The following is a 285,702-nucleotide window of genomic DNA, read 5'->3' as shown; positions in this document are numbered from 1 at the left end:
CACCATATAAGCAACACTACCATCCCCCTGTCATCTGCACCTTGAATCAGCAGCCCCTCATTCCCATTCATCACACCTCGCTCCCTTCCTTCCATCTTATCGCATCACCAAGTGGCTATGTTCATCGAAGTTGCACCCTCGGAGCGAGGATTGTTGCCTCCTCCATCACCCCAACAATCTCAAAGAGCCGCTCCTTGAACAAACCCATTGACAAAACGTCGGATTTCGAAACAAACATCTTCGAGTTCTTCACGACCTTCAACAAGTCATCCATGCGCTTGAACGCTCCCCATCCGACCTCTACCATTTCGCCAACCAAGACCGCCGCCTCGGCGCCTTTCATAGAGGAAGTATCATCAACACCCCGGAACATAGGTGCCACCGTGTGAGATATGCCTGGTATGCGATCTTCAACCATCCGCAAGAGCGCGAAGCACACCTCCTGAAATCGATTCATCAAACAAGGTGATGAAAGCTTGGCCATACCCTTCCGATCTTTCTTTCTCTTGAGCACATTGGTGATCCGCTTGAGCGCAGACATTCCAGAGTTGAGTTCCGCTGCAATTATTCCTTTTGGAGTTAGTTGCACTGCTGACGCAATCGGCTCTATCGCTCCGTGGTTGATGTTATTTTGTACCGGATCAGGAGCGCTCGACCCACCAGTGGCAAAAGTTGGGTGTGCAGTGCTGAACGGAGCATATTCTTGTTGGCCCGGGCGAAATCGTTTTGAGAAATTCAGCTCGTAAGGCGAGAAAACACCTGAGTTACGTCGCTTGGAAGATTCAGGTTTGGGTAGATGTGAGCTTTTGATGACCTCGATATCGGAATTGCAAGGGTCGCTGTTGATTTGAATGGTGGCGGGCTGGGGTCTACTGGGTGCCTTTTCAACAACCAGAAGTTTGAATTCTCGCGCCAAGAAATACATGTGGATGCATGCGCTGCCGGACCTGGTGAAGAACATGCAGCTGCAGGTGAGCAGGCGACCCTCAATGACTCCAAACGGAGGCAGGTAATCGACACGATAGGACATCTTGGTTGGGTTAGAAAAGGAATCGACCTGGAACTAGAGTGTGGTGTTGGTTGCGTGCAGTGTCAGTTGTGTCGATTCATCTGCAGTAAATTTTAAATACATGTAGGAGGAGCATACATACATGGTTGTTGTACTTGAGGATCCGAGCGCCAATCTGCTCCAAGTACTGCTTGGTGAAGCCTTTTGCCCGATTCTTGGTTCTCAATTGGAACTTGTTTGCGCGTTGTTTGACGAATCCCGTGTTCGCCTGACAATGATCCCTGCCAAAATCGGGCTCCACAACGTCGCAGAAAGTCTGTGTCAGCTCATCGATGCGAGGCCGCTCAGATGCCGAGATGTATCGTGACTTCAGGACGCGGTGCCAAGCCTCCGCGTAATTATTGGTGTCCATACCCTGGTGTGCAGTCTGTCGTAAAAAAGAGGAATTTCATTTTAGTGCTTCCCAACAACGGAAGGGATGCAAACGGCGAACTTACAGTGCGGTAGTATAAAGACCAGTGTTTGATGTATGTATACCACTGTGAATCGACGTAATCTGCGAACCCCTTGCTCACTAACCGCCACTTGCTGAGATAAATCATCATCCGGCTTCTTGGGTAATCGCCAGCGTAAAGCATCTGTCGGAAATCTGCTATCGCCTCGGATGAGCGATTTCCCAGGTAATTGGCTGCTTTACTCTTCACGGCTTTCATGACATGGAACAAACACCAAAAGTGTCTTGGTGCTTGTTCCATGAGGTCGCCAAAAGATTCCGAAACCGCTGTCTTGATGGCGAGGGCACAGTCGCTCATCACGGCGTGGGGCACAAGTCCGCACGAGAATCGGATCCAGCTGAGGATGCGTACAATGGGATCTCTGTGATATCAAAAAGTTAGTGGTAAGTCAGCAACAGACTGGATGAGTTTGTTTTTAGGAATGGAATCATGTACGATGAGCACTTACATGGCCAGGGAGGTGGTGAAGGCCCAGCATACAGGCAATCCTTTGCCAGTGATGGGGTTGCGGATCAAGACCGTATATAGACTGACTTTGCGGCCTTGAGAGAGGAAATAATTCTTCACGGTGTTGTGTGTTGCATCAATAAATATCATAGTCTTGCCGTGTTCTAGCATCATCTCGCGTTGCCACGGAGATTGAATTGCAAAAAGAAACGCATCGGAATCGGTCAGCACAGGGGCATAAGTGTGCCAGCCGGTACTGGTCAAGTGAGATTCCCAAAGTGACATCGACACGAATACGTCCCGGTCCCGTCTAGCTTGAAAAGTGAGCCTCGTCTTGATCAGGTAGTTGACATGGTCGTATAGGACCGCATTCGATGCCGGAACAACAACACCGGTCCTGGCACAAAGCTGAGGTGTTGGTGGTGCAATTATAATTCAGTGTTGGTGCTTTCCACACCTACCAAGAAGAAGAAAAGAAAAACTTACAGCATGAAGGTCTCGAGATGACAAGAGGCGATGGATGCCTTTCCATCCAATACCCGAATCAACACGGGCGATGATCCAGTCATCAATAACCTTGGGAATCCGAGTGTTTTCCATGTCTTCTTTAGTGTTGAGTTTGTGCGAATTTTTCCAATGCCATTCGACCCGCAGCGAGTCTGTGGCAATGTGGTGGGTGATGGTGAATCTGGCCTTGCAGCCACACTTCCTTCCGGATTCTTCTTTCCGGGAGTTGATTGGAGCCTTGTGGTGCCCGTTGCGAGGACATTCGTAGTAGAGCTTGAAATGGTACTGCATTGGTGGGCCGGGTTTCTTGATTGGAGGGGTTTCAACTTGATTGGTAAAGCAGTTGTCGAGGGTCCAACGAACTGTCTCTTGCATTTTTTCAACAAAAAGCTGGGCTTCTCCCATAGAACGGCCAGGAATGGAGAAGCAAAATGGATGACTGTTGAAAGCCGGACCAGCGCCGCCTAACCAACGGACCATTCTTAGCGTGCACGGAGCAAGCTTGACACCATGTGGAACAGGGACCTCTTCGATGAACGGTTCAGGTACAATATCTTCAATGTCAATAATGAGTGGATATTTGTTACTGGGTGGTTTTAGTTCGGTGTTTAGCATTGCTTGGAGGGATGAAAGCACTGAGGAATGTGGAGATGATTTTGTGTTGGCGTTTGAGGTGATTGAGAGCATTTTTCAATGGAGTGTGGCGAGGAAGGTAAGGGATAAGTAATTGGCTCGGGTCTTATGGATGGTAATGTGGGGGATGAAGCGGTGAAAGGAAATTTGGGGGGGAGTGAGGCAGGAATGGAAAGACCTGAGGGGAAGGCCGGTGCCGGAAGACAATAACGCAGGCAACAATATGTAAGGATCAAAAGCTTGGGGGGAAGGTTGTAAAAAAGCCGGGCGACTGGAGGTAACCGAAAGGGTATGAAAGGATTAACTTGAAAGTAAATATGTACAAACAACGCAATGATCGTGATTTTATGAAAGGCAAACACTGAAAGCTTAGGTTTGCTGTATAGATTAAAAGGTTGGAAGCTTAGATTTCTGGGCAGAGGTTGACGGTTGTGGTTGATGCAAGACAAAATTGATAAGAAAAATTGTGAGTTGTGGTCAATGCAAAACAAGATTGATATGATGGCTCCGGGCCGAGTGAATAACTGGGTTGATTGGAGGGCTATTGCTTTGTGGCAGCAGCAATAGCTACTTATATGGGGCCTCACGGTCCCAGGGCTCTCCTTGGGAAGACAATACTCCAAATGTTTTACATTGGAGGCGAACTCAGACAACCGGACATGCAACAATGTGTAGGATAATCTTGGTCATAATTAACGGGCTGCAAAGCCGAGGCGGTAATCACTGTATGTAATGTGTGACACCCTTTTTTCTCCCGGGGCCCATTTCTAAGGTTACGTGTCCGGATTAAGAATTGCTTAGGGTATTTTCAACTGAGCCTAAACCACCCTGCCACAACAACCTCGCAAGCGCCATGCTAACACTCAGCCAGCGAGTCCTGACACCGCACACCTCCTTTCAAGCCACCCATCCTTTCCGTGGCTCAAGCCCCACTTGGCCCGACAATTAGGTAAGTAAGTTCCCTCAACTGAAGCCTCTCCATCCCTTTGGTCAGATCAAGCTCGCACTCCGTTGCTCTCTCTGCTAACCATTTGTTTCCTCCTCTCGGCCACTCCCCCGATTGCTGATAGATAGCACCCTCGCTGTCGGAAAGTCTTCCCGAGCGTATTCGTCGCCTTTGCTGGGATGGGACGGTCGATTGAAAATTATCTCTACTCCGAGATACTTGGAAGGATGCTGCGTCCAGCCTACTGTATTTGAGTCCCTTATCCATCCCCCCATCCCGCGCTGATCAAACTAATCTGATTACCGAGCTGAAGATCTGATCTCTGCAGCCTCACAATCCTTGGCAAAGCTACAATCAATCCCGGGCAGCTTTTCCAACGTGAAAAAGTCTGAAGCTGAAGGCAGCGGTCCGGCCAGCTGTTGAGCATCGTCTTTTGCTCAAAGAGAACCTCCTGCACAGACCGGACATTTCACCCAGCCCTCAAATGAATCAGCTCACCGGCGCGGATGCAACAACAATATTTTATCTTGGTCCTTTTGTGGATGTCAACTGAGCAGAGTTTAATCTTTCAGGGGGGGAAGATAGGCACTTGGGCTTCCTCTACTTATCAGGTCTCAATTCATCGACTTAATGATCTTCTATTTCCTTTTAGTTTTACAATCTCTTGATCTTCATCTCCACTCTCAATCAGTCTGTCAATACACACTAACAAACCACAACCTAGGTAAAGTACTCAAGACTTATTGTTTTTTATGATCAAATTGTTCATTATTAACCTTGTTTTTTCTTGTTAGTAATTAAATACCATTTGTATTTAAGAGTTTGAAATTATACAAGATCTGATAGAACTACACACCCCCACTTATTTAGGGTTCCAGGTGTGATGATAGATTACTAACCTTATCAGCTTACCCTATACTTTAAAGACAATCATGAAACATTTCAATGTTTGGCAAGAACAAAATGAAAGGGATCAAAAAATTTTCACACTGACATTTTCTCGTGCGTGACTGCACAAGTAGCAATAGTCACTGCAGATGTGTTGCTGGCAAAAGGGCAATGCAACAAAATCCATATTTTTTCACCTGCTTGCGGGCAGTGTAAGCTTATGGTGCTGTTGCTGGTTCTGTCTTTTTAGTGACCAGTTCCCAAATATATGCTTGCACCACCCTGGGATGAAGTCTCATATGTGTTTTCAAAGCTTGTCATGTTAAAGACTTGTAATCCATTGGGTGGCAGATTCATAAGAGCAGATTTGACTACAGCAGAAAGCCGGTGAAAATATGCTTATGTAACATCTCACCAAACAGAGACGGAGTATTTTTCAGGAGAAATTAACATTGGACAAGGACTTTAGTTGAACTTGAGAATCTGTTTGGATAAGTGGGATTTTTATTGAAACATTTCAGGTATTACTGCATGTGCTACAGTGACTTGATGAGCTTATTATTTATTTATTTTTTAATTTGTAAGTTAGCTGTAATTGAAGTACACCAGCCCCTATAATTTAGCTTAGGGAAGAAGCGCTAAAAACCACTCAATTAGGGGATTACATGCCACCCGCATGGCAATAGTTAGATTGTTGTTGATTACACTTCTATCTTGGGGTGAAGGGATTGCAGCGGCGAAGCCGCCTTGGCCTCTAGTTTCCCTAAAAGCATCCACTGCGGAAGAAAGTGTGCGTCTCCACTCCCGGGTCTAGTCAAAAATATTATCAGATTTATGAACAAAAGTAGTTAACCTTAAAAAAAACAGCTTACACTGAAGGAAAAATCAGACTGCTCATTCCGATTTGGAGCTAAAATTAGAGGATTGTGTGCATCCAAAAACTCGTCAATTGCTTTGGAGAAAGGGGAAATTGCAACTGCACTATGTTTCCAAAGGATGTGGTGAAGTCGCAAAAGTCGAATAGAGAAAGCGGTCTTGGGGTACATCGGGGACCCTCCAATGTATCCCATCTGGATCAGTCGCACTTGGTCATTTTGGCAAAGACAAAATTCCACTTCAGACTCTTTTTGGGCTGATTTTTCATCAAACAGTGAATTAGATTTGATCTTGACTTGGACTTTGCAACCTGAACTCAACTTAAAATATCCACCAGTACCACAAACCTCTTTCGCTTGTGGGTACATGTGCAAGGTGTTTTCCAGTTGCAATCCCAGTTTTCAAGATTGCCCCATGTTGACGTTTTAGCTGAACACTGAACAAAGCAAGAGAACATTGAGTCATATACATCTTCCCAGTTCCTCTCCTTCGATTCCTTCCTTCTCCTATAGTTTTGGCTCTCCAAGTACTCAGTCAACCTCTCTACTTGAGGATCGGTCGGATCATTTTCTTGTTGATGGAAATCAGGCTGATAGTCTGGTATTTCTTCATAGTTCACAGCTGGTTGGTGAGCTCGATGTTGAGATAGGTTACTTGAATCCCCCTCAAGTGAAGCTAGAAACTTTTGGCTTTGTGACTCGGATTCTTGCAGAAACATCGCACCCTTATTGGTTTTAGGTTTTTTTGATTTTCGTGGCTTCTTGCCGCCTTCGCCCCTGAATCCTCTCATTCTTTAACCCTAGAAGCAAATGAATTTCCACCACAAATAAAATATCAAATGTTGCATCAGTAATTGTTGCCCCAAAAGACAAATCACACATATTGTTTAACAGAAAAATCAAAACCTTGGATTATTCCGATGGACCTTCAAACCCTATCACTGTGGATCTTGAATAACACATAATATAATATCAAGTCAACAAATAAGGGAAGCTTCAACAACAAACAAATGAAACCAACTGACCAATCTGGTGGATGTTTTTTATCGGTTGTGGATGGTTAAAAGTGTTTCTTTATGTGTGGGAGACTTGTTCCAGATGTCGGCACATGCCCACTGAAATCCCATACATTTACATTTGTACTGGGAATACATCTATACATTTAGCAGGAACTGATGGGTCATCGAAATGCATACATACAAGGTGAGGCTCACAAAAATCCAAAGTCCATGCATGCAACTCGAGCCAAATCTACACAACCATTGAAAAGAATCAGGGGAAGTCCCTATGGAACCAAGTCAAGCTGGTCCAATAACCAACAGATTTACTTCACCAACAGCCGACAAATCTTGGTGCACTGTGCAGTGTGCAAATTTTCAAACTCTCCGCGCATTGCAGGTGAAGGAATCAAAGTTTTCAAGTTTTTTTTTACCAATCAATAGAAAAGGCCTTTGATTGCGCTCTGCGCATTTTTAGGAGTTTTTCGAAGCTCCCTTGTATGCTGAAAACATAAATTAGAAACAAAACAAGTTCAGTCATGTGGGGAGCTTGAATTAAGGTTCCTGCATGCCAAAACTTCCAAATAATTCATTTAATCATGCTAGATATATATTCAAGTGGTTCAGAACTTTTTGGCCACTTTTTCCAAGAACAAGGCTTTGAAAGATTAGGAGATAGCATCACTTACTGGTGTGCTTTGGTGCTATCTCCTAATCTTTCAAAGCCTTGTTCTTGCAAAAAGTGGCCAAAAAGTTCTGAACCACTTGAATACATATCTAGCATGATTAAATGAATTATTTGGAATTATTGGCATGCAGGAACCTTAATTCAAGCTCCCCACATGGGTGAAATTGTTTTGTTTCTAATGTATGTTTTCAGCATAAAAGGGAGCTTCACAAAACTCCTGAAAATGCGCAGGGCGCAATCAAAGGCCTTTCTATTTTTATGAGAGTTTAATGCAAAAAAATCAGTGTAAAAATGATTCTTTACAATATGTATTTGTATCCTCTTTGAGACATGGGCCTTTGATTATTGAGGGATTAATAACAGGAGCATCAGTATTATTAAAGGGTTTACGCTTCTGGATTGAATTTTTGCAGAATACCTGTTTGAACATTTACAGAAAGTCTACAATTCTTTAAAACTTGTAAAATAATTAAATAATTAAAAGTTTGGATGATGATTTACTGTTTACCAACTATTATGAAATAAGTTATCAGACAGATTTTGAGGCCCATTGAACAAATATGGATCTTGAGGAGAAATTATGTGAGAATCATATAATTGCATCATGCCAATAACTTTTGAGTTTCATTGGTCAAATCTTGATGTTCAAGAGGAATTCCAGCTAATTATGATGTCAGAATCTGTGATGTCATATAAAATTTATTTCATCACCCTTGGGATCATTGTTCTGATAGTACTACTGCAGCAATATTTTTTGAATGAATCATGTGGGATGATTGTTATGATAGTACTACTGCAGCAATATTTTTTGAATGAATCATGATATCTGCAATTTAATATTGGGAGGGAGGGTATTTGTTCCTTTAAAGGTACCACCCAATAATTGTACCTGGACCTCTTTCTTGAAATATTGCACAATCTCAATTCCAGTAGAAATGAAGGGGTCAGAATGGTTAATGCAAAAATCCACTGGAATTTTTGTAGCTTTCACAAAAATGAGCCACCCCTTGCCTCAATATATATTCAAGAAACAACAGATGCTTCATCAGCAGCATTGTCCATTCATGGGGATTAGTGCATGACATGCAATGATTTCTGATATTTTGCAAGACTGGGGCAGTAAGAATCTGTAAGATTTGTCCTTCACAGTTTTTGGTGGCCCTCCAAAATTGACAAACTTGTCTTCGGGCCATAGGTGTCCCGGGGAGTACAGGGGGACTCCAGTTGCAGTTGGTGTTGGCTTGACTTGCGAAGTCACCTCCATCCAAAGTGTACACCTTTACCAGCTCACGTTTGCCAAACAAAGTAAGTCTAACTATTTTTCATTACAAGTGATCTAGATATTACAGCTCCAGCCTCGGCCCCTCGAACATTGACTAATCCGCAAGGACGACCCGATTTAAATCGCTGTGCTCAAAGCCTGCTTCAAGTAAGTTTTGGCATCAGCTTCAAAACCCCTGTCAATATTTCCTGCGTCACAGTGGTGGGCTGATCAGTTTTCTAGAAATCTGTGGCTGATGAGGAGACGTCGTCCAGTGCTGCTCCTCTTGTTTGTTTTTTTGGACCGAGTAGGTAGTTCAAACTGCTAGAAGTATCAGCCATCTTGGAGGAGCAAGAAGGACTGCTAACCCCCGCCGAACGTTGGATGCCCCCCTCAGCCACCCCCTCCTCCATAGCGCCGCACTCATCCCGCTGGACAGGCTCCACGCCCTCGTCCTTGTCAGTCCTTCTCTCTCTGCTTCTGTTTCCCATACTGACAGCACTCTACACTCAGCCGATCCTCGACCAACACAGACTCTCCGCCCACATCCTCCGCCCCTCCGCCGCCGCCGAGCCCAAGGAACTCGAGCACAGACTCTGCTCGTGCGAGCCCGCCGAGATCCTTGACACCTGCCAGCGCACCCAGGTCGTCGCCCCCTGTCCACCCCCTCCCATCCCCAACCCGGCACAGGCTACCGAGGGACAGCTCGCCGACCAGAACAGGCTCCTCCGCGCCCAGCTCCACCTTGATCTCTATCTGCAGAAGCTGGGCTCGGTGCACAAGCAGAACATCGGCGCCGCGGGGCTGGAAGCCGAGAACCAGAACCTCGTCCGTCCCCCCCCCCCCTTTCCCTCCCTCCCACACACTGATACTAACGAATTTTTGGAGATGGCGTCAACCCGATTCACGTCAACCCCCTCAGTCAGCCGGTTACCCCGCAAGACGACATTTTTGCTCCGCTGAACGATCTTGTTTCTAGTCTTAGGGCATCGATCGGTCAAGTAAGCTTATTTTTTTTCTTTCTCTCTCTCACGTGATTCTCCAAAAGCATCAGGTTAAAAATTTTTCCTTCTTTAGGCGAAGCGAGCATCTCAACCGTCATGTTCGCAGCATCCACACAAACGATAAACGTAAGTTCACCAATACACTGATTTATATTGCCTACTGATCCGTATCGTCGAGCTGACAAGCTATTTTCTCTCTCCCTCTCTGTTATGAACTACCAATCTAGCCTACAACTGCCAGATTGGTAGTAAATCGTTCAGCAGACATGACAATCTCAACCAACATTTAAGAGTACACAGGGTAGAAGAAGGAGGCGAAGTTCTGAATGGTCTGCATATCGAAAGCGATGGCGTACGCCCGGCCCGACGCCCAGGCCGCCTCGGCGGCCTCCCAGCGCCACAAGGCCGTCTACCACGCCCTCATCAAGGCCCGCAACGCTAAGCTCAAGGAAGACAACCTTGCGCTCATCAGCACTTGGGCCGCGCTGCGGGGCCAGCTCGCCGAGCAAGCCAAGGTCGTCGCCATCCAGGCTGCCAACCTCGCCGCCGTCTACGCCGAGTACGTACCCCCACTCTCTTTCTCCGACAACGACCTTGATGACCTGCACAAGACGCTGGTCTTCAACGCCTTTGACTTCTGCCAGATCTTCAATCAGTTCCTCAATGCTTGATTCTGCACTGATAGACCTAAACTAATCCATTCTTATGCTAACAAACCTTCTCCTTTCAAATGTCCAATCGCAAAACCTAGGCTTGAATTGACCTTTTGTTGTTTCCCTTTTTTCTAGCGGGTGCAAAGTATTTGCAACCACAAATCAGCTTTGTTCGGAAACCCTGGATTGTCCCTCAAGGTGAATAGAATCTTCTCTCAAATTGCACTCCATTTCTATTTCATGTGGGATTGCTTTGGTGCTGTGTGGTGATGGGTTTGAACGAGAAGCTCGCCCGTCATCACATTGTGGGGCCACTGTGGCCTTGACGCGAAGACTTGGCCCCTTTGGCCCCTTCCAAAGTGGTCCCTGCACTTACCAAGAACCATACTGATTCTCTTTGGATTAGTATGGATGTGCCTGAGGTATTCAGCGTTGCAGATATCAAGCGAGGGTCGGATTACCTTGATACAAACTCAATTAATTCGCAAGCAATTAGATTCTTGCACTCTCAGCATTCGCGGGCCATCAGGCGAGTAGTTGATTTCGACCTGCATGCAGTCTTTTTGATGCAAGAATTTGGAAAGTCGGATCCTATCCAAAAGATTGTTAGGATGATTTGAAAAGCCTTTGATGAAAGTTTTCCCCCAAAGACCACCCTGCAAAGCCAGATGGTCAGTGCTGCAAACTTGGTTGAAGAACGGATTCAAAGTTACCACAAAAATCAACAAGCCAATCCGTCATTGAAAAAGCCGTTCTGCCTCCGATATCCCACCTATGTTGATGTCATCAATCACTCCATTTCGTCCGAGGATAAGTGCGAGGTCCTGCCAGGTAACTCAATGGTCATTCTGATTGATGAGGGGGGCATATGTATTGGGGTCGGCCTGCCTCCAAAGCCCAGATCAACCCAAAGCTTGCATGTTCCCCGTGATGTTAGTAGAAGTCATGACTGTCTTACATCTTGAGATATCCAGCCTGACCACATTGCTTTCTCAGGTTCGGGCCAGGGAACGGTTGGATCAGTTTGTTGCAGATAATGTGCTTCAAAGCAACAACAACGCTGTTATAGAGCAGGCCAAACCCCGATTCAGTTCCCGATTTCAACCTTTCCTCTTTCTATGGATACTAAAGGAGAGCTCCGCGCAGGCAAGGATGCGAAAAAATCAACCCTCTCCTTCCAAGCTTATGGATATGGCTTGGGAAGTGTAAGTTCTTGATTATAAATATCCGAATTACAACTTGGCTAACTTTGGGCATTGCATGTAGCCTCTCTCCACAGGAGCAGCCGACAAAACAATCAAATGTTCAACCCATTTGATCAAGACCAACCAATTACAGGGCTATGGGGACAAATGGAAATCCGATCCTCAGCCAAATCTACCAGAACCTCTGCGATCTGAAACCGGTCCCAAGATGCGTGGGCTTGTTGAACTCCGACATGATATGGTATTTTATCATCGTTTGTCTTACTGGATAAATAAGGCATTCTTGCCAGAAGCATCATTAATTGCTGAGCGAGCAGTGAAGTATATGGAGAGGAAAGGTTCGACTGCTGTTAAAGAAGCAACAGACCTGGAGGCAAATGTGATTATAGCTGGTAAGAATTTCCCCATTGAAATATCAAAAATTCATTCCCCCTGACATTGCATTACCAAAAGCCCGCACAGTTTCCGTCAATGCGCTCCCCAACACCCATCAAGACAGAAACAATGCATTTTTGATGGACAGTGCTTTTTTCTTTGGAAATCATATTGGTGGAGAGTTTCTTCTTCCTTCCTTAGGCCTAGCATATCCCGGTTCACAAGGCCATTCCTTTCATGGACCATTCCGTATTCTCTTCCATGGGGTAGCGCAATTTTATTTTTCTGAAGAGACCAGCAATCCCAGGCGGTATTCTGTTGCGATGTGGAGTCGGGCTTCATCCTTTTCAGCAATTGCTCAATATTCTGCGCATAAGGAAGGCAATAAGGTATGCCAAACAATAACATGCCATTGTCACATGACACTGACTGTTTGTCAACTTTTGATTCATAGAAGTTTAGCACGACCAATTTTGGCTACCAGTTTATCCAGAGTACAACTCCACACAGGTTTCAGGTCTTCTTAAGGCTCAGGTGACTTCGAATGCAAAAAGAGGTGCAAAGAAGGCCAAAACTAGTTTATGATTGTGATGTAGACCAAGACACTTTGTTCTAGCCAGCTTTATCTCATTTTTTCTGTTACTCCTCTAGACCACAGTGATTTGTTTCTAATCAATTTTACCTATCACAAATCCAAAAGTCATATCTGAAACTGTTTTTTTGTGCCATACAAGTAATACTGGGATAAAGTTGCAAGGGATTTGTAGCAGAAAACAGTAAATCTACAATTCTTCAGTGTTGTTTGCAACAATGGTAAAGGCACCAGTTTGAATGTCTTTTAGCCACATTTCTCTATATTTACTAATCATAGCTTCTAAACCAATTGCTAAAGCTTCCACCCCAAGGGTAGAATGTTCTGATCGTACAATCCTCACAGTGGGGTAATCCTTTGCCACAAGAGATATAGGATCTTTCATCTTGGGGAAAGTCGCCTTATCACACCCAAGGGCATCAGCTAGGAGAAAAATGAAGCATTAGCATATTATATCAATCCAGATTGGGATTGGTTGGTTTCGCTGACCAAGTAATTTATTAAGTTCTTGACGCAGCTTGGTTCTTACTTCGTCGGAGTGTTTGGATCTTTTTGCAGGTGGGCGGGGGTGGGAAGAGCTACTGTTGTTTTCAAGGAAAGCTTGAATGTCTCTTCCTTGACTATATGCTTTGAAGTTTTCCTTTGCCAACCATTTTTTGTTTGCAACTTTTAACCAGGCTGAATCGTTGGTGAGCTCTTTGCAAAAGCTTCCAGGTCCAGGGGAACGAGTGGCTGACAGCAAGTAGAATGTCAAGTTGTAGAGATTTGAAACAGTGAAAAGCTACAATAAAAACCGATATTAGTTCTTGAAGCATCATAAATTAAGTGAAAAATACTCACCTCAGAATTGATTCGGAGGATGTGGTTTAAAGCTCTTTTTGAAATGCCAGATTTGGGTCTAGGGGACTGAGATTCACCAATCAAGAACTCGATCTTCTCGTGATTCACTAACTTTTGGTAAAGCGGTCCATAAAGGGCTTCTTCATCTGGGTTAAGAACCTTCTTGGGTTGAACATCCTCTCCATCTTCCGGGTTGTCCTGTTCACCATTGTTGTCTTCATTCTCCTCCAGAGAAGTTGGCAGTTTTGAAAAGTAATGAAATATTCTTGCATCAAATACTTTTTTTTCATCGGTTGAGAGAGCAGCCCAAGAGTGGCCAAGGTGGACATTCCTTTCATCCCATCCCAACGATGTTCCTCTTGGAGGAACTAAAATCATTAATTATCAACAAGCTGTTCCATAAAATGAAATTGTAATTACATGCCCCCACCTGGTGTGATCGAACTTTCTCTGCTGAAAGCTACATATCAATTCCAATTGCTTTTTTGTCTCGGGGGCTGATCTTCTCCTCTGAGTAGATGGTTGATCAGTATCTTTGGAAACTTGGAGGTCAATGCAAGCAAACTTACAAGAAAGAATTGACCATCTTCTCCGTAATGTTCCCAATCAAAGCAAGCATAAATTTTGTCTTGATGTAGTTCTTTTTGTGGAATAGGAGTACTTCTTGAATTTGAGTCGAGATTTTGTTAGAGGGTCTAGTTTGTTTTGCCATCACCTGGCGGAGTTGGTTCTCAGTCCAAGAGGGTAGGTGGCTCTCGAAGTTCTCTAGTGTCAAATCAGTCGGATTGTAATCTCCCCCCTCCTCTTCATCTGAAGAATCACGTTCAGCCGGACCGTCACCACCTCCAGCACGACCACTGCTACCAGCTCCTCCACCACGACCACTGCCACAACCTCTACTGTCACCACGACCACTGTCACTTCCGCCACGACCCCCGCCACGACCACAACCACCACCACGACCACCACGACCACCACCACTGCCACGACTGCGACCTCCGCCACTGCAATCTACTGATTTGCCAGTTCCAGATTGAACTTGGCGACTTGATCGGGTTTGAGGCATGGTTGTATTTGAAATAAATGTGAGATGAATCAGATTTGGTGAGAGTTTTGAGTTGATTTGCTGTTTGGTTCAGGAGAATTTGGGTGAGCCTAGGGGGTTTTTGGATTGAGTTGGTTGGTTTTGCTTTGAGGTTTGAGCACGGACTTGGAGTGTGAATTGAAGTTTGCCCCCCATCTTGAGCTCATTTTCCGAACCCCCTGGGCTTCTGTGTGAGAAATAAACCCCTTTATCAAGTATAACATGGGGTGCAAACAAAGCCTTACTGCCAATTAAGGCAAGTTTAACCCAACATCTGCATGGATTTCATGCATTTGGTTCACAAATACATAACATACACTCCAAATGATGTTACAGGACCTACCAACACAGCAAAGGCTACCCTGTGTTCAGCGTAGCGTAGCAAAAGCTCAGCAGATTTGGGACCGGCGCTATTAATAGCTGGCGGATTGCTACGCTTTTTACTAATGGGTTTGAGAAAGATAAACCCAAAGGTTTGTAGCCAGCTATAGCTGACCGCTGAAATAGCAGATAATCACGCTGATTTTCGTTAAACAGCAATATTTGGTGGCTACATGTGCCTAGCGCCAAAAAGCAGAAATCATGCTGAGCTGAGAGCTGAAGAGCTGCAATTTTCACTTATCATGCTCTTCAGTGCACCAAAGATCTGGTGTTCTCTGCGCTCTGGACCCCATTCTCAGAAAAGAGGGACCTGGTGCCCAATATTACTGCGGCACAGTGCACTATTAGCACTATTCTCAGTTAAAATTTGCTCAAAGCAGAGTTCAGCAGCAAAAAGAGTAGCGCTGCAGGGCGCTATTCGCGCTATTTCAGCAAAAAGACGCTAAAAACCTTAAAAAGCTGGTCCAGCCGCTATCCTGCTTTTGCTGCGCTATTTTGTAGCAAAAGCAGAAAAAAATCACTCAGCTTGCCAGAGGTCAAAATTTGTGTAGCAACTTTTTCACTACGCTAGCGCTAAAAATAGCGGTCCCCTGCTACAGCTATTGCTAATTGGCTTGAGGAAGAGCAGAGCCCACTGCACTATAGCTAATTGGCTTGAGGGGTGCCCAGCTACACTACGCTATTTTGCCGCATTTTGTAGTGTAGCATAGCACTTGCGGTGTTGTTACTACTAACTGCCATTTGATTGGCACATTTTTTTCCAAAGCTGTTATGATACTTTATTTCTTGGATGAAACCTTGGGCAAGAGCTGGAAGATCTGGGATGGTGTGTGGCAGGTGGAGCTGGAAGAGCTGGTAATCTTGCCTTGGGCAAGAGCTGGAAGGGCTGGGATAGTGTGTGGCTGGTGGAGCTGGGGGAGCTGGCTATCTTGCCTTGGGCCAGAGCTGGAAGAGCTGGGATGGTGTGTGGCAGGTGGAGCTGGAAAGAGCTGGCTATCTTGCCTTGGGCAAGAGCTGGAAGAGCTGGGATGGTGTGTGGCAGGTGGAGCTGGAAAGAGCTGGCAATCTCGCATTGGGCAAGAGCTGGAAGAGCTGGGATGGTGTGTGGCAGGTGGAGCTGGAAAGAGCTGGCAATCTTGCGTTGGGCAAGAGCTGGAAGAGCTGGAATAGTGTGTGGCGGGAGGAGCTGGAAGAGCTGGCTATCTTGCCTTGGGCAAAAGCTGGAAGAGCTGGGATGGTGTGTGGCAGGTGGGGGTGGAAGAGCTGGCAATTTTGCCTTGGGCCAGAGCTGGAAGAGCTGGGATGGTGTGTGGCAGGTGGAGCTGGAAGAGCTGGCTATCTTGCCTTGGGCAAGAACTGGAAGAGCTGGGATGGTGTGTGGCAGGTGGAGCTGGAAGAGCTGGCAATCTTGCGTTAGGCAAGAGCTGGAAGAGCTGGGATGGTTTGTGGCAGGTGGAGCTGGAAGAGCCGGCTATCTTGCCTTGGGCAAGAGCTGGAAGAGCTGGGATGGTGTGTGGCAGGTGGAGCTGGAAAGAGCTGGCAATCTTGCGTTGGGCAAGAGCTAGAAGAGCTGGGATAGTGTGTGGCGGGAGGAGCTGGAAGAGCTGGCTATCTTGCCTTGGGCAAAAGCTGGAAGAGCTGGGATGGTGTGTGGCAGGTGGGGGGGGAAGAGCTGGCAATTTTGCCTTGGGCCAGAGCTGGAAGAGCTGGGATGGTGTGTGGCAGGTGGAGCTGGAAGAGCTGGCTATCTTGCCTTGGGCCAGAGCTGGAAGAGCTGGGATGGTGTTTGTGTGTGGCAGGTGGAGCTGGAAGAGCTGGATATCTTGCCTTGGGCTAGAGCTGGAAGAGCTGGGATGGTGTGGGGTGGGTGGAGCTGGGGGAGCTGACTTAGTGACTGCATTGGGTGAGCTGGACCAGCCATTAGGTCAGTGCTGGTGAGCCAGCCTCCCCAGCTCAGCAATGAATACGGTCCCAAACCGGAGATGAGTCCTTTTTTTTCTCGGTTTGGGACCGAAGAATGTGGATGCCAAAACTCCCTATACCGGCTGCGAAAGTTGACGAGTACATCCAGATTATCCGGGAGCGCGTCAAGAATGGACTTTACGAGCAGTCCACCTCGAGCTACACCAGCCCCGTCTTCTGTGTGTTGAAGGGCAATGGGAAGTTGAGGGTAGTACTCAATCTGCAACCCCTCAATAAGGTGACCATTAAGGACGCGGGAGTACCGCCTGCCACGGAGGATTTTGTTGATTCTTTTGCCGGACGCGCATGTTACGGTCTGGGGGATATTATGGGCGGCTACGACGAACGCGCACTGGACCCGATTTCCCGACCGCTTACCACATTCGATACGCCTTTGGGACGTTTTAAACTCACGCGGCTTCCTCAAGGAGCTACGAATTCCGTGGCCGTTTACCAAGCCCAAATGGTTTGGATACTCCAGGAGGAGATTCCTGAACACGCGGGCATCTTTATTGACGATGGCGGCATTAAGGGCCCTACGTCAGATTACAATGGAGAGGTTCTTGAATGGCATCCGGGTATCCGCCGATTTATTTGGGAGTACGCAACTACGCTGGAGAGGATTCGGTTCCGCATTGAAGAGAGTGGTCTCACGGTCTCGGCGTCAAAGCTTGCGGCATGTGTTCCCGTGCTGGAGATCGTAGGACACGTGGTATGCAAGGAAGGTCGACGGATGGAAAAGTCTAAGGTCAATAAGATTGTCTCTTGGCCAACCCCGGTCGATGCGACGGGAGTCCGCGGATTCCTGGGGTTCAAATATTCATACCTTCCTTGTCGGAGATCTGCGTGCCCTCGGACGCCTTACGCGAAAGGACGCCGACTGGTTGTGGTCTGCGGAGTGTGAAGCCGCCTTTCAGAAGCTGAAGATGATAGTGGGCCGCGATATTGTTTTGGTCAAGATTCAGTACGGAGCGGAAGCCGGCAAGATTAAACTAGAAGTAGATTCGAGCTTTCACGCAGCAGGAGCGGTCCTTACTCAAGAGGATGCAAACGGCTTGGATCGACCTGCTTTGTACGAGTCGCTTCTCTTCTCCAAAGTTGAATCCCGGTATTCGCAGCCAAAAATCGAGCTTTGCGGGGTGGCTTGCGTCCTCAAAAAGATGCAGACAATCTTGTGGGGGCAGCATTTTGAGCTGCAGGTGGACGCGCACTCTCTAATCGAAATGATCAACGCTCCTAGCCTACCCAACGCGCCGATGACTCGCTGGGTTGCTTTTATTCACCTTTTTTCGTTCGATATCGTGCACAAGCCCGGGAAATCCTTCACAATGCCCGACGGCCTCTCAAGACGCCCTCAAGGGGACGATGAATCAGACCCCCCTTCAGATTTTGACGAAGATCAGCCTCACATCAAAGCGCGGCATTCTTACGCGGTGGGTGAGGAGGAATCTTACTCAGGGTTCCAGCAAGGGTATTGGCGCGACCTCGAACGCTTTCTGGCCACTTTGCGCAGGCCGGATGGGATGGACACTAAGGAGTTTCGCGCGCTGAAGCGCTGATCAGCTGATTTCTTCCTACAGTCTGGGCGGCTAATGAAGAGGGGAGTTCCCCTTCCTCGCATTGTGGTCACGGTTCCGGCAAAGCAGTATGAGATTCTCTCGAAAATTCATGAGGATCTGGGTCACCGCGGCTCAACGGAAACTTATCGTTGGGTGTCGGAGCGCTTCTGGTGTCGAAATGGTGTTGCAGCTGCGAAGCTTGTCAGAAGAAGGATCTTCGTCGTCCTCAGGAGATACGTTACCCTACGGGCGAATCTACAGTGTTCGGACGGGTCTCTATGGACGCCGTGCATCTCAAGGCGGGTGGCGCGAAGTACTTGATAGTAGCGCGAGATGACTTTTCAGGATGGGTTGAAGCTAAAATTCTCAACAACCTGACGTCAGAGGCGGTGGCCTCCTTCCTGCAGGACCACTGGACTATGCGCTATGGTCTAGCGCAGGCTTATTCGACGGATGGCGGTTCCGAATTCGGCGGTGCGCTAGCGGATATGTTACGCGCATTACCCGGGCAACATCGAGTCTCTACGCCTTACTACCCTGAGGGCCAAGGAATGGTGAAACGTGGCCATGGCCCCCTGAAGGCTGCGTTAGTCAAGTTGGCGGGCGAGAGCGGCAAGAACTGTCGAAAGTTCTTACCCTTGGTGTTGTTTGCCAATTGAATATCGACCAAGAGGACGACCGGTTATTCGCCGTATGAAGTGGTGTTCGGGCAGCGGGCCGTGCTCCCCCTTGATCTGGAAATTGAGTCTTACCTAGGAGTTGATTGGGATTCCGTGAAGGATACTGCTGACCTTCTAGCCGCGTGTTCTTTGCAACTCGAGCGCAGCAAAGAATTGCGCGGCATTGCCTTCAAACGAATGATGGACGCAAGGGGTGAATCTGTTCGGTACTCTCAAGAGAAGAACACGTCGCGACTACAGGACCCGCTCAAGGCTGGGGACAAGGTTTTGGCGTACAACCGTTCTTTGGAGATTCAGTGGGGGCAGTTGTTTGCTCATCGTTGGAACGGTCCCTATCGAGTTGTGAAGCAAGTCCAGGGCGGTTCCTACGTTTTGGAGGAGCTCGATGGCACGGAGCTCAAGCGGCGCTTCGCCGCGGATCAAGTGAAGAGGTTCTTTTCCCGGGAGGACATTCTTGACCAGAAGTAAGTTCCTCTCCAAGTATGCATCTCCCGGGTAGTTGCTACCGCGTATCGTCAAAACTCTACTTTATGCCACGCTCGTGAGCACCGCGTACGCTCCCGGGTTGGTTTCCCTTCTCTTTCTTTAGGGACTTGGATTTTCTTTTTAGGCAAGGACACGGGACAAGCAGTCTAGGGACAGACTGCAAGTCGTGGGTGGATGTGGTGGACAAACTGGTACACGCGGAGGAATCAAGCTTTTTTTCCGCGCATGGCGCGCGCTGGAGGACGTCAGGATTCAAGACATCAAGACCTCAAGTTTCCAGCCCTCAAGGCTTCCTCAAGATTCAGCGGCGCAGGCGTGGCGCGCATCCTCAAGGCGTTTCAGGTTTTCTTTCTTTTCCTCCTCTCTTTCCTTTGTTTCTGTGTTGATGGTTTTGTTTTCCTGTGACTTTTCTTTTCATCAAGTTTTGTTATTTTTCTTGTTTCTTTTTTCATTCTGCGCGCGTTGGTTAGGGTTTTGGATGAGAAGGGTTGGTTTTTGTTGTTTTTTGTTCTTTTGTTTTGTCTCTGTTTCTTGTCTTGTTGTAGCGCGCGCATGCGCGCTAGGTTGTGATGAGCTGTCTGTTAGATGTCACAAGCTCCAGAGTTTGAGTTCAGTTCAAAATCCGGCTTTGGAGCGGCATGGACCCACTCTGAACCATAAAATTCTCAGTTATCCATCAAAATTCTAAGTTTAAGTCTTGGCAATTGTCTGCCCGCAAGTCTCACGTCTTTAAGTTCCTTACCCTGCAAAAACGCCGATCTCCTCCACTTCTTTGGTTTAGATCACATCCCGCTGGCAGTATCCCCGGCACTCCTCTCAAACAAAAATCGCCGACGCGCAACTCCAGCCGTCAGAAAATCAACCCCCCTCCACGCTTACACGACTCTCTGCGCTCAACTCACGGCCAATCACCCCGGAGGGCATACGCAGCCTATTCTTAGTTTCTTTTTCCCCTCCTCCAACTGCTTCCGGCTTAGCACCGGCAAGAGTTCCTCAACGTTGAATCCCACTTCCCTGTTCCTTTTACCTCAAACATCTCCGCAAGTGACTTGTACTTGAATGTCCTCTGTGTCATGCAAGTAGCCTCTAGAGATTTGTGCCTGCTTTGATGTCCCTCTACTAACAATCTGCTGGTGATGTTCCCCGCTGATATATCTATAATATATAATGTCATGTATGTTTCCCTTCTCCGTGAATCAGAATCTCAACCCATTTACAACATGATGAAAGGAACGGCTAAATTCCAACCTGACAGCTGTGCATGCATTCCATTTAGATCCTCTTTCTGAGCGGGTTCTCTGCCCTGAGTAGAGCAGGTTATGTCAAACATAATCTCTGTCTGGCCAACATCCAAACTTTACGTACTCTTACAATTTGCTGTAGCCTGACAAAGTCAAGCACAACACTTCAGCAGGGGGCTAACATTTATCAGAGCAGGCATAGTTGATACGGGCGGAGCTTGGAACATGAGATATCAATAAAGGTGGTGATGAGAAGCATTCCACAAGTTACAAATCGGACCTTAGCCGGCCTTATATACCATTACACTGTCTTTGAGTGAACCTTCTTTCCCTTCGGTTGTCTATTTTTGGAAGGGGACTTCCAATCCTTCACTCGCAGTTCAAAGAGTTTCTTTGGATCGCGCCTCAAGTCATAGGATGTGCTCTGGCCTTGTTCCATCTTTGCAGCATGTTCAACCTGCACCCAACTCTTGCTATGAGTATTAAAGCCTGAGTTTTTGAGCTGGGAGAAAACTTACCCATAACAATAATAAACTGGTGCCGGTATCTGACCCTTCAGCTGCCACGCCTCCAAATCTGATTGAATCCCCCCGTTGAAGTGTTTGAAAGATCTTGTGTGCTTTGAATTCGACTGGGATGAGTTTGATATGGGCAGGCTTTGACTACATCATTCCCCGTCAGCACCTCTAGCATTGACCCACAGCAGCACTGGTCTTTCTTGGAGGACGGAGTGATAAGATAAAGCTCACCAGAATCATGTCCTTATCAACAACTTCAATGTAACTCACACACCCTAAAATGGGGTTCATGTGGACCTTCACAACGTAGGCTGTGCCAAATGCTTGAGTGCTTTGGAATTCGTGAGCCAAGGGGAATTCTCCACGGTGAACCTGCCAGCAGAATCGTTCCACATGAATGGTGGGGAGAGTCGACTTCAAACGTACGACGAGCCGACCAAAGAAGAAAATTTGGGTACAAAAGTCATATAATATGGCAGGAACCGTGTCCACTGATGACTGGAGCAAAACTTGATATTGTTGGTAGGCTGTCATTGGGATTTCAGGTCCGAGCTGATGGGAGGCAATGCAACTATTGATATGTATAATATCCCCCACACTATTTATGTTTTCCGGATTTGTATTAGAGAGATGGATATTACCAGCAACCTCAATCATTCTGGGGGCTATTGTGTATTTACAATTACGGAGGATGGAGCTTCAGTTGGCGTATGCCCAAGGGGAGCAAAATACAGGCACAGATATACCCCTCATGTCCAAGGTGCACTCATCCGATGCTGGTACCAATTCCTGCACCCAGCAAGGGCAATTTTCCGTTTCACATTTTGAGAAAGGGGAACCTTTGGACTTTGCCTGAGGGTTCTTTGTACGTTATCACTCCAGCGGTCAACCTTCTCTGCAAGCAATCACAAAGGCGGGCACTTGGCCCCTTTCATTTTGTCGCTCCTGCCCCACATTAAGCCTTCCTAATGCTAATTGTGGCTGGTTGTTTGTGCCAAATTGTACAAGTTTTCTGTGGTATAACCTCTTCTTGGCCTTTGTGGCCTCTTGAGACTTGCCTTGAATCGCATGATGGTGCACATTCCTGTTGGCTGCACACCCGTCATGGACATAGATCAATGTCAAGTGGCATTTGTCTACCCCAGAGCAGGGCCGTGCTTTGTGGTGGACGAGCTTTCTAGTTCCATGCCTGCAGGGGCCGATGTCCTAGTGCATAATAACAAGTCCTCCCGGCCAAACCCTCCCCATCTTTCCTCTTCTGCTGTGTTGGCTGCAAAAATGTTACGCTCTCCGCTTCATAGCCTTCACCGCGGGGTGATTGGTAATTCAACCTTCTCTGATTCTTGCACCCCTTTCCTCAATTAAAAGCCTGCCAGATTCAAAGTTGCAGCTCCGCGATGCGCAGGGGATGTAGTTTGCTGGCACCGTGGAAACCAGCAACCAGGGACTATACCAACCCACTTGGCGCTCATCAACCCCCCAAGAACATCATAGGTTTAATTCTCCAGCATCGCCGCCATGCGATCAAGAACCCCGTTACATACACGCAGGACAAAAACCGTGAAGCATTTCCTGTGTCACCAGATCAGCCCCAACCAAGCCTCACCAGTAGGCAAAGCCTCTGAGATTCATTTGATGTCTGAATTGCATAGAAAAGTTGTTACATCTGTGTGTGCGGAAAAGCAAATCTTCAGACATTATCTGCAAGATCTTTCATCGCTTCAACACATGGGTGAGGGATCAGTGATAAATATTACCCAGCTGAAAATTTGGAAAGCCTTACATGACAAGCCTGCGCACTATCCCGTATTCTCTAGGCGGATTCAAACCTGAACCCACCTATTTCTCTCATCCCGATTGCACTTGCGGGGTTGGACTCTAAGCTCCGCGCAGTCTAGCAGTTACCAGCCAAACATTTTTACCCTGATCCTACTACCAGAGAGCTCCCAACTGTGCCCAGTCCCTATGGCTAGTTGGTCAACCAATTGTGAAGTCCTAGCAAACACACGCTGTTCAGCCACCAGAAGCCGCAGTGTTAATAAAAATTCCATGAAAATATGACCAATACAAGGAGACTATATAAAGTGGGGAAAACACAACAGATTTCCTCAACAAGAGATTTGATCCGATTATTGGAACTACATGGCAACAGAAAACGTGAGAAACAACAGATTGATGGCATCAATTCTTGATCTACAATTCATCTACCTCAGATGGGTTCCAGATCCCATGGTCACTAAGGCCAAAAATGTCGAATGATGCTACAGCGCCATGTTTCAACACCCACCCACCTTGAGACCTGGTGCTGTTGAGTTTGCATTCTGCATAGAAATTTTGTGAAGATTGATTTGAAATGTGTGCCACCTGGCCTGGTGTTTCAAGCAGGTGATCAGGTCATCTGCTTGCCATGCTCCGGAAAAACACTCTTGATTAATATGTTCCTTGGTATTTAGAACTAGAGTTGGTTGTGTGGGGCATGGTACACCACAAAAAAGAAGGATTGCTCTCTTCACACCAGGGGGGAGATTCCTGTGTATACACCAATTTCAGGGTTTGCTAAGGGCTAGGATGATTCTTCCTCCAGTGACATGATCAAAAAGTCATGCAGGTCATCATCAGGTGAATATGATTCTTCAGCTTCTGGTGTGATCTTGAGGAGATCATCTCACAGCCCCGGTTGATGCCTTGATGAGACAAGTGAAAAAGGCCAGGGTCAGTCAGATGTTGGCCATCCATCAAATGTAAGATGGTAATTTAAATTTCTTCTCTTGATATTAAACTTAACATACTCCCTCAATTGGATTGTCAATGGTCACTCCAAGCTTACCTGATTCAAGGGGAATATGAGCTGCCAACCATATGGATCAGGCTAGGTCCTTGATTGGTTGGCAATATGGCATGGGGGCAAGCACACAATTGGATGTATATCAGCACTTCAAGCACTCACCAGGACTTCAATTTCTGATGGCTGCTCAAATTGATCAATGCCAGCAGAAGTTGAATGGCACGTTTCAGTACATGGTGCAACCCATTAGGATGTACTGTCTCTGTGCTGGGGTGGATGAGATAATCCCTGGTGAAAACCTGCATAGGATAACCATCTTGATCAAGTTATGTCCACTTGTTCATGGGGGGGGGGAGGAGTTCTGAAGGAGCACAGATGGACTTTTTTTCTACAATATCAGCCCCATACAAGGTTGTTGTGATACCTGTGGTTGGGTCCTGCTAAGTGGTGCAAAGGCTCACTATTGGATTGTTTTGGGATGTATCCGGAGCATTCTCAAAGGAGCTCAAGTTCCTGAAGGCAGGCATTGGGGTACCCACCTCAAGAATCACACCCAAGAGATTGTCATTGATGCTCTTTTTCACCAATTATAGTTTTGTACCAAATCTCCTCAGCGTAGCACTTTGATTGTTGTATGGTTGTGTTTCACCCCTCCTCTTGTCTGACAGCAATCACTTTGAAGTCACCACAACACAAAGCCCAGAAGTACAGACAACTTGTGCAAAATGATGAGCATTCCCTCAACCTAGGGATGTCACTGAGTCCGCATTTATGACCCATGGCTTGGGACCCCACCAGCAGGCCCATGGTGTTGTTAGGAATCTTCACTTAGTCGAAGTCACAGTCTACAGACCCTCTGTTCCACCATCTCCTATAATGGAACAGAGAGAGAGTTCAAATCAGCTGGAAGTGGCCTAAATGAAGTCCCTCTCAAGACCAACAGTTGCACAATTTCATCTTGTGTGTGAACGCAAAACATTGGTCAAATGAGGCACCCGTAATTCATTGGCATAAGTATGAAGGTGTCTGCATTTGATATCTTCATTACATGAGCTAAACATCATGTAGTGTCAGTGTTTCTAGTAAGATGACATTGGATTGGGCAGAACATAACATCAGGATAGTGTCACCTTGAGAGGCCTTTGAGGTGACAGTTGACATTGTCCACAATTCCAGATAAAAATTACAATCTGGCACTCTCTAGATAGTGCAACACATTTTCCCCCCTGGTGGGTAGATGTTTGAGACTAGGGAGAGGGTTTATCCAAGAGGGGGGGAGTGTGGGAATAGGAAATACTATGATCCAGGGTATGACCATTGAGTGGGTATGTTGAGGGCCTTGGGCTTTGCTGACAAGGGGGCCAGAGGTATGGGGTTTAGTCTTGAGGTGTGACAGCCTTGTGATTGATGGTTGCTGGCTTTCTGGGTAGATCAGGATTGGCTTACCACACCGGTCCATGCCGGTCATCAAGAGGGATGTGTCCTCTCGATGACCGGTCTATGCCGGTCATCAAGAGGGGTGTGTCCTCTTGATGACCGGTGTAGGGACTCCAAAGGGATGGATGAGTGGTAATCGAAGTTCCGTTGAGGGGGAGATAAGTGTCAGGATTCGAGTACATCCCCGAATCAGAGGAAGCGCAAGGCTGTTAGACCTAACCCTACTGGGGACCGAGGTGAGCTGGCGCGACCTCCAGGCGCATGCAATATGCATGCCGCCCTCAGGCGGATGAAGTTGGCTAAAGCTAATTCATCCGCTCCTAAACCTTTAGCCACGTCAGCAACCGACGAAGCGCCCAAGCGAACCAAACAGGACAAAACACCTACCAGGTACGTGAGTCCGTTTGGAACAGCCTCAGCTAGGACAGATGGAGCTGACTAGAGTGTCTTAACGATCTCGCAGCCCACTTGTATCCGACGCCCTAGACCGACAAGGTTTCAGCCTCAGCAAAAGAATCTCTAACCCCAACAACGGAGGTAAGATCATTGCTGTTGTGCCATAGTCACAAATGACTTTAGACTGATGGTTTTTCCTGTGCACAGCGACAGACAACCGCAGTCCCAGGTCCCTCCTAGCTCGCATTGGTGAATCTTAAGGAACAAGACCCATGAGCCTAAGTAAGATAAATCTTACTTACCAGTGCATCCACCGGAGCACAATTACTGACAAGATAAATCTTGTCAGCTCTCAGAACCCGAAGATTTCCTCAGCTACACAGTAGCACTCTAGATCTATTAAATCTCATTCTCACTCAGTACCGAGCGGATCTGCTCTTAGGTACACAATTGTCTTCATTTCTACCTCTGTCTCCAAGATTGTTGGATTGACCATTAACTTACAAGAAATGAAATAATATCTTAGTTGTGTGAAACTTAACAATAAGTTGTGAATAAGTTGAAAGCCTTTTACAATTTACAGGTGGTTTGAAAGACCTGCCCCTCTGATGGTACTATGCAAATAACCAAGAGTCTTGTAATCAATATTTAAATGGTGTGGCTGATTCCAAAGATAGCTCTTACTTTTGTATAGTAATCTCTATCTGACCTAGATCACTTGCATCAATAGTTGTGGTGAATCTTTTGTAATTTGGTTTAACGTGGTGGGTGCAATAAAGTTCAATATATGTTGTAAAAATTTGTGATGTTAAATTGCTGACACTATGTTGTTATAATAATCTGTTGCAAAGTAAATATATATATATATGGGTTGGATGTTGGATGTTGGTTGGTTGTTGGTTCTACTACTGTTTTTAACACACACTAAAGTTCTCTACACTACTCCACTACTAATAACCACAATAAACAGACCTTCTTAGGCTGCTACAAACTAAAACTAACCACAGTGACCAAACCTCTATAGGATGATGGGGAAAAAGGAAAATTATAGTGGGGAGAGGCCCTCCTTTTATGTTGGAGGATGAGGGATTTCTGCTGCAGGAAGCTCCTTGTGAGGGATTTCTGCTGCAGGGGTTCTCACCTACACAGCCTTTCTACACAGCCACAAATACAAACAACACAGATTTGCTGTGCTAGATACAGATTAAATCCACAGCCAAACATCTATGATATACAAACTAACAAACAAATACACAGTCTTCAGATAGATACCTTCTAACTCCACCTCCAAAAAACGCAGCCTCCTGATAGATACCTTCTAACTCCACCTCCAAACAACACAGCCTCCTGATAGAATCTTCCCTGAACAAACAAATACAAAGACTCCAGCAAAAGATGCTGTGCAGCCTGTGTTAGATACCTTTTAACTCCACCTCCCAAACAACACAGCCTCCTGATAGATGGTTCCATGACCAAACACCTGCCTAGAATGCAAGTACCCTTGCCTGTCCAGAATTATGGCGGTCTGGGGCTTTCCTCCTCTGCCTCCTGTTCCTTCCTTTCTTCCTTCCCTGTTGAGACAAGTTTCTATAAATCTTTTAATGAAATCATTCCACCTCCCTGCCATCTTACCTGTTCATGGTCCTCCGTTCAAACCCTGGTGAAATCATCCATCATATGTAATCCTGGTCTGCTGTTCCATCTGTGATAAAACCACCTATCCTCAACCACCCTAGTCCTCCATTCCATCTATAATACTCCATCTTTTCCATGTACACATACACTGCTTGTATTATACATACCTTCCCCCTCTTATAATGAATGATAGCTGTATCTATGCTGTCCCAATACACCTGAAATGTGCTTTTGGCATTGTCACGCCAATGGAGCACCACACCGGTCTATGCCCGTCATCAAGAGGGGTGTGTCCTCTTGATGACCGGTACAAATCAGTCATTGAGAGGAGTGTGTCTCTTGATGACCGGTCTATGCCGGTGTGGTGATTTATATAGACAAGCGTGGTAGAATCTCCACTCGGGGATAGCGCGGGTGGGAATGCACAGAGCAGCTCAGGCAGAGTGCATTCCGGTGACATAAGCACTGAGGATGATGTCAGGAAAGTGCGCTAAGAAAGCTTACAGAAATTCAGGCGCGGACCGGGAATGCACGGATTGCGGATTGGGTATTTGGATTGGAGCGGAAAAGACAGGGCTGGACTGCGGCGGATTACACACGTGGACTGGTAGCAGCGGCGCATCAGCGGGTGAGCCACAACAGCCAAAGCGGGTTCCACCAGCGGGTGGAACCGGGGTGGAGGCGGTGACAAGAGATCGACTGGCAGGGGCTAGACAGAGGACGGTGAGAGATCAAGCTTCGGAGAGGAGCGGAGTCTGGGAAAGTGATGTGTGGAATAGCGGTGTAAAGCTCAAAAGTGTTCCTGAGAACCTTTTGCTGAGTGCGGAAAGGGATGTATGAGGAAACCTCTGCCTTTCCTGGTTCACTAGACACTAAAACAAGCCCACCAATCTCAGATTGGCAGGTTTAATGTAGTGATAGTGGAGTGTTATCAAAAGATAACTGTTGTTATAAAGTGGGTGCGATGAAGTTGCTAAACTGTGTTATGAGTGAGGAGTCTGGACTTCAACCAGGTGATAGTTGGTCAAAGAGGACCCCTCAGAGGTTTGTGTTATGTAATGTGAGTGTTGTGTAGAGTTGTTATTTCGTGTGTAAGTGTTTTTTAATGTGTGTAAAACCAAAATATAGGGTTACTGAGATATTGTGGAGTGAGCAGTTGTGTACTTTGTTATAGGGGAAACTGAGTGCAGGTAGTCTGCTAGTAGTCTGCTGGGGGGAAAGTTACAACAGGGGACAAGAGCCTCTTTTTATAGACAACAGTGAGGGATTTTAGCTCCAGAGGAGCTCCACATGAGAGATTTTAGCTAGGTACATGAGGGTTTTTGGCTAGTACATATGTTGAATGGGTGAATGTGATTGGTCAGGACTGTACAGGTGATTATGGGTTATGACATGCAGGCTGAATCAGGAGGTGTGATTGGTCAGGACTGTATGTTAGTGTAGTCATGCTTTAACCAGGTCACCTGCTGTTGTTATGCAACAAAGATCCACTAGCGCATGCAGCTTAGTGCATGCAGCTAGCACCTGCATGAGTGCCTGCATGTGTACACTGTATGTATGTAAGTGATGATGCAGCTATGTGTAAATATTTATGTAGCTATGTATGTAACTGTGTGTGTAACTAAGTGTTGTAAATGTGGATTGTGTAACTGTTTGAGGTTGTGAGGGGTATTGTGAGTGTGTAAGAGTATGTAACTTCTGAGTGAGTGCCCTTATGAGTGTTCTGTAAGGCAAGACTAGGGGTGAATTTGTCCCTAGAAACTGAATCTTGAGGAATATTAAGTGATTGATAAGAGGAAAAGGGAGATTAAGGCCCCATTTGGAGCCAATATAAATATAGGTGATATAATCATTTGTAAATTCAATAAAAAATACAAAACTCAACATAAAGAATCCAATTTTTTTTTTGGGAAACCTACAGTACTGGTCTCATCAACTATGAAGTCAGATTTAACTGATTCAGCCATCTTCAGCACCATAATACCATTATATTGCTTTGTTTTGGTCAAAAGCAATATAATGGTACTACAGTACTGAATATGGCTGAATCAGTTGAATCTGACTTCATAACTGAAGAGACCAGTATTGTAGGTTGCCTAGAAAAAATATTTGGAGGCTTTATGTTGAATTTTGTGGTTTTCATTGAATTAACCAATGATTATATCACCTATATTTATATTGGCTCCAAACGAAGCCTAAGAGTATAACTAATAGAAATAAGAAAGAAAAGCAGAAAATTTTGATTTTGGCATATGGGATACCATAAAGCATACCACAGCAGGCGGAGCTGGTGGGACTAGTGTGGGAAAGTGTCAGGCGTGCGGGATTGGGTGGGAATGGCGATGTGCGTGGAGGGAAGGACGGAAAACGGGGGGGCTCACGGATTTCTCTTCCTTCCTCATCCTATTATCCTATCATCTTACGGATTTCGGAGTATTGTACTTACACTTACGGACGTACTAGAGTTATTGGAAGACTATTCATGACCTTATATTTCTTACACAAGTTTTTGCGGATTCTGTGCCTACAAAGTGCGGAGCTTTATTCACTTGCGGATTATTAAGCTATAGATCAGGCTCAGAGAGGAGCGCTGAAGGCTAGCAGATAGTAGCAGTGCGGAGCCGAGTTACCAACAATCACACAGCCCGGCCACTAATATTCTTGAAGGAGGCGGTCAGCAGACATTTCCACCAACCAACCAGCTTTCATTCTCACACCGGTCATCAAGAGGGGTGTGTCCGCTTGATGACTGGCCTGTGCCGGTCATTGAGTGTACTGCCCTTGATGGCCGTCCTGTGCCGGTCATTGAGTGTACTGCCCTTGATGGCTGGCCTGTGCCGGTCATTGAGTGTACTGCCCTTGATGGCTGGCCTGTGCAGGTCATTGAGTGTACATACTGCCCTTGATGGCCGGCGCAGACCCTTCATCAAGGAGGGGCTGGTTTTGGCGTGGTAGGGCGTTCACTCCATACCAGCCTGGAGTGCTGGGTTGGGCACTCCAAATGGGGGCTGGTTTTGGAGTGAAAGATTGGTTAGGGTTATGAGGTCTGGACTGCGAGAGGGCTTACCTCTCTTTGCAGCTGGGCTTTGGTCTGGGTATGGCCGCGCTAGCTTCCGCGGAGGTTGCTGCGGGTGGTCTGGGTCTGTATTCCTACAGCCTGCCATGCTTCTAGTTGTTAGATTAGAAGCAGCCTCTGAGATCTGGATCACTCCTATTTGGGCTAGGGATCATCTGATAACCAATCTTCTGAGGGCCTTGGTGAGAAAGTCCGCTGCATTTGCCGTGGTTTTAACGTACTTGAGTTTGATGAGGTGAAAGGCAATGAGTTCTTGAACAAAGTGTAGACAAATGTCCATATGCTTCGTTCTGAAGCTGTTTTGAGATGTCTCGCTATTGGCAAGGTTGATTGCGCCCTTGTTGTCAACTAATACCTCTATGTATTCCACTTTGTCTTGCATCTCTAGCTCTTTGATTAAGCTAGCAAACCACGCAAGGTCCCTGCCAAGATCCAAGAGAGCCTTGTATTTGGCCTCCGCTGTCAAGAGTGAGACGGTAGGCTGTTTGCTTGACTTCCAGTTGAGCAGATGTGTACCAACCGTTACGACAAAGCCCGTTGTTGATTGTCTAGTGTCCAAGCAGTTTCCCCAGTCTGCATCAGCAAATGCAGCCAGCTTGAAGTGATTGGACTTCTTAAAAGTAAGTCCAACGTGCCAGGTTCCCGAGAGATATCGGAAGACTTGCACCAGGAAAAAAAAATAGTCACTTGATGGCAAGTGACATGATGCAGCTTTGGTTTCTGCTCCAGAGCTACTCCAGCGCTGCTCCAAGTCTGCTCCACCAGCACTTGTAGAGCTTGCAGGACTGTACCAGAGCACTCAATGTGGCACAGTCAGCTGATCCTAATTTTTTCCCAGGAACAGCTGATGCTCATCATAAGCTGAGCAGTAGGCATTGACTGAGCCTGGGCCAAAGCTGAGCATTGACTGAGCCTGGGCCACAGCTGAGCATTGGATATTTCAAGCCTGAAACAAATCCAAGTGTCAGCTGGACCAAGAATATTCCAAATCTGAGCATCAGCTTAGCCAACAATGGTCCAAAGCTGAGCATACAAAGCTGAGAATTGGCTGAGCCAAGGCTGTTCCAAAGCTGAGTATCAGATCTTTTGAGACTATTCAAAAGATTAATATCACCTGAGCCAAGGCTGTTCCACAGCTGAGCATCAGCTGAGCCAAGGCTGGTCCACAGCTGAGCATCAGCTGAGCCAAGGCTGGTCCACAGCTGAGCATCAGCTGAGCCAAGGCTGGTCCGCAGCTGAGCATCAGCTGAGCCAAGGTTGGTCCACAGCTGAGCATCAGCTGAGCCAAGGCTGGTCCACAGATGAGCATAAGCTGTTACAGGAGTGGTCAGACTTAGAATCTGAGCATTTGCTGGGCCGAGATTTATCCAAAGCTGAAAATCAGCTGAGCCAATACTGGTCCAAAGCTGAGCATTGGCTGGGCCAATGATAGTCCTAATCTGAGTCTAAGCTGAGCCATGACTGGAATAAAGCTGAAAATAAGCTGGGCCAGGACTGGTTCTGATCTGGGCAACAAAGCTGAGCATGAGCTGGGCACCAAAGCTGAGCATAAGCTGGGAGCTAAAGCTGAGTATCAGCTGACCAGAAATGGGGATCAGTGGTGCCCAGCAAAAACTGAGGATCTCCTGTGGAAATTCTTAAACTGGTTAGATGGTGGGTAGATGGTGGGTAGATGATGGGTAGATGGTGGGCAGATGGTGGGTAGCCCGCTGGAGCTGGCATGATGTCACTTGTCATCAAGTGACTATTTTTTTTTCCTGGTGTTGTACCGCTGCTTGGTAGTGCTTGATGCCCGGATGCTCCAGGTATTGCAAAAGTTGGCTAACTGCGTAAGAGATTTCAGGCCTGGTTAGGATACTCAAGTAGTTCAGAGAGCCCACCAGCCCTCAATAATTGACATTCAAATTCCCGAATGCTTCAATTTCTTGTTGTGACGCTTTCTTCATACACTCCCTTGGATTGAGCGGGCATGTTGCTGGGTGCTCCTTGTCAAGTCCAAAATCCACTAATTTCCTCTCAACGTATTGAGTCTGATTGATCTGCAGGCCGTCTGTGAACCGTTCAATATTCATCCCAAGCAGAAACTCAGCCTCCCCTGGGTATTTAACATTGAATTCATTTTCCATCTCTAGCTTGAACACTTTGGGATTGCTACTGATGATGACAATGTCATCAACATGCGCGAACAACCATGTTGCTGGTTGGCCTTTGGATTCTCATGGCCAGAACACACACGGATTGGAAACTGAAATTCTGAAGTCCAACGTCTTAAGGTATGGCTGTAGGAATAAAGACCCAGACCACCCGCAGCAACCTCCGCGGAAGCTAGTGCTGCCAGACCCAGACCAAAGCCCAGCTGCAAAGAGAGGTAAGCCCTCTTGCAGTCCAGACCTCATAACCCTAACCCAGACAGCCACTGACAAGCTTGACTCTGATGCTTGCAGATGCCACAACCTTAACGGTCAGCGCAACAGAAAGAAATCAGCCAAAGCACGCCTCCGGGTAAGTCAGCAGGAGACAGAGATTAAAGTTGGAGCGCAAGCTAACCTACTTAGTGATGTCAAAGTTTTGCCCGTGTATTTGCTTGAAGCCCTGCGCACATATGCGCGCCTTGAATTCAATCACTTCATTGTTGGCTCTGAGTTTTTGTCTATAGGCCCATGTAGTTGAAATGGGCTCATCATTGCTCTGTCTTCTTCGGACCGTCCAAACCTCGTGGCAAAGCATATTTGCAATCTCTCTTCCTTCTGCTTCCAACCACTGAGCTCAATCTTTGCTGTTCATGGCTTGACAATTGGTTTTCGGATTGATTTGAATCTCAATAAGATATGCTTGTCTCCTTCTTGTGCCTTCCAATATGTTACTTGGATTGATCGTGCTTGACACTTCTTTCGGAGGCGGCGCCGTTGTCCATGCGTAGCGACGACTGTCCAACGGTTTTGTTGACTCTTGAGGCAGCACTGGATTGTCTTGCGTTTGTGGACTTTGGGACCGAAGATGCCTCACAATGTCGGCGATCTCTTGTTCTTTGGCTTCAAGTTCTTGAATCTGTTCTTCACCAATGCTTTCTTCTTCCCCAAAAGGTAGCGGTTCTTCCACGTTGAAGCTTGGAAGCTTGTTTGATCCTAGAGCAGTGTGACTTTTGTTCAGTGCCGGACACTCGGGAAAGGTGTGTTCGTCGAAGTGCACGTTCTTGAACGTAACCACTGCTTGATCCTTAATATGTAGAACTTTGTACAATGAATAATCGTTACACTATTAGCTCTCCCGGCCCGCGCATAGCTTTGGTTCTGATTGTTTCTGGGCTTACCAATGCAGGGACCGGTTATCTGAATAACCGGGTCTTGTCCTGTCTATACGGGTGGGCTGCTTCTGGGGAATCTTCTTGTTGAATGTGATTTGTTTGAGTCAGCTTTATCTTGGTTTCTCTCTCTTGAATCTCAAGGGAGAGAATTGCTCACCTTGGTGTTTGGTGGTGCCCGTAATCCTGTTGAGGGGGATGGTTCTGGTCTGGTCCACTATGCGATTGGCGAGGTTTCTGTTGAGATAAAGTAGGTTAGCTTGCGCTCCAACTTTAATCTCTTTCTCCTGCTGACTTACCCGGAGGCGTGCTTTGGCTGATGTCTTTCTGTTGCGCTGACCGTTAAGGTTGTGGCATCTGCAAGCATCAGAGTCAAGCTCGTCAGTGGCTGTCTGGGTTAGGGTTATGAGGTCTGGACTGCAAGAGGGCTTACCTCTCTTTGCAGCTGGGCTTTGGTCTGGGTCTGGCCGCACTAGCTTCCGCGGAGGTTGCTGCGGGTGGTCTGGGTCTGTATTCCTACAAAATCTTGGAGTGGTCCAGAGTTCACACCTTTTTTGGCGTGCATCCGGCATTTTTTTGGCGTGCCTGAAGCCTGACCCCATTGCGAGAGCATCCATCTGATCATCTTCTGTTTGGGCCATTGGGTCATCATCCTCAAAGTCTTTGATAGAGTTTTTTCCGTGCTTTCAATTTGGCTCAACAAAAATTATTGCTAGCCCCGGCTTTCCATCTCGACCACAACTTCCAATCATCTGAAACAACAACACTGGATTGCCTTGACCAAAATGAGCTACCATCCAAACGCGCTTCCAGTTCTGACCAAGGCCAAGGGCCATTGTACACGACCTTACAGCTACTTCGTCCAAAGAAAAAGTGTTGATAGTGTCAACCTTAGTTAAGTTGCCGGTAAAGGAATGGTAGGGGCAAGCAAAAGAGCTGAATGGATTGTTTTGGCCTCCAGTAGTTCCTCTTGCAGTGTTGATCACCTTCAAGGCTTGCATTGTCAAGGCCCGCGTGGTTGAGTAGATCAAGGAAGGCACGACTTTATCATCAGGTGTCTGCTCCCTTGCGCCAAAAAGCCAACCAAGATTGTCACACGATTTGAATGAAGATTCCATGGGAATGCGAATTATTAAAATTTCCGGTTGGGTTAGCTCCGCCTTCAAAAAGAATGCATTATCACGGGTGAGCTTTAGACTTTTTAAGATCCCAGTTACAGCTATGGGTCTGCATGTTGCTGACAGAAGTAGCAGTGGTACACCGTTTGTCAGGACCAATTTACTACCCAGTTTCCCATACAATGGGCAAAATATTGCCTGGTCTTGATGTTTTAAGTGCGAAATTATCTTCTTCGCCTTCCCCAAAGCAACTAAACCCCACATGTACACCATGTGGGCCTCATCCACCACGGTTGAGATCAGTCAATCACAAAAATTGCGGTCAAAGAAGAGTTGGTGGAAGAGCACATTGTTTAAGGGGACCTCAGAACTCTAGATTTGTTCAACAAAACATCTTGTTAGCGTTCATAAATGTTTGCATTCCGCAAGAAGGTTTTTAAAAAACCAACCAGATAGATGAAGGAATATTTGCCCTCTATTATATTTTCTTCAACCTCGGGGGTGAGGTTCATTTTTTTCAGATTTACAGTGCTTATGGGCTTTTTTTCCTTAGTCTTTTCCTCTACCTGAGTTTTCATATGTTATCATGAGGAATCCATCTTTTTAGTTTGACTTTCTGCCATTATATGTACCAGAGAGACCCTTACCTGATTGTTGCCAAGGGAATCCAATGGGTTCAGACATAAGACAATAGATTTCTTATATTTGGGAAACAAATCCCAGTACATCTTGGCGATTCGTGTTTTCCCCAATCCGGTAACTGCGAGGACAAAGGAGTTCCCCCTCTTGACCAAGTCCACAACGGCTGAAACTTGTATCTCTTTTGCATTATTGCCATAACGCTTCTTGGCACGTTGCTCGATCAACGCGCGCAAGTCAACATCACTAAGCTTGGTGATCCACTTAGGAAGAGTGAGGGCCGTCTTTTTTCCGTTTGAAGGAGCCGGCCACGGATCTGGTTTATCCCTTGTTGGCCTGCGCTCTTCAGCAACATCTGAAGCCGATTTGCTGTTGGACATGACAGCGATGATTGTCCACTCTAGCTATCAGGCAATCAGCGGTCCTGGAGACTAGGCGCTTGCGGATGGTTTTTCGGGGTACAAGTAAATGTAGTTATGCTATGCTGTCTATTTGCTGTCTATTCCGATTTGGTGGTTTACTATCAGCTGAAAGCGCCACTGAGCTACCTGGTCACTAGGGAGCACCATCCTCAAGCTAGCTGCGTGTGAAACACACTATGTATTAAACAGAGAATCCATGCTCTCATTCTGTGATTAATTTCTGCAATTCTGGGTTGCAGACTTGGTAACAGGCTTGAGGTTTTTTTGTCTTGTTTAATTTTTCAGAACATACTGGTATCAGTGCATAAAGGGAAAAAATATAGGTCTCAGCTGTAGCATGTTGGGCAGACCTGGAGCAAAACAAAAAAACAAAAAAAAGGCTGTGGTATGAGAGATGTACAAAGGGGAAATTAAAAAGAGGGGTGAAAATCCCATTCTCCATGCGCCAGGATGGGGAGGTACGGTATAAGTCCCTCCTGCCGAGGGCTGTCGGAGGCTCGCTTTGCAAGTCACACGCCCGCAGCAGCAAGGGACTTTTTTAAGTTCAATATCATGGTGAAATGGCCTAAGGCTACATCCAACTTAACACGCCTATGCTTGGCGGCCCGGGTCCGGAATCTGGGAGGGCCACCGGTGGAAGTCAACAGCTTTGGGTCATAGTTGGGTTTTTGGGTCGACCCAATTAGAGAAAATACTGCCCGAACCCGACCCAAAGATTTTACAGATTGGGTTGGGTTGGGTTTGGGTCATATGATTTTCTCCCAAAACGTTCCTGAACCTGACCCAAGACCCTCGGGTCGGCCCAAACCATTTACACCCTGAGTCACCACAGAAAGAAATAATAAGACTGATTGACATTCATGGAACCACCAACCCCGTGCTAGTAGTGTTGTATTACTGCTGCTTGCAGCAGGAGCCCCATGCCAAGACAGCAACACATTTGCAGGTGGATAATGTGATCCTGAGATAGGATTACACTTACAAAGCCCAGAAATCCCAAGCATGTAGACCTTATATGGTCAGCTTGCCAATCATTGAGTTGCATAATTATGTGAGTAATCCTCACTTTATCCTTCCATCAAGGCCAGTTTTTTTTTTTTGATCATGACAAGAAAGTGTGTTCCAAATTCCAGGGCAACTGTTTCCCCTGGATGGAGCGTATTGAGCCAAGCAATTGTGAGGAAATGTCCCTCATGACAAGTCATGACTTTGGCACATAATTCTCCCTCTATGCTTGTCAGGGGTGAGTAAATCTGTCCACAAAAGATTCAATGGTTACCACACATGAGCGGATGGCTGCCTGCACCTGGATACTTTCAACCATCAAAAATAGCAAAGCTCACAACTTGAAGTGAAATTTAATTGTGCCCTCAAATGGAGATGATTTGAATCAAACAATAGAAGAGCCACAGCATCAGTAAACATAGGTTGGATTCATCCACAAATATGTCTAATTCTATCTACTATATTTTCCAGAGGAATTTGTAATTCATGCTTGTTTATTTGATTCAAGAATATTCACATCTTGCACAAGTTGGCCCAAAATCAATCTTGTAATTGTATAGAAATGGGGATTTTCATGGCATAAACACAAAATCCCCTTCATCTGATCATTCATTCAAAATTTTATCAACAGAATAGTTGATCATACCTTAGGCTGCAGTTATCCTCTGTATACAGTGGAAATTTACACATGAGTTATGGCAAATATTAACACCACATCAGTACCTGGGTCTTATGGAATTACAGCATGGCACTCTGTAGGAAGTGTGACACATTGCCCCTGGTGAAAACCTATCCAGCGCACTGGGAGAAAACAAAACAACCAAAGAGCAGGAAACATGATAAAGGAGACCCCGCAGAGCGGGGCATGGTGAGTTCTGCTGGCTTTAGAGTTGTGAATCTTGAATACTGGGACAATAAGGTGAAGGTGGAGGTGGAGTTGAACCTTGAATATAGGAGATCTGTCATCTTGATATTAGAACACCTGAAAAATTTTGAGTTCATCTGCACATAGCTGCACCACAAACTAAAAGATGATTCTGTGTGTACCATTCTGCACAACACACTGGGGACAGAACCCAAAATAACATCCCAGAGGCATCCAAATCCATTTAAAATGAAGATTCCCCCTCAGAACAGTATCACAACAGGTATTTTGTGATACCTTTTTGGGCCCTGGGACGGTGCTGGAACTTTGCCGTGCCAGGGATGGATCTACCATCCCAAAATGCACCTGCGGTGTGCCCATCCATTGATACTACTTTCCTGTGTTCCAATATCTATCTGAAACATGTTGCGTCAATACTATAGGCTAATGTAAAACAATCATGAGCACAGTGAAAATCAGGAGCACGGGGATTCCAATAATATATGTGATGGGTGACTTTAAGCAAGAGGAACAGTGATTTCTGTAGGGAAGGGGCTCTGGTGCTCTCTGGAAGTGAACAATATCTTGATATTGAAAGGATGGATCTCCTAAATCCTCAATTGGAGAATCTGCCAAATGCGACCGCTGCGGAGAATCCAAACGTGACCGCTGCGGAGAATCTGCCAAATGTGACCGCTGCAAAACAGGAAGCTGGTGCCTGCAGATTGGACACGTGAAATGATTTGATGCCATCCATGTTTCAACACATTGTGGATGGAAAATGTGTCCGCATTTTGGCCAAGATGATAGTTGAATTTTCAAAGGAGTCGGATCATTGTTTGGAGTCGGATCGTTTGTCGGACCATTGATTGAGTCATGGCTTGGTTCATTGTTTGGAACATTTTGCGGTTTTTCTTTTGGATAATCGACCAGTGCCGTCAGACAAATCGGGCAGACGTCTCCTGGATTGATTCTGATCGCCCCAATCTGTATTGGTTTCTGTTGCGGATACTCAGCCAAAATTGTAACCGAACGAGGCGGGGAATCGCTAGAATGAACTTTTGCATTGACCACGTCTTGCTGAGGATGAGAATTGATTTCTGGGACCGAGATCCCGCTCGAAGTTGCTCCACCGTGGCCTCTTTCCGCTGGTCTATCATCAGTCTCTATGCTCTCAAACTCGACATCCCCCGGCTGCAAAGAAACACATACGGATGGTGGTTACTGTTAGTTTTCGAGAAATCATTGGAATTTAGTTTGCTTTGGCAAATGATAAGCGACGTTTTCAACTTGACAAACTTGATGATTTGAGTGTGACGCCGAGTCTCCAATTCCACCAGATATGGATGTGTCATGTGAAGTTGATGGGAGACTGATGAGAATGCCAGCCGATTCTTCGCCGCTGTTTGTCCGATGTTGCCTTGGAGCCGATGAAAACTGATGAGTCCTTTCAGTAAACTCCAGCTGGGTCGCAGGTTCCTCATGCGAGAGATTCACCGCCACAACAACGCGTCGGTTGACGAGCTGTTCAAGAACACGGAGATTGCTTGATGAGCTTCATGCATACTCTTCCGGAGCTTCAATCGTCAATTCGGTATGTAGACTTACACATATCTTCAATACTAGGAGAATAAAAAACTTGATGAAGGTCGGGGACAGGTTGGCCATTGGGTGTGCGCAATGTTGATTGTTTCGCTGATGGGTTGTGCTCCTCAATTGTCTAGTCGCGAAGGAGGGGAAAGGCAGCAGATATGAGAGTACTCTCAGACATTTATACTTTACAATAGTTTCACCCTGATACATATGTATCAAGGTCTTTGTGGATGGCAGCCGAAAATCCTCCGGTCTGTTCCTCTGACATGTTTTGACTGGGATCTTATCCAGAGCTCTTTTCAATGAGATGAAGCCCTGAAGAGTGAGCGCTGGGGCCGGGCCTCCCGCTGTCTGGTTCTGAACTTCTCGGCTCCACATAAATAACTAATCGCTGCCCCTCCCTTGCGGGAGGGGCGGCTTCGCGGCTAGAGCCAGCCACCATCCGAACTTAACACAAGCGTACCCTCCTCGGGGGAGCGTAGCGACCTCCGAAGGAGGAACTTGCTCGCATGTCTCGCCCTACAGGATCGAGACAAATGGCAGGAAGGATCCTACGCTCCCCCATTTTCCCCAATACCTCCCTGTTTCCTCTTGATTCATCCCGCACCCTTTGCACCATTGGAATGGCAAGCTTCTTAGCTTATTTTTTCCCACTTCAAACTCCCCCATATCCATCCCCCCTGGCAAGAAATGTCCTGTAAATTTTTTTACTTGGCAGATTTATGTGACCAATCCCCCCCTTCAAGACCGCGCGGGCTCAGGGAATTTCAAATTTTGAGTCCAAAAACGGCTGGATCACCACTCCAGAACCACTTCAGGGCAGGAGGAGTGGGCTAGTAATCATGGGGGCCAGTTGGGTAAAAAATGGTGAAATGGAAGCTGAGATTGCAGGCTACAAGTCTGTCTACTCAGATCTTTTTTAAACTAAAAACTACATTTTTAAAAAAAATTTGAAAAGAAAATAGGTGTTTTTTTGCTAGAAATTCTCGAGTCTGTAGGGCCAATGGTGTGACTTTAGAGGTAAGCCTCTCCTTTGGAGGCGCTTTGCGCCTCTTTGGAGAGACTTAGTTAAGCTCGGCCACCATTGGGACTTGTTTTAAGGGCCCTCCGCTGACCAACAAACACCTGCTGCCTGGCCAGCCCAACACTCCAACCGTGTTTCCTGGGGAGTTTCATCTCAGGAAAAAGTTGCACTTTGAACCGCGAGTTGAGCACCTGGACATCGGTGAGCATGAGCGCAGCCGTCATTGTTTGCACCCATCCGGATGGCCTGAGGGTGTCCAGTGCATGTTGGAGTGGTAGCTGGCAGGAATGATGATTTATTACTATGTAATAAAATTGTAACTAATACAATCTACAAAACAGTCTGTGACAGTTGTCTCTGTCAAGTACTACATACATGTCACAACAGTGCATAACAGCGGGCCCACGGCAACCAATCAGGGATGCACCCGGATGGTCGCCGCAACCCCGCAACAGGGGGACGTCCGGCTGTGTCGCAGTCAAGGTGGTCAGGTCCCACGCATTGGGGAAGCAACCCGTGAGGTTCCTGGGTGGGTGGCACAACAGGAAAAGCAGGTCCCCAGAACGCACTTCTGACCATATGACCCGGGGCTCATTCAACCAGATTGTGGGCTGAAAAATTATCCGTTTGGATCACGTGGGTCATGTTATCCAGTCACATGACTCAAAAGTGGTCCGGACATTGACCTGTGAGAAACCAGACATTTTTTGCGGGGCCTGGTTTTTTGGACGGACGGACCAAGTGATTGGATGAATTTTTCTTGGGTTAGGTTACAGCAAAATACACAGGCAGATATTTTTTTATTTCTCAGGGGGGGAGCAGGAGTACATGGATGGAGGTCTTGGGGACATCATTGGAGCTGAGGGTACATATGAGATTGCATAGAAAACTGTGGGACATGAAATTGGCTAGATACTCATTATGCTGGGCCAGAGGGTGAGGCTGAGGCAGGCTGCTGGTGGTGGAGGTGATAGTTCTGGGTGCTTTTGTGACTGGTATGGAGGATGGAGGAGACCTCGGGGCGTAGACAGTGCAGGAAGCGGCTTGCGGGGCCGGCTGTGGTAGCTCACTGATTGGGATTGATAGCTGGAGGGGCTGGATGGACAGTCAGAGAAATGGTGAGGGTGGTTGTGAGGTGAGCGGGGAGGAATGATCATTAATATCATTGCAGGCAAGTCAATTGTTGAGAGTACACCTCTCCACATCTGGGTCATACCGGCCATTATGCACACATTCCCCTGATGGCCAGTACAACCTGGCTGTCAAAGAGAGTCTCCCTCCAATAGCCAAGTTGGGCAATGATGTTGTATACACATGCTCATTGCCCAACCACTCCACCATCTGCAGGTGAAGACAGCTGCACCTGAGCACTTGTAATCTTGTCCACCTCAATGTTTGGCCAAACTTTGCGGTGGACAAGTGCACAGGTTGGACCCCCCTTGTGCATTCATCAAGGCACACAACTTTCTGGGGGCATCCCCACCCACACCCCCTTCAGAAAAGGGGCCTGCCTGGAACCCTTTCAAGATTCAAGGGGAACCAATTCATCTCAAAATTTTTGTATCTGGTGTCCGGCCCACCTCTGCCTCCCTCATGACCTTTGAGCTGTCACAGTAGGTGTAATGGTCCGAAATCCATGATGTTGGTGTGAAGCCCCCTTCGAGAACTCACAAGCCGGTATTACATAAGCCGTCGACGGACTCTTAGGCTCAGTTCCCCCGCGCCCTCCTAGCTCAGCAGAGAGAAGCTGAACTTCTCTCTTGGGCTAGGTGAGCACTGATCTTTCCCTTTCCTTTCCTTTCTCAGTTGTATGTACAGAGAGAAGCTGAACTTCTCTCCTGGGCTAGTACTTTGCAATACACGAGTGGTTCCTAGAAACCGTTTTCAGGCCTCTGTGCTGCGTGCCAGCCCAGACAGTGAAGAGTCCCAAGTGGACTCTTACACTTTTTTTTTCTCGATACCACTCCTGGAAAACCCTTTTGTGATGGGTTCTGCAAACTCTTCATCTTTGTCAAGCATTCTGGCTCACTTTTTGCCTTTGTCTTTGCCCTTGACTTTGCTCACTTCCTCAAAGACTTCCGACGTACTCGACCCCTCTCTGAATCCGATCAAACCAGCACGAGTAATAATTGAACTGAAAATCGCGGGCCGTTATTTCAGGGCTCTCATTGACACAGGCTCTGAGATCAATCTCATCTCGGATAGAGCAGTGGACGACTCCTTTCTAGAACGCCAACCAATGGCACAACCTAGCTCAATTCGCCTGGCGCTGGGAGATGGCTCCGCAATGCCCCTCACCATCCGTCATTTTGTCGTGGCAACGCTGCGTGTCACCCGACCCACATCACCAGGAAAATAAAATAGTCAGTTTATGACAAGTGACATCACACCAGCTCCAGCCAGCTACCCACCATCTATCCAATATCTATTTACTATCTTCCCCAATCTCCCAACCATCTTCCCAAATTCAAAAATTTACCAAGGAGGTCCTGTTCAGTTTTTGATGAGCCCAACTGATCCTCAGTTCTGTCCTTTGGTACCCAGCTCATGCTCAGCTTTTTTTCCCAGCTCATACTCAGCTTTTTTCACGCAGCTCACTCTCAGAATTGGAATAAAGCCTTTTGACTAGTCCTTGCCCAGTTGATGCTCAGCTTTTTACTAGTCCTGGTGCAGCTGATTCTCAGCTTTGTAGCAGTCCTTACTCAGCCTTTTCCTAGTCCTGTCCCAGCTGATGCTCAGCTTTGACCCAGTACTGGGCCAGCTGGCCAGCTGATGCTCAGCTTGCTGAGTATTGGCTGAGTCAGGCCAGAGAAAAAGATGGGAATCAGCTTGGACAGAACCAGAGCTGAAAATCAGCTAGGCTAGGGCCAAAGCTGAGCATCAGCTGAGCCACGGCCAAGGCTGAGCATCAGCTGTGCCAGGGCCAAAGATGATCATCAGGTGGCCGGTGCTAAAGCTGAGCATCAGCTGGGCCAGGTAAAAAACTGAGCATCAGCTGAGCCAGGGTAAAAGCTGAACATCAGCTGTGCCAGGGACAAAGCTGAGCATCATCTTGTTTTTTCACATTGAGTGCTTTGATCCTGACACCTGTAATGTGAGCCCTAGATGTGCTGGTGGAGAGGAGCAGCATTGGAGCAGTGTTGGAGCTGAAAACAAAGCTGTGTCATGTCACTTGCCATCAAGTGACTACTTTTTTTTCCTGGTGCATTGGTATTTGAAGATACTTCTCTGCGGGTGGGACCGGTGCTAGGTGATTTTGACCTCATCCTTGGAACACCATTTTTGCATTGTCATGGGTTATCCGTCTTGGTGGAACAACAATCCATGGAGTGTTCCCGACTGAATTTCTCCATCCCAGACTACCGAGTGGACCCTGGACAGTCTCAATCCATAGCCGCAGTTGACACTCCCTCCGAGGCAAATCAATATCCATGCGCGGAGTCGGAGAGGTTGATTTGGAAGGAATTTGCTGATCTGTTTCCCAAGGACATCCCTGCAATCAATGAGGACGTTGACGACTCAGATCAATCTAAAGGAAGCTTGTTTCCAAACAAGCTACAAGATGCAGCGTCTCGAACTCAACATAAAATTGTGCTGACTGACCCCAATGCATTGATCAACAAGCGTCAATTCCCGTACCCTCCCAAGCACCTCGCATTGTGGAGGATACTCTTAGATCAACATATCAAAGCGGGCTGCATCCAACGGTCAACCAGTCAGTATGTGTCCCCAAGTCTAATCATCCCGAAAAAAGACCCCTCTGCCCTTCCCCGTTGGGTTTGTGACTACCGCAAACTCAACAGCCTCACTAATTGCAATTTCTCACCCTTGCCAAATGTAGATGAACTCGTACGAGTGGTAGCCTCAGGCAAAGTTTTCTCAATACTCAATCAAACAAATGCGTTCTTTCAGACCAGAATGCGAGAGGAAGACATTCCATTGACGGCAGTCAAGACCCCGTGGGGACTTATGGAGTGGGTCGTTATGCCCATGGGACTCACAAACGCGCCGGCTACCCATCAGGCGAGACTAGAGGAAGCGCTAGGTGACTTAATCACCGACATTTGCGTTGTATATCTCGATGACATTGTCGTCTTCTCGGATTCCTTCGAAGAACATGAAGCACACGTCAGAGCGGTCCTCCGTAAACTCCGTCAGGCCAACCTCTACTGCAGTCCAAAGAGGACAAAGCTGTTTTGCACACGAGTAAAGTTCCTGGGACATTGGATCTCGGCAGAGGGTATTGAAGCAGATGACGAAAAAATTGCAGACATCCAATCCTGGCCTTCACCGCAGTCAGCAAAGGGTGTGAAACGCTTTCTTGGGACAGTGCAGTGAATGAAGAAATTCATCTGGGGTCTACAACGCTACGTAGGGACGCTCACCCCGTTAACAAGCTCAAAACTTGACAATAAAGCCTTCAAATGAGGCCCTAAAGAGGAAGCGGCCTTTCAAAACATTAAACGTATCATGACCTCTCTCCCGTGTTTGAAAAATGTTGATTACGAGTCCAAAGACCCACTTTGGCTTTTCACAGATGCAAGCGACTCCGCTCTTGGCGCGGCCCTATTCCAGGGTAAAGACTGGAAAATCGCTTCTCCCATCGCTTACAAATCCCACCAGATGACGCCAGCGGAACGCAACTACCCGGTTCACGAGCAAGAGTTGTTGGCCGTCATACATGCACTTCAAAAATGGCGCATGCTTCTCTTGGGGATGAAGATCAATGTGATGTCCGACCATCACTCACTTGTACATCCCCCTCGTCAACGCACTCTCAGCAAGCAACAAGCATGGTGGTCAGAAGTTCTTGCTGACTTTGACCTCAACTTCAACTAAATTTGCGGGGAGGATAACACGGTCGCGGACGCCCTCTCAAGGAAAGACCTCCCCAATGATGACCCATCCACACCTGAAGAAGTAGCATGCGTGGCGGCGCTGACAGAAATTGGTCTGTCCATTGACCCTTCTCTCAAACAAACTATCTTGGCTAGTTATGCACATGACCAATTTTGCATTGCCTTACGTAATGCTCTTCCCCTCCGCACGGATTGTATAGAGGAGAACGGACTTCTATTCATTGATGGCCGACTTGTCATCCCAGCGAATTTTCAACTGCGAAGATCACTCATCAACGAGGCCCACCAACGGCTTGGCCACTTGGGGGTCCTCAAGACCACAAAAGAGCTTCGCCGGGACTTCTTCTGGCCTTGGATTTCAACAGACATACGGCAACTCCTCGAGAGGTGTGAAGTTTGCCAGCGTACTAAGGCCCCCACGACGGCACCGCTGGGCAAGATGCTCACTCCCTCATTTCCTTGTCAACCATTAACCGACATCGCAATCGACTTCGTGGGCCCATTGCGTAAGGCAACCCACTACGATATGATCCTGACGTGTACCTGTTGTTTATCGGGATTCATTCAAATCATCCCGGTTCTCCAAACAGACACGGCCGAAAAGACTGCTAGCCGCTTCTTCAGTGGCTGGGTTGCCAGATTTAGGGCCCCGGCCTCTATCATCAGCGACCGGGACAAAACCTGGACATCCCGATTCTGGAAATGTCTCATGAACCGTCTCAACATCAATTTTCACATGTCCACTTTGTTCCACCCTCAGGCCGATGGCCGTAGTGAGCGATCCAATAAAACAGTTGGTCAAATTCTGCGTACCTTCACCTCCAAACAACAATCGAAGTGGCTTGAGGCCCTACCCGCCGTCAAATATGCTATCAATTTGGCCGTGAACGTGGCTACGGGTTTCAGTCCTTTAGAACTACTTTACGGATGGAGGCCCTCCCTTTTCCCAAGTCAATTCCCGCCACTTACAGACTCACTGCCGGATCTCCCCACCCTTGACAAGTGGATCAAGCTCCGTGAGGACACCTGGGCAGAAGCCCGGGACACACTCTGCGCGAGCAGGGTCAAACAAGCGATCCAACATAACAAACGACGAGCCGACCGGCCTCCTCTTTCAGTCGGTGATTGAGTCTTTCTGAACTCGGCCGACTGGCGTGGGAAACATCAAACTGGCGTCAACAAGCTGAAAGACCGTTTTGAGGGTCCATATCCAGTTGTTAAAACGTTCAATCATGGACAAAATGTGACTCTGACTCTCCCAGAAGGCGACAAGCAACACCCGACCTTCCATATTTCAAAAATCAAGCGTCTCCGTTCCTCATCAATGGCCTCTACTCCGGACAACAACTCGACTCTCTCCGATCATCCTGAACAGTCGTCCTCCATGTCTTATAGGGGGGGAGACTGTGAAGCCCCCTTCAAGAACTCACAAGCCGGTATTACATAAGCCGTCGACGGACTGTTAGGCTCAGTTCCCCCGCGCCCTCCTAGCTCAGCAGAGAGAAGCTGAACTTCTCTCCTGGGCTAGGTGAGCACTGATCTTTCCCTTTCCTTTCCTTTCTCAGTTGTATGTACAGAGAGAAGCTGAACTTCTCTCCTGGGCTAGTACTTTGCAATACACGAGTGGTTCCTAGAAACCGTTTTCAGGCCTCTGTGCTGCGTGCCAGCCCAGACAGTGAAGAGTCCCAAGTGGACTCTTACAGTTGGGCTGTTTTTTTGTTCAACAAGACACATTTCCTTTCTCACTTCACAATAATTTCCAGGTGGCCTCTTCTATGAATATGAGGTTTCATGTGGACTTAAACCTGGTAGACACTTGGGCAATACCCATATAGCCTGAACAAGCAAGGTGCAATCAATAATTACAGTACACAATGTTTGTTTTGAGCTGAATGTGACTAAAAGATGGCAAACTCTGTAGGTTCTATTCCGGACTGTTTGACACATTCTGAAAATGGGATTTGGAAATTTTTTGGGTACATTTGTCATCAAGATCAGTTAGTTTGTGCAACTTCCAAAGAGGTAATTGACACCCAAGGGAAAGCAAGTAATTAGATGATAAATATAATGATGTGAGCATCCCAGAGTGATGAACTCTTGCTTCACTTCAGCTTGGCACAGAGAGACTTCAATCCCTCACAAATAAAAGGGACTGCCAAAACATGACTTGGAATTTGATTTAATTTGGTAAAATTGGCGACCATGTAACACTTGTTGGCTTGCTTGGCTACAAGCACATCTGCATTCAGGTTATGTTTGATCAGATATTGTACACGTGAAGTTAGGATGGACTAGAGGTAAGATTCACATAATGAAAATTCACTCATGAATGCATACTGGAAGAAAAATACATACATCATACTTCCAACAGGTCTCATGATGAGTTACGCATGTGGATAAAAATGAGTTGCAGTTGAAAATAGCACTGAAATATTACTAACATCAGACAGGTTGTCTGACAGAATTATGGTCTGGCACTCTCTGGAGAGTGCGACCATTCCCCCCCTGGTGGAACACGGTAGAATTAGATATTGAAAAAGATTATCCTAAATTACATCCGGTATTCATCATTTTGCTAATTGTTTGGTATGTTAGGCCAAATGGTGTCGTGGACCCCGGGTTGACGGATGGTATAAAGGAAAAGTATTATGAAGATGGAGAGATTGTGGATCGGTTGTTGATGAAGGCCATTTTGGATGTCAGGTCTCTTAAGAAAGGTAAGTTTGATTATCTTATTTCCTGGAAGGATTTGACGGTGGCGAATGATACGTGGATTGCCAAGGATCAAATTCCAACCAAGGTAAATCCCATTTTACAATCCTTTAAGCTAATTCGTGAGAAAAGCTTTGGAAATAAAATAAAAAAGAAGAGTAAGTCCGCGGGTAAAGTTGCGGGAGAATTCCAGGCACAAGGTCAGGCAAATTTGTAACGTTTTCAATATGTTATTAAATATGAGTGACAATTGCTATTGATTATGTGAGATTGTTTTGTGAACGGCTAGTAGATTTTTACGGTTTCTACTTGAGCATTTAATTATAGAGTTTAGTTTTTGTTGTCCAAGCTTTCATATTGTATTTAGCTTCTTTGTGGATGTTGTTTCTTCCCTCTTCTTTTCCTCATTGCGATATCTTTGTTCTTAGTTTTCATCACTCTCCAGTTCCAAAATAAAGTCAACACTATCCAATTACCCTTCAAGAGTTTAATCTTCATTCAAAGTTAAACTACCCTCTATCACATCTGAAAACAAGTGACACTCTCTCTTGAGTTTGTTCATAGCTAATAAAGAAATCTCCAACAGAGATTTTCCACTTTGTGGCATTTTTTTTGCAGCATTTCCCCCTTCCCAGGTACCAATGTGAGCCGGAAGCTCTGGAGCTGGGTGGGGGCGCAAGGTCGAAAGATGAGGCAACAGCCCCGCCATTTATACCTGTTTGTTGAGCACTGATACGTTCTCGCATCCGCTACCACATCTTTTTCTTCCATTTTGAGTCCACTCCCCCATTCAAAAGCACCAAATGGGGAACATGCCAATTCCGTTGCTGGCTTTTGTCAATTTTTCATTGCAACCCAGTCCTCAAAGATGCACTGGAAATTCCCGTTTCATTTTTACCTAAACCTGGTCCCTCCCCCCTATATGCAGATATTAACGTGCCAAATTCCGTTGCTGGATTAGGTGAATCAATCTTCACCAAAAATACACGACTCAATTTGACCCATGCACAGCCTTGATTGTCTGACCATCTCAGTACCAAAAAACAATTGCTTATTGAATTTCTTTGTTAGCCAATTCCGGGTCTGTAGATCAGGGAACATTCTTTTCTCCGTTTTAGCTTAACTGCCATCACTTGCCAGTGTTTTTTCTTTCCAATAGCCTGGATAAGATGTTTCTCATGTGAAGCTCCCCAGTTTCACTTGAGGAAATTACCCTTGGAAGGTAATGATTTTGGCCACCCTTTCCCTTCTGACCACTCTCGGTCCTTATTCTCCACCTCACACACCGCTCTCGGCATCTTAGATTTTTATTGATGTTCTTGCATATCCGTCCAATGTATGCTGCTGGCGGCCAGATTGTAGATCCGTCGTTCTATTTCTGCTTATCTTTAGTGCTGGCGTATGACGAAAGCGTCAAAGCATTAAGTCATTGACTGGGCGGAGAGCTAGGCGTCCACTACAAACCTGAAACGGCCGCACTCGACTTCTGTTGCAGTGCTCTTGAGCCTCAGAATTGGGACTAGGAACCTGAAACGGCCGCGGCGCACTCGAGTTTTTTTGCAGTGCTGTTGAGCCTCAGAATTGGGCCTTGGGACAGATAGTAGGCTTGGTGGCTAGCAATCAAGTGCAGAACCTCAACCACAGGCTTGCTGCTCTAAAATTCCGGTTGCCCTTTTGTACTCTCTCTTTTATTGAAATATTTGTATGGGTCTCATTAGTTAACTGCCATTCCCATTAGACCTTTCAGCTGCTACGACTTACATCTTGGCAGCCTGTTTCTTCCACATGAACTGATCCTCCATGCCCCCAAGCTTTCAGATTTCCAGAAGCGTCTAGCCCCATATCAAAATGTGCTTCAATTTGTAAAGCTGTGCAGCTTTGATCTCCAATGTTGAAATTTATTGACTGAGCCTTCAGTTCACCACCTACTCACATACCTTAAATGGTCATAAGGCAAGCAGTACAATTGCGCCCCAAGGGGGGGTCCCCAATCATCTTTTGGCTTGAATTTGACTGAGTAAGGCAGCATACAAAAGTGATAATCTCCCCCAAGAATCCAGGACCAACATCAATCTTGGAAACAAACCATTAACAAGAAAGATCAATCCTAATTATGTTGAAGAAGAGCTATGCAATTTCAATCCCAATGATCTTCATTCTTATACTGCTTGGTTGAATTCATATATGAGTAGAGGACCAACAATGAGGATTGGTTTGCTCAAAATAGTGAGTAGTTCCTATAATTTAATAGCTTTTTGCATGAATTTCCTCAACTAAACAGCCTCTGAGTCATCAAACATCACCTTTGGAACATCTAAATTGAATCTGCTGTGTTTCTCTTCAATTCCTCAACTATCCCTGCATTTTAAGCAAGTGAATTGCCTACCTGATGCTATCTTCACAGTATTCCCTGTCCACTGAAGACAGAGACACAATTTTAAAAGCTTCAGGGTTTCTCTCCCTAAGCTTGATTCTAATATAGCAATTTCATTGTTGCAACATTCAAAAGATGTATTCCAAGGACAAATGATATGGTACAGGGACCAACTTTGATGGTCCCATAGATAGATACTATTTAATAATATGGCCACCTCCTGCCTTATGACAAGTTTCATAAGTTTAAGCCATGACTATTGGTAGAAATCAACCCTTCATGTACTGTCTAATTTATCTCTTTGCTTTTCCTCAATATCATGCTTATTTAAATCTCCTCCAACTGTTTTTTGTGTGCTTCACTTGGCTCAACCTTTGCCCTGCGTAATGTCTTGGATAATGATTGAGGGGACTGAAAGTTTGATCAGTTCATCAAATAAATATTGAATTCTGCATTGTTCTGTTTGTCAAGGTACCATCTCAATCTTGACTCATACAAACACAAAATAGACAAATCTGATGATGAAAATTTGCCCAGGACTTGCGGTTCCAAACCAGAAAATCATACTGAATAATACATGCCTTGGAAGTTCAAAGACAGGATACCACACTACTTCAGGTTATCCCTCCAACTCCTGTTTGAGCTGTGATGATCTGCACTGGTTCTGTGAACAAACTTGATGTTAAAATGGCACTGATTGTGCGTCCTGATCCATGTGTGGAAGATGATACTGTCAATGAACAAGTCTTTGTTAGTAGGATATTATAAGGGACTTCAATAAGTTTATCTCAGGTTGTACAAGTGCAACATTGATTGAAGCCTTAACTGAGCACGCTCAGCACCAACCCAAAAATTACCAGACTGAATACAGATCCATTTTGCTCATTTTGTGATTTTTGACCCCCCAGCTGTGCCAAAGCAACAAGCAAAAAGGGGCCGGTTGTTAGAGGTTTCCAGGGAGGGCCTAACCAAGCAGTTAGGGGGCTCCCAGGGAGGGGGTAGGACGAAACCGGATCCCCTGGGGGGACAAATCGCTGGGACCCCCTCCCCTTTAAATAGGCACAGTCCATGCTTGCCAGCCACAGTCAGCCGTCGCAGCCCGTTGCTCAACAGCAAACCAGCATTGCCACCGCCCTGATCGTTGTGGTGCTCCATTCCAAACCATAAGTAGTATTTTATTGCTTTTCTTTACATATATTCATCATTACATTACCCATTTCACCATAACCCTTCACAAATACCTCATTATTATTGCATATTCAGATTCTACGTCAAATTTCACCTATAGTCACTCATACATAGTACCCCCTTATCTTCAATGGTTCAGTAGTTATAGAGGATATAAGACTTACAGAAAACCTACAGTCTTCATTAGTTACAATACTCATTTCATTAGTAACTTACTTGAATCATTACATTACATTCCTTTTACATATATATTCTCACATACTAAACCCTTTACATACATTACTCATTATGTATTATACCTATTGTAGACATTACATCATTGGATCTGTGCTTACCTCTTTCAGTAGTGCTCATCATTACAAGTTGTTACTATGTTCTCATCACTCTTTCCCATTAGTACATTCTTTTTCCCATAACTAGCATTCCCCTTTCAGCATTGCTCATCATTACATACTGTTACTATGTTCACATCACTCTTCCCCATTTGTACATTCCTTTATTCCCATAGCCAGAATGCCTCCACTGTCTGTGCTCATCCCTCCTTCATATAAGAACTGTCCTTCCCCCCTCACTTGTACCTCATGCAGAATTTATACAGAATTTTAGATACAGAAATTATAGTGCCCATTCTCATCAACCCATTGCTATTGAATCATTGCCAATTGCATTCCCCCCTCTCATCACTCCTCCAACCCTCTCACCCTCAGTAGTCAGTAGTCAGCTCATAGTACTAGCTCCTAAGATCAAGTAGAAATCAGCCACACCTTTTCTTCTTTTTCTTAGTGTTACTCTCATCTCCTCAGCATTAGTCAGGAAGGCAGCCTCATCAGCACCCTTGCATAGCTTTCATTATTACTAGTGTTGCTATCCATTTCCCTTCCAAGCTCTATTCTGCCCTTTGAGTAGTTCCACATCGTTCCTGTCCACTATCACTACTGTTGTCTCAGCCACTGCCCCATCGCCATCCGCACCCTGTGCCACACCGTGATCATGGCAACCAAGTTAGTTTTTCCCATAGCTACCATCAGTTTCCCCCTTCAACACAACACATGGTATCCCACCACTTGACACCCCTCATTCAAGCTGACAGGTACCATCAACTTTGATTTGGGCTGTCAGTCCCATTCAAGTATCTCATTTTGGTCTCCATACAATGACGGTCGTTTGAAGATGTGTTTCAACGCGAACTTGGCTAGGAAGATTTGCCATCTTATATCCCAACACCCTCCAGGCCATCCAAAACATATCAATCCTCATCCAAAAAGACATGCGAGAACTCTTGGGCGAAGAGCCATACCTGAACGAGGTCGACGAACTCGAGTCCCAGCAGGCCATCATCGACTCAGAACTAGCAACCGCCTCCCCCACTGATCCAGACGCACCAATCCCGGTGGCCTTCCAAGACCCATTCAAACCACCCCCACCCACTATCTCGCGAGAATCTGACACGGCCCAGACGACGACAACAACAACGGCGGCGGCGACAACGACAACGGCAAAAAATGACCCCGAACAGAGACGCAAGTCCACCTCGGTCATTAACTACAGGCCCCGCATCAGGGACCCATCCAGTGAAGGGTACGTCGGCAGACGGAACGGCTCACTATCAGATTATGCATTGCTGAGCGTGATCGAGACAGAGCGGCTGCGGCAGGAGAACGACTACCTGAGGGAGATGTTAGGGATCGCAGATGACTTCTTTTCTAACAACAGCAGCAGCATCAACACACTCAGCAACAACAACCAGGAGACTCTAGATCAACATCAGCCCCCCCCCCCAGACCACAGCCAACATCACCAAGTTAACTGAGCCGTTTAGTAGGACTAAGCTCAGTAACGTTGTCTCAGAGGTCATCAAGGAAGAAGACGAGGCGGCTGACAATCAGCACCAGCTCAGTCAAGACTCAGATAACCCTGGCCAACCCAATCACCAGAAACAGATCGACGGATGGACTGCTCTTATCCATCACAATCCTCAGCCACCACCCGACCAAACCCTCCCTGCTGATCAACAAACTCAACAAGACCAACCATAGCTCATCCCTTCCTTTTTTTCGTTGCAAAAAATCATCTTTTCTTTTGTTCATCCTACAAAAACTTTCACGTACCTTCTCCCCCTCTCTTTTTCTTTTTTTTTACGGACTTACTTTGCGCACTGCGAGAAACTCTTCGCGCACTGTGGCGGTCGTCGTCTTGACGTCCCGCCCCCAGTGCGTGCTTTCGCCACGGCTCTTCGCGCACTGTGCATTCCCCCAAAAAAACGGCTTGCATTTCTTGAGATATTTTTTGATGAATCAATAGAATGACTTTTTATGATCCCCCTCAAAAATAATCAAGTCATTTAGGGGTCTCCTTGAGCCTAGAGAAAATTGACATGAAAAAATCATATTTTAACGCGGCAGGGACCTGTAATATCACTTCCTGTGCCCCAGTAGCCCCAAAAATTTCACAGTATCATGGTACATGTGCAAATTCATGACCTGATAATTTTCAGAATTTTCACCAGCTTTCCTGTAGCCCAAATAGGTATTGCGTTTATTATTTTGCGTATATGTATAACTTTTTTGTTACACACACCAAAGGCACAAAATTTTGAGAGCACAGAGAAATATGCTTCAAATTAATTCCCTGAAATTTCTAGCAATAGTGTGTCATTATAAAATGAGATATAAGGGGTGCGCAGCAGGCTTAGTAGGAAAATTACTGCTAACTGTATAGCTTTTTTGTTACACACCCAAACAGTCCCAAAATTTCAGAAATGTTTTCATTGTGGATATTTTCCGCGCCATAAATTTCTTGGCAATAGTGTGTCATGATAACATGAGATATAAGGGGTGCGCGGAGGGCTTAGTAGGAAAATGGCTGCTACATGTATAGATTTTTTTTTACACGCTGAAACAGTCTGAAATTTTCAGGAATGTTTCAATTTTGCATATTCTCCGCGCCATAAAGCTCTTAGCAATAGTGTGTCATTAAAACATGAGATAAGTTAGCAGTCATTTTCCAACTAAGCCCGCCGCACTACATCTCATGTTATCATGACACACTATTACCAAGAAATTTGTTGCGCGGAGAATATCCACAATGAAAACATTTCTGAAATTTTGGGACTGTTTGAGTGTGTAACAAAAAAGCTATACAGTTAGCAGTAATTTTCCTACTAAGCCTGCCACGCACCCCTTATATCTCTAGGAAAAATTCTGAAAATTATCAGGTCATGAATTTGCACATGTGCCATGATACTGTGAAATTTTTGGGGCTACTGAGGCACAGGAAGCGATATTACAGGTCCCTGCCGCGTTAAAATATGATTTTTTCATGTCAATTTTCTCTAGGCTCAAGGAGACCCCTAAATGACTTGATTATTTTTTAGGGGGATCATAAAAAGCCATTCTATTGATTCATCAAAAAATATCTCAAGAAATGCAAGCCTTTTTTTCGGCGGAAAATGCAGTGCGCGAAGAGCCGTGGCAGAAGCGCGCACTGGGGGCTGGACGTCGAGACGACGACCCCCACAGTGCGCAAAGAGTTTTCTGCAGTGCGCGAAGTAAGTCCGTTTTTTTATTATTATATAATGACATTGATCCAGTCGATGATGTGTAAGATGTTTTCATGTTTTCAATCAAATTCTACTTTTCCTGACTTATTTATTTCCTTTCAAGGAAAAAGATCAAGAGTGCAAATAAGATGAGGGTGACTTCATCTTTTTCTGACTGGGCTTACACATAGATACTTATAAGTGGCTCATCGTTTTTGCCAGAGCCATAGGCCCCAATCAAGGGGATTGGGCAAGACCCAATGGCTCATTAATAGAGCTACTTGACTGATGTCTCTTCTACATGCAAAAGGCTGTGGTGGGTCCCAGGTAGATTTTTGATCCACTCTCACAAGTGTGTATCAGTTGAATCTGCTGTTGAGATCACTCTCCTAAGCTCCAAGCACTTTATGCATACACGCAAGAGTATCCTCAACTTCACTCTATGAACAGTTACACCTTGAGGGATTCTGGAGTTGTACCAAGGTAAACTATTGCTCCCGGCCTGAGGATTCAGTCGAACCTTGGAAGTTGGCACTGAAGTGACACACTATGAATTAATTTCCCTTCAGTTTAATATTTAATCAAATCCAACTAAGCATTGCCCAAAATTCCTGTAAGGGGTGAGAATCCCCTTCACTGGACGGGACAAGATGAACCGGGAAACGGGCTCAAAGGGGCACAAGGGGAGGTTTCTAGGACCAACCAAAGGGGGGGGCTTGGATTGCTGGTTCAGAGAGACTGCTAGTCAGTTCTCTCTACTAGAAGGATGAGAAGAGAGAAACACAAGAGGAGAAAGAAAGAGGCTTACCTGGTTCACAGAGACTGCTAGTCAGTTCTCTACTGAACCAGGGAGGAAGGTGGGCTATAACTGAGTATGTGACATGTGAGAGTCACTTGTGACTCCTTGTGAACCCCAAGGGAGGAGGGGGGTTTACAATTCCTCAATCCTGCATCCTCCTGTGAGTTTCAATTTTCCAGAGAAGGATATGCACATGGGGGCTACATGACTTCAGGAATTAGATTTCTATATTTTTCACTAATTTTATCAATTGAGATGATGAAGATTGAGTTTAACAAAAATTTAAATTCTGTCTTGAGTTTAGCACTTGATTGCATCTTCTCAGCAGCCCAAAGTGATTCATAGTGCTTCTCCATCCAGGGCTCCAAAAAGTTCCAAATAAGAGATGGTTTGTTTTGATATTGGTTTTCCAAGTTCTTGATCATGGTAGATTTTGCAAGTTGTAAATGACCAGATGGCTTGGATTTGGGATCCAATACCCCAGCCTGAGGAATATCACACATTGATTCTAAGAAAGATTCTCTTGCTGATTCTAACTCTAGACAAAGATTTTGCGCATGGTTTTCAAAAGCACTCTCATCACCTGGGCGGGGCAAAATGGTAATGATCATCTCCACATGAAATAAGAAAACAGTGTATATGTCTTCAATCTTGGAAGGTTTACATTCAATGCCAAACTGTTCCACAAGTTTTTGAAAGTCAATTTTAAAATTAGCCTGTGTATGATATTTCCAGTATTTGTACCAGATATTTTGATTTTCCTTAAAAGTATTTCTGCTACAAATATGCATAGTTTGATAGTATTTTTAGAGGATGTACACAGTGCGTAACTCACTACCAACATACCTTGGGTCAATTCTGGATGCGGGTTACCATGTTGGCCAGGATCACCATCTTCAAAGCTGAGATTGATGACTCTCCCATGGTGCTCAGGTGGCTAGACCAAATGCTTATCTGTTGATCACATGCTTATCCGTTGACCAAATGCTTATCCGTCTTGGTCAGAAGTTTGCGGACTAAAGAAAGGAAGATCCCAGTAGTTTGTTTGGCAGATTCTATCCCCAGTTCATGTTCCATCAAAGGAGAAGTCAACTTCTTCAAGTCTTCAACAACTTGCCTGATGAAACAGCATTTGACCGGTGAGTCTTCATAGAGCAAAGGTGGACTGACCACTCACTTGGTTATGTAGCCACTGATATCAGAAAGGCCAGGGGCAAGTATCTGTGTGAGCCACTTACCGGTGTGGATGAGCTGGTGCCAGGTGGAGGTGGCGGTGCATCTGGCGCTCAAGATCACGGCCAGCCCGCCGTCGAGGTCGCCGGCAGCCTCGATGGCCGTGCACAGCTTGAGCCCTTGTGGTTGTCCTTTATCCAGATGTTTCTTGATGTTCATGATCAGGAGAGGTCGGCGGACACCGCATTGAAGCATTGCTCCTCACAGTTACCACATCCGCAGCCCCCAAAACACTGTCCTGCCACGTGCCGCACCGGCACCACCTTCAGCTTCCGGTTTTGGTTCAGCATCCCGATAAGCCCTTTAGCTGTGCATCTGTCGCCCATCCCCCAAACCTTGCATATAATCTCTCTCAAAAGGGCCTCCCAGATAGAGAGGGAACCCAACCCACCGCTTCTCATCATTCACCTTCAGATCCTTGTACATAAAGACAATCAATCCCGTGCGCGTCAAGGTCACCTTGAACGTATTGAGATTCCTCATTATAAGCATACTTGGCAACCAGTTGATGGTGATAAACAAGATTCAAACCCTAGATGGAACCTAATTGTATTTAGCTTAAATAGTAACCGTTGTACTCAGTTCCTATTTTTCTTCATCTTTGTTTTGTTTCCTATCCGATCAACTTCCTCGCACAGGTTTGCTCTTTGTCTCTTGTCCCTCAGTCTCTCTCATCTGGTTATTGACACACTTGTGATCTTTGCCAAAGGATGTTTGTTTTTGTTTTTCATTCTCATTTTGTGTTTTCATTCTTACTCATCAAGAAATCCATCTTTGTTTTGTTTCCAATCCGATCAGCTTCATTGCACAGGTAAAGACAATCAATCCCGTGCGCGTCAAGGTCACCTTGAACGTATTGAGATTCCTCATTATAAGCATACTTGGCAACCAGTTGATGGTGATAAACAAGATTCAAACCCTAGATGGAACCTAATTGTATTTAGCTTAAATAGTAACCGTTGTACTCAGTTCCTATTTTTCTTCATCTTTGTTTTGTTTCCTATCCGATCAACTTCCTCGCACAGGTTTGCTCTTTGTCTCTTGTCCCTCAGTCTCTCTCATCTGGTTATTGACACACTCGTGATCTTTGCCAAAGGATGTTTGTTTTTGTTTTTCATTCTCATTTTGTGTTTTCATTCTTACTCATCAAGAAATCCATCTTTGTTTTGTTTCCAATCCGATCAACTTCATTGCACAGGTGTGCTTGTTGTCTCTTTGTGTGGTTATTGACACACTCGTGATCTTTGCCAAAGACCGTTGCGCCCTATCATTTCTATAGAATGCCTCTCGCCAACACATGGTTGCCCTCCAACAACCAGTTCTACACCCCAACAACCAAACACCCCATCAGCAGCCAAAATTTTAGAAGCGCAGTGCTATTGATTTCACTTACTGCAATATGTATAAACATCAAGTATCTCCTAAAGCTAGGATTCCCCCCCCCCCACAATTTTTGGTTTTTTTGAGTGCTATTGATTTGACATTCCGCACTATCTATCTGCTTAGCATAAAGTATATATAGCATACTATCTGGAAGGCTATGGAAATAATGCTATGCAGAAGGAAGCAACATTGCTGAGACGTGCAGTATCATGTGGAATGGTCTTGAGAGAAAATGTAGGCCACGATCTGAAAAAGAAATTTTTGAGTGGGATGTTTGCTGCCTGAGGGGGAGTTGGGGGCTCGCCGGGGGCAAATTACACCCTGCAGCGGCGTAGCCGCTTTGGCCTCTAGTTGGTTACCAATTTTCCCCACCCAAAGGTCCCTTTTTCTTGGGAGATAATTGCAAATGACTGAAGTTTAGTTTAGTTTTAGCTTTTTTATGCTACACCACGGTGGTGCTCTTGTTAGCTGCTGGAATTGCCTGCTAACAGTACTCAAAAAGAAAAAGAAAAGTGCAAACAAAGTGCTAGCGTAGCATGAGTGGTTGTTTTTAACAGCTGTTGACACTGAAGCTTTTCATGGGAAGTGTTAGCGTTGAATAAAGCTATGCTTCTGTTAGCATAGTTTTGTCTACACTGAGGCCTCCTGAGCACAAAGCTGGGCAGAAAAAGTCCACTTTTGTCCCCGCGCAACTACAGGGATAAAAGTGTGCAGAAATAACAGGCCAGTTTGTTTCTGTAGTCACAAAATACAGGGAAAAAAATGGCCTGTTGTTTCTGCCTGGTTTCTTGCGCCCTAGCCTAGCGGTGAATTTATTCCGCTACGCTACTGGAGGAGGGGGGAAATCTGTTAGCGGCCAATCCGCTGTACTAGCCATTAGTGTAGCAAATTTCTTTTCTGCCCTAACAGTAAAAAAAGTGTCAGTGCAGAAACAAAAAGCAACACTAATTTTTCAGTCTAGCAGCATAAAATCCTGCTCATATTGTGAATTCCTGCCCAAGAAAAAACGCCGCTATGCTAACACTTAGCGCTCACATAGTGTAATGGCCTACTGCTGATTCCACTATGTGAGTTAATTGTTTTGTTCATCTTTTTGATGGAACTTTTTGAGGACTTGAGCCCTGATTCAAAGCTTCTGTAAATGTATTCTGATGGCTGAAACTTAACCAATGGTGCATTTTACATTTTTTGTTCCGCGGCGCAGCTGCAATTTCCCTAGTAAGAGTAATAGGGTGGCCCTCACATCAGTGGCATAGGTGCGACACGGGGAATTGCAGTCATAAGTGCGCCCTACTGCGTTGTACAACACCACGGCTCCTGTCGCGTCCTTGTTGCAGTTCCAATTCACGCAGGGTAGTCCCGCTGTGTACGTACGTGACAGTTGCTGTGGGTAGCTGTTGAAAGAACTCAAGCAACTAAGATTTATTTCTCTATCAGAATCTAAACATGATACTGTAGCGTAGAAACAATAGAGAGAAAAGGTAGTTGAGAATTACCTAAGAGCAGGCGATAGGCCGCTCTCTACTGAGAATAATGAGAAATGAGAAGTGTAAGATGCGCCGGTATTGACTTGTGTCAGAGTGACCTGGGAAGCAATGTAGCGTATTAGCTTTTAGGCTCCTTGTTTCTCTGAGTGAGATTCTCGTGCGTTCTTACACCCTTTTGCCTTTTTGGCCCTTAGGATCCCTGTGATTATCTACTCGCAAAGCGGCTGAGGTTTTCGGCTTTTCCTGCTAAAAGAATAAGCACGCTCCTTATCAACCTTTTACTTCTTTTGCTTAGCTTGGACAACGTTACTCACCGACTGTTTTCCTTTCTCTTTGAGTGGAGTTGGTTCGAGCGGTTTTTTCCTGAGAGTCTAAGCCTTTAGGGATAGTTTGGGTTTAGCATTTAGCCTGGTCTTTGAGTTTAAGCATCAGCTGCTCACCTTCGGTGTTAGCTGATATTCTTGCTCTTAAAGACTGGGAGCCGGGATTTTCCGCAAGCCTGAGTCTGCTGGTTGTTGGAGTTGAATCTGCAAAACATCAAATTGATGTGTCAGATTTGCAACCCCGCGGAACCAGTTTTGGACTGCGGAGATGGTTCGCTTTGCTTACCATTTTCCGCAGCTAATGTAGATCCCAGCCGCTTTCCCAATTTATGGGAATGCAGCCGTTCACCTAGGCGTGTAATCTCACAGCTGTACGTGTTGTACAACCCAATCGGGCGCACCTGTGACTGCAGGTCCCCATATTGTACCTATGCCAGTACTAGGACGTTCCCAGTCACCAGCCCAGCCCTCCCATGCACCTGTGACCCAGAAAGGACGTGATTGTCCTGCCCGCGTCACCGGTTGTGTCACAAGTACAGTAGGGCTCCGTCATTTAGACGGTTGACCCAGGCCTTGCCACTGCCAAAACCTCCGCCAACCCTGGACAAGGGTACATACAGGAGTGTCCAGGTGTTCACTCCAAACCAGCATGGATTTCAGGGATGTGGACTCCAAAAAAGACCTGGTTTTGGAGTGAACCACATCCCACTCCAAAAATACTGGAGTGGTCGGAGGTTCACACCTTTTTTGGAATGCGTGTATATAAGCAAATCAGTGGCATGCCCAAAGCCTGACCCAAAAATTATGGCCTACAAACCTGTGTATGCCTTTGTTGGTGTGCATTTAGCACAACCCTAAAATATTTTTTGGGTCAGAATTCTATGTAGTATATCAGAGGTGCAGGTCTTTCAAACCAACTGTAACAGTAGTTTTTAGTTAGCTGGAATATCATGTTGTTATCTCTTCCTCAAGGACTGCCATCCCATCCCAAAGGAGTCCTCAGACCTATCATCGAAAGGAGTACCTAGGTCCTACTGCCCTCAATGGCCAGACTGTTCCAGTCATCAATAGGAGCACCTACTCTCCTCAATGGTTGATTGGTTCTGTTCATTGAGAGGATTAGGAAATCCCATCAATTGTAGGGTTTTTTTGGTCATTGAGAAGTATAAACTTTCCTCTCCATTTCCAGCTTTGCCAGCCATCAAGAAGGGGTTTAAAAATTGATCCAGGAATTGTTCTAGGTCAGAGTTTCCAGGAAAAATAAGCAACCTGGAACGCTTCCTGCGGACCTTTGCATCTTCTACCCATGACCTTCCAGGACCTCCAGGACTTCAGGAAATCAGGAAAAATTTAATCAACCAAAAGACCAATTAGACTTGCTTCTCAAACCCTGGTCCCCCAGCTCTTCCCCCCTAGCCTGTTTTTTAGGCACCCAACAAACATTTGAGACCCGCTCAATCTTTACACCCGCCTTTGCCATATCTGCAACATATCACACTACTTCAAATAAGCTCATCCGCCGCCCGCCATGCCACCCAAGAGAAAAAATACTCAGCCAAGCCAAGAGGAAGTCTCCTGTTGCTTGGGACAAGGATGGTGAAGCTGGTGGAGACTGCAGCATTCACATCCTCCTCAACCGGCTCAATGTTGACAGAAACTACAAATGTTGGTGTAGCAATACCAATACTGGGTCAACCAAGTTGGTATTAGCAAATGAAATCTTGGCTTTGATGGCAAAGGCTGGTATCACCCATCAAGAGAACAAAGGAGTGAAAACTAAGATGCAATCTCAGCACTACATTTCTCATACAGGTTTTACAACAAACCAAATTAATGGTTGCTCTCAGTCTCAGTCTCTTGGATTGAGTACCTTTTACCAAGGCCCTTGCTGAGATCACTTCCAGTCCTTTCTGAGCACTCACAACTGTTCTTCTTTCACAAAATTCATTGGAAATTCATCTCTGGAACTGCATTCCCAGTAGGAATCACATAATTTAACACTCCAAATGCAACAAGAACTAATATATAAGAATGGCTTGCTTGACCTTTGGAGAAGTGTGATTGCTATTTCACAGTATCAATTGCACATTTGAAAAACATTTTTGTCTTGAATTGGAAACTATCCCACTATGGGAAGAAGTTGCTCCCAGTATCTGAAATGTGAGCAAGTATAAGATGGTTCAAGTTGATCAGCTTAAATGATGTTTCAAGGAGTAGCAGTTAAGGGGAGTCACCTTGAATGGTGCCGACCTCAACTTTGGTATCATTATCCAGCCCACAATGCCGCAGTAATTCCACAACATACTGGTAGCCACATTTGAGTTGATCTATCTCCATAGATATACAGCCATTCCGAAAAATCTTGGCTTCTTTGGAAGGAATTTCCACTGGAAATTCCTTCTGGATTTGCCAATGTATATGCATCCAACATCAAGGTTGGACACATGATATCCAGACCTGCGAGCGCAGTCGCTTTCAGGATCCCACCAATCAAGGCGTTTGGTAGCGGAAAAAAAACACGCCAGCCGCTGGGACCAGCACCATCCAACCTTGCAAACAGGATCAGTATGCCGTCTAGGGTAAAATCAGCCAAATCACTTGATTCTGAACTCAGAATTAGGGAAAATGAAAGGAAGGAGATGATTGAGGGCATCTGGCTGCTGCATATGCACCCTGCATATAAGAATGAGGTAGGCATGAATATACATATCTCCAACCTTGCCAGTGATTATTGGCAAATCCAAGACAAAGTTTGGGTGGAAATTCCTTCCAACAAAGCCAAGATTTTTCGGAATGGCTGTACATGCAGCAAGTCACCACCCCAAAAAGCAAGGCAATGTGGGCACATTGCCCTGCTACAGTGACCCCGCCATGTAAGCATAAGGATGGTGGACAAAAACCTATGCTTACATCGTGGTATGCTTCTTATTGAGGTAAAATCCCAGCAAAGCCAAGAGGATGGTTGCGGGAAATCTACATTTACACTATGCTTACATCGTGATTATGCTTACATCATGAATGCTTACATGGCGGGGTCACTGTATAACAATTACTTAAAACTAGTTGTATTCAGAACAAATTTTCCTGAAACAGTGCTTTATATATTTGTAACTTATACCTTACAAACACCCAACTATGTCCATTGTTCATTCAATTGTCCCTGAAGAGAATGGAGTACAACATGTGAATTCTTTACATTTCTCTAAAATTAATTGTTCAATTTCACCCCAACAGAAATGCCCATGCATCCAACAAACAATTTTCATAAATTCTTCAATCACTGCGCAAAAATATTCTTTGTATAGTTTTATTGTGTTTATACTGCTCATAGTTTTACTTGCTGATCCTTTTTTGGATTCTGTATGTACTGCATTTTCTGGGGGCTCTACCTTAACCCAATGAAGTAGAAAATTTATTTTTATTTGAATGCAAATTGCATTTTGAATGAATTTACAACCTACACCCAATGCAATTTATTTTAACTCACTAGAATACAGATAGAAACTGTATACAGTAGAAGATGTATATCCTCTGGTTGGAGGCTCTATCTTCATTGGATGGAGATACAAACTTCATTGGAAGACATTTTTACCACAATTTGGAGGAGGTAGAGCATCCATCCAACAAATTTTGTGGCTTCATCAGGCTCATCTGATGGAGTTTCAACACCCATTGGATGGAGGGACCCTGTCAGCCTTAGAGTCATCACAGCTGACCCAAAGTCTGCCTTTTATCTACTTTTACATATGAATTGCTTTATATCTTTTCCATCTTAAGAGATATCCTTATTCTGACTTCATATTCTGTTTCCTCACGCAATTTTAACCCTAGTTACAACTCACCAATTCTTTGTAACTCTACTCCTTCCCTGAGTCCTTGAGTTGTGGCGCGCATGCGCAGTTGTGACGTGTCAGCGCTACCAGGCGCGCCAAACCACATGTACATATGTAATTACATAAGCAAACTGTGAAAATTTTCGAAGTCAGGATCCCCCTTGCCTGAGGAGGATCTACAGACTTCAGACCACCCAGAACCACACCGTAGATAACCCAGGATCACCTTACAAGAGGATACCACGCTCCCAGTACTCCTACCGTCACAGGCGCCTAGGATATTGACAGTAAGTATACTCTTCATTTGAACCTTGATTATCCAGAGTGATTCTCTGTGCCTCTTGATTGCTCCTCTTTATTGCTTTCACCTCTACTATTCTCAAGATCAAAGGTTACTCTGTTAATCCTAGAATCAGTCTAAAAATCAGAGCAGATTAGTATTACTATTCTGTGTCCCCCCACCGTCTCCTTGGTGCGCGCGGAGGCTGTAGCCCTTGTTGGTCTGGCACAGCTGTCCTTATCACTTTTCCAGGTGATTCAAGTAGACTTTTGAGGATCCTCCTACAAGGAGTAGATAGACCCCCTCCAGATCATTATATTCTCTGTCTCTTTCTCTTTCTTTCTCTTTCTCTCTTCTCTCTGATTGTAGTTCTTTATCCCAAGAAATACAACCAGTGCCTCCCACTTTTCTTGTGTCCTGTAGCCACTATAGAGGCTCAGGCTCACAGACCCGGAAAGCCTGCAACTGATTGGGGTAAATCCTCCATTGAATTGAGATAATACCACTATTTGAGGAAGGTGTAACATCCATTGGGTGAGGCTGTAGCTCCATTGGATTGAGGTACAACCACTTGATGCAATGATATTACCTGGATTGGATGAATTTAGACTTGTTTGATGCAAAGGGAGTACCCCCATCAGGTGGAGTTACATACTCCAGTCAATTGAGGCCGTACCCCTATCATGTAAAGGTAAAACCTGCATTGCATGGGGGTTTTGACTCCACCAAATGAGGGTACCACATTCATTGAACAGAGGTTGTACCTCCACCTTATGGTGGTTGTGCCTCCACACTATGGGGGTACAACCTTGATTGAACAAAGGTTGTACCTCCACCTGATGGGGGTAAGGTCTCCATTGAATGGAGCTTTTACCTCCATTCAAATCACAATGGAGGATGTACTCCATCAGGCAGAGGCCAAATTTAGGCCAGGTGAATTTGGACAATTTTCCAAGTCACTTTGAGTACTTTGGACAATTGTACAAGTCACTTCAAGTACTTTGGAAAATTTTCCAAGTCAATTTGAGGAATTTTGATGATTGTCCAAGTGAATTTACTTTTGAAAATTGTCAAATTAACTTTAAGGACTTTGGAAAATTGTCCAAGTCAGTCTTAGGATAAAATTGACAACCTGCAGGTTGGAAACCAGGTCCCCGCTGCGGGTAAGGGTACCAGAAAATGGGCACCGGGATCCGCCTTGGCAGGTACCAAGGGTGGTGTGCTGGCTGCACTTGCTCTGAAAATGTGTGCCTGCTTTCCAGTCATCCTGTCTTTGCTGCCCATGCAGGTTGTCCAAGGAGAAGTTATCAAGGCAGCTGACCCAGGTATCTTCTCAGCCACACATGCTCATGAGCTTTCTGTGTGGTTCAAGTGAATCTCTTCCGGGAACCACAGAGCCGCTTACCTCCATGCCAAAGCCCTTGCTTGGTGTATCCCCATCCACAGGGGCCAAGCCCATGAAATGAACTGGATGACAGCCAGCTCAGATTTAGTTTATACCAAAACAAGTCCCCTGACCACCATGACAAATAGGGGGATCAGGTTGTGTGTAGACAGGCCATACCCAGGGACCTGAATGTTTTATCAAAAAACCAGGAACCTGCCGGTATGGAGCTCCGCTTGGTGCTAGGCCGGCGGCAGCGCTGGGAGGGGAAAAGGTGTTGTGAGACTGCCCTCTTGGATGGTCCAGAAATGAGTTGTGAGGATTCGAAGTGATAGCTGGGGGGAAGTGGTTTTGAGGTAACGTCGAGCTGTGGAGTCTCGACGGCAGTTGTTGGTTTGGATGCGTGAGGATGCTGGAAGGGACTGGGGATCGGATGAAGGACTCGGACTCGGGATTCTTGATTATGATTGAAAAGGTAATGCCCTTATTTCTTGGATCAGAATGGCATGCCTCTCCCATCCTCCAAGTTCTACAAACTTGGACTCAGGGAGGCGACCTGTCACATACATTTCATCATCTCCTTGCGCGCCATGCGCGCACACAACACAACAGACAACAGGGAGAAAAGAAAAGAAAACAAAACAAAAAGGAGAAACCAAAGAGATGAGGCAAACACATACACAAAACAATCAACCACCAATGGAAAGAGAAGAAAGGGAGAAGAAGAATCAAAACCACAGACAAACCCACAGCACATGCTATGTTGGGACCAAGAATTTGAAGGGAGTGGACCAGAGGGGGAAATGAAACTGGGGAAGAGGATGAGAAGGATTGGGAGGAATAAAATGAGAGCTTGAGAGGCTGAGGATCTTGAGGTCTTGATGATTGAAAGCTTGAGGTGTGGATTCTTGAATCTTGAAGCTTGAGGTTCTTGATCACATCTTGAGGGTCTTGAAGATGAAACTTTGAGGATCTTGAGGAATGAGTGAGGATCTTGGGTCTTGAGGCGTGAAGTCTTGAATCTTGAAAATCTTGAAGGGTGAGAATGAATCTGATACTTGCTGATCTTGCTGGCAGCAGCGGCAAGAATGCTTCTGACTAGCGGTCAACCAAATGGGCCACCACACCGGCACAAGGAATTACCAGGCCAAAACCATCCCTGGTTAAAGCTCTGTAACATATGGTTTAAACTTCTGTAACCACTGGGTTAAGTTTCCGTAACACCTAGGTTCAACTTGTGTCAAGAATGGATTATCCATGTGTAATAAAACTGTTTTAATCATGGCAATGTGGGCATATTGCCTTGATTTTTGGGGTGGTGAGTGTTTTTCAGCGGTCAGCTGAAACAAGCACAGCCAGGATTTAGTGCAGAGGTAATCCCTTACATGTGAATTACATCATCAAGTGTAGTTTTTGTCCACAGTGAACCAGTCCAGTAGGGTTATGATGCTGCTAGGTTGTCCATTTATGCCATTGGTGTACCAGGGAATTCCACAAAGCAATGAAGGCATTTCTTGGGCTTTTTTGGATCTTGAGTGTGTGAAAACAGTTGGTTAAAAATTGCACCACTAGATCTAGCTTAACAAAGCCACTCAAACAAAGGTCCGGGGGACCCGCACAGAGCGCTGCCTGTCAAAGAGGCTTACTTGCTTTCTGTCAATTTGGGCAGGAGCAGAAGGGATATTCAGCGCAAAAAATGAAAATACAGTCCTAAAAATGGTAATAAAAACAATAAAATAAGGGGCAGACTTTAGGCACGCCAAAAAATTCCCAGATGCACGCCAAAAAAGGCGTGCACTCCTGACCACTCCAAGATTTTTGGAGTGCAGGATGGTCGACTCCAAAACCAGCCCCCATTTGGAGTGCACAACCCTGCACTCCAGGTGGTATGGAGTGAACACCCCGCCACGCCAAAACCAGCCCTCCTCCCCTCAATGGCCGGTCTGCGGCGGCTACACATGTCCCTCTCGATGACCGGGACCGACCGGTCATTGAGACACACACCCCTCTCGATGACCGGGACGGACCGGTCATCGAGAGGACACTCCCCTCTTGATGACCGGCACAGACCGGTCATCGAGAGGACACACCCCTCTCGATGACCGGCACGGACCGGTCAACGAGAGGACACAACCCCTCTTGATGACCGGGACGGACCGGTCATCAAGAGGACACACCCCTCTCGATGACCGGGACCGACCAGTCATCAAGAGGACAAACACACCCCTCTTGATGACCGGGACGGACCGGTCATCGAGACACACACCCCTCTCGATGACCGGGACGGACCGGTCATCGAGAGGACACTCCCCTCTTGATGACCGGCACAGACCGGTCATCGAGAGGACACAACCCCTCTCGATGACCGGGACCGACCGGTCATCAAGAGGACAAACACTCCCTTCTTGATGACCGGGACGGACCGGTCATCGACAGGACGCCGGTCATCAAGAGGACACAACCCCTCTTGATGACCGGGAAAGTCCGGCCATTCCGGCCATCGAGAGGACCAACCCCTCTCGATGACCGAAAAAGACCGGCCATCAAGAGGACAAACCCCCCCTCGATGACCGGGACAGACCGGACCGGTTATCAAGGGATACAGCTCTTGATGACCGGTCGGTCCCGGTCATCAAGAGGGGTTGTGTCCTCTCAATGACCGGTCCGTCCCGGTCATCGAGAGGGGTGTGTTTGTCCTCTTGATGACTGGTTGGTCCCGGTCATCGAGAGGATTGTGTCCTCTCGATGACCGGTCTGTGACGGTCATCAAGAGGGGTGTGTCCTCTTGATGACCGGTCCGTCCCGGTCATCGAGAGGGTGTGTTTGTCCTCTTGATGACTGGTTGGTCCCGGTCATCGAGAGGGGTTGTGTCCTACCGATGACCGGTCTGTGCCGGCCATCAAGAGGGGTGTGTCCTCTCGATGACCGGTCCGTCCCGGTCATCGAGAGGGTGTGTTTGTCCTCTTGATGACTGGTCGGTCCCGGTCATTGAGAGGGGTTGTGTCCTCTCGATGACCGGTCTGTGCCGGTCATCAAGAGGGGAGTGTCCTCTCGATGACCGGTCCGTCCCGGTCATCGAGAGGGTGTGTGTCTCGATGACCGGTCCGTCCCGGTCATCAAGAGGGGTTGTGTCCAGACCGGCAATCGAGGGGAGCTGAGGGCTGGTTTTGGCGTGGCGGGGTGTTCACTCCATACCACCTGGAGTGCAGGGTTGTGCACTCCAAATGGGGGCTGGTTTTGGAGTGAACCATCCTGCACTCCAAAAATCTTGGAGTGGTCAGGAGTGCATGCCTTTTTTGGCGTGCATCTGGGAATTTTTTGGCGTGCCTAAAGCCTGCCCCTAAAATAAAACTGAATAGACATTCTTGTAGCCTTGATGAATTTGCAAATTTTGACACCTGTTCCAGCCTCTCAATCCAAATACTGCAATCCCTAGTGACAAAAGTGTCCAGGAATCTAGGTCAAGGCAGCAAAACAAAATTCCAAACCATGTCTCAAGTTTGGAAGATCCATGTGTGGATCTGTCAGTTTGTTGTTCTGCTACTCTTAGCTTTATCATACCTGCTGGTGTCACTCATTCATGACCTGTCATTTACAGGTCTTACCCTCAATTACGGATCTTCATGTGACACCAGTGGATGTTCATTCACCCATCTGCAGCCATTCATATCCAAGTGTCCTTAGTACAGTGGTTAGTACACTTGAAATGGATATAAGAGACATGGGTTCAACTCCCATAAGAAACATAATATTTTATGGAGTTTCACAGGATTCACATTTGGCCAGAGGGAAGTACAGTGGTGATCTTGCAAAAAAAAATTTGAGGAGACAGAATTATAGAGGAGATTTCAAAGGGTCAGAAGGCTGTGGCTCAGAGCTTTGGAGGTGCTGGGGGCGGAGCTATTAAATGTAAAAAACCTTATAGCCATTTGGTACTTTCTGCTCCCCTATGAAATTGGGGATAATATGCAAGTGCCTCCCTGTGGGAGGAGCTGCTTTGCAGCCGGCCACAGTAAGCCTCCCACCAGGGGGAATTTTGTTAAGTTAGCCACTAGATTGTCCAATGGGGTGCACTTATGGTTTGGTAAAAGGTACAAGAGAGGGTTTTCCCTTTGGGACCACGTGGGCATGGAAAAAAGATGAATTAGGTCCAGGAGGCATGCCTCTGGGTTTGAATGCAGGAAATTCACCCATTTTGGGGTTCTCAATTGTAGAAAATCCAGGAAATCTTTTTTGGCAGTGTTTTATTTTTCCTGGAAATTGGACCTGGATCAATTTGGAAGCCCCCCAGTGTAGTGAGTTTCTCCCAACAGCCGGTATTGACCAATTATTGAATTGAGGAAACACACCTTGCAACACTGTTCATTACGGCTGTTGAGAGGAGTACATACACCTCTCAACAACTGATCAGTACAGCCATCCAATGGTTTTTCTGTTCCAACCATTGAGTGGAGTTTATTTTTCTCAATTACTGTTACAGCTGTTGACCATCAGGAGGGTGCATAGTTTGCACTCCTCTTGATGGCCGGATGTACTTTTCATCAAGAGATTGCACTTGATTAACAGAAAATATTGGCCTTTGAGGGTATTATGTATTCCTCTCAACAACTGGTTGGTGCCAGCCATCAGAGGTTTACTCCCCTTGATTTCTGGTGGGTGAAGTATTTACTGCTTTCAATGACCAGAGCAGACTTGCCATCAAGTGAAGTATGCACTCCTCTAGTGGACTGGCCATTGAGGGAAGTATATAGGGCAGTTACCTGAAGCACCACAAGCCAGGCACTTGCCAGGCACTTGCGCACTTGCACCCATACCCATTGTCCCACCAGTGGGTACATGTGGGATGCTGACAGGTACCTGCCCACAGAAACAAGTTACCTGGAAAGAGGTACCTAATGACATCTCTATAGTAGTTGATAGACTAATATATCAAATGAAAACAATAAATGGCAAGCCTCAAACCAACAAGAAAAAGAACAGAAAGAAAAACCCAACAGTATATAGATGCTATTTATACTGGTGATCTGAAAACAACAACTAGAGCAATTTTGAGAATAACAGGTTTCTAGGACTTTTTAGAATTGAAAATACTTTCAAATTATTTTGACCACTTATTTATCTCTTTTAGAAAAAACAGAGTGATGTTTTCAATTGAATCCTGATTTTCCTACTTTTTTTTAGGAATTCAGAGCTTTGTTCAAAAAATTTGCTTCAAGGAGTGTCCTCTGACAGAGAAATTGTTGTTTTCTTTCCAAGTAATCTAGGCAAACTGTAGTTTGGATAGGAACAAAGCCAAAAAGATTGAAAGCACCAAGACTAAAGCATGTATAATGTAAAATAACTAATGCAGCTTGCAGCCATATAGCAAGATGTCTCAAAAAAAACAATTCTGAGTTAGCACAGCAGACTGAAAGACTAAATTCAATTTATGAATAAAATCCAACATTAATTTGCTCACCTTTTAATTTTCCTTGATTTATTTAACAAATGCTTCCGTTGCACATTGGGCAGGTTCACTTGTGGGGGTCAAGACTGGTTCAGAAGGAAGAGGTACCAGGTCACCAGAGAAGTCTGAGTTTGATTTCAAATCAAGGAAATTCCTTTCCAGCATCTCTTCAATGGCACTTTCAAGCTTCTCCACAAGCTTGGTGTAGGGTATATATCCTGGGGGATTTATGAGAAGCTGACAGACAGTGAGAGCTTCTGCTCTTCTATAAGTTTTTGCCTTACCAAAGAAGTCAAATGTCATTATTGTTGAGTGTAATTCGCGGACACAGAGCATAGTGCATATGCAATATGATGTGTACTCGTGGAAGCGCTAGTAAATACCAATCCGTACTTGGCAAACGTTTTTTTCCTCGCTTTCTCGTTTTTGCAAAACTCGTCGACTGGTTGCTGGTGGACAACTCTCAAGTACACTCGATCTAGTCACTCGAAAGCCATCGCTTTGAAGAAGCAGCTACTCAGGTAATATTTGAGTATCTTTCAAGTCATCAAATCAAAAACTCATCACATCAATCTTCAAACAACTCAGCTAGTTTCAATAACGTGAAGACCGTTGGTTCAGGAGGAGTAATCATCAAGCTCAAGGAGTCACAGCGTTGGTTTCTGGTTGTTTTTTCTTCTACTTAGCTTGTTACTCATTTACTAAACTCTTGTGTTTTCATTTAGTTATCTTGTTATAGTCTTTGATTGTTCTTCGTGTGTTGTCGGTGGTGTTCAGTTGACTTGTCTAGATTACATCTATATTCTGTTAGTTGTTTCCTTTCCTGATTATCTAACATTTCATCGCGGTTATCCTCTTACTTATTGTAAATTTCATTCATATTTGTTTTAGTTTTCTACTACTACTACTGGCCGAAATCTAACAACAATTTTCAATAAAGAGAGACCTGGCGTAACGTCACATGGTAGCGAGAGACATCTCTTGAATTGTTTTTGGCTCAGAGTTAGAGAAGAATTAAACTGGAATTGAACACACAGTGGTCAATCCCATCATGTCAGACGACTCAGATTCATCTTACGACAATCGATCGTCGATTAGGGTTGACAAGCTCACTTTAGGCAACTGGGTACAGTGGAAATCACGTTTCACCCTGTATCTCAAACGCCATAATCTTGAGGATTTGCTCAATCGAAAGTGGGTTGAAGACGAAAAGAATGCAAAGTCATTCAAAAAGAAGAATATCAAGGCGTTGGACTCGTTGTACGGTGCGGTTAGCAAAGATCTCCACAATGAGATACTCGACAACGACACCTCATTCTTAGACGCGTGGGAAGCTCTAGCATCGGCGTGTGGACAAAACTCAGTCATCACTACGTGTGCCGCATACAAAAAGCTTCACTCAATGCGGTATCAACCTGGAATGTCGCTAACGGATCATATTACTGCCTTTAAAACTGCGTATACTCAATTATCCGATCTGACTGCAAATCACATGCAGGAATTCGGGACAGTTACATCGTTTATGGCAGCTGCGTTATTTTTAGACAGTCTAGAAGCCGATGTTGAGATGGCGTTGCTGGTTCAAACTTGCTATGACATCAAACCTTTCGCGTTAAAGAATGTTACCGATCGAATTTTAATCGAAGGACTTCGAAGGAATAATTGTCCAGATTCTCAAGAGAAGGTGTTATTTACGTCTGTGAATAATACCGCTGCTAAATCATCCAAGAAGAAGTCAAAGAATTCGAATGCTCCAAAACCTAAAGCTGTGGCTCCTACCATCAACAATGGTGGTCAATCGTCAATGAGCAAATCAAAGGCGCCCAATACTCAATCCTCCTCGAAGTCTACCTCGTCAGACTCAGTTGAAAACCAAATAGACAAGATTGAACGATCAGTTAGTGATCTCACCGAACTAATGAAGAAATTCGCATCTACCAATATGCTAGGAATGGTTCACAATAGTCAAGGAACCCCAGAATCACGTGGTCCTTTTGACGTTGACTCCGATAGATCTAATTTTTTCGTTGGAACCATACAACAAGCATCTAAAGAATATTTTTCACGATTCTTGGTGTTCGACACAGGTGCTACTCAATCTTGTGTAATAAATCTCCAACTGTTAACCGATGTTCAACCTTTAACAAATCACTTCATGAATACCTTCTCTTCTCCGGTTGAAGCTACTCATGTCGGAACATTAAAAGTGGGCGAATACTTTATCAACCCAGTATTTCATGTACCCAACGGATGCGCGAACATACTCTCAGCGACTCAGCTCATTGATCATGGTTTAAAGCCGCACTTCAAAACAGATCAGTTTTTGATCAAAGGTGGCAATAAAATAGTTGCAACCTTTCCGCGCATTGGAAAACTGTTTATGTCTCCGATATCCGAATACATCTGTGTGGTGAATCTGAAAATCCCGGATGATTTCGATTGGCACTTTGGCTTGGGGCATGCATCTGACAAATATGTTGAACTCTTCTGTCGTCATAATCATGTCTCATCGAGTTCATCAACCAAATCTAAGGATTGCGAGATTTGTCTGAAAGGGAAGATTCATCGAACTCCGCACTCGCGCAAACTTCCGTCATCAAGTTTACCATTTCATCGATTACACACCGATGTCCTTCAGATATCTCCACCATCAAAATTGGGTTATCGCTACATCCTTGTGGTTATCAATGATGCAACCCGCTTTAATTGCATTTATATGCTCAAGGCAAAATCTGAATCAGAAACTGCTCTGTTGTCAATGTTTGAAGAATTAAAAAACAAACTTCAACGTGTCCCGGCGTATTTGCATAGCGATCGTGGTGGCGAATTCAGCTCAACAAGATTTTTGGATAAGCTTAAACAACTTGGCATTTTGGTCGAGCGAGGTCCGGCGAACTGTCCGCAAACAAACGGAGTCTCAGAGCGGTTCAATGGTGTTTTACTTGAAAAGATGCGGTGCATGCTGCTTCAGTCTCAAATTCCTCAGTCAATGTGGCATGAAGCTGCTTTACACGCATCAACGTTATTAAATGTTCTGCCTCACTCGTCAATCAACTGGAGTTCGCCGACATCAGCTTTAGCTAAAGGAAATGCGCTGATTGAGCCGGATCGCACAAACATGCCGTTGATTCCATTTGGCGCACAAGTTGTGGTACATCGACCAGAGTCGCTCAAACTGAAACCACGAGGCGTTGAGCTTCAATTTTTGGGATTTGAACCCTTTTCGGATGCAACACAATTTTACGACTCAGTTCTTCATCGAGTAGTAATTAGTCGAGACCATGTGGTTCCTTCGATCCAGGTTACTTCAACCAACGTGGTACCAACCAAAGACTTGAAGTCTCTTCCAACAATCATCAAGGAATCTCAATCTCGACTTCCTCGGTTGATCGCTCGCCTTCCTGGCAATTACAACTCGTCAAAGTCGTCTGTCTCCAAAGAGAGTGTACAGTCAACATCTGCAAGTTCGTCTGAGTCGTCTGATGAGTCTCATTCTGACGATCAAGGGAACCGTCCAGCACATGGTCTTGGTCTGGGGAGTTTGGATCGACATACGGATAGTGGCGATGATTCGGATGTGTCAGAAGAGACGAAATCAAGGTGGTTACGTCGTCGACAACAGCTTAGATCTGAAAAAGCAGCGCAACAGTTACAAACAAATGAAACAGTTCGTCCTAATCACGTTGCTGACTCATCTGATGCGCATCCGAATCAAGGTCGACACTTCAAACTCTCTGAACAAATCCTTGGCCGATTGAAACCTAGTTGGGAGTGGACATCAGAAAAACCATCGAAAGAGATTCGTGGCGATGTTGATGTGTCGAATATTGTTCAAAACAAGCGACGTCCTACTCAAAAAACAACATTGGCTATTGATCAACAACCGGATATTGTCAATTTGGTTCAAGAAGTGACGATGACGGAGGCACTGGCGAGTCCTAAGGAGAAACCGTTGTGGATTGAAGCGATGACAAACGAGCATGCGTCTCAGTTGGCTCATATCACGGGAGACTTGGTTCCACCGCCTAAGGATGAAAAGATTATTGGGGGCATGTGGGTCTTGTGTCGGAAGTTAAATGAAGCGAACGAGGTTATTTGGTACAAATCCCGCTGGGTAGGATTTGGAAATCATCAAGAACCGAATAAACACTATTATCTTACGTACGCGTCGGTTGGTCGTGTCGAGACTTTCAAGATTCTCCTGTCTATCGCGGTCACATACAAGTGGCATGTTTATCAATTCGACGTGGAAACAGCGTTTCTACATGGTGAAATGGATGCCAACGTTTATGTTCGACAAGTCTTGGGATTTGAAGTTAAAGGCAAAGAAAACTGGGTATGGAAGTTGAATAAATCGCTGTACGGCATGAAGCAGGCTCCACGGATGTGGAAAAATCACCTAACCGATACGTTACGCTCAATTGGTCTTACTCCATCAATCATGGATGACGCTTTATTCTTCAATGCCAATCGAACGCTGTTCTTGCATATGTATGTGGATGATGGTCTGATTGTAGGTCAAACCAAGTCCTTAATTACATCATTTCTATCAAAGCTTGAACAATCGTATAAGATCAAAGTAAAAGAGAAACCTAGCCAGCATCTGGGGTACACTTTGGAGTGGAAAACTAACTCGGTTGTTTTGCATCATCAGGCGTATGCCGAGAAGATTCTTCGAGCGTTCAACATGGAAGGAGCTAATGCTGTCAAGACTCCATTGCCTACTAATGCGCTACATCAGGTACAACTCGAATCGTCGCCATTTGATGCTTCGATTATGCAAAAGGCCATGGGTTACATAAACTATCTAGCTATACATACACGTCCCGACATCGCTTTTGCTACAAATTTGCTGTCCCGGTACTCGTCAAAACCAACTCAACATCATTGGAGCCTAGTCAAACATCTCTTGCGGTACATCAAGGGAACAAAAAATCTTGGTGTTGAAATAAAAGCTTGTGGATCTCCTCGGGAACTTATTGGTTATGCTGATGCTGACTTTGCAATGTCTAGTCCTGACAAGAAATCTACCACCGGTTATGTTGTGACGTTTCAAGGAAATGTAGTGTGCTGGAAGTCTAAAAAGCAGTCTATTGTGGCGCAATCGACAACTGAGGCGGAATTCATCGCCATCAATGTGTGTGCGAAGCAAGTTTGCTGGATGAAGAATCTCTTAGTTGACATGAAAATTCCGGTTGGCATTCCATGCATCATGAATGATAACTCAGGAGCGGTAATTATCAGCAAGGAGCTTTGATTGTCGGAAAATTCAAAACACATTGAAATTAGGTATCAGTACTTGCGGGATATCGTGGCAAAAAATCAGTTGAAAATTGAAGACATATTGACAAATGATATGATTGCAGATATTCTGACCAAACTGTTGGGATTCATCAAAGTGGCGATTGCGGTAAAGCAATTAACTCTTGTGTCCTCAAATTAAGGAGGAGTGTTGAGTGTAATTCGCGGACACAGAGCATAGTGCATATGCAATATGATGTGTACTCGTGGAAGCGCTAGTAAATACCAATCCGTACTTGGCAAACGTTTTTTTCCTCGCTTTCTCGTTTTTGCAAAACTCGTCGACTGGTTGCTGGTGGACAACTCTCAAGTACACTCGATCTAGTCACTCGAAAGCCATCGCTTTGAAGAAGCAGCTACTCAGGTAATATTTGAGTATCTTTCAAGTCATCAAATCAAAAACTCATCACATCAATCTTCAAACAACTCAGCTAGTTTCAATAACGTGAAGACCGTTGGTTCAGGAGGAGTAATCATCAAGCTCAAGGAGTCACAGCGTTGGTTTCTGGTTGTTTTTTCTTCTACTTAGCTTGTTACTCATTTACTAAACTCTTGTGTTTTCATTTAGTTATCTTGTTATAGTCTTTGATTGTTCTTTGTGTGTTGTCGGTGGTGTTCAGTTGACTTGTCTAGATTACATCTATATTCTGTTAGTTGTTTCCTTTCCTGATTATCTAACATTTCATTGCGGTTATCCTCTTACTTATTGTAAATTTCATTCATATTTGTTTTAGTTTTCTACTACTACTACTGGCCGAAATCTAACAACAATTTTCAATAAAGAGAGACCTGGCGTAACGTCACAATTATGTTGTGTGAATTTTGTATAAACCCAAAGTGCATAGCTGGAGTAAAAGGATGGTTGATTAGATTCCAGTTTCCTTGAATTCAGGTCAGATGCATAGGTCATACCATCACAAAAAAATAGTCACTTGATGACCAGTGACATCATGGCAGCTCCAGTGGGTTACCCACCATCTACCCACCATCTACCCACCATCTGAGAGGTTTGGAGGAGCTAGAAGTGGTATTTCATTAGATACTATTCTAGAACCTATAACAATCTTGACATAAAGGTTTAGGTTGGTAATAAATGAAATGAGAGTTTACCTAGAAGCAGACTAGAGGCCGCCTTCTAGGGTTTTTTTTTGGGAGAGCAAGATTTGGTGTTCTGTGGTGTTTCGGCTTATCTGTTGACGTTAAGTCTTGGCGTCAGCCTCCGCTTCTTTCTCCCCTTTTTGAGGTTGGTAAGGCTTGCTTACTTGGGGCTGAGGGTTTTCCTCTTTTCTTGCCTTTAGCTTGAGTTATGCGTTTGGTCAGGGCCGCCGACGTTATCTGTTTTATCAGAGTCAACTGGTTAGTCCTTTGACCTCGCAAATTCTTAGCTTGTGAACTCTGCTGCTCACCTCCTGTGATCTCTTTAGGATTTGCGGTTGCTGCTGCTTGGGTTCTGCCTTTGGGCTTTGTGCCTGCTTGTTAGGGAAAGAGCTATTAGCTACTTCCTTATAAATTAGCCGGTCAGGAAACTTTATTACTCACCAGTGGTGGTAGTTGAGATCCTTTCCAGTAATGATGATTGGCAAGGTTTACTTGCTTTGTTGATCTTGCTGCTTTTGTGGTTGGTACCTGCATTCATCAAAGAGATGCACTCAGTTTTCCCAACCCCGCAAGCAGCTTGGGCTGCAGATAGAGGTTTGCTTTGCTTACCGTCTTCTGCAGCTTTTGTGGTTTGCAGTAAGCTCCTTGCCTTTGGCAAGGGGGTCCGTTCCCCTTGGCCCATATTCTTACACCATCTACCCACCATCTCACCACATCTCCACCCATCTACTTACCTTTCAGAATTTACACAGGAGATCCTCAATTTTGGCTGGGCACCACTAATCCTCATTTCTGGTCAGCTGATACTCATCTTTGGCTCCTAGCTCATGCTCAGCTTTGGTGCCCAGCTCATGCTCAGCTTTAGTTTCCATCTCATCCTCATCTTTGAACCAGTCCTGGCCCAGCTGATTCTCAGCTTTAGTACAGTCATGGCTCAGCTTAGACTCAGATTAGAAATATCATTGGACCAGCCAATGCTCAGATTTGGACCAGTATTGGCTCAGCTGATTTTCACCTTTGGATCATTCTTGGCCCAGGCAATGCTCAGCTTCTGACCACTCTGGTAACATCTGCCATCAAGTGACTATGGCCCCGTTTGGCTGCCGTGTTATACGTCATAAATGGTTGAATTTATGACTCCACGACCTAAAGTTTGCCCCCCGTTGCCACCAAAACTTTGAAAACCCCGGGGGTTGCGCGTCATAAATTTGACCATTTATTACGTATAACGTGGCAGCCAAACGGGGCCTATATTTTTTTCCTGGTGTACGCACAATCATCAAAATAGCCAGACTCAAAGACTTGTGAGAGATATATATACATCCTTCCACCAGTCATCTTATAGGTAATATCAAATTTGAGGGATTTTAGTAAATTTTTATCTTCTTCTGAAAGGTGTTGATTGTTTTTGACTGCCTAGAGGAATTAATCATGTGCCTGTTGGCAGGACAGGTCACCAACAACAAGTGTTGATAAGTGAGTGGTGTTAACACCTAAATCATGGAGAGAGTAATTTTCAACACCTGTGTGATTCTGAGACCAAATGCTCATGATGAAAACTTGGAGACCCACATTGTTTGACCCAACTCTCAAAGAGTGAATCAGAAGATGTGAAAATGATGTGCATTTTTGCTTCTTCTTCTGTCACTCAAATGGTGAAGTCAAGAAAAGCCCGTATTGCCTTGAATGTAATCTTATCAGTACATAATGCTAGCTTTGATGCCAGCATAGCGGAGGATTAGCACGCGCGTTCCACAATCAAGATCTTCCTTGCCATCTGTTCCCCCTTTATTACAACTGACAGGACCCCGGCAAGCCCCTACTAGACACCCTTACGTGATCCCCCGGGAATTTGCCATTTTGAAACGGCTGTAGTTTTGATTTTTTGGAGAGAACCAACTGTTTGAAACCAACTACGTCAGTATGTTCAATTTTGCAAATTTTGGCATAGTGGATTGAAACAAGTTACGTAAGTAACATCTGCAGCCATTTGTGGGGGTTTTGGATAAGAAAAGTCCAAAATTGATGTTCTGGTTATCATTGCTGATGTATTGATTAAAATCAACAAAAAATCACTTTTAGAAGCCTTTCAGACCTTCCTCAACCCTTATAATGTGACATGGGAGCAGGAGAGAACAGGCAGGAACTAATATGTATGCATACTATGTTTGCACCTTTAAGCACAAAAACAAATTGAAACAAAACACGTAAGTATGTCATTTTTTCCCTTGGAAGGGAAGACCAGATTGAAACAGGGTACGTCAGTATGTCCCAGAAGAAAAAATTCCCAGAACTGTCCATTTGAAACAAGTTTCACAGGTTTACGTAAGTATCATTTTTGCCAAAAAAATCATTTTGAAACAATTTACGTAAGGGTGTCTAGTAGGGGCTTGCCGGGGTCCTCAACTGACCTCAAGAAGAAAAAGAGCTTTTTTCATTGATTGAAAGGAAAACCAAGGAAAACCCCATCTTACGGTCTTGCAAGGGCCTTCCGCTTCTGGAAAAATGGCACTTGCTTGACATGTCACATCCCAACTTTGGTCTGATGGGATGAAGGACCGGTTTCTGGACGCCTTTAAGTGCGGTATGAGTGGATTGGCGGCGGAGAAAAACGTGTGGAAGTATATGGTCAACAGCTTGAAGCTGTGTTTGATAATTCTTCTTCAAAGGCAGTCGGAAACAAACGGCAGCTGCAGTTTTCAAAGAAGTGGAAAACTATCTTAAGCCATCATCATTTTCCTACCAGGAAAGAACCCCTGTATTGATAATTTGAGAGGCAGATGAACTCAAATGCATGAGTGATGAGGTAAATCTCTTGCACACTGCAGCCTCAGGAAACGAGTGGGAAAGCGGGAAGCTGTCCTGGATGGTTAAGACCCCAGCGGAAATGAAACAAAAGCCATGGAATTTACTTGCGCAATGTGTACTCACCATACCGGTACTTTTTGGAATGCGTGCTGGCCATTGCCGCTGTAAAGAGAATTGAGAAATGAAGTTTGACAGAGCATGGCGAGTATGTTTATTTGATAGGATTGAGATTGATGGATGATTGACGGTAGGACTGGATAGACAGCTCATGGCTGGGATGTGAAAAGAGCCTTCATGGTAGGAGTGTCAGGTTGTGGCTCTGCTACTCTTAGCTTTATCATACCTGCTGGTGTCACTCATTCATGACCTGTCATTTACAGGTCTTACCCTCAATTAGAGATCTTCATGTGACACCAGTGGATGTTCATTCACCCACCTGCAGCTGTTCATATCCAAGCGTCCTTAGTACAGTGGTTAGTACACTTGACATGGATATAAGAGACATGGGTTCAACTCCCATAGGACACATAATATTTTATGGAGTTTCACAGGTTATGAGCCCAGCGCTACCGCGTGATACCTAGGATATTATGGAGTCTTGGTATGATAAACCCCTTTCATAGCACGGGGGGCTGTCAGGTTGTGGCTCTGGTACTCTTAGCTTTATCATACCTGCTGGTGTCACTCATTCATGACCTGTCATTTACAGGTCTTACCCTCAATTAGGGATCTTCATGTGACACCAGTGGATGTTCATTCACCCACCTGCAGCTGTTCATATCCAAGTGTCCTTAGTACAGTGGTCAGTACACTTGACATGGATATAAGAGACATGGGTTCAACTCCCCTAGGACACATAATACTTTATGGAGTTTCACAAGGAGCGTCGGCTTGTCAGACATGGGCCTCCATTGTTTCACGGAGCATGGTTTCCACAACGGTGGGCCGATGCGTTACGTTACAATATTTAGGCCTAAACGCGTAACGCATTGACCGTTATTTTTAAGAAAAAGGTGTTAATTTTATCAAAAAAATATTGAATTTTTGATACTTTACAATAAATTACGATGCGTTTTTGGCTGTATCTATGAAAAATGGCCAATATTTGCTGTTATTTAGGGTATTTTTGCATATTTTTGCACCCATGGGTGTTATAGTTAACTTATTTTATACACTCGATAATCTTAATTTTCTGTATTGTAACTTATTTTTCAATACTTTACAATACTTTACAGTTACGGTTAACTGTAACGGCCCACTGTTGGTTTCCACACTGGATTGGTATGCGTACAGTGAGTCTAGTAGTTGGCCCATCAGGGTCCGGCGCCTCCTCACTGCTCGGAGCCTTTTTGACCCAAGTATGTAAACCAGGCGAAGCGACAAAATTATACAACTTGAGGCGCAAAGACCGTCTGTACCTCCTCTTGGTGCCAGATGACTAGTAAATGTCATCTTCATCACCCCACAACCAATCACAGCTCACCAAGCGGCACTTTGACTGAAATTTTATTATTCCATGGAGCCCTGATTGACTAGTGCTATGGTTCAGTTGGTGTAGGTGGAGACCGTCGAGAAATCCGGAGCTCATCCGGCTGAGCACAACCAGCCACAACGGTGGGAAACCGTTTGAAGCAAAATTATCCAACTTTTCCAGCCACCGTGAAATAGCGCGCAAGGAATTCCAGAGATACGTTGATGGACCCAAAAGAAGCTCAGCGGGGGAAATTGAAATGAAGACCAATCAATGAGTTCCAGATGCAAGCACTTCTTTGATGGGTAGCACAATAGCTTGAGCTGAATGTGGCAGAAGGCAGTTGCATACATAGCAAAAACAGATACAGCCATTCTCAAAAAGCTTGCGGGCTCAAGGCCACAAAAAGATTTTTTTAATTTTAGCCACAGGCCTGTACAGCTTCACTGTACAGGCAGTCAAAATCCCTTCGGGCGGCTGTTTGACTCGATGAGGGTGCCGCGCTGGCCACAGGGCAGGGGGGGGGATGCGGCGAAGGGTCCGATCAGTGTAAAATTGGTCCAGGATTCCAATGGTGCAACCCTCGAGGCCCCAAAGTTAAAAACAAAGAAAGTAGTGATTTTTTTACAATCACATTACTGTATGCAGCCTGTCATACAGGGGCTATACAGGCTTTTAGGCTGAAAATAGCAGTCCAAAATTTGGGCCTACCCAACCGCAAGCTTTTCGAGAATGGCTGTAAGTTGAAGTCCTGCATTGCGAGCCCCTGTAGGATTGATTCTAATTGGGGATAATTAGTGGGTCTATTATAGACATACATATTAGAATTGGATGCTCGCTTACACAGGCTCAACTGACTCCAGGCAGGGAGACTCAAGAATCCTTCTCTCACATGATTGTTTTTGTATTTTTTGCTTCATTGAAGTTGTTGTCCTCGGCTTCGCTTGCTTCAAGTGGCGTGATCTTTCCTCTACCCGGAGTAGTTTGGGTACTGTTCTGAGCTTCGGCCGGTGATAATCTAAGCTTTTGCTTTATTGCGGTTCCATGTGATAGTAGTTGACAACACAGAAGGAAGGGAAAGAGAGAAGAAAACAAAAAGAATCATGTATAGTGTTCTTTGAGCTCCTTGGGGTGGTGAGAGAAAGAGTGGGATTTTTCTTGTTGTTGCAGTAGTAAAACAGGCAATTTGAAGCATTTTTTCCGTTAAAGCGATGAGCAGGAAACACAGAACCCGAGACGTCAGAAGAGGAGAAACGGAGGGAAAGGGGGCCTAGAAGAAAAATAAATAAATGAAGCATTTTCGTGGCTAGCATCAATCAAGCAATCAATATAAAAATCATGTCGCTGCTGTATCACAACAGCGGCAGGAAATATAACTGTCGACGCCGGACCCAACTAGCGGGAAGGTGAGGCACAGGAGAACACAAAAAAAGTCTTAAGTAGGCTGTCGAGCAGGAAGTAGGATCTGTTTTCAACGGAGACCAAGAACGACGGGAGAAAAAGAAATAAGGCGAAGGGGGGACCGTCCAGCAGGTCGAGGCGGGCTGATTAAAGTTCAGCGTAGACTTTGGCGACGGTCTCGGGTACCCTCGTAGGATAGGGCACGCCTTGGAAGTCATTCCCGCAGCCTTCCGGGGTCACGGCTGTGCGCTTGAAGAGGTCGGGATTGTGGTGCGACCAACGTTTGGTGAGAGGATGCTCGACGCGCTGTGAAGGCAGTGTAATAATGAGTAACAAGGACGAATGAGACAACGAAAGAGTCTTGGGGGACAGACCTTAGAGAGATTCTTCTTGGTTTTGCTCGATCGGGCCTGGTGGTACTTGTCAGCAGTCTTAGTCTGGCACTTGGTCGCCTTCACCGCGCACTTTGCTTGGTGGTGGACCTTTGTCCCCTTCAGAATGACTTTGGTGGAAAGGTTGTTGCTCAGAGAATCGTGCGGCTTCAGTTCGGGGGATGAGTGAACCTGTTTCAAATTGAGAGTCTGCTTGTTACTATACGCATGGTTGTGATCATAGTATTGGCTGTGATCCAAGTATTGGCTGTGATCATAGTCATGGCTGTGATCGTCTGGCTCGTTCGATTTGCGCTCTTCCCCTTTGTGATCGACATGATGAGGTTTCTCAGCCGGTTTCTTGTGGGAGCTCGAGTTGCGGGTGGACTTGGTGGTATACGTGTCAGTTTTGGCGCCGTATGAGTCCGATGGGGTCGAGTCCGACTCGCTGGATCCAGAATATGCCTTGACAGAAACCGCCAATTTCGGCACATTTACTCCGGAGTCCTGTATGATCAATCCAAGGCGGTTAATTTTCCAATAACTCTCAAAACCTTCAAGACGGTGAAACTTACATTATGCCAGATCGTGTCCTGAACATAATGGGCTAGGCCGACAATTCGTTTGAGCTCATCTTCTGCAATCTTATGCTCAGGCCATGTGTGCAAGTTGCAAAAATTGGTCGCAGCTGACAGCCTATAACCAAGCAATGGATGCTCAGAACAATCAAGTTGATCGACAGTCTAATCGTAATGTGATAGGAAGACTTACAAGGGGGAGTATTCGCTGCAACAGGTGCCAGTCGTCCAGCATTTGGCCAGTGAGGCAAATGCTTTACAGTACTTTTCAGTTGTCGCTTTGAGATCCTGAGTTATTTCCAATTTGTCAATTTCCGCGCTGTGGCGGATTCAAGAAAGGTCAGTCAGATTTATATTCGATGGCCCCTGAGGTATTGTTTTTTTTTCACTTACACGGCACCCTGCCAACACTGCCCCAGCTCAGACTCCGGGCACATCCAACATCCAGAGTGCCTGTTATCACCTTTGCAGTATTTCTTGGCCGAGGATCGTTGAACCAAGAGGAAGGTTGTTGGAAGGAACAAAAGAGTGCAGAGTCGAACCATGTTTAGAGAGCTTCAGAAGTGAGTAAGGCTACTTCCTGAGACCAGTGACGCTGTGGTGAGGAGAGGAATTGGGAGGGAGCGAGTGTAATGCTATTTATGGAGGTGGAGCCTGACAGCTGATTGGTAACGATTGTGGGCAAGAGGTGGGCGTGAAGGACTGGAATCAGAATGTCCAGGATGTGTGTGTGTTGTGTACGGATGACTTGATGGAAAGGCGCCTTTTAAAGCAAGGAATGTATAATTGTAGAAGTTATCGTGACAGCAGCCGAATCTCGATATGCGCAGTGGATGGATATAAGTATGTAGTTCAACGTGTGCCAGAGGAGGAAGAAGGTTGAATGTCCAAATAAATAAATAACTCGCAGGAGTTTGTTGGCTGCAGTGTCGTAGTATGTAAAACATTCTGTATCTTGTACGGCTCTGTATACAGCATGTGTTTCTCGTGGGGCCGAGATACAACCACTGGTCATGGTCCTTAGCTTCACCAGCTGAGCACCTCCCTTGAAACGATGCAGATTGGGAGTGATCACTGGATAGACAACACACCGATGATAGTTTGTAGAATTTCAGGAGGAGCGGCCCGCTGGTGGGGCAGAAGTGGAGGATAAAAAATGGATGAATGTTGAGCCGAGTCCCGAGAGTCAGTCCAGGCTTGGCCTTTGATGCCGAGATAGACATGTTGGACAAGGATCGAAAGATTCTGATGATGCCTTGTGTTGTTTAGGAGGCTAATCCCGGCCAGGCTCGGTTTGGGTCCATGGTCAGCCCGGAGCTTGAGAATGACCATGGAAAAAACACTTCATGCCACGCCCGGGTGAGTCGGGTCCCGAGTCCAGCCAGGGAGTCGGGGACAAGGAAATTATGACAAATACATATTCAAAATTCAAGTATTGCAGCCACTTGTATGGATGACTTGCGCCTTTCGGCCTCATCGGAAGGTCTGCTGGCGCCACAAATTCAGTGGAGCTCGTCACATCATCCTTCCTTCATACTACCCATCGGGTGAGATTGGGTGAGATGGCGAGGTGCAAGTCTGTACACGATAATGCGAGTCGAACTGGCCTGAATTGGCCTTTCAATTTGGAACTGAGGAAAATACCTGACCAAATATTTGGAAAGCCTTATGAATTGACAATGGGTGACGGTGTATGTACATATGTGGTGGGTGGTTGCATGTCTAGCCGCAGGTCGGCCCTAACTATGTAGCTGATTCCCTCCTCGGGAGAGCGAAGTGCTCCTCTCACTAAAGGCATATGGGTGTACTGCAGTTGAGCCCGCCAATGCTGGCCCGAGAGGGCGTCTTCTTTGATAAATCTCCAAGCCAGTCGCGTTAGGGAGTCTGGGCTGAAGGGGGGAAGAGTTCCTCCTCCCCTGGGCCGTGGGATCGGGCTTAGCCTTGAGGACCCAAGGTAGAACCTGTCCCGGAAGCCACCCCCGGTGGCAGTCAGCACTCAGGCGGCGGCCTGAGCCCTGAGGCTGCTCCTACTCCGACCGCCCTACTGACAAAACTTGGATGGTGATAAGAGTCACGTCTTACGAAGCCGCGACTTGGTCACCTCGACTCGACAACGCGTCGGCCCCGCAAAGTTCGCGTCGGTCCTGATGTCCTTAGAGCGTATGTACCCGCCGGGGTGAGAGGTCTATGTGTTGACATGTTGTGGATGCGAGGATGTCTTTCCATTCAAGACGTTTCGCGACATCTTTCTCGTCAACGCATGCTGGGCGAGCGCGTTGTGCATTCACAATGTGAAGATTTTCTCGGGTTTTGCCTTCAGTCCTAGAAGCATCACCAGGCTTCACCAGGCTCTAATTCGGACTATCTCAGGCAGGTTTTGGCACGCGAGCCTACTTTAGTTGAAATCCGCCCCGGCATCGGCCGATTATGATTCCTATCCTGTCGAGACGTCCCTTACCCACAGATGTTTGGAATTAATCTCGCGGCGGAGAAAGACCAGAGGGTTCCTAGCTGTTTCTACTGCTAGCCAGCACTGAGATCCTTTTTAACGTCCTCCATTGTCGTTCTTGCAGCGCTCTTCTGTTGCTACTTTTTCGTCCAACGATAAGGGTGTTCAAAGTTGAAATCATAAAATTTTCAATGCATAAAATCATAAAATTATAAAACTTTTAAGTGATGATTTCATATGTACCATTCTAGAAATTTTGCTCTGATTTGAGTCCTTGGGTGCAACATATTTTTTTCAGCTTAGAATTTTATGATTTTATGGTGTTATGATTTTATGCAAGTCAACTTTGAACACCCTAGATGGAGTCCGCATAAATACCACCACACCTGCGGTAAGATGTACGTGACGTGCGTCAACCTTCCTACCCGTATCTCCACCGACGAATGGGTGAACGATTCCTCTTCCACCAGGAACGCTTTGATTTGCTTGATCATCTTCCTTCTCTACACCGCCGGAAATCGCACTGTTGACTTGTGCCTTTTCTGAACAGAACTCATGTATTTCTGCTCTGCTGTCAAAGTACTTTGTCTTCTTTGTTTTCATTGCGAGCTCCTTTGAGTGCCGAAGATCCGCTTCAAGTTTAACGCATTGGTTTGACTAACAAAAGCACCCGGGTCCCCCGCCCGTCCTCCAAGCGTCACTCTGTCCAAAAAGAGCGGAAGCTGAACTTGGAAGTTCTCTAACATGAGAAGGATCCACTGGAGGACTTCCCGTCAAAATCTACATACCCTACAGAACCAGATCTGTAGCTCCTGGGACAGCATGTCCCCGCAAAAATTAAAGCTTTCTGGCTGCAGATCTGGTTCTACAGGGAGCTGCAGATTGAAGGGAAGTCCTCCACTGGAAGGCTCCCCCTCAAATCTGTAGGGGGCTACAAAGTGATATCTGCAGCCCCTGGGACTAGATTTCCCCATAAAAATCTGTACACAGGCTGCAGATCTGGCTCTGTAGGGGGCTATAGAACCAAAGGGAAGTCTTCCACTGATACATTACTGTTGGGCTCAGCCACTAAGCCTTTTTCCAGTCAAAAAGTAAGTGCATGCAAGTCATGCATGACCAACTTTGAATCCCCCTAAGAAAAACTCACTCAACTGCCACCAGTTGACATGCAATATAACCCTGTGGAACTTCTGTTCTAGCTCCATCCAAACACCCAACAGCCTTTTTTGCAGTGACTGTGCATTGAAGCTTGGTAAAAAGCAAGCCTTGAAAAAGGATTGTATAACACCTCAAGCTTTGTTTGATTTCTTCTTGCATTTCAACTGGTTGCAGTAGCATGACTTTTTCTTGAAGTGAAGGAGTATTTTTTCCAATCTTACAAACTTGAAATGAGCCCAGGCTTGGCAGTGTGGGGGCAAGTTAAGTAAGTTTGGCATTTCATGAATTATGTATCACATTCTTGAAGGTACAGTATCCTTCAAGGTTGGTATACATATTTTCTTTACCTAAAACCTTGGATCATTAGGAGGGTTTGCAATAGGTTAAAAATAAAACTTAGTTAGAGCCAATTTTAAGGTCTTTATGAGCAAGTGAAGAAGTTTCTCTGATTTTCAGGGGACACCCAATCCTGTACATCTTGCCATATTTTAAAACAATTGTTGTTCAAGGCCTTAAAATTGACTCTAAAATTTTATTTTTATCCTATTGTGAACCCCCGTATAAGGGTTTCTCAAAGCTCAAATCATAAAGTTTTTGAAACATAAAATATTGAAATCATGATTAAGCTTTTGCATGATAATTTCTACCATTTCAGATTTTTTTTTCTCCTTTCAGTTATGGTATTCAAAATTGCATAAGATTTTTTTACATAAAATCATAAACTGCAATTTTGGCTGGGAGATGTCACCTTAAGTTTTATGCACGCTGACATCTCCCAGCCAAAATGGGCTTTATGATTTTAGGTAAACAGTGGCATATGCAATTTTGAATACCATAAGTGGTTGGGGGCTTTTTAAGCTGTCAGTTTTATGATTTTATGCAAGTCAACTTTGAATACCCCTATTGTGATTTATCCCACTTTCTTAAATCCACAGAATTCTAGACTTCTGGATCTAAGTTTTGGGGTGTTTTATATAAAAAGTTACAACAAAAAATATCTCACACAACAAATAAACACAGGCACAAGTTGAAATCCCCAAAGGCCTGAAGGCCCTATGGATGACCCTCCAGCTGTGCCGCAGCAACAAGCAAAAGTGGGCCGGTTGTTAGAGTAGTCCAGGAAGGCCCTAATCAAGTGATTAGTGGGCTTCCAGGGAGGGGGTAGGACGAAACCGGAGCCCCTGGGGGGACAACTTCATGGGTGATACCCTCTTTAAATAAGCAAAAACTTGTCCGCCACCACCACCGGATTCCCCCCTGACCATCAATTGTAGCCCTTGCCACGCCAGGCCAGTCTACCTCGCCACGCACGCCTCCGACTACAGGCGAAACCACTACGGTCACCGCAAGCTCCCCAACACTTGCAATTCACCACAACAAACACCCTGGTAAATTGCTGGATGTTGTCGACGAACACGGCTGAGGTTTCAAGCACGCCGCCCCTTTCTTTGCCAGCCAAGCTGGTCAAAAAAGAAGTGGAGGAATTGGAAGAAAAAGACAAGGAAGATTGGCCAGAGCATGTGGAAGGGGTACTCTACTTCATCCAGACCCATGCTTGCCTGTCTTGGCCATCCAAGCCCATCCAAGCCACCCGCATCTGCTCATCACAAGCTTGTACGACGGCACGATCCAGGAGCTGTATTTCAAGCGTCAACAGAGTACGGAGATTGCCAATTGCCAGGTCCTCTTTCCCGCTGACGCCATCCTCTTCTCCGCCTTTGACTTTGCTAACCACGGCCGCGAGCTTTGGGCCTCCGACACCGCCGGCGGGCTCGTCCATTGCAACCTCTGCCAACCCAAGTCTTCCGCCCGCTGTTGGACGGCCTCTAAGAAGAAGATTGGCTGCCTCAGTATCTGTCCCCACTTCGGAGACAGACTGGCAGTGACTGCTGGACTGAACCAAGAGATGCGGTAGGTTCTTTTTATGCTTGCTCTCTTTTACATAAACCCCAAGATGCGCTAGCAGATAGTTAACCCTCCAGTACGGTTTTTATTATTATTATTAATAGTTTGTGGGCCCTACGGGCCCTATTGGGTCTCCTGCCAAGCAGAGAGATTGGCGGTGTAGAGGAGGGGAGCTGTCTGGCGAGTCACGCGCTTGGACTGGCTTGTTTTTTGGCGTACTTTCAGTCCGACGGGGGACAAGATCCTGAGAACGAGTTACATTGACCTGGTGCGTGTGTGGGAGGTGGCCAACAGAAAATCAAGACATGATATATTCCATTGACCACGCTAGCACTCAAAAAACAGAAAGAGAGTTTATTGGAGATCTTGGTACAAGTGTGAGATGCATGATCAATCATCAACTCGACAAACTCATCAGCCTGATCAATCCAGCTGCTCCCCTACCAGCTACCCAATTCAACCACTTGACCAACCAACCAATGATCAGCCTTGTTTTGTCGGCACTACCAATCATGAAGCTCTTTAATTTGTTTTTCAAGAAACCATCAAAACAAGCCATCATGCATTGCCAAAGGCTGCCATCATTTACCAAGAGGAATACCAAGATCTTGGATCCTTTTGCATAGTTTTTTTTCTTCTTACTCATCATCACCATGAATTTCCTTCCTTTCAATGCTTTCTATCTCTTATACAAATGAAAAAATCTGCCTCCTGCTTGAAATCAGACCCACATTCCTTTCTTTAGTCCTGGTATCACTAAAATCAATCAGTGCCTACCTTCTGAGTGGGCAGCCACCCCTTGCAGTGTCAGCCTCAGTGATGCCAAGAGCAGTGCTCCTCTAGCTAAACCGGGTGATGATATGATATTTTAGGGTTGTTGGGAATGTTTTTGGTTATTTATTTCAAAGAAATAAATAGAAAGAATAAAAAAGAGGGGCCCGACGTATCGGGGGTGGTTTGATCCCTCTGAGATAGGTGGCTGGGGCCTGATAGCAGGTTTGGTTTGGATCCCAGACTTACAGGAAGATGAAAGAGGCGATAAAGTGAAGGGTATTTACTTACTGTCAGTAACCAATCACTTATCGCGACAATCTTCGAGGATAAAGACGAGGACAAAAGCGTTTAGACAAAAATTCTACTGAAAACAGTATTGATCAATATCGGATTCAAGTCGATAGTGTGGTCAGTTGATCGTTTGGTATGTTTTCGCTGAGGAAAAAAAATGAATGAGGTCGAACAGACCTCCTTAAATATTCTTTCCTTATCTTGATTCGATGGGGATACTATTTCACTCGAATGTCTTCGCGGGTTGGGGCGGACGGTATTTCTCTATGACATTAGATTTTTGATGGGTTTGTCGCTTTTCCGTCAGTTTATCTTTCTCGAGTTCGGATGGGGCGGTTGGTTATCGAGGTCTATCGGTTTATCTCTCTAGAACTTGGTTTATCGTACTCAAACTCGGATAAGGCCTTATTTTTTTCTGGAGAATATTATTTCTCAGACACAATATTATAAGTGACACCTGTCACCTAGATGTCATTGACATTTTGTATGTAGCTCACGCGCACGGGTGTATTTTATTATTCACCCGGACTATATTTCAAATATCCACTACTTTTCAGATTAAATTTATATGTATATATATCTTTATATTATAAGTGACAGATCACCTAGTTGTCTGTCACAAAAAATTCTAAATATCATTTATAATTATTTATACAAGTGTTACGCTGGCTTGCGCTGCGTAGCCGGCTGACATGCAGGAAGCAATGGGAATGAGACAGAAAGCCTACAAGGCCCCCATCTGGAGAGACTGCGTAATTTGTGGCATCTTTTGACCTGTGGGCCTCTGATGGGCTCAGGCTGATTGCTGGTCAATGAGCCCGGCAGGGCGCTTGTAGACCGCCCATCTCCATCTTAGTTTGGGCCGCACAACAAATTCCTCTTTTTTGGCCTGGGGCCCTGAGGCTGTGTGAAGCCCCGCATGTCCTGCGGGGTTCAGCCTCTTCTGCTGCACTAGGAATACAATTGTTTTTGGTTTCTAGAAAGCTTCTTGGAAGAATCAGTCTTTGTAATTTGTTTCCTTGAGTCCAAATGTTGAAAGGTCTTCAATGTTGAGTGAAGATTCTTGTCAGACGTTTTCATTTTCCTGCCCCACACACTGGCACCCGTACACACACTTGGTTGTTCATTGGCACAGGGTGGGCATCTGGATTGAATTTGAACTGAGAGAGGGGGGGTTACAATGGCCTAACACACCCCCTGCAGCGGCGAAGCCGCCTTGGCCTCTAGTGGTATTCAAAATTGCATAAGGTTTTTTTTACATAAAATCATAAACTGCAATTTTGGCTGGGAGATGTCACTTAAAGTTTTATGCACGCTGAAATCTCCCAGCCAAAATTGGTTTTATGATTTTATGTAAATAGTGACATATGCAATTTTGAAGACCATAATTTCATTTGTGTGTGCAAATCATTATTTTTGCCATTGGGTTTTATCTTAAAAGCTTCCATATAAGGGTTGAGGCTCATAACAATCTTGAAGCCATCATTCTTCACAAGATAATCTTGACAGAGCCATACCAAAAACTCAAGTTTATATTTGGAACAGGAGCAGCTTGTTGATTCTGCCAGGTACCCCACTGTACCAACGGTTGCTTCCCTCTGCCTCAATGAAGGGGTCAACCAAGCAATGTGATGTTAGATGTACTGAGAGGTGAGGTGACAGGTGTGAGATATCTGAGGTAAAAATAGATTTCAAATCATCATATAGTATGTGCCACCAGACCCCTTGCGTCCAAGCTTTTTAGTAAAGACAACACGTTGTTCAAGGCTGGATAACCTCATCAATAGCAAGCTTTCAGTCAGGCTTATTGAAAAGGCTGAATTTAATATGATTGATTTCATTTCATAAAAACCAGGTTTATGCAATTCAAATGCAGTCCCAAAGGAGGGAAATAATGAAATTTTAAAAAATTACATTGAAGAAGATGAGAGAAAACCAGAAATATTTCAGTATGCAGTGCATTATTTTGATTTTTGTTTTAAGTTTTGGGAGAACAAGTTCTTTCTTGCTGTTTTCATTTGTTTTCCATAATTTTAGACTTTGAAGCTTTGGTAGCAGTCTACTGATGTTTGAACCATTAAATATGCAGGAGGCTGAGCCATTTCAAAAAGGTCTCCAGATCTTCTGATGAAAATCTTTATTAATCACAAATCCTTTTGCAATCTGTGCTCTTTTTCTAACAGTGCCATATTGAATAAAATCCAGATGGATGGACTGTGTTCAAATACAACAGGATCTATTGGACGAGTAAAAATGAATTCACATACTGAAATACTCAAATTATTTACTGATGTCAATTTACCAAAAAAGGAAGTTCCGATCTCATGGGATGAGAATGAAAAATTTATAAACAACATGTCGAGAACAATTTTTTTTTAGAAGAACACAGAGCTTGATGCCCTTCAAGTTCCACTTTTCTATTTTTTTTTTTTTTCTTTTTATCTAGGTCCTTTCTTCCAGAGTTTCCCTTTTTTGTTTGCTTAATAGATTTTGAATTTTTGAATGAGATTTGCGCTTGGTAGAGGTTCTTTGTTACAGGTGGTCGAGGAGTCGGGTGCAAAGTTCAAGTGGATATTCGGACCGGGTGGGTTGATGGTGATTCTTGATCAAGGGAGCAGCCGCATAGGACTACATCACATCCTCTGCTGTGAGCCTCGATGGATATCGTAAAATCTTTCGTGCGATGGAAGAATATTTTCGTAAGTCTCAGATCCTCGTTGATATATGATACTAGAACTTGTGGATCCCACGAGGGATGCGCTTTGAAGACCACCACTTGTCGTCGAGTTCAGCCCCTCATAAGATACGCTTCCCGAATTAGACACCCTCGGGCCATGGATGGTCATCTGAATAGATTTTGGGGTCACACAGGACACAAGTTGAAAGTAAGTGATCTCAACTCTGAATAAAAATTCAAATTCCAGAAAAGGAAACTTGGCATTCACCTCGTGTCTCCTCAAGTTGGATGCTACTGAAAATGATTTCCCACAGGTTGGGCAAGAATGCTTCAAGAAGCCGGGGTTATAAAAAGCAGCCGCCTATCAGCTATCTCTACGATACTTTCAAGTGCGAGGCCAGGAAATAGCTGCCGCCAGTCATAAAAACTTACCGGTTTTTCTCCAGTGTGTGAGAATCGATGAGTGGTCAATGAGCTGGGCCGGACAAACTTTTTTTCGCCTATATTAGACGTTGGAAAAACGCATATAAGTTATTGAAAGATTTACTTAAACTAAAGCTACAACAAACTCACAAATCTCACAGGTATAGAGCCTCGGACTCCGACGAGTAGGTGAAAATGACGCCGAATTGTCTTCGCATTGAGCAAGGTTTACCAGCTCTCTTTGCGAAGTACTTGGGGGTATGTTTCCGTTAAAATCGTGAGGTAGGTTTGTCGGAAGCCCAAGCGGCATTCTCGGTGGATCCAGGGCACGGTAGTTGGGCATGGAATCAAACTGATTTCCAAGTTCCATCTGACCGATTGATGGAGAAGAAGTGGCCTCGGTATAATTTGCCATACGACTAGGAGTGCTAGTCCGATATGCTGTCGAGGGTAAAGATGCCAATGAAAACATATCTTGAGTGGATGGAGCTCGGGATCTGTCATACATCCCGCCGTTGCTTGAAGACAATAACATTCCCGGATCGCCACAAAGTCCCATATCATTAGGGAAGCTCTCGCCCTCCGAGCAATTGAAATAACCCCTCGGATAGTATGAAGAGTTGCTGGAGGGGGGAATACGCTGCATTATGATAACCGCAGGGGCTGGTGATTTTTGCGAGGATGTCAGAATGTATCTTGGGCCCAGCTCAGTGGGCAATCCTCTTCCCAGACGCAAAGTTGACTAAAAGTGCGCGGAAGAATTGATAAGAGATAAGCACCGTCTTGATGCAAGAACAAAAGTTTCTTTTATTTATCCGAACAGAAAAGCATCATCAGTCTGCAGCCTCACAGGAAATTGGAAGTGTATGAGATGCGGAAATCAGGCACGGGATCAGAGCAAAGCCGCCGATGGCTGGAAAATTTGAAACAGGCCCGATTCCTTCTACATAGGCATTCAAATATGTGTTTAGAAATTGGATTTTATTGATTTAATTCCAGGTTTTCCCTATCCCGTCCCGAATGTTTCGAGAAATTGTAGCGGAAGGGAGAAAAAGAGCTAAGCAGATGACAAACCTACTTTTTAAAGTTGGCCGCCTTTCTTTCAGCACTGGAGTGAATTGCCTGTTAAGAATTCGTATGACTGGTAGAAGCGTAGTACTTATATAGTTTTGTTTATTATAACTGAGCCCAACAACGAACCACCATGATCTCCTGCTAGGAGAAATAAGGTGATACTGGATAGGGAAGAATGACTCGGGGGAGGTTAGTAGTTCATTTTTCAGACCGGGTGACACTTTAATTGGTGGGGTGCATTCTAAAGCTCCTGGATGTAAGCTTCTACTAGGAGGGTGGGTACAGTCAGATACAGTTGCGGTTCTACAACAAAAAAGCCATAAATTCTTGCTACAATCATCTTACGACGTGATTAGGAAGAGACTGTCGGACCGAGGTTCCACGTTCCTGCTGCCCCACCGAAATTCACGAGATGTAATAGGTTTGTTTCATAAGTGGGGCCTAAACTAAGCCGCGAGCAGACTCTGACTGGGAACTTGATCGACAGTGACAGTGAGCCCCGACGTTACCGGCGGTGACGGACATAGCAGGGTACACACTGCAGGTGTCTCAAATAGTCTTTTTGTACAGGTCCAGAGCAAATCAAAGGACATCGGCACCTCTCTACTCTAGCATAAGCTCAAGCCGTTGATGTATCGATGCAAAGACACGCCTTGCTAATTTTGTGATCAATTTTTATTACAAGATTTCAATAGATCCTAGGACAATTGGTGGACCCTGCCGGTTTCCGGCGCTATACTTGGCGGAGGATGTATGTATTCATGCGTTTAAGCCTTTTTCCTCGTTATACATCGCTATCACCGGTTAAACTCTCTTTTGATCGTCTTGCGGGGATCGACGAATTTTAATATTAAGATGAGACAGCTGCAGTTGATAAATCAGTGTTACTGCAATGGCCGCTTGTCATAATCTCCCTGTCCCTATCAGTTCCTATTCTTTATGAAACAGACGTAACCGCGTCCGACTAACACCTGGTTTGCCCTCGAATTCTTGTTCAACATTGCGCCAACTGGATGACTGATGATTGCACATTGCAGATCGGTTTTTGTGGCGTGGCTTGGAGTCTGGGGTCTGGAGCCTGGCTCGGGACCGGTATGAATAGTACATTATATTTTCATGCCGCAGATTTTACCGTGCGACTGGTTGCGTCATATTTTGTTCACTGTGAGTGTGAGCCTGTAAGTTGCACTTTAGCACTCGGGAAGCTCACGATATGATATGGCTCGGCACTGTGTTGGGTGACAATGAGTGCAAAGATCTATTAATTTCTTGCCAATGCTTGAATCAACCTCCACATGCCGCAGTCCAAAAATGCTCCACGATCTTGAAGCCTCAAAGGCGAGCATTGGGTGGGGAGAGTGGGAAGGGCTGATAAGTCAAGATAAGAGGCTTGGCTCACGCGGGCTCGCCATTCAATTTCAAATAGCAACCAACTTTTGCCGGTCACAAGACCGGTAAAAAATCAGTGCATCTTCAATCTGAAGGTCTCCTCATGTACCAGTACCTTATCGTTTGAGGGAAGATAAGCTTTGCAAGAAATCCCTCAGCCGACAAGGTCTACTTCGCTCCCGCTGTAATAGTCATACCCGCGGGCCAAATCATGTGCCGATAGCACAATTCGACCACGCAGCTATTGATCGACGTGCGGGGCGACGATCTCTTTTTGTCCGTTGTCCCCAAGGACAGCACTTGACTTTGTGCCTCTTTGTGCCTCTCGCATCCAACTGAATATATTTTCGGAGTAGAATTCAGAAGCTCAAAGCTCATCTGGTAACTCCTCCGAGAAGTATGTGCATATTTTTGGTGTCCACCCCCTGAAGACTGAGTCGAGACTCATTGGGATCCATTGCACATAACTAAGTGTGTGGGGTTGTATTTCTGGGGGGGGGGGAGGGGGATCAATTGATTAGGACTCAAGAAATCAGAAATATTCAAATAGGATATCTGACTTGGATTCGACTGAAGTATCTTTTTTGATACATACTTAACTGCCCAGACCCGTGACCACTTTGGCCATTTTGGTCGGTCTTAAATATACTCAGTTCATCATGAATTCAGTAAGACGAGTTCGCGCCTCCACCGTCGGGACTTAGCTAGGTCCAAGTTGTATATATGCCACAAGGGCTGCCCTAATAAAAGGTCCATGGTGCGCCCATATCCATTTATAAATGTGTTTACAGTTGGTCATTGTGTGGGGCGGCCTTGGCGCTGTATGCAAAATCACAGGGATGAGCTGGGATGAGCATTACTGCCCGATGAGTGGATTAATCCAACGCGCACCGTTGGCCTTAACAAAGCTGCATATATCTGAAAGTTGTCCCAGAGACGTGAAAACAATGTCACAGGCTCGAAAAAAAAACAGTGAGCAGAATCTGCTTCTTGGCAGGAACAATCTCGGTGAATTCTTGTTTGTGTATGTCGATATTACATTTTAGGAGATGATGAAGGGATTGCAAGAGAGCTATTTAGCAGGTCATCTTGTTGACCGAGATGAAAGAATCGCACATAAATCGAAGGTTGTGTAATTGGAACATATAACAATGGGTGCGTGGAAGGAACGAGGAGCAAGTTTATTTGGGATAGGATTTGAGATGGATACTTTTTAATTTGGTGAATTGGTCGAAGCCAAATTGACTCAAAGTGACTCCTTTGCCCGAGTTTTTCCATCCGGTCCAAGCGAGATCGGCCGCAGGGAAATCGCATCGGTTAACGAATACCGTCCCAGCTTCAATTTCTTTGGTAAGCTCTTCGGCCAGTTTAAGGTCTTTGGTCCATAGACTTGCAGTCAACCCAAATTCGCTATCATTCATCAAGTCGATAGCTTCCTGGTCGTTTTTGACCGACATCACTGGAATCACCGGGCCAAATGTTTCTTCTTTCATCACCCTCATGGTATGATTCACATTGGTTAATAAAGTTGGTTTGATAAAGTTACCATGAGCTGGTAGATTCTTAAAACTCTCGTTTTCGGGTGTCATATCTTTGGCGCCTTCTTGAATAGCCTCATCAATTTGGTTCTGGATGAATCTTCGACTTTGAGAGCTGATGACCGGGCCAAGATGAGTTTGGGGATCAAACGGATCGCCAAGTCGATAGGATTTCAACACGTTCTGAATTGCTAGAACGAACTGGTCACAGATCGATTCGTGCACATAGACTCGTTCGACGCTGCAACATGACTGGCCGGAGTTGAAGAGCGCGCCATCGACGATTTCCGAGGCCGCCCAATCCAGATCGACATCCGGACGAATATAAGCCGGGTCCTTGCCGCCGAGCTCCAAGCCGACTGGGACCACCCGGCCAGAGGCGGCGGTCTGGACCGCAAGTCCTCCTTCAACCGAGCCTGTGAAGCATATCAATTTGACGATCGGTGACCTGATCGCAATCTGCGGGATCGTCGAGTTCATACCTCCCGAATGGAAATACGTGATCACATCTGCTGGTAAGCCCGCTTCGACGAATATCGATCTGAAATGCTCTGCGATCGTCGGTGTTTGGGGTGAAGGTTTTAAGATCACCGAGTTTCCTGCAAGGAGGGCTGGAATCAAAGAGTTGACTAAGATTAGGTACGGATACTGTTTCCCCCACAAAAAAATAAATGACGTCAGTTATAGAACCGTTGAAGTCAAGAGTTCAAGACTCACATTCCAGGCGAAAATAATCAAGACCGGTCCGACGGGTTCCTTGCGGATGTATCGGGTGAAGCCCTCCTCTGGTTCACCGGGGGTGTCAGCGAAGACTCGATCGCTGATCTTGAGCAGATATTCACTTCTTTTGACGGCAGTTTGGACTTCTTTGGCGGTATAAGCAATCGGTCTGCCCATCTGTTCAGTCAATTCCCGAGCAAATTCATCTTGCTTTGAGCTCAACAAAGTTAAGGCTTTCTTGATGATTGCTTGTCTTTGACTGAGATCTGAATTTTTCGAATATTCTTTGAATGCATGTAGTGATTTGTTCAATAGTTCTTCTAGTTCAACTTTAGTCGGTTCAAGTCTTTCGAGTATCGGTTGATTGTTGTTTGGGGAAATCGTAATAATCTTGTCGCCGGTCATTGCTGAAACGTGGTCTTCTGGTTATGTCACCTTTTATTTTTGCTTGGATTGCTGTTGGTCCTCTTCAAGAATGATGGGGATTGCCAGGTGAGGGTGGGCGCTGGTGGGCGCTGTTCAGCTCAGTGCGAGTTTGGAGCGGTGCATATCAACTTCCCGACAAAAAAAACAGCTGACACCCGAACTTCACATGTTACGAATGCAGAATAGGTACTCGGCAAGGCTCATCAGATCCAGAGGAACGGACCCAAGACACATCTTCTGGCGTATCAGAACATGTTCCGAATGGCTATAAGAGCTCAGGTAGCAGTCACGCATTAAGGATCACAGCAGGCCTCTGTTGTTGAGAAATTGATGTGGCCTAAGTAATCTTGGCGAAATGGGGCGCATATTGCAAAAAGAAAGAAAAGATACCCAAGCAAAAGAAATGATAAACAGAAATATGAATATATCTTGGATAAAGTGCCTAATTAAGAAAGAAATCTACAGTCTTGGTATGTGAGCAATAAACGAATGAAAATGCCATTAATGTTTACAAGTTAAACTTCGAGCCAAATGTCTGGCCAAAGCGTATCTGACGACATTTAATTGTTCCAAAGCAGACCTGGTTCCATCGTCACCATCACCAAGAGTATCAGCATTATTACTCTTCTTCACACTGCCATTTCTGTTGGTGTGATCATTGTTGGAGGCGTCAGATTTCCGTCCATTGAGAACAATCCGCTTCAGATATCTGAGGTTATCATAACTGTCTCTTGAACTGGTTAAGATCGGACCGGTGATCTCTTCCAAACATCTCAATAGTTCGTAAGTGTCGGCCAGTGAAATCAAAATATCGTCATCTAGATGCCGTTCAATCAAAGTAAACAAACAGGTTAAATCAGTTTTTATTGAGTTCTTTTTGATGATTCTCTAAAGAAACAACTTGCCTTCGAGTAGCGGGATCACATCGATCAAACAAACCGCCCACCAACGCTTGGGGGCAATTTCAGTGGTCATCAAGCTAATTAGAGTTTCAGCGGCCAACTTGCGTTCGCCCTTTGAATAGTAAGAATGCATGTCTCGATATCTCGACAAAAAGAGTAATTTGCTCGAGTTGATATTCGGTTGAGGTCTCTCGCCGGGGTTCCGCCCGTCAGGCTGGGTAGGTGGGTCGAAAAATAAGCCCGGTCTTAAGGCAGGCGCGGTCGGATGAAGTAACGAGCTCGGGATTTCATCTACCAATCTTGCGAATTCTTCTGGTCCTATTTTTTCCAGACAGTTTTTCCGACGACAACTTGGAATTAGCTTGATTGATATCACTCAATTAGACTGAAAACACGATCCAAAGAAAAGTAAAATACCATTTGACAAGTATTCATCCAGTAGACAATCTGATATCCTCGAGACCATCACAAGGTCACCAGCCGTAACAGCGTAGGCGATAGCAGCTCCATATTTTCTCTGCTTCGTCAACCTGCGCGACAAAATCTGTTACTATAGTTTAGTGACGTCTGTTTGGATAGGAATCATGGCCAATGGGCTTGACAGTTCACTAAGAAGAAACTCAACTCGTGCAGTCCGGTTGAACTCATCTTCCATATCATGTTCGGTGTAAATCTCCTTCATCTCAAGCATGCTGACTTTGGTCGTCGTTTTTGCTGGCTGAGGATCTAGTTCCATCGTATCGCTACTTTGCTGTTCCCTCAAGTCTTCAACAACCAACCTCCTCAAGATCTCTTTAATCCGCTCTTTTGTTCCACCGACAGTCCCTAGATAGGCAATCATCAATCTCCACAAGCCCTGGTCAACACTCAAATAATCCACAAAATCGCAGATGTAGAAGCCTCGTGAATGGTCGGGCACTGAGATCCCAAGCTTGTCGATCAGATCGGCCAAGTGACAGATTAACCATTGGTCCATCTGCGAAGCGGCTTGAAGTAGCGAAGCAATGTCGCCATTCATGATTGAAGACGTGGCCAAGTCGAGGAGTGAAGTTTGGTCGATTGGCCAATCTGTTGTAATCTTCTTCATCACAATCCTAAGGTATATCAAATCCACGGAGAAAAAAAAAACAAAGAGCTAAGGATCGATTAGTCCTGAGCATAGAAATGCCAGCCGAAGAATTCATGTAGATAAAATTCAACTTACGGCAGATCATCTCTCTTGCAAAATGGGTTGACCCATAAGAGATGAGCACCCAAGGCCTCTTGCCAATCAAAACAAGCCTCGGAAATCCTGTCCTCGTCGCCGGATAGAATCTCGAGCAGGATTTTGTAGCTGGCCTGGAAGTGAACCAAATCGTCTTCATCGAATGCATTTTCTGTATCCACCCGATTTTTCTCGTTCTCGAAGATCACATTCATCTCCGATTCTAATGTAATCAATGATCTTTCGACGGCCTCGCGAAATTTTTCAACTGCGACAGTGAACGCGAGTTCGTTGTCAAACGAAGTCGAGCGTGGCGCGGATTTGATCAGGGAAAGCGTGACGGTCATCAATTGGTTCAAGGTCGGATTGTGTGTCTTGGTGTAGGGCTTTAAGAGAGCGCAGGCTTGTGTTAGATGTCCTCGAATCACACATCTGTGAAGACACTTGCGCAGAGAGAACTTTGATCAATTTACTTGCCAAGGGAACCTAATTTGAAAAAAAAAAAAAAAATCGTGACTGACGCCTGAATGTACGGCCAAAAATTTACGTGCTCATAAGGTATCATCATTGCACTCAATTCTTCTCCTTCCTCTTTGGGTGGCTCTGGAGTCCAAAAAAGTACATAAGCTTAGAGGTTGGTGATGATGTGGAACACGGCGAAAGCTTACGTGGGTTGGTACGATTGACCCAATCCAACACCTCTTCTGAAACAATAGCGTCACCCCTTCCATCAGCAGGCACATGTACCAAAACAAACAGGCTAAAGACTTGAGTCATTTGAAGCACCAGATCGATCTCTTCTGAATTTTTTGCTTCATCTTTCTGTTAATGAATTAATCAGTATCATCTATCATCTATCAAAGCCAAGGTTATTTTAGAAATAAAAAGAAAGGCGAAAGACTGACTTCAAGTTCTGTTAAATAATCCTTTAATGCTACGACATACTGATTTCCGATCCGATAATAGTACTTTAGTTGGGAAGTCGAGGGGAGACATACCCCACCGCTAGACCAGAGGTGAAAAAAGGATAAATTCAACAAGCAAGGTTAATAGCGAGTTCTTTTGTTGACTTTGTGCTGAGGCATAAATGATGAACAATTCTTTGGTTTTTTACGGTAAATAGATTTGGTCCTGAGCCATGCCTTCCTCTTCTTCGCATAATTGTACAACCCTTTGGAGTCCACTAAAGACCTCATATGAGCGAGTAGTGAACTGTTTCGAAGAAAACCCTCAGTTTCAGTCGAGGCCTTGCCTTGTTCCTGTTTGTATGTCAACGAAAGCACGTACAGATCTTCGAGATGGTTTGAAATCGGTAGCATTAATTAGGTATAAAGATTGATCTGGAACCGATGTCTATCATGGGCATCAGGGCGAAAAGGCAAGAAAAAGAAACAAATGATCAGAAAAAATGGCAAGAATACCAAGGATACCAATAGAGACTTCTCCAACGCGTCTCATTTTGTAATGGGGTCACGATGGATGCGGGATCTTGCTACGAAAAAACCAGAATTGACGAAAAAAAGTCCATACTGACGATAGTCTGGCGTTGTTTGTCTGACTTTTTTGTTGACGTGGGACTTGAAGGAACAACGGCAAGAGCGAGACCGTTCCGTTTGGGGTCCCAAGTGGTTTGACAAGTCCTGGGTACAGGTTCCGACGATTCCGGATCGGCTGAAGTGGATACGCTGATCGGGATAGGATAGAGCTGGATGGAGTGGGTCATCTTGAGGGAATCCGACGTATTTATCTCTCGATCGATGTTCCTTCTGGTTGCAATAGAAATTCTTCAAGGCGCGACGCTTGAGGTTTGCCCACCACCGCCGGCTCAGTGAGCTGCCGGGGGCCGGGGACACCGAGCCAGCCCACGGGAGGAGGACCCCCCTTTGTCCTGAAGGGCATATCCTGTATTCAAAATAGCCCCCCCTTGAGCGTTACATCCCCTGTGTTGTGTATCCCCCATTGTGGTGTGTATCAACATAAATATCAAGGCCCAACTGATCCCAACCAACCGAGAACAATTCTACACCAACCCACACCACATACCCAGACTGGAAACTTGAAAATGCCTGAGTCATCGGCTGCAGTCAGACATCGATCCAAGAAGTATGTAAAGCGACCACTTCCTCTCCGCTCTCCCCTGCTTTTGCCCACGCTTGACTGACTGACTGACTGGACATACATACATACACAGTTTCTACGGGAGAACACCACCCACCCTACCAACTTCTAAGACCGAGCTCGATATCTTGATCGAGAGACACCAGTCAGCAGTCTCCCTGCCTCCACACTCTCCTCGTCGATGGTCTCTCCCGGACCCACCACTGACTTACCAATTATCTGTAACACCACTCGGGATATATCGTTGTTCAGGTTTATCCGTGATTGCGATGAACAGAACTTGAGCTGGGAGGACGCACTGGCAAAGAAGACCTACGACCAGCTGTTCAAGGAGCTTGCGGTTTGCGACCTGTCTCGATGGAAAGAGGGAAAAGCAAGTATCATTTACCCCGGAATTTCCACCCTATCTCCTGCCCAGAAGATTGCACCCCGAAATGAGATGCTGCAAATTCTGATCTAGACCATTCGCCCCCGATCCAACTCATTTATTTGTCTTGTAGGTGGCAATGCGATGGAGAACGGCCAGCGAAGTAGTCGATGGCAAGGGGCACTTCACCTGTGCCAACCTACGATGTGTCCACCACGAACTGGGTCCGAAAACCCCACCCCGGACTCTCTCGAGGAAACCGCACCCCTTGGGAGCCTTTGCGGACTTCGAAGCCCAACGCTCGTTCATCCCCTTAGAAGAGTTCGGAAGGGACTCGGGACGGCCCGAGCCATCGAGCTCTAAAGTGTTGCTGCAGGAGCTCCAGACCTCATTCGGATACCTCGAACACGGCGTCCGGAAGTTGGCCGAGGTGAAGCTGAACCTCTGCAAACGCTGTGCTAAAAAGATGAACTCCTGTTCGCTCTCTAAGCGCCGTGCCGAAGACCGTGGCCGCAAATCGACCGTCCAAGCTTCTCGCAAGAGAGACCTGCCCGATAGCTTACATTCCTCTGCTGAGCGAGAGCCATGCCCTGAAAGACCGACCAAGATCCGCTGCACTAGCGCTAGATAGCCCTGACTCCAGCCTCTGCCCCTATCTCAATCCTACCTTCGTCCACGGTTTCGCTCGGTGTTGGGCAACATCGAAAGTTTCACTCGGAAGCTATGTACACACGATCTACCTGTTTATAATTGAACTTGCACTGTTAAATCCTTATCATGACCTGACCTCCCTTGTGAATGCCAAATAGGACCCCTTTTTGGGTCACGGGTACTTCGGGAGTAGTCGACCAAATTGGGCAAATATTTGGGAGTCATCTGCCTTTTTTCATTTTTGTAGGCCCTGTTTGGCAGCGTGATTATTACACAATAAATAATCTTGCCATGTCCCCTCACATTGTGTAAGACACTACTTTTGCGCCTGATCTTTTGGAAGTAAACTGTCAAGCCTTATGAGGGTTTACTTTCAAAAGATTATCCTAAAAAGACATGTTTTCCCATATATAATGTAGCATGTTTCCTATTATTATGCTGAGTAATATGACACTGCCAAACAGGGCCTTAATTTTTAAATATTTCCTTCTATGTTTTTTGGGAGTCACCTTGTGTAATATGAGAGTCGTTGACCTTCCACCTGAATAACAAACATAGACTAATGTAACACATGGCGTGATGTAGCATAGCACAATGCTGTAACATCACCTATTTATCTGTATTGTGTTGGCTTATCCAATCCAGGGTTTTTACCAACCATGTATTGTATCACTCCAGCCAATACATGGTTTTGGTAAGAGATGTATTGTTTTGGGGGGCCAATCCCAGTGATACGTCTCTAATATATTGTGTATTGGGTGTAATATTTGGAACAGTCCCAACAACACCTGCACAATGAACACCTGATAGATAAACTGATAGATAAACTATAAATGAGTTGACTGTTTAAGTAACCTGCCAATTCTCTCCCCATCAGGGGGGGGGATTTTTTTTCTTCCCTGCAGTCCCATGACCCACAGGTTGCATAAAACTGGCAACCAAAAGGGTTGCCTCTGATTTCAGAGTTTGCCCAACCTCCAGGACTGGAAAGAATCCCTTTGGGTTGCAGAGGAGGTACAGCAGAAGGAATCCACTTCAATTGCCAAGACAATACAATGTCAATGAACGGAAGGAATTGCCTCCTTTTGCAAAGGTAATACAACCTAGATGACCAGTAGGAGTCCCTTCTGGTTCCAGAGTTTGTATAACCTCTCCATCACTTCTGTATAACCTCTGCAACCAGAAGCAATCAGAAGGCTGGTCACCAAGATTATATCTAAAACCTCTGTGACTCAAAGGAGGGTCTTCTCCCTCCTTCCAATCACCTTGTTTTTAAGGCACCTGTGTTGATCCAATTTCCTCAGTTACAAACCAAAGATAAATTCACCATTATCTTTGGTTTGGAACCAAAGGGAGGGCAGACCTGCATGGAGCTGAGCAGAGCTGGCCTGGGTGATAAATTCTCCCAAACAGCCCTTTGCAGAAATTTTTTCATAGCCTAGTCTGCAAACCAGCTAACAGGCAGGTTGCTGGTTCAATCCCACCTGCCCTCATCCCACATTTGGGGGTTAGGGTTTAGCAACGGTGGGCTGATACACTAACTGTATTGTTAGTGTAGTGTATTTTTAGTTTTTTCCACTGCACTACACAAATAATACTGTTATCCTTGATTTTATTGCAATAACAATACATCTTTTTGATGTTATTCTTTTTGGCTGTTATTGTATTGTTAGTGTAGCTGAAATATGCCAGGTTAACAATAACCAAATCCTAGTTTCATGATTGTTATCTGTTGTTATTCCTGATAACAAATACAATAACTGTCAGTTTATCTCTGCAATTAATGATAAAATTACTTTCAGTGTATTGATATTTTTGGTAGTAAAGTTGGTTTTGTGTTACAAAAAAAATAAATCTAGGACATGATGTTTTGAGAATCATTTTCTAGAGGCTAAAAACCATGAAATAACAGATACTGTAGTGCAGAAGATTTTTATCCTAACACTGATACACTAACTTTCAGGGAAATGTTGGTTATCCAAAAGAAATACACTACCTGTTAGTGTATTTTGAGTGTATTCTAGATAACAATACCCAAGATCTTCAATGAGAAACTTTAGATACACTAACTGTTAGTGTATTGGGCTATAATTGGGGATAACAATACCCCAATTGTCTCTCCAAATAACCACGGATACACTAACGGATATTGGCCCGGAGCGTAGCGTAGCGTAGTGGCCCATTGTTGGGTTTAGGGATTGGTGAGGATATGAAAAAAATGGGCAAAAATTGGTCAGAAGTGTGTAGTAACCTTGTTTTCCATGGTTTGGACACAGCTCCATCCAGCTCTGCCCTCCCATTGGTTCTGATCCAAAGATAATGGTGAATTTATCTTGGTTTAGAACCAATGGATCAATTAACCATTTCTCTTTTGAGGGGAGTACCCCACTGCAAAAAAACTTGGGAAACTGATTGCAGTTGAGATGCAAGAGCTCAAGGCAAGCTGTGCCTCATGCGAGAATCAAGCACTGGTTGATTACATGCACATTGCATAATTTATGCAAGAGTGAGTCTAAGGTACAAAAAACTGAGTACAGGCTCCAAAATACTGAGTTGATACCTGTGTGAATTCCCCTTTCATGTGCGCATACCCGTTTCATGAGCACATACACCAGGAAAAAAGAATGATCCCTTGCCAACAAGTGACATAGCAAAGTAGAAAGGGGCCTTTGTACTTTTTGATGTCACTTGCAGACAAGTGATCATTGTTTTTTCCTGGTGATATCCCTTTTGTATGCATTCACCCCTCTCATAATGTGTACATACCTCTTCACATACCCCTTTCATGTGTGTGTATCCCTTTCATGTGAATGTATCACTTTCACAATGTGTAGATACCCCTTTCATCATGTGTTCATGACCCTTTCATGTTTACATGTCCCCTTTGAGTTTTTACATCCCTTTAAATACCCCTTTCATCATTCAGGTTAAATACCCCTTTGATGTTTACATATCCCTTTCATGCACAAATAGTAATACCCCTTACTGCACATAACCCTTTCATGCATACATACCCCTTTGATGCATACATACCACTTTCATTCATACATACTCCTTTCATGCATACATACAGTTGGACTGCAGGCCAACGTCTGGCCCGACGTTGGCCACTCCTTCTCCACCCCTGCAGTAAACCTTTGCACTGCAGACGTTGGGAGGAGTATACAGTGACCCCGCCATGTAAGCATTCACGATGTAAGCATAATCACGATGTAAGCATAGCATAAATGTAGATTTCCCGCGACCATTCTCTTGGTTTTGCTGGGATTTTACCTTGATAAGAAGCATACCGCGATGTAAGCATAGGACTTTTGTCCACCATCCTTATGCTTACATGGCGGGGTCACTGTATGTTGGGAAGGTTGGGCTGCCCCCAACAGCTGCTAGTCCATGAATTGTACCTGGACATTGGGCTTCAAGCTGGGATTACCCAGACGTTGGCTGCGGGGCCCAGGGTCATGATGAGATCCAAGCAGCAAAAAGTATCAAATGGGGGAGTTGATCCAGCAACCGCCCCATGCATTTGCACACGGCTCACTCACTGCTGCAATTGCTCACAACCACTGTGGTAAAAACAATGTTAATGTCAGTACCAACCTTAGGCAACATCATATACCACACTCTCTACTTATCATGGAGAGCAAACATTGCTCTACTTATCATGAAGAGCAAACATTGCAAAGTCCAACATTTTTTTTTCTATTCTATATAAAATACAATCTGCAAGCAGTCTTGGAAGATTGTACTGGTGGTCTCAGGAAACTCACTTTTTCAAGTGAGTTTCTGACCTTGGGCCAGCAGACAGGTTGACTAGTCCGGTGACTCATTGGGAAGGTTGGCTCATTTCCGGGGGCAGCCAACCTGTTGACAACCTCAAGGGCAAGCCAATCATGCTGACCCACCGGGCAGATGTTGAGATATGCTTATATCCATTATGTAGTATGCTTCAATCCATAACACTAACAACTTGTATATAGTCTATACTGAGTTGTTCTAGGAGTTTCTTCCCCCAGTGAATCAGAACCATATCTTTCTCTCACTCCTGAGTGTCACAAGACTGTTTGTCTGTGAACTTCAGTATTCATCCCTTGTTCCCTTCAACAGCAGATGGGTTGGCCAGACCTATCAGACAAGCCAACCATGCTGCCTCGCGGGTTGGCACGGTCAGACGAGGTTGGCCTGCCCTCCCTGTTGGGAGGAACAGCCAACAGGTGGTTGGGCAGGGTTGGGCCAACCCAAAGGGCTGCTTGACGTCCTGCCAGGACGACCCAACCCAAATCTGACGGGAGGGTCTGCCCGCCGCGCAACTCACTTTACAAGTGGAGCCGTGGTGTACCCCTTTCATCATGAGGACATATCCGGTTTATGGTTAATACACATTACACCTTCCCACATTCCACTTTCATGCATACATATTTCTTTCAGATGTACATATCTCTTTCATGTGTACATACCCTTTTTATGTTATTCTGGCTGGATTCAATGGCAAATGGAGTGTTTACTAAAAGCAAATAAAAGGGTGCTCAGGGGAATGCTCATTTGAAAAGTTGAAAATTTGCCTCAGTCTACTGCATGAGCACTACAGCATGTTTGACCTTGAGATGCTGAACAAGCTACACACTCAAGGTGCACCAGCACAGAATATGGGTCCTTGACTCACCACAGTTGACTGCATACTACCTACTCAATAGCCTGCTTATGTGACACTTGCAGGCTATACAAGGTCTCCAGAGGTGCCCCTTGCTGCCCCTTGCCCGCCCTCTCACATCCCCTCTTGTCAGGCTAGGTGATGCTAAGAGCAGAACTCTTCTGGCGACACCAGCTGATGGGATAGAAGTGGGGATGAAATATGAATAAAGGTAGGTGTTTTATTTCGGAGAAATAACAAAAATAACAAAAAGGAGGGGCCCGGCGGAGCGGGGGTGGTTTATATCCCTCCAGAGATGATGCTGGGGCCTGCTATGCAGGTGTGGTTGGGATCCCAGGTATTGGATAGTTGGAGAGCGGCTCGAATCAAGGAAGGGTTTAAACTCACTTGAGGGTATCCTTCCTAGTTCGACGACAAGCTCAAAAACAGAGCAAAAACTGTGAAAGCAGGCTTAAAACGGCGAGATCCTGAAAGCAAAGTCTTGTCAAGATCTTGATGGAAACTGATCAAGAAGATGAGTGGAGAATGGCGGTCAGGGTTTTGAATTGGTGTAGTAAGCTGAAGAAACCAATCTGGGAGGGAGAGCTTACCTCCTTAAATAACCCAATGGTTCCCTGGGGAGGACTCTTCATGCGGTGGAAGTATTGGTCGGAAGAGTATTTGTTGGAAATAAGTCATACTCCATCCGATCTTGGGAGTATGACGGTTTAGAGTTTTTGAGTGACAGTTTGTAAAAAGGACAGTCACCTGATTTGTTTATTTGTTACTTGTCTGTCACTTGTCTATGTTATTACATTACTGTGACAGTTTCTTTCTTATGATATAATTATTTTTATTCTATTTGCCGCGGTGCGCAGGAGGCAAGGCTTTTTGTATGTAATAAGGGTTTCAGGTAGTTTCGCCAGGCGCGCGCTGGGCGCTATTGACTTGGTTGGTTTTAATCAAGTAATAATGTCTCTTATAATGTTTCCACTGGGCGCGCGCAGGGCGCTAGTGACAAGTAATAATGTCTCTTTATTATTTTATTGTCATGATGGCTTGCGCAGTGTAGCCGGCTGACATTTCCTACCCCTTAAGATGAGACTATAGAAAAAATCAAAGGTTTCTGGCTCTTTTAGAAACTCTGTAATTTCTGAGATGTATAGCGCCATCAGGAATATTGTTTTCTGGTAGCCACTCATCCTTATCAGCTGAATGATTTCTGTATCTGACTAAGTACAGGCGCACATCTTTTCCATTTATGCCTTCTTTTTTGTCTTTTAGAATCTTCTGTACTTGAAGTTTTGTGGAACTCACTTGTTCTTCCAGGGGGATAGCAGGTTGAACTTCTGGAATTTCATCCTTTCTTGGAATGTAAGGTTTGATTAGACTGACAGAGAATACCGGGTGTTTGCGTGAAAGTTCTTCACTAAGAATTACTTCTACTGCATTTCTCCCATGTAATTGTTTGATAACAAATGGACCTACAAACAAAGGTTTCAGCTTCTTGTTTCCTCCCAAATTATTAAAATTAACTGTAGAGAGTAGCACTTTTTGTCCAATATTGAATTCTGGCTCTCTATGGCTTTTATCCCAGCGATTCTTGTTATATTCAACCGCATCATTCACACATTTCTTGGCATGTTCCTGTGCAAAATCCAGCATTTTCTTGAAGTCTCCGGCTGTAGGATGAACATGAGGCAGTTTGTCATTCACCGTGTTCTTAGGCATTCTAGGGATCCATCCACGTTCTAGAACATATGGCGCATGTTTAGTTGTGGAGTGTTTACTGCTATTGTAAGCTATTTCCAGTGCTGGGAGAAGGCTAACCCAGTTGTGAGTATACCCGTCTTGGTTTTTGAATTCGAGTCCGAAGGAACAGAATCTACGGAGCATATCTTCTAGAGTCTGTATCATCCTTTCTGCCAATCCATCAGTTTGAGGGTGATAAGCTGTGGAGAAAGCAAGTTTAGTTCCCAACATGTCATGAAGATTACGCCAAAATTCTGATGTAAATTTAGGATCCCGGTCACTAATAATGATTTTAGGAATCCCAACGTCTGACATTAATCTATTCCAAAATAATATGGCTACCTCCATTGCCGTGTCATCTTTATGATTAGGGATGAAGCGGGCTCTTTTAGAGAAGCGGTCTACTATTACTAGAACCGAATTGAAAGAGTATGCTCCTGCTGGTGGGAGTCCCGTTACAAAATCCATATTGATAATTTCCCACTGGGACGTAGGTTCCTCAATCTTTTGCAGAAGACCAAATCTTTTTCCTGTTTTTTTATTAGATTTCTGGCATGCATCACAAGATTTGATGTACTCTTGTGCTTCTGTTTTCCAGTTGACCCACCAAGCTGTATTCCGTACTCTTTCTATAGTCTGTTCTTCAGAGAAGTGACCTGAGGCTACCGCGTCATGACACTCTTTCAGGATATCAGAAACTTGCTGTTTGTCACAAAGTACTAGGACGCTAGAGTGCCTGTGCCTATAGTATAATAACCCATCTAGGAGTGTAAGCTTTCCTAATTTATAATCCGGACTTAGTGTTGTGGGTAAGCTGGAAACTAGTTCCGGTGGGCGCTGCTCCTAGTCCTTCAAGGCATGCATCAATGTATAATATGAAAGGCTTATTGTAATCTGGTTGAGCTAACACAGGGGCATGTGTCATAAGTCTTTTTAATTCTTCATACGCCTGAACTCTTTCATAGGTCATTTCAAAGATAGTGTCTTCATTACAGATGGCATACAGGGATTTACTAATATTGGCGAACTGTGGTACAAACTGTCTATAGTAACTACAGAAACCTAAGAAGGACATCATTTCTTTCTTATTACTTGGCATGGGATTTAGCAGTACCGCTGCTACTTTATGTTGATCCACTGCTAGCATGAGACCCGAAAATATGCGCCCTAAGGCTTTGAGTTCTCCATATCCAAAGTTACATTTTTTGATGGACATTTTCAATCCCTATAGCTTTTTCAAGTATCAGCCTAACTTTTGATTTGTGGTCTTCCCAGTCGTCCGAGTATATTATAATGTCATCAATATACACCATCATCCAACCTTGTCTAATGTACTGGCCAAAGATAGAGTCCATCATTCTCTGAAAGTGTGAAGGTGCATTCTTTATACCAAAAGGCATGCGCAGGTACTCAAAGACTCCTAGATGGCATATAATTCGAAGGAATTTGCAGCTATCTTCTTTTATAGGGATTTGGTGAAAACCTTTCAGGACATCCATAGTAGTGATGTATCTTTCTTTGGATAAATTATGCAAGGCGTGTTCAATCCGCGGTATAGGGTAATGATCAGCTTTAGTATACGTGTTTAGGGCCCTGAAGTCTCCAACCATTTGTGATTTTTCATTATGCCAGGCTATCATGACTGGAGTAGTCATTTCCACTTGCTCATTGTGACCAACTTTCCTGATGACTTGGAGGTCAAGTAGTTCCTTAAAATGGGTTTCTAGAGCTTGTTGTGACTTGGGGCTCGACGGATAAGCTGGTTTCCGTAGAATGGGAGGATATGGAGCTTGTACTGTCAATTCTATACTCATATCGTGGTTTTTAATGTTACCAATGGGTTCTTCCGATGTACAGAAGGCTTGTTTGTTGTCAAAGCAAATTTTCAAGATATCTGACTTCTGACTGTCATTGAGATCACTATTGACAGCCGCTTGATCCAAATATTCTGCTTTAAATGACAAAAGGTGTTCTTGTAGCTCAACATTTTCCTTGGTGACTATGTCCGGTATACTGGAGTGAATATTGCAGATCTTGAATTTTTTCTTCCAATCTCCGCCAATAGTGTAATGCCTGTCTTTACTCTGAAAAATATCAAAGCCGTACATACAAAAGGTATTGTTTCCCAGAATGAGATATTCACACAAGGCGTCCTCTAGTACTACAAATTCTACTGTGAGCCGCACTGATCCTTTTGTGTGCGGGAAGATCAGAGGCATAGAGACTATTCCTACCGGTTTCATGGAGGAGTTACAACTGCTGAATTTAGCTCTAGGGATTGGTAACAGCTGATCTCGCCATTTGGGAAAAAAGGAGTCTAGGAAATTTTGGCTAGTACAAGAACAGAAAGCTCCAATGTCCAGTAAAGCTTTAACTTCTGTTCCTGCAAACAGGACCGTTGTATAGCTGGATTTCCCTAAAGTATAGTTCTTACCTTGTTCCGGCTTATTTGTGAGGATCTTAGCATCAGTGATATGTCCAATGCCCATACTTGGGTGCCATTTCTGCGTGAGATGAGAGTCACCATGAATGGTGTTGATATTAAGGTCATCTCCCATGTCGGCTTGGATGAAGTGGGTCCTATAGTCAGGTTCCACCTCATCAATTACCAGGTTTAATTCTGAGTTTTCTTCTGATTCAGAGTCAGAAGGATCTTCTTTCATTTCCACGTTCAGGATTTTTTTACGGGGATTGGGACATTCAGGTCTCTTATGTCCCTTTTCTCCGCAGTTGTAACATTCTGGTTGAAGTTGCTTACGGGTTAGCTCTTTGGATGTGATTGCCTTTTGTATTGGATCTACTGGCGAACTCTCTTTCTCCGCGGGGTAACCTTTAAATTTCTTGTTAAATCCCATGTGTTCTACAACTTCTTCTAAAGTGGTTATGAAATCTGCTAAGTCAACACTCCTATCTCCCAACCGGCATCTCATTGGGTGTTGGATGTTATATCTTAGTTGATTCAACATTCTATCATTTCTTTCTTTTAGTGTAGCTGATGGATGAATTGCGTCTATGCGCCTTTTTTGGATCAAGCACCATTCATGAGCTACATGTCTAGTTGGATCAAAGAAATCTTTATCCAGGGCTAGTCTAACTCCATTTCTCCAGTTCCTAGTACCAAATCTAGCTTTAATTAATTCTTTCCACATTTCCCATGTTTGTTCTCCTACTTCTTCTTGTTTGTTAACAAACCAATCAAGAGCTACTCTTTCAAACAGTCTGGGTAACCTTACTACTGCTACTTCATCATCCGCACGGTAGGATTTTAGCATATGGTCTATGTATCGGATGAAATTAACATGATTGTAATCTCCTTGACCGGTGAATTTAGGCCAGTCTTTGACTGGAGGAAGTAGTTTATTTATGGCTGCATAGTCCATGGTTCTAAAGCTAGTTGAATGACGAGGGCCATTGGGAGGATTGTTGGGAGGAGTGTTGCTAGGTCCATTCTGTGATCTATCATGATCTTTATGGGGTGGACTAGCACTGTGTTCTTTATGGGGTGCTCCATCTCTCATAAAGGGATTGTTGTATTTAGGTATGTTGTTATCAATGTGAGGAGGGGAGAAAGGCTCTTGTTTATGTCTAAGAACTTCTTCTGTCTTTACTTTTAACTGGATCAACTCATTATTTACTTGAGTCAATTGTTTGTTTATCTCATCAGATATTATTTCTAAGTTATTCATACGGGAACCTTGTTGTATCAAAATATCTTTGATTTCTACTAGAGTATCCGCATTTTTCTTCTGATTGATAATAATATCTTGTTTTAATGAAGAGATCACATAGTCTGAGTGGGAGGATATCATGGACTCTATTTTGCTCAATAGCTCATACTGAGAGTCTTTTCCGATATCCTTCAAACTTAGTGAAAACTTATTTAAGGAGTTTTCTGTGTTGTTTGATGTTTTTCTTAGTTATTTGCTCTCCTTAAGCAACTTCTTAAGAATATCTAAGTACTGAGGTTGGAACTCAATGGGCAAAGGTTTCTCGACGCAGTTCAAGATATCGGAAGAATTGGCTCGATATTCATATTTGAGGTCATGTAAAAGAGAATCAAACTTATTTACAATGGTTTTTAAGTTTGCTTTGCTATTCGCATCAAGAGTAGAAATATTCAAGTTTACAACATCGAGAGAGTCCAGTATGGTGGATAGGAAAGAAGTAGTTAGTCCATGTTCTTGTAAAGGCCTTTGGCTATCTTGAGCATGTTGCCAATCTTTCTCCATTTGTGAGGGTTTTCAAAGTTGATTGAAGTCGAGCTGCGGCGCTTGCCTTTGTTGGTCTTGGGTGGAGCGGGAAAGAACTTCTTCTTCTCGGTCCACGGGTTCCATCCCTTGGCAAAGCTTTTGATCTTGTTGTTTGGGATTAGTTTCTGGAGGGCTTTCTGGCTCTCTTGAGCTTGGGTCAAGAGGCTTCAGAGGGTTGGTGTCGCCCCGAGTAATACCTCTTTGAGACATTCCTTCCAGATATCGATGTGCCTTTTGACTTGGAGTTTGGTCTGTTCTTTCTCCGAGAGCTCGGATATTTTGGGCGTGCTGGGATAGCGGGGATGATAGGGCGTGCCAGGGTATCCGCCGAGGATGCGGAGGGGGCTGGGTCTAGGTCCATCGCCATCTCCTTCGAAGTATCCTTCTCCGGGATCAGAGCTGGGCCTTCCTTGCGAGCTAGGGTCGTGAACTTCATCTTCTCGATCCGTTCTTGGAGCTGTCTTTCCTCTAGCTCTAGTTGGGTCGGGGAGGAGTCCTTGGAGCTCGGGTTTGTTGGACCTAGTGGGGACAGTCATGTTTAGAGGGAGGTTAGGTGATCGTTGTGTTTGTGTAGTGGGTATTTGAAGTATATAACGGCTTACTGTTTGGGGTTTCAGCGGGCTTTTCGGCTAAAGGACCAGTAGCGTTGTTGTTCTCGCTAGCAGGAGCAAGTGTATTGGTTGATGCGTTGAGATCTCCAACAATAGTCTGGGTAGATTCGGTGTCAGAGGCCACTGAGAATATAGAGAATACCGTTTCAGCTTAACATTTACAAAAGAACTCAGAACGGGAATAGGGAGACAAAAGCTTACTGGCTTTAAGCTTTCTTAACCTTCTTTGTTCTTTGTGATAGGCTCGATGTTCTCTTACAAGGGTGTTAATCTTGAGTCAGGCTTGAATGTCTTCTTGCTTGTGAATATGAGCGTGGTAGACGGCTAACTGGATCTGTTCTTCTTGGGTAAGGGTCTCCCAAGGTGTTGGAACGTAGTTGCGGTCGCGTTCTTCCTTCCTTAATCTGAGGTAACGGAGGTAGTAAGCAATTAGTTCTGCGTTCTCCTGTAGATTCACTAGGTGTTTGGAAGACGAGATGAAAGGAGTTTTGAGAGTTGGTATGAGTAAGATTTTTCGAGAGTAGATTGAAGAGATAGAAGAGATAGAGAAGTGAGATTTTTTTTTGGAGTTTTGGTTTGGTTTTTATGTAAGGGAATTGATAGAGTTAGGATCCGAGAAAGGTCAAGGATGCGTTCCCGGCCAGACCCCCAGTTGTCAGGCTAGGTGATGCTAAGAGCAGAACTCTTCTGGCGACACCAGCTGATGGGATAGAAGTGGGGATGAAATATGAATAAAGGTAGGTGTTTTATTTCGGAGAAATAACAAAAATAACAAAAAGGAGGGGCCCGGCGGAGCGGGGGTGGTTTATATCCCTCCAGAGATGATTCTGGGGCCTGCTATGCAGGTGTGGTTGGGATCCCAGGTATTGGATAGTTGGAGAGCGGCTTGAATTAAGGAAGGGTTTAAACTCACTTGAGGGTATCCTTCCTAGTTCGACGACAAGCTCAACAACAGAGCAAAAACTGTGAAAGCAGGCTTAAAACGGCGAGATCCTGAAAGCGAAGTCTTGTTGAGATCTTGATGGAAACTGATCAAGAAGATGAGTGGAGAATGGCGGTCAGGGTTTCGAATTGGTGTAGTAAGCTGAAGAAACCAATCTGGGAGGGAGAGCTTACCTCCTTAAATAACCCAATGGTTCCCTGGGGAGGACTCTTCATGCGGTGGAAGTATTGGTCGGAAGAGTATTTGTTGGAAATAAGTCATACTCCATCCGATCTTGGGAGTATGACGGTTTAGAGTTTTTGAGTGACAGTTTGTAAAAAGGACAGTCACCTGATTTGTTTATTTGTTACTTGTCTGTCACTTGTCTATGTTATTACATTACTGTGACAGTTTCTTTCTTATGATATAATTATTTTTATTCTATTTGCCGCGGTGCGCAGGAGGCAAGGCTTTTCGTATGTAACAAGGGTTTCAGGTAGTTTCGCCGGGCGCGCGCTGGGCGCTATTGACTTGGTTGGTTTTAATCAAGTAATAATGTCTCTTATAATGTTTCCACTGGGCGCGCGCAGGGCGCTAGTGACAAGTAATAATGTCTCTTTATTATTTTATTGTCATGATGGCTTGCGCAGTGTAGCCGGCTGACACCTCTGTACACATGACTAAGCCATTCCCGAGCTCGGAACCAAGGCTTCCATTGCTGTGTGGGCCCCTGGGCCTTGCAGCACTACGCACCAGGCCCAGGACGCCAAGGTCGGCCTGCTGGACATTGATCTCACCGGCCCCTTGATCCCGGATTACCAAGCATCTCTTCTGACTTTTCTTGCTCTTCATGTATGGCAGCCAGCCTGTGAGTGATCTGGTTGGTGTCCGTCCAAGCAACCCAGAACCCCATCCCCGCCCCCCTGCTACCCACAAGTCCGGCCGCAAGCGCAAAAAGCAGCAAGTTCCAATACTTCCTCCCCCAGCAAAGAATCATAGCAGTGGCACCCAATCCCAATCAATTAGAAACCTTCCAGGGGCTGATGGTCAACATCACCCTCTGCTGGGTGCAGCTGTAGCCTCCACCATTGATATTTTGGAGGAAGTTGCCAACCAAAACTCTTCTCAAGACCACCCTCTTAGCACTACATCCAGCCATCCCAATTCCCAATTGACATCTACCCAACCACGCCCCTCTGATCATCTCGCACCCCTTGAAGGTCTCCACGAAGCCCTTAATAGCATAGCTCCCAAAAAAAACCGTAAGCGGCTCCGTACTTGGGAGGAAGATGGTCGTGTCCTGGACCCTGAACCTATGTCGGACAAGGAGGTGCTGTCACATACAGTAGCCAATCTTGTTGCTTTTGCACGCGAAAACTCCAAGGGAGCCATGTCTGAGGCTGATAGGGCCTTCTTTTCAAACTACGTCAAGGAACAGCGCAAGATGCTTGTTAGCAAAGCAATTGAGCGGGAGGTCTCCATGGAGATGGTTGATAAGTTTCTGTAAGCAGCACTCATCCAGTTCTACACTAACCACAGTCCTTTACATTAGTGCTGAAATCTCACCATTCTCAACTCACAGTGGAAAACATAAGGCTGTTCAACGCCCCAATAGATGGAATCACTTTCTCCAGCGGCTATCAGCTTGCAACAAATTCCGCGGTGGTAAGCTAGTAATTTTATCCTTGATCTGCCTTGTTAGTGTTCCCCAAAACTGACACTTATCCTTCCTTGACCTAAAGTTGGGAAAGGAGTGGGCGGACACCGCCTTGGGATGTCCCAAATCTCTTTGCTGTACAAGCGTCATAATGCACGGAAGAAACTAGCCCAAACAGTCAACTGCCCTGATTCCGACCCTGCCAGTCGGAGCCCTTCCCCAGAGCCCAAGCTCACTCCTTCCGAATTGGCCCTAGACGATGATCTGTACGCGGAGGCCGGCTTAGATCCGGAAACAACACCACCTCCAGCCAGCGAGCTATGTGGTTCTGTCTCACTTTTGAAGGCTGCTAATCAAGTGGAAAAATTCCTGGCAAACTGGGCTAACCAAGTATGTTACCATAGAGCTTTGGCTGAACCACATAACTCAGCAAACCACAAGTGAAGCTGATTTGATGTATTGTCTTGCAAGGCCAACTCAATTGCCCAGACTTGCAATTGTGAGATGATACTTTTTGCAGTATTGACACACCTTGGTCAAGACTCCTTTCAACTAACCAAGTCAACACATTGTGCCGTGCATTTTGTTGATCTAGCCAACAATGTTGATCAGCCCAACACATACCAAGCTTGCTTTCAGGCAAGTTTGGTTGGCACTACTGCTTTGGAAACTGCAAAGCAGACAAAGCCCCCTTGCTGGGTGCGCCCCCCTCGCCCCAGTGTGACCGATAGTATGACTGAATTTGCAGGCAAGTATTTCACTCCTTTCACCTAGTGAATAGATCCCTCCCCTAACCATCACTCCTCATAACATTGTCATGCCATCTGGCAGTGACCAAAACTAAAAATGCCATCAACCATTGGCCTTGGTCAGAAAATAAATGTGACCTTGCTGCAGTAGGCTACCAACTGGTCACTGATCCCTGGATCCGAACCCCTATAGAGATGTTCACCTCATTGCCCAGTTGTTGGCTGAAGGTTAAGTTTATTTGCAGCCTACATCAAGACCTCAATGATGGCTACATAGACATTATTCCCCTTGAATCAGCCAACCCACCGGAAGCTTCTTGAGTGACAGATCCCACCAATACATTTCTTCTCTCTTTCCCATATTTGTGTCTCCTTGTTATCTTGGTCTCACACTCCTGTCTTCTTTTGTGTCTCCCAAGTCTCTTTACCGCTCTATTGAACTCATACAATCAATGATGTTTGCAGTCCCCGCACAAAACTTGTGATAGCTGATGTTGTCTGTAATTCAACTGTTACACACTATCTGAGACAGTTTATCAAACATGGGGTTCATTGTGTCATGAAACCTGCGACTTTTAAAGGCTTTTGTTGAGGATAATGGAGCTGGAGGTGCATGTGTCAAAGGCACCAACTAGCTGATAGCAATTTTCTGGTGGAAGCGTTACAGGAAAGCCCAGCATCCTGCTAATCCCCACAGGCTTGATGACCTCTCAATTATGACTGTCCTCGCTTCCCTCACTCAAGGCAATGGATAAAAATGTGCAGTAATCAAGCCATAGGTGTCATTGTCTACATCATGTAAATTGGAATGAAAACGAAATCATTTTCCATCCAATATAATATGAGGGTTGGAAAAACGACTCCCAAATTTTGGGAAAACAACTCTCAAAGTTTGTTTATGTTGCCAGGAACAATTTTAGACCATCTCCCGACGTTGAAACAGACCCCAAAAAGGGGTCTAGTTTTTTTTGGGAGTCGTTTTCCTAATTTGGGCGGACATTCAGGAGTTGTCCGCCCAATTATTTTTATTATTTACAATTTGTTATAACTTTTGTGTTACGCACACCAGAGGCACAAAAATTTGAGAGCACAGAGAAATATGCTTCAAATGAATTCCCTGAAATTCTTAGCAATATTGTGTCATTGGAAAATTAGATATAAGGGGTGCGCCGCAGGCTTAGTAGGAAAATGACTGCTACCTGTATAAATTTTTTGTTACACACCCAAACAGTCTAAGAATTTCAATAATGTTTTTTTGTGAATATTCTCCGTGCAATAAATTTCTTGGCAATAGGGTGTCATAAGTACCTGAGATATCAGGGGTGCACGGCGGGCTTAGTAGGAAAATGGCTGCTAGCTGCATCACTTTTTTGTTACAATTCCAAAGAGACTAAAAATTACAGGTATTTTTTAATGATTCATTTCATTTGTGCTATGAAATTTTTAAGAATATTGTGCAATCAGAGCAGGAGATATAAAGTGAGCACTAGTAGGTATTATGACTAACACACATCCCTTATACCTCCCCCTCTGATTGCACAGTATTTTTAAAAAATTCATAGCACAAATAAAATTAATCACTAAGAAATATCTGTAATTTTCACTGTTTGGCCATGTAACAAAAAAGTTATACAGTTAGCCGTCATTTTCCTACTAAGCCTGCCGCGCACCCCTGATATCTCAGGTACTTATGACACACTATTGCTAAGAGATTTATGGCGCAGAGAATATGCAAAATTGAAACATTCTTGAAAATTTCAGACTGTTTCAGCGTGTAACAAAAAATCTATACAGGTAGCTCAACAAACTTTGGGAGTTGTTTTCCAACCCTCTATAATATAATGTCTGTGGATTGAACATGGGAATGTCATTTTGCACGGTCGTACACCAAGCTGAAGGAGCAGAAAGGTTTTACACCAAGCTGAAGGAGAAGCACGGTTGTACAAGAGCTGGCGGATGTTTGTTGAGTCGCTGGCGAAGCTTTGTTGAGTGGGAAGTACCTAGATGAGCAATGAGCCAAAGAAGAGATTGAGAAACTCTGACAAGTAAGCAGTACCTGAGGCTTGGAAAAGTTACCTGAGGCAATCAATCAGTACGGCCAACTGTTGGAGATGCTTGGATTGAGAGACAGGGTGGGTTAGGTTTATAGATGAGGAGCCTAACTCACGGGTAGGTCAATGCAGATGTAAGTCTTCCTATTTGGGACTGGCTGGATGAAGCAACAATGGCATTGGCAGCTAGGATGGGTGTTGGGGGAGATAGAATGAAAAATGATCAAGTCGTGTAAATAACATGAGCAAAAGACCCTCAATGAAGGGACCACTAAGCCCTGTGGTTTCTTGACTGTTTCCACCTTCCCCGTTACGCAAGACTGTGAATAACCCATATGATAGACAAGTGAATTGTTTTTAGCACAAAGATGTTACCAGTAAAATTGTAAATTTAACAACCTGGTAAAAGTGAGCAGGTGTTGCATGAACAAACTTGCTTTGGGAGGCTGTGGAAAGCAAAGCCAATATCATTATCATGTAACTTGAATCCAAGAGCAATTTTAATTGGTTTGAACTTGGCAACCATTGCAACTGGGTCTATACTACTGATAGTGAAAGTTATGAAACCTGTTAAAAATAGGGAAAAGACCGGAAGGCATTGTCTAAAACAGATGTAATTCTACCTTCCAGACAAGAAAGCAGTCATAATGCTTAAGCACCCTGCTTGGAAAATTTGCTGATAACAAAGCAGATGATTATGTATTACAAGTTGATAATCAGAAAAGCTGGCCCAAATGATAAGACCTGAGTAATAACTAAAAAGTATCACTCCTCAGACCTGGCCCAAAAAATTTAATGATGTAAACAACCAATGTACTTGTTTATTGCAGCTTATTAGCGATTCTTGAGTCCAGTTGTCTTGAATTCTCAGTTGTTCTTCCTTCATGAACACAAATGAAATTCATTACCTCAATTCTTACACAGATATATCAGTTATTATCATTTACTGGATATTAGTTATTAAATATTCTTGACACCAACAGAAGAGCAGAATAATTTTTCCACACATTTCCTGGGTGAGTCTGACTCTCATATTCATTGAACCATCCACAGTCAAACCTGTCTAACCGTATGTCCCTTGGTGGTCAGAATTTGCTATGTGGTTACAAGGATGATCTACAGGCAAATTTGAACATTTGGTGAACCCAAAGTATGCAGTTTATGCCCTTGCCTATGCGTTTAGACAGGTTTGCATTAAAACCACTGAAGTGAAGTGAAAAATACTGTGAAAAGACAAGAAATATGGAAGACTCATTTTATGCAGAGGAGACTATCAAGGGTGAAAGCGCTGCGCTTCAAAAAGTGCAGCGCAGCGGTTTTGGTGGCCGCTGCGCTGCGCTGAAAGTAGCGGCCCCGCCCGCTGCGCTACCGCTTTTTTGGTCTGGCAAGAAGCGGGGACCCGCTACTTTCAGCGGTAGCGCAGTGGAACCATCGCTGCGCTAGCGCTTTTTAAGCTGGCCGCGTAGCGCTCCCCCGCTGCCAGCCAAAAAAGCGCAGCGCAGCGCGAAGCGCAGCTTGTTTGGTGGCCGCTGCGCGGCGCTGAAAGGAGCGGCCCTGCCCGCTGCGCTACCGCTTTTTGGGTTGGGGAAAAAGCGGGGCCCCGCTATTTGCAGCGGTAGCGCAGCGGGACTGGCGCTGCGCTACCGCTTTTTGGGCTGACCGCGCAGCGGTTCTCCGCTGCGCTGCGCTAAAAGACCGCTTTTTTGTAGCGCAGCGCAGCGTTTCAGCCTTGAGACTATTCCAAAAGATTCTAAACACATAATAGTGAAGAATTGGTGACAAATAATAGCCAAGAATACTAAACAAATGATGATTATCCTGATTATCCTACATGGGATGCCTGATCAAGGTTTGCAGCCAGACTTGCTTTGAGTTGTAGCGCTGCAATAATATCATAGTTGTCGTCTTCATCAAAGAATTGGTAACAAATAATAGCTAAGAATACTAAACAAATAATTATTATCCTGATTATCCTACATGGGATGCCTGAGCAAGGTTTGCAACCAGATTTGCTTTGAGTTGCAGTGCTGCAATAATATCATAGTTGTCGTCTTCATCATCCGTCTCCCGTTCAGCATCAGGGTTGTCAGCCGGGCTACTATAATAAGTTAGAGCCCGGCTAACAATTCTAGCATATGTAGTAGCGGCGCAAAGGGCCGCTAAAGATAAGATAGAAAATACATTCTTTCACTAATAGTAGCGGCGCAGAGCGCTGCGCACAAGGATAGAAAGGGTTTTCATTAATGAATATTAATTGCAGCGCACCAGAAACTATGCAATACATATCCCCTCAAACCTTAAACCAAGTTGAGGGGTGAATAGTAGAACTCCAGCCGAAAACGGCTGGAGAACCAGTTATGAATTGGTTGAAACCCGTTCTCAAGGTAAGAGAACGGGTTGCAAGACATTCCCCAGTTCAATAGAACTAGGAGAAACGACAACAGAAGGACCGATGTGAAACGGCCAGAGGAGTGTAGCAGTAAAATGAACTACTGAATCTCCCCGGCCGCAGATGAACAGTCCGAGAATGACTAGAAAATCAAATACCCTCCCTCGGATTGAGGGAGAGAACCCGTCATCTCCAAAAGATGAATGACAGGAGCGATGTGGATCCTAGAATCCTCGAACACTCCTGTCCAGGCTCTACTCCTCCGGCCGAAGAGCCGAAGGAAGAATAACTACACAGAGCTACAACCCTACCGGTTGTAGCTCGAATATATAAATGGGGGCCTTTGGGCGATTCAAGGTCCCCCAGATACATTTATAACCACCTCGAAGCCTTGTCAGTCTAGCCCTTGTCTAATCGACCTGTGCGCTAGCCTGACCTTGCCTCGACCTTGGTTTTCTTGAATTGGTAGTCTTTTTTACCGCAGACCCTCGCTGAGAGTAAGTCTGTGTTTTTTTCCTTTTCTACCGGGATTTTATCCCAAACCCCATCCTGGGCGCGTTTCTGCGTACAAATACCCCCTTTCACAGGGCCCCAGAAGTCACAGGCCACAAAAACCCCTGCGCATTTCGTGCGCAGGCCCTGTAAGAACCGCGGAGGGCACTAAACCACCCCAGGCGCCCCTGGCCCCTCCGTTTAAACCCCTTTTTGGGTTCATAAGAAGTAACTGTCCGCAGTTACTTCGCACTTTCATCGCGCTTTTGCTGCGCGCTCCATCACACCGTGTACAGTCACCGGTGTAGCTAGAAGAGTACTCGTACTCTTGGCATCACCGCGCCTGACAAGGGTCACCTTCATTACCAGTTTTTTTGCTATGATTCTACGGTTCAAGAGGAAAATATCCCTCACGAATGAAATGAGCCAGAAGCCCATCATGAATGTCACCAGGTATGGATGACAGAAAACCAAATTGGAGCGAGCCAGTAATCTTATTGAGTTGCTGCTCCCACAATTGTAGAAGCACATCATCATTGGACTGTGGTGTGGTCTTCTGGACAACTGCCACAATTGCCTTGTCCCATGCAACTTGAAGCTTGCTGACTGCAATCAAATTGCTATGAGCCAGCACTTTGGCTGATTTAAGTTGGTCGGAGAGGTTTTGGTGGGAGGAGAGAAGTTGATGAGAGAGCATTGGTTGGAGGGCCGCAGGAATGTCAGACTGTTCTGTTACTCGGCAAAGTTGTCCCAAGTACGACCACACTTGGTCATGACAATTGATGGCCCAGCGCATGGCCCGTTGTGCCTCCCATCCAAGTTGTTGTTTTTCCTTGCTAGCACGTTTGAGTCGGGCTAAGATACAAATTCCACGTTGAGTGTTGATATCAATGGCCCATGGGTCATTAGCATTACTAAACAGCCCATTGTTCCAGAAAGGATCATCTGGTGTTAGTCAAAGGAGGTCGGTGTATTCAATAAGGGTTGGTGGATGTTGTAGTGGGCACGCTGTGATGAATGCTTGAGCCCGCTTTGTGTAGGATTCCAAACATGCACGGAGCTGGTCCCCCCGCTTGCGAACAGCAAGGACAAGCTTTTGATTCCCTCGGGTACCTGTAAAAGGAGGTATGAGTACGAGGAAACAACAAAAACCCATAACACTCTTACCTAGAATTGTACTTTCCTCACTCCGACATACTTGGAATAGAGGCTCCTTCTCCTCAACTAACCCCAAAAACCGCTGTCGCAACTCCGTTTTGGAGTGCCAAAATTTCCAAAGCAAGTCGCTTTGATCCCCTGAAAGTGTTTTTTGCAATCAGTAACTTGTGAAAACGGACACTGATCAGTAACTCAACTGGTCAGGTCATCTATTAACTGATTGGCCCCAATTGCTATTTGTTGTGTGACAATCTGCTTGGCAATATCACTACAGGTATTGGCCCTGACAATGGCCTGGGCCACAGTGTGTGTAGCACGTTGCCTGTGAATATGTTGAGAGATTTAGTCAAACATATCAAACAAAGATATGCTGGAAATAAAGTAAACTAAAAAGGAACACCTACCAAGCTGCATCAAGGTCGTCTTGTAAACAGAGCAATTCACCTAGATTTTTCCGCTGGTCCTCCCTTGTCTGGTTGAAATTTTCATGGAAACTTTTCTCAAGCTCCCATTGCTGTTTGAGAAATGTATTTGTGTATGCAACACCAGGAGTTGCTGGATTCAGTGTAGAGTAGAGAATTTGGAGTGCGTCCGAAGCCAGTTGGCTTGTTTCTTCAGCGTTGGCAAGCTTCCTATTCAGCCACTCTCCAGTAACACCAATCAGATGCTCCACAAAAAAATTTGCTCGAGATTGAAGTGCAAGGAGTCAATGCAAGCAAGTTGAGATTTGGAGAGATGAAACCAGAGGTGACAGAAATGACCAGTAGCGCTCAAGCCCCTCTCAATCAGTTAACCCCCACAACTCATTAAAGCGGGGGTTGTATTTCACCTGGCAAGCCCACTCATGCGCGTAGGCATGGAAGACAGATGTGGCAAAACGAACATCACTGATTCGGTCACTGAGGAGGCCTCGCTGGATTTTGTATATTAGTATGATTATTCAACAGTGGTAAACACACATAGGCCGTTGCTAAGTCTCACCTTTATGATGTGGGCCTCAAGATGACAACCAATATCATAGAGAACTCCGACCTTGGAATCTGGAAAGTCCGCCAAGAGGTTTCAGATGATTGAAATCAGATAATATAACCTGTTGGAAAAGGAGAGCTGCCTCAGGATGATACAAATTAACAGATTGAAAATCATGATTGGTAACAACTTACTTCTCGCCAGTCTTGTAAATGTTTATCATGAGAAGCGGTACATCATGGTGGCATTTACTTGCAAATAGGCGGTTGTTGTCACACTTTTCCCAAGTTGAGCCATTCCACAAGTTGTCAGCCGCCTTGTGCTGATCTGAGCATGGCGGCTGATGAGTTTCAAGATCAGCCAGAAAAAAATCTCAATTCAGGAAAGGGGCAGACAAGGATCAAGCCATTAGATGTGATAATTGTAATTACATACATTGATACCTATTGCAACATGCTCTGATTCACTTACAGCCTCCGCATTGTTTGTGATCTTTGAGGGAAGGATAAAGCTCTCAGGGTATTGGTCCTCACGTGGATCATCTTTGCTTGCATCCGCATAGTGGCGTTGCTGAAAGTTTCCGTCCAATGCTATCATAAAATCAGACTCATCAGGATTGGTTTTAATCTCGTTGTGTTGGGGTCCAAAGCAGCGTGGGCATTTGTTAGCCCACTTGTCCAATGGGGTCAGTTGTAATCCATCTTCAAACAACTTTTTTTTGCTTGTCAGGATGCGGGAATAGAGGTCGCAGCAGTGTGAGAAGGACACACACAGCTGACAACGCTTTTGACTGCTTCCACGGTTGAGCAAAGGAGTAGCGGCCCAAGTGTTGAGAAAAGAGCTCAGGGATTCAATGAACCCTGACACAGATACCGCAGTTGCTTGCCATAAAAGATGGTGGTATTGAACGAGTTGTATTGAGAAGGCTGTGCAAGGTGCTGCTGCCAAACACGCCAAAAACCCATAGTGGATCAATCAAACAACGTCCGGTGTGCACTTGCAAAACTGTAGGGGCTGACTGGGGCGGCGGCCTGAGCAGAGATAATGATTCATGATTATGTGGCAATTGGAAGCATGAGTGGTATTTTGCTTACAAAGGATATCAATTAAATCTACTTTTTGTATAAAAATGTCATTGGATGGACATGTACATATGCCTGGAGGTAGGGTGTAATTGTTTGGTGTGGTGGTCCAGTTGAGTGGTTTGTTGGCACACTAGGTATGCAGCAACGACTTGGTTATTGAGCTCGTTCCATTGGTGATGGATCTGCTCTCTTCGCTCAGCATAGCAATGAAGCCAAAAGTATTTGGCATGCTCGTCCAGTCCGCTGTCTCCGTGTGGGGGATTGAAATTGTTGGAGCTTCCAGGATAGGGCCCAAACGGGTTTGCAGCATCATCATTTCGTCAGTCATCTTCCTCATCGGAGGAATCTTTGCTTTCGTCAGATTCTTCATCAAATTCTTGCGGATAACCAATCGCCGGACCCCCCAGCCCTTGTTGTTGAGACAGTTGTAGCAATCCTGCTCTGCGGGCTTCTGCAGTGGCTTCTTGTGCCTCGGCAAGCCTGGAGGTACGACGTCTAGATGAGCCAGTGGAAATGGTTTGCCTTCGTGTGTTTGTTTGCGATGACACCCGTGAGTTGGATTGGCCGCGCAACAACACCCGTGAGTTTAATTGGCAAGGCATCAGATAATCGAGTGGCGATGGCAATCTTCAGCAACTTGGTGATGAGGGCAAGAGGAGTTGAAGAGGACTTTCCTACTGACTTGATTGTTCTGACACCCTTCATTGATACATACAGTCCACATGTTTACATCACAAATGTACACATGTATGTAAAGAGTAACACGCCACTGACAGCTGGCCGACGCAGGAATGGCCCGTTCTGCAATGTTACGAGGGCCCATGAAGTGATGGGCCTGGTGCGTAGTGCTGTGAGGCCCAGGGGCCCACGCAGCAATGGAAGCCTTGGTTCTGAGCTTGGGAATGGCTTAGTCATGTGTACAGAGGGGATGTGAGAGGGCGGGCAAGGGGCAGCGAGGGGCACCTCTGGAGACCTTGTATAGCCTGCAAGTGTCACGTAAGCAGGCTATTGAGTAGGTAGTATGCAGTTGACTGTGGTGGCTTGACTCCAGCTAGAGCTGAGGATTGATTCAAGCTTGCTGAATCTCAACTGCAAGCAGTTTCTAGAGTTTTTCTTAGGGGATGCCAGCCTGCCAACTCAGAAGGGAGTACTGACTAAGTTTGATTAGGGCAGCCTATTTTCTAATTGGGTCAGCCCCAGACTTGACTACGACGCTTCCAAAGGCACTCAATAGCTCGGGTCAGCCCGAGGCCAGTCGGGTGGTCGGGTGCGGGCAGCGTATTTTCCATCTGCCCGACCCAAAATAACTGTCGGGGTCGGGTTCGGGTACTGCTTTTTTGGCCCGAACCCGACTGGTTTGCACCCTGAGGTGCACATATCGGAAGGCAAAGTGAAAGAGGTGAAGGTTTTAGGTCTTGATTTCGTGCTCTGCCAACAGCTAGAAACATCGGAGGACCCAAAAGGAGAGATCAGTCAGTCAGACACAATATCTACAAACCATTTGGTTGATAGACCGGAAATGCAGCAATGTTCTAGCACACACCATGTTTGGTATCCCGTCTTTGATGACAAAGATGTGTCCACATGATGGACATACCATGTTGCCCTCTTGGACATGGATCTAGATTCGCGCGTTGGATACACCGGGCACGATGGTTAGGAACAATGAAAACAGCTGCGAATGAGCGACCACGCGCTGACCCACCCTAGAATGCATGGATAGATTGGATGTTACATTACCTCAAGCAATGCGTGATGTAGAGCAGCATATATTTCGTCCGGGATCTCGTCTGGGTTTTGGAGCGACTCTAGTGGCAACGAGTCCGGGAGAGCGGCATCACCGAGCTAAACAAACGCACGAGCAAAAAATAATAAGCGGCTGGACACGAGAAATAAAGTTGAAAGAGAGTGAAATACTGAACCGCTCGAGACGCGTAGAGAAGGGCTTCAAAGTCGAGCTTGTTGAGGAAGCCCTTGACGAACTCCTTGTTGAGCTCGGCCTCTTTGATCTCCACCCGTTGGACTTGCTCGAACCGGAGCGGGAAGTTTGTCGGGGCCGAGCACGTCTTGGCGTTGCATGCGAGCAAGTTGTGTGTGATCAGCCGGACCATGCTTCAAGCGGCTATGAAACTAATGTGTCCTTCGTGCCTCTGGGCCTTGGTGCGTCTGGGTCTTCGTGCGTCTGGGCAGCTGGGCCTTCGTGCGTCTGGGTCTTCGTGCGTCTGGACAGCTGGGCCTTCGTGCGTCTGGGCTCCGAAAAGTCGATTGCATACATATTTATGTATTTATCTACAAATGCAGGATGCAGTTTCCTCTTACCAGATGCAGACGTCCTCTGAGGGTCTGTCTAGCGCCGGACCCGGACCCCGGTAGAAGCCCTCCCTCGGGGTATTCGGTCTGAGCATCCATTGTCTGCGACAAAGTTTGATGAGGGCATCGCTCCACCTGCTCCCCATTCTTTCCGCTACATAATACAGACGAATACGATGGCATCCAAACAAGCCCAGAAACGATTGATGAGAGTGAGTTCAAGATCCTCCTCTGAAAGTGGAACCATATCCATGACTACAATAGTAGCTCGCTATGCGAACTTTATCTTACTTCTTTCGATGGGATCCTAGGAGCATGCCGAAATCACTAAATCGCCTCCGCCCTTTATCATCGCTCGCCCTAAAGATACCAATATTCTAGAATGGCATTTCATCATCCGTGGTCCACCTGATACTCCCTATGTGGGCGGGGAATGTAAATTGGGCACCACTTTATCATTTTATATGTTTGGTTTCGGACGTTTTGGTGTTTTCTTGCTGAGCGTACTTGCCGTCATTCTGCTGCCGATATAGTTTGGGGCACCGTGACATTTCCATCAGAATGTAAGGCTCTACGCATTTCATTCGTCCATTCATTTGCCCATTACCAATGGGAAGTAGAGGGAAATTTGACAGTGATTCTATTCCACTGCAGATCCGTTCAGACCTCCAGGAATTGTAATGATGACTCCCTCTGGTCGCTTTCAGCCTGGCTATAAGATATGCACTAGCATGAGTGACTATCATCCAGATTCATGTTAGCATTTCCTACATAACCAATATCTTGAGAATCGTAGACTAATCTCTTCGCATTATCTCTTCTTCTACCTGCGCATATCTCTCATCCAGGGAATCCAGCTTGGGGGGTCTCAACAATGTATTTCATCCTCCCCAATTCACAGATGGATATCAACCTTCTGGCTAATTTTTTGAATTGAAAGATTAACTGGATTACTCTCTTTCATGGTTTCGGACGAGATTGCGACTGGAGCTGTGTCTGCCACTCCTTCAATGCGGAAGGATTACGCCGCCAGATCGCACGCACATAATGCGTCGGTTTTGTGTTTTTCCATCTATATTTTCTGTTGTGAGGTTGATTCGGAATTCTTTTTTTTCCAATTTGGAAGTGCAAACCGGATATTCCAGGCCATCTTTCCGGAGTATTCTAACCCCGACGAAATGATCGACTTGCCGAACATGGGGGAGAAGTGAACAAGCCTCAGAGGATTGCTCAGAATCCAGAGCGACCTGCAGCTCATCTGGCAACCACCCAAGCTATACTTGCTTCGACAAACGGCGGTAGCATACTTTCAATGTTTATTGGTATTGTTCAGTAGGAATTCGTCGTCAGAGAACCTTCGATAGCGGGGTCTTTTGAGGCTTTCAAGAGCTGCCGTTTTGTCAATCATTATATCTTGAATCAGTGCTTCTAAAAAATTCGGCAACCCGTCAACAAGCTCAAAGATCTTTACAATCAGTTCATCCCCAAAAGCCCCAAAAAGATGCTCAGCAGTAGTAGTTCGAAGTGTAGTTATATTCTGGTTGGATGAAACTAATAACAGTTGCTTTGACCATTTTATCAAAGAAGTCTTGGTTAAATGTGTGGATCACGTGAACCAACACTGGGTCAATATGATACCAGTAATGGTAACGTATTGATATCGTATTGATTTTTGGCGCGTTATTGTTATTGCTACCAGTAACAGCAGTGCGTTACCATTATTAGGTTTGAATGTTCGATTTTATTTGTGGCCGTTACAATATTACCGTTGATTTGAATTCAATATTGTCCTGGTATCATGATTTTATTTTGGCTCTTTTGGCCTTTTTTTTTGCTTTGATAACACCGTTGTCGCGTTATCTACGTTACCATAACAGTAACGGTGTTAGAAATTTACACTCGTTTCAATATGCGCAGCGCACAAAAAAAACTTGTTACTGCTAACAGTAACAGTCCATTTAGCCAACAGGGATCAATTTGATACAAAATTAGGCCCAATGTTGTATTGGATTGTATTGACCCAGTGTTGTGTGAACCTCCTAGTATATGTGACAAAGAGCCGAGTGATGGTGAGATTTGGATTTCAAGTTGGAGGAATTAGTGATGATGAGATTTGGATTTCAAGTTGGAGGAATTTGCCACTGCTTTGACCTTGCAGTTGGAATTTTCCACTACCTGTTGCACCATTTGAAAGGTCTACAGCTGGTGCCTCCTGTGTCCAATAGAGATGACCATTTTACACCCATTGGCAGGTACCTGCTACCCTTCAGCAGGTACCTGTGTGCCCTTGCAAGAACCCATGGCAAGTGAGGGCTGTGAGATAGCTCTGCACCAGCCATGGGTACCTGCAAGGGCACACAGATACCTGCTGAAGGGTGGTAGGTACTCACCAACAAGCATGGATAAAAATGGGCAAACTGGCCCAATGCCAGGGCTGTTTGAAGATTCATTTTTATGAGAGTTTGACCAGTGAACTTTTGAGGTCTTGAGATGTATCAAGCTGGTGCACAACATGGCAAAATTGTGCCAAACACATGATTTGTTAATGCATGGATCTTCCAAATCACAGCTGTTTGTGGATTCCCATTCCTTGCTAATCCAAGCAGAGCTCCAGTGTTAAAGTCCAGGGAAAGTGATAGTAAGGCATGGCAACCAGGCAGGTTGGCTGGTGGGTCACCCAAACTCAGCTGGGTTCAGGTTGGATTTTTGGTGAAATTTGTGAAGTCAGCCCAACCTGACAGACCCACAACTGAAACCAGGTGGATTTGGTCAGCCCACCAGGTGCCTGTCAGGCCAGCATAGAGAATGTCAAAACAGACCCGGGTACTGGTTGCACCGCTGGTACACGTGCATTTTTTCCCAAAATCAGGCACCTGGCACTGCATCTGGCACTGCCAGATGGGTACCAGCGGTCTTTTTGGGGGGTACCTGCGGTACCCGCCGTTCGTTTTTTTGGAAAACCTCTCACGTAGTCCTAAGGGACTTCATAGATACTTTAAAAAAAAAGAAATGTATCAATATTGAGCATGTATGTCAGGCTTGGTGATGCCAAGACACAAAGTCCTCTAGCTACACGAGTGACTGCGGCAAGTGAGAGCGTCTGTAGACGCGGTAGGATGATGGTTTTAAAGATTTATATCCCTAATGGGATGTAAAGGAGGGGCCGCGAGAGCAGCAGAATGGTTATGGTGCCCTCCAGGGCGGTTCTTACAGGGCCTGACAAGCAGGGGTAGTGTATCCTGTGTTGTCTGGGGTCCAAAAAGCGGGGGTAGTTTGACAGCTTCCCAATAAGATATGTAGGGAATAATTCCTGAAGTGATAAAGAGAAAAGATACTGGACTTACTGATAGTCCAGCAAAGAAAAACAATGAATCAAAAACAGTCCTAACACAAGCTGGCAGCATACAGGTCGGCAAACTAAAGGTTGGCAAAGGTATGCGCTGATAGGCGGTTTAAGATGGTTGATGATTCTGGGGAGCCAGAGTCCTCCCAACACTGGCTTTTATGCTGTTTCTGGGAGGCTCGTTGGCTCGCTATTCTCCTGGCTGGCCTTCCAATACATTTTGTTGGAAGGCACAGCCTCTTTACTGGTCTTGCTACGCGTAAGACCCGTATCTCTTGGATACTGGTCACAAGGAAGATTCATTCTTTTCAGAACTTGTTTAATGAGTTCTACTTGAAATGACACGCTAGAGATCTTCTGCTCTTGAGTGGAGGATCACTAGGAGTTGGTTCCTATGCGGAGCTCTTTGGCAATTCGTGTCCGAGTCTTTCCGCTACCGTTGCTGCAACGGAGCTCAGAAGAAGATTGTTACCACGCGACCAGGTACTGTAGTTCTCTGAGTCGCGTGGCTTGGTTGTTTAGCCGCCTACCGGCGGCTGTTGTTTCCATGCAACCAGGTACAACAGTACTCTGTATTGCGTGGCTGAGTGATTTAGCCGCTACCAAGCCCACGTAGTTTTCATGCAACCAGTGGCTGTCTGCTGAGTATTACGTGGGTCTTCTGAGGGGGTCTTTTTATACAGGCTCCCTTGTTTTTGTTACTTGTACCTAGTTGGAATATATTGTACAGAAGAGGTTCTGGACCGCGCGGTGGTCCTTTGGGTGTCTAGCTTCTCTAGGAAGCTATTTGCAATATTTAAAACAATTAAAACTAATCTATGCTGCGCAGAGGTCCGCGCGGCGGTCTGCTCTGCACCCAGTTTACGGTGCTCTTGGCTGCGCTACCGCCACATGAAACCCGGGAGGAAGGAAGACTTCCAATGCTTCTTCACATCTAATTATGCTGTTTAGTTGTGCACTGGTTGAATTTCATTGGGTTCGCACATCCCTTTCAATGTTGTGAGGGGTTGCACAACCTTTCTCCTGACAGATCTCAACAAATTCAGCTTTGGAATTTGGCGAAAACCTCAATTTCTTAGCAATTACTTGGAACTGTAATTAATTAAACAATAAATAAATGAAATGGATAAATCATACAGTTTGAAAAATACAAACTTTTGCTAGGCTCTGTTTGCAGGAGACAGATGTGTAGCAATCATCCTCATCTTCTTCACTAGAATTTTTGATATCAGCCTCACCGAGGGATTCAGTGTTGTCTTCAGATTTGGAATTTGAGTCAGAACAGCTGAAGGATTTGTAATCTTGCAAGTTCATGGCATTGTACCCGCGCGGAAGCCTAGTGTTTGAGAGACAAATCAGCATCAAACAATACAAGAACTGAAAATGAAAGTTACAATTTAATTTGTGATTCGGCGATGTCATCATCTGAATCATTCCCATCAGAGTTTGATACCAGATTTTCAGTAGCGCCTTTCTTTTTCTGAGTTCCAAAAGGGCGGCGTATAGCTTGGACAATAAGGTTTAGTATATGAGCAAAACACCTGATCCATTGTGCATCACCTTTAAAGCAATGCCACTTGAGCTTCTTGAGCTCCCTGACCATTACCTCATTATTCTTGGCATTGTTGGTCACAATTCCACATATCTGAAGAAGAGTTATTGGTCAATAGAAAGATATTAGCATTCCAATAGAACAAGACAATCCAGTAAATCTTGGCTGACCTTATCTTTGATTCCAAATTTCTCCACAACTAAACGTACCGTGTTGGCCAGGTACTCGCCAATGTGGCTTTTAGACAAGCGAATGAAGTCTAACGGCATTGCCTCCAAATTGACTGGGCCAGATCCTTCGACTAATCAGTAGATGACAATGCCTAAAATGTCAAATCCGTTTGGGGATTGCCATTTGTCAACGCCCAAATACATTGCACCATTATGCACCTACAAAAATTAAAAACATTCCTGTCAGTTAATTTAGATAAATGAAAAGAAATGGGAGCACAAACATTCAAAACATCGCGGTAGTTGGTTTGTGTAGCCAAGTAGAGCATATGGATGTCATTTGATACACCGCGTGGGGTCGGTAAGTTCTTGACAACCGTATAATGAAGGATAGCTTTATGGCTCGCGTTGGTCAAGGCCAAAAATGGCCGTGCGGCTTCGGCGCACCAGATGGCACACAACTGGGGCACCTAGATCATCCAAAATCTCTGATCAATCTCAAATCTAAAAATTATGATTAGGGAGCTTTATAGGAAGTGCTTACCTCCTTCGGATGGATGTTCCCACTTGCTGTAAATCCTAGATCAGCCAACTTTTTGTTTTCTTTGCTTTCTTTTTCTTTACGTTGGCAAATTGATGCATGCTTCACAAGATTGCTACAAGACAAATCTGAGGTAGGTCGGTTGATCTTAGAGCCGCATCTGAATTTGGTTTTGGTCATCAGTTTGGAATAATATGCATATACTTGCAAAATCTTCACTTACATTTTGCAAGTATATGCAATCATCCTCCGGCCATACTTGTCTTTTTGGCCGGAACGTTTGGGTACAGCTAGCCCAAAAGAGCTTGCAAGTTTGGCCGCAAACTCTGAGAGTTTGTGCCGCAGCGGCAAGAGTTTTCCGCAGCTGTTGACATCCGTGCGCGGGGGATCCCCGGGGGGGGCGCAGGAAGGCGGCCTGCCACCGATCTACATCCAGCCTGCCACCACCAATCCACATCCCACCAACCCACCGCCGAATCCATCAACCCACCACCGTCGAGTCCATCAACGCCGCCAGCGCCAGCGCCAGCGCCAGCGCCAGCGCCACCCGCCAACGTCACAAGGGGTGGATTCCTTTGAGGACGCCAGCGGTGACTCAGAGCAAATCCGCTGCCATCACCCCCGATTGCTGGCTAGCCAACCCAAACCCTGCCTTCCACCACCACCAAACCACCGCCGACCATTGCCGAGTGCCACCCGCCACTAACCCACCGCTGACCGTTGTTGAGTGCCACCCACCACCAACCCACCGCTCACGAGTAGGTTCTTTCTCAATGGTTTGTTTGCTTGTCTTGTTCTGTAACCCCAAGCTGATATGAGCTCTCTTTTTTCTGGTTTCCTTTTTTTCTCTGTGGATTATGTAGGTTCAGCATGGATAGCCTTGAACACTTGCTTTCTCTGTCTGATTACAGTGAATGGCTCCATCACCCATACGCCCACGTCAATCCAGAATCCCCTCAAGTCGTTATTGGGATTAGCGCCCTCGGCATCACCCATTGGACAATTTTCAAGGAGTTCAAGGCTAGTGAGCTTGTAAGCCACGGTATTCCCAAAGGCCCAGCTTGATCAATTGTTTCCTCTGCAAAGAAGTATGCCCATCACTTGATGAACACTTCTCGAAACACATAAGTACTCCCAGTATCTCTTATTCGTTTAGTCTGTAATCACACTCTTTTATTTTCCTTCTTATCCATTTATGTTGTAATCACACTCTTTTAATCATGTTTTCTTATTCCTTGCCTGCAGTCTTTCTTATCCATTTGTTTTGTAATGACACTCTTCCAATCTTTTTTTTTATTCCTCTATTCGTCTCCCAGTCTTTCTTATCCAATGACTTTGTAATCATACATTTTGTTGAATTGCCAATGAGTTGGAGTTTGTTGCAATTAAAATAAATAGAAAGATACATAATTGATTTCACTTGAGGAGTGTAAATGAGAAGAAATACAAAGCAGAGAGAAAAGAGAGAATAAAGCAAAAGAGAGAATCTTGGCCTAGCCCATCCACAAGATCGCGACGCGCGGGATCAAGCTGTGGAAAGAATTTGACGAGTATGTTTGGCCCCCTCGCGCCTTGTAGTACTTCTTCTGCCCCCCGTGTTGGCAGGCTGATCAAGTCTTTGTATGTCCAGAACGGTCTTTGCCCTTCCCCGCGCAAAACGCGCGGCCTGGCTCCAGACGCACAAAGAGTACGTCGTCAGGTGGCTGAACGCCGATTTCCAGAAGCCTTGGTTTGCCGAGAAGGACGGCCAGCCGGCCGAGCTGGGCGACATGACCTACGCAGAGACTGTCGATCGGCTGGTCCGGCTGATGTATGTCCGCCATCAATCGCGCTGGGTCGATCCTACCTTGCAAAACTTGGTTGGAGATTGTCAGTCCCGTCTCCTACATGCGTCTGGCCAGACACTCATCTTGTCTCCGATTTGTTTTTTGGGCAGGGCTTCGAAGAATCGAAGAGCGGCTCTCCGTCGTCAACGGCGCGCCCAAGATCTCCGAGCTCGACTGCCCCAGCCCCACGTTGCAGAAGTTCTTTGCCAGATATCCCGAGGCGCGCACGCAGATCTTGGCCTCTGAGGACATCGTCTACTTCCTGAGCTTGTGCCAGCGCCCCGGCCAGAAGCCGGTCCCGTTCATCCCCGTGCTGGATGCGGACTTTGGAATCTGTGCGTGCCCAATGGGGGATGTGGGCTGACATCACCCAAGGCAGGCTCACTGACTTGCAGACGTGTTGTATGTTAGGGTTCAAGAAGGAATCGTTGTGGCAGGCGGAAGACATCGACGCGGTGTTTGACCAAGACCTGCAACGGGTGGCGATCCTGCAAGGCCCGGTGGCCGTCCGGCACTTCCGCACGACCGAGGCCACGGCGGGGGCGATCCTGCGCGGGATCGAGGCGGGGCTGGTTTCGCGCCTGCTTGCGGAGGAGTATGGGGGCAACGAGGGGCGCGTGCCGCGGAAGGACTTCCTGTGTCCCCACGTGGACGGCGCGACAAACGCGCACATCCTGCAGACGGCGACGGGCAAGATCGCATGCCAGGTGCGGGCGCACGCGACGCCGGGCCACACGGAGCACATCTACGACATCGTCGGCGGGCTCCCGCCGAGTCTGGCTTTTGGCGAGGGGTTTTCCATTGAGGGCCGCCCAAACAACGGCGAATTTGAATGCGGCGCTATACTTCACATACATTGTGCCTGAAGGAGTGAAAAAGGAAACCAGAAAAAAGAGAGCTCATATCAGCTTGGGGTTACAGAACAAGACAAGCAAACAAACCATTGAGAAAGAACCTACTCGTGAGCGGTGGGTTGGTGGTGGGTGGCACTCAACAACGGTCAGCGGTGGGTTAGTGGCGGGTGGCACTCGGCAATGGTCGGCGGTGGTTTGGTGGTGGTGGAAGGCAGGGTTTGGGTTGGCTAGCCAGCGATCGGGGGTGATGGCAGCGGATTTGCTCTGAGTCACCGCTGGCGTCCTCAAAGGAATCCGCCCCTTGTGACGTTGGCGGGTGGCGCTGGCGCTGGCGCTGGCGGCGTTGATGGACTCGACGGTGGTGGGTTGATGGATTTGGCGGTGGGTTGGTGGGATGTGGATTGGTGGTGGATTGGTGGTGGCAGGCTGGATGTGGATCGGTGGCAGGCCGCCTTCCTGCGCCCCCCCCGGGGATCCCCCGCGCACGGATGTCAACAGCTGCGGAAAACTCTTGCCGCTGCGGCACAAACTCTCAGAGTTTGCGGCCAAAGTCGCAAGCTCTTTTGGGCTAGCTGTACATGATATGACTGGTAGCTTGAACTGACAGAATTTGCAGCTATCTTCTGAGATTGTTCTACATGGAAAGAACTTAGAATTAGAATAAGGCTTGGTTGGATTTAATCATTGAGATAAAAAACGTACTCAGCTCTTCCTTGTCAGTCAATCTCTTAGCGGGAAAAATTACTGATGCGGCCTGAGAGCTGTTTGGGTTGTTTTCCTGCTCGGGTGAATGGTCCTGCGTCGATGTTGTTTGTTTGCAGGTGCAAGGCATGACGTTGGTTGAGGGTTGGTGGACGGAGTTGGTGGCTGAGCAACATCACATATCTACATATCCATATTCAAAGTGGACCAGGGGCGGGTCTGCCCAGTCCCCCCCGGGGGAAAGGCGGTACCTGGGTACCGCACCGCTTTTTGCCAAAAACCAGGCACCTGGCACCGCATCCGGCACCGCCGGACGGGTGGGGGGCAGGTGAGGGCGGTACCCGCGCAAGGGTGCCGGGTACCCCCCAACGGGTACTGGTCAACATTCTCTAGGCCAGCACCTGGTCTGCCCTCGAGCCCCCCTGCTTAGGGATCAGCCCTGAAGGGCTGAGTTTTCAAACCTGTAGCAATGGTGGTTAGGTGCGGTGAAGTTATTGGTAACATACCTTATTGTTCAGCTCCTCAGACCTTCAATTGCCCCTCTGCTCCGGTGCATTCTATCTTTGTGGATGATGAAGAGGATTGGCCTCAGCCCCGTCTGGACCAATACTTCCAGGACGGTGCCGGAGTCAGCGTGGACAGAGTCAGAGAAGTAACTCGTCTTTCTTTGCCTAAAAAAGCATATCAACAACTGTTGTTAACATCAAAGCAAATATTTTCTTGCCTTGCTGTAGTGGCCTGTCTTGGACATCAAGTTCATTGTAATAACGTCAGGATTGGTGCTGCGACCAGTAGCATCATGAATGCTGAATTAGCTGTTGCTCAAAACGTTGTGTGAGAGAGGAGTTCTGTATACCCCAGAGTTTTCAAGCCATCATCAGATTTTACACGCCCTCCTCACAAAAACAATACCCTTTGAAATATGGAAATATTCTACATACTATCAAACCAACATTTCTTTTTCTCTGGATCAAATTGACTACTTGATGACAGGTGTCTAGTAAGATAGCCAGTTGCGCGTGTCTGATCAATGACCATCCAATCAATTGCAAGCAAGAGCTTAGTGTTAGATTACAAATCTGGCAACTCCGGCTTTGTAGCTTATAAGTGGGAAAGCAGGTACCTAAAGTTAGCCCAACCCAGGTTTCAGTCCTGGTGGAGCCATTTCTTTTCTGACAGATTCACAATCTCAAGCTCAAAGAGTCAAGCGTACCTGCAGAGGAGTGAGCACACAAGCGGTTCTAGGAGAGCCTTAGAGCATCCAGATTCCAGGATGATGTTAGATTATGAATCTGGCAACTCTGGCTTTGTAGCTTACACTACAGGCAGACGCCTGTTGCTCCTGCGCACAGTGTCACCTAATTTTGGTGGCCGCTGTCACTGCGCAGGTGACGCTGCATGCGGGAACATCACCTGTTTGCCTGCAGTGTTAGTGGTAAAGCAGGCACCTAGAGTTAGCCCAACCCAGGTTCAAGTCCCGGTGGAGCCATTTCTTTTCTGACAAATTTAGAGTCTAGAGCTCAAAGAGCCAAGCTATGGTGTTCAAAGTTGCATATGACAATGTTTACATAAAATCATAAAGCCAATTTTGGCTGGGAGATGTCAGCATGCATAAAACTTAAAGTGACATCTCCCAGCCAAAATTGCAGTTTATGATTTTATGTAAAATAATCTTCCGCAATTTTGAACACCATAAGCGTACCTGCAGAGGAGTGAGCACACCAGCAGGTCTAGGAGAGCCTTAGAGCATCCCTAGCTTAACTAAGCCTCTCAAACGGAGGGTCTGGGAGACCCTGCCTGGAGGGCTCTCTGTAGGAGAGGCTTATGAATAATGTCTGCAGGCTGGCAGATAAAGGAAGGATTTTCAATCCTAAAGCCCAAAAAAACATCTTAAAATTCACCAACATATGTACAAGAAAAACTGAATATGCAGTTTTTTGACAGTACCAATGGGCACCCTCACCCAAGTTTTTGATGCACAAAATGCAAAACTGGTTGAAGGAATCCGTTTTGAAGGTCAAAGGAATCCTGAAGGATATTCCATTGCTCTGAAGATCCAATTTTGGTGCACAATTGAATATCCTATCTGCAAGAATTGAGTGGCTACAGGTGTAGGATCTGCAGATATCTGCAGGCTTGTGAATCCAATATCCACAAGGCATGATGGTTGTACTTCCTCGGTATACATTTCTTTGTGTTTTTTTTAAAAAAAAATTAAAACATTAGTACAGCAAAAATGATAATGATTGGGGAGATGAGACCAGTGCCATTCGAAAGCTGAGATCATGAAGTGTAATTCGGCTCTGGGCCTGTTATAACCATAACTTGATGAGTTGATTGCTAACTGGGGAATGTACAATGTGGGGAGGAGAGCTTGAAGATAACCTCCTCAGGAATGGAAACCCCTGGCAAGTACAAGGGGGTCTACAAGGTTGTAACATTATCCCCCGTTTAAGCCCAGTCCTTGGCGGATGCCGCTGTTTCCCCGGGCAGCATTAAAAACCCTGGCTGTTGGGAAAAAAAAAGCTTGCCCTCCTACATTACTTCTGTTTCCGTCGACGTCTTTTGTGCTTGTTGGCGGCGTCGGGGAATCTTGTATTGAAGTTTTCGACCAACGTCTTGCAGTTGTCGAGGTTGTCCTCCGGTTCCCATGAGTTCTCTTGAGGCCCGAATCCTTTCCAGCTGACCAGATACTCCTGTTTCTTTCCTCGCCCTCGCCAATCGAGCACTTCTTCCACCTCCCACTCGTCCTCGCCGTCAATGGTTATGGGCCTGGGTGTTTCTGCTTGTCGGACTTCAATCAGATCCGGTTGGTGTTTTTGCAGCAAAGACACGTGGAATACCGGGTGTACGCCTCTCAAAGAAGATGGTAGAGTCAGTTTGTAAGCAGACCGTGAGATGATGTCAGAAATAGGAAAGGGGCCTAGCCATCTGTCGTCCAGCTTAGGGCATGGGCGGGTTGTCGAGATGTTACGGCTGTTGAGCCACACCTCCTCTCCAATTTTCCAGTCCGGATTGGCCCTGACCCGCTTGTTGAATTGATGCTTCATTGATTCCTGTGCGCATTGAAGGCATTCCTTCAGTTCTTCTTGGACCCGGCTGAGGTGTTCGAGGCGTTCTTCGACTGCCGGTAGGCGCTGTTCAGATGAGGGTAGTCGCCCGTAAGACAGGTTGAATCCATAATTAGCTTTGAACGGCGAGATGCCGGTTGACACATGGTCGTGGTTGTTGTGGGCGAATTTGGCTGTTGGGAGCAGTGGTGCCCAGTCGGTCTGATGGTACCCAATAAAATGACGCAAGTATTGTTCAACGGCTTTGTTGGCTATTTTGGATTGACCGTTGGTTTGCGGGTGGAATGCTGTCGACGGGTGGAGTCTGATTCCCAGCTGCTGGTCCAGTTCTCTTGTGATTTGAGAAATGAATATGGATCCTTGGTCGGATATTATCGTCTTCGGCGTACCGTGCAATTTCCACACGTTGTTGAGCATTAGATGGGCCAGGCCTTCGGCGTTAAGTGTTTTGCTGCAAGGGATGAAGTGAGCCATTTTTGTCAATCGGTCCACTACTGTCAAAATGCTATTGAATCCGTCCGAGGTCGGGAGATCAGTAATTAAGTCGTAGCTAATATCGGTCCATGGGCCTGCTGGAATTGGAAGTGGTTCCAACAGTCCAAAAGGCTTTTGCGTGCACGGTTTGCTTCGTTGACAGGAGTCGCAGCCGTCGACGTAGCGGTTGACGAGTTGCTTCATGGAAGTCCAGGTAAAAGAGCGCTGAATTAGGTTGAGGGTTTTAGCACGTCCGGGGTGGCCGGCGAGTTTCGAATCGTGATGACTCTTGACGATTTGATTTCTCAATTCCGCGTTACGCGGAACAACCACGCGATGACCGTAACAGAGGAGATTGTTCCTGACCGAGTAACGACATAACTTGGGGTTCAGGCGTCTGGATGTCGGTGATTTGACCGATTTCAACAGGGTCATGTAGTCGTCATCTTCAGGCCCGGCCTCCCGTATTGCTTCGATGATCTCCGTTTCTGTCAAGATATTCCCGGGAGAAAAAGGCTGGCCAGCTGAGACAGGCACTAATGAAGACAAAACTGACTCACATTGCGGGGGTGCTAATGTACTATTAGGCTCTAAAGAAGAGCAACCAATGAACCCATTGGGAGTACACACCCCCTCGTCAAGTTGCCTAGCTTCCCTCGTGGGATCCTTGTCCGTCAATGAGGGTTTTGTCGGGCATGACGAAGCTGCAATGGAGTCCAAACCAAGGACGTCAAGTTCAAACCAGTAGTCAGCGTTATCCAGGTCCACTGATTCATCAACAAAACACGCTTCAAACTCGGCGATGGCGGTGAACGTGTCCGGCCGAATGTTCTCGGGTCTGAGCAGTTGTCCAAAAGACAGTTTGTCTTCCTTGTCCGGGGCCAGGTCTGGTCGTCGGGACAGCGCGTCAGGGCGTGCGGCTTCATGGCCCGGTCGGAAGACAATGTCGAAGTCGAAACAGCCGAGTAGCTCAGCCCATCTGGCCTGCCGTCGAGTAAGCTTCTTTGTGGTCATGAAGTTTTCGAGGTTGCGGTGATTGGTGTAGACGATGGCGTGGAGCCTGTGCGGATTGCCTTCTAGGTACTGTCGCCATTCCTTGAACGCTGCCACTATTGCTAGTAATTCCTTGTCGAAGATCTCATAATCGCGTTCCGCTTTGATGAGTGACCGTGACAGGTAAGCAACTGGGTGGAGGAGGTTGTCCTTTGGGCAGACCTGGGACAGGACAGCGCCTAACGCGAAGTCCGAGCAGTCACACTCTAGGATGAACGGCCTGTACGCATTGGCGATCTTCAGGATAGGCGCCGTCGTGAATGAGACTTTCAGATGGTCAAAGGCAGCCTGGCATTCCGGAGACCAACTGAATTTTGATTCCTTCTTAGTCAGGTCGTGGAGGGGTCGTGCATCTCTGGAAAACTGATCAATGAATCGCCAGTAGAAATTCGCGAATCCAATAAACCGTTGTAGCTTGGTGATATTTCGGGGTGGGGGCCAGTCGGTAACGGCTTTGACCTTAGTCGGATCCATCCGGAGTCGATTGCACGAAATCAAAAGCCCGAGATACTCGACTTCGCTCTTGGAAAACTCGCATTTTTCGGGTTTCAGCCACAGGGTGTGTTTGCTCAACGTTTCAAGTACCGTCTTGACTGCTGCCTCGTGATTGGATCCCTTCTTCGTATAGATCATGATGTCGTCCAGGTAAGCCGCTACATCTTTCCCGATTCGGCCTAGCAGAATATCCTGCATGAAATACTGGAAATACCCAGGTGCGCCGGTCGGCCCAAACGGCATCGTCAAAGGAGCGAATTGCCCTGAACGACAGATAAACGCCAGTTTGTCCTCGTCGCCCTCAGCGACACGGAGGTTACCATACGCATTCCGTAAATCCAGCTTGGTGAACGTGTCGGCGTCCAAGAGGCTGTCGACTAGATCCATGGTGAGGGGCAGGGGGTACTTGTTCTTGACGGTCACAGCGTTGAGTTTCCGGTAGTCGAAGCATGGTCGTAGATTGCCATCCTTCTTCCCGGCGAATATGACTGGAGCCGCCCATGGGGAAGTGGTTCGGCGGATATTTCCGTTCGCAAGCCCTTTGTTGATCAGGGTGTCTAAGGCCTCATTCTCGGCGGGGGACAGGGGGATGATCCGGCTGGCCTGTGGCACTGCGCCTGGCGTCAGCTCAACCCTAAAGTTGTATCGGCGGCGGGGGGGTAGGCCTTGCGAGGCGGATTTCTGAAACATCCTGAGGTACTGGTGGTACGAGGCGGGGACGAGCTCCTCAATGGACTTGGCGGGTGTCTGCGCGGCGGCCCAGGCGGCCAGACGGGCAGAAGTTGACCAAGACGTCCGGGCGGTTGAAAGTCCTATAGTATTAGGGGAAGCGCACTGGCTAGCTGAAACTGGGTGCTTGGAAGGTTGGCAAGACTCACAATGCGGGGGTGCTAGCGTGTCTTCCAACTGTGTTGGATGGGTAGACACACACCCCCTCGTCAGAATCCTAGCTTCCCTCCTGGGCTCGTCCAATGCGGAGGGTTTTGGCGGAGACAACGAAGCTGCACAGACAGCTGCAACAGGCGTCCGGGCGGTCGGGGGTTCTAAAGGATGGGGGGGAGCACACTGGCTAGCTGAAACAGGGTGTTTGCAAAGTTGGCAAGACTCACAATGCGGGGGTGCTAGCGTGTCTTCCAACTGTGTTGGATGGGTAGACACACACCCCCTCGTCAGAATCCTAGCTTCCCTCCTGGGCTGATCCAATGGGGAGGGTGTTGGCGGAGACGACGAAGCTGTATAGACAGCTGCATCGGAAGGGACAAGACGGCGGTTACTCCAGTCAATCAAGTGGCCATTGCGGCGTAGCCACGGCATGCCGAGGATGCCGTTGTAAGAGTCTTTCAGGGTGGTGACAATCATGCGGGACGGGGCGGTTTCATTTTGGAGGGTGACAGAGAGTTCAAACGAGGCGGGGCGGGTCGATCCGTCAAATCCGGAGACGGTACGGTGGGTGGGTGTAGCGTATTGCAGCAATCCGAGGCGGCGGGCGTAGGAGTCACTCAGCACGTTGTGGGTGGCTCCCGAATCAATGAGAAAAGAGGGAATGAATGTGGCTCGTGGGACGTTAGAAATTGAGACGGCTAACGGCAAGAATAATCTTGGGTCAATTGTATTGCATTTAAAATTCAACTTGCTAGCGCCGACATCTACTCTAACAACGGTGGGTTTACTCAGATTAGGCACATTGATCAGACCTGAGCTTCTCCATTTTTTGACAAGCTCGCATTCTCATTGGTCGGGGTCGCTTGATTGGCACGGAGCGTGTTGATCTCGGCTTGGAGTGCGGCTATGCGGGCATTCGAAGATACTTGCTGGCGTCCCCTACCGTCCTTGCGTCCGCTCGAACAACCGCGGGAGATGTGACCCTCCTGCCCACAGCGGAAACAAAGGTTTAACTCGACTCGGCGGGCTCGCTCGGCGTTGGATAGCGGGTTGCGCTTGTTGGTTGTCTGTTGGAAAGCGGACAGGTCCATTGCGTTGGGGTCTGGGGCTGGGTTGCTGGAGGTGGAGGGGGAGGGCCTGGTGGAATATTGGTTTGCTATTCCCTCGATGGTCTGTCCGGCCCTCAACGCCAACGCCTGCATATCTTGCAAGGTTGCAAAAGCCACGCTGCTCATAACGATTGCCAGCTGGACCTTTTCCTTCAACCCTTGTTGATAAAGGCTCATGAGCGGACCGTCGGCCCATCCGATTGCGCGGGCATGCATGTTGAAAGTCTGGGTGTAGGCTGACACGGTCCCCGTTTGGCGGAGGCTTCTTAAGGCGATCTTGGATTTCTGCTTGCGGTTGTGGTCGTAGAAGCTAGCCGAGAAATCATTGAGGAAGTTCTGAAATATGATACGCTCGCCTCGGACCAGCTTTTCCAAGTACGGTTGGGCCCACGTTGCCGCATAATCCGTCAAGAAGGACACCGCAAAGGCGACTTTAGTCGAGTCGCTGGGGAATCGTTCGGGGAAGGTGATCGTGTGGAGACCGATCTGGCTGATGAAAGCTTCTGCTAAGGGGCCACGGGTCCCGTCGAACTCCTTCGGTTTTGCAAGAACGAGGGTGCTGGGGGCTGCCACTGGCGCTGGGGGTTGGGCAGGTTGGACCTGGTTGTCGACGTTGGCGGCTTCCGCGATCCGGGCTTCGGCCAGACGGAGTCGTTCCTCAACAGCCACACGTTGGGCCCGCTCCTCGTCCATCCTAAGCCTCATCGCTTCCAATTGGGCGTTGAGTGCGTCCATGTCGTCGGCAGGGCGTCGGCTTTGTCCAAAAAGAAGAGAGGTCAAAACTGTTTGAGGTCAGCGGCTGAATGCTTTCCCAAGCTCACTGAGGGGGACGTAAAAACGTAATTTTGTGAAGGACGTTACTGCTGTATGACACGGGCTGCCCTTGCCACAGTGTACCCTAAAACCTTGGGACGCGTCTCGGTGTTGGGTGTTTGCTGGAGGGGTCTGGGGTTTGCTCCGCGGGCCGTCCAAGTTGTTGGCTAATGAGGAGTGGCGGTATTGGTCGGCAGAGGACGAAAGGTGTCAGGTCGGTGGAGGGTGGTGAAGCGGAAGGGTAGAGTCTGGAGGATCGGTAAGGTTTGGGGTGATGGATACGGTTCAAATGGGAGGGGGTTTTCTGGACTGCTGTTCTACGGCGTTCCAAGGCTGTTCCGGCGACGGCGGCTGTCCTTGAACGGTTGGTGGGATTCTACGGCGCTTCAAGGCTATTCCGGCTACGGCGGCTGTCATTGAACGGTGGCGGAGTTGAGGGATTGTAACGGAAAAAAGATTTATAGAGTTAGCAATATGTTATAACCATAACTTGATGAGTTGATTGCTAACTGGGGAATGTACAATGTGGGGAGGAGAGCTTGAAGATAACCTCCTCAGGAATGGAAACCCCTGGCGAGTACAAGGGGGTCTACAAGGTTGTAACAGGGCCAGGTCCACAGGAGCTGAGGGGGAGGCTGGGTGATGCTGAGTATTTTTCCTTCAGCCATTCATGGTTTCTTTCTCAGCCAATCTTTTGACTTTGTGCACAAGCCGCTCCCTGTGGGAGGGGCCGCTTTGCGGCCAGCCACAGCGAGCCTCCCACCAGGGGGGACTTGTGTCCAGATTCCGGGAGGATGTTAGATTATGAATCTGGCAACTCTGGCTTTGTAGCTTAGTGGGAAAGCAGGCACCTAGAGTTAGCCCCACCCGGGTTTGAGTCCTGGTGGAGCCATTTCTTTTCTGACACTTATTAAGTTTAATTTTCCAAGGGACTCTGTGTCACAAAAACAGACTGGGTCCAGACAATGCAGACCTCCAGGGACCCTGCGCCTTTTTTGGGGCTTCGGCATCCAACCCGAGGGAGGCCTCGAGGGCTCCGTGAACCGCATGCAATTGATCCAATTTCATGAAAGAAAGCAAAGAAAGATCGAGACATCTACATATGTACACGGTTGAAAGCTCCCCCGGCACACACCACAAAGGAGAGAGACGAAAAGAAAGTGAGGAGGCTTAATACAACATGGAACCGAGGAAGCTTGGTGACGAGGCTGGCGGGCGAGAAGATATATATGTACACTGAGAAGGAGACAGCGAGGAGACCTAAAGAGAAGGGAGGTGGAAAGACTGGGGTGGGGGGACAACAAAGGAGCGGGTGTATACAATGGATGGCAACACGGTAGTAGCAGTACATTCAACAACAGCCAACGAAAGAGAGCGGTGTACACGAACACGAACACGATAATGATGAGGATAATGAGAAGAATACAAGGGCAACCGACCGGACTGTTTTCGGTCCACACACACACTTATACAACAACTTTTGCGAGAGTCTACACAACAACACACGCTCATAGAGGGCGATTACACGCACACAGATAGAGGAAAGAGGAACGAGGCGGAAATACACACGGGGCTTTAACGGACGGGGTCCTGGGATTATCCAAGCGAAAGCAACGTTAGTGAGCAGGGAGAGGGGTTGGAGAGAGGAAGGGAAGGGGGGGAGGACGAACGATGCAGATGATCCCGCGCCGGACAGGGCCGGATGCGGGGGCCTCAGCGGGAGCAAGGAACGGGAAGCGCTTGCGCTCGAGCCAAGTGGCGAGCGCCTTCTCGAGCGTGGCCTCCTCCTTGCCCTCGCTCTCCTGGCCGTCCGCAGAAGGCGAGGCGGAGGAGGAGGAGGACGCAGAGGCGGAGGACGAGGTGGGGCGCTCGACGGCCGGCCGGGTCAGGACGTATGCCAGGCCCTGGAAACAGTCCGTCTTGAGGGCCATCAGGAACTTCTCCAGGTAGTACACCGCGTCGTCCGGGCTCAGTCCGCTGTGTACACACACACATCCACGTCAGCGGCTGAAAACAAGCACAGGAAAGGGGGGGAAGGGCGTACTGCAGGTCCATGAGCGCCTCCATCCGTTCTTTGACCGGAGAGGCACGCGAGGAGACGGGCGGGGCCACGACGCCGAGACAGATCCCGCCGCCCATCTCTTTGCCCCGATGCATCCGGTCGGGGCCCTCGTCGACCTTGTCTTTGCGTGCGGGGACGCCGGCGCGCACGGCGTCCTTCATCAGCCGGTTGCGCTCGGCGATCATGGCGCCGGCGGTCGCGCGGGGCTCGTCGGCCAAGCGCTTGGTCCACCCGTCGCCCTCCTGCGTCCATTGCTTGACCCCTGCCGCATCTGCACCCCGCTATCCCTGCGTCAGTATGCCGGGTAGGAGAAAAGGGAGGGGGAGAGCCACGCACCGGCTCGCTTGAAACACTCCTTCGCGCGCACGTAGCACTCTTTCCTGCGCATGCCCATCTCCGCCGTCTTGCTCCGATACGTCTCCGTGAGCTTGGCTAAGCTCGGACTCGCGCCGGTCCCCACCGCCGTCGGCAGCAGGAGCACATCCCGCAACACCCGCACCATGCCTGGCTTCTTCTTCTGCTGCTGTTGTTGGCCGACGGCCTCGGCGAGCGAGGGAAACTCGTCCGCAAACGAGCGCGCATCGGGCGCTTTTTGCGGCTTCTCGGCCGCCGCTCCGGCCCCCTCGTCCGTCGTGAGGTCCGGGATCGAGTGCAGGAAGTCGCACTTGCTCTCGCCCTTCAAGCAGTGCCCCTTCAACCTATACATACACACAAAACGAAAAAAAGCGTCAGTGTCTTCGTCGCGCGGCGGACCCGAGCGGGCGGGACGGACCAGAAGCGGCAGATCGCTTTGCCGACGTCGTGGCTGAATTTGCAGTCCGATCTAAGACAGCAACCCTGTAAATAAAACCGACTATGCAAACCAAAAAAAAAAAAAAGCCTCGTCAATATAACAAAAAAAAAAAAAAGCAGAGACAAGGCGGGGGACTTTACCAGACACGATGGGAGGGGCTGGGTTCGAAGCCGGAGTCGTCGCCCACAGAGCCGTTGGTCGATGAAGTTTTGTTGTTGAATCTGAGTTTAGTGGGGTCGGGTGATTTGGTACGGGGCAGGAGTCTTGGGCTGGAGGGGACTGGACTGGTTGCCCGGGACGAGGGGCGGATGGAGGCGAGCAGGGCGGGGTCCGCAGATGGCGGCTGGGAGGCAGCGGGGAAGCGGTGACGTTGGAGCAACCAGTCGATAGCCTTATGCGTGTCCAAGCCGGTCTGGCCGAGGGCCTCGTCGATCAAGGCCTCCGAGACGCCGGTGCCAGCAAGCGCGGCACACATCTCGTCGTAGGGCGTGATCCATTGGCCGTCGTCGTCGTCTTCCTCGGGCGGATGGTGGACGATCGCGGGGGGCTGGGAGCCGTCGGAGTCGGAGGTGTCTGCGGCCCAGACGGAGAACTGGGCCATTTCCTCGGCCATCTCCGGGCTCATGCCCCACTCGAGGGCCGACGGACAGGAGGGCGCGTCGGCGTTGCAGTTCGGCAGGCCCTGGGAGCCGGGCTGCTGGGTGACGATCTCGGGGAGCGGGGATTTCAGGGGACTGGTGCTCGCCTGGAAGGGCAGGAAGAGCGCGTCCGGGTCGAGCTGGGTGGCGTTGTATGCCAGTTGCTGTTCGATCTGCAGCCGCGAATGGAGGCGGGGCGAGTCCTGGACGGGCGTCAGCCATGGGTCGCGCGGGATCTCGGGCGTGGCTGGGCGGCTGTTGCGCGGGAAGTAGGGCGAGTTGGGCGCCGGCGAGCCGAGGGGAGAGTGGTGGAGGAAGCCGGTGGCTGAGCGCGGGGCGTCGGCGAGAAAGGCGGGCCGGGCGGAGAGCCTGGCGGGGTGTTCGGCTGCCGCGGGCGGGGGCGTGGGCAGGGCGGCGGTGGGCTCGAAGGGCATGGAGACTGCGCGGGAGAGGACGGGCTTGAACTCGAGGGCGGAGGCATTGAGGGCGGGCGGGGGCTGGAGGCTGAGGGCGGGCTTGGGCTGGTGGATGAATCTGGCGGAGAAGGGGGGCGTGTTGGGGGTGGAGGCGGGGTGCGGGGCGCGGGGCTGGAAGCGGGACTTGGCGATGGTGATCCGCTGGGAGGAGGCGCGGGCGAGGGCGGGCTGTTTGTGGTGGATGTCCTGGTGGTGCTGGTGGAGGAGGGCGAGGATGAGCTGGTTGAGCTGGTGGTCGGGCAGGGCGCCGAGAGGGGTGGCGGCGCTGCTGAGGAACGCCTTGAGCCGCTCGGGCTTCTCGTCCTCGTCGGGCTCGCGGAGGATGCTGAGGATGGCGGGGATGGTCTCCTGGGGCTCGCTGGGCGGGTGCTCGGAGGGGGTGAGGATGGATGAGAGGAAGGAGATGGTCTGGGGGAGTGCGTGGGCCATGGTCGCTGGCGGGTGGTTGCTGGTGGTCATCAAGCTGCTCCTTTTATCCCATCCGCCCTGCTGGGGTTGTCGGAGTCGGCGCTCAGGGACAACGGGGCCCGCAAAGTTGGCAACGCAACTGCCTTTCTGCCCAAACTTACTTAACCACCGACACCCAACACAACACCAGCACCATGCCAACATCCAAAACCAGCCAACCAACAACCAGCCGCTGCTGCGGAGGACCAACTGCGCGGATCCTCACATTCTCAAACTACATAGTCCATGTCTCGTTGCCACACGACGTTTAAACAAAAATGCATCCTTGAACCTAAAACTGACCTCCATCCTGACGAGTGACAGTAACCAGGCTCGCCAAACCAGTCAGAATCACATTTGGGAGACATCTTCCGAATCATCTACATAGTCTGCTTGGATGATTCTTCCCCAAGTTGCGCTGGTCATTGCAGCGATCACGTCCGCAAATACAGAAGAAAAAGATGGTCACATCTGATCATTTATACGATCACAGCCAGATGTATGGCTTTGGAGACTGAGGTAGGGTTCCACGCAATTGATTTTCGGAGTAAGACTGGTCTGCCCCCAATCAAACCAGCAAAGCATCTCAGAATAGCTGCCTGCCACAGTAAAAAGGCGCCCAACAGACCCATGGGGAGGGGCATCATCATCCATGCATCATTTCACCCCCGCACACCTGATGGATTTGTTTGCTCAGGATGTTTCTTATTCGACACCCCGCAGGTGACCAAATCATTCTTGTTTTCTCCCGAGGTACCTCGGCTGGTCAGATTGGGGCAATCCAGGAAACATGCTGGCCATGGTTTTGACTCTGACCTATGGTTTTCAATTTTTTCTTTCTCACTTGCCTCACAATCTCGAAAAATCTCAAAATTCATAGGGACCGGAGCAATACGTTGGGCAGCTGGCGCGCCGTGTCATGTCTGGAGAACCTCCAATATGAGACATAAGCGAGTGGAAATAAAAGCATAATTTTTCATTTGATCAAGGTCATAAGATAGTGTACAACATGATTGAGAGCATAGAGTATACTACAATGTAGAAAACACATTCAACCAACAAAAGCTACGAGAGAGGGAATGAGGTTACAGATTAAGGTCGGCCGACACATCAGGTCAAGTTGGCCATGACATGAGCGAGGTTGCCGAGCCCATTCGCAGCCCGGCGTTTACGAAGAGCTGGCGCAAGAGGGCGGGGGGGAAGGTGGTCTTGAGCGCCGGGGCGAGGGGCAGCGGGGGTGCTGAGGTTCTTCTGGGGCGCACCGGCGTACTGGCTGCGCAGGGTCCAGAGGCGGGGGTGGTCGACGGGGACTTGGAGCACATCGTCCCGCTCGACTATTTCCCTCAGGCTGAGCAGCTTCGACTGCACCGTCAAGTAGAGGTCCTTCTTGGAGGCGCGGCGGACAGATGCCCGGAAGGCTGGATCTTCGCAGGCAAGTTTGAACCGCCGGAGTATCTCTATAAAACGAGCAGTGCGCGAGAAGTAAGTAAGGAAGATGCCTGCAGTATATATCTACCAAGACATTTTCCTACGAATTATCGCTTACCAAGGGCCTGAGCCGCTTCAGATTGCGGAGTTTCCTCCATGTCGAGATAAGTCCGAGGATTGTTTGCCTAGCGCTGGAGAAGGACAAGAAGTAGAGACATTGGGGGGATAAGTCTTATTTTTGGAGGTAGAGTTGGTGGCTGTGGAGTATGTATGCCGGGAATATTTCTTACCTCGAGCCTAGTGTAAGGTAGCGGAGGGTGAGGAGGAGAAGGGGCGCGGAGAGTATTGCTGGCAGTGGATAGGTTGTGTCGTGAGAGTAGAAAATTGAGAAAGTCGCCGGCTTATTTATATTGTACCACTCTGAAGCTGAGCCCAGCTGCTGCTTCGCTCTGCCGGCAAAAGCTGCCCCCCTTGTCCTTCATTGCTGCTGCACTTTACGCGCTGTAACTGCTGAGTCCGCCGCCCGCGCGCTCTCAGGAGGCAATCACGCTCCGTGGTTTGGCTCAGCTGAAGAGCGCTGCCATGGGCGCCTTCGCTAGAATCTACCTGTTATTCGGCGCCACCCAATGAATTGTTACAATCCGGATCCCGGTTCAGTGTATCTTGCCAAGCTCGTCAAGACTCAAGACAGCGGTAAGATATGATCCCCAAAATTCCGATTCAAGGCAATGTAGCCGTCGGTACGCCTATGATCTGGGTCGGATGAAGACAGAGACCAAGCTCTCCCGCTAGGTCTGTTTTCTTTCTCACCTACTAGCCCCAGAATCATCTTGATGCGGATTTTTTCACCCAATAGTGCACGAAATTGTGATTTGTCTCTATGTTCCTTAGTGATTCGGTGATGAAAAGGCACAAAGAAAGATGTTGAAGAGGAGGGTCATTGATACAGGTATTCATCTCGCGAAGTGATATCCTCCGCCCAGTAAAGCGGTGAGTCAATCTCTGTAGGACGAAAATCTTGATGTTGCACCTCCTTCCTCCGGCGGTGTGTCAAGACACCTCTGGCATTGTGCCGACTGGAGAGAGCACGTACGGCTTTTTCACCTCCGCAGGCCAGAGCATTGTGGACCTTGGTCTGGATCTATCTATTGAGCTCGTCTCACGCCGCCGATTGTCGATCAATCCCACTCTCGCTTTCTCCCAAGCTGTCCCCAGGTGGGGTTGACGCCATTCAGGAAAGAAACTCACTATTGTGCCGCTTGTGTATTTGGGCTTCATATTTTACTTATTTCACAATTTTCACAATTTGCGGAGCCAAAATGGGATTCGAGATAAAGTTGGCGTGCGCCGCGCCATGTGAATCCTGGAAGGCGCACAGACGAGTAGAAAAAAATGGATAACATTATATTTGATTGGAAAAAAGAGATGGCGTCCATGATTCATGGGACAGGATGTCATCCAGGAAGTTAAGGGTATGGAGTGCAACGAATGATAGGCTATACGTTCCATTGGATAACGAAGAGAGGGGAAATGTTGTTTGGGGTTCACGTCGGCCGAAAGATCAGGTCAAGCTGGAAATCGCATCAGCCCGTCGGATCAGCCCGGGCGCGTCTTGTTACTCAACAGGTTTGGGCAAGCGCACGAGGGATAAGTTGGCCTTAGGCATCAGGCAGAGGAGCAAAATCTTCACAAGCATCCTCCAGCCAACAGCTTCAGTGTACTTTTTTAACATCCTGGCCTTGGGAGCATGGGCATGTAAAGCCCCCTATTGTAGAGGGCTTCACACGAGAGGCCTCGGGGGCCGTGACCCCCTCGCGCGTCCGATTACTTAGGCCCCGTTTGGAGCCGATATTAATCCGGGTGACATATGAGTTTTTTTGCCTGACATCCTATGTGACATCTGATCAGGTCCACCGGAACTTGATCAGATGTCACAAAATTCCAGATTATATTGCGCAATTATATTGGCTCCAAACAGGGCCTTAGTCTTCAGCTCTTGCTTCCCTAGCCCGGCAGAGAACTCGTTCTCTCCCGGCTAGGTAAGCACTACCAACTTTTTTCCTTTTTTCTCTTCATTTCTCTCTTCCATGACTATCAATGTTGTACTTACAAGAGAACTTTTTCTCTCCTGGCTAGCAATCAAACCAACCTTGGTACTAGAATCTTTGGATGTTTAGCCCAGAGATTCCACAAGCCCCTTTTCCTCCACTCTAGTGAGGGTCCTAACAAGGACCCTTACAGGGCAACTGACACCGTGTGCAAAAACAATTCATGTTACATATTTATGTAATCAGGTTGCGCGGCCCTGAAGCTGTTGTGTGATATTCAATCTGCACCGACTTTGCCTGTGCCTGCGGAATGAATGTCATGCAACAGCTTCAGGACTGTGCAACCTGATTACAAATGAACCATTTTTGCACATGGTGTGAGCAAAATGTGATTTTGTGCATGGCCATGTTGTAGATTATGTCAACAGAGCAACTGCAGACTGATACATCATACAATTGAGAGATCCCAGGAAGTTAGCAAAACTGCCGCAGAAATAAGGAGGATGGCAAGTTGCGGAAGACTGACACATACGGGTGTTGATTGAGGGGGTTTTGGGAGGAAAGGTGATTGATTGAGGGAGTTTTGGGAGGAAAGGCAATCACAAACAACCATGGTGAGTTTCTGACACACCTAGGAATTCCAACCAGGAATGTAAAGGGGATTCTGAGACATCTGCCTTACTTGCACTAAGTGCAGATGAGCCAGGGGATTAAAAGGGGGGAATGGAAGGGATGCCAACCAGGAAACCTACTTGGAGGCCAGGAAGAAAGCAATGGAGAGGGGTGGGAAAGCCAATGGGAGAGGGCAGGCCAAACAAGCAAATAGCGCCGGACTAAGGAGGAACATTGTCTGGGGAAGCCAAGGGGAAAGGGCAGGCCAAAAAGGCGGATAACGCTTACGGGATCCGCGCTGGACTAGGAGGGATCGTCAAAGCCAACAAAAACTTGAACCTTCCTTGAGTGGTCAGCTCCGCTTCCAATGCACCAGGAACTCTCATACCAGCTTGCACATCTTTCACCAACCCCTTCTCCAATTTCAAGACCCCAACCCCCGTTGGCATCATCTCCAAGGAGCAGAGACCTCAAAGAGAGGTCTTCTGCCGCAAAAAGCACAGAAACAGGGTCATATTCAGCTATGTAGCCATCACAACAAGCAATGACTAGGGTTGGTGGTCTAGATTGGCACACGATGGAGAAAGAAGACACTAGATTTTTGGGGGGCAGAATCTCAGGACATTTGATTATTAGTGGCAGATTCTTGGTTACCAAACCAAGAATTTCCTCCAGGTGCATTCGGAGGCTATCCGATTTGGAGGAAAGGGATACATGGGCAACCCCTACTGCATAAAGGGAGGTAAGTTTGGCTGAGACACGACGACAGATCAGAAAACCAACAAAGAAGACAATCAGGAAGGTAAGGCCCCCCTCCCCATCTGCCAACTCCTGTCACGAGGCCAGCTATCAATATTCAAGAACAAAAATGAGGTCCAAAGCACCCAAGCAGCTCCACAGACCAAGAGGTGAGGCAGAGCGGTTCCAAGGGTAGCGGCTGGAATCCAGGTTATATTGATTGGGACAAGGGAAGAAGGAACGGAGGAAACGGGGGATCAAGGGGTAAAAGTGGCAATACAGTAGGCAATGGAGGGGGAGGAAGGAGGAAAAGTCATGGGAAAAGGAGAATACTTGTTAGCGGTTTCACCTGTTTTGAAAGAGTAAAATTTTGTTTTTTTATTTATTTATTTTTGGTTTTTGGGGGTGTCAATACCAGCCTGGCTCCTGAAGTTTATCAAGGAATAGGCTAATACAACTGGAATCTGCACATTGCGCTTTCAAACTTGGGCCATAGTTCCCCAAATTTGAATGAGACACAGGTCTGGGAGAGTAATTACAAGAGGGGTAAGATCTAGTGTGCTTGGTACTGTCTTGTGGCAGCTGCAATAAGACCAACAACAATGATGGGGAACTCAAAAGTTATGGTGTGGATGATATAGACCACCCATGCCGGGCCCTTGTCAGTCTCTTGCAATATGAACATCAAGGGTTGGGAGGCGGCTCGAGGGCACGTAAGGCTGCTGATAGAATTACACAATGTGATACAGGGCTCCCTTCATGGTTTGACCAAGGGATCACCAATCACCAAATAGAAGGGGCCACACCCAACCATAAAGCAACTTGGCCCTGGAAGGCAAGATACCAGAGGTCATACGGAAGGAGATAGTGGTGCACAAGATGTGCTGACCAGCTATGTATGAGGAAGAGATAGGCAGATTCAGTCTCCTCAAGACTAATCAGTCAGGTGAAGCTATTGATAGGACAGGTCTTTACCGCCTATAAATGAATGGTCATTCCGTCATGGACAAAGGGCATACCTTCCGAAAACACTCTTGTTGACTCAATGGATTTGTAAAATAGGACAATTTAATATTGTTGCAAAGTACAAGAAGAAAAAAAAAGATCCTATGCTTCCAGTGCCCTTTGACTAGAGAAAAGGCTTACTGCCAGATCCCGACCGCGTCAAATCAGTGTCCCTACCTTAGGTTAAAAGATTTCAATGAAGGAGTTGTACTGGACAAGAAGATGAAACTCGGAAGGGGCACCAGCTGCAGATCTGGCGGCGGTCCGGCCGGCGCCTGGGAACACATAATAATACAGGAACTCAGTGTGCTAAGGGCCCAATTATAAACCAGTTTGGGGATTGTTTTCAAATAAGTCTGAAATCAAAAAAAGCTATCTTGGTGGTGCAGATACAGGGGCCAAAACTGTTTCCAACCTGTTTCAAACCAAGTGTAAATTATAAACCCACCAACATGCACTCTGAAAAAAACTCAAGAAACTGCTAGCAGTTGACATGCAATATTACAAAGGCACCTTTGTAATATTGCATGTCAACTGCTAGCAGTTTCTTGAGTTTTTTTCCCTGTGATGCTGGATGAATTTACAGCGCAGCTGAATGTGAGCCTCACTACCACAGGTTGCTCCGTCAACAGTTGTCTGTCTTGCATGCGCCAAGACAACGGCATCAACAGCAGCAGCATTCCCACGAACTTGGGGGGACAATGGGCTAAAGAGATAGGAAAAGATAGTGACAACTATGGGAGTCAAACCCATGTCACAGTCATGGTACAGACCTGCTCTACCGCTGAGCTAAGTCATCTGATGCATGGCGTATAGAGTCACAACACGGGCCGCCAAGTCTGCCAGCTTTCCCAAGTCAAGAGATACCCATGAATCAGCCTTGAAGGCTGATTCTTGCGCGCAACATCCTGGTTCAAATACACGAGCCTTTAGCTTGCTCATTCTGCAAGCTACGTATGAGGGCCCAGGCATCAATAGATGCGCTTGCATCCTGGCTATCCACCCATGGTGTCCGTTTTGCAATTACCTGCAAATCAGCATTGATGGCTGTATCTTGCGCAAGTACATATGCTGTGGCCTTTGGGGGGGGGGGGGGGGGAGTACTAGTCAGGTTTATGGTGGGCATCTGCATGCTGAGCTGTAATCACATTCAAAACAGTATTGGTAAACCAGTTTCCCCCAAACCACCTCCCCAAGGTGGTTTGGGTTGTTTTGAGATTTTCAATCCCAAAAACGTTAGCAAAAAGATATTTCAAACTTATGTCAGCCGGGCTACTATAATAAGGTAAAGCCCATCTGACTATTTTTTATATGTTACTAAAACTGCACATACTATTTGCAGCACAGAGCGCTAAGTAGTCGCTATACTCATTCAGCCTTAGCGACTACGACAGGTGAGCATTGAGTACGGCGCAGAGCGCCGCGCATAAGAATATGCAATAAACCTCCCCTCAAACAATTGATAGAATTGAGGAGAGAGTGCACAAAACTCTGGCCGCAGGTATCGGCCGGAGAAAGAATAAAAACCATGAAGTAAAGCTCGTTCTAATGACAAGAGAACGAAAAGCGAAAACGTTCTCAAGCCAAGAGAACGAGTGTCAGATACTCTCCTGTTCCCTTGTTCTAAAGAGAATCAGAAGAACTGATTGGTTGGAAACGGCCGGAGGAGAAGAGCAAAGAAGTAAACTACTGCTTCTCCCCCGGCCAAAGAAGAACTAATTGAACGCAATACATAGAGTAGAACTCTCCCTCGGACCGAGGAAGGACTCTACTCGCAGTTGATTAACAAGGACAGGAGAGATGCAAGTAATAGAACGCTAGACCTCTCCTGTCCGAACAAGTTTTTCCCGCGGTTGAAGAGCTGCGAGGAATTTGAAAATATAAAGGCGACCCCACCGGTCGCCTCAAGAATATATAAAGGGAGGCTTCTGAGCGAGTAGAAGCCTCCCCAGATTCATACAAACCATTTCGCCGTACCGCCAGCCTCGCCCTCGTCTACCCGACTAGTCCGCCAGCCTGACCGTCCTTCGATCTTGGTTTTTCCAGAGTCATTCGCCGTTTTTTTATCGTGGACTTTCTCTCCGAGTAAGTCCACTGTTTTTTCTTTCTCTATCGGGATATATATCCCCTACCATCTCCTGGGAACGTCTTGCATGTTCGAAACACCCCCTTAACTGGGCCCCAGACGTCACAGGTCACACCACCCCTGCGCATAGTTTGCGCAGGCCCTGTAAGATCTTCCGGAGGGCACTTAACCACCCCAGGCGCTCCTGGCCCTCCGTTAATCCCATTTTTGGGTATATTAAAAATAACTTTAAAGTTATTTTGCACTTTACCGCGCTTTAGCCGCGCGCTACATCGCACCGTGCTCTGTCGCCGGCGTAGCTAGAGGAGTATTCATACTCTTGGCATCACCGAGCCTGACAATTGGGGGTCTGGCCGGGAACTAAACCTGTTTTAACCCATAACCCCATAATCTACATAGTTTTTTTTCGTCTATCCAACGAAGTAAACCAAACCAAACTCACTCTTAAAGCTTACTTAAGCTTGCTTAACTCTTACGTTAAGTCTAAACCCCCGCGCGTCGAGCGCAGTAGGCAATATTGCCTGTTAAAACTTAATTTATTAGGTTTATTACCGCTCCCTACCCGCTCTTCATAGCGCACTACCCGCGCTACCCTGCGCAGCAGAAGCCGCTATACCTCTAGCAGCCTAAGTCGCGATATTCAGCGCACTTAACCTTGCGCTACTACGAGCTATCAAACAGCTCTACTTCGCTAACTTAAAGCCGCTACTCTTAGCGCAGCTCACCTTGCGCTCCCCAGCGCTCTATACACGCGTTTCTTAGCGCGTAACCACCATTTTCCTTTTCAGGAATCTCTATAAATCCGTATTTTTTCTAACTTCGTCCTTCTGTTTCAGTGGATTTGCAGAAGAACGACAAACTAATTCAGTATTACCTCCGTTACCTTAAAGAACAGAAAGAAGAACGCGACCGGAACTACGTCCCGACCGCTTGGGAGCTGCTTTCATACAAAGAGCAACTCAAAATTGCTACCGACCGAATCGAACGCGAGCAGAAAGAAAGCATCGAAGGTCAAATTCGATTTCAGCTTTTCTTGCGAGAACATTACGCCCGCAAAGCCAAAGCTCGTCAAGAACGAAAAAGTGAGCTAAAAATTCCGACCTTTTCTTTGACTTACCCTTAGCAAGACCCGCTAAAATCCGGATCCCTTGTCTACAGTGGTTCGAAAAACCCAATCCGAAAAGAATCTCGCAGCCGCAGCTGCGCCAAAGCTCGAAGTAGACGTTCCGTTGAAGAAACCTACTAGTAAGTTTCATCCCGCTTCTATTCCGCACCGCCAGAGCACTAACACTTTTGCTGCTCGGATAATAACAGTGCCCGCTCCAAAACCGAACTACGTCGCCGGCACTATACGCCACCCGAGAGATACCCGTAAGTAACTCTCTCCTGCAAAATTGACTGCAGAAAAACCGCATCACTGACTGATCCCTCCGTTCTCCGCAGCTGAAATAGACTCAGCTCCCGCCGAGAACTTAGCGGACATTGACGTCAGCGACTCCGAACCGGAAGTTGAAAGTTAGTCAAATTTTTACCAGAATCTGACCCCTTACAAAACAAACAAAACACTGATACAATGTCTACCAGATCTTCCAGACCTGACCTCGAAGGACCCCTTGCCACTCCGAAAAGAGGCAGCCGCAAAGGGTCCGCCATCAGAGGATCAGTTGGAGGAGGATCCGGCGGACTTAGAGGTCCCGCTTCGGTTCAAGAAGAACACGGACCCAGCTCCGAGCACCTCGAAAGCCAAAGCTCCGGTGAAAACGGCCAAAGAGCTGGAGGAAGAGCAAGTCAAGATGATCCAGAACTTGGTGTACGTCCACCGAGCCAACTGGAGAAAATGCATCTCTCTCCAGGCTCAAGGATCTCCGGAGGAGCTCAAAGCCGGTCTACGCAGAGCTCAAGAGAGCCAAAAAGCGGCTCAGAAGTTTCTCACTCGAAAGGAGTTAGAGTCCTTCATGGAGGGTTGGAACCCCTGGACGGTGTTGAAACAGATCGACCCTCCAGCAAGGACTTCGAAAAAACAAAAAGCTCCTCCAACCACTCGAAGCAACCATCTCCGAAAAGACCGCGGCCGTTGGGCTCAAGTCATGAAGGCAGCGAACACCTTGGAACAAGCCTACGACCAGATGTAGTTGATAGAGATTTCATTTTCCATATGTTTGATAACTTGTATGGAAATTTGTCTACATTGCATAGTAACTCTAGTAACCAGTATAAGTTTACAAACAAGAAAATTGTGGAATGTCACACTTCTATTATTAACACTCTTGAATCTGCTGTCAGTCGTGCAATAGACATGTCTCAAGAACATTTTGTTAAAATCCCTGAGTTTCGCCAAGATATTGGAGAAATTAAGAATAAAATGAGTGAGATAACACAAAGCCTTGAGAATATGACTGGTACAAATCAGAGTCTACAAGACAAACTTACGGATATTGACATTGATATGGCAGACTTTAAAAGCCAAATGTTGTCTACTTTGAAAACTGAGGTTATCAAAGTGAACAGAGAGCGTGAGGAACATCAATCCGCCCAGTTACAAATTTTGATAGACTTAGTGAGTCATCAGGAAGATAACATGAAAGAGATGGTAAATAAAATTAACATCTCCACGGCGGAGCAAATCAGCTCTCTGAAACAAGAGATAAAGACTCTTAAACAAAATTTAGCAGGAATACAGACCCCCCCGCATCTGATTCTTAACCCCGAATCTGCTCAGACGGAGGAAGTTAGGTTTAACAATCCTTTACTAAATAACAGGAACAGAGTGTTCCAACACCAAGAAAGGTCTCTACCTCCTAAAGAAGAGGAACCAACCAGGTCGTCACGCCCAAACGCGGCCAGTGATTCACAACCTTACCAGGACCAACCAAGACAGACTACTTCTTTCATGAATAGTTTAGATCCAGTGACCAAATGCAAATTGATGCCTCCAATGAAAGAATGGCCTAAATTCTCTGGAGAAGGAGAATATGATCATATCCACTTCATAGATTATGTAGATCATCTCCTTGAGTGTTACAAAGCTACGGATGAAGTAGTAACTGCCAGATTACCAAGGTTATTTGAAGGAGTAGCTTTGGACTGGTTCGTCAGAAAAAAGAAATCTGTTGGAAAAGTAAGCTGGGAAGAGTGGAAAAAACTGATACACAAACAGTTTGGTACAGATGTCTGGGAGGATAAAATGCTAGCTGCATATGAGAATGATTTCTTTGATCCTACTAAAGATGACCCATACAAATGGTGTCTGAGTCAGAAGAAAAGGATTGATTGTATCTATAACCAACCAGCTCAGAAATTTGTCACTAAGAAAATCTTGAAAAAGTGCCCTAATTACTTAGAACATGATGTAATGTGCAGGTTGAAAGATGCAGACGTAGACTTGTCTGAATTGGTAGCCACCATAGAAATAATTATTGTGGCTAAGAAATTGGACAGGAAACCTAAGACATACAAGGAAAGGCGTAATCTAGCGCCTAGAGAAATCACGGCTGCGTAAAAAAGGAGTACAGAAATACCTCCTAGAAAAACGGCTAGTATTGAGTGCTACAATTGCGGAGAGAAAGGCCATAAGAGACCTGATTGCCCGAAACCCCGCAAACGCATCAACAATATAGAAGTAGAGTCTGAGGATGATGACATATCTGATACGGGCTCCCAATTTGACATTGTCGGAATGGAACCTGGAATTAGTGATGACTTGGATGAACCCGAAATTAATGCCAAATGCAATGTGATACAAGCTGATCTAGGAGATCTCTTGCATATTACGGTGATACAGGGAGATTCCAACTTGCCACAAAAATGGAATTCCTCACTAGGAATTGGGCACGTATCAGACGCCAAACTTATGACAAACAAACCGGAGGAAGGCATGAGTTACACTCTAGGAAAAACTAGCTATACAACAGTTGTCTTTAAAGGGAGAGAAATTAGAGCTCTCCTGGACATTGGAGCATTTTGTTCTTGCACTAGTACCAATTTGCTAGACTCTTGTTATCCTGAGTGGAGAAATAACCTCCTCCCCACACCTAAAGCTAAATTTAGTAGTTGTAATGTGGCCCTTAATCCCATAGGGATAGTTAAATTACCTCTTATTTTTCCGCACACAAAAGGATCTTTACGATTAAACATAGAATTTGTGGTTCTAGAAGATGCCGTGTCTGATTACCTTATTATAGGAAATGATGCTTTCTGCTTGTATGGAATAGATGTAATTCAGAGCAAAAACAGATACTACACAATAGGTGGTGATTGGAAGAGAAAGTTTGAGATATGTAACATCAGCTTTCAGAACCCTCCGGGAAAAGACCGTGAGAAGAGGGAGTTGACCAAGTTCCGTCAAGAATATATGTCTCAAGCAGCTATTAGTAGTACATTAACACCTGAGCAACAGTCAGATGTATTAAATATCTGCTTCAAGCATGAAGAAGCTTTCTGCACAAAAGAAGAACCCATAGGGAATATCTCTGGACACGATATTGAGATAGAACTTACGTGCCAACCACCTTATCCTCCGGCGCTGAGGAGAGCCGCTTATCCTTTGAGCCCTAAGTCTCGTGAAGCTCTAGAAATCCACATCAAAGAATTATTGGAGCTTAAAGTCCTGAGGAAAGTAGGCCATAATGAACAAGTGGAAATAACTACGCCCGTAATTATAGCATGGCATAACAAAAAGTCCCGCATGGTAGGAGACTTTAGAGCCCTCAATAATTACACTAAAGCAGACAATTATCCTATTCCGAGAATAGATCATTCTCTACATAATTTGGCGAAAGCTAAATACATTACCACAATGGATGTGCTCAAAGGGTTCCATCAAATACCCATCAAAGAAGAAAGCAGGCCATTCATGCGCATAATCTGTCATCTAGGAGTATACAAATATTTGAGAATGCCATTTGGTATAAAAAATGCTCCTTTGCATTTTCAGCGCATGATGGACACGATATTCGGATCCTTTATTTGGCAAAGTTGGATGATGGTATACATAGATGACATTATCATATATTCTGCAAACTGGGAGGATCATTTAGAAAAAATAAGATTGGTTCTCCGTACAGCTATTACAGCAGGATTGAAAATGTCCATCAAGAAATGCAACTTTGGGTTTCAAGAGCTTAAGGCTTTAGGCCATATAGTCTCCGGATTATCTCTAGCTATAGATCAGAACAGAGTAGCCGCAGTTCTGCTTAAACCTATGCCACAGACTATGACAGAAATGCAATCATTTCTAGGATTTTGTAGTTGTTACCGGCAGCATATCCCTAGATTTGCAAACATCTCCAAAAGTCTATACGAGTTATGTAGCAAAGATGTCTTCTTTGAGATGACGTACGGGAGAGTAGAGCAATATGAGCAACTAAAAAGGCTCATCACTACAGCTCCTGTACTTGCGCAACCAGACTATTCTTTGCCCTTTATACTATACATAGATGCTTGTTTTGAGGGTATCAGAGCAGCTTTACATCAGGAGTTCATAATTGATGGGATCCCTGTAGAAAAACCTGTCCTGTTCATTTCCAGACAAGTTCGGAAGACAGAAATGAGATATGGAGCCAGTCAGATGGAATGTTTATGTCTTGTATGGGCTTTAGAGAAACTACATTATTATCTAGAAGGTTGTAAGATCATTGTAGTGACAGATTGTATAGCAGTAAGAACCCTAATGAACATGAAGACGCCCAACCGTCACATGCTCAGATGGCAGATTGCAATACAACAGTATAGGGGACACATGACCATTATCCATAGGGCGGGAGCTAAGCATACTAATGCGGATGGGCTAAGTAGATGGGCCTTGCCTAATACTCCAGATAATCCTGCCTATGATCCGGAAGATGAGGATGTATTCCCCATTTTGGGAATTCACGTATGTGACATTGATGACGCATTCTTTGAAGAAGTTAGAATCAACTATAGTGAAGATTTAGAATTTCTTAAGCTAATCAATATCCTGGATAATGAAAACAGTGCTCCAGAATTGATTGCTAGCTTACCGGTATACCTTTTGACACCATACAAAGCAGGACAATTTACTCTGCTGGATGGCATAATATACTTCAGAAATAGACATTCCAGTGTGATAGTCCTGAGTAAAGAAAGTCATATTAAAAATATGTTGTATGAGTGTCATGATAATGCTGGCGCTGGTCACTTCTCCGAAGATAGAACCTTAGAAAGGATTAAACAGACAGTCTGGTGGGTTGATTGGAAAAATCAAACCAAAGCATATGTCAAATCCTGTGTAACATGCCAAAAAGCTAACAAACAGACTGGAAAGAGATTTGGATTATTGCAGACCATAGCTGAACCCAAAACTAGGTGGGAAATCATTAACATGGACTTTGTGCCAGGATTACCTCCGGGAGGAGCCTTCTCTTATAACTCAGTCCTAGTGATTGTAGATAGATTTTCCAGGAGAGCTAGGTTTATTCCGCATCACAAAGATGACACTGCTATGGAAATAGCTATGCTATTCTGGAATAGAACCATGGCGGACGTAGGTATCCCAAAAATAATTATCAGTGACAGAGACCCAAAGTTTACATCTGAATTTTGGAGAAATCTCCATGATATGTTAGGCACTAAATTAGCCTTCTCAACTGCATATCATCCACAGACGGATGGTCTAGCCAAAAGAATGATCCAGACATTGGAAGATCTTTTAAGAAGGTTTTGCGCCTTTGGGCTAGAATTTAAAAATAAAGATGGGTATACACATGATTGGGTTAATTTACTCCCCGCCCTAGAAATGGCCTACAATAGTAGTAAGCACTCCACTACCAAAGAAGCGCCATATATCCTAGAGAGGGGTTGGATTCCCAGATTACCAAAAGACACGCTTAATGACAAATTACCGCTGGCGCACCCTACGGCCTTGGACTTTAAGCAAATGCTAGAAGCCACAAATAAACATGCGGCCAAATGTGTCCAAGAAGCAGCTGAGTACAGTAAGATGCGCTGGGACAAGAGTGATAAAGAACCAGAATTCAATATAGGAGAAAAAGTACTTCTATCTACTGTAAATTTTAACAACTTGGGAGGTTGTAGGAAGCTTAAACCCGCCTTTGTAGGTCCCTTTGTGATTAAAAACTTACATGGTAAAAATGCAGTAGAAGTAATTCTTACAGAAGAATTTAGCAGGAAACACCCGGTGTTTCCGGTAAGCCTCATAAAAAGATATGTTCAGAGGGAAAATGAACCAACTTCCATACCAGTACCTGTACCCATAGAAGAACCATCTCCTAAAGAGCAACTTAAAGTACATAAAATCCTCAAAGACAAAAAGGAGAGAGTTTTAGGTAAAGACACTAGGTTGTACCTTGTAAGATATAGAAACCAATCAGCAGATAAAGATGAATGGCTACCGGAAAATAATATCCCGGATGGAGCTATTCACCTACGCAATTACAGAGTTTCTAAGCAAAAATAGCTCAGCTAAGTTACGAGTAACTTATCTTGGTGAGAGGGAATGTCAGCCGGGCTACTATAATAAGGTAAAGCCCAGCTGACTATTTTTTATATGTTACTAAAACTGCACATACTATTTGCAGCACAGAGCGCTAAGTAGTTGCTATACTCATTCAGCCTTAGCGACTACGACAGGTGAGCATTGAGTACGGCGCAGAGCGCCGCGCATAAGAATATGCAATAAACCTCCCCTCAAACAATTGATAGAATTGAGGAGAGAGTGCACAAAACTCTGGCCGCAGGTATCGGCCGGAGAAAGAATAAAAACCATGAAGTAAAGCTCGTTCTAATGACAAGAGAACAAAAAGCAAAAACGTTCTCAAGCCAAGAGAACGAGTGTCAGATACTCTCCTGTTCCCTTGTTCTAAAGAGAATCAGAAGAACTGATTGGTTGGAAACGGCCGGAGGAGAAGAGCAAAGAAGTAAACTACTGCTTCTCCCCCGGCCAAAGAAGAACTAATTGAACGCAATACATAGAGTAGAACTCTCCCTCGGACCGAGGAAGGACTCTACTCGCAGTTGATTAACAAGGACAGGAGAGATGCAAGTAATAGAACGCTAGACCTCTCCTGTCCAAACAAGTTTTTCCCGCGGTTGAAGAGCCGCGAGGAATTTGAAAATATAAAGGCGACCCCACCGGTCGCCTCAAGAATATATAAAGGGAGGCTTCTGAGCGAGTAGAAGCCTCCCCAGATTCATACAAACCATTTCGCCGTACCGCCAGCCTCGCCCTCGTCTACCCGACTAGTCCGCCAGCCTGACCGTCCTTCGATCTTGGTTTTTCCAGAGTCATTCGTCGTTTTTTTATCGTGGACTTTCTCTCCGAGTAAGTCCACTGTTTTTTCTTTCTCTATCGGGATATATATCCCCTACCATCTCCTGGGAACGTCTTGCATGTTCGAAACACCCCCTTAACTGGGCCCCAGACGTCACAGGTCACACCACCCCTGCGCATAGTTTGCGCAGGCCCTGTAAGATCTTCCGGAGGGCACTTAACCACCCCAGGCGCTCCTGGCCCTCCGTTAATCCCATTTTTGGGTATGTTAAAAAGAACTTTAAAGTTATTTTGCACTTTACCGTGCTTTAGCCGCGCGCTACATCGCACCGTGCTCTGTCGCCGGCGTAGCTAGAGGAGTATTCATACTCTTGGCATCACCGAGCCTGACAACTTATTTGAAACCAATCCCAAAATTATCCCAAAACTAGTTTATAATTGGGCCCTAACCATTTTCAAATGTAGACAGTGTTTGGTTTTGAAGCAGGTTACTGCAGCTCAGTTGCTGCCTACGTGGTTTTTTCCAATGGCTTAAGGATAGGGGGAATGAAGAGAAACCTTGGTTGATGTCCGGAGACAATCTACAAGGGTGGCTCACGACCCTTAACATTTTGAACTGACATGGATAATGGCACGGCAAGCCCCAACACAAATTGGTGAACAGACTACAGGACAGGGGTACTCCTCAGCAAGCAAGCGCTAGAGATCGCCAAGTGGACCTGGGTACCCGTGGCGGGTGCTGGTACCTGTGGTAATTTTGGGCATATTTAGATACCCGGACTCGGGCCCGGCACCCGTAGGGCGGGTACCCGCGGTACCTGTTGCGGGTATCACGGGTACTGCCTACGATTCAACCCTCTAGCCGGTCTATGCCGGCTTTGAGGGTGGTGTAACCTCTTGATGACCAACACAGACCGGTCATCAAGGGTGTATATACCCTCTCGATGCCTGAACTGGGTCGGGTATTGAGAGGGTGTATGTATACCCTCTTGATGTCCGGTCTGTGCTGGACACTGAGAGGGAATACAGTCTTGATGACCGGCACAAACCGGACATCAAGAGGGTGTGTGTATACCCTCCCAATGTCCGGTCTGTGCCGGTCATCAAGAGTTTACACCACCCTTGAAGCCGGCATAGACCGTCATCAAGGGTGTATATACCCTCTCGGTGCCCGGTCTGGTCTGGGTATTGAGAGGGTATGTCTGCGTGTGAATTCTTGATGTTTGGTCTGGGCCGGACATCAAGAGTGTATTCCCTCTTGGTGTCCAGCACATACCGGACATCAAGAGGGCATACATACACCCTCCCGATTTCCGCTCTGTGCCGGACATCAAGAGTGTTGTGAATCAAAAAACTAAAGGTGTATTTCTAGTAAGAAATAGGAAACAATGAAATACAATAAAGAGGAAAAAAAAATAAAGAATCAGTACCTAAAGGCAAAGATGACACTAGGAGAGGAACACGAGAGAACACGAGATGACAAGGAAACAGAGGAAGAACTAAGAGTATAAAGATTAGTTTAATACCAATGAGAGATTTTCCAATTACTTGATGAATCTGAACCTACTGGTGAGAGATGTCTTGATGATCTGAAGACAGAGTTGGCGGATTATCAAAAGGAACAACAAGAGAGAACAAAGCTCTGGAAGTTGGCGGAGTGTCCGATGGAAGGGATGAGTGAACTGAGCGCTAGAGATTGGCAAGTTTTCAAATAGAAGGGAAGGTGTATGTACGCCAGAGAACTGATATGAGTAGAGTGATTATTTGTCTATGTAAGTGATGAAGAAAGTGGTGAATCCAAAGCTTGAAGGTGATTTAAAGGTACAAGCTTTAAGGTGCAACTATGATTGTTGCGGGATCCACAAGAGAAGAAAGAGGATCTCGGAGTGAAGGACAGCTTTAAATATAAAGGACAGAGGGGGCCAAGAAAAGATTTTGCCGGAAGAAAAAGAAAGGTCCAAGAGCAAGATTCAAGTGATGTCATTCCCAAGCAGACTGATCTCAGGCCTTGTAGGTACCAACTGGGTTCAAGCTGAAGTACTAGAGGGATAGAGCTTAGATATCAACAAGTGCATGCCCCCTTGGTGTCCAGCACATACTGGACATCAAGAGGGCATACATACACCCTCCCAATGTCCGCTCTGTGCCGGACATCAAGAGTGTATGCCCTCTTGGCGTCCAACATGTGCTGGACACTGAGAGGGTTAGGTTAGCGGGGGCCATGATCATGCTGCAAAAGGTCGTCCGCAGCTGCATGTCTCAAGACCTTTTGCAGCGGGTACCTGGACGGGTACCCGTCATCCAAAATTTACATACCCGGACCGCACACGGCACCCGCGGGAGGGTACCCGCCGAGGGCTGGCAGGTACCCGCCCACGGATACCGGGTACCCACAGGCGATCTCTAGCAAGAGCTGAGCTCAACTCCAGCTGCTCTCAATAGCCCGGTTCACGTTGGGGCATTTTATGCCCCTGACTAAAATTGGTGTTGCTGATTGATAAAAAAAGTAAGCTTAAAAAGCTTAAAAATGGCCGTGTGAGTCCAACTTCCAGCAAGAGCTGACATTAAACATGCATGATTCTAATTAAAATCTTGCTGGTTGAAGCCCAACGTAAACTGGGCTAATGAGAAGAATTGTTACAGACACAGAGGAGACCAAGGATGAGACAACATGTATCTCAAGGCTTGAAAGGGTGGTGGTCCGTCTAGGACAGGTCATGCTGCTGAATTTGGGCACACGGCGGGTGAAGACACTCATGGTTTGGACTGTTAATAAAAGACAGTGAGAATTGTCCTCATCAGGAAGTCTAAAGACCGGTTTGTGAACACCAAAGGGAAGCAGATACAACAAGTACTGATCAAACATCAAGTCAATATCATTGCGAGACGTGTAAACTTCGCGGAGAATCAGGCAATCTCCCTGTCTAGAGGGCTCCAGCCAGGGCATAGGGGGAAAAATATGCTGAGGATTGAGATCCCCCGTGATACATATAGAGGATATCATGAGGCAGAAAACGGAGGAAGACTAGAGTTGGCGGAACAAACCCCCTAGGAAAATACTCCTACACCATAAGGAGGATGAAACGCCACATGAACAATCCCCTGTAGGGAAGTTCTACGCAGTCATAATGGATAATGGCAGCACACCGCGGCAACTCCCCAGGCATCCTGGAGTTGCGGGGTCTGAGCGGGCTCCAGGCCACCTGGAGTTGCGGGTCGGGCTCAGACCTTTGTGCTAGGTGCTCACACCAAGGAGGAGCTATCTCACACCCTTTTAGAGAGGTATTCTTCTCCTTCAACCTTCCCACCTCTTTTCTCTACTTAGGGTAAAACCCTGAAGGTCAGAAAGGCAGGAGAGAGAGAGAGGAGAGGGAGCACGCCTTATCCCACACTTGGATGACTTGGGGAGCTGTTAGGAACAGCTCCCGGGCCATCCTAGGCTATCACAACCACACTAGGTGAATAGCTGAAAAAGTCCGCAGATTAGACATGCTGAGGAAGATTAATATTCCTCAGTGTCCCCCCACAGAGGTGGAAGGAATGAGAGAGACTGGATGTGCTGATGCACCCCGCCGGCCTGGATCATTATGGATGGTTTGGCCGCGACTTTTCCCCTTGCATCTCCAATGGTACGTCTTCCTCTAGGTTGTCCCCCGGAGTGAAATGTATGCAATTCAGGAAGGGAAATTAAGATTTTTTCCTTAACAAGAACTATGGCTGTGGATTTTTACTTTGGCTTCCGTCCCAATGTGATTGATTCATGAAATTAAGCATCAAAATCGCCGTCTGTTGCACCGGGTGTCCAAGAGGCAGGCAAGTTGAGACTCAGGCAAGTGGAGAGAAGGGATAATATTATATTTGATTGGAGAAAATGAAGGTAGAATACAACATGAATTAGAGTTTATGATGATTTTGCGAGCGCAGAGGACAAGTCAGGTATTACATTCCACCAAAGAGTTACAAGAGAGGAAATATTGTTACAGATTCAATTTGGCCGAGCCCTTAGATCAGTCTGGACATGGCGTCAACCAGGTAGTTGAACGCGGGCGAAGCCTGTTGCTCATGAGGAACTGGAGCAGGAGGGCGAGGGGGAAGGGGACCGTGAGCATCGGGTCTAGGAGCAGGGGGAGTGCCGAGGTTTTTCTGCGGGGCGCCGTGGTACTGGCTTCTCAAGGTCCAGAGCCGGGGGTGGTCGACGGTGTCTTGGTAAGCTTGGGCCCGCGCAACCATCTCTTTGAAGCTGAACACCTTCGCCTGCAGCGTCAAATAGAGGTCCTTCTTGGACGCGCGGCGGACAGATTCCCGGAAGGCTGGATCTTGGCAGGCGAGTTTGAACCGCCGGAGTACATCTACCAAATAAGCATGCCCCTAAAAGTAAGCGATTAAGGTAGCTACAGCATTTGTACATCTATTAAGAAATTTTCCTACAAAATGTTACTTACCAAGGGCTTGGGCAACTTCTGAATGCGGAGACTCTTCCATCTTGAAATAAATCCGGATGCTCCTTGCCTATTGCTGGAAAATGTTGAGAATGAGAGATATTGGACAGATATGTTTGCTTTATGGAGGGAGGGCCGGTGGCTGTGAAGGTTGAATCCCGGGAATTTTTCTTACTTTGAGTTCAGTGTAAGATAGAGGACGGGGTAGAGGGGAAAGGGTGCGGGGAGTACTTCTCGATGACTGGTGAAACTGGCGAGGATTGAGAAACTCTCCTGCTTATTTATGTTGAACCCATTTGAAGCTGAGCCTAGCTGCTGCTTGTTTCTGTCGGCGGAAGCGGGTCCCCTTTGTCCATTATTGCTGCCGCACGGTACGCGCCGTAACCTCTGCTGAGTCTTCACGAGACTGGCGCCCCCGCGCTTCAGGAGGCATTCAGTGCGGCTCAGCTACCAAACGCTGCCATGGCGTCTTCATTAGAATCTACCTGTTCTTCGGGACTCGCAATCAGATGCTCACACACCGGTCTTTGGCAGCCGGGTTGAAAGGATCTTGCGGAGCGCGTCAAGTCGAGGATAAGACGTGATGCACAAGATTTGGATCCAATTTGCCCATCAGGAAGCCGATGGGCATGGTGTACCTCCAAGGAGAGGTACTGCTTTCCTGCTAGCCCTGTTCTTGCTCTCCTCTGATTACCCTAGGATCATCTTGATGCGTATTTCCCCCCCAATCATACTTAGATGTTTGTTTTTTCTTCGCTATATATCTTAGGAATTCAGCTGCAGAAAGATACATATCAAGAAAGGTGCGGAAGAGGTATTAACACAACTGTTCATCTCAGACGTACGTGAGTTCCCCTGCCCCATAAATTTGTTCGTGAGTTCCCCCGCCCCATAAATTCGTTGGTCAAGTCGTGTATTCTAATTTCTATCCACAGGAGCAAACTCTTACAGTTATACCTCCCTCCTCAGGAATTTTAAAAGCGCAGTGGCGTTGTGCCGACTGTTTGAACTCCGCAGGCCCAGAGAAATGTGAAACTTGGTCAGGAAATTTATATTGAACAAGCCCCACGCCGCCGAATGCTAATGACTCACGCCTTATCACCCACCAGGGGATAGCAGGTACCTGTTCCGCCCGTCCCTTGTGCTTCGTCAATGGAAATCCAGTCAGGGACTTGACAGAGTCCTTACACTTAGCTTGGCAGTAAATACACTCAGTGTTTTATTGGCCATTGGAATCTACAAATCAACACATAACTGAAAGAATTCAGGAAACTAAGAGTTTATATTGTAGTTAGATGTCTGTTTTTATCTAATTACAATCTTTTGTTAAACTAAAGTAAAGAATTTTACCTAAGAGCAAGCGACAAGCCGCTTTCTACTGAAGTGAAGAGTTCAAATGAGGAACTAGAGAACCAGAGCAATATTCCGCCTTCTCAATAAGAAATTTGGGTTGTCCGGGAGATTTGAGTAGAGCGTTGCGCTCTTTTTCTCTTTTTCTCTTGTTCACTTTGCTTTGCTGAAACGGCGTAACAGTACGGCTACGTTGTCTGCTTTAACAACCAACTCGTAAGTCTTTTGCCTTTTGTTTCTGTTGTAGGCTTTTGCCCTGCATTAAGCTGCTTACCAATTTGGTTACCAGCGCTTTGCTTGGAATTGGTTCCGTCACAGTTATCCTTTTGGTTAACGATGTCTAACAGATTTAAATGAAGCATTAGCTTTCATTTGGATCAGCTTGACAGATTCAGAACCAGCCGCTCACCTTTGGCGCTTTCTGTGGTTATTCTTTCTGCGAGTGACTTGTTGCCGGGATTTTCCGCAAGCTTACAGCAGTTCCCAGAAAGCTTGCGCTTCTGGACCTGTGATTTTGCCCCCCAAACTCGACTTCAGCCACCTGTATTTGTAGGAATTTGAGATCTTTTAACTTTATTGCAGCACACACACTAAAGCTAGTAGTAGTAACAACTAAAAACAATAAATATTAATAAAAGAAAATTTTTCACGATAACATGATTAAATGAGTGAAATCAATGATACCTTCTTATTGTTGGGTCCTAACTATAACTAGAAAAGATTCTTGATGGAAGACTTTGACAGGATTTAAAAGGAAACAGACAAACAAGCCTAAGAGAAGAAGAGCGGTCAAAAAAAAGAAATAACACTCAAAAGACAGGAGATGGGAAAAGGAAAGAAAGTGGAATGTCAAGTAATAGCTCCACTTGTGTCTGCACCGAGCTCCTCCAGAATCTTCTGAATATATTCTTGGTTTTTGAATCGGAACCAAACTGCACACTAGGACGTTTATCAAAAGAGAATTAAGGGCTTGTTGTTGTTCGACCGAGTAGAAGCAATGAATTGGACAGTACTCCAGGTGCGCGGGCTGTGTGAATTTGACCGCTGCCCAAATTGAGGATTGCTGACATAATCCATCTTACAGCCTGAATTACTTTCTGACAGTATTGCCTCCTGCACGGCCGTTGCCATACAGGAACATGCATTTGGAGTAAAAGCTATCTTTGTGATAGCTAGCTTTTAGCTTTGGAGAGTGGCACCGTTGGACTCCTTGTCAAATTTCAAGTCCAGCGGTCCTCTGCTGCCCTGCGCCCGTCGGGCATGACCGGGCACCAGGCTGTCCAGTCAGGCCCCACAGCCCTGTATAACCTAGGCTGTCCAGAATACAGGGGGGATGTGGCTGAAGTTGAAGTTGAGTTCGGGGGGAAGAATCACAGGTCTGGAAACGCAAGCTTTCTCGGAACTGCTGTAATCTTCCTGCTTGGGTGCGTGGCACCTGTTCACATCCAAGAGATGTGGTCAGTTTTTTCTGCCCCGCTGCGGCGGTTTTGGACTGCGGTTCAGGGTTTACTTTGCTCACCTATCTCCGCAGCTGATTGGGATCCCAACCTCTTTCTCAATTTATGAGACTGAGGAGGTTCACTTAGGCATGTATCTCCACAATGACTGATCATTAGATGACTGTTGGAAGAAGATTTAAGATTCAGAAAGATAAAAGCACTCAACTATGATCTTGGAGAAGTGGTCCCATACACCACTTGTAAGTTTTTTGCTTCTTTTATTGACTATATTCTTGGGATTCACTAGGTGCTGGAGTCTGAGGCTCTGAGGTTTCCTTTGCTTGAATGAAATTTTTGTCCAAATTGGGCGCAGGATTAACCAATGGTGAAAGGCTTTTGCTATGGAAAGAGCAGCACAGCAATTTTTGGCATGGCTGCGCTGCACTATTTTGCAGCTTTTTGAAACAAGCATTTAGCTTTTGTGTTTTGTAGCTACTGTTTGAATTATAGCCACAAAATGGCTCAAAAGCACTGCGCTAAGGCTAAAAAAAGCGCGCTGCACTTTTTTATAGAATTTTCAAAGCGGGGATGCGGGGAAGTAGGCATGGCTATCAGACGTGCTTGCCAAAAGGACACCCAAGCCCGCCCGGGTTTGGGCTGGGCGCGGGCCACATTTTTGGGGAAATTTTTAATGTTGGCCCAGCCCGTCAGACCCGCGGCATAAGTCGGGCGGGCGTGGGCTGCCCGACGGGCGCCCGCTGGGCTTCCCTGGACTCTCCCCGGGAGGCCCCACAATGGTGACCAGTGCGGTGGCAGTGCCCATACATGGTTAGTAACTACCAACCGGCCGGGCAGAACTGGTCACCATCAAAGTCAACGATCCCGGATTCCAAATTCACCAAACATTATTTGGCGGCCAGCCACCCTTTGGTCGACATGGCAGCTTCTGATGCCGAGCAAATCAATATCGCCATGATTCCTCAATTGCATTCGCAAGATACTACAGATTTGCACTCAAGATTGGATGAAGGCCAGCAAGCTAGCGGCCACGAACTGAAAGGGTTTACTTTAACTTTGATTTCTTTTGTTTATTACTGGCTACCCTAATAGTGGAGGGAGTATTTCACAGGCGCAACAAACCACATGACATGCTTAATTATCCAAAAAAACGTTTTTTCATTTTTTTTGCTGGAGCCCGTGGGCGGCCCGGCAGATAAACGGGTTTGGGCCGGGCAACTATTTGAGGAAAATTTGCCCATCCCAACCCGCCCAATAATATTGCGGCCCAACTTGGGCTGGCCCGCGGGCGGCCCGGGCCCGCCCGATAGCCATGCCTACAGGAAAGGTAGCTGTTAATTTTGTACTTAATGGGGTATTAGGGAAAAAGAAAACTCCCAAACTTTGGTAAAAAAAACTCCTATCCCCCAATTTATGTCTCAGGGACCAGTCTTGGGAGTCATTATCCCAAATATATATATATTTTGGGAGTCATTCATATAGGGCCTTGATTAATTGACTACCTATCTTTTGACTTCCAGCTACCAAATGGTGCGTAGGTTGGGAGGACCGCTGCTCAACGTTGCACCTGGGTCGCGCAGACCAAAAATTGACCTGGGCACATTTTAGTAGCCAGAATTTGAAAATGAAAATGCCAAAAGGTATTTGGAAATATGATTTTTGCAAGGGGCAGGCTTTAGGCGCGCCAAAAAATTCCCAGATGCACGCCAAAAAAGGTGTGCACTCCTGACCACTCCAAGATTTTTGGAGTGCAGGATGGTTCACTCCAAAACCAGCCCCCATTTGGAGTGCACAACCCTGCACTCCAGGTGGTATGGAGTGAACACCCCACCACGCCAAAACCAGCCCTCAGCTCCCCTCGATCGCCGGTCTGCCCGGTCATTGAGAGGACACAACCCCTTTCGATGACCTGTGTGAGAACTCCTTTGGGATGGGTGGCAGTTCCCTCTATTGTACTACACAAGGATTCTGACAACAAAAATTATTTATTGTTGTGGCAAAACCTTGATAGAGATCACTATGTGTAGTAGTCTCTATCAGACTTAGATCAAACAATGCAGATGATGTGCAATGACACAAGCTATTTAAGAACCTGATTATGATCACAGGTGTTGGGTGAGTGAATGTTTGAGATCACACTGTTAAATGAATGAGTGACTGGTTGGTTGGTGGTTGCTATTCACATGCTGAATTCAAATGAGGGGGGAGGAAGGGCTCCTTATATAGTCTATCTACAAGGCGGCCAACTTGTGGTTCTAGCCCTAAGTCTAATTGAATATGCATAAAAATATGGCCAACTTGTGGTTCTAGCCCTAACTCTAATTGAATATGCACCAAAAACATGACCCAGTTGTGGTTGGCTCTAATACCATATTATGTACTACCAATGTACTACTATACTATGTACTTATGTTGGATGAAAAACCATTTAACCAAAATAACTTTTGACTGAGTGGAGCTATCCTAGTGGTTCAAGTGAGTGACTAGGGGTTAAATGACCTTCAGAATCTAATTATGCAATAATAAATCTAAGAATATATCTCCTTCTCATGTATTCAACCATCACTTTATGTAATTTGATACTTGAAACAGATTTGGCACACCACACCGGGACCAACCAGTCATCAAGAGGACAAACACACCCCTCTCAATGACCGGTTGGTCCCGGTCATCAAGAGGACACACCCCTCTTGATGACCAGGACCAACCGTTCATTGAGAGGACAAACGCAGCACTCTTGATGACTGGGACCAACCGGTCATCAAGAGGACACACCCCTCTCAATGACCGGGACGGACCGGTCATCGGGAAGACACACCCCTCTCAATGACTGGCACAGACCGGTCATTGAGAGGACACAACCCCTCTTGATGACCGGGACCGACCAGTCATCAAGAGGACAAACACACCCTTCTCAATGAACGGGACAGACCGGTCATTGAGAGCTGTATCCCTTGATAACCGGTCTGGTCTGTCCCAGTCATCAAGGGGGGGGTTTGTCCTCTTGATGGCCGGTCTTTCCCGGTCATCAAGAGGTGTTTGTCCTCTCGATGGCCGGACTTTCCCCGTCATCAAGAGGGGTTGTGTCCTCTTGATGACCGGCGTCCTCTCAATGACCGGTCCATCCCGGTCATCGAGAGGGGTGTGTCCTCTTGATGACCGGTTGTTCCCGGTCATCGAGAGTGCTGTGTTTGTCCTCTCAATGACCGGTTGGTCCCAGTCATCAAGAGGGGTGTGTCCTCTCGATGACTGGGACCGACCGGTCATTGAGAAGAGTGTGTTTGTCCTCTTGATGACTGGTTGGTCCCGGTCATTGAGAGGGGTTGTTTCCTCTCAATGACCGGTCTGTGCCGGTCATTGAGAAGGGTGTGTCCTCTCAATGACTGGTCCGTCCCGGTCATTGAGAGGGGTGTGTCCTCTCAATGACCAGTCCGTCCCGGTCATTGAGAGGGGTGTGTCCTCTCAATGACCAGTCCGTCCCGGTCATTGAGAGGGGTGTGTTTGTCCTCTTGATGACTGGTCGGTCCCAGTCATCAAGAGGGGTTGTGTCCTCTCAATGACCGGGCAGACCGGCGATCAAGGGGAGCTGAGGGCTGGTTTTGGTGTGGCGGGGTGTTCAATCCATACCACCTGGGGTGCAGGGTTGTGCACTCCAAATGGGGGCTGGTTTTGGAGTGAACCATCCTGCACTCCAAAAATCTTGGAGTGGTCAGGAGTGCACGCCTTTTTTGGCGTGCATCTGGGAATTTTTTGGCGTGCCTAAAGCCTGCCCCTTTTTGCAAAGGGTCAGGCTAAATCCACACCAAAAAATTACTACATCCACTCCAAAAATGGAGTGAACAGTAGTCCACTCCAACTTTCATTGGAGTGACCCATAGTCTACTCCAAATTTTGTTGGAGTGAACAAAATTACACTCCAAAAAAGCCTGTTTTTTGGAGTGGAACCATGATGCACTCCAAAAATTTTGGAGTAAACCCAATTCCACTCCAAAAATATTTTCTCTAAGGTAAAATGATTCATTTTTTTTGGAGTGCACAGATTTTCACTCCAAATTTATTGGAGTGTTTTTCAACAGTATTGCAGTAAAAGAAGTCAGGGTTCTTAAAGAGAAATGAAACCTTATGTCAGCATCATATGTGTATTTGAAATACATCAAAAATGATGTATGTAAGATGTTTTCAGTTTCTACAATGACTAAAACCTGAACCAGAAATAAATTCAAGGGGATTAAATTTGGTTGGTTCATGTCACCTGCCTACTACTGCCCTAAAGTTTTCCTGGTACTCCACCCCAAGAACTTGGAATATACATTTTTCAAATTTACATGCAAGTTTCAATTGTACAGATTTAAAATTGCATTTTTTTAAATTTGAGAAACCTTAATCCACTTCAATAAATTTGGAATGAACATCTGTGCACTCCAAAAAAAATAATGAAAAAAAAATTGCTTGGAAAAAATATTTTTGGAGTGGAATTGGGTTTACTCCAAAATTTTTGGAGTGCATCATGGTTCCACTCCAAAAAACAGGCTTTTTTGGAGTGTAATTTTGTTCACTCCAACAAAATTTGGAGTAGACTATGTTTCACTCCAATGAAAGTTGGAGTGGACTACTGTTCACTCCATTTTTGGAGTGGATGAAGTAATTTTTTGGTGTGGATTTAGCCTGCCCCTTTTGCAAAAATGGGAAAAATCAAAAAAAAAAAAAACTCCTCACTGCGACATCCAAGCCACATGGTGAGCTGAATGGCATCAGGAACGGTGTGTGATACTGTGCGCCCATTTTGGCAGGTATCCTTAGTAAAACCACCTAAACCTTAGCCACGGCAATGGTGTATCCGCTGCGCTACACTAAAAAAAGCGGCCTTTTAGCGTAGCGCAGCGGTTGACCGCTACGTGACCAGACCAAAAAGCGATAGCGCAGCGAGAACACCGCTGCGCTACTCGCTACGCGCAGCGGTTGTCCGCTACCCTTCCAGGGCCATTAGCGAAAGCGAAAATTTGCTACACTACCCGCTAAATTAGCGGATAGCAGAACAGTTTTATGTTCTAAACATGTTTTTACACACATTAAACCCTTTTTCCTTTTTTTTTCTTTGGATCCCACATGGCATAGAGAAAAGTGGCGCTGACCGCTACGTGATTGCTTCTTTAGCGCGCTATTTTTTGATTTTTTTTTCCAGGAAAGTCAAAAAGCGCGTAGCGCTGCGGAAAAATTGCTGCGCTAACCGCTTTGCTGCGCTATATGCAGCGCAGCGGATACACCGTTGGCCACGGTGCCCAAAAGGGTCCCAAAATCTTACAGTGCAAAGATTACGCTCTGAAAAAAAATGATGATCTGCATGGCATTAACACACCCCATTCCTGGCGTGTTCTAATGGCATGTAGCTCACCATGTGCTCTTGAGAGGGGTTTCTGCCCTCTGTAAAATTTTGGCAGGGCTTAGAACCAGGGGAGACTTTGACGCACTCTCCAGAGAGTGCCAGAGTATAATTTTATGTTGTTCTGGGTTGGATGTGAGTCAGATGTGGATTAGGAAATGATTGATAAATTATTCAGAATTGAATGGGAAGTAAGTCAGAAGTGATGCAAAATTGTCACAGGACCTTGTGCAATGTTGTATAGAACCATTTAATTTTCTAAGGATAAATTAAGGGGTAGATGAATTTTACAATCTGTGATTTACATTCATTGGGCAATGTAAAGTACACAGATGTAAAATTACACCAGACCTTGGGCGCAATTAAATTTACAGCGGGTGCGTGCAAAACCACCCAATGTAAACACATGCCATGTAACACGCACCCTGCAAAATCCCGTCCGGGGGTGCCGCAGGCACACTTTCACACCCTGGGAGCTTACATTGCCTTTACAGGGCATGCAAATCCGCAAATCCCTACGGGATAAATTAAATTTACATACTACTGCTTACATTCATCACAGATCCTCAGAGTTAAGCCTGCACACAGCCGCACACCTCCTCCATTTCCAAGGCTTGATGGATGGATATAACTCAATCCTCCGCCATCCGACCAATGCGACCGTGGAACACCAGCTCTTTGTCGTAACTGGCCACAGCACCCATTGCCCCTCGACCACTGCGAACGTGGAACGCCGGATTATTTTTTCCACTGGCCACGGAATTCATCGTCATTTGTCCGAGGCTTTGAGCACTGAAACCGTGAAACACCAGCCGCTTAGTATTGGTGGTTCCTTCCCAGTAATAACAACAACATTAAGGGTAAGTGTCGCGAGAGCCTCCCCTCCCCTCTCCTCCGCCATGAATCAATAATTTTTCCTCAATTTGAAGGGCTCCTCCACTCACTTCCACCACTACACACCAGTAATAACGTTCATTTCTATTGCTAATTTTTATCTTATACCTCCCCACCCCCCACTGCCACTACAGCCACCACGTTCGTTCCTCAACATATCCATTATGGGGCTTCAATTCCGCAAATCTTTGAAGCAAGAAGATCAAGCAAACCAGCAAGCTTCGACCAATCTGCCGGACCCCCCTGTTCCAACGCCACCACCCTCGGGCATTACCAAACCCAAGAAGTGGCAACTGCCATTGGCCATGGATCAGGAATTCACAACGTTCATTGACCACGGATGTAGACTCAACCAACAGGGCTACCCCCTCTACCCAAACAGATCCACCACATACGTCGTTCCGCCCAGCTCTGATATCGCAAATTTCCCCAAGGTCGGCTACTCGCAAACTGCCAATGTCCATAACCGCACAAATGACTTGTGGAAAGTCATTCATGTAACTTGCATCGGCGTCTTACTTTGAGATCAAGAAGCGTGCGAGTACGCTGGCCCGCCCCCCACTGGCCGTGGCAAAATCCAAGAGTTGCTGAGCCAGTAAGTAAACCAAGCTCCCTTTCTTCGACTGGATAAAAATAATTACTGACCACAAAACTTGCTTTCCAAACTCAGGAGCCCCGTATGTCCAGGTTTGGGCGGCCAATGTACAGGGAACGTCTACTGGCAGCCCTGTGCAGGCACCAAATGCCGCTTGGACATTCACAAGTCTGGCTGGGGTCTCCTCCGACACCAAGGACTCCACGACCATCCTTGGCCGGACCCAAAGAAGCCCAATCCCTTGGCCCGCGTCGATCTGGTCGAGAAGATTAAGCAGAATCCCAGGGCAACTGCCCTTCAACTTAAGATCAGATACTCTTTTGTGTTCCTCTTTGTTTGATAAGCAACGTCATCAAACAACAAACTTCATAACTAATAAATGGGTACATTCTACAGATTGGCCAAACAACAGGGCCAAACAGCTGCCTGGAAACCATCACTGACATCCACGAATCGCTCGCAAACGCCGATCAAGCGCGTTACTACCGGCGAGAGATTCTCAAAGAGATTGAGGAGATTAATGACAAGAAGGGTGGCGGGGGTGACAAGTTTTTGCACGATATGTTTCAATGGGATAAGTTAAGTTGAATCATTTCCCACTCATTTAGTCTTGTATTTATTCATTTCGTCCTGTATTTTGATATACCTCACTTACTGACTGACTTTGTTTTAACATAACAACTACAGGAAGGGTTTAGAGGTAATATCATGCTCATTCCGGCGCGGGCGGGAACACTTTACATTTCAAACACCTTGGATGTCCGAGCGGCTTCTGGACCGGTCCAAAGCTGGAAACAAACTCTACTTGGGTGGCTTGATATCCAATGTCACCTATCGTTTTTTCGAATCTGGCTACCTACTGACAACCTCGATGTATTGCGATGACATACAGCGATGGATCCCGGTACAGTTAAGCTGGATTCGTGGCTTGTCAGAAGAGTATTACACCATCCATTTTACCGTTCTATTCCAGCAATTTCTCCTCCACTCCATCTTGCCAGAAGAGCGCGAAAAGCTGGCAACCAGTATTGTTGACTTCTCAAAGGCTCAGCAGAAAGGGTTCGTGGCAGCTTACATGAATGTATTTGGAAAAACCGACGCCACAGAGGCAATGAAGAAGCTGAAGGGCTGCCGGGAACACTTCCGGCAATCTGTGACACGTGTCAAGCGGAATCGTGCAGTCATCAGGGCCGATGAAGAGGTGTGTCACACTCAACTTTTATCACACTCCCTCTTATTAACCAAAGCATCTTTTCTTGTGAAAGGGATCATTCCAATCTATGTGTATTAGTCTCCTGGAGCCTGCAAACCCCATTGGCCCAACGCACGAGGAAAAAATTGATGAATTGCGGCGCCGGTTTCCAAAGACTAAACGGTGGCTGGACTGGTGGACAATGGCCGACGTCGAGGCCATGCTTTTCCCCAGCCGCCGAGCAATGTTGGATGATTTCCCAGATGGCGACGATGGACTTCCAAGCTCAACAAACGCTCAAGAAAGCTTGCATCGTGTGTATTACATGTTCAGGTGAGCCATTTTTTCTACACGTTTGGTTCAATTGTTCTGACCAAAAAAATAATGTTACTATAACTATAGCCCGGGGAAAAAATGCATGATGAAAGGCATGATCCAGCTGTACGCATTTGTCAAGGCCTTGGAACGCGACCATGCAATGACAATGCGCGGGATTCCCATCAGATACGGTTCACAGCTTAAGAAACAGGTGGATGTCTCCAAATCCATTGGCTGGACCAAACCTACCAAGCGACAACGAGCCGCTACCAAAGAAAACAACGCCAAGAACGATGGTTGGGCGCCTGACACCACTGATCTGCTTCTCGGTGAATCCCAGAAAGACGCCAAACGTGCCAAGATGGGTCGACCTCCAAACTCCACCAACATTGATCGAAACCGTCATACCACGTACGCTTCTTACACTGCCTCCAAAGTAAAACACCTTTCCAATTGCTGTTGGTTGTCAGCCGCACTCGAGTCTTTGTACGCCATCTTCAGTCCGCTGTGGCTTGCCCAACCGGGGGGGAAGCCAACTGATTTATTCAACTTGGTCATTGAACATTTTTCAACACGGTCGACTCACGAGATGACTGATAGCACTTCACTGGGAAAGGTGCTTACTGCTGGATCAAAGAGCTTATTTGACGCCATTGAGGCGCTTCGCCCAGACTCGTTCAGACCTGGGAAGTACGCCTCTTGTGATCTTTTTATTGAAAGTGTCCTGGATCCAAGCAAGAACGCATGCAAAGTCCTGCAAAACCTTTTTTTGGTGGATGAGCATCGCGTCTTCACCTGTCCTCGCCACAATTGCGAAATCAATCATTCCAGAGCCAATCAATTGTTGACTGTCCTGAGAATTTTGCATTCAATGTTTGATGCCAATGGACTTAGTTGTACCGACCCTGCAAAGCTCATTACACTTTGGTCAACCGATGGTCTTGCCGGGTCTAGCGGTCTACACTGTCCAGAATGTTGTGTCGATCCAACAAAGAAAGGTACTCGTAAAGCAAAGAAGATAGGATCACCAGGCTTAAGTCAACCTCAGAAATTGGAAGAACTATTGGTCATTCGAACTCCGGAATCTAAGCCGCCCGCGCATCTACATTTACACGTTGAAACAGCAACGTTACTCGAAGAAGACGACCAGCAAGAGTTCATGAGCAAGATGAACTGGCCTTTCAAGATCACGGTGTTTGGCGAGGAGTATACTCTAATATCTCGCGGATTTTTTGCCTATTCCCATTATTGGGGAAAAGTTTTACATCATGTTAATGGATTAATGGGGGTGTGGAGGCATGACGACCAACTGAATGCCGGACGCGCTTATATGGTGGACGCCATTCCCGGTAGCATCAGCGGAGCTCAGGAACACACGAGCTGGCTAATTTACTCGCGCTGTTGGACTCCAGAGGAGGCTGCCTTTGTGGATAAGGGTACCGCACAAATTTTGAAGGACAACCCTCGATCCTCCATTAATATCCCATTTACAAGGATGAAGTCGCTGTTAAAAGTGTGCTATAATGGTGAAGTGCCTACTCAATCAGGTAAGGCTTTGAAGAGCTCAAATTTCCTTTCTTTCATGTTCCATTTCTCTGATGCCCATAAATTTCCTTGTAACAATAGATGAAATGCGTACAGTCAATGTAGAGAAACCAGTTGAACCTTTGAAGATTTGTATTCGACGCGCAGTAAAAACGGCAAAACCTTTAACCTCTCCCACCATAGCGACGGAGACTGGGATTACCCCAGCAAGTCAAACAGAATCCTTGGCAGCTGTGGTCCCGGCTGCGAAATCAGACATATCCAGTTCCGCTCCGGCTCCGAAGCTGCAGTATGCCCCAGCCAAGCGTGGCCGGCCCCGTAAGTCTGGAACCCCATCGGCTACCCCCGCTGCAACATTTATATCTGCTTCTGCCCCGTCTCCGGCGGTCAAGATGGCCCCAGCCAAGCGTGGCCGTCCCAGTATCGCCGGAACCTCTTCAACCAGCCCCGCTGCAACGTTTGAGGAACCCCCAGCCAAGCGTTTCCGTCCCATTAAGGTCGTGGCCGCATCTGCGCCTGCCCAGGTGACAGAGGTTGGTATTCTCCCAGTAAAGGCCAAGGCTGGCCGTCCCAAGAAGGCCACACGATTCCAGACCTCAATCACTTTCAAGTCGGAGCCTGTGGAAGATGCTAATTCTGAGCGCATTCAGGCACGATCCGAGGCTTATTGGAGAGATCATCAGGGGAAGCCGGGTCACAATCCCAAGACAGGTAACATGATTTCATTATCCCCGTTGATTAGCAAGGAGCGAAATAAATGAGAATGTGATTGCTGTTTTTTTTTTTTTTTGCCTTGACTTAGACACACCTGGCTTGACCTCAGATGCTCAGCCGGCAGCTTCTATCCCCACATCGGCGCCTGCTACTCGGAAAAAGCGTGTCCAGGCAACTAATAAGGCGACTGATAAATTTCCCGACAAGGAGCCCTTGTCAACCGCAAGCAAGATTGTTTCGTTTTGGTACGAGCAGGCGGCTAAGGTGGACTTGAACAAGCCAAAGAAGAGAGTTAATGCTAGGAAGGCCCGTGGTGCTTAAGGGTTTTACCACCCGGGTTTTTTTCCATTCCTACGAGCTAATGTTGATTGAGATTCAAGTTGAGACTTAACTTGATGGCTTTTTTGGGACTTTCTCCTCTCCTCTCCCCTCCCTGCTTTTACTTTTGGTTGTTTTGTTTTCCTCCTACTTGGGGGCTATTTCCTGCCTGATTGATGTTACGAGTTGAGTTACAGGTTGTCTTTTTTGTGTCTGTTTTCCTGATTTTTATCCATTTCTCTCCTTGGAATGTTGCCGGTTAGGCTGTAAAATTGCATCCTGGAAGCGTTTATGTCAACCTTGCATGGTGCCATTTCACATTGGTGCTGTGCTGTTAAGTGGACGGCTGTAAATTTGATTTATTTGTTGCTCCCATTGAGATTTATCTGCTAAAATTTTACATTGGGTTGACGTTGTAAATCATAGCGTGCAATTGTTTTGTTTGCATTGCCCAGCATGCAATTTTACATGATATTGTTTACATTGCCTATTTGACATGGTACCTCAATTAGGTGAATAGATGTAAATTTAATTAACAGGCTGGAAATGTGCATTTTTACGGGTTTGCCGTTTTACATTGCATGTGCAATGTAAACAACAGGATTTAAAATTCAACATCCCCATAAATTAATTACAACCTGCAATGAAATGATAGTTACTCAATGCCCAATTATTAATCATTTATGATGAACTTATGTTGATCAACTTCTCTATGTGCAAGGGGTTTCACATGACGCAAATGTCAGCTTTAATGGCTTTTTGACCAGTTTGTACTTGTAATGGAGCTGTGAAAGGCCCCTCCAGTGATCTACCACCCCAATGTACGCGCATGCCCAAAGGTGACATTGGCGAAGTGGAAAACAGCTCACATGCATGTGCTTGGAGACATTGGAAAACAAACAAACACAAAAACAACTCACAAGCTTATATTTGTTAAGAAGCCAGGATTTTTAGCTGAAATCTGGTATGTGTTGGCACACACCTCCAAGCTTTACTTGACTCATTTCTTTCATCCTTTTTTGGCTCAATTCTGAAAGAATCCAGAGAAATAAGATGTGTTATTTCTGTTAGTCTTTGAGTCTTAATAGGGGGGCTCACAATAGGATAAAAATAAACCTTTAGAGCAACCGCATCGGTGCGGGGGTTAAGTCCGGGATTAACCTTCAGCTTTACTCCCGGATTAGCCCTACCCCGGGGGGGCAACCACATCGGTAGGGAGCAAAATTAGGAGTAAGTTCTACCGTTCGACTTACTCCAAACAACCGCATCGGGTTCAAAGCAAAGCACGATGCTTCGGAGGAGTCTCTCTCTATTCCCCGATCAATCCCAATCTCAACGCCGAAGGTTACTTGTTTGCAGGATAGCTCAGCGGAATAGGTATTTGGTCCAACAAATCCTCGATAGCGACCTTGATGACAAGCTTGATTCTAGCGATTCCGATGAAGAGGCACGTCCACCACCCAAGAAAAAACGGCAGCCAAACAAAGACCGGGACCATTTGAAACACCACGAGTCGATGATGAAAGATTATTTCAATGAAGCCGCCCGCTACAACTCTTGTGACTTTTGCCGAAGGTTTCGGATGGAAAGAGGTCTTGTTGTTCGCATCATACAGGACCTCACGGAAAATTATCCTTACTTCGTTCAAAAACCAGTAAGCTTTTCTCTTTCTATTTGCAACTCAAGCAACAAACATTGACATTATGTTTTTTTTCTTGATAGGATTGTACTGGAAAGCTGGGATTGAGTCCCCATCAGAAGATAACAGCTGCGATCCAACAGCTAGCCTATGGTCTTCCGCTTGACGCGACAGACGAATACTGTTGGCTTGCCGAGACGACCGCGAGACAGAATTTGGACGCTTTCTGTGGTGCTATCCAAGAATTCTACGGTCCGAAGTACTTACAAGCTCCAAACAACAAAGACTTGAAGAGGATCCTTGAGGAGAATGCTGCAAGAGGCTTCCCAGGATGTATTGGGAGCCTTGATTGCATGCATTGGGCTTGGAAGAATTGCCCAACGGAATCAGCCGGCCAGTTCGAAGGGAAGGAAAAGACCCCGACCATTGTTTTGGAGGCCACTGCGTCAAAGGACACTTGGATTTTGCACTGTTTTTTTGGAACCCCGGGTTGCTTAAACGACAAGAACGTATTAGACCAATCGCCAATCTTTCAGTCGCTACTCGACGGGACCTCGTGGGGTGTGGAGTTTCAGCTCGGTCAAAACACATACAAGCTGCCTTATTATCTTGTCAACGGTATCTACGATCCATGGGCAACACTTGTTCAGTCTAAGTCACATGCAGGAACCTCAGATCGCGCAACAAAGCTCTTCATCAAAAGACAAGAATCTGTCCAAAAAGACATTGAACGCACCTTTGGGATCTTACAAGGTCAATTCCAGATTCTAAAGAAACCGGCAATGCAATGGTACCCGGACGACATTACCGCAATACTCAAGACTTGCATAATTCTGCATAACATGATCGTTGAATCTTGAGCCCATCCGAAATCCTACCCTCCACTACCCTCAACAACAAAGCTGATTCCTCCCCAATCTGAACCACGCACAATCCTTGAGCAACGAGTACAAGAAATTGAGATGCGATCACAACTTGTCAATTGCAATCTCACTAAGGACCTCATTGCCAACCTATGGGATAAGGCTGTTCATTCTGATACATCCAACAACAACAGCAACAGCAACAGCAAAATCAACTACGATTCAGAAGACAATTAAACCCCAATCTTGACAAGTTTCTTTATCTCATAGTTGTTTGTTCATAGTTGTTTCTTTCTTTCTTTCTTTCATCTATGAATAATGAAACAGATCATAAATTTGAAAGAATGCATCTTACATAATACAGTGATCAAGTGATCAATTGATCGATCGATCTCAAAGTATCAAACTTAAAGAGATCAATTCTTTGATCTCATTGGAAGAGTAGATCTTATAGAGATTGATCAATCAAATCAATCTCTTTGAAAAGGTCTTAAAAAAATTGATATTTCATTTACTTAACAACTGTTAAACTATGAGAAATAGAAATCTACAACTTTAAGAAAGAGAAATCTACATAAAGGCAAGGTAAGGGTGTAGGGGAAAGTTGTCTTCTTTGGTAGGACCAAGAGGGATCTGGGTTTGAGTTGGATCGGAGTTGCAGTCATCGCCCGAATCTGAATCATCTTCTTCCGAGTCATCTGTATCTTCCTTTTCGCTGGTTGGAGGCATGGAGGATGATTCAATTCGAGCTCTAGATGATTGGTCTTCATCGGAGGCTCCGGAAGATTGATGATCACTTGAGGTCTTATCTTGATTCTTCAAGCGGTCTAGAATTGTTTTCTTCTTTCACCAGGAAAAAAAAATAGTCACTTGATGACAAGTGACATCATGCCAGCTCCAGCGGGCTACCCACCATCTACCCACCATCTACCCATCATCTACCCACCATCTACCCACCATCTAACCACTTTAAGAATTTCCACAGGAGATCCTCAGTTTCTGCTGGGCAACACTGATCCCCATTTCTGGTCAGCTGATACTCAGCTTTAGCTCACAGCTTATGCTCAGCTTTGGTGCCCAGCTCATGCTCAGCTTTGTTGCCCAGATCAGAACCAGTCCTGGCCCAGCTTATTTTCAGCTTTATTCCAGTCATGGCTTAGCTTAGACTCAGATTAGGACTATCATTGGCCCAGCCAATGCTCAGCTTTGGACCAGTATTGGCTCAGCTGATTTTCAGCTTTGGATAAATCTCGGCCCAGCCAATGCTCAGATTCTGAGTCTGACCACTCCTGTAACAGCTTATGCTCATCTGTGGATCAGCCTTGGCTCAGCTGATGCTCAGCTGTGGACCAACCTTGGCTAAGACAATGCTCAGCTGTGGACCAGCCTTGGCTCAGCTGATGCTCAGCTGTGGACAAGCCTTGGCTCAGCTGATGCTCAGCTGTGGACCAGCCTTGGCTCAGCAGATGATCAGCTGTAGAACAGCCTTGGCTCAGGTGATATTAATCTTTTGAATAGTCTCAAAAAATCTGATACTCAGCTTTGGAACAGCCTTGGCTCAGCCAATGCTCAGCTTTGTACCAGCATTGGCTCAGCCAATGCTCAGCTTTTGAAAATTTTTGGCCCAGTTGGTGTTAATCTTTGGAACAGTATTGTCCAAGCTGATCCTAATCTCTGCACAAGCCTTTTCCAAGATGATGCTCAGCTTTGGACCATTGTTGGCTAAGCTGATGCTCAGATTTGGAATATTCTTGGTCCAGCTGACACTTGGATTTGTTTCAGGCTTGGAATATCCAATGCTCAGCTGTGGCCCAGGCTCAGCCAATGCTCAGCTTTTGCCCAGGCTCAGTCAATGCCTACTGCTCAGCTTATGATGAGCATCAGCTGTTCCTGGGAAAAAATTAGGATCAGCTGACTGTGCCACATTGAGTGCTCTGGTGCAGTCCTGCAAGCTCTACAAGTGCTGGTGGAGCAGACTTGGAGCAGCGCTGGAGTAGCTCTGGAGCAGAAATCAAAGCTGCATCATGTCACTTGCCATCAAGTGACTATTTTTTTTTCCTGGTGTTTGCTAGCAGGTAAGCCTTGGCGTACTCGTCGGTGCAGGCATTGACATCTTGCAACATCAGGCTCATCTCGTTCTTCTCGCGATCGACAGAAACCCACTCGGCTTGAATGTCATTCTCCCGTTTGGCTTCTTCATTAGCACGCTTTGCTTCGATGGTCCGCTTGGCCAATTGCTTCTCCGAGGATTGAAGGAGTTTCATCTTCTTACGCTTGTATTCGTCGTCGCTAACCTTACGCTTGGCTCGGTGAATACCCGGAGGTTGTTCCCAATCCTTTGATTTTGGGGTTCCAGCAGGATTGTTGGAGTCCAAAGGTTCATTTATTGGTCGCGATTGGGATCCGGTATTAGGAACATGAGCCAATCGACCGTTTTTGGCTTTGCCGCTGAGATTTTTGAATTTGGGAATATCCTTCAGGAGGTTCCACGCTTGGTCGGAGGTGAAGTGCTTGTTGACTTGCTCGTAGTACATCCCCCTTGCATTTAACATCCAGTCATTGGGTGAACTTCCGGACGCCGGGTTCTTGGATATTCGATTGTAGAGCGCCGAGAATTTAAGGCAAGCCTGTTGCAAGGGTTTCCATCTGGTAGATGGGGGAAAGAGTCGTGTAGAAATTAATAAAAAGATGTTCAAAAGGGGATTAAAAGGTTAACTTGTGGAGACAACATACCTGGTTTGCAAAGCATTTGCATCTCGTTCAGGTCCGGGTGTGAACTGGACAAAGTCCTCCAGGACTCGAGCCCAAAAGTCGTCGGATTTCTGATTATTGGACTTGATCGCGTCTTCCGATACTTGCGCCCAGCTCTTTGCAAGTTGCTCGTCTTCCTCGGGGCTAAAGTTTGGGCCTCGCCGCTTTGGAGGAGGTTGGGATTTGGCAGGTGGTTGGGACTGAGTTGCTGGGGTGGCAGATGTTGTAGTAGTAGCCTGTTGGGTGGTGGTCGTAGGTTGAGATTTTCGACGAGGCATGTTGGAGGTGACGAGTTGTCCTGGGTTGTGCCGAGGGTTTGTGGATGGTGTACTCCGAGGATTAGCAGGGAGCAAAGTTGCCCCTCGCTACTCCTTTTTCTACTCCCGGGAGTAGTTACTCCAAAGCTAATCCGCCCCAATGCGGTTGAGGGGTCGGATTAGTTACGCTAATCCGAGCTAAACCCGCGACCAATGCGGTTGCTCTTACAGCTAATTTTAAGACCTTTATGACCAATTTTTTAAAAGATGAAGAACTTTCTCTGATTCTCAGGGGACACCCAGTCCTGTACATCTTGCCAGATTTTTAAAAATTTGTTGATAAAGGCCTTAAAATTGACTCTAAAGTTTTATTTTTATCCTATTGTGAACACCCCTGATAGATTTGTAGTTACAAATATATAATAAAGAAATAGCAATGAAATCTCTTTTTACCTAAGAGCAGACACAAGACCACTATATTATTGATAAAATCAATGGATAGATTCAAGTCTAAATGTGGGAAATAAAAAAACTGCAATTGGTTTCTTGGATCAAGATGATCTGTAAGGATGAGATTAAGGATGGCCTTTGAGACCCGGGTACCCGTCGCGGGTCCAGGTACCGGGTAAATTTTTGACCAAAAGATGGCACCCGGTGTGGAACTTCTTGTGGCGGGGAGATGAGCTTAGAAGGGAATAAAATGCTTGAAGAGCTGCCTTCCGGAATAACTCTGGGAGAATGTAACATGAAGAAAAATAAAGATGTGGCACTTTCTTAACTTTCTTGGTGTTGCTACTTCTGAATACCTTTTGATCAATGAGCTCTTATGGCGCAGCTCAAAGAGAATTGAGGATTACAAGTTTTCAAGGGGGTTCAATTTCAATTTATCTTTAATTTATCAGTTAAACTAGAGTTCAAGGCGGCTACGCCGCTGCACTTTAAGGGGTGCAGTACCACATTAGGTGATTAAACAAATTGTCTGAGCAGGCCCACAACTTTTACAACCCTTTGAAATATTTCAACTCTTGGATGTTCTTGTTTTACTACAGTCCAGACAGCAGTCCCACATGAGATGGGGTCTTTCTGATGAAGAGAAATTGAATGTGGCTGTACGTCTCAAAATTTGCCAGCCAGTTCAGATGTATTACTACAAATCTCCTCCTGTCAGCTTTACTGTAGTTACAACCACTGTGTTCTTCCAAACCTGCATACCTACTTTCAATTCATCAGATTTTACTTATTATTGACATGCCATGAAATTCTTGTCCTCTCTTTGGTTGGAACTTTTGTGATTGACAAAGAAGTTGAACAAGCATGTTGTTTGCCATCTGGAGACCCAGGAAATTTTAAAAAAGCAGAATTGATTGTTGAAATTGGGTACAAAATATTATCACAACACCTGCTTCTTCAGGAATCAATTGCAACAACAGTTTACTGTGAATTCAAAGCTACCCATGCAGTATACTGCTACAAATGAAGAGTCTCACAACAGGTTGGTTTGACATAAAAACACAAGACAGCATTTGACTCCGAGTCCTTAACATCTATTTCAGTTATCCTCATTGAGCTAGAGTTTGCTTACATCTTTGCAGTGCCTGAATTTCTTTTGTTAAAATTTTACTCTCCTTAAACACAGCTGATACTGTATTCTTATAGACAGTTGGAGTATTTACTAAACAACATGCCAAAGGATCCAAAACAGAAGACAAACAGAGAGACCGCCGGGTGAGGGGGGGGGGGGGGGGGGGTGGCGGAGGAGCAAAGAGCGCCATGCTATATAGTCCTTATCAATGAAAAATGATAAATGTGTGATGGGTTCACACTACTGGGTCTTGGATGCTGGAGGAGGCAATTTTTGCAAGGCAACTCCAGTTGGCTTGGTTGGAATGCATCTTCGACTGATAAAATCAATAGAAAACATAACTATGTATTCAAGGGGGCCAAGACGTGAGGCATGAGGCCAAGTAAGGGGGAGCGTTTCTGCAGGGTTTGAAGACGCCAATGAGGTTATTGAGAGTAGCAGCGAAAGAGCCACTGAGAGCCAGTCAAGAAGCTTTAGACGCTGGTGGATGCTGCATTATCAGACTCAAAGAAGATGACCCAAGGTTGAGTGTCCGTTGGTTGGACTCGTATGAGCACCATTAAAGGTGCTAAGAGATGTATCCCTCCACAGTGTTGGTGGCAGTCCAGTATAGAGCCGGCAGACTCTTCTAGCGCACTGAACCAAGTTGCTTGCCAAGAATTGGCCGCCAACTCTTCAATACCGCCCAGGCCGTTTGAGTCAAACAGCAAAAGCCGAAGAACCTGCAGGTGGAGTATAGGTGTTTACTGAAGCCGTGTCCGAGTTGACTGGAGCGTTGAGAAAAATTTGATGGATAGAGGGCCTGTGGGCCTCATCTGGATGAGACCATAGCACATTCACTTTCTGGTGGTTGTCTACTTGTATTGGGGACTACTGATGGTTCTGTTTCTGTGAATGCATTGTTGATGGAAGATTGGTGAAAGTAAGTGACTGCTGGGGCGGTGAAGATCTGTCTGCAATCAAGTCGCTTTTCTAACCAAAACAACACGGAAATCAGTTAACGATCATCAGGTCTGTCACTACTGCAGTCTCAGATGTTCATAAGAGTAATTTCACCCTCCCCGGCGCCCTTTTTGTCTTCCGGAAGAGTCGCTAAGGTCATGGCAAGTGAGGGTATGGCAGTTCCTGAGGACAGGTATCAGCGTCAGACCAGTATATTCACAAGATAGTAGTGATACAAGCAAAGTATCAAACTTACATCTGTAAGCTCAGCCGGTAGTTCACATTCATCGAGGTTCAGAGAAGCTTCTACATACCAGCTCTCATGCGCCCCCAATTTTCTTGATTTTATGTACCCCTTGGGTGGTGAGCTGAACTAAGCCTCTCTGTGGAGGCGCGAAGCGTCTTTGAAGCAACCTCCAAAGGAAAGATTTCGTTAAGTTCGCCAGCATGGGTCATGACGTCCGTAGGGCCGTTACCTGTGCGGCCTCTTGGTGGTGGATTGATGGTTGGTATTGAGGTTCATTAATTCACGTAAAAAGAGTGGATAGCGGTTAGTGCGTTTCGGAGAGCCTGGCTTGAGCTCCAGTGGGAACAAGCTTACTATTGACAGAATGTGATGATTGGTTGATTTTCGTGGCGAATGGCTTGATCATCCCAAGGCGTTGTGCAACGTTGACAATGAAGGGTGTGATTCTAAACCTGTATAACAGGGTTGGTTGTTGAGGCCGGTCTAGGCTGGTAGCACATACTGCCAGGGCTCCACTGTTGTTATGAGGATGGTGTGTCGCGGATGAGAGCTTTGTGTTGATTATATAAAGAGCTCTTGTGTGCTGGATTGAGCCCCAGGGCATCCCCCGTTGCACTTGCGCGGGTTGATGTCCTCACAGCCCCGACTTTTGCCCCACGTACTTGCGCCAGGCTGAGCGGGTTAAATCCGGTCTCTTTTCACCTGTGGCATGTCACAGGCTGGGAGTTCGTAAAATCAGTTGCTTTTTATCATGTAATTTATTCTACTTTGGTTTTTTGTTTAGCTTGAAAACCCTTTTATTTGTTTCTGAAAAACCTCTTGTACAGGGGAAACCCTTGAATTTTTTTTGGTGAATCTGTGGTTTTAATAAACTTAGATCCTGACAAGTATATACCGGTACACTCTACATATCAGAATAGTAAACCCGACATTACGAGCAAACAACCTCATCTTGCCAACACAGAGCCTGTAGTTTCAAATTCCAATCTTTTTTCTACCACTGAACATGTCCTTCCGTCTGCTAAAGAGACCGTGTTACCTGTTAAAGAACCTGTCCAGCTGTCTACTAAAGAAACTAGCATTAATTCCTATCCACAAGTTCGAGAGAAGCATCCAAGTTTATTAAAGACACAGTTTTGCCAAAATTAAAAAAATCAAGATCAAGGGTTTCCCCTTACAATTACACAAAATGAAGAAAAAAAAATCATGGGTTTCCCCATTAACAAAATTTCAAAAAAAAGGGGCGGGGTTCCCCTTCACAATAAAAACACAAGCAACTTCTCAACCCAGCCTTCCAACAGCGGCAAAGCCGTGCCCACAGGCTCAACACCCAGCCCGTGTCAAACGCACGGGTCAAAAGTGATGGACATGAAGGCCCCGGGCCCGCAGCAAAGGCTGCAGACCCGTGGGGGGCCCACTCTTTGCCCCTCAGACTGCGCACGTGCAACAGCGGAGGGGTTGAGTACAACAGATAGCTGGAAGTGCAGCATCTCCAATTGCCTGGGGAAACAACTACACCTACACCCCGGGAGTACCTCCACGTGCACCTAACTGAAATTCTCCGAGGATTCCTCGGGAACGCGTGCGCAAGGTCGGACCTGCAGGTGACGGTCCAGGGTATCACGAGGTCACCACCCATATCTCAGGGGTGGCCTCGACGGGATCAACCCAAGAAATCCACGGATGCCATGAGCTTTCCGTGGACACCTCGAAGCCTCCCCGTGATACAAAACAATTGCAGCGCCCACGGGTGCCCCACTATCCGACATACACAGAATATCCCCTCTGGATCATATTCTAACAATTCACGGTTGTACCAAGATCTCAGAACAACTACATCTCAAAGAAGAATGAGCATCAGCATGTCTAATACTCAGAGTCAACCCATTCTACACAGCCCGTTCATATCAAATACTCCAACACTTCAGTACAGCCCATCAGGCCCCGCTAAGAGAAGAAAAAGCATCTCTGAGACAGTATCTGTTGCAAATCCCACATCAAACACTTCTCAATCATTGTACAATTCTTTACCTGGTCCAATGTCTAGCTACATTGACCCAAGAATATCTGTGGTATCAACACCCAACAATTTATTGGGTCAAGTTATCAAACAAGAAGAAGAAGATAAAATTCCCAAGAAAAATTCCAGAAATCTGATAGACACCAAGATCTTTGGTCCTCCACCTTACCCACCTGCAAGGAAACATGAGTACATGTGGGAATTACCAACCCATATCCAAACATGGGTGGAGGAAGTTTTTGATGTGGACGGAGATGGTCACTGCGGATTCAGGGCAGTTGCATTCTGTCTGGAAAGAGGAGAAGGAGATTACATGAATATACGTTCAGAGATAGCTCATGAATTGGGAAGTAGGGAAGCTTTCTACAAAAAAGCAACACCTTTCTATACTGTTGAAGAGCATATGAAGGTGCTAAATGTCCCATCCCCTGGGCCATGTGGTAAGGAATATTGGATGGGTATGCCTGGAATGGGAAGACCCATAGCAAATGCCTTTCAGAGACCAGTGTTCTTCTATTCCGAAATTGAATGCAACTCATTCTTCCCAGACTTTGTTGGCCCAAATGAAAATTGCCCAATTACGTTTGCATTCATTGCATCAAAGAGTCATTTTGTTGCTCTGAAATTCACTGATATGAATCTTTTCCCAGCTCCAAAACCAGTTGGAATGCTCAACGAGTCATTTTCAGAAGAAAATTTAGCCTGGCGGGTCAAGTATCAACCCTTATTTGATCTGTATGAACTAAGCAAAAAAGATAAAAAATTCAACAATCAGTTTGATTGTTTGAAAAAAGAGTATGAATGTTTGAAAGTACAAAGTGGATGTTTGAAAAAAAAATGATTGTGAAACATGCATGAAATCATCACACTGAATGTGACATAATTTTTGGTCTGAATAAACAAATTTTCATACATCTATTAAATTTTATCACTGACTGAATGCAATATTAGATATCCTCAAAAAGAGTGCACTGTCAACCAGAAGGGATCCCTTCCAGAGAGGTAGGAGAAACTTGCTATGGTACGCCACACTAACAGTACAGTGGTAGCATAAACTTGCTATGGTACGCCACACTAATGGTACAGTTAGCATAGCTGGCCCACCAGTCTTTGCAGTCAATGAATAACCACCCTCATCCATCATAAATCACAGTCACAAAAGGTTTAATGTGACTGGGAATCTTATTCATTACAAATTCACTTTTCATTGAAAAAGTTAAGTGAGGGAGAGAAGTAAAATCACGTTTGGAAAAAACTGGAACCTAAGTATTTGTTGGTGTGGAAATAAATAAAAAACAACTAGAAATTTTGTTCAGAAAGCTCATTGGCCTTCACTACACCTCTCAATATCAACTGGGCTGGGCCCCACTTGAGGCCAAGGGAGTGAGTCCTGAGTACAGCTTTCACCCATTTGGCTGGTGTGAAAGTTTGGCACCACTTTTCTATAGCATCCTGGCGGCCAAATGGGCCGCCCAGGTGCCAAATTGAAGGTCTGCATCTGGCCTTCAAGACTACATAGGCCACATGTTAATGCCTTGAATGGCCTTGAAGCTACAAGGATGTAAAGTCATGGAATCATGATTCCAGGATTGATCTTACACCATACTATTGGATAAGTACATGAAAGTTTCCATTATTTCTAATATGTACATGAAGTATGTTTATTGTTTGAATTGAACAATGAACTACATTTGGTATTCAGGCCACACATAAAATGTGTACAGGAGTGCAAAAAAACACGCTCTGCTCGCTGGGACAAGCTCGGCATGGTTTTTGAAAGCATGACCAGAAGCTCTACAATCACGCCAAAGCTTGATGCTTGGGGGCAAGCAAGCTTAACCAAGCTTAACCAAGCCTCTCTGGAGGAGAGCCCCTCAGGGTCTCTGTCTCACAGAGAGGCTTGCCCCCAAGCCACCGATATTGGCGTGAGAGCTGATAAGCCTGGGGCCCAACCAACCCCCATTTTTCCTTTTATCCACAATCTCACACCCATTTTTTGCCCAATAGGGACATGAGTGGTGTGGCCTTGTAGGCTAGCTTCTTGCACAGGCAGCCATCCACTAATAAGCTTTTTATCCCCCCAGCTGGCCACTGGACATCCATGCAAAATCACTGCTGAACTCGCTCCAACAAATCAAGGTTTTTTTCCAACTTCTGTACATCAAGCATACCAATATAAATATTATGCATTGATGATGAATTGAGAATTGAACTTGTTCAAAAATATGCATTTTCATTTGCAGAAAATACTGCTTCCATGCACTTACTAATGATGCAGAAGTGTACAATCATTGCCAGAATCATGGAAGCATGATTTTAAAAGCTTTGTAACTTCAAGACCGTTCAAGATAAAAATATGTGGCCTATGTAGGTTTGAAGGCCAGATGCAGGGCTTTAATTTGGCCCCTGGGCGGCCTATTTGGCTCACGGGATGCTATGGTGGTGTGGTGTTGAAGTTTGACACCAGCCAAACTTCAAGACCGTTCAAGATAACAATATGTGGCCTATGTAGGTTTGAAGGCCAGATGCAGGGCTTCAATCTGGCACCATGGCGGCCTGATTGGCCCGCAGGACGCAATTTTAGTGTGGTGTCAAAGTTTGACCCCAGCCAAATGGGTTGAGGCGGTCCTCAGCACTCACTCCCCAGTCCCTCCTTCGGAGGCTGGCAAGGGAGGACTGACTAAGTTCGGGGGGCAAGCCTCTCTGTGAGACAGAGACCCTGCGGTGCCCTCCTCCAGAGAGGCTTTGTTAAGCTCGTCCTTCGGAGGGGTAGCTCCGGCTGCCCGCCCCCCCGCAGAAGAGGGACTTCACAAGTTCGAAAAACACTGTGAGTGTGGATTCCACGAGGACAAAAAAGTGCTGCCGTGGACTCCGCCGAGATTGAATCTACTCGCGTGGAGTCCTCTGATTTTTTCTCATCGGAGTGACGAGGAATCGAGGCCCCTGTCCATCTCCGACAGCGTGCCCACGATCACGTGGGAAATGGTGGATCCCATGTCCGTTTCACAGGTCATGCGCGACCCGTCGGATCCACGGGGATCCCTTGTCCGTTTCACGGATCAAGCGCGACCCGTCGGATCCACCCGAGGTCGCGGCAGGAAGTACCCCCGCCGTGTATGAGTTATCCGCCTTTTAAGCCCTCCCTGGACTCAAATCTCAACCTTAATACTAGCTCCCCCCACGCAAACGCCACGCCGTGGCCGTTGTAACTGTAATGGATTTCACGGCAACCGCACCAGCCATTCGGAATTCCAAGATGCCTGTATACTCTATTTCCCATATTTGGCCTCGCCCTGCCTCGCCCAGACCGCGGCCCTCGCAACCATACACAATTACTTTGATCCCATCACAATTGGTTTTTTGAGCTACGTCAATTTTCCTCTTCCCACCTGAAACCATCCTGGCCATTGGCCGCCACCATCCAGATCAGCTCCCTCGACCCCAACTCCATCCTCAAGACTATCTCCTGCTAGGCACCCAATGCTGTCCCCACCTCCATCTGGATCGCCAATCCCGGTCACCCCCCACAATGTCAGTTTACAGAACCAGAGCGGTGAGTTGTATCTACCTCGGCCTGCTGTCTGTTCTGTGGTATCAGCTTGATGCCCTCCCCCCATCACTTCTCTAACTGACAGTCTTGCGTGCCTGCTAGCCAGACCCCTGGACAAGACTATCGAACCCTTGGCCTTGCTCGCTTCATCACTCAAAGTCGTCAACTCTGAGTTCAAGCAGGACGCAAGCGACCCCACCGAGTCTCCCTCTCCCCAGCCAAACAGCACCTGTACCCCTCAGCCTGAGCACCTTCCTCGGCCAACCCATCACCCTCCTCTACCCGCAGGCGCCGCTTCCGTGTCATCATCTTCGTCTATCGAGCCCACCAACTCAACTGGCACCCACGCTGGTACTGATATGGCGCGGCCTTTGCATCGCATACCGTGCCCTTCCCCTTCAGCAGCATCTGAGCCCGGCTCGCCCGACAGACCAACCAATCACCTTTGAACAAGCGCACTGAGCACGCGCACCCGACTGCGGACATCATAGACGCCACAGGGAGTCTGAGCATCACGCCAGACCACGCCCTCAGCCTCACCAGTATCTCTCCTGGTGCTGCTCCCCTCCTCGTGATGGCCAACGATATCTCTTCGCAACCCTTCAGGTATCACCTTCTGTGTGTCCAACAGATTCAGCTATCAACCCCCTCACCCCCAACCTTCCACCACCCGAACCTTCAGACAACCCTCCCTTACCAATCCCAATGCACCCAACTAGCAAAAGCAAAGCTGATCCCTTGCCTCCAGTCATCCCACCTACAGGTCCTGATGAAGCCTCGACCAGCTTGCTTGACCCACGCCCAGAACTCACAACTCATGATCAATCATCAGCCTCTCATCCCAAAGAGGTAGCAGCCGCCACTGGTCAATGTGAAAAACAGTCTGTTTAATGCAAAATGCAAATGCATTGTGATACTAATGAGGTGAGGTGAGTTAAGGGTGGTGATGAATATTGCATATTACTTACTGGTGGAGGGAAAAGCAGTGAGAGGCATATAATGTAACAGTTGGATAGTATGAGTGACTGATGTTGAGTCAAATATGTCATTTTGATTGACTCCTACTTTCAGTTTTGCTATTTTTGTTTTTGTGCTGCAGGGATGAACTGTCATCATCCTGTTTTCTTGCCTATTCTATGGCTTAGCTTGGGTCAAAGCTTCCTTGAAGTACTTTATAAAATCTCTCCTGGGAAATGAGAAACATTTTTGTAACTCAACTTCACCATGAGCTCTTATGATCCACAAGAATTGGATTATCATGCATACTTTGTTCATTTTTTGTGGATGAAGTTTGAGTAATAAATAAATTCAGCACATCATCAAACTTCAACAACAAAAAATCCCTTCACTGGCAAAGAGAGATAAAAACCAAAGATTTGGCTACCAAAGGCAGGAGGCCATCTGAGCAGAGGACTATGCTTCCAGCGGCGAAGCCGCCTTGGCCTCTAGTTATGTAAAAGAGGCAAAAAACTAGTTGAAGTCAAGATTGCCTTTCCTGTGCCAGAGTTCATCCAGAGTTTACAACTGCTTCACATAGATTAGCTTCTTAGATTTTGCTTTTGCAATGTCCACATGCATATGCACATGGACCTGTTTCACATTTCGGCAATGTAACCCTATTGTACGCGCGTACAATGGGGTGACAACTGGAAGGAAATTATTCCTTTAATGTGATGGGAGTTTCCTTGAATTTACCTCAGAAAATGGCTAGAATATCATGTAAAAGGGGCAGAAAACTGGTTGAAGTCAAGACTGTCTTTTATTTGCCAGATCTTGTACAGAGGAACCAACAGCGTTACACAAATCAGCCGCTCAGTTGTGTTGTTGTTTATGTTTTTGAAAATTCCAGATGCATATGCATATGAATCTGTTTTGCATTTCGCCAATGTCACCCTATTGTTCGCGCGTACAATAGGGTGACAACTAGAGGGCTAGGACACCACAGCAACACACCAGGATTAATTGAGGTAAGAAAAGCAAAACCCAGCAGCAAAAATGGGTAGTTTAAGTTACAATACACTATGATAACCACTGTTATCCGCGTGGTGGAACACTTGCCGTTACTACACTCAGGCTTTATTGGTATCAGTAAAAACTGGTTCAAATCCTGGGGCCATATTGTAACAGGCCAGAATATCTAATGTGTTACTCGCATTGCTAGTAATGTAACACATTAACCGCTGGACAACAAGATAAAGAGGGGAAAATTGCCGCCTCTTACTAAGGAACTTTACAATATCTTCCCCTCTTTACCAGCAGATATTTTAATGGACGTCAAATAATGAGTTTCTTCAAGTTGCAATATTTTAATGCACTTTTGTTACAGCTAACGGTAAAATTAAGAAACAAAAAAAATGTTACAATATTAGCATGTTACCAATAACCGTACCTTACCTACCCACCATGTCCAGAAGTCATCACCCATTTTTCCTCTGCAGCTCCGGAGGAAAAAAATCTTTGAACCACTTCTTTAGGGGGTGGATGATTTTTACAATTGGTGTTTTAAAATGCCCACCCATTGCAAAGTGCGCACATTGTAAATTTGCATATGAGGCCCAATTAAATTAATTTTGCAATTTGTTGGGTACATACTACACAAGGTAAAGTTACAACATGTAAATCACCTTTTGTAAATTACAATCTGGCTACATGTAAACTGTACTTTTACAGTGCCATGGTAACAATGCTTGTAACAATGCTTGTAAAACTGTACATATGTCTACAAACAAATAAAATTACATTCACTTAACTTACAATGCCCCTTCATTGCCCTCAAAACATCCTCCCCCAAGCTTAATTGCACCTCTGGGAAGCTTCTACATAGCCTCCGCTGACCTAGGCAGGGCTAAATTTGATACACAGACACTCACCCGTCATCACCTTGGTCGGAATCAGACCGATCACTTATTTTCGCTGCTATTGGGTGATTTCCCACCCGAATCAAAACCTTAATAGATTTCTTATTACATACCCTGCAATAAAGCAGCAACCTAATCCGGATAAGCAATAAGCTTGAAAATCTTGTCTTTGTAGTACATAGATTCACCGCTCCTATGCCCCGCAAAAGACAATTCACAGCAAGTATCCCACTTCCCACGCCTCCACCCCCTCCACTCAATCCTCCCAGAAATACGATATCCACCGCCACATTATCTTCTACTGGTAGTATCCCAACATCCACTGCGAATAACACCAACATCAAGAAAGCTCAAGCTGGCGGCCCTGAAGATTCCAATCCGGAAGAACCCGAAGACTTCCCAAACTGGCAATATCCCGTCGCCATGGACAAGGAATTCAGTACCTTCATCAATCATGGATGCGAGTTGGACCGCCAGGGTTATCCCCTTTACCCAAACGGATCAACTACTTTTGTGCTCTCTCCCGGTGCGGACGTCAAAAACTTTGGAAATGTTGGGTACACAAAGACGAGTAGCAACGGTGCGAAGTCCGACGGCTGGAAAGTAGTTCGAGTGTACTGCAAGGGAGTTCTAGTTTGTGATCGTGTAGGATGTGATTATACCGGCCCCCCACCAACTGGCAAAGGTAAAATTGATGAGCTGCTCAGCACGTTAGTCCCTTCTCTTCCATTTACCTCGTATCATTTACTGATTACCATGGTGTTGAAGCCTTTAAATTTTATGTGATCTTGATCAGTAATCCCACCTGCAAAGGTCTGGCCGGTGTAAAGCTCAAAAGTGTTCCTGAGAACCTTTTGCTGAGTGCGGAAAGGGATGAATGAGGTTACCTCTGCCTTTCCTGGGTCACTAGACACTAAAACAAGCCCCCCAATCTACAATTGGAAGGTTTATGTAGTGATAGTGGAGGTGTATCAAAAGATAGCCTACTTTGAGCAGGTGGCTTAAGGGTTATGTTAATGTAGCTGATGTGTAAGTGTTGTAATGGGGTTGTAATCTGTATGTAAGGGTGTAAAACCACAATATAGAGTGGGGCTAATACTGTAGAGTGAGCAAGTATTGTACTGTTATGGTGTAAGCTGAGTGCAAGTAGTTTGCTGAGAGAAATTACAACTGGGGGGAGTAGAGCCTCCTTAAATAGAAAAGAGTGAGACATTTTAGCTCCAGGGGAACAAGAGAATGAGGGGTTTTAGCTGCCCTGAAAGCTACAATGAGGTATTTTGGCTGGTGGTTGACAGGTCACATGAAGTCATGATGTCATATGAGGGAATTTAGCTAGTGAGAAATAGGAGATGAGATATTTTAGCTGGCCTGGCCTGTCAACTGATGTCATCTGCAAGCTGCATGAGGGGTTTTTGCTATCTTGACACCTGCATGATGTCATCTGTCAACTGTCAGACTTCATAAGCCTGCATCAAGTGTGCATAACACTGCATGACATGTGCATAACACAATGAAATGAGTGCAGCTGATGAGGTAAAGTATATGTAAAGGTTTAGACAAGCTGTCAGGGTGGTCCATGTAACGGATTACATGTCCTGGGTAAGTGTGGTTCATGTAACGGATTACATGACCTGAGTATGGTGTTTTGTGTGTATGTAACTGAATGATGGTGTCTTGAAGGGGTTGTATCTTCTGATCCAGAGGGGTGTAAGGTGTGTTGTCCATGGTGTCCTGTGTAGTATTGGCCGTAAAATCCCGTGGTGTCGCCGTATTGGTTTATTTGAGAGTGTACATATGAGAAAAAAAGGATATTTTGAAATGGGCTAGATGGGTAACCATAAAGCATACCACACCGGTCAATGCCTTGGTAAGATTTACCAGCAGAAATGCTTGAATACGCAATGTCGCTTTGATTTTCATAATTAGAAGACCGGCTGGGGGCTCATGCGACACCAAGGAGTTCATGCGCATCCATGGCCATCTTCCAAGAAAGCAGACCCCCTCGCGAAAAAAGATCTAACCGAAGCAGTCCTGAAAAATCCGAAGGCAAGTGCTCTACAGCTCAAGGTATGTTCTCATACTTTCCTTCTCCTCGGGCTCCCTTTCTCCTTGGAAGCTGACCGCCCAATGCATCTCTCAGATTAGCAACACAAGCGGGCCTGGACAGGCAATCAACAGTGTGGTTAACATACATGAATCCTTAGGCAACTCAGACCGGCTGCTTCACCTTTGTCGCCAGATACTGCAGCAGATGGATCTTGGTTCGGACGGGGGAGACAAGTTCATGCATGACTTATTCCAGTGGCAACTGTAAGTATCTTGGATTCGGCCCATTTGTCAAAACTTCACATTGTTAATTTTACAATCTCTGAACCTCACAGGAATGGTATGGAGGTCATATCAATCGCCTGCAAGCAAGGCCGCGAACACATAACACTCCAGACTAATTGGATGTCGCAGCGGCTTCTTGATCGTGGCGAGGATGGCCATAACTTGTACTCTGGCGGATTAATCTTGGATGTTACTTACCGTTTCTTTGCGTCCGGATATCTGCTCACTACCTCAATGTATTGCGACGATATCGGCCAACGGATTCCCATACAACTTAGCTGGATCCGTGGTCTAAGCGAATCCTACTACACAGTTCACTTCACAGTACTTTTCCGTCAATTTCTCATTCCATCTCTCTTGCAACACAAGCGCGAAAACATGGCACGGAGTATCGTGGATTTCTCAAAGGCTCAGCAAAGAGGATTTGTGGCGGCGTACATGGAAGTCTTTGGCGAATCCAACCCTGATGAAGCCCTGCGCAAACTGAAAGGATGTCGGGAACACTTCCGTCAATCAATCACCCGAGTCAAGCAAAACCGTGCTGTCATCATGGCTGATGAGCAGGTGAGATCTTATTTTATTTTATGTGTTTTCCTACTTTAATCTCATTCCAACTCCCCGCCAACACCCCCGCCAACCGTGACTCACATGTACATCCTCTCCAGGCGCTATTTGAATCCAAGTGCCTCGCGCTGTTGCAGCCGTGCAACAAGGACGGGCCTACTCACGACAAAAAAATAGATGAGATGCGTCGCAGATTTCCCAAGACCAAGGCGTGGCTGGACTGGTGGACAATGGCCGACGTGGAGTCCATCTTATTTCCAAGCCGCCGCAAGATGCTGGAGGACTCACCCAATGGTGATGATGGTCTTCCAAGCTCAACCAATGCTCAGGAGAGCATGCACCAACTTTACTACATGTTCAGGTTTGTTTTTTTTATTTGTCTTTTACAATCTTTCACATTTGGATTGCAATTAATCACTAATATGTATGTATGTACCTTTACACTGTAGTGCGGGTAAGAAGACAATAATCGCGGGGTTTTCCAAGCTCTATGCCTTTGTTAAGGCATTGGAAAAGGACCATCTACTTGTGATGCGGGGCATTCCCATCCGTTACGGGATGAAGGCCAAGGGTCAGCAAGACGTCGCCCAATCAATTGGGTGGATCAAACCAACCAAATGGCAGCGGGCTGCGTTGAACGATGGTCGACCACCTGACACCACTCAAGCCCTCCTTGATCATCCCAACAAGCGCGCAAAGTCTGGCAGGCCGCCAAATTCCCAGAACATCAACTGAGCGGTGCACACAACCTTCGTGTCATACGCCGCTGAGAAGGAGGACCACTTGAAGAACCGGTGCTGGTTGGCGGCAGCTTTGGAATCTCTCTACGCGGTTTACAGCCCACTCTGGCTCCAAACCCCCGGCGGCAAAAAAACCGACATTTTCCACACTCTGGTCTCGCATTTCACCTCCAGGACAACTAACGAGCTCATCAAAAATAAAAATCTCAAGTCGTGCCTCACCCGCGGAGCTCACAAGCTATTTGAAGAGGCTTGTAAACTCCATCCACATTTGTTCATCCCTGGTGAGTATGCCTCATGTGATTTCTTCATGGAAATCATCCTTGATCCCAAGTCAAACTCGTCAAAGATCCTGCAAAGCCTGTTCTCAGTCCAAGAGTCCCGCGAATTCTTGTGCCCCCAAAAGTTACACAACAAGAAAGTTACTCACCCCCGAGGCGAACGCCGCTTGGTTGCGCTCAAGCTCACTACGTCCATGTTTGCCGCCAATGGGATCAGCTCAACCGATGCAGAATCACTTATCACTCAGTGGACAACCTCCGGCCTTGCGGGAGCTTCTGGATTACAATGCAAGAGTTGTAACAACTCCCGACCCAAAAAAACTCGTCGAAGTCAGACCACCGATCACGAAGATCTTCCTCAGCCAAGTAGTTTGCTTGATGAAGTCTCACTTATATCGTTCCCTGATTCTCAAGCTCCACCTCACCTCTACTTCCACATCGACATATCATCCATTCGCAATGAAGATGAACAGCAGGATTTCATGGGCAAGATGATCTGGCCGTTCAAGCTGACCGTCTCAGGGGAGGTATATACCTTGATCTCACGTGGATATTGGGGTGCAGATCACTATTGGGGTAAGGTTTTACCTAACATTCGAGGAGTTACCGGTGTTTGGCTCCACAATGATTGAATCAATGCTGGCTTCGCTCAATTGGTTGATCCTCTCCCTGGAAGTATTAGTGGGGCGCATCCGCACACCAGCTGGTTGATTTACTCGCGGGGATGGACAAACGATGAAGCAGCTTTTGTGGAACAAAGTGTTGAAAGGATCCGCCGCGACAACCCCAAGATCACATCTGTGATCCCGTTTTCTCACATGAAGAACCTTTTGAATATATCTTACAACGGTGATGTGACAGTGGACCACTTCAATCCGCCTACAACCTTTGAATCCCGGCCTCAGAAGAAACACGTATACCATGGCAATATCGGGGACAATATCAGTGATTCATCCTGCTTGGGCACCTCTAGCGAGGCAGCCACTGAAGATTCTGACTCAAGCGAGGCTGCCACTGAAGATTCTGACGATGGCAACGGTGAATAGGAACCTGAATATGGCAGTGATGCCTCTGAATATGAAGCTCCCGGATGTCCACCAAGCCCGCCTAACCATAGCGAACCAATCAAGATACGGCTTCAAATGAACCGGACTCAGCCTCCTCGATTGAATCCTACGCCGCAAACCATTGCAGGGTCTGCCCCAGCCCCACCAATCACCAAATCCAAAAAATTCCTGCCTGGAAGGCGGCCACGCCCTACAAAAGCTCGGCCAGTTTCCCACCCTGCATTGGCTCCGAATACAGCTCTTCCAGATTGTGGTATTGAGGTTCCCAGGTCCAGTCAACCCCTCTCTTCTGTCCAAAAACCCCAGTCTACACAACCGGTCAAGCCAAAGTCCTCTGCAAAGAAGCCTGCAGGAAAACGGGGTTGTCCAAAGAAGGATCCAGCTGACGCTAGCAATGTCACCTTCCAATCGGCCCCGTTGACCGATGCTGACTGGGAGCGCATTACCGCCCGTTCGGCGGCCAACTGGTCTGCTCATTGGAAAGCAGAAAACAAGAAAATACGGTTGCAGAATATTGGACAAGTGCGTGAATGCCCACTAGTAGAGGTAGGTCCGGGGCCTGGTTCGATCACCTCAAAATATGTTAATAAGGCCGCCACTCAGAGATTGTCTCAGCGATTGGAGACCGCTCAGAAAGACGCCCCCTCTCAGAAATTGCTTGCGGCTAAGAAAACGAAAGCACCCACCCAGCCAAAGGTGGGTATGCGCAGATCTTCTCGAAATGCAGTGGTTTGATTTGTTGTTCCTCTGCTTCCTATTGTTGTTCATCCGCTTCCTATTGATGTCACTTGACACTTGTGATTTTGCTTGGATAATTTGTTTCCCTTTCATTTTTTGGCGGGTTTGGTATCAATCTCTTCTTGTTTTTTCCCTCCATCTGGTTGTATGTTTGCTCTGTCTTGGTTTTTTCAGGCTGTTGTGGTCTTTTTTTACAAGGCATTGTAAAAATGCACCTGATAAGAGAGAAATGTATTTTTACAACCTCTCTTTTACAATGTGCCCCCCTTTGTAATGGGATCTCATTGCAAAACTATTTGATGAGGGGCTATGATTCTTTTTCACATAGCCCATTTTTACAACGGGTGAACTTTGTAACAGTTAAGTTGTAAATTTGCAAAATGTATGAAGCCAGGTACATTTTTACAACTTAATTTTTGCATTGCATTGTTTTGCGGTCCCAGGAATTGTGCCCCATTATGTAAAATTAATTAATTGTGGGTTTATATGCAATTTTACAATTTCTCAATTTTACAATGTACCTACATTGTAAAAGAGGAATTGTAAAAATCAACAGCCCCCTTCTTTAGTGCTCTGGGTAGCAGCAGGAAATCAAAATTTAGTCAGAATTACACTGGACTTGTATATGATATTGTGATGAGTGTCTGCCATTAAAATGAAACTTGCTTAATCTTTCTACCAACAATGTTCTCTAAGCTACACTACACTAAAGGGCTACTTAGTGTTGGCAGATCTGCACCAACTGTTGCCCTTTTGTTCTGTAGTGTTAGCGGCCACTACCCCTGCTATGCCACAGCACTTTTGGCAGCAAAAAAGGCCAAAATGACTCTAAAAAGTGCTGTAGTGCATGATTGCGGGAACTTTTTAGTGGCCTGCCTGCCTAGGTTTAGCACAAAATTAGATCAATTCTGCTACACTATACTGATTTTTAGTGGAACTGCGCTACACCACCCTAATGGATGCATTGTTCCACTTGAGTTATAAAGTGGTTACAGAGATTTTGTACTGTTTTTTTCCAGTTTATTTCCAATGGAGTTGCAGATGACTTCCAGCCAAGTTTTGGATACTTTATGTATAGTTACATATCATTTCATGTTTGATTATACATATGTTGTAGTAGATATTGTGCCAAGTTATGAAAATAATTCATGGTGAGGCACTCTCTGGGGAGTGCCCCCAAAGCTGCCCTGGTGTTGAAGAAAGCTCGTGGTCACCCCTCTTGGAATGCGGACAAGCTCCCAATTAAAACAGTCACAATTGATCTTTTGTGGTTTTTAATCTATTTGTTTTTCATTTTTTTGACTTAAAATGCTACAGCTGCCTATAAGATGCTATGCAGTGAAAAGAACGGCAAGCTGTCTGCGCAAAAAGGCCCGCTGCGGGGTTTCTGGGCCAAAAAAAAGGGTACACACCAAATTTGTATGGATTTTTGGGCAGAGCCCTGAGCCTACGCACGAAACGGGTATGAATGCCTTGTGAAAATGAATGAATTTTGGCCAAATCTTTGATTTTTGGTTACCCACCTCTATAGGGGGTTTCCAGGGTCCTATAGCAGTGCGGTGACTCTCAAGAGTGGAATTGAACGGATGCCGATGCATTACGTACCGGTCAGCTTCCAGTCTTTGCACTTATGCCCAACCAACGCCATGCTTGTTGTCAGGAATGGCTGGAAATTTCTCTACTAACGGTTGATCCCTTGTTTTCCTTTTTAGGAAGTGCAATGTGTAGAGCAAGTGTAGAGCGAAGAGGAAAAGATGGCTGAAGACGAATGTATGTATCCAACTGTCTTTCTGTTGCTCTGATCAAGTCTAATGTTTCTAATGTTAAAAATCATTTCCTTCTCAATTTCATGCAGTTGCTCAATTTGAAGCTTGTCTTTGAGGAGGAGGAAAAATGGTGGATATTTAGTGAGAAGCGGGATCCAAATTTACAACGAAGTAAGTTTCCTGCCATGGGTCATTTCACACCACAATTTGTTTCTTATGATTGGTATATCTAACCATGCAAGCAGTTTCATCTCTCCTCATCACATGGTTTTGTTGTTTTGGGGTGTAACCTCATCATCTTTGATTTATAAATGTGTCTATTCCATTCTACCCATTCCATAGGTAGCACCAGTTTCTTTTGAAGGAAGGAATATGTAAGATATTGCATTCATCTTCTGCCAGGAGCTTGGGTAGATTTTTTTAGTGCTTATTGTTTAGACATTGTGCACTAAGCTTGTATGGATAGCAACTAGATAAGTGCATGGAATTTCTGTCAAAAGTCCAAAAACATAAGGTTTTTAGCAAAAAAAACCTTTCCCAGTAGGGTATCAAGTTGTAGTCTTGTACTCATTTTGATCTCAGAGGTGTAAATCCCTGGAAGGAATGTGGCTATGTTGCACTTAGGTACTGTGGTAAGTCTTCCACCTGTACATGAATTGATCTGATTTTCCTTGTCTTTCCCTTATATACCCCATCTAAACTACAGTCAAATTCTATATCATTTTCATTTCCACACTGGATATCCATCTAGTTTCTCTATCTTTTGAATTTATTTCCTCCAAGAGACCTTTATTTTTTCTCTCCCTCCCATCCACATTTGGAAAATCCATCTCCATGGTTCAACAAGTCACAAATGGTTACAAAAAATACAAATGTGCATGCCAAAAGCTAAAGGGAACAATGGTGCTTGAATGCAAATTAGGCATTTTTATTTGTGAAATAACAATTTTATCTGGCGACCTGAACTCCAGATTCCATCAAGAAACAAGCATGCAGAAACAATTGTTTTGTTTTCACTCATCTTAGTCCATGATTTTTTCCATTTGTGAAATGTGATATTGCTCATGAATAAAACACCAATCTGCTTTTTGAACAGTTCCTGTGACTTGCCTTGTTTCAACAGATTCAACCAAGACCAAATGTCTCATCCACCTGGCACCAAGCCTTCCTGGACAATAAAACAGACAGGCTTCACTTTTGGTATAACATATTATCAAATCCTTACATAAATGAGATTTCAACTGCAAGCACCCAGCTGGTGTGTAAATTGATGTGACTGAAGCTTGACTGAGGTAAAATGATCATTTGACCACAACATTCCTGGCCAATTTTTATGCTAGCAAGTTGCAGAGAAATAATCAAACATGCACCTCAGGATAGCAAAAATTCTAGTTAAATCATAAAATTATAAAACTTTCAAGTGATGATTTCATATGTACCATTCTAGAAATGTTGCTCTAATTTGAGTGCTTGGGTGCAACATATTTTTTTCAGCTTAGAATTTTATGATTTTATGGTGTTATGATTTTATGCAAGTCAACTTTGAACACCCTAAATGGCAATTTTATTTGGGGGCATTAAATGCCCCAACATGAACCGGGCTATTGAGATTCTAATAGCTAGTGTGTGCTTCAAAAAGAAAAGTTAGTTTCATTCAGCTCTAAATCCCAATTGTCTCTCCTCATTTGATACATTTAAATATTTACTTAGTGATTGCTCCATTGCCAAAATGTCAGTGAAACTTTAGTCCTGTCACCTATGTTCCCTGCAACAGTTTATGAGTTATGACTACTGTGTTGCTCTACTATGGTATTCAAAATTGCATACGATTTTTTTACATAAAATCATAAGCTGCAATTTTGGCTGGGAGATGTCATTTTAAGTTTTATGCACGTTGACATCTCCCAGCCAAAATGGGCTTTATGATTTTATGTAAACAGTGGCATATGCAATTTTGAATACCATATACATAGCCTGCCATCTACCCCAGTTAACTAAAACTCGGAATTATTCTTCTTGCTTGACTAGTCAAGAAAATGTACTCTACAGCCTCCTCTTTCTTCATTGCCGCCCCCAAAATTCACCAGAGGCATCACACTTTGATCTCCTACACCGATTTATTCTCTCACAATGTGACACTTTTTAGGGCTTGAAGGAAGTCTAAGTTGCACTGCCAGCATATTTGGCTGGGTTGAGTACATCCCAGTTTAACTGGGATAAACTCAGCCCATCCTATTATGCTGGCAGTTCTGCTTGAGCCTTGGATATTACCATGAAATGCCAAACAAAAAGTGACTGTACTGTAGCCAAAATGACCAGGTTTTTGGATTCTCTTTACCTGATTCTTCAAATTGAAATCAAACTTGGAATTTAATCATTCAATATTTGAATTCAGCTTTTCCATAAGGTTTAAACCTGTGTCTAAGTCAAAATTTAATGTTTGACAATGGAAAATCTGTCCAAGTTTTGGCGAATCACTTGCTATGGTACAGGCCTAACAAGTAAAATTCACATTTGTTTAACATGGATCTACATTCAGATTTCAATTTTGGTTTTCTGATAAAGATTATTCCTGGGGAGCCACCTTTAACTACAAGCATTTATCTGGTATACACATCTGTTTACTTTAAACACTCAAAGAGGCCATGCATATCAGTATGTTTGTTTAACCTTCTGGTCTCTTTTCAAAAAAATTGAACACATGATTCCATTGTACACACAAAAGCTACAAACCCAACAGAGCTTTGCAATGCGCCGCTTAATTGGAATGTGTAAATGTATCAATCTCCATTTTGTCCTGAGACAGAAACAATATCAACACCGACTTCAACTCCAAAGGATGCGTGTTTTGACGGAAAAGCATTGGAATATCTATCTCCATCACCAACCTCCATCAAACCTCAGGTGCGTAAGGATATATCGATAAGGATTCCCTGAAACTTTCCTTGAATATTTCCGGTGAAACTATTACTAAATAAGAAATTGCCACAGGCCGCATCGCTGATACTCACTTTGCCAACGGAAACAAAAAAACAAACAGTGGAATCCGGTAAATAAAGACGAGGTATGGTTCAAATGAAGGAATTTGTATCATCTACCACCTATCAAATTACGTTCAACCCGCAAGTTAGACCTGACCTTCAAGGATCAATTTCAAGCAACTATCTCTAGAAAAGTAGAGCGTGACCATAGAAAATCAGGATACCTCAATAATCACACATAGCCATACGTCCTATCACCATAAATTAAGTGAGTGTGCGTTTTGTTCTCAAAGCTTTTATTTCTTCTTTCCGAATTGCGGTTTAGGTTTTGGTAGCATCACACAGACTTTGGGCGCTTGAGCATTCCAGTGGAAAAGCATAGCCATGCATCTTACAAGAAAAAAAATCCTAGTTGAGCTTTCACAATCTTTTGATTTGTAGTGTTATTATCAGGGTACGGACTCTCATTGACCAAGCGTAACACGATAAAAACCACCAAGTAGATATGTGTACAAATTTCCCGCTGGGTTTCGAATCAAGGACTGGCTCAGCTTCACAAAAGAGGGGTTGATTATTTCTTGGAGGGAGGACGTGATGAGCGTGACTTGGAGATGGGATATCATGGTGTGTTGCAAGATTTGAACACCTTTCTGCTAACATCTTATATTCTTATCATTGGCAAATGTAACTTTAGTCCCACAGGTTGAGGAATCCTCTATCATTGAGTCTCATGAGATTGACTGGGATCAATTTCCGAAATTCAAATACTCACCTGATTTCAGTCCTGGTGTGGTGATAGAGATACCTGTTGAGTGGCTCTTGCTACTTGCCAAGTTGAAATCAAAAATTAATGAGATCTTTTTGGGTCAGCAAAGTCTGAAGAAAAATTCATAGGCATTTCACATTCACTCAATCACGTAGTATTTGAGCCCTGGTCAGTACATAGTTATTATTGTTCAATAAATTTAGTCTCAAAGACAGATCTCAAGGGTAGTATTCTAGTCAATATTCGTTTTTGTTCATTTCCTATCATCCTCAAATCAATTCTCTGCACTCCAGCTATTTAAGTATGCCTGTTGTCAAAAGAAATCAGCTCCTCTTTTTGTTGACCCGGAGTGCCATTCATCCGAGTGATCTTCTTCCAAAGTCTGAATCATTCTCTCTGCTAGCCCATCTGTTTGTGGATGGTATGCTGTTGAGAAAGAGAGTTTGGTGCCAAATAAGCGGTACAGTCCTCTCCATAGATCTGATGTAAACTTGGGATCTCTGTCACTGATGATAGTTTTGAATAGTCCTGTCCATGAAATTACTTCTTGCCAAATCATTATGGCTGTATCCATGGCTGTATCATCTTTATGACATGGTAGGAATATAGGTGTTTTACTAAATCTGTCCACAATGACTAGGCATGCATTATAGTTCTTCTTTCCTCCAGGTGGTAGTCCTGTAACCCAGTCCATGTTAACTGTTTCCCATGGTCTAGTGGGTTCTTCTATTTTTATCATGTGCCCAAACCTTTTGCCTGTTGCTTTGTTTGCTCTCTGGCATCTCTCACATGTGGTGCAGTATGTTTCTACATCTTGTTGTCATGTTGGCCACCATGCTAGGTTTCTTACTCTGTCTTCTGTTCTGTCTGAAGATAGATGGCCAGATGATGTACTGTCATGGCATTCATGTAGTAATGTATTGATCAATACTCTGTCCATTACTGTCAGTACACATGTGTGTTTGGATCTGTGGTAGATGATTCCGTCAAATAGGTGAAATCTTCCTTCTTGATATGATTTCTTCCATGCTGTATCTAGTGCTGCAATCAGGTCATCATCCTTTGAGTCTGTTTTGGATAATATTTGTACTAACAATGTACAGTTCTTGTCTTGTTTATAACTATTTCTGATTTCTTCAAAGAATTCATCCTCTAGTTCAGTAATGCTAATTCCCATTATTGGTAGTTCATCTGGGTCTTCAGGCGCCCAGGCTGGATTATCTGGTGTGTTTGGTAGGGACCATCTAGAAAGTCCATCTGCATTTTTATGCAATCTCCCTTCTTTATGAATTATTGTCATGTTACCTCTGTACACTTGAATGGATATCTGCCATCTAAGCATATGTCTGTTAGAGGTTTTCATATTGATGAGTGATTTTAGTGCAATACAGTCTGTGATGACATCAAACACACTTCCATCTAGATAGTAGTGGAGTTTCTCTAGGGCCCAGACTAAACATAAGCATTCTAGTTGGCTTGCTCCATATCTTGCTTCAGTTTTCTTGAGTTGTCTGGATATGAAACAAATGGGACCTTCCACTGGTTTATCATTGATGATTTGTAATTGATGGAGGGCTGCTCCTAGTCCTTCCATTGAGGCATCAACATATAACACCAAAGGTTTCTTAAAATCTGGCATTAATAGTAGAGGTGCTCTAGTCAGGTGTTCTCTTATCCTATTAAATGCCATGTGTCTTTCTGTGGTCATTTCAAAGGCATTATCATTGGAAGCTATCTCATACAAGCTTCTGGCCATGGCTGCATAGCCTTCCAAGCGTTGTCTGTAGTAGCTGGCAAACCCAAGAAAGCTTTGCATTTTATTTTTGTTTGTTGGTGCTGGCTTCTGTAACACTGCTGCTACTTTATTCTGGTCTATGCATAATGCTAGTCCTGAAACTACATGTCCTAGTGCTTTAATTTCTGCGAATCCAAATGCACATTTATTTAGTGAGATTTTCATGTTAACATTAATTATTTTTGTTAGAACTAGTTCTATTCTGCTCATATGGTCTCCCCATGTTTCAGAGCATATAATTATGTCATCTATGTATATAATTAGCCATCCCAATCCAAGTTCTTCACAGAAGATGGTATTCATCATTCTTTGGAAATGTGATGGGGCATTTTTAATTCCAAAAGGCATTCTGAGGTATTCATAAACACCTTTATGTGTTATAATTCTCAGGTATTTTCTTGCACGTTCTGTTACTACATTCTGATGAAATCCTTTTAAAGTGTCCATACTTGTAATGTATTTTGCTTTGGCTAGATTTGTCAGTGTCTCTTGTATACTTGGTATAGGATATCTATCTTGGACTGTGTAGGTGTTCAATGCACGGAAATCTCCAACCATACGTGATTTACCATTGTGGTAGGTTATAATTACTGGTGTGGTTATTTCCACCTCTTCATTACGCCCTACTTTTCTAAGGACATTGAGCCTTACTAACTCATCCAGGTGTTTTGCAAGCTCTTCTCTTGCTCTAGGGCTTGCTGGGTAAGCTGGTCTCCTTAGCAAAGGTGGGTAGGGGCGCTCAATGTTTAATGTAATGTCCACTTCATGGCCTATGACTACCCCTAGTGGTTCCTTATCTGATGCAAATGCAGTCTTGTTCCTATACAGCATGTTGCGTAACTGTAATAGTTGGTCTACACTCAGTTTATCATTAAAATTAGCTTCTGCTAGTTGTTCTCTTCCAAATCTCTCTTTTTCTTCATCCTGTATTTCTACTTGCTCCACAGGTAAAGGTTCTTTGGATTTGAATAGGAATTTTTTCTTTTTATTGTCATTCCCAATAGTAAAGTATCTTTCTCTGCTATTGGTTATGTCAAGTCCATAGATATTTAAGTAGTCATTTCCTAGTATGAAGTGTTTACTCACTGCATCTTCTATTACAATGAATTCTACTGTCATTCTTACTGAGCCTGATGGGTGAGGGATTATTATGGGGCATTCAAATACTCCTATTGGCTTCATGGTACTGCTGGCACTGTTTATTCTTACTTTCCCAAGTGGTAGAAGGATGTCTTTGTAGTCTGGGCATAAGTTTCTCAAGTATGTCTCAGGTACTACTGAGCAATATGCTCCACTGTCCAGTAACATTTCTGCTTCTCTACCATTAAACAGTATATGTGTAATGTTGGTTTTACCAGCTGTGTAGCCTTTCCCTCTTGTAGGTTTGGTTTTCATCAGTCTGGCTTCCTGGATATTTCCTATAGGTTGTCCAGGATGCCATGCTTGTGGTAAATTGTGCTCTGTTTCAGCTTCTGCCACTTCTATGTCTATGTTGATCATATTACAAGACCCTGATGAGACTGATGACCCATCATCATGTGTTTCCTCTGTGTCTGATTGGGTCTTTTCTTCAGCTTTCTCTTCTGCCTCTATTTCAACATTGTTAATGTTTTTCTTTGGCTGAGGGTAGTTTGGTGAAGTGTGTCCCATCTTACGACAGTTGTAGCACTTCTTATCCTTCTGATAACTCTGGTCTTTTGAAGTGGATGGTTTTTTCTCTTCTGTTTTCTCAGTTTTATCTCCTTGATATTTAGGCATATACCTTCTACCAATGCGTGTACGTGTAGTTATGTCTTCTAATGTATTAACAATATCTTCTGTACTTGCATTGTAGGGTAGTCTACTTTTAATGGCATGCTCTAGATCTCCTCCACATTTTTTGAGGATTCTCAGGTGGACTTCATTGTCTGTTAAGTTGGGCCAAATGGCTTTCAATCTATCTTTCTGAGATATGGCCCATTTAAGTGGATTTTCCTTTTCAATATCAAAGGTGCTCTCATCAAATTTATTTTCAATTTTGAAGCGCCATGCTGGGCTTCCCCATTTGCTATTGATTTGTTCTTTCCACCATTCCCAAGATTGTTTGCCATGGGTTGAGCGTAAGTCTGTGAACCAGCGCTTGGCACAACCTTTGAAGAGGCTATTAAGTCTTCCAGTAACTGAGGAATCACTTAGTTCAAAATCTTCTTGGTACAAATCAATTGTTTTGATGAAGTCCAAGTGATCAACTTCTCCTTCTCCTCTAAATGATGGCCAATCTTTAATTCTGGGTACCTCTTTAGAGTTGTCTCTCATAGTTTGGATACTAGGATTATATGATTGTTCTTTGAAGAATGGTGTTGGTGGGACTGTGTACTCCTTTCTCAAGGGTGTTTCTTCCTCTGCCATTCTTCTGAAAGGATTACTAGATTGATGTGGTGGTACATCTTTCATTCCTTGTTTGTATGGTGTCTGAGTTTGAGGTTGCACTTGTGTTCTGTGGCCAATTTGTTGTGCTATGTTATCCATGCTGGCCATGATTTTACTCTGCATTTCATCAAACTTATTGTTAATTTTGATTATTTCATCTGCCATACTGTCACTGTTGTGTATAATAAGTTGTTCTAGTTTATCAACTTTGTCCATTATCTCAAGTATGTTTTCATCTTGAGTTTCACGGTTTTCTGACTCATGCTCACTATCTATTTTTAATTGGTCCAATTTACTGGTAATATCCAATCTGTTAATATCAGTATGTATTGCATTAAATTTGGCAATTACTGTAGTTTCTTTAGCATTTGTCTGAATTTCTGTTGTAATTTTTTGTAATTTATTATTATAATCTACAAGTCCTAATTTAATATTGCTTATTTGTTGTATTATTCCTGTAGTTTTCTTGACCTCTGGTACAATGTTTTTAATATCTTTAGCGCTTTCTACCACATTTTCTGCTAAGTTTTTCAATTTAAAGGCGCTATCATGTACATCAAGGTGGATAGCATTGATTTTACTATTGATGTGCTCAATATTTTTAATCAAAATTTGATTACAAAAATCTTCTACGCGTGCTAAGGGCTCATTGGGGTCAATAAGCTCTTCAAGTTTCTCAGTATTGTCCTTTTTACTGATTTCTTTGACCTCTTTTGGTCGTTTGCTAGTTTATTCATGCTTGTTTAAGCATTGAACTTCTTGTCTCACAGTCTTGGTTTTTTGTTTGGGAATACTGTTCATTTCTTGGGTTATAGCATTGGATTCATGATTGTTAACATTAATAATACTAGAGGCCAAGGCGGCTTCGCCGCTGGAAGCATAGTCCTCTGCTCAGATGGCCTCCTGCCTTTGGTAGCCAAATCTTTGGTTTTTATCTCTCTTTGCCAGTGAAGGGATTTTTTGTTGTTGAAATCCCTGCAATTAAAGTTTGATGATGTGCTGAATTTATTTATTACTCAAACTTCATCCACAAAAAATGAACAAAGTATGCATGATAATCCAATTCTTGTGGATCATAAGAGCTCATGGTGAAGTTGAGTTACAAAAATGTTTCTCATTTCCCAGGAGAGATTTTATAAAGTACTTCAAGGAAGCTTTGACCCAAGCTAAGCCATAGAATAGGCAAGAAAACAGGATGATGACAGTTCATCCCTGCAGCACAAAAACAAAAATAGCAAAACTGAAAGTAGGAGTCAATCAAAATGACATATTTGACTCAACATCAGTCACTCATACTATCCAACTGTTACATTATATGCCTCTCACTGCTTTTCCCTCCACCAGTAAGTAATATGCAATATTCATCACCACCCTTAACTCACCTCACCTCATTAGTATCACAATGCATTTGCATTTTGCATTAAACAGACTGTTTTTCACATTGACCAGTGGCGGCTGCTACCTCTTTGGGATGAGAGGCTGATGATTGATCATGAGTTGTGAGTTCTGGGCGTGGGTCAAGCAAGCTGGTCGAGGCTTCATCAGGACCTGTAGGTGGGATGACTGGAGGCAAGGGATCAGCTTTGCTTTTGCTAGTTGGGTGCATTGGGATTGGTAAGGGAGGGTTGTCTGAAGGTTCGGGTGGTGGAAGGTTGGGGGTGAGGGGGTTGATAGCTGAATCTGTTGGACACACAGAAGGTGATACCTGAAGGGTTGCGAAGAGATATCGTTGGCCATCACGAGGAGGGGAGCAGCACCAGGAGAGATACTGGTGAGGCTGAGGGCGTGGTCTGGCGTGATGCTCAGACTCCCTGTGGCGTCTATGATGTCCGCAGTCGGGTGCGCGTGCTCAGTGCGCTTGTTCAAAGGTGATTGGTTGGTCTGTCGGGCGAGCCGGGCTCAGATGCTGCTGAAGGGGAAGGGCACGGTATGCGATGCAAAGGCCGCGCCATATCAGTACCAGCGTGGGTGCCAGTTGAGTTGGTGGGCTCGATAGACGAAGATGATGACACGGAAGCGGCGCCTGCGGGTAGAGGAGGGTGATGGGTTGGCCGAGGAAGGTGCTCAGGCTGAGGGGTACAGGTGCTGTTTGGCTGGGGAGAGGGAGACTCGGTGGGGTCGCTTGCGTCCTGCTTGAACTCAGTTGACGACTTTGAGTGATGAAGCGAGCAAGGCCAAGGGTTCGATAGTCTTGTCCAGGGGTCTGGCTAGCAGGCACGCAAGACTGTCAGTTAGAGAAGTGATGGGGGGAGGGCATCAAGCTGATACCACAGAACAGACAGCAGGCCGAGGTAGATACAACTCACCGCTCTGGTTCTGTAAACTGACATTGTGGGGGGTGACCGGGATTGGCGATCCAGATGGAGGTGGGGACAGCATTGGGTGCCTACACCACGGGCCGTCGCGGACGTTGGTCGGACATGCATTTGGACATGTCCGGGGATGTCCAGCTCTGGCCCTGCAGGAAACGTCCGCTGGATGCCACTTGCATTGCGCGATGGCGGACGTTTCCCCAGAATGCATCCGCCGGATGCTTGCGGGACGCCTATCCTCCATCCCAAACCGTGTCCCCCGGACAGATACAATTTTCAACACCGCTTGATGTGGCTGTCCATGGGGCATCCATCCTGCGTCCATTGGATGCTTTTCCCACCAGCCCAATTTCACTCGCTCGCATCCACACTGCCTCTGCTGCGGCCATTTATTTTGCTCAGTTAATTATAAACCCAATTTTACTTGGTTAAACTTTTTTTTAATTGTAATTTCAATTTTAAAAAGCAATTAAAATAACCTGGGTAACAATTAAAGTAAGCTAATCTTAGGCTAGGATAAGGGATCAATGCTGGTATCAGTCAAAATTAAGACAACAAAACCAAAAATTGAAAAATCCCCAGAAAAATCACCATCAATAAAAGAAACACAAGAACCAAGAACCCCCACCGCACAAAAAACAGAAGGGACACATTAATTACAAAAAAAGAAAGATAAATTTGAACAATTTTAGTGGGAGGGGCCGCTTGAGCCGCAGGGCCTACCAGCTTGTGATTGGAGAAGTCTGTCGAGCTTAAGTTGCACATCGTGTTCGTCCGGCAAAGGGGTGAGTATGTCGTCGCCATGCCTAACCTCGCCAAATGTCTTGGTGCTCCCCTTGATCTTGTCAAAGATGGCTTCATCCTTAGAAAGGATTGCTTGGCCCCATCTAGAATAAGCAATCGGGTCAATTGTGTTAAATCAAAAAGGACACATGATAATGAGATTGAAGAAAAATGGACTGACGCTGCTCGATAATCGGCGCCACGGGTTGCCAACTCTTTGATTTTCTCACTAATGAGATCCCATTGCGAGGGCTGGCCAAGCGTAGGGTTCATGACGTTATCAATAGTTTGAAGTCGCATGTGAGCGACTCGGGCAACAAAGATAATCTGCTGATTCGAATTACTGGCTTGGTTGCCATTCGCGGACGCCCCATCAGGCTGCAGGTGGTGTAAAATTGAGTCCGCAAGCGTATGGCGATCAGGCACCTCAACGTCGTCGATGAAGGTGATTTTCTTGGCCTTGGGGGGCACAATGTTTGAGAGGAGAATCTCTCGGACCGAGTACCGGACATGCCGTTGAATTTCGCGGACCGCCTTCACCAACCGTTTGTAGGCGGCCTTGTCTTTGCCGTCAAATGCACCAGGGAACTCCCTCCTGCGGAACTCAAGCGGGAGTTCCTGCAAACTCTTCTATTAAAAATTATAAATTTCAGTGTTGTAATCGATTTGAATGATGAGTGAAGGAAGAAAAAACATACCAATGTGAAGCTGAGCATTGACTTGTCTGCTGCGCGAGGCTTGGCGCGTCTGCACGTGTAGGACAGGAGGTGTGGATGGAGGAAAGCCTCTTTTGAGAGGTCGCGGATACGATCCTAAAAGAAATAAGGAAGAAATTTAGTATTTAATCATAGGGGGGGCCGATGAGGAGTTACCCTTAAAGCTTGGCTGTACTGGTCAGCCTTTGGCGCGGGCGCTTCATCCTCGGTGATTGTATTCATTTGCCTTCCGTTTGCCGCGGCTTGCGAGCCCTGCTGTTTGCGCAGCATTTCGTGGTAGACCAGGAAGATGACTGGGGCGCCTGGCGTCTTTTTGAAGAACATACTGAATCAGATCAGCCAAAAACAAATAAGAAATGACTAGTAATACGTACCTTTAAGATGTCCATAGCATCTTGAAAGTGTTTTGCGTCAAGCTGATTGGTCTCGCCGCCAAACTTGGTGAGTAAGTTGGCGAGCATTTCCCTCTCGATGGTCGCAGAAGAATCATCTGTTGTTGTTGCAGGAGGAGGCTGAGGGCTGAGCAGTCTGAGGCCCGGGTTGTCCTTGTGGAACTGATCATCCAATTTTTCGATCTCCGGGTCTAGCGCAAGACCAGATTGGTCGTTCCGAGTGATGCCATCGCTCGAATTTCTACTATGGTCGGAATCCGCAATCCTTAGATCTCTATTGTCATCATCGCTTCCTTCATCACTTGGAGAAAGCGGGAGGGGGGGTGTAGGCGGCGGTGGTAACGGACTGGCCTCACGGCGACTTCGATTTTTGCTGCTGGAAGCGTTAGGGGCTGAAAAAAAAAAAGGATTCAAGGAATGTAGGGTCATTTGTGAGTATATCGGACCCAAAGGAATAGATTGTTTGACTCTGGCCGTTGACTGCCTTGCCTGGAAGATTTTGAGATTTTGCTGATCTTGCAGGAAGCTTCAGCCGCGGGTTTCGAAGCGGTGCCATGTCAGCTTGGTTAAAAATCGGAAATTGGGTTGAGAAGCCGCTCAAGCACGGCGGCCAGGTGGATGTTGATGTGCAAGGAAAATGGTAAAGAGGGAGGACGGTGGTGGGTGGGCGAGCTTAGTGGAACTTAAAAACCACTCTGAGATCACTTTTGGAAGCCGAGCACCGGACTCACATGCTGAGCCCCTATCGGACCAAGAAACCGGCCCCCTGCACAGCCGAGTCCGCGCGAAATTGGAAAGAAGTCATTTGCCGCGCCTGGAAGCATCCCGACCAATCCAATCTCAGGCCAATCAGAAGGAAAGTCAAAAAACCCGAAAGGCCAATCAGAAGGAAAGTCAAAAAACCCAAAGCTTGCGAAGAAAAAAACCCGCGCGAAAATGGCTGAGGCGCAAAATAGAACAAATAATCGAAGGGATCGTCAGCCCCATTTCTCTTTCCTCTAATCATAGGAATTTATGCTGATTATTATCAGTTTTATAGGGCTCGTACCCACATATTTTCAGTCCAGATTGCGGCCAAGGGATGGGCGGACAGTTTGGCGGTGTGAATTGTGTGAGGGTGGTGATTTCTTGGACTATCATCGACACGCCATGGGGAGGGTTCATCGGGAGAACGTTCGTGGGCACGACGAGGAAATGGCCCAGGAACAGCGTGAAAGATACCAGGCCGAAATGGAAGAGAACTCCTCTCAGCCAGCGGTCCAAGATAATTATTGGGAGACGGAGAATCATGATCAGAATCCAGCGACTTACAATCATCAAGATGACCTTGATGCAATGGCAGCAACCGCTCGTCTTCAAGAATTACCCTTCTTCACGCGGTTGAATCTGGACGACGAGATTAGCCTTCAAGATTTGATTGATGCGGAAATCGAGGAAATCCTTCGCCAGGAAGATGCTGCAATCTTTGAAGGTCCCGATTACGAGGAGGAGGAGGTTGATTCGGGCGAAGCCGCAAGGTGGTTCCCATTTAAGAACAAGATGGTAAGTCCATGTTTTGAACGAAAATAACATCAATAAAATATTAAATGTCAAAATGTCCTTACCTATTAATCCTTCCTGAAATGCAGGAGCTCGTCGGTTCTTTGTTGATTGGGCACCACATTCGATGATCTCACGAGCAATCTACAACAAGATCCGGGCGGTGATGTCTATCTGTGACATCCGACTTCCAGCCTGGGCAACGGTCCGCGGGGCCCGAATCCGCATCCAAAAACTGCTCTGCACTCAACTGAAGACTGAGACCAGCGCCTTTGGGACCCCTTGCTTTTCCCTCAGCGTCCAGGGGATTCTATCCCAGGTAAGGCAAGCAATCAGATGGATTGATAATTTATTTTCTTCATCTTAAATTAGATTCAAAATGTTGTAATGGGTGATCATGATGTCTCTTTCCACGTAATTGATATTTATTTTGCCCTCTGAAACAAAAAGGATCTGGCCAACCCCCAAGTGAGCCCCCACATCGATTATTATCCCGAAATGACCCATCACAGCTTTTTCAAATTTTCGCAATCCAAAAAGTGGCTCGAGGAGTTGGCGCCACAGCACCGGGCCCCAATGTGTCAAGTCAACCAAGAACATTTCTATCTGTTTGAGCCTGTAGAATTAACATCTGGCTTAATAATAATTCCAATTTTCTTTTATTCACAAGATTCCCAACTGTATTCCAAATGCATTGCACCAGACTTTGAAACCTACACTGAAGAGGAGAAAACATTATCTAAAATGAAAATCCCTCAAGATATTCAATTTAATCACCCAAGACTTCTCATTATCCCCACCAGTGAATTCAAGAAGTCCTACGCCCATATCGAATTCAACGGTAAAAAAATCTCTGAAGAATGTGGTGGTGCCATCTATGGTATTTTCTTATTTTTCCACCATTTTCTGCTTCATATATTCAATCAGAATCCCATTATCACAAATTCCTGATAAACAATCTTTTGAAAATTACAGAATTTGATGACACAAACAATTCACAGAAAATCAAGTTCCCCAACCCTTGGCGCAAACCAGCAAATGGTAGAATCATTCAACATGTTCCAATCACCCTATACTGTGACGATACTTCTGGGAATGTGTCAAAGAAATTCAACAAACATATCTCATTTTATTTTACGCTTTCCGGTCTTCCACCAAACCTATCCAATCAAGAATACAACTGCCATTTCCTCTCTACCTCCAATAGAGCTTCCGCGTTAGAAATTTTGGAGCAAATAGTTGCGGAAATGAATTAAATCTTTCTTTCCTTTGGGAATTATCTCCATTTATCTGACCCCAATTTTCTCTTTGCATTTATAGTGAAATTACAAGAAACGGTTTCACTGCGTTCGATTCACATATCATGGAGGAGGTTTTGGTGACTGGACTTGTCTTTTGCTTTTTGGGCGACTCCCCAATGCATGCTGAGATCACAAACACACCAAACCCTGGAAGCTCGCTGAACCCATGTAGAATGTGCACTTTACATGCCGAGGGAAAGGATCAGCGGAAAACTTTGGATTATGTGCAACAATTTTTGAGGATTAATCCCGATGGATCTGAGGCAAGTTATTACCTTTTTGGGATTGATTATTGTATCTTAATTATATTTGTGTTTCATTTTTGCTGTTATTCCAGGCAGCAGGCGAAGCCCGGAATTGGTGTGATACAAAGGAAAGGACCTACGAATTATACACTACCGCAATTGACGAAAGCCAAGCAGCATTTATTTGAAAGAAGCGCAAATGGGGCCTCACCGACTTGCTCAACAACCGGTTTTTAGAAGAATCCAAGAAAAATGCGCAGATCAGAGAATTGATGGAAGATCTTGAGGAAAATAAACCAGAAAGATTGTTCAACCAACGGTGGGTAGTTATTGCTACAGTAACGCGTAACATAACAATAACGTAACGTTTTTTGGCCGTTATCTTTATTGTTACCAGTAACGGCAGTGCGATATCGATACCACACCAAGAGTTTTTTTTTCGCGACGGCCGTTACTATATCTGAGCGCGTAGCGACAGATATCGGGCAAGATAACAAGCAATAAAAGGCCAAAGTAGAGCCAATTTGGCCTTTTATTGCTCAATAACGCGTTATCCGCTGGATAACGCGTTACTTTACTGGTAACGGCCTCAAAAAAAGAGGCCCGTTACGTTACGCGTGATGCCGCTGTTCGCGCGTTACTGCTAACAATAACGGCGCAAAAAGTAACGGCGGGTAGTTACTTTACAAAAATCCCGCAGATATCGTAAAGTAAAGTAACTACCCACCGTTGGTTCAACTCCATTTTGGAGCTTGAAGGTATGTTCACTGTGACGTGACTCTCTACTTGCATTGTGCTATCTTTTTCTAATTAAAATAATTGTGCTGCTGCCTCTATTTTTTCCAGGATTCGATGGTGTTAAGGATACTCCAGTCGAAATACTACACGTAGCGCTTCTTGGATTTGTTAAGTATCTGGCAAGGGATGTCCTTTCAGCAAAGAACATGAATCCAAATCAGAAATCTCAACTGGCAGCGCGACTTCAATCATTCAACACTCTAGGCTTGAATATTCCTCCAATCAATGGAAAATCTTTTGTCACCCACATCAAGAGTCTAGTCGGAAAAGAATTCAAAATTCTCATTCAAGCCGCCCCTTTTATTTTTTTTGATTTTCTGACTCCCGAACGCTAAGAAATCTGGACGGCCCTCTGTCAGCTTGTCCCGTTTATTTTCATTAATAAAATTGATAACATGGATGAATACCAAACACATCTGAAGGCTCACATCAAGAATTTTCTTTATCACGCAATCAAGACTACTGCGCAATGGGTGAACAAACCCAAATTCCATCACCTTCTTCACCTCCCAGAATCAATCCTTCGATTTGGCCCCGCAAGTCTGTTTTCTACCAAAAAATTTGAATCTTTCAATGGCATATTACGAAATGCATCAATCCACTCCAACCGACAAAGCCCAGGAAGAGATATTGCTATCATTTTTGATAATTATTATGTCCTTTGATTTCTTCTCTCTGGCGGTTATATGTACGACAATTCAACTCAGAACTATTCACAAGCCGCTCAAGAAGTCCTCAATATTTTCTTATGCAACAAAATCATCCGCAAGTCTTTGGGTTACAACCTCTCTGCCACAAATCCGCTCCTGCCCCAACAGTATCCATTTGCAAAAAAACTCAAAGTCCCTGAAGAAGAACAGCTTGAAGTACCTCAACAATTGATTGAACACTGCTCAAGCAATCAAATCAGACAAGTTTTCCAGGTTCAAATCAACCAACATGAAGTTTTGGAGAGAGACTGTTTTGTTGTGGTGAGTCCTTATCTTGTTTTTAGACTTAATTGTCTATTTCAATCATTGACTATCATGCACGAAATCAATTGATCCTTCCAGATTCCCAAACATGGCTCAGAATTAATTGTGGGATCCGTAAAATCATTGTGGGAACATCATTCAGCCGCGCGGTCCAAGTTCTATATCCATTTTAACCATTTCGAGCTTCTGGAAATGGATGAGGTTTATTCAATGCGCAAAATACGCCGGACAAAGACTAATCAGTACTTTAATGTGAAAGTGAGTTTTGGATGTTAAATAATAATTTGATATGGAAAGAATAACTTGTGAAATTTTTTCCAGCATGTGCAAGCTTGCATCAATGTTCAGCATAATTGCAACAGAGCAAAATGTCGAATCATGAACAACAGACCGGCAATAATCGAACACCAAGAAACCAAAATCCAAACCGCTCAACTCAAACACACAGACAACCAACACTTTGTGATCAACACTGCCTCTTTTCACAATCCATTTCAGCACCATCAAATTTCCCAAACTACTTTGCCCCAGATTTCCAATCAAGAAATGGTCCAGTGTGTTTTAGATGGCTTAAAAAACTGGGGCTCACATAACTTTGAATTTGAGAGAAATACTGCAGGGGGAGAAGATGAAAATGATGTTGATGATGCTATTTAGCTTTAACCAATGTGATATTTTTCTAGCTAGTTTTCCTTTTGGTCATATTTTGATCAGAAATTGTGTTAAAGATGATGCGTGCAGTTGTAGCAAAGGCTTGCCAAGGTTCTACTTGTTTTCTCACAAACAAAATGATAATAATTGTACCAAAAAAATTCATGGATGGGTGCTTTTGGTAGACTCACCCATTGCAATGCCCACTTCAAACCTCAAAACAACCCTGTTCCGCTAAGCTGTATACCATTATTTCTGGCTCAAATTAACCGCCTGGATCCCACCTTTCAATTGATCCCACTCTCAAATAATTCCGAAGACTTTCGCAGAAGTTACAGTGATTTCTGTCCAGCATTCCGTTCCTGCGCGGGGGGGGGGGGGGCGCCCCCGAGAGTTCTTCGGTGTCGATCGGACACTCTCAACTGAGAGCGGCCGGTGGACAGCTTGGTTTGGTGTCCATTGGACACTCTGGCTGGAGTGTCCGATGGATGCTGAGCTTTGTGGACCATCAAGATGTCCATCGGACACTCTCACTTGGGAGTGTCCGCTGGACGGTGTTCTTTGATGTCCAGTGGACATATCCGAGTGCCAAGCATCACTTGGACGCTTCCGGAAGCGTCCAAGTGATGCTCATTTCCCCTTGCGTCCGCTGGATGCTCCCCGGACATCCTCTGGACATTTCTCAGTCAGAAACGTCCGCGGGATGCAGCGCATTTCCAGGAATGCGCCCCGTGGTGTAGCAGGAGATAGTCTTGAGGATGGAGTTGGGGTCGAGGGAGCTGATCTGGATGGTGGCGGCCAATGGCCAGGATGGTTTCAGGTGGGAAGAGGAAAATTGACGTAGCTCAAAAAACCAATTGTGATGGGATCAAAGTAATTGTGTATGGTTGCGAGGGCCGCGGTCTGGGCGAGGCAGGGCGAGGCCAAATATGGGAAATAGAGTATACAGGCATCTTGGAATTCCGAATGGCTGGTGCGGTTGCCGTGAAATCCATTACAGTTACAACGGCCACGGCGTGGCGTTTGCGTGGGGGGAGCTAGTATTAAGGTTGAGATTTGAGTCCAGGGAGGGCTTAAAAGGCGGATAACTCATAGGTGTAGTTGTTTCCCCAGGCAATTGGAGATGCTGCACTTCCAGCTATCTGTTGTACTCAACCCCTCCGCTGTTGCATGTGTGCAGTCTGAGGGGCAAAGAGTGGGCCCCCCACGGGTCTGCAGCCTTTGCTGCGGGCCCGGGGCCTTCATGTCCATCACTTTTGACCCGTGCGTTTGACACGGGCTGGGTGTTGAGCCTGTGGGCACGGCTTTGCCGCTGTTGGAAGGCTGGGTTGAGAAGTTGCTTGTGTTTTTATTGTGAAGGGGAACCCCGCCCCTTTTTTTTGAAATTTTGTTAATGGGGAAACCCATGATTTTTTTTTTCTTCATTTTGTGTAATTGTAAGGGGAAACCCTTGATCTTGATTTTTTTAATTTTGGCAAAACTGTGTCTTTAATAAACTTGGATATTCTAGCCATTTTTTGAATGGAATTCCAGGAAAATCCAATCAATCTGAGGGAACTATTGTACTCCAGTTGTCACCCCATTGTACGCGCGTACAATAGGGTGACATTGGCGAAATGTAAAACAGTTCCATGTGCATATGCATCTGGAAATTGCAAAAACAAAAACAAAAAAACAAATGAGCGGCTGATCTACGTGAAGGGGTTGTGACCTCAGATGAACTGTGGAACAGCAAAGCCAGTCTTGAATTCAACCGTTCTTCCACCCCTTTTATATACTACTAGAGTCCAAGGCGGCTGCGCCGCTGCACTTTCAAGGGCATCAGTTTGAGTACCCCCTGTAGCCTCACCCAAGTGCCCTTTGGCCTTGGCCAGTTGAGCTTCCAGCCCCCAATTTTGAATGTTGCACCAAGTCACAATATAATGTGGATTGTTGTGATATCTGATCAAGTTTTGGCGGGCCTGATCAGATGTCACATACAATGTCAGGGAAGAAAACTCTTACATACAACTAAATTGGCACCAAACAAGGCCTGTAGAAACAATATTGAAAGTACATATTCTACACAAACTGTCTTGGCAAAGGTATTCCAATGGTTTTGCTGACACCCTGAATTTGATGGTGGAAGTTTCTGATACCACCAATACAAAGGTATACATTTCTTGGTGACTTCATCATTATGAAGCCAATTGTGGAAATTAATCTCTGTCCGATAAAAATAGTAAAAGGAAAAGAGAACAGAGTTTTTGTCAATTGCCTACTCCATCTTTTAGAAATAAGGCTGGAAGTGTAGGGTTATGTACATATATCTATGTGTATAACTGTATGTCCATGTCAAGCATGTAGTTACAACAGAAAGCTAGACAGAGTAGGCCAATAATCTACTGGTGCCAAGGATTCGGGTGGTCAACACTGTAGACTTAGCCAGTTTGATAAGATTGCTGCTGTTCCGATGACCGGCTTTGTTGCCCAAAGAACCCAATCAACCGTTCGGCCGGCAACTTCTTCGGGCGCTTGGCAGACGACCCACTGGAGGAGAGAATTTCCTAAACAGGCAGGATGTTTGAAGGCGTCGTCTGCTGGTCCTCTTGGGCAGGCATACTTGTGGTGTGGATGGAAAGCAGCGCGGGCTGGTTTAGCGCGGCGGGATTCCAGTGTCAAGGAAGAGTAAGATCATTTATCCAGCTGCTAATGAGGCTGGGGGACATTTGAGGAGACCGACTGACCACCTGAGGATGTGCCTCTTTTTGGAGCCAGTCAGATAACGCTGGCTTTGTAAAGCTGAAGGCCTTTGGGTCAGGGTGATCTTGCGGTAGCTGCTGTTGCTGCTGCTGCTTATTTCACGAATCAAATACATACCAAGAGTTGGTCCCCGTTTTCTGCGAAAGCGGTCCGGCGGTGGTGCGCGGCATGCTGATGGGTTTCTGCAGGAGCAAGATAAGATTGGCAGCGATCAAGGAAGAATCAGCAGACAGTTTCTTCCCGGGGACCAACACAGGGCCGGTGGAGGTAGAGACGATTGTACCGGGCCCATTACTCCGCATGTTATTGAGATTTTTGGGGGGACTCCAGGTCTTTGAACGCCGCCAATGACACGCTGACCATTTTTCAGTCGCGACAACGCATGAGTGTAAGAGCCAAAGGCGCGAAAGAGAGGAGAAATTCAACATTAGATTTGTCCGAGGGTTCTTGCAAAGATGGCAAAAGCGAGGGTGCTCGGCGAGCCAGATGCGTTGATCCGCGGTCATTGACTCCAGTTGTCCCGGTGTGTATTCAACAGCATCAGCGCGAAGAGGAGGAGCGCAACGGCCAGTTTCATGACTGCTAACTACAGAGGTCACACGAAAAAATGAAAATCAGTGCCTTGATTTAAATAAATTAAATAAGCAGGAAGTGTGCGTACTGCATGGCCTGGATCTAGCAAGCAACAATCTCCTGAACCCGCCCAAAGTGATCTCAGGCATTGAGGGCAACAGGACGGCATGAACCCAGCGGCGGCTTCGAGTGCAAAGACTGCGGCGACGGTAGTGCTGAATGCCTTGAGGATCTCCAAATTGGCGAGCTGGTTCTTGAGTTGTGAGTTGAGCGAGATTGACGATTTCCGCCAACTGTGTATGTTGTTTCAGATGGTGAGTGTGAGTGCTGTGGCCAGAGATGGTAGGTATATTGCTGACCTGAACAGTATTCCATGAGGAGGGACGGCCATGCGCTCAAGGACAAAGCAGATCTGGTCGGGCGGGAATCCCGAGTCGCACGACCATCAGGGCTTGCATGGTTCCTGGTGGGTCGGGGTTTGGGCACAGGTGAGCAATTGCCGTGGTGGATGGGGGCCCGGGGTTTGGCGGTGTTGTTGTGTAGGGTCTGTGTGGTGGTGGGAATGTGGCTTGTGTTGTGCTGGCGCTGATAATGATGTCGTCGTTACCATGGTTAGTGGGGGAGGCGTTGTGGCGGTTGGTAAGGACGCGGTCTTATCAATAGGAACCGCGGTGAGGTGGGAGGGCTCCCGTGGCTGGAGTGTGGGGGAGGTAGTAGGCCTTGGGTGGTGTCTGGGGGGGCGGGATAGGACCCTGGAAACCCCCTATAAATGGGGGTAATGTAAAATCCAGAATTTCGTCAAAATTCATACATTTTTTGACTTGATTCATACACGTTTCATGCCTACACTCAGGGGATTTTCCAGTTTTTCATACATTTTTAATGCCTACCATTGCTGCCGAGGGGGGGGGGGGGTGGCGCAAAAAAAAAGTCTTGGGGACACCTGCAAGGTGGGGTACCAAAAGTAAGGGCCTGTGCTTCAATTTTGCAACTTTCCACTTTTCTTGTCCTCTATCCAAAAAAATAAAACAATAGAAGGGTTCAATTGTTGAAATTCTTCACTTTTGGGCTCAAGAATGCCTTCTGGTGATTTTCAGCTTGAGTTTTAAGAAGTATTGAGGGAGATAAAATTGGCAAATTTGAATTTTGATGCCCTATGCCAATGGTATAGGCGGGCCGGCCCTAAGACAAGGTGTGCTGCTGAGGGGGGGAAGGGGGCTTTTCTGGTGCACTCTCAGGAATTTCATACATCTTGGTTACTACCCTCCCTTACCCAGGAAAAATTTCATACACTTGAAGTGCTTACCATTGAGGCCAAAAAAGCCCATTCATACCATTTTTGTGCCTACCATTTTGGGTTTTTGCCAAAAAATTCATACATTTTCATTACCCCCATTTATAAGGGGTTTCCAGGGTCCTGGCGGGATTGGCTATAAGAAGAGGGCGGTGGTGAGTGGTATTTCCTCAGGCGACTCAAAGGCTGTAATTCCAGCTCAAGAGTCACCTCACCCCTGTCCGCTGTTGCAATTGTGCATTCTGGCGGGGCATATTTGGGGACCCCCCTGTGCTTTCGGGCTGAGGGTCCTCCTCCCAACGCTTTTTAACCCTGCTAGACAGGGATGGGCGTTGGGCCACGGTGCGTCAGCTAGCTGCGCTGGGTGGCAGGGTGTGGGGTTTTTTGGGGCTTGTGTGCGCATTTTGTATGTAATTGGTTAATTTTTTGCGGGGTTTTTTTTTTTGTACTTTGTTTGTTCAGGTGGCCTGTGCGGCCTTGGTCTTCCATGTTTTGTAGGAGGGAAAACCTCTGACTTTTTCTTTTGTATTTTGGCAGGTTGTGGGGGAAACCCTTGAATTTTTTTTCTACAAACCTGAGACTTTAATATACTTGGATTCTAGCCATTTTTTGGTGAATTTCTAGGAAGCGCCTATCACTTTGAGGGAATCATTTATATAAACTACTTTTGATAAAGTACGTGAAGAATTCATTTCACCCACATGTTTTGGATTGATGTCACATCTCAAATTTCAAAATATAACAATGGGGCCAAAGAAGCTGTCATGTCACATGCAATGGCGGGTAGGTACAGTATGAATATCAGTAACATACCAATATTGTAACAATTTTTTGCTTTTTACCACTACCACTAACATAACAGAAGTGTGCTACAATATCACACCTCAGGTAGCTTTTTTTTTTACATTATTGACAATATCTGGCGGCGCAGAGGGGCAGATATTGGAAAATGTATTGGAAAGAGGAGGCCATTTAACCCTCTTTATTGTGTTGCTCAGTGGTTAACGTGTTGATTGTAAAGTCAGCCTGAAAAAATTTACCTTTAAAATACTGTCCCGGGCTTAAAAGTTGTTGTTACTAATACCAATACCACCTGAGCATAGTAACAGAAAGTGTTACACTACACAGATAAAGGCAGCTATTTTACTGTATTGAAACAACCAATTTTTTTTCACATTCATGAGGCTAGCAGTTACTGCACCACTCTGTAGCTGTCTTGTAAAAATGGTGGGTAAATACAGGGTAATTTAGCATTAGGGTGGCAGTGCTAACCACAAACTTTCCTTTGCAGTGTTACCATTCTGCCACCCCTGCTAAGCTATTTTATGCTCTGAAACAGTCCTTGCAGCGGAAAAAAAGTCTAAAAATCTGCTAAATAGTGCTTTAGCGCAGCGTAAAAGGTGCTTGTTTGTGCCCTTTGCGCGTAGCTTCAGCACAGAGATGGTTCAATTCTGCTACTTGACAACAATTTGTAGCGGAATTGTAATACTCTCAGGTGATAATAGCTGGTACAGAATTGCTTTTAGCTGATAACAGAGAGGTTTTTAATTCACAGTTCCTTTGAAGATGTGATATCTATCTGCAAAGGGATTTCACACCACAGTAAAAAGAATTTGAGGATGCAAGAGTTGATTTGGAAATGTATGTAAAACATGGGTTAGGATTGTAATTAAATTGACTTCAATATGAATTCAATGTAGTTGAATGATAGTTCACATTAAAGATGGCCTTGCGGTACCCGTTTGGAGGTACCCAGCACCAGTTGGGGGGTACCTCCTGCCTTGTGATGGTACCCGCCGGCTGGTGCCCGGTGCAGTACCTGGTGCCTGCTTCTGGGCGAAATTTGACCCGGTACCTGGGTACCTCTCCGGGTACCGCTCAGAAACCCCCCAGACCCGAACCCCCCTATAGGGGGGCTGGCTCTCACCCACATGATTTGATATCGGTTGAACAAATCTGATTGATCATATCCTCATATCCCTCCCCCCAACCCACCTACAATGTCATTGGCCTGCACGCAAAAAAAGAGAAACACCCGAACCAATCATACATCCACTCCACCGTCCTCTCAGCCTCATGATTACGTGACCTCAAAGAGGCACAGACTTGCAGCTCAATCACTGAGCAGGGGCATGACTGTTGCATTCTATTCAAAGAACAATAAGATCCAAGAGGGGGTCTTGGATTGGTGGAAACACGGAGTTAAGGAAGATAACAAGATGAAGAAGAAAGGTAAGAGAAAAGTGATAGTAGTTGACAACAATTAGTATGATTGATCTTCACTATCTAAGATTATATTCAAGTATTTATTGTGGGCACACGTATTAAATCAATATCATTTCATTTTCATTTTTTTTTGGTGGCAGGTACCGCTGGTACCCGCCCAAAGTACCGCTGGTACATGCCTGCTGGGGCCTGGTGCGGTACCTGGTGCGGACATTTGGCTAAAATTTGGCCTGGTACCCGGGTGTCAACCGGTACCCGGGTCCCACAGGGCCATCTTTAGTTCACATTGAATAGTTACATATCAATCCAAATTAGATTGGCCTATTGTTATTGCCAAGTAATGAAACAATTCAAACATCAGATAGTAAGGAATTCCGCCTCAGTTCAGAAAAAAACTAGCACCAAATTCAGCTGTGGCACTCCTTGGGGAGTGCCCCCAAAGCTTCCCTGGTGCAAGTACTCAAGCACAACTTCAATGCCAAACTTTCCACACCTGAGATTTTATTTGCAGTTTTCAACACCAAAGACCACATCCATGCTTTTATTCACAACATACCACATTCTCTCATCTTCTTCATCTTCAGGGATTATTGGAGGAGAGCTAAACTGCCAAAAGATTCAGTCATTTTGTGTTCCGCAAGGTATCTGTGAATCTGACAGAGAGATTGAGAAGAATTTGTCAAACAGATCTGGAACAATAGTATTGACCAACATTTTTACAAAGATGAATTGAACTTTGGATTTTTTTCTAGGGATTGAAATGAAGGGATATGCGATGAAATGAGCTGGACCAGGCTGGAGAAAATTCTGAACAAGTCCAGATGAGCTCTGATTTGCTCTGATGAGCCCAAACATGTTTCTACCTTTTTGAGAATTTGCTTGAATTTCTGTGTATTCAAGTAGAATCTAGATTAAACAGGATTAAGCCGGCTACTAGTTGTGGGCTCTCAAACCCCCTAGAACCCCTCCTCCTTGCCGGCGGGCAGTTGAAAAAAATAAATTGTTGGCTGGCCTTGGGGGGGGGGGGGGGGGGTTACCGGGGTGCTTTTCTGCTCAACCCTGAACTTTTATACAATCTTTGTTACCAACCCCCAACCCCATGAGAAAAAAAGTACATTTTCCGTGCGTACCCTAATGCCAAAAAAAGGCCATTCATACATATTTGGTGAGTACCCTTTTTGGTTTTGGCCAAAAAATTCATACATTTTGGTTACCCACCTCTATAGGGGGTTTCCAGGGTCCTACTGCTATCACATCCAACAGGCATACTTAAATAGCCGTAATGCAGAGGATTGATTTGAGGATGATAAGAAATGAACAAAACCCAATATTTACTAGAATACTACCCTTGAGATCTGTCTTGAAAACTAAATTTATTGAACAATAATAACTATGTACTGACCACGGCTCAAATACTACGTGATTGAGTGAAGTTGATACTGTCATGCTATGTAAAACAAGAAACACCGACTATCCATGAATAATTCATAAAAATTAATGTTAGATCTTTAGCAAAGGAAAAGCAAAGGGATGTAGGGATAAGAAGGGAAAAAACGCAGAAATCCGGGGCAAATTGCAATTAGCCTGTTAAAATGTGGTTGGTACTACTCTAAACCGTTGTGTTTAGGCAATTTTCTGGACAAAAAAATGGGAGCAGATGGATAACACAAGAGAATGCTTCGAAGTGTCTTTTCATATGCCAGAAGGATCCAAGAAAACTATGGACGGGGTTTGGATCTAAGAGGCTGTTTCAATCTGAAAAGGTGCATATTTGGGATTGAAGCATTAGGGTATGTGAAATCCGGTGTGTTGTAAGAAAAGTAAAGTCAGATATGTCGTCATGAATCCAAGGACTACAAATCCAAAGGCGGCATCTAATTGCAAAACATGGCTGCGGTAATGAACGCGGAAAGGGTCAAGGGAGCGGGAGCGAGCTATTCTTGGCGCCGGTTTCCGGCACCTCGGGCATGTAGGGATTTGCTCAATTTCGGAGGGTGCAGGAGTGGCCTTGGTTATGCGGTTCAGCCATTCTTCAATGCAAGAGGCATGGTAACAGTGATTGCACTTGGGAAAAGCTCGGAGGATGTCTGGAGGCTCAGTTTGATAGTCGTGTAAACATATTGCACATTGATTCTCCGAGTCCCGCCATTTTACTTGTTTCAAATCACATTCTTTCTGCCCCCTGTGGAGACGTTTAACAGACCTCAGCCGTTGTGCGACTCTCCAGTCTCGCATCACCTTCAGCTTGATCTTGCTCCCTGGATGACCTTTCACATTGTCGTCTTGTGAAATGCCTATGGATTTTTCTTCAGACTTTGCTGACCCAAAAAGATCTCATTAATTTTTGATTTCAACTTGGCAAGTAGCAAGAGCCACTCAACAGGTATCTCTATCACCACACCAGGACTGAAATCAGGTGAGTATTTGAATTTCGGAAATTGATCCCAGTCAATCTCATGAGACTCAATGATAGAGGATTCCTCAACCTGTGGGACTAAAGTTACATTTGCCAATGATAAGAATATAAGATGTTAGCAGAAAGGTGTTCAAATCTTGCAACACACCATGATATCCCATCTCCAAGTCACGCTCATCACGTCCTCCCTCCAAGAAATAATCAACCCCTCGTTTGTGAAGCTGAGCCAGTCCTTGATTCGAAACCCAGCGGGAAATTTGTACACATATCTACTTGGTGGTTTTTATTGTGTTACACTTGGTCAATGAGAGTCCATACCCTGATAATAACACTACAAATCAAAAGATTGTGAAAGCTCAACTAGGATTTTTTTTCTTGTAAGATGCATGGCTATGCTTTTCCACTGGAATGCTCAAGCGCCCAAAGTCTGTGTGATGCTACCAAAACCTAAACCGCAATTTGGAAAGAAGAAATAAAAGCTTTGAGAACAAAACGCACACTCACTTAATTTATGGTGATAGGACGTATGGCTATGTGTGATTATTGAGGTATCCTGATTTTCTATGGTCACGCTCTACTTTTCTAGAGATAGTTGCTTGAAATTGATCCTTGAAGGTCAGGTCTAACTTGCGGGTTGAACGTAATTTGATAGGTGGTAGATGATACAAATTCCTTCATTTGAACCATACCTTGTCTTTATTTACCGGATTCCACTGTTTGTTTTTTTGTTTCTGTTGGCAGAGTGAGTATCAGCAATGCGGCCTGTGGCAATTTCTTATTTAGTAATAGTTTTACCGAAAATATTTGAGGAAAGTTTCAGGGAATCCTTATCGATATATCCTTACGCACCTGAGGTTTGATGGAGGTTGGTGATGGAGATAGATATTCCGATGCTTTTCCGTCAAAACACGCATCCTTCGGAGTTGAAGTTGGTGTTGATATTGTTTCTGTCTCAGGACAAAATGGAGATTGATACATTTACACATTCCAATTAAGCGGCGCATTGCAAAGCTCTGTTGGGTTTGTAGCTTTTGTGTGTACAATGGAATCATGTGTTCAATTTTTTGAAAAGAGACCAGAAGGTTAAACAAACATACTGATATGCATGGCCTCTTTGAGTGTTTAAAGTAAACAGATGTGTATACCAGATAAATGCTTGTAGTTAAAGGTGGCTCCCCAGGAATAATCTTTATCAGAAAACCAAAATTGAAATCTGAATGTAGATCCATGTTAAACAAATGTGAATTTTACTTGTTAGGCCTGTACCATAGCAAGTGATTCGCCAAAACTTGGACAGATTTTCCATTGTCAAACATTAAATTTTGACTTAGACACAGGTTTAAACCTTATGGAAAAGCTGAATTCAAATATTGAATGATTAAATTCCAAGTTTGATTTCAATTTGAAGAATCAGGTAAAGAGAATCCAAAAACCTGGTCATTTTGGCTACAGTACAGTCACTTTTTGTTTGGCATTTCATGGTAATATCCAAGGCTCAAGCAGAACTGCCAGCATAATAGGATGGGCTGAGTTTATCCCAGTTAAACTGGGATGTACTCAACCCAGCCAAATATGCTGGCAGTGCAACTTAGAATTCCTTCAAGCCCTAAAAAGTGTCACATTGTGAGAGAATAAATCGGTGTAGGAGATCAAAGTGTGATGCCTCTGGTGAATTTTGGGGGCGGCAATGAAGAAAGAGGAGGCTGTAGAGTACATTTTCTTGACTAGTCAAGCAAGAAGAATAATTCTGAGTTATAGTTGGCTGGGGTAGATGGCGGCTATGTAGAGCAACACAGTAGCCATAACTCATAAACTGTTGCAGGGAACATAGGTGACAGGACTAAAGGTTCACTGACATTTTGGCAATGGAGCAATCACTAAGTAAATATTTAAATGTATCAAATGAGGAGAGACAATTGGGATTTAGAGCTGAATGAAACTAACTTTTCTTTTTGAAGCACACACTAGCTATTAGAATCTCAATAGCCCGGTTCATGTTGGGGCATTTTATGCCCCCAAATAAAATTGCCATTTAGGGTGTTCAAAGTTGACTTGCATAAAATCATAACACCATAAAATCATAAAATTCTAAGCTGAAAAAAATATGTTGCACCCAAGCACTCAAACTAGAGCAACATTTCTAGAATGGTACATATGAAATCATCACTTGAAATTTTTATAATTTTATGATTTTATGCATTGAAAATTTTATGATTTCAACTTTGAACACCCTTATTGCTGATTGATAAAAATTTAAGCTTAAAGATCTTAAAAATGGCCATGGGAGTGCAACTTTCAGCAAGAACTGAAGTTGAACGCAGTTGATTGTAATTAAAATCCTGCTGGTCAAGGCCCAACATGAATGGGGCTTTTAGTTACGATTCAATTTAGCAATAGCACAGCGGGTCAAGTGAATCCAAATAATAAAGAGTGTGACATAAAAACTGATTCTAGGGATTGCGGAAAGGATTTCACCACGATAATTAACGGCATAGTAGATGGGGACAGAGCCAAGGAAGCGCATGTAACCTTTTGTTGGAGCTGGTTGGCGACAAGTGGAGCATGCCTGACTGTTGATGACTAAACTTTCAATATCTGGACTTTTGTTAAGCCATTCAGTGAGACAACTCCCGTGGAACAAATGATTACAGCCAGGAAAGAGCAGCAGTAGGCGGCCTGGCTCGTCATTCTTGTACTCCTCAAAACAGATCCCACATGACTCATCCAGCTGCCTCTTGAATTTAATTATTTCTTGACCCGGAAACAATTTTCTCCTTGTCATTGAAATCAACGGTTGATTCAACCAGTCCCTTATCTTTTTGAGCTGAATCTTCTTCTCCCATCGGCATTCTTTCACATCTTCTTTCTGAGGAATTCGGGCATACTCCTACTCACATCCCATCAGCAAAAAAAAAAAAAAAACTGGAAAGCATTGAATACATAAAAACTCAACAGTTTTGCCTAACATCACAAAGGAACTTGTCTGAGGGCAGTATATCATCTTTGGAAATTTATCCCAGTCAACCTCTCTGCGAGGGAATTCCATAATATGTTGGACTGAGGTCAGATTTTTCCACTATTAATGATACCGTTAAATATTCATAATGGAAAATGTAGGCTCAGCTTACTCACCACCCTGCACAGCCCCTGCATTCTCTTGTGCTGCTTCGGAGTTCTGAAAAGTGACTTCAGAGCTCTGATGCGCTACCTCGGAGTTCTGCAGGGCAACTTCAGAGTTCTGATGCACTACTTCTGCGGAATCTTCAAGATGTGTCAGTCCTGTCTGTATGTCACAAATTTCTTGCTCAATTGCTTCACAAGAAAGACCTCTTTTTGCAAGTCGAGCTAAACTTGATTTGGAAGTGTACTGGACAACCACAAGAAAATTCTGTTTGAGAGTGTTAGGATTACCATGGAAGTTTGAAAAAATGGGAATCAGTCAATTTTTCAAATCAACTTAACTAGAATTTTTGCTATCCTGAGGTGCATGTCTGATTATTTCTCTGCAACTTGCTAGCATAAAAATTGGCCAGGAATGTGGTGGTCAAATGATCATTTTACTTTAGTAAAGCTTCAGTCACATCAATTTATACACCAGCTGGGTTCTTGCAGTTGAAATCTCATTTATGTAAGGATTTGATAATATGTTATACCAAAAGTGAAGCCTGTCTGTTATATTGTCCAGAAAGGCTTGGTGGATGAGACATTTGGTCTTGGTTGAATCTGTTGAAACAAGGCAAGTCACAGGAACTGTTCAAAAAGCAGATTGGTGTTTTATTCATGAGCAATATTACATTTCCCAAATGGAAAAAATAATGGACTAATTTTGCCTTGGATTTGCTTCAATTTCTCTGGCTTTGATTTTGACACTAGTGGGCAGAAGCCGCCAGGAAGCTTTGCTGCTGCACATCTAAATTGGATATTCAATTCAAAGTTAGTTGCTGCATCTCCCATATTCAATCCTCTCCCCCTCTAGATTTACAGCCAGATTAAAAGGCTCAAGAAACTGTCAATTTAGCCTCCAAATCCACTGCAAAACACATCCCCTCCACCTCCTGAGAAAACTGCTCTAGTTAATTGAAATATGGCAGTGGCAGCTCTGGGGTTTCAAAATCCAATTTTCCTTTTAATTTTCCTGCATGTAGGTTGCAGGATCAATTGTAAGTCCCTGTCCCCAATTCAGCAGATGAGTGAAAACAAAACAATTGTTTCTGCATGCTTGTTTCTTGATGGAATCTGGAGTTCAGGTCCCCAGATAAAATTGTTATTTCACAAATAAAAATGCATAATTTGCATTCAAGCACCATTGTTCCTTGAAGCTGTTTTTGGCATGTACATTTGTATTTTTTGTAACCATTTGTAACTTGTTGATGGAGACCATGGAGATAGATTTTCCAACTATGGATGGGAGGGAGAGAAAAAATGAAGGTGTCTTGAAGGAAAGAAATTCAAAAGATAGAGAGACTAGATGGATATCCAGTGTGGAAAAGAATTTGACTGTAGTTTAGATGGGGTATATAAGGGAGAGACAAGGAAAATCAGATCAATTCATGTACAGGTGGAAGACTTACTGCATGTACTTAAGCACAACATAGCCACATTCCTTCCAGAGATTTACACCTCTGAGATCAAAATGAGTACAAGACTACAACTTGATACCCTACTGGGAAAGGTTTTTTTGCTAAAAACCTTATGTTTTTGGACTTTTGACAGAAATTCCGTACACTTATCTAGTTGCTATCTATACAAGCTTAGTGCACAATGTCAAAATAATAGGCACTAAAAAAATCTACACAAGCTCATGCAATATCTTACATATTCCTTCCTTCAAAAGAAACTGGTGCTACCTATAAAATGGGTAGAATGGAATATACACATTTATAAATCAAAGATGATGATGAGGTTGCACGCCAAAAAAACAAAACAATGTGATGAGGAGAGATGAAACTGTTTGCATGGTTAGATATACAAATCATAAGAAACAAAGACAAATTGTGGTGTGAAATGACCCATGGCAGGAAACTTACTTCATTGTAAATTTGGATCCCGCTTCTCACTAAATATCCACCGTTTTTCCTCCTCCTCGAAGACGAGCTTCAAATTTAGCAACTGCATGAAATTGAGAAGGGCATGATTTTTAACATTAGACTTGATCAGACTCAGAGCAGCAAAAAAAAAGTTGGATACATACATTCGTCTTGAGCCATCTTTTCCTCTTCGCTCTGCACTTGCTCCACACACTGCACTTCCTAAAAAAGAAAACAAGGGATCAACCGTTAGTAGGGAAATTTCCAGCCATTCCTGATAACAAGCATGGCGTTGGTTGGGCATAAGTGCGAAGACTGGAAGCTGACCGGTACGTAATGCATCAGCATCCGTTCAATTCCACTCTTGAGAGTCACCGCACTGCTATCACATCCCCGACAGCTACCCTTGAGCATCAGCTGAACAACCCCAGTCTCTTCATTGAACCCCTTGTACTCCAAATCGCCACCATCTTCCTGGATTGCAGGCCTGACCCTTGTGTCTAACAGCTCTTTGATCATAGCCACAACTTCACTATCGTCATCATTAATCCGGGTGTCAAGCGGACCAGAGTCTTCTTCAATCGGACCTTCTTGAACAACCGGTCGATCGCTGGCACTGAAAAATTCCATCAAAAGGCTGTAAATTTCCGGCTTCATCGTTGGCCAGCCCGCTTCGCTTTCTTTATTGATACTGATGAAATCGGGCCCGAAAAATACCGATTTTACGCCTTCAACCGATAACAGTGATCGTGCTAGTGGCGATGATCGGGTATCGTCGCCTAAGAGGAACTCTCGGCTGCCGCTTTTCATCACCGGTCGGCCTGGTATGAACTTTAACGCATCGGCATTTGGCGTTGGTTCCGTTTGAATGAAAATCGATCGCGCTGGTGTTTTGGCAGATTTTGGGAATCAGTTAGTAATATTTTACATCTCGGACGAGGAGAAGATTCCAGAAAAACGAAACATGAAAATTGAGCAATACAAGGTTACCGTGTCTTAAAATCGCGGGCTTGTTTTTTGCATTCGTATGTGGTGAGGCCCCGTTCACTTTCTGGATCCGGAGTTGGCCTCGTAATGAGTAAGAATGATATGACCGATTAGGCAAACGGTTGGATAGAATGATGCGAGGAGAGTGTTTCAAAGTTGATGTAGTCAGGTTATAAATCGAAGTTGAGCAGCGGTCAACACAGTTCTTGAGAAGCGACATTTTATTCTGGGGATGATAGTCGAACCTGGAGTATGAAAAGTCGGGGTCTCGTGAATGGTTGATTGATCAATTGAAAAGTGGAAAATCGAATTTCGGGAAGCCCCCGCTCACCCGCCGAGGCTGCGGAAGAAGCGCAGCCCCACCGATTTAATGGCGGGTTCTCAAAGTTGCAAAATAGCGGTATGTCATGAAAACATACAACATTTGCAGGGACTGTCAAATGGATGGCAGTATAGCACATTTGTATTGAAATTTGAGAACCCTGTCCTAAGGTAAATACAACACAGCTTGACCGTGTTTGATTCTTGGCACATGATCCGTCTCTGGATCCTCAAAGCCGGGATGTTCCCAGAGTCATTTTCAAGCATCAGAGTATTTTATAATAGAATGGGTATGAATTAGATCAGAAGGAAAAGGACTCAATAAACTACATTCCACACACTTCGCCACAGAGAGCAAGACAAAAAAACAGCTCAAAACAAATCAAGTGTAAAGACTACTAGTTTTGAAAACAAAATCAAAAAACTAGAGTATCCGAGGACCATAGAGGGCTACGTTCCACTTCTTGGGTGGTGCGACCTTGCGCATGGCGAGGCCAGAGACAACGCCAACATCGAGGTTGAAGAGGCGAGTAAAGGCGGCTTTGCTCAAGTCTGCATGAGCGACCTGTGGTGCACATCCTCCACAGAGGTCAACAACTGAACGACAGGGAAAGCACCGTCAATTTTGTATTTCAAGGATGACGGAGAGGACGAATTTGGTGTAGCATACCTCTGGCAATGACGGACTTCCCGACTTGACCAACGTTCTTGTCGACGACAACCAACTCGAAGAAATCCCCGCACTTTGGTCTCATTTTCCACTCTTGAGTGACAGCGATGATCAACGAGCTGTCGGTAGGGGTCCATCCGGCTGAAGATTCAAACAAGGGCATCAGAAGACTGCGAAGCTCATGCCAAGTCAAACAACTCTCACATTTTTGTGCGCAATAAGGGTTCAACAAGTCGTGGCCGGTGTACCAAGTGATTTTTGCTGTTGGGGAGAAGGAAAGGAGTGAAGCAAATGATTAAAACAGGTTGCGGGAAAGTTTGACGAAAAAATACAGAAGCTCACTTTGAATGATTGCGCCCTTCATGACATCTAGTTGTGCGTGGTTTGAGTTTAGTAGTGCGGCCAAGCCTTTGGCTTTGGAGATGGCTTTGGTGTCGACTTTGGCTTGTTTTGGTGTTTTCTTCTTGGAGGAGCGCTTGACCTGTGTGAATCGCTTGGCGATTTTGTTGGAGGTGTAGGGGGAGAGGGTGAGGGGCTTCTTCAAGAGAGATGAAGCTTCGATTCGGACCGCATCTTTTCCTTGAGAGTTTCGGGTGATGTGGACCAATCCACTGCGTGTGACGACATCGCGAGAGGTGGCGGATTGCAAAGGAGCACTCTTGAGGTCCGTGACGAGGTCGGAGTCCCAGTCGAGGAAGTCGTCTTGGCTGCTCGTCAGGCCGGTCAGGGTTGAAGAGAAGAGGGGGATGTCGCTGTCCCTGCGGGAGATGACCGGAATGCCGTTGACATGTTTAGGCCCGGTTTGGTAGTGAGTAAGCATGAGGCCATGGCTGCCGAGTATCATCCAGTCTTCGGAGTGGACGGGCAGCTGCTTTCTGCTGAGTTTGTGGCCTGAAGTTTTGCCCGAGCAGCAAACGGCGGGAACGAGGATTAAAAGGGATGCGAGAGACGCGAAAGTCGATTTGACTTCTCCGTTGGTAAAGGTTCTCATGATGGCTAGAGATTTTCGGCTGGTGGGGTATAATGAAAAGTTAAGGATCTGATGGAAAGAAGGAAGATTCCAAGGAACGAATGAAAGAGAGTCTGTTCAGCGGGCAATCAACAGATGTGGATAAGAAGGCTGTGTCTTGTGTGAGGTGAGGTGACCGGGGAGAGGATGAGGATGAGGATGAAGGCTAAGGGTCCTCTGAGACGTCCTTATATAGCTTTTCCCAGTGATTTTCAGCCTAGTCCGAGTGGTGCCCAGTGGCTTGTTGTTCCGACTCGGACTGTGTTGCCCTCGCCAGCAGGCCAGGAACCTGGGACAAGCTGGGGTTCCAGGGGAAGACTGGGCGTTCCTTGCGGCAGAGGCCGGATCGAAATCTCTCCGGTGTTGTCGGTCCAGCTGCCAATCGCCAGCTCGGAGACTGTGGACTCTCTTTCGGCCCCTCGTAGTATACCAGTAGCACTCAATCCCAGCTCGTCTGTCACAGCCCCCATCTGGCCGAGAGCCCTCCTGAGGCTTGCCGACTTATGAGATCACTCATTGGGGGTTCAGTCAGTTCGTTGAACGGCCGTGACTTCTGAAGCCAAGCGACCAGCGGCAGCGCGCTCCGGCGCTCACATCCCGAGAATGTATGCAGATTTTAGCAGCCAGTCTCAAACCGAGCATGATGTGCATATATCCAGGAGTTCCTGACGTCAATTACATACATGCAGACCCCCGTCCAACCAGGGTAATACTTGCTAGAGACGCTTAGCTGCGTTAACAATGTTACCCGAGCTGCATGTACCTGCCTGGTCCCCGCCACCGTCTTACTCGACTTGACAACCGTACCTGCAAATTATAGTTCCAGCAGAAACCAACATGGAAAAGCAGTCCAAGTCCGGCAAACTGAATGTTCTGATCGGTACCTCGGGCAGTGTGGCTACTATCAAGCTTCCAACGATAGTTCAAGAACTTTCGAAGGTCAGGTCACGATGCTAGACTCGTCGCTCTCTTATCGGTTGTAGTCGATGTTTTTTTGTTTTTTCTTGGCTCATGGAGACTGACTATCCTGTCTTGTAAATTTACCAGTATGAGATGTTGGAAGTCCAGGTGGTCACAACGCCATCAGCGCTTCACTTCTTTGAACCCAGTCAACTCGTTACTGCTAAGGGTGAACCAGTCAAGGTCTGGACTGATGAGGAAGAGTGGCAGGTGTGTGGCTTATGTACGGACTTTCACAAACGAATAGACCCCCTGCTATTGGGTGGAAGAAGAGTTTGGGAAAACGAACTGATCCAGTGTTCGACATTCTGACTCTTCAGACTTGGAAGAAAATTCCGGATCCGATTGTTCACATTGAGGTTGGTTCCAGTCGCCCACAGTCCTTTTTCTGATCCCGCTGCCCAGAAACAAGAGATCGTGAGCCGACTGCTCGGAAGCGAGAGATCGACAAACAAAATCCATTGATAATTTTGCTTCCGTTTCATTTTTCTCGCCGACAGCTCAGAAGATGGGCAGATGTCATTCTAGTTTGCCCATGCTCAGCAAACACTTTGGCCAAAATCTCCAACGGCTTGTGTGATAATTTATTGGTAGGTCGACAAGCTTCTATATAGATGCATGTCCTCTTCTTGGAAGTACATCGGCGGATTTCGAAGATAGAGAGAAAAAAAAATGGGATTGTTTTACTCAAGGCGCGTTGTTAAACCTCTTGCAGACCAGTTTGATAAGGGCGACCAACCCGAAAGATACGCCAGTCATCATATTTCCATCCATGAATACCCTGATGTATGAGCACCCATTAACCCGAAAGCAAATCAAGATAGTAGTCGAAGAGATTGGAATTGAAGTCAACGGGCCCATCGCAAAGACTTTGGCTTGTGGAGATCGAGGTAAGAATCATCCGGAAAGATATTTACTCCTCGATACATTTTCACGACCGTTTTTCTTTTGGCTGATGATTTGCTTTTGGATATCATCGTGCAGGGCTTGGTGCTATGACCGAATGGAGAGACATTGTAGATTTGGTAGTCACTCGGTTCCTGACTAAGAAAACATCAACTGGCAACACTTGTGAAAGTTGATTGAGAAAAGTACAGAGTGACCAACACCAAACACTTCAACCAGTATCTCGTGCGGGATATCCGGTACTTGTGTCCTGTTCTCACTTTGACACAGGCTATATTGGATACATTGCTATGTATTGGTACATGTTAGATATGTATTGCTATGTATCAGATACAACAATACATTGTATCAACAAAGGGTAGTTACGTTACGGATAATGTTAATGTAACGGCAACGTAACAGTTTTTGAGCCGTTATTGTTACAGTTACTTGTAACAGCTGCGTGTTACGGTAACACACCAATTGATGAGCCACATTTTGCTGTCCGTTACGTTATTGGCGCATGCGGAGCGCCAGATAACCACATCATTGTAGGCTGTTTCTGAAGGATTTTCAACCGGAGGCGAGCGGAGAGAAAATTAGCCAATAGCAGACAAGAAGTCTGGAAAATAAGACCTAATAACTCACTCGAAGGGGCTAATGTGCCTTCGCAGATAAGACAGTGGGCGGGCTAAAGTGCGCACACCGGAGCGGGCGGAGAGAAAATTAGCCAATAGCAGACAAGAAGTCTGGAAAATAAGACCTAATAACTCACTCGAAGGGGCTAATGTGCCTTTGCAGATAAGACAGTGGGCGGGCTAAAGTGCGCACACTGGAACAGATGGTCAGGACTGATGTTTTTTATTCCTGTGTAATCTTGTAGTTTTAAATAGACTATAGACAAAGTGTTTGAGTTGTGGGTGCGGGCTCAAGAACACAATGAATAGGAGAAAATACATGCATAAGGGAAGGCTAACATGCATGTGACAGGCTGACAGGAAAAAAAGGAGAGCGGAAACAAGTTCAAATTCCAACAGTTTCCTTCCAGCCTATTTTGGCCTGTAATTAGCAAAAGATTAGGCCATTATGTTACGCGCAAGGCCTGGAAAGAACCCATTACAAATGATGTAACGGGGAGCTACGGCCTACGGGTAACAAGGATAGTTATGTTACCCAAATCATGTGGATATAGGGATGATAATCGGGCGGGCCGGCCGGCGGGCGGCCCGAACCCGCCCCGGGTTTGGGTCGGGTTCGGGCGACGCCTTGCAAGAAAAAATCAATGTCGGCCCGACCCGGCAGACCCGCCACTGTATCCGGGCCGGGGCGGGCGGCCCGTCGGGTCCCGCCGGGCCACCCCCGAATAGGCCGGGGGCGGGGACCCAAGCGGATATCGTGTGCACTGTGAGTCTCACATGATACAGCTAGCGCCACCGATCCCCTGCCACCCACCACCATCCAGCCACCACCGCCGTCGAATCCCACACCGCCGTCGAATCCCCCACCATCCAGCCACCACCACCGTCGAATCCCCCCCACTACCATCCTCCTCAGCCCCACACCCCTCCCCACCGCCCCCCATAGCCAAAGAGCAGTGCACGACTGAACCAAAAAAATACACACCCCACCACTCCCCCCACCGCCGTCGCATCCACCACCGCCGTCGCATCCACCACCGCCGTCGAATCCACCCGTTCAACCACCACCCCCAAATCTATCAGATATCCGCTTGCCAACTACGAACCGGAACACCTATTGACTCTCGGCTATCAACTTTTGGCGTCAACCCTTGACTACATGGCTGAATCGACTGGCGAGGAAAGCGACATTCCAGTCTCTTCCACTGGACCAAATATGCAACCAAATCGATCTGGTGATGACCCGCCTCCGACTCCACTGCCAGCAGATACCCAGAGCGAATCACAAGAAGAGATCAGCGGCAGCCAATTGAAGAGGCGAAAACTCACGAGTGGTGTGTGGGAGCACTTCTCCAAGTTCATAGGTGAGTTATTATCTTTCTGCTTTCCTGAATCTTCCCATATTTCCTGCTCTAGCCATTCCAATATTATACTAACATTCTTAATTTCTTTGGTATGGGCATCATTTTCTAGACACAGATGGCAAGGAGAAGGCCAAGTGCAATTACTGCGAAGTGAAGCTTGTAGGCGCCTCGTCCGCTGGAACCAACCATCTCCATCGACACTTGAAGAAATGTCTCGTTGAGAAAGGCGGTGTCATGGTGAAACAAGGTCTTTTGAACTTTAGCTCGTCGATCAAATCTGCCGGCCACACCGTCTGGATATACAATCAAGATTGATCTCGCAAACAAATGGCAGAAATGGTAATTCAACATGAATACCCCTTTGCAATGGCTGAGCACGAAGGCTTTGTCAATTTCATGAAAGAAACTCAGCCTCAATTCAAGATGCCCGGACGCCAGACTCTGCGAAACGATTGCATCAAATTGTTCAACGAACAAAAAGCGACCTTTATCGCTCTCATCGCAAAGGACGCCAACCATGTTGCACTCACAACCGATCTATGGACGGCCTCCGATCTCACTGGATATATGGTGATCACGGCCCACTATATCAGCGCACAATGGAGCCTTGAGAAGTTAATCATCAGTTTCCAACCACTTCCGCCTCCGCACTCCGGCCCTGCTATTTCCGACAGACTCAGTCAAGTACTACGTGATTGGAAGCTTATCAACAAGCTAGCTTTTGTCACAGTTGACAACGCAGCCTCAAACACAGCAGCCCTTGTTAGACTTCGACGATATGTGGATGATTGCTCTGCTACTCCGGGCGGTGCAACCTCGTGTTATTTCCATGTGCGCTGCTTAGCCCACATCATCAACCTCATCGTCAAGGATGGGCTCAAATTCTCCGGTTCAGCTGTTGATCAACTACGCAACAGTGTTCATTACATCCACGGATCACCAAGCCGCATGGATGCCTTTGAAAAGGCGCTCACTGCAGTTGACATCGAACTCAACAAGAAACGACCTTGTAAGGACGTTCCGACGCGGTGGAACTCCACTTACCTAATGATTGAGTCTTCCTTACCCTACAAGCTAGCCTTCGAGGAACTAGCGATCCAAGACAATAAGTATGACTACTGCCCGACCGAGGCTCAATGGGAGGAACTGGCTTCAATGGAAAACTTCCTTGAGCCATTTTATCAAGGTTGGTGTTTATTTTTCTTCTCAATTTTGTTTATTGGACCATTTTGGACCGAGTCACTTATATCGGTCTTGTTTTAGCAACGGTTTTGTTGAGTGGCACCCAATATCCAACCATCAATTATGGATATTGAGCGATGTCGGCCGTTGAACATCAACTAAACCATTATGCGGCCCATCCAAGCGATCTCGTGAACCTCAAAGACATGATCAAGCCGATGAAGGCCAAATTTGAAAAGTATTGGGAACCATCAAAGGAACTCCTGGCCGTTGGTCTTATTCTTGACCCCCGTTTTAAGATGCGATACCTCCGCTTTCATCTCGAGCAGCACACCGCGCCCGACCAGGACATCAATGAATTTGTCGGAAATGTGCGATCGACCGTCTTTCAACTATGGAACCTGTATGCTCCAGCTTCATCATCTGCCGCTGAGCCAACCGCCAATCAAAATCAAACGAGGCCAACGAAGGCAATCAACAAGGACTTGACTGCCTTCCATCAGTACATGGCTGGAACCGTTGAAGCTTCGCCGAATGCACCTGCGGCTGAGTTGGATCTTTACCTCGAAGAACGAAATGTGATCCTCTCCGACGATTCTGATTCCGAGTTTGACCTGCTTGGCTGGGGGAAAATGAATTCACCTCGATTCCCATCACTATCAAAGATTGCCAGGACAGTGCTCATGGTCCCAACAACATCAGTAGCCTCTGAGTTGGCTTTCTCTACAGGCGGGCGAGTTCTTGATGATGATCGAATGCGCCTGAATGAAGATTCTGTCGAGGCATTGATCTGCTCTCAAGACTGGATCAAGGCTGCCAAGCGGGCAGCCTTGCAGTGATTTTTCATGTTATTTCCCTCGTCATTACTAAATTTATACACGCAAATTATTTTTTCACTGCTCCTCCCTGGGAATCAAGTAGAAACAATTTTGAAGGCTATTTATCCTAAATTCTTATTTTTATTTTTATTTTTCTGGCTCCTTATGGTTTTTGGGCGGGGCCCGCCGGCGGCCCGCGGGCTGTCCATGGGCAGCCCAAGTCATAAACGGGTTCGGGTTTGGACATCATTTGAATGAGGCTGGCCCGGCCCGGCCCGTCCATCAAGTTCCCGGGCTGCGTCGGGCCAGCCCGCGGGCGGCCCGAGCCCGCCCGATTACCATCCCTATGTGGATAACACAACGTAACATAACTACCCTTTGTTGATTGTAATAGTATTGGATACAACAATACATTAAAAATCATTAATTACGTTGACAAGGACTTTTTTTGCGCAGCATTTCCCCTTGTAGGGTTGCGGAAAAAGCGCCTGTTGGCGTAATCAATGATTTTTAATAAAAGGAACAACCTGAGAGGACGACTATTATGGCAAAGCCAGTCAATACCTCCCAGGGCCCTGTGACTCAAAATATGAAGCAAAATCAGAATATATATTTATGTGTGTGAAATTTGAGTATGTTAGCTCAATGTGTCGCTTTGGCTGCCCCGGTGATCCAGGTGACCAAATCGAAGAGAGCAGAGAAGCTCCTATTTATATTCTCCACTGTCACATGAGGAGCGCGGGCCAACGGCATTTCCACGCACAGCAACTGGTCCTGGACATTTTGTCTTGCACGCTGTTCTTTGTTCTTTTTCAAAGGCAATCAGTTCCGGCCATCGACTCCCAATGAACAAAGCTTCTCTGGTTCCTATCCCCGATACGAATTCTGCCATAACTGGCTCCGACCCACCCGGTGCATTTCTATATCAGACAACCCGATGATCTAAATGCAGAATTGCTAACGCCAGACATCGAAATTGCATTAACTCCTTGTTGCAAATGGAATAGCTTTTATCATGCTTTTCAACATTGAACCCCACCTGGTGAAAAGCAGATCAGCAACTACAATAACTGCTTTTTTTGGTTCATTGTGAGTGTTTATCCCGCTTCCCAATTCCTCTTCATTTCCAAACCCGTTGCTAATCCCGTTCTTGGAACCAAAAAACCACCGCATTCTGTATATTGTGCTGCTAACTTTGCCATAAGTGGTAAACATTTTGACGCATCCTTAGTCCGTGGCTACGATTTTCTTGCTCAACCCGGCGCAAAGGCATTGCACTTTTCCAACAACGGAATATTGGTCTCACGCCACGATCTTGAACATGCCGATGCGGCACTTCCGCCTTGCTATCCACTGTACCGCCGCAGAAATCTCGGCAGAACTGTTGTGAAGTCAGGACATACATAAATATACCAGTCAACATGTAGTCCCGTACAACAAATATCTCTTACTCCGCTACAACTGCCACATTAATGTGGAAATCCCGTATGGGATTACAGCAACCAAATATATGTTCAAATATATTTGCAAAGGTGTCGACAGGTCTGCGTTGGAACTTAAGAACGGCGACGAGACACTGAAATTTGTCCACGGACGTTACACAAGGTTACATAGGTCCCTGTGAAGGTTAGTGTGTCCTGGCCCTTCACAATATTAATCAAAATTTGTTGATTTGATCTTGCCACAGCTGTCCATAGGCTGTTGCAATACCCAATTTCTGACCGGTACCCGGCCATAATGCGCTTGGCATTACATCTCCCCGGACATCAAACCATCTACTATCGTGACGGCGATGGCACCCGGGATCAAATGAACTCCGGCAAAGCTGGGTTAACGACGTCAACTCAATTCTTTGAATTGAATAAATCAAACACAGCCGGATATGGTAAAAATGCTTGTGAGCTGTTGTACTCCGAGGTTCCAGACCATTTCTACTGGACATCAGGTAAAAGGTGCCTTCCGAGACGCCGGTCATCGGACACTATTGGTAGACTCTACTTTGCTACACCAACAGACGGCGAACGGTCATATCTCAGTCTCCTGTTGTTGAATGTGAGAGGCGCCACAAACTGTGAGGACCTTCGCACGGTAAACGGCACGTTTTACGGAACCTTCAGGGCGTTGTGTGAGGCTCAGGGACTCCTCATGACCGACAATCACTATGGATTGTGTCTTCAGGAAGCATCCGGTTGGATGTTGGGTCACGGACTACGGAACATGTTTTGTACGTTGTTATTTTCCAGCCCCCCGAGCAACCCAAATAAACTAATCCAAACATTCCAAGAGGAACTCGCACACGACTGTAAACACCGCCTCCAAACACAACTCCGCGATATTGAGCCTACAACCGAAACAATTAACAGTCTTTCTCAGTTCTTCATCAACAAACACGTCATTGGGGAAGGCCGAACCTGGGAAGAGGTCGGATTGGAACCAGTACCAAAATTGCACTGGGACCAATTTGCCATTGTGCTTAATACCCGGTCCCCGGGTTCGACATTTCTCCAGAGGATTGGTGTTGATTCTTTGAAGAGTAGCCAACGGTTCATTTTTGATCATATTGCTAACTGTTCGAATGTGCATAACCCTACTCCCGTGTTCATCAATGGGCCCGCAGGCTCTGGTAAAAGTTACCTGATGAACGCTATTATTCAACACTTCACCCGGGTCGGTATACCGGTTATGGCTGTCGCTTCTTCGGGAGTTGCTGCCATGGTCCTGGAGGACCGCGGGACAGCCCACTCAAAAATCCGCATTCCACTCACAGTGAACTCCGAATCCCACGCAAACTATGACATTCGCACAAACTTAGGTAGGACGTTGGCTGATCTGAGAGTGCTTATATGGGACGAGGTAACCATGACTCACCGGGACACTGTCAAGATGGTAGACCAATCCCTGCGGGAACTCCGCGAATCTGATGCTCCGTTCGGCGGAATTCAGGCTGTGTTTGGTGGCGATTTCTGGCAAACACTGCCCATCGTCCGTGGAGGGGATCTCTTCGCGCAAGGAACTGCAAGTCTAATTGCTTCGTATCTATGGCCAATGATACAACGATATAGTCTCACTGGTAACATGCGCCTTTTGACTGGCGCTGGTGATGCTGGAATAACTCCGGCAGATGGTGACGCTTCCGCGTTTTCGGATTGGCTCCTAACAGTTGGGTCAGGTGAAAAAAGTCAACAAATTCAGAGCTGATTCCTCTGGATAGAATCCCAGTATTCTCCAATCGGGTGGAGCGGGTTGTAATGAAGAATCTCATCAGCTTTGTTTACGGGGAGTTGGAATCAGCTCGGGGCTGCAACGCCGACCGTGGCTTGGCGATGTTTTACAAGACGCGGGTGATTTTAACACCGTTGAACGCCAATGTTTCACTTCTCAACTTAACTTGCGTTGGCTACCTCCGGGGACGACACATTGATATCAGAGCTGTTGATGAAGTTTTGAGTGATTGTGACAAGACGGTAGGCCCCGAATTGTTAGCTAACATTCAACTCCCAGGGCTATCATTACCAGTCCTTCGCCTCAAGGAAGGCATGCCTGTTGTGTGCCTCCAAAACTTGACGCTCGGCAGTGGTTTGTGCAACGGAACGAGGCTCCTGATCAAAGGAATTCAACCTCATGTCCTTAAGTGTGAGATCATGACTGGACCAAGACCAGGTATCAAAGTTATGGTCCCGAAAATGATCCTGATTCACAAGCCAGACCAATCCTGTGCGACAAGGTTTTCCCGGTATCAGTTTCAGGTGTCTCCTGCCTTTGCAATGACAATTAACAAGGCGCAGGGACAGACTTTGGGTTGGGTTGGTGTATTTCTACCTCAGCCAGTCTTTTCCCACAGGCAATTATACGTTGCGCTGTCGCGCGCGACCAGTCGCGAAGGGCTCCGGGTGGGTATAGTTGGGCCAGAACCCAACTATTCTCACACAATGAACATCGGGAATGTGTCAGTTATCGGAGACGCAGTCTCTTAGTGCTGCGACTGGCAGGTGTTTCTGTAGCATCAATGGCATTTGCGTAACTGGTGCTGATTTTGTCGTTCCGTACTTTTGGTTTAAATTATTAGCATTTCATATTTTCCCCATGTATTAGTATTTGTGTTTGTCTCACTTTGTGTTATGGTCATTCCAGATTATGTATTATTAAATTGCGGCAAGGTACAGCGCGCTGGTGTTGGTACTCAATGTTAGTATAAGTAAAAATAGTGTCTCATATAATAATTAACCTGTGGCAAACACCCACAATATAGTTCTATTTGGCCAGTTTCTATTGTGCCTGGCCAACATGAACTTGTATTGTTTCTTGAGGATGTATTATGGTGGCATTTTTCATCACAATGTAAAGCAACCTTTTACCAGATTGTACAGTGACCCCGCCATGTGACCATAAGGATGGTGGACACAAATCCTATGCTTACATAGAGGTATGCTTCTTAGTGAAGTAAGCATAAATCAATGTATGCTTATATAGGACTGGCCTATATAAGCATTCTGAATTTCCAGGGCAGTTTATGCTTACATTGGCAACCACCAGGAGTGGGTTGCCATAGCCAATTCGCGCATGTATGCTTATATTTATATGTATGTATTTTCATTACTATCTTGCACACAGATATTTCAAGAAAGAACATTTTTGAGGTTGAAGAGCTGTAGTTCGGAGATTCTCATGGTTTCAGAGATGGAGAACAGCAGTATCTATGGCCCCTCGGCCTCTTTTCCCAGTCCTACACAAGCATTTTTTTGTTTACTCCCCCCAATTTTTTATGCATTATGCATTATGCATAAAAAGCATCAAAATTGTGGTAACCAAAAATGGTGGATGGAAATCCTATGCTTACAGCAAATTAGGCTTACAACATGTATGCTTACATGGCGGGGTCACTGTAGTACAGGTCGTCTCCGTTTGTACTGGGAGGCATTCCAGACAATGCAGCGGCTTGGATCTTTTTGTGTGCCAGCCTGTTGTTGGGAAGCAGTTTTGATGGCTGCCTCACGGTGCTACATACGCTGTGTCTTTTCAATTGAGTTCGCGCGGCGCAGCCGCGATTTCCCTTGTTTTTGTAAAAATACATTGTAATGGAGACAAAGATACATTGTATTGGATACAAAAATACATTGCATTGGATACAACAATACATTGTATTGGATACAATAATACATTGTATCTGATACAACAATACATTGTATCAGATACAAAATTACATTGTGTTCAATACAATAATACATTGTATCAGATACAACAATACATTGTATCAGATACTACAATACATTGTATTGGATACAACAATACATTTTATCGGAGTGTATCAGATACAGCATATCATTGTATTGGTATGTATCAGATACACCAATAAAATGTATGCCAGCTCATCCGGCTCCTTTTCCAGCGCCACGCAGTGCACTAGCTCCAGTGGAGCTGGCCCAGCCAGCTCTGCTGTCCTTTCGCTTTTAGCCAAAGAAAAAGGCATTATTTTCTTTGGCCAATAGCCAAAGGAAGAAAGTGAAAAACTCCTTGTGTGCGCGTAAAAGGCTGTTACAAATCACAGGTTGGGCCTCCCACAGATCAACGACATATACACCACTGTTACAAAGGCCCATCTGAATTGGCATATTTCCCCAAAGAAGGCCGGTATCATCTAGAATTTGTGAGAATTCACGCCTAGGTGAACGGCATCTTTTTCACAAAGTGAGAAAGATATTGGGATCTCAACCAGCTGCAGAATCTGGTAAGCTAATTAAACCATTTTCCGCAGTCAAAACAAGTGTGGCGGGATTGTAAAACTGAAATCATCTTTTGATGCAAATAGGTCCAATCCATGTGAGCAGCAAGATTAGTGTCAGCCTTAGAGATACATCAAGTATCCAAAAGACTGCAACAACTTATCCAAGTTTACTAAAGACAGCCAATCACGAAAACAAAGATCAAGGGTTCCCCCTGCAACTTATACAAAATAAAGAAAAGGGTTTTGCCCACGCCATAACTCCAAAACCAAGCCCCCATCAACAAAAGCCCAGCACCCATCCCCGGCTAGCAAGGCTTAAAGTACTGGGTGGTTGACCCCCAGCGCGCCGCAAGGGCAATTGCAAAGGGGGGCCAACAAGTATATAGACTCTCAAACCGTGCAAATGCAACGGCGGAGGGGATTGGTCACAGCCCTTGCTGGAAATGCAGCATGGGCAAGCCCCTCAAACCGAGCAAATGCTACGGCGGAGGGGCTTGAGAATGAGCCCCGCTGGAAATGCAGCAAGGGAACGCCCCCCAAACCGCGCAAATGCTACGGCGGAGGGGCTTGAGCATGACCCCTGCTCGAAATTCAGCGAGGGAATCACCTGCCGAAGCTACTGCCCGCCCCAACCAACCACGCTTTATACTCAACATCCAACAAGTTCCACCGCCCCCCCAATATCACGTTCGCAATCGGCCTGAAGACAACCATCCCTGCCGCGAAGCCACCCCCCTTGAAATACCCCTACACCATGGCAACGCAATGTTAACCCGACGTCGGCCGCGGTTTACACCAAGGTACAATACACACACCGGACCGCCGTAGACGTCACTACCGCCCCTTACCCGGCCACCTTGCAACAGTAGGCAAGCTTGTACAAGACCCTCAACTCGCATCCAACCAACAACAGAGGCGCCACCATCATAAGTCCGATAGTTCTTCACGGTCTTGCATAATAATTTTTCACAGTGTCCCATCCTTGGAAAAGGGTCGATAGACGTTGCCGCCATGGCCGCCGCTTGTTGTTGAGTTGTGGTCTGGCGCGTTGCCCTTGGTTTCTGTATTATCCGACCAGACAACATCCACCTCTCACACCGCCAGAATCACCTGCCTACCCAAACCAGCCAAACACCCTATCTACCAAAACTCCAGCCACAACCATCTAACCAATCGATCCCGCCGCATTTGAATTACAACCGAACTGACCAAGCGCATGACCATTGTTAGTATGACTCATGATATAAATACTCCTTCCGCTCCTCATACCGCACCTACTTTCATCCACTTACCAAATTCCTTTCTCCCCATTGAACCCATCACACTGCAACCGTTCTCAACCCGCAAATTAAATTTAGCTCAATTACCTTGACCAAATCACCACATCCCCCTGGCTATCGTAGCAGAATACCGTGCGTGTTATCTTTATCCGTGCCTGAGTATCCGTATTCATTCCCGGCTAACACAAACATCGCAAGCAGGATTTGACCACCGCACTTGTCCAAACCCCTCCCCGGCACAATGAATTCCACGCGAGCCCCGAACCACCCCGTGACCTACTCAAGTCACTTCGAACCGTTGGCCAAGGTACGCACCGAATTTACTCCGCTGTGTTATCCGTGCTTACCATTTTTGCAGTCAAACTTTGATAGCGTCCGGGCAAATCAATACGGATTCGTCAAAACTCCGAGCTTTCTCCAATGTGGAGGTACAAACGAAGATAAAGACAAAAATTTCAAGGTTGAACTTGTTACCAATACCGCCCTCACCAACATACTAGATCCCGACTTCATTTACTCTATCCATGGTAAGATGATTGCGCCGAATGATGGTTCACCACCCACCTTGAGTTACAACCACGAAGTGGTCACTCAAATATGTCCAAGTGGAGAGGATCAGCCTAGCTTCTTAAATAAGACCTTCATCACGGGGCTTGGTATGATTACTTCGCGCCAAGAAGTCGTCTCCGACGTCGCCAACACGGGTGCAAGCTTAGAGGTTATTGTTTCGCATTCTGACTGGGATTCCGAGGTAACATTTGATCACTTCACTTCAGTCTCCACTCCACGTTATCAATTGACATCATATTGAATCATTAACCGTTGTTATTCACACAGAATCGATGCCTTAAGAATTTCAACATGAAATATGTGGTTCTTGGTACAAAAAACTTGATCAAGACTCATAGCCTTTATGTTGTCGGGCGAGAGGTCGAGATAATAGGTCGCCTCGTTGACTTCAATATGGAAAATAATATGGCTATTGTTTTGGTACGCCATGACATGGACACTCACGAAGCTGTCGTCTGACAATTAACCTTTCCGTAATCAGGTCTCCCACGTCAGCGTCACCAACGGTCATCAATTGGGAAAATTTAAAGCTCCAGGGATGAATACGTCTTTGCCCGGACCAGGAGACTCCAAAAAAAAACTGTCAGTAGATATTAACTCATCCCTCAGTTGAAACTGACTTGATATTTGACCACTCCCAGGACAAAGTTTTCTCCAAAGGTGGCAGGCAAAGGCGATGCTCCCAACAAATTACCTTTAGCTGGCACATCAAAAGCCGCAAATCAATCCGTCTTCTCTAAGTTGGTCAAAACTTCCCTCGGCATCAGGCAAGACACAATCACGACCCCAACCAAGGGAAAGCAGAAAGCCGTTGAGCCCTTGGACGACAAAGAGGAGCAATTGTTTGACAATGGGATTGACAACGAGGTCAATCAAGACGATGAGCCAAACAACGCACCCAAGACCCCACCCAAACGGGGCCGTCCTTGCAAATCAATTATCCAAGAAGCCGCAAAACGCATGAAGAAGTTTTAAGTTCACCGTCATATGCCGATCATGTTGTCTGCCCCCCCACCCCCCTGTTGTCATGCACGACGGTCTCACCCGAGCTGTACTCGACGGGGAGCTTTGACCTTGTGTTGACATGTCCGAAATTGTTGTCTTTCCTTGCCTGATTGACCACCGTTGTGATTACCTTGTGAATAGCAAAACACGTCCTCATCTGATTACACGACCGGATCCTTCCAGTCGTGTGTTGTTGCAAAACACCTTTTTGTCTACGCTCAATGCGCAGACGCGTCAAGTTCACACACGTGCGAGCCTTGATCCCCCCATTGCTAAAAAGCCAACCCATAATTAATGTCCAACTTTGTTTGCTTAGCACATTCAACGCTGTTGATGACTCTCCTCAACCAGTAAATTACACAATAGCAGAGTCAAGTCACTCATTTTCACGCTCCCACTCCGGCAGTTGTTATGTTGAATCTCGACAGGAGTTGATGATGTCAAAGACCATCAATGAAAAGAAACTCTTTCAGCAACGCCTTCTGGCTCCAACTGGAGTCAACTCTCATCTGTAGTATATTGACCGTTGGCAATAACAAGACGCATCCGGAGAACATTTTTGTCAGTCAACCTGTAAGCGTGATACGTTCAATATTATTCACACTTGATCAGGTGAACTTAACTTTGCAATTCATAACAGATCATCAAGCTACGATTATCGCCTTGGGCAAAAATCCTTACAATACATAAACGTTGTTCTTAGGTCGGTCTGGTGTTTTTATATCCCAAGGAACTGTTGTGATCTTATGCCGCTCGGTTTGCTTGGCACTCCGGTCAAATTCAAGACATGCAAAGTTGAGTCGGATAACCGACAAAAATACATTATTCTGATCATGCCCCGCAGGAGATGCATTGACCCGACGGTTGTCTCCCGTTAAGCTCAATCAGTTCGAAAGCAAGCTGCGGTCTGATCATCTCACGGAGTGATTTACTTGCCTGGTGACTGATACCATGTAAGTTCGCACATGCCTAAATCTTAACAACTTTCAAATTTTCCCCTCCTGATTGACCCTCAACGCTTTTTCCCAACACCCTTAAACCCAAGCCCGAATGATTGAAACAAAGGGTAAAGTCCGCAATAGTACTCATCCATCGTACGAGGCTTCATTGCACAACTGTTCTTCTTATTGCGTCCCGCACAATCTGGGACCATGTACTCATGAGTGTACCAAATGCGGGGCCCTCCACTTTAAGGACAAATGTACTGTTTCCAATTGCTCAAAAGCTGCGACATCTTACTCAATGTGCTGTCAAAAGGACAAGGTAACCTTGCCATCAACCAACTCCTCGGCCCGCGATTATCCAACCTTTATGCAAAAGCTTCTTGAATCTGCGGACGCAAGTTAGTGCCTGCATTTGTTTTATCCAAATTTGATGCTGATCACCATCTTTTGTCAGAATCAAGAGCTTATCAAGGTTCACTAAGGATGTACAACAACGCGCTTTCGCTCACTTCCCTCGGGGCAAATATTGATCCTTCGGTTCAAGGTCCTTTCGGCATTAACGTTTTCAAGATATCCGGCGCCTTGACCCATAAGATTTCAAGCATTGAACCTCCAAAAGGGACCGACCCGGGCTTCGCCCAAATTTACGTTGTCGGCGATAAGGGTCTTGGTGAGGCTCAATACTGAGCCGACAAGGCTCAAGGTCGCGCGGGGAACACGGGGAGGGGATCAACAATGGAGCCTGGATTGATTTTGAAACTTGTACAATTTTTTTTGGCAAACAATCCCTACGCCAAAGTTTTCCGGTCGGCAAAGGACATTCTTGAACAACGGAACGCCTTGACATTAAAACTCCAAGGTGTTCCAAAAGCCGGTGCAGACCCGAAGCAATACAACTGCCCGACCGCTAACAAAGTTGCCATCGTTGTCCAGGGCTCCGGAAATATTATTAAACCTCAACAAATCCTCCTTCATCGCAAAGACAACAGCCTCGAATCAATATCTGATACTCACTCTTCGTACTTCCCAATGAGGTACCCCATCTTCTTCCCCTTCGGGGAACAGCAATGGGATAATTTATTCTGCGCTTCGACCGAAAGAGGTTCGTCTTGACCATCCCGCCCATGGTATTGTTGAGCACCATTAATGCTTTCTTTGATCTTTCCAGTCAAAAAAAGAAAAGTTGGCCCGCTGGAGTGGTTCGCGTTCATGCTTTTCAAGCAAAACTTGAGATTTTCTTCAATCTTGTTTGGCCGGTCTCTCCTTCAAGAAATCCTGGTCAACATGTGTGTCTGCGTTGAGAGGCAAAGATTGAAATTTATTGTCAGCAATCAAGCAAAGCTGAAAGTTGGTACGTATACTCGCCTGTTGAACTTGTGGGTTTATGTCGACTTCGCCGAGGATGGTTGTTGGGTGATGATTTGTGTAGACTAGCTAACCGTCCGCCGTGAGCCTTCTTTATAACTCAAATAAAGGCTCGCTGGACCCCAGGTTGGTCATATTTGTTGAAATTGAATTTGCAGTCCGGGCGGTCTGTGAAACAATGTATTGTTGAGTTTTGTGTGGGCTGGGCAGGGCGAAGTTAACGAGTTGCGCCTGTTTCTCTCAGCGAACCGGTCCAGCCGACGGCGAGTCGGAATTGGGCCAAACAAAAGTTGGTTACAATCAGTGTTCCTTTGCGGCCCTTGTATTTGCCGTTGATTTTATTGCCGTGAGTCATTAATATGGCTGTTTGCGCGTGCGGAGGGCTAATGTGATGGGCGGGGTCAAGTGCGCTGATGATCCGTGGGGTCAAAACACTTTTTTTGGGATAAAGTCGGGGTGGGGCCGGAGCTGAGTTTTCTTTTTCAATTGCGTTGAGGACCGCGGAGTGTTGGGTAACGTGTGGATAGCCGGTGTTGGTCGCTTCATGGCTACCTGATGTGAGATCCTTTCGTGGTGAGCATGCGAGCTTGGCTGTGGCCGAGCTGGTTTGGGACTTACACTTTGCAGTGAATGTCGCCGTGGTAATGCGCCCGGTTGGGTGTGTGTTATCCTACGCCGTCTTTCAGCCCTGCTGGTTTTGAATATGCGGTTAGTGTTATTTTACCTCGTATTGATTTCGCGTGTGGAATGGGAATCCTTGGGACCGCCGGAGCAAGGTTTAATTTCTATGAAGTTTTTTTGGATTACTCATAGTCAAAGCAATCTTTAGGGGGTGTGGCATCCGTATGAAAGAAACCTATTTTTTGACTCAAGTCGGTATTTGGGTGTGAGCCCAATATTTCCTATTTAATTTGACATGATATTCAACAAGTTGATTCCGAGAATTACTCCTGGGTGTCAATTTTGATTGGTGTGCGGATTTTGTAGGTGGTCCGCGTGTGTGGTGGATTATGTTGGTGGCAGGCCATGAATTGCCAAGCTCACGTTTGGCCCGGTTTTGACTCGACAAAATGACTCATTTGCTTAAGACATGTGCCATGGCCTTAACAAGTTCTTAATCTTGGATGTCTTGTCAGAGAGGCCGAAGATGACGTGATCATGAGGCTCAACTCGAGGTTCATCTGACACATGGTCCTATTCGGCGGCGATTGGGATTTGTCTTAGTTGTGGGGGAGTTTTTGGTAGTTGTCATTACGCACGTGTAATACTTTCTGAAATCATCTTCAGCTGATTTGAAAGACGCATGTCTTTGTGTTTTGTGGATTCCCAAGGAGTTGCCCAAGTAGGGCTGATATGGTATGGGTAACCTGGTTGAATTTCTACATTCCTGGTTTATATTCCACGACTCCTGAGAATTAGACAAGGGGTCTGGATTGTCGACAGGGCGAGTACCAAGCGAGGATAGATTCAACCACCAGGGTGAAATTTACTTTGAGTCTGGGATAATTTTGTGCTACTGTGTATTGATGAAGTGCCAATTTAGTTTTCATAGGTGGAGGGGTTTTCACGTATCCATGGGGCTTCCGGGGGTGTACTGTTGGCATCCAAATATCATCCCTGCAGCGGCGCAGCCGCCTTGACCTCTAGTTAAATAATAATAATTAGTGAATTATTATTGCAGAATCAGATTCCTCATCATAAATTAAGGGGGTTCACCCACTCAAAGTACCCCCTTATTCCTATTCCTTCATGTACTAATTGTATAAAATAAGAATTGGCCCCAGAAAGCGCCCAAAAAATAGTATTACATACAAAAATTTAGTAAAACAAACAATTTACATAAAATTAAACTGTTTTACATTAATGAGTAATATTACTCGTGTAAAAATACCCCGTGAAAGTATTATGTAGACTTCTACTGAAGCTCTTTCACATGACAATTAAAAATCCCTAATTACGTCGACAACTGCTTTTTTCGCGCAGCACTTCCCCACTGTAGGGCCTGTGAATGCTGTGTGAAAAAAGCAGTTACCAACGCAAAGGGATTTTTAATGTAAGGCACTGTCTGGGAGGACGACAATCACGGCATAGCCAATCAATACCTCCCAGCGGCCATACCGGTTCATTGGCACAACATTGGCTCCCTTTTATATTCAATGTGCCACAACTTTTGCCCCTGGAGACCTAGACAAATGCCATTGTGCAACGCGACCAACTTTTCCAAGCTTGGACATTTATCCAAATGCAGCTCATTAACAATTCAAGCTGTCCCTACATTGTTTCCAAATGTAGGCTGTGCAAAGTAGCGGAAAAGGAATCTGTTTCTCAAAGCTCAGCCAACTTACTTCCAAACTTGCCAGTCACAACTCGCAGAACCAAGCCCCGTACGCAATGTTTCCGATTGAGCCGCCTCCGGTAAAAGGTATCAAAAATTTGTTGCCTGCGGGCTTTCCTCTTCCATAGCTATCAAACCCCCTTGAATTCCCACCGAGGCAGTTGAGCCGCCTCTATAACACTTGTTGGAAAGTTTTTGGCTGAGTTCTTCCCATTTCCGTCCTCCTCATATGGTGTTTGCCCCAACACCGTTCATACCACAAAACTCGCGCCATTGCTGAGGACCAGTGTCCCCAGAAACAAGCATGTGGTCCAGTTTTGTACAACAGCCGACTGGAACGGTCTAATTAACTCCCTTGAATGCCAGTACGCATTGCCGCCATCATGTCCGGATTGTGGGGCACCTCTCGAAGGTAGCACTCTCCTTAGGAGAGCCTCAACATGTCAGAGCAATGCGACCAATACATCAAAGTTGGTCATCCAACTGCTCAAATCTCGCTCACAACCTTGAGCAACTTATCCTTCAAAATACTTAATTTCTTTAGAAGGTTGTCTCTCCCTTGGTCAGGAGAGACTGCTTCCCTGGTGAGCACCCTTTCTATTCAGGACAACCTACGCCGCTCGGCACTCGAGCTTAACAAAGTTTTCCTTTGAGAGCCCCGCAGGGTCTCTGATGCGAGGCCGCACTTTGTGCGAAGCGCTTCGCGCCGCGCTCCCCGGCAGGCGAGGGACTTGAGCTAAGTTCGCTTGGCACTTGCCACTCACGCAATTGACCAATTGGCCATGACCCTGATCAAGCCTGATCAAGCCGCCCGTCTAACTCTATTGTAATCTAGGGCCTCATCATCATCACCGACTGCATGCGTCTTAAGATTTAATACGATCAGGAATGTCTTCCCTTACCCGTGCCTTTGTCAATCAAAATCGTCAAGATGCCTGAGAAGGGCGGCGCGGGTGCAGTCGCCTCTCAAGGTTTCTATTGGGGAGCTTCCGCGGCCAAAATCCGAGCAGTTGGTGCATATCTTCCCAAACAATCTAGCCCTTTAGTGGTCAGAGTTTGGTAAACGCTTTTGCCAACAACCCATAAGCCAGCTGAAAACTTAGCCGGTACAGACTCAGCTTGTACAAACCCGGTAGAAACTTGTGTAGCGTGGCAAAGAGCCTCCGTCAATGCAACAACCGGACCAAAGCCTTTACTCCCTTTCCTACAAACCACGGTTTATCAAGACCTATGTCAACACTTGTATATACACAAATTGAAGCATCACATTTGATCAGTCAAATGCCAAGAAAAACAGTACTTATTCATGTATCATTGCCAATGAATCTGATGGCAATTCATTCCCCAACAATTAATAAATTCTGTTCCATCTATTCCGGGCTTTTGAGAAAACTTCTGATCTCTGTAAACGACTTCTCCCCTTATTTTAAGTTTTAACAATAGGTCAAAACTAACAGTCTTGATCTTGGCCCCAATGTTTTGTCTGAAGTCAGAAACCATCAACATCCTTCAGCACTTCCAATCAAACAATTGTGAGCTTGGCTGTCTGAAAGAACTTTGTAGCCTTTTTGAGACTCCTTGAACCTGATATCACTGCTTTTGTTGTGTTATTTGATCTAACCTTGCTCTTTGGCTGAAGGAATATAGTGTGGGAAACAAGGGCTGGTCAAGTGTATAAGGATGGTATTTGTTTACTCTGTTTTGAACACGCTCAGAGATCACACGCTCAGAGATCAATATTATCAGCATAATTTCAATTTGTGCCTTGTGATTTGAGCTATTGTAACACCTTTGAATTCCAATCATGAAATTTCTATTCAAGTTCAAAGTTCAGAAGTTGGAGATAGTACTGGCACTACTTCTGGAGTTAGCAGTTAATTTGGTGAAATGATTGCAGAAATAATTTTGGGGGATGAAATATTGGCCTTCTCCAACTACTCTTACAGGCATTCAGTCTTGCACTAAGTTCTTTCTCCTAAATTTCCTCTGTATCTCTTTCTGGTGGCTGTGCCCGTCAAGTCAAGTGTTTTTTTTTTACCACAGGGTGCCTTTGTCCTTTTGTAATAATATTATATACATTTCTTTTTCAAGAGCAACAAGGAAATTTAGACCATTATTGTCACAATGAAACACCACATGGCATTGAGTTGGTCAATGATTCTATGTATGGAGCTGAATCAAGCTGACCTTTGAAAAAGTCACCCATATCCAGGTCTAAGACTCTTGGATTCTTCCCAAGTAGCTTTACACTCTTTATTTCATGAATGGAGTTGATTTTACCACAAAATGGACGACTTCCATCAATCTGGAAATCCAGATCTGAGCCAACAGATTTCAGTTTTTGCTGAAATCTTGGTCCCCAAAGATCACCAAGATAATCCAGAGTTCCAGATTACAGATTTCCCTGCAAAATCTGAAATTCAGATTTGTTTGAAATGGACAGGAAGTACTTTGATGCAGATATAATGCTTCACAGTGTAGAAAATTGAATGTATATGAATTCAGAGCTCACTAATACCTTAGCTTATTTCAAGTTCATGTTCTGCGGCAAAGCCACAAGTTCCCTAGTTGGTTATAAACATGTCATGTGACAGAGTCAGGGAAATTAGTCTATTACAATACAATTAAATTACCCACAGCCAAGCCCTTTTCACGGCTACACCCCTGGATACTCCCATAGGGAGAAAAGGACTCAGTGTTTACGCCCACTGAAGTCCCCTCTATAAATAGAGGCCTGTTTGGCCCTCAGGAAAAGATCCCCCAGACTATTCACCACCCATAAACTGTAAGTTTGCCGTGAATATTCTCCTCTGCTACTATTGTAGCCCCTTTTCCTTATAAACCATCCCCAGCACGTAAATCCACTGGATTAAACCCTTTAAATCATCAAAAATACCTTATTAGCATATTTAAAGCTTTATCCTCATAAGTAGTTGCCGTAAGACCACCGCCTCTGTCAAGCAGCCAATCAGTTTAAGTGCTTACCACCTACTTTTCACGCCAAATTTATTCGCTGTAATTAATAATTATATATTATTAATTACACTAGAGGCTAAGGCGGCTTCGCCGCTGCACTCCCAGGTCTCAGCATCTAAGCTGTATGGAATAATTGTGATCCTCATGAAGTGATCTCTGGATTTACTATTCAATAATGGTGTTCAAATTTGAAATCATAAATTTGTAAGCATAAAATCATAAATTCACAAAGCTTTTGAGTGCTGCTTTTTTATGTACTGTTTGAGAATTAACACACTCCTTTAAGTGTTTGGGTGATACATCTTTTTTTTGGCTTGAAGGTTTATGATTTCATTCTAGCCTAAGTCTGCTGATGGAAAGCCTCTTCCTGAGAATATACATACATATGGTCTTGCAAGCGTGTCTGGGCACATGCCCAACTCCTTGGCCAAGCAACAGTGGGGGTTTGGTATGTGCCCAGGGGGCTTGATCAGGCAGGATTGATGAGAGGCAGCACTTTGCACACAGCCAAGTCCTGCTTGGTCAGGATCAATCTCTGGGCCAATGGAATATGTGACTTGGAATGCACACTGCACATGCCAGTGATCAGACTCTGGCCCTTGCCTCTGCCTTGAAAGGCAGCAACAACATACCCTTGAGGAGGGGAAATGTTTCTCCTTGATGGCAGGCACAGCTTTTGGTGGTGTGGCACCCTCACTTGAAATTGGCCCAGCAGGGCTTTGTCCCAAACCCAGCAAGCTTTTCCATGTGCCAAGCAGGGGTTGGGAGTGTGTCAGGCGGGCTTTGGGATTGGCTAAGCAGGCTTTGGTATTGGCCAAGCAGGCTATGGGATTGGCTACACACGCTTGGCCGCTTTTTGGCTGAATTTTGGCATGTGCCCAAACTGGCTTACAACACCATACTTCAGGAAGATATTAGTTAATTATAGACATTGATCTGACCAGATTGATGTTTTAAAAGTTCTATTAAATCATCAAGGGGGTAGAATATACTTCTAAGATTGAGATCCCATAGTTCTCTCAGGTTGGTCTTTAGGCCGCAGTACATTTTAATTGATGTCAAATTAATATTCCCTGAATTAAAATTAGTTCCAGCTTGAATGTACTCCAAAATTTTACTATGTGCACTCCACATTTTTTGGCTTTTCCTCCATTTCTATGTGCAAACCAAGCCTTGCAATTCAATTTAATTTTCTGACAACTTTGCTTGTCTGAGAGGTTGGAAATATCCTGAGGGTTAAGTTTGATGAAATTTGGGAAAAATGTAAACAATTACAGAGACAGCTAGCATTCAAGGCTCAAGATTGGGCATTTGAGGTTGTGCATGGATATCACTTGATTGCAAATGGTAAAAATCTGTTGGCATCAGTTCAAATCCTGGTCCATCTCTAGAATGAATCACTGTTTGCGCAGACCAATAAGACTGCTAGAGTGTAAGTTCACCATGATTGAAATCAAGTGAGTGTCCAGCCTTGTCAAAAATCTTGAAAGATGAAGATTGTGTTGAGATGTTTGTTGATCTGATGTTTAGATTTGTTGGTCAGATATTGGAGGAATTTACAGAGAAATTAGCAACTTTGCAATCTGAGATGGATGGGTGTTGTACCACATTTGTAGAGAAGTTGAGCCCCTCTCGATGACTGGCACAGATGAGAGGAGGTCTCGATGACTGGTGGTCTGTACCGGTAAATTGAGGAGAGGTTTAACTCCCCTCGATGACCAGATGGCGAGGAGATATGAGTCCACTCGGTGACCGGTAAGGGCCAGTCATTGAGAGGAGAATGAGTCCCCTCGATGGCCGGTCTGACTGGTCATTGAGAGTTGCAACTCCCCTCGATGACCGGCACAGACCGTTCACGGAGAGAATATCTAAGCTGATCTGAGTCCCCTCGATGACCGGTACAGACCGGTCATCAAAAGGTGTGACTCCCCTCGATGACCGGCGCAGACCGGTCATCGGGTGGAGATCTCAGTCCCATCGATGACCGGTGCAGACCGGTCTTCGGCAGGATATCCAAATCCCCTCGATGGCCGGTCAGACCGGTCAACCGGCCATCGAGGGGTGTGAGTTCCCTCGATGGCCAGTCAGACCGGTCATCGAGAGGAGTGAGTCCCCTCGATGACCGGCACAGACCGGTCATTGGGAGGATATCCGAATCCCCTCGATGGCCGGTCAGACCGGTTCCCTCGATGGCCAGTCAGACCGGTCATCGAGAGGAGTGAGATCCCTCGATGACCGGTGCAGACCGGTCATCGGGAGGAGTGAGTCCCCTCGATGACCGGTGCAGACCGGTCATCGGGAGGATATCCGAATCCCCTCCATGGCCGGTCAGACCGGTCAACCGGCCATCAAGGGGTGTGAGTTCCCTTGATGGCCAGTCAGACTGGTCATCAAGAGGAGTGAGTCCCCTCGATGACCGGCACAGACCGGTCATCGGGAGGATATCCGAATCCCCTCGATGGCCGGTCAGACCGGTCAACCGGCCATCGAGAGATGTGAGTTCCCTCAATGGCCAGTCATCGAGAGGAGTGCGTCCCCTCGATGACCGGCACAGACCGGTCATCGGGAGGATATCCGAATCCCCTCGATGGCCGGTCAGACCGGTCAACCGGCCATCGAGAGATGTGAGTTCCCTCAATGGCCAGTCATCGAGAGGAGTGCGTCCCCTCGATGACCGGCACAGACCGGGCAGCGGGAGGAGATCTGATTCACCCTGAGGAAAAAAACCTCTCAAGCTGACCTGTAAACACTCGGACGAGTGTGTACAGGCCAGCGTTCTGTCTGCCCAGGTGGAGGGCCCTCGCAACACGTTGTGGTGTTCAGGTGGTTGCAAAGGATTTCAGCAACCAGGGTTTTTTTCACCTGGTGTCATATGCGAGCTGGGAGATACTTAAAGGGCTGGGGTGAAGCTGTTTGTCCCCCCAGGGGATCTGGTTTCGTCCCACCCCCTCCCTGAAGGCCCCCTATTTCACTTGAGTAGGCCCCTTCTTGATTTGAAAAAACAAAAATTCTAATCTTGAACAAAAATTTAAACTTCAAACTCACACAAAACAAAAAATATGACCACAATCAAAACACACAAAAAAAATAAAATAAACTCAAACAAAACCAAAGATTTACACTTAAAAAAACAACTCTAAACTCAAACAAAAAAACAAACTTGAACTTTTTAAACTTAAAAAACACAAATACCAAACTTTTTATTTTTTGGCCTGCAATTTCAATGAAATGCAGCATGAACCCATGAAGTCAGTTTCTGTGAAACTGTGGTTTTAATAAACTTAGATAATAAATCCTCCTCTTTTAGAGAGTGTTTAAAACCCTTTTAGTGGCCATATTTACCACGTAACAAGTTTAGTAATTTACATTACAAGTGCTTACATCAGCACAGTTATAGTGCTAGGGCCCAAAACCCTTAATTTTGACGGGTTTTTTGCCCTAAGCTTCATAAACAGAGCTGTCATTTGGGGGCCTCATCGTGTTTTTTACCCAGAGCACCTGTCAAGGATAAAACTGATTTTTTTTCTGAGTTTTTTTCCTTATTTTTAGCAATTATCCCCATATTTTTGCCGTCAGAACTCCAGTTTTTACATAAAAACCAATTAAATCCACTAAACAAGTACAAGTTTCTTCCTTGTTTCTGACTTATTGCGCAATACAGAAAAAACTAGTAAAATACATATAAAAACGGACTTACTTTGCGCACTGCGAGAAACTCTTTGCGCACTGTGGGGGTCGTCGTCTCAACGTCCCGCCCCCAGTGCGCGCTTTTGCCACGGCTCTTCGCGCACTGTGCATTCCCCCCAAAAAACGGCTTGCATTTCTTGAGATATTTTTTGATGAATCAATAGAATGACTTTTTATGATCCCCCCCAAAAAATAATCAAGTCATTTAGGGGTCTCCTTGAGCCTAGAAAAAAATTGACATGAAAAAATCATATTTTAACGCGGCAGGGACCTGTAATACCGCTGCCTGTGCCCCAGTAGCCCCAAAAATTTCACAGTATCATGGTACATATGCAAATTCATGACCTGATAATTTTCAGAATTTTCACCAGCTTTCCTGTAGCCCAAATAGGTATTGCGTTTATTATTTTGCGTATATGTATAACCTTTTTGTTACACACACCAAAGGCACAAAATTTTGAGATCACAGAGACATATGCTTCTAATTAATTCCCTGAAATTCCTAGCAATAGTGTGTCATCATAAAATGAGATATAAGGGGTGCGCAGCAGGCTTAGTAGGAAAATTACTGCTAACTGTATAACTTTTTTGTTACACACCCAAACAGTCCCAAAATTTCAGAAATGTTTTCATTGTGGATATTTTCCGCGCCATAAATTTCTTGGCAATAGTGTGTCATGATAACATGAGATATAAGGGGTGCGCGGCGGGCTTAGTGGGAAAATGGCTGCTACATGTATAGATTTTTTGTTACATGCTGAAACAGTCTGAAATTTTTAGGAGTGTTTCAATTTTGCATATTCTCCGCGCCATAAAGCTCTTAGCAATAGTGTGTCATCAAAACATGAGATAAGTTAGCAGTCATTTTCCAACTAAGCCTGCCGCACTACATCTCATGTTATCATGACACACTATTGCCAAGAAATTTATGGCGCGGAGAATATCCACGATTAAAACATTTCTGAAATTTTGGGACTGTTTGGGTGTGTAACAAAAATGCTATACAGTTAGCAGTAATTTTCCTACTAAGCCTACCGCGCACCCCTTATATCTCTGGGAAAAATTCTGAAAATTATCAGGTCATGAATTTGCACATGTACCATGATACTGTGAAAACTTTGGGGCTACTGGGGCACAGGAAGCGATATTACAGGTCCCTGCCGCGTTAAAATATGATTTTTTCATGTCAATTTTCTCTAGGCTCAAGGAGACCCCTAAATGACTTGATTATTTTTTAGGGGGATCATAAAAAGCCATTCTATTGATTCATCAAAAAATATCTCAAGAAATGCAAGCCGCTTTTTTGGCAGAAAATGCAGTGCGCGAAGAGCCGTGGCAGAAGCGCGCACTGGGGGCTGGACATCAAGACGACGACCCCCACAGTGCGCAAAGAGTTTTCCGCAGTGCGCAAAGTAAGTCCGTATAAAAGTACATAAAGACTAAACCGTACAAAACATATATTTTACGTTTTTTCCTTTTCTGCTGCGATCTTAGTGTCTGCTCCCGTGCCAGCCGCTAAATCAGCCAATGACCACCCGGATACGACCAAATCCGCCGATCCAAAGACCGCGACTAAGGATAAACTAGCAAAGCAAGCCAAACGCACTGCCTCGCTCCCACCAGGATTCTTCCTCAGCCCATACCAAGAGAGGCAACAACCCCACCCGGCAATGTTACCCGCTCGGATCATCGAAAAGCAGTTCGACCCAAAAGCCATGGCGCTTAAGTTACTGGAAGGTTAGCTTTCTTTGACTCAACCAAAGAAAAAAACATAAAAAACAAATAAAACTAATCACTACTCCTCAAACATGGTCAATACCAGATCAGGAAAAGACCACTCAGCGAACCCTCCCCCCACCAAAAGAAGTCAAGGAAGGGGAGGCCGAGGAGGACGAGCTCGAGGTAGTCACCGAGGAACCCCCTCGAGGTCAGTTTATACACCCTCTAAAGATATACACAGAGATATAGACAATTCCATACTAACATTGCTTGGTCCTAGTCCTAAACAAAGCTCAGGAGGACGCAATAGCTATCTTCAAAGCGACAAAGGCCGCTTATCTGAACGCAAAGAATTACGACGAGATGGATCTCCTCAAATCGTACCTGGAACAGGTAATCTTGTTGTTTTGGGTAGTCCAAAAGTTCCTCCCCTGGAAGGAAATTCTGATGAAACACTTGGACAGATGGAACCCGTACACGGAGCGCAAGCACATCAAGGTGCTAGAGAACAACAAGAACAGCACAAAGGTAAACAAAGAGAAAGAGAAAACAAAACCTTACAAGATTCCAAAACTCAACCGGTCCAAACCGCAAGCGTTGGGCTCAAAGCCATACGAACAAAAGCCAAAGAAGGGCAAAAACAAATGGAAGGAGACCTTCCGGATGGCCCAAGTGCTGATGGAGGTCAAAGACGCCATTGAGGAGTAGACCAGGAAAATAACCAGACTGATCCTATAGCCTCGACCTCCAACTTGTTTCTTAACACCGAACCTGTCGCACCATCCAACCCTGTCATCACACCTGAACCTGTCTTACAGCCTGAACCCGTCTTATTGTCCGATAACGAGCTAGTTTTATCATATACTAAAGAACCTGTCTTGAAGCCTACTCTAAAGTCCTATCCACGAGTAAATGAGCAACATAATATTAATGTTAGTAGTTGAGAATCACATGTTATAGTGCAAGAAAGCAATATTATTCCTAAACAAAAACCCAAAACAGTGCACCAAGAAGTCCAACGCTTAAACAAGCAGGAACACACAGAGGAACCACCAAGAGAAACAAAAAGAAGTGACAAAAAAGATAAGACAGAGAAACTCGAAGAGCTCATTGACCACAACAAGCCTCTAGCACGAGTAGAAGATTTCTTTAACCAAATCTTGATTACAAATATTGAGCATAATAGGGGGGTTCACCATAGGATAAAAATAAAACTTTAGAGTCAACTAGAGTTCAAGGCGGCTACGCCGCTGCACTTTCAGGGGTCCAACCTTTACAGCCCCCCCTGACCAAATCAAAACCCCAAAGATATGATCTCCAAATGTTTGAGTTGCATTCTTTTGTAGATCTCCACTTCAAACTGTCCCCAATCATACTTGACCCTCAAGTTGAGTTGTTCTCAACTTCTGCTTAACTGCTCATCATCTCAATTAACAAGTGAACCATGAAATTCACAATCTCATGGTGTATTGGGCCCTGTCACTGATGTGCTCTCAATCAATTCCCTGCCCTTAGCTAATTGGAGTATTGGTGGCAGGACAATACAAATGATCCTTGTGGATCTTCAATATTAGGGAAAAAAATTGTTCAAACAACTCTTGTGAATGCTATGGTGTTGGGTTTTGTTGATCTCCATCTGGGGCTCATGTTGAATTAGCACCTAATTAGCCCAGCAGAGACTCATGCCTTCTGCACCCGTCTGATTTGTGATGAAGATTTTGGGAATGAGATCGGTCTGAGAGAGAGAGAGATTCATATCCTGTTTTGCTAGATGTTTGACCAGGCCTATCTTCAAGCTGAGAAGCAACAGGCCAAGGGTAGGCAAAAGGAAATTTTTCGCCTGGAATGTTTTCCAGTGGATCATTGTAGCTTTTCAGACTAATATACTCATAGGTCAGTTTACACACACACTGTTTATCAAGAAGATGTAAATACCTTATCCCAGAAACTTACAACCCATTGAATGGTTGATTGATATGCGCAGTTGGCGCGGGAGCAGTGGGTGCATTCTACGGATCGCGTCTACACGGGCCCGAGGCGGAGGCGAAGGTGTTTTTGTCTGCCGGTCGAACTAAGAAGCCTTTCAGACAGAGGGCATCAAGATCTCGAGTCAAACATATGGCACGTACAGGGTCCGGCCAACGCGGGTGTTCGAGTTGGTCAAGCGGGCCAACGAGCTCGGCCCGCTAGTGGAACTGGAACCGGACGCAGATCCGGCTGGGATTTTGTGGTTTTCTGCACAAAGGTGTTGCCCGACCGGTTGATGACCCTGCTCTCCTCGCGCCTCTCTTGAAAACACCCAACGACGGCCGCCATCCTCCGACATTGGTGCTCATCCAAAACGGCATCGGCTTCGAGGATGCCCACTGTCAGAGACACCCCCAGGTCCTCATCCTCAGCGCCGTGACTGTCGTCAATGCTGAACAGCTGCAGCCGGGCTGAGTCAGACATAACCAATGGACGCGGATCAGTATCGGGCCCTATCTCGACCATCCCCATCCTCCAGTCGCCTCTCAACTTGCGCTCCATTCGCAAACTCGGCTCAAGCTCCACGCCAAACTTTTTCGGCACGGCCAGATCAACGACGCTAAGATCTATGGCGAAAGAGAGCTCCAGATCCTTCGTTGGCACAAACTAAAAATCAAGTCAGTCCATCAGACCCCTTCGCAGATCTATGAGGAGATCAGATGGGACTGACAAGAAGATGTAACATGAAAAAACTAAATGCAGTACTTTCATGAAACCGACCTTGATCCTGTCCGGTGGAATGGCGCCCTCAGAGATGGTGAAAGACGGAGGCCTGCGGGAGCATTTAGCGGGATGCATGGGGGAGATATTTGGGGCAGCGTTGAAAATCTTTGGGCTCGCGGAGTTCCCGGCCGAGTTTGCGAGCATAGAGCAGATCTTGCGGTCGACGGAGCGCGCCGGTGAGTGGGCGACCATCAAGCCCTCGATGTTGCTTTACTGGGAAGCCGGTCGGCCGCTCTAGACCAAAGTGATCCTACAAAGGGTGAATTAGCTTCAGTTTGAGATCATGTACCCCACCCGAACCGACAAGATCAACCTACTGAAGGCCTCTAGAGACTTACGACAAGATATGAAAGCAGCAGCTGTGCCAGCGCCAATGGAGCTGAGGTAGTTGAGATTATGGGCCAGGTGGGTTTTTGGTTGGGATGCCGAGCAAGTGGTCAATGGAGCGCGAAGAATTTTTGATATTCTGAGAGAGGTCTTGACAAGAACGGCGGGATGGGCCAAGTTGAAATTGGTGGCAGACGGGAATATGTTGCGGGCGCGGATTGCATCGCAGAGGTGGTGGTCGCAGGCGGCTTTAGATTGAAGGCCACAAAGGCCGGTCGTATTAGGCGAAGAAAATTGACAGAGCAGTTGGCGAGACTCCCAAAGCGCTCGACTCCCTGCCAGATTGGTATGTACCTTGTTGATTGCCGTGGCACTGGCTTAGGGGTAGTGAGAGGGGCTGTACATACAAGCAAGGAATCACTGTATTCACCTGGCAACGGGCACAGTGGCTTGTGGCTTTCTGGGCCATCCTGGGCCAAGGTGATGATGGTGCGCTCTGCAATCACAGCTTCTTCAGTATATAAGGGGCCTTCTACTGCACCAAGGTTCATGCCCCAGGTGATCCTCCCTGCTCTTGCATTTGCAGAGCACTGGTGGTGATCCTCCCCCTCCCTAATTGCACTTGCAATCGGCTGAGGGGTTTGCAGCCCCGACTTTTGCCCCACGCACTTGCGCCAGGCTGAGCGGGTTAACACCGGTCTCTTTTCACCTGTGGCATGTCACAGGCTGGGAGTTCGTTAAATCCTTTGCTTTTTTTGTAGATATGTTTCAATTAAGATTTGTGTTGTTTGTTTGTTCATTAATTTAGCTTGTTTTACTTTCTTTTTTTTGATTGCTTGTATATAGGGGGAACCCTTGATTTTTTTTTTGGCAAAACTGTGGTTTTAATAAACTTAGATTTTAAGGCCTTTATCAACAACTTCTTAAAAATATGGCAGGATGTACAGGTTTAGGTGTCCCCTGGCAATCAGAGGGTGTTCTTCATTTTTTAAAAAATTGTCTGTAAAGGCCTTAAAATTGGCTCTAAAGTTTTATTTTTATTGTATTGTGAACCCCCCTATTGATAATAAAATCAATAATATACAGCAAAATGTACACAACAGTGCCTTTAAAATTAGAAATCTAGCAGAAAATGCGGTGGATAGCGCTAAAGATATTAAAAGTATTGTACCAGAGGTTAAGAAAACCATGGGAATAATACAAAAAATAAGTAATATGAAATTAGGACTTGTAGATTATAATAATAAATTACAAAAAGTCACAACAGAAATTCAGACAAATGCTAAAGAAAATACAGTAATTGCCAAATTAAATGCAATACATACTGATATTAACAGATTGGATATTACCAGTAAACTGGACCAACCCAAAATAGACAGTGAGCATGAGTCAGAAAACCGTGAAACTCAAGATGAAAACATACTTGAAATAATGGACAAAGTTGATAAACTAGAACAACTCATTATACACAACAGTGACAGTATGGCAGATGAAATCATTAAGATCAACAATAAGTTTGATGAAATGCAGAGCAAGCTCATGGCCAGCATGGATAATATTGCACAAAAAATTGGTAACAATACACAAGTGCAACCTCAAAATCAGACACCATACAAACAAGGGATGAAAGATGTACCACCATATACATCAATCTAGTAACCCTTTCAGGAGAATGGCAGAAGAAGAAACACCCCTGAGAAAGGAGTACACAGTCCCACCAACACCATTCTTCAAAGAACAATCATATAATCCAAGTATCCAAACTATGAGAGATAACTCTAAAGATGACAGCTCTGTTTATGAAGCTTAGGGCAAAAAACCCGTCAAAATAAGGGTTTTGGGCCCTAGCACTATAACTGTGCTGATGTAAACACTAGTAATGTAAATTACTGAACTTGTTACGTGGTAATTTGGCCACTACAAGGGTTTTAAACACTCTTTAAAAAGAGGAAGATTTATTATGTAATTAATAATATATAGTTATTAATTACAGGGAATGAATTTGGCGTAGAAAAGTAGGTGGTAAGCGCTTAATCTGATTGGCTGCTTGTCAGAGGCGGAGGGCTTACGGCAACTACTTTTAAGGATAAAGCTTGTAAATATAATAATAAGGGATTTTTGATATTTTTAAAGGTTTAATCCAGTGGATTTTACGTGCTGGGGATGGTTTAAAAGGGAAAAGAGGCTACAATAGTAGCAGGGGAGAATATTCACGGCAAACTTGCAGTTTATGGGCGGTGAATGGTCTGGGGGATCTTTTCCTGAGGGCCAAATAAGCCTCTATTTATAGAGGGGACTTCAGTGGGCGTAAAACACTGAGTCCTTTTCTCCCTATGGGAGTATCCAGAGTTGTAGCCGTGAAAAGGGCTTGGCTGTGGGTATTTTAATTGTATTGTAATAGACTAATTTCCCTGACTCTGTCACATGACATGTTTATAACCAATTGTCATGTGATAGAGCTTCAGTAGAAGTCTACATAATACTTTCACAGGGTATTTTTACACGAGTAATATTACTCATTAATGTACAATAGTTTAATTTTATGTACATTGTTTGTTTTTACGAATTTTATGTATGTAATACTATTTTTGGGTGCTTTCTGGGGCCAATTCTTATTTATACAATTAGTACATGAAGGAATAGGAATAAGGGGGTACTTTAAGTGGGTGACCCCCCTTAATTTATGATGAGGAATCTAAATCTGAAATAGTAATTTAATAATTATTATTATTTAATAAGTTATTGCAGTCTTTTGGATACTTGATGTATCTCTAAGGCTGACACTTGCCCCCTCTAGAAAAGGTTAAATTCTGAAATAATTTAATCTTTGTGTTTAGAGTTCTTGAACCTCCTTAGATATTTATCTGCATCTTTAATGTCCTTTTCTGGTAGCCATTCATCTTCATGAATTGGGTTCCTGTATCTTACAAGATATAATTTATCTTTTTCTCCTCTGATCTTTTTGTCTTTCAAGATCTTATGAATTTTCTTCTCCTCTGGCTCTTCAAGTGGAGGTACTTCTGCTTTGGGTATTTCCTTACGTAAAGGGAATAATTCAGCATCTGATTCATTATAGTGTTTGAGTAAGCTTACTGGTAATGTAGGATGTTTCTTTTCCAGTTCTCCATATAGTTCTACTTCTACTGCATTTGGTCCATGTACTGCTTTGACTACAAATGGACCTACAAATGCATTTCTCAGTTTCTTAGGTCCTTTAATATTAGTAAAGTTTGTAGTTGATATTAGTACTAAATCTCCTATTTTGAAGCTGGGTACTTTATGCTTTTTGTCCCATTTTTCTTTGCTGTATTCAAATTCTTTATCCATGCTTTGTTGGGCGTGTTTTCTGGCTTTGTCCAGCATGTTTTTAAAGCTTGCTGCTGTGGGATGTACTTCTACCAAGTCCTTCTTCAGGCTGTCTTGTGGTAGTCTGGGGTTCCATCCTTTCTCTAAAATAGCTGGTGTTTTCCCTGTTGATGCATGGGTTGATGTTCTGTAGGCTAGTTCTAGGGCTGGTAATAATGTGACCCAGTCATGAGTAAATCCATCAGAGTCTTTAAACTCCAATCCATAGGCACAGAATCTCCTTAACATGGAGCCCCTTTTATTTGGACAATTGTTCATCTAGGCATGGGTTGTCTGAAGAGGGGCTTCTCAAGGTCATAACAACTCAAAAAATAACTGCGTCGGGAGGTATTAACTGGGACTGAGACTTTCAGTAGTGACGGACGTCTCTAAGACCAACCTGCCCGTGATCTTGAGCAGCAAGGCGCTGGGGATGGGTCAGACTCAAAGCTGGAAGCAAGTGCAGTGTGCGGTCAATTGTGGTTGGGGCCGCAGTTTGTTTGTCCAGTTCAACAAGCCCTTTCATTCTTATAAGAGATAAACGGATTCCAATTTGTAGCTAAGACTAGGGATGGTAATCGGGCGGGCTCGGGCCGCCCGCGGGCTGGCCCGACGCAGCCCGGGAACTTGATGGACGGGCCGGGCCGGGCCAGCCTCATTCAAATGATGTCCAAACCCGAACCCGTTTATGACTCGGGCTGCCCATGGACAGCCCGCGGGCCGCCGGCGGGCCCCGCCCAAAAACCATAAGGAGCCAGAAAAATAAAAATAAAAATAAGAATTTAGGATAAATAGCCTTCAAAATTGTTTCTACTTGATTCCCAGGGAGGAGCAGTGAAAAAACATTGGTGAAAAAATAATTTGCGTGTATAAATTTAGTAATGACGAGGGAAATAACATGAAAAATCACTGCAAGGCTGCCCGCTTGGCAGCCTTGATCCAGTCTTGAGAGCAGATCAATGCCTCGACAGAATCTTCATTCAGGCGCATTCGATCATCATCAAGAACTCGCCCGCCTGTAGAGAAAGCCAACTCAGAGGCTACTGATGTTGTTGGGACCATGAGCACTGTCCTGGCAATCTTTGATAGTGATGGGAATCGAGGTGAATTCATTTTCCCCCAGCCAAGCAGGTCAAACTCGGAATCAGAATTGTCGGAGAGGATCACATTTCGTTCTTCGAGGTAAAGATCCAACTCAGCCGCAGGTGCATTCGGCGAAGCTTCAACGGTTCCAGCCATGTACTGATGGAAGGCAGTCAAGTCCTTGTTGATTGCCTTCGTTGGCCTCGTTTGATTTTGATTGGCGGTTGGCTCAGCGGCAGATGATGAAGCTGGAGCATACAGGTTCCATAGTTGAAAGACGGTCAATCGCACATTTCCGACAAATTCATTGATGTCCTGGTCGGGCGCGGTGTGCTGCTCGAGATGAAAGCGGAGGTATCGCATCTTAAAACGGGGGTCAAGAATAAGACCAACGGCCAGGAGTTCCTTTGATGGTTCCCAATACTTTTCAAATTTGGCCTTCATCGGCTTGATCATGTCTTTGAGGTTCACGAGATCGCTTGGATGGGCCGCATAATGGTTTAGTTGATGTTCAACGGCCGACATCGCTCAATATCCATAATTGATGGTTGGATATTGGGTGCCACTCAACAAAACCGTTGCTAAAACAAGACCGATATAAGTGACTCGGTCCAAAATGGTCCAATAAACAAAATTGAGAAGAAAAATAAACACCAACCTTGATAAAATGGCTCAAGGAAGTTTTCCATTGAAGCCAGTTCCTCCCATTGAGCCTCGGTCGGGCAGTAGTCATACTTATCGTCTTGGATCGCTAGTTCCTCAAAGGCTAGCTTGTAGGGTAAGGAAGACTCAATCATTAGGTAAGTGGAGTTCCACCGCGTCGGAACGTCCTTACAAGGTCGTTTCTTGTTGAGTTTGATGTCAACTGCAGTGAGCGCCTTTTCAAAGGCATCCATGCGGCTTGGTGATCCGTGGATGTAATGAACACTGTTGCGTAGTTGATCAACAGCTGAACCGGAGAATTTGAGCCCATCCTTGACGATGAGGTTGATGATGTGGGCTAAGCAGCGCACATGGAAATAACACGAGGTTGCACCGCCCGGAGTAGCAGAGCGATCATCCACATATCGTCGAAGTCTAACAAGGGCTGCTGTGTTTGAGGCTGCGTTGTCAACTGTGACAAAAGCTAGCTTGTTGATAAGCTTCCAATCACGTAGTACTTGACTGAGTCGGTCGGAAATAGCAGGGCCGGAGTGCGGAGGCGGAAGTGGTTGGAAACTGATGATTAACTTCTCAAGGCTCCATTGTGCGCTGATATAGTGGGCCGTGATCACCATATATCCAGGGAGATCGGAGGCCGTCCATAGATCGGTTGTGAGTGCAACATGGTTGGCGTCCTTTGCAATGAGAGCGATAAAGGTCGCTTTTTGTTCGTTGAACAATTTGATGCAATCGTTTCGCAGAGTCTGGCGTCCGGGCATCTTGAATTGAGGCTGAGTTTCTTTCATGAAATTGAAAAAGCCTTCGTGCTCAGCCATTGCAAAGGGGTATTCATGTTGAATTACCATTTCTGCCATTCGTTTGCGAGATCGATCTTGATTGTATATCCAGACGGTGTGGCCGGCAGATTTGATCGACGAGCTAAAGTTCAAAAGACCTTGTTGCACCATGACACCGCCTTTCTCAACAAGACATTTCTTCGAGTGTCGATGGAGATGGTTGGTTCCAGCGGACGAGGCGCCTACAAGCTTCACTTTGCAGTAATTGCACTTGGCCTTCTCCTTGCCATCTGTGTCTAGAAAATGATGCCCATACCAAAGAAATTAAGAATGTTAGTATAATATTGGAATGGCTAGAGCAGGAAATATGGGAAGATTCAGGAAAGCAGAAAGATAATAACTCACCTATGAACTTGGAGAAGTGCTCCCACACACCACTCGTGAGTTTTCGCCTCTTCAATTGGCTGCCGCTGATCTCTTCTTGTGATTCGCTCTGGGTATCTGCTGGCAGTGGAGTCGGAGGCGGGTCATCACCAGATCGATTTGGTTGCATATTCGGTCCAGTGGAAGAGACTGGAATGTTGCTTTCCTTGCCAGTCGATTCAGCCATGTAGTCAAGGGTTGACGCCAAAAGTTGATAGCTGAGAGTCGATAGGTGTTCCGGTTCGTAGTTGGCAAGCGGATATCTGATAGATTTGGGGGTGGTGGTTGAACGGGTGGATTCGACGGCGGTGGTGGATGCGACGGCGGTGGTGGATGCGACGGCGGTGGTGGATGCGACGGCGGTGGGGGGAGTGGTGGGGTGTGTATTTTTTTGGTTCAGTCGTGCACTGCTCTTTGGCTATGGGGGGCGGTGGGGAGGGGTGTGGGGCTGAGGAGGATGGCAGTGGGGGGGATTCGACGGTGGTGGTGGCTGGATGGTGGGGGATTCGACGGCGGTGTGGGATTCGACGGCGGTGTGGGATTCGACGGCGGTGTGGGATTCGACGGTGGTGGTGGCTGGATGGTGGTGGGTGGCAGGGGATCGGTGGTGCTAGCTGTATCATGTGAGACTCACAGTGCACACGATATCTGCTTGGGTCCCCGCCCCCGGCCTATTCGGGGGTGGCCCGGCGGGACCCAACGGGCCGCCCGCCCCGGCCCGGATACAGTGGCGGGTCTGCCGGGTCGGGCCGACATTGATTTTTTCTCGCAAGGCGTCGCCCGAACCCGACCTGAACCCGGGGCGGGTTCGGGCCGCCCGCCGGCCGGCCCGCCCGATTATCATCCCTAGCTAAGACAGCTTAGGTTACAAGTTCTCAGTTGTCAAAGCATGTGAGTAGCAGTTGGCCAATACCATGTGAGGAAAGAATGAATGCGAGCAGGATTCGGGATGTGCATTTTCTCAGCAATCCAAAACAAGTGTATATTAGTCTGTCCGTGCAAAAACAAAGAGAGAACTGTAATCGGGCACTTCAGGGCAAGACACAGCAACAAAATAAAACGGATCCGCAGAACACTGGGGTATAAAATCATCAGCGTAAAAGCGATGCAGTCAGGAGACGTGCTAAACATTTTTCAGATATTGGTGGGAAATCAAGGGGGGCAATGCGGGCTGCTTATGTTATTTATGTGGACGGTTTGATTGGGAAGTACCCTTCGTTGATGAGTCTGATTAGCTAGAAAACCCTCTGGCAGAGAATTGGGGACATGGTGTAAATCAGAGCCTTAAATAGCGGACGATCATTAGCAAACTTGGTTTCGGGTTTGAGAAACACAAGTGAGATAATGGGATATTGGCAACCGCGGAACAAGTCGACGGCTAGGTTAAGCTTTTCCGGTAATCAATGAAAGCGGAAAGATTGCTCTGAACTTCTTCGGCTTGTTGCCGGAGGGCCGGGTCCTTCCGTTTATCGATTTTCTTGACCTGGTTTAAGCGTACAACGTAACAGTTCATCAACAAGGGAATGAAGTTTTTTTTTTTCAAGAAAAGACGCTTACAATTGCTTGTACCATTGGAAGCGCGGCCTTGATAGTGTCGAGAAAGCCTCGCTGGCGGAACACTGGCTCGTCGTACTCTCTTGTCTCATCCGCGTATACATCAAACATCCCGTCAAGAGCTCCAATGAGCAAGCTGTTAGGGACGTCGCTACCCGGGAGGCTCGCTTTAGAGATTATGTCTATGAGGACATCACCAACAACCTGTTCAAGCAGAGTAAGCGTTAGGAATTATGTTCGATGAAAATGACAATCAAGAGACTCGGATGGTACTTACTGCGTTCTCTTCAACAGATACCTTAGGCCGACTGGCCAAACAGATCAGTGCTGTCAAAGCACGAGCCTTGATGGTTTCGCTTTCAGACGTCCCGAGGAGCTCGACAAGACACTTCGTTTGATCGGGTGTAACCGGCAGTGTCGAGGGAGAAGTTGCAGCGCTCAAAGTCAGGAGGACGCGTGATAGACTCCAGAAGCAAGTTAAAGCCGATGTTAAGAGTTGTTCTCGATGACATTGCTGTGATGATATCGAGCCGTTGGGTGCTTTTTGCTTCCCTTTTCGCGAGAGGTGTGCGTGATGTGCGAGCTCAGCAGTAGTCGACCAACATGATTTCCAAACCTCGAAGAGAGATTCCTGGTTTGTCGAAGCAAATGTCTTTTCAGTATGAGTCGCCGTGCCCTCCAGTCGATCGATTGTGATCATCATGTTATTCAATGCATCGGTTGCGCGCAGGTGGATACCACTTAAAAGTTCACATATCAGGTCCGGGACAGTACCAGTCGGGTTGGACGGCATTCTCTCTGTGCTAATTGCAGTGGGAATGGTGTTTTTCCCCATCGGTTCGGACTCTCGAGATTGGTAGAAGTAGGGGGTCGGCTTGGCCAGGTTGTTCAGATGGCTTAGCAGATGCGAAAAGGGGGTGGATTGGGGGGACTGAACGAAAGGTTCAGACTCTTCAATGTCCATCGCGTTGTTTTGATCCTCGGTCGAATGGCGATCGGATTTGACTCGGTTGGCTTTCGAACCTGATGTGTGTTCCGAGACGGTCGGGATTTCCTCCATATCGACGTCTTCGGTCTGGGATTGCGAGCCCTTCTCTTCATCCGGGTGCTCACTACCATCATTAGAATCGTCCATCTCGTCCTCATCGGCATCTGATCCATTACTGCTGCCTATATCATCGTCAAACCCATCGGCCGAAGCACACCATTCGCCAACAAGTTCGAGAGCGAGCTGGACTAAGGTTAATCGACGCTCTATTGACTCAAGCTTGAGCTCAGCCGGAGAAGGGCCTTGGATGGAGGCTTTGGTGAAGTTGAGATCGGAAAGAGGGGCAGTCGGCTGTGTCGTTGAAAAGTGAGATGTTAATCGCAAAACACTAGCATCAGTTCGTGCCCTTGTAGTAAGAGCAACGAGGGCGCAATGAAGTAAGAAGATAATGATTATTTACGCACGATGGAGTTATGGGCTTCAGCCGCTTCTTCAGCAAGCTGGCGTAAGTCGACTCTCAACTTTGCGATAAGAATATGCGGCATTTTTTCATCGTATTCTGACTTGAAAGGGAGCTCCTCGGCGCGCTTTCTTGTATGCAAGATAATGTTGCGCAAGATACCTATTGATACGACTTTGAGAAGCTCGAGATTTTCATTATCTTCTGCTGAGAATTGTTTGCTTGGCTGGTTGGGTGTGTTGGACAGGGTTATCAGTGGTTCAACCGATAGCTCATCGGAGAAGGCCAGTCGCTTTGATAATTTTGGATGATCTTCGGTGAGCGCATACAGACATTGACCAGATGCCAATGCACAACTGGAGGGTACCACGTGATTAGAGCGTGTCGGCTTGGCCGCCTGGCGCGTGTCTAGGTGATCGGTGAATAGCCGTAGGATGTTAGTTAGTAAGGGAATGATATCTTGAAGAGCGATCACTGAGTCCAACCACTTGGAAGATGTTTCCCTGTTGCCCTTAAAGAAAAAAAACATCTCGTCAGGATTTTACAACCAAGAAAAACTGAAAAGTGCCATCACACAGAAACCCAGCGGGGAACTGACGCTAGAGACCATAAAGTAATAACCACGTTTTCTGAGATCAAAATCAGTCGAGACCAGATTAGTGACTGGGCTGGGGTACTTGGGGCGTCGCTTGGGTTGGTATCTTGAAAATTGGCAATTGAAGCCAGCAGTTTGGAGACGAGGATGTTCAAGGGTTGGAGAATGCCTTTGTTGGCCATCTCTCCGCATACATCTCGTCCACCTTCGATCACCAGGTTGCGTAGTACTCCAGTCACCTCAACAAGGATGTCTTCCTGGTCTGCGTCTTCTGTCAGCCGGTTGATGAGCAGCCGGATTAGGTTTTTGGAAAGGAATAGTTGGCGCGTGGATGCGGAAGAAAGGACGAGGTTGGAAATCGCTGCTAGGGACCATATCCGATCGTGTGAAGAAGAGGATGAGATCTGAAAATGGACAGAGGCGCTCAATATTGTCAGTGACAATTCTATCCCTTTTTATCACTTGAAACAATCAAAAAAAAAAAAAACCTTGTCCAAGACCGCGATTGTAGCTTGCCGCTCGCTCTGTTGGTTTTGGTTTTTAGATTTCTTGGCTTTTGATTTGGATACCACTTCCGGTGTTGCTGGTGAAGATGGTTTAGGTTGATCCTCATGAGTGATAGGTGCGCCATTGGCATGGTGTCTAGCGGACCGAATACGCCTCTTGTATTGAGCCTACCCCGAAATTAGTGCAGAAAATTTTGTCAGAATCAGTCGCTGTAGGGGTAAGAGCAGCAACAGAGGGAGTGACTGTACCTACTTTGCCCATGTTATCGGAGAAGTCTGTAGAGAGTTCGGGCCTTTGAGGGTATGACGGTGGGGCAGGAATGTTGAACTTGACCAAATCGAGATGTGTCCGACAGGATGTGGTCGCGCCAGTTAGGGCTACCGGAGCCTCG

General features: G+C 45.7%; 31 protein-coding genes across 31 annotated transcripts; 13 read left to right on the top strand and 18 right to left on the bottom strand.

The window, feature by feature from the left end:
* Positions 1-121: 121 nt before the first annotated feature.
* On the bottom strand, positions 122-541 carry PtA15_14A240 (uncharacterized protein; the record flags this gene model as incomplete). Its single annotated transcript, XM_053162936.1, has 1 exon — positions 122-541. One exon carries the CDS (start codon positions 539-541, stop codon positions 122-124), a length of 420 nt encoding a protein of 139 aa, XP_053026912.1.
* Positions 542-8,594: 8,053 nt separating this feature from the next.
* PtA15_14A239 (uncharacterized protein) lies at positions 8,595-10,061 on the top strand (the record flags this gene model as incomplete). The annotated part of the gene is made up of 6 exons (XM_053162934.1): positions 8,595-8,635; positions 8,720-8,811; positions 9,267-9,688; positions 9,753-9,768; positions 9,845-9,897; positions 9,999-10,061. The coding sequence occupies 6 exons, from the start codon at positions 8,595-8,597 to the stop codon at positions 10,059-10,061; spliced, it is 687 nt and encodes a 228-aa protein (XP_053026911.1).
* Positions 10,062-10,118: 57 nt separating this feature from the next.
* On the top strand, positions 10,119-10,467 carry PtA15_14A238 (uncharacterized protein; the record flags this gene model as incomplete). The annotated part of the gene is made up of 2 exons (XM_053162933.1): positions 10,119-10,330; positions 10,416-10,467. The coding sequence occupies 2 exons, from the start codon at positions 10,119-10,121 to the stop codon at positions 10,465-10,467; spliced, it is 264 nt and encodes an 87-aa protein (XP_053026910.1).
* A 1,075-nt stretch (positions 10,468-11,542) lies between these two features.
* On the top strand, positions 11,543-12,542 carry PtA15_14A237 (uncharacterized protein; the record flags this gene model as incomplete). The annotated part of the gene is made up of 4 exons (XM_053162932.1): positions 11,543-11,629; positions 11,691-12,021; positions 12,083-12,393; positions 12,459-12,542. 4 exons carry the CDS (start codon positions 11,543-11,545, stop codon positions 12,540-12,542), a joined length of 813 nt encoding a protein of 270 aa, XP_053026909.1.
* A 3,138-nt stretch (positions 12,543-15,680) lies between these two features.
* Positions 15,681-15,974, bottom strand: PtA15_14A236 (uncharacterized protein; the record flags this gene model as incomplete). Its single annotated transcript, XM_053162931.1, has 1 exon — positions 15,681-15,974. The coding sequence occupies one exon, from the start codon at positions 15,972-15,974 to the stop codon at positions 15,681-15,683; it is 294 nt and encodes a 97-aa protein (XP_053026908.1).
* A 17,960-nt stretch (positions 15,975-33,934) lies between these two features.
* PtA15_14A235 (uncharacterized protein) lies at positions 33,935-40,867 on the bottom strand (the record flags this gene model as incomplete). The annotated part of the gene is made up of 4 exons (XM_053162930.1): positions 33,935-33,940; positions 35,977-36,138; positions 38,012-38,067; positions 40,735-40,867. 4 exons carry the CDS (start codon positions 40,865-40,867, stop codon positions 33,935-33,937), a joined length of 357 nt encoding a protein of 118 aa, XP_053026907.1.
* A 12,176-nt stretch (positions 40,868-53,043) lies between these two features.
* Positions 53,044-53,812, top strand: PtA15_14A234 (uncharacterized protein; the record flags this gene model as incomplete). The annotated part of the gene is made up of 2 exons (XM_053162929.1): positions 53,044-53,453; positions 53,599-53,812. 2 exons carry the CDS (start codon positions 53,044-53,046, stop codon positions 53,810-53,812), a joined length of 624 nt encoding a protein of 207 aa, XP_053026906.1.
* A 3,270-nt stretch (positions 53,813-57,082) lies between these two features.
* On the bottom strand, positions 57,083-57,505 carry PtA15_14A233 (uncharacterized protein; the record flags this gene model as incomplete). Its single annotated transcript, XM_053162928.1, has 2 exons — positions 57,083-57,129; positions 57,352-57,505. 2 exons carry the CDS (start codon positions 57,503-57,505, stop codon positions 57,083-57,085), a joined length of 201 nt encoding a protein of 66 aa, XP_053026905.1.
* Positions 57,506-83,708: 26,203 nt separating this feature from the next.
* Positions 83,709-85,055, bottom strand: PtA15_14A232 (uncharacterized protein; the record flags this gene model as incomplete). The annotated part of the gene is made up of 5 exons (XM_053162927.1): positions 83,709-83,867; positions 83,936-84,439; positions 84,508-84,628; positions 84,704-84,829; positions 84,904-85,055. 5 exons carry the CDS (start codon positions 85,053-85,055, stop codon positions 83,709-83,711), a joined length of 1,062 nt encoding a protein of 353 aa, XP_053026904.1.
* A 1,513-nt stretch (positions 85,056-86,568) lies between these two features.
* On the top strand, positions 86,569-90,032 carry PtA15_14A231 (uncharacterized protein; the record flags this gene model as incomplete). The annotated part of the gene is made up of 3 exons (XM_053162926.1): positions 86,569-86,641; positions 89,407-89,505; positions 89,665-90,032. The coding sequence occupies 3 exons, from the start codon at positions 86,569-86,571 to the stop codon at positions 90,030-90,032; spliced, it is 540 nt and encodes a 179-aa protein (XP_053026903.1).
* Positions 90,033-93,720: 3,688 nt separating this feature from the next.
* Positions 93,721-94,833, bottom strand: PtA15_14A230 (uncharacterized protein; the record flags this gene model as incomplete). The annotated part of the gene is made up of 4 exons (XM_053162925.1): positions 93,721-93,933; positions 94,033-94,092; positions 94,197-94,264; positions 94,338-94,833. 4 exons carry the CDS (start codon positions 94,831-94,833, stop codon positions 93,721-93,723), a joined length of 837 nt encoding a protein of 278 aa, XP_053026902.1.
* Positions 94,834-97,831: 2,998 nt separating this feature from the next.
* On the bottom strand, positions 97,832-99,313 carry PtA15_14A229 (uncharacterized protein; the record flags this gene model as incomplete). Its single annotated transcript, XM_053162923.1, has 2 exons — positions 97,832-98,836; positions 98,906-99,313. The coding sequence occupies 2 exons, from the start codon at positions 99,311-99,313 to the stop codon at positions 97,832-97,834; spliced, it is 1,413 nt and encodes a 470-aa protein (XP_053026901.1).
* A 522-nt stretch (positions 99,314-99,835) lies between these two features.
* PtA15_14A228 (uncharacterized protein) lies at positions 99,836-103,163 on the bottom strand (the record flags this gene model as incomplete). Its single annotated transcript, XM_053162922.1, has 11 exons — positions 99,836-100,152; positions 100,240-100,554; positions 100,654-100,780; positions 100,862-101,330; positions 101,441-101,872; positions 101,962-102,043; positions 102,109-102,262; positions 102,346-102,445; positions 102,555-102,652; positions 102,728-102,793; positions 102,975-103,163. The coding sequence occupies 11 exons, from the start codon at positions 103,161-103,163 to the stop codon at positions 99,836-99,838; spliced, it is 2,349 nt and encodes a 782-aa protein (XP_053026900.1).
* Positions 103,164-103,502: 339 nt separating this feature from the next.
* Positions 103,503-104,556, top strand: PtA15_14A227 (uncharacterized protein; the record flags this gene model as incomplete). The annotated part of the gene is made up of 4 exons (XM_053162921.1): positions 103,503-103,543; positions 103,632-103,703; positions 103,811-103,931; positions 104,059-104,556. 4 exons carry the CDS (start codon positions 103,503-103,505, stop codon positions 104,554-104,556), a joined length of 732 nt encoding a protein of 243 aa, XP_053026899.1.
* A 13,956-nt stretch (positions 104,557-118,512) lies between these two features.
* On the top strand, positions 118,513-118,839 carry PtA15_14A226 (uncharacterized protein; the record flags this gene model as incomplete). The annotated part of the gene is made up of 1 exon (XM_053162920.1): positions 118,513-118,839. The coding sequence occupies one exon, from the start codon at positions 118,513-118,515 to the stop codon at positions 118,837-118,839; it is 327 nt and encodes a 108-aa protein (XP_053026898.1).
* A 9,857-nt stretch (positions 118,840-128,696) lies between these two features.
* PtA15_14A225 (uncharacterized protein) lies at positions 128,697-129,399 on the bottom strand (the record flags this gene model as incomplete). Its single annotated transcript, XM_053162919.1, has 4 exons — positions 128,697-128,726; positions 128,832-128,909; positions 129,029-129,133; positions 129,211-129,399. The coding sequence occupies 4 exons, from the start codon at positions 129,397-129,399 to the stop codon at positions 128,697-128,699; spliced, it is 402 nt and encodes a 133-aa protein (XP_053026897.1).
* A 375-nt stretch (positions 129,400-129,774) lies between these two features.
* Positions 129,775-130,809, top strand: PtA15_14A224 (uncharacterized protein; the record flags this gene model as incomplete). The annotated part of the gene is made up of 7 exons (XM_053162918.1): positions 129,775-129,810; positions 129,910-130,033; positions 130,132-130,161; positions 130,253-130,354; positions 130,447-130,474; positions 130,539-130,649; positions 130,725-130,809. The coding sequence occupies 7 exons, from the start codon at positions 129,775-129,777 to the stop codon at positions 130,807-130,809; spliced, it is 516 nt and encodes a 171-aa protein (XP_053026896.1).
* Positions 130,810-136,826: 6,017 nt separating this feature from the next.
* PtA15_14A223 (uncharacterized protein) lies at positions 136,827-139,424 on the top strand (the record flags this gene model as incomplete). The annotated part of the gene is made up of 4 exons (XM_053162917.1): positions 136,827-137,073; positions 137,141-137,365; positions 137,442-137,804; positions 139,321-139,424. 4 exons carry the CDS (start codon positions 136,827-136,829, stop codon positions 139,422-139,424), a joined length of 939 nt encoding a protein of 312 aa, XP_053026895.1.
* Positions 139,425-148,058: 8,634 nt separating this feature from the next.
* On the bottom strand, positions 148,059-150,881 carry PtA15_14A222 (uncharacterized protein; the record flags this gene model as incomplete). The annotated part of the gene is made up of 7 exons (XM_053162916.1): positions 148,059-148,073; positions 148,154-148,285; positions 148,358-148,460; positions 148,528-148,816; positions 148,882-149,243; positions 149,318-149,398; positions 149,479-150,881. 7 exons carry the CDS (start codon positions 150,879-150,881, stop codon positions 148,059-148,061), a joined length of 2,385 nt encoding a protein of 794 aa, XP_053026894.1.
* Positions 150,882-152,009: 1,128 nt separating this feature from the next.
* PtA15_14A221 (uncharacterized protein) lies at positions 152,010-152,485 on the bottom strand (the record flags this gene model as incomplete). Its single annotated transcript, XM_053162915.1, has 2 exons — positions 152,010-152,356; positions 152,446-152,485. The coding sequence occupies 2 exons, from the start codon at positions 152,483-152,485 to the stop codon at positions 152,010-152,012; spliced, it is 387 nt and encodes a 128-aa protein (XP_053026893.1).
* Positions 152,486-171,066: 18,581 nt separating this feature from the next.
* On the bottom strand, positions 171,067-171,546 carry PtA15_14A220 (uncharacterized protein; the record flags this gene model as incomplete). The annotated part of the gene is made up of 2 exons (XM_053162914.1): positions 171,067-171,413; positions 171,507-171,546. The coding sequence occupies 2 exons, from the start codon at positions 171,544-171,546 to the stop codon at positions 171,067-171,069; spliced, it is 387 nt and encodes a 128-aa protein (XP_053026892.1).
* Positions 171,547-180,322: 8,776 nt separating this feature from the next.
* PtA15_14A219 (uncharacterized protein) lies at positions 180,323-180,855 on the bottom strand (the record flags this gene model as incomplete). Its single annotated transcript, XM_053162912.1, has 2 exons — positions 180,323-180,482; positions 180,797-180,855. The coding sequence occupies 2 exons, from the start codon at positions 180,853-180,855 to the stop codon at positions 180,323-180,325; spliced, it is 219 nt and encodes a 72-aa protein (XP_053026891.1).
* Positions 180,856-184,320: 3,465 nt separating this feature from the next.
* Positions 184,321-185,269, top strand: PtA15_14A218 (uncharacterized protein; the record flags this gene model as incomplete). Its single annotated transcript, XM_053162911.1, has 2 exons — positions 184,321-184,945; positions 185,037-185,269. The coding sequence occupies 2 exons, from the start codon at positions 184,321-184,323 to the stop codon at positions 185,267-185,269; spliced, it is 858 nt and encodes a 285-aa protein (XP_053026890.1).
* Positions 185,270-199,047: 13,778 nt separating this feature from the next.
* PtA15_14A217 (uncharacterized protein) lies at positions 199,048-199,566 on the top strand (the record flags this gene model as incomplete). Its single annotated transcript, XM_053162910.1, has 2 exons — positions 199,048-199,120; positions 199,220-199,566. 2 exons carry the CDS (start codon positions 199,048-199,050, stop codon positions 199,564-199,566), a joined length of 420 nt encoding a protein of 139 aa, XP_053026889.1.
* Positions 199,567-218,871: 19,305 nt separating this feature from the next.
* PtA15_14A216 (uncharacterized protein) lies at positions 218,872-219,792 on the bottom strand (the record flags this gene model as incomplete). Its single annotated transcript, XM_053162909.1, has 3 exons — positions 218,872-219,294; positions 219,374-219,637; positions 219,742-219,792. The coding sequence occupies 3 exons, from the start codon at positions 219,790-219,792 to the stop codon at positions 218,872-218,874; spliced, it is 738 nt and encodes a 245-aa protein (XP_053026888.1).
* A 9,878-nt stretch (positions 219,793-229,670) lies between these two features.
* PtA15_14A215 (uncharacterized protein) lies at positions 229,671-230,168 on the bottom strand (the record flags this gene model as incomplete). The annotated part of the gene is made up of 3 exons (XM_053162908.1): positions 229,671-229,754; positions 229,851-229,905; positions 229,984-230,168. 3 exons carry the CDS (start codon positions 230,166-230,168, stop codon positions 229,671-229,673), a joined length of 324 nt encoding a protein of 107 aa, XP_053026887.1.
* An 11,263-nt stretch (positions 230,169-241,431) lies between these two features.
* PtA15_14A214 (uncharacterized protein) lies at positions 241,432-242,609 on the bottom strand (the record flags this gene model as incomplete). Its single annotated transcript, XM_053162907.1, has 4 exons — positions 241,432-241,484; positions 241,567-241,624; positions 241,730-242,286; positions 242,393-242,609. 4 exons carry the CDS (start codon positions 242,607-242,609, stop codon positions 241,432-241,434), a joined length of 885 nt encoding a protein of 294 aa, XP_053026886.1.
* A 525-nt stretch (positions 242,610-243,134) lies between these two features.
* Positions 243,135-244,371, bottom strand: PtA15_14A213 (uncharacterized protein; the record flags this gene model as incomplete). The annotated part of the gene is made up of 5 exons (XM_053162906.1): positions 243,135-243,307; positions 243,381-243,521; positions 243,585-243,641; positions 243,723-243,738; positions 243,862-244,371. The coding sequence occupies 5 exons, from the start codon at positions 244,369-244,371 to the stop codon at positions 243,135-243,137; spliced, it is 897 nt and encodes a 298-aa protein (XP_053026885.1).
* Positions 244,372-245,226: 855 nt separating this feature from the next.
* Positions 245,227-246,431, top strand: PtA15_14A212 (uncharacterized protein; the record flags this gene model as incomplete). Its single annotated transcript, XM_053162905.1, has 6 exons — positions 245,227-245,328; positions 245,437-245,559; positions 245,670-245,708; positions 245,850-245,939; positions 246,065-246,239; positions 246,334-246,431. 6 exons carry the CDS (start codon positions 245,227-245,229, stop codon positions 246,429-246,431), a joined length of 627 nt encoding a protein of 208 aa, XP_053026884.1.
* Positions 246,432-257,479: 11,048 nt separating this feature from the next.
* Positions 257,480-258,783, top strand: PtA15_14A211 (uncharacterized protein; the record flags this gene model as incomplete). Its single annotated transcript, XM_053162904.1, has 3 exons — positions 257,480-257,545; positions 258,290-258,390; positions 258,450-258,783. The coding sequence occupies 3 exons, from the start codon at positions 257,480-257,482 to the stop codon at positions 258,781-258,783; spliced, it is 501 nt and encodes a 166-aa protein (XP_053026883.1).
* A 23,802-nt stretch (positions 258,784-282,585) lies between these two features.
* Positions 282,586-285,572, bottom strand: PtA15_14A210 (uncharacterized protein; the record flags this gene model as incomplete). The annotated part of the gene is made up of 7 exons (XM_053162903.1): positions 282,586-282,690; positions 282,765-282,965; positions 283,039-284,100; positions 284,214-284,712; positions 284,808-285,208; positions 285,293-285,478; positions 285,564-285,572. 7 exons carry the CDS (start codon positions 285,570-285,572, stop codon positions 282,586-282,588), a joined length of 2,463 nt encoding a protein of 820 aa, XP_053026882.1.
* Between the last annotated feature and the right edge of the window lie 130 nt (positions 285,573-285,702).

Source organism: Puccinia triticina, chromosome 14A (genome assembly GCF_026914185.1).
Source record: "Puccinia triticina chromosome 14A, complete sequence".
NCBI classification, from domain to species: domain Eukaryota; kingdom Fungi; phylum Basidiomycota; class Pucciniomycetes; order Pucciniales; family Pucciniaceae; genus Puccinia; species Puccinia triticina.
The sequence above is the reverse complement of the archived record's forward strand: the minus strand, read 5'-3'. Positions and strand labels throughout refer to the sequence as shown.